General features: G+C 44.2%; 2 protein-coding genes across 10 annotated transcripts; both read left to right on the plus strand.

The window, feature by feature from the left end:
* Positions 1-1,194: 1,194 nt before the first annotated feature.
* Positions 1,195-39,880, plus strand: FXN (frataxin). Of its 2 annotated transcripts, none has more exons than XM_050761244.1 (5): positions 1,195-1,882; positions 12,859-12,956; positions 20,883-21,003; positions 31,521-31,618; positions 39,274-39,880. In XM_050761244.1, the coding sequence occupies exons 1-5, from the start codon at positions 1,718-1,720 to the stop codon at positions 39,422-39,424; spliced, it is 633 nt and encodes a 210-aa protein (XP_050617201.1). In that variant the 5' UTR covers positions 1,195-1,717; the 3' UTR covers positions 39,425-39,880. The 2 variants fall into 2 exon arrangements, with proteins under 2 accessions (XP_050617201.1, XP_050617203.1); XM_050761246.1 differs by having other exon boundaries at positions 1,667-1,882; positions 31,521-31,626.
* A 60,880-nt stretch (positions 39,881-100,760) lies between these two features.
* Positions 100,761-241,581, plus strand: TJP2 (tight junction protein 2). 8 transcript variants are annotated; one of them, XM_050761226.1, is made up of 24 exons: positions 100,761-100,863; positions 132,635-132,755; positions 196,442-196,495; positions 200,899-201,023; positions 202,803-202,905; positions 205,437-206,040; positions 211,657-211,760; positions 212,467-212,620; positions 214,223-214,331; positions 214,439-214,572; positions 215,658-215,724; positions 216,551-216,701; positions 220,855-220,963; positions 222,107-222,317; positions 223,022-223,209; positions 224,436-224,531; positions 225,270-225,349; positions 226,390-226,600; positions 232,749-232,849; positions 234,067-234,279; positions 235,420-235,530; positions 237,383-237,712; positions 239,197-239,282; positions 240,588-241,581. In XM_050761226.1, the coding sequence occupies exons 3-24, from the start codon at positions 196,451-196,453 to the stop codon at positions 240,751-240,753; spliced, it is 3,498 nt and encodes a 1,165-aa protein (XP_050617183.1). In that variant the 5' UTR covers positions 100,761-100,863; positions 132,635-132,755; positions 196,442-196,450; the 3' UTR covers positions 240,754-241,581. The 8 variants fall into 8 exon arrangements, with proteins under 8 accessions (XP_050617183.1, XP_050617189.1, XP_050617188.1 ...); XM_050761225.1 differs by lacking the exons at positions 100,761-100,863; positions 132,635-132,755 and adding an exon at positions 156,891-157,183; XM_050761224.1 differs by lacking the exons at positions 100,761-100,863; positions 132,635-132,755 and adding an exon at positions 188,107-188,777.
* The last annotated feature ends 46,777 nt before the right edge of the window (positions 241,582-288,358 follow it).

Genomic DNA, 288,358 nt, shown 5'->3' on the forward strand with positions numbered 1-288,358 from the left:
TCTTTGACAGGCAATCAGATCCTCACCTCCTCCACCCTATTTTTGAAGGCCCTGTGCCAACGCCTGTTCTTCCATGAATACTTCCTTGGTTCCCCCATCCCTAGCTCTATATACTCCCATTCAACACTCATACCTGTTACATTCCTCTTGACACTTGTTATTTAGCATCCTAAGTATGTAAACATGTCTCTCTTCACGATTCACAAAGCGGCTTTGGAAGAACTTTAGTACCTTCCCATCTTCTCTGCCATGAAAAGTGTACACGATTCACATTTTCTTTTTTCTTTTTTTTTTTTTCTTTAAGACAGTATCTTGTTATGATGGCCGGGCTGGGATGCAGTGACTATTCATTCACAGGCACAATCTTGGCTCACTGCAGCCTTGAGCTCCCAGGCTCAAGTGATCCTCCTGCCTCAGCCTCCTGAGTAGCTGAGATCACAGGCATGCACTACCACACTCGGCTCACATTTGACATCATCTAAAGCATATATAAAATGTGAAGAAAACTTTCACAATTTGCATCCTTTTGTAATATGTAACGGAAATAAAATTCTATTTTAAAATCTATCAACAATAGGCAAAGCACGGTGGGTGGTTCATGCCTACAGTCTCAGCACTTTGAGGCCCAGGCGGAAGGATTGCTTGAGCCTAGAAGTTCAAGACCACCATGGGCAACATAATGAAACCCTTTCCACAAAAAATACAAAAATTAGCTGGGTGTGGTGGCACACACCTGTAGTCCCAGCTACTTGGGAGGCTGAAATGGGAGGACTGCCTGGGCCCTAGAGGGGGAAGTTGCAGTAAGCCAGGACCGCACCATTGCACTCCAGCCTGGGCTACAGAGTGAGACTCTGTCTCAAACAAACAAATAAATGAGGCGGGTGGATCGCGAGGTCAGGAGATTGAGACCATCCTAACACGGTGAAACGCCGTCTCTACTTAAAAAAAAAAAAAAAAAAAAAAAAAATTAGCCGGGTGTGGTGGCGGGCGCCTGTAGTCCCAACTACTCGAGAGGCTGAGGCAGGAGAATGGCGTGAACCGGGGAGGCGGAGCTTGCAGTAAGCCGAGATCGCACCACTGCACTCCAGCCTGGGGGACAGAGTGAGACTCCGTCTCAAAAATAAATAAACAAACAAAATCTATTAACAATATTTATTGTGCACTTAACAGGAACCATGCCCTGTCCAAAAAAACTTTACAGGGCTTAACTCATTTTATCCTTACCACAATCCTATGAAGCAGGAACTTTTATAAACTGCATTTTATAAACAAGGCACAGAGAGGTTAATTAACTTGCCCGTTGGTCACACAGCTAGGAAGTGGGCAGAGTACAGATTTACACAAGGCATCCGTCTCCTGGCCCCACATACCCAACTGCTGTAAACCCATACCGGCGGCCAAGCAGCCTCAATTCGTGCATGCACCCACTTCCCAGCAAGACAGAGCTCCCAAGATCCTCCTGTTGAGAATTTTTGAAGCGGCGGGACACCAGGCTGTAGTCTCCCTGGGATCAGGGGTCCTGGTTGCACTCCGTGCTTTGCACAAAGCAGGCTCTCCATTTTTGTTAAATGCACGAATAGTGCTAAGCTGGGAAGTTCTTCCTGAGGTCTAACCTCAGGCTGTTTCCCCACAGAAGAGTGCCTGCGGCCAGTGGCCACCAGGGGTCGCCGCAGCACCCCGCCCTGGAGGGCGGAGCGGGCGGCAGACCCAGAGCAGCATGTGGACTTTCGGGCGCCGCGCAGTTGCCGGCCTCCTGGCGTCCCCCAGCCCGGCCCAGGCCCAGACCCTCACCCGGGCCCCGCGGCTGGCAGAGTTGGCCCAGCTCTGCAGCCGCCGGGGCCTGCGCACCGGCATCAATGCGACCTGCACAACCCACCACACCGTGAGTATCCGCGCCGGGAACCGCCGCGGGCCGCACGCCGCGCGCCGCACGCCGGCGTAGGGAGGTGCCGCGCACGCCGTGGACGCTCCGGGTACGCGCGCCGGTCTAGCTCACCCTGCTTGGTCTCAGGGCGGTCCGGCGGTAGCGGCCTTGCAACTCCGTTCTCTAGTTCTCCCGGTTGCATTTGCACTGGCTTCTGCTTTCCGATGGAAAAGGGGACATTTTGTCCTGCAGTGCGACTGCAGCGCACGGCACGGGCGAAGGCAGGGCAGGCCGGTGGAGGGGACCGGTTCCGAGGGGTCTGCGGCTGTCTCCATGCTTGTCACTTCGCACCGATAACTTGTTTCAGGAATATTAATAGGTGGTATCTTCTAGTATATACATACACATCATGTGTGTGTCTGTGTGTATCTATATATAACGTGTATATAACGTGTGTGTGTGTGTGTGTTGGCGCGCACGGGCGCGCACATACCTAGTATTTTTTTTTTTTTTGAGACGGAGTCTCGCTCTGTCGCCCAGGCTGGAGTGCAGTGGCCGGATCTCAGCTCACTGCAAACTCCGCCTCCCGGGTTCACGCCATTCTCCTGCCTCAGCCTCCGGAGTAGCTGGGACTACAGGCGCCCGCCACCTCACCCGGCTAGTTTTTTGTATTTTTTAGTAGAGACAGGGTTTCACCGTGTTAGCCAGGATGGTCTTGATCTTGTGACCTCGTGATCCGCCCGTCTCGGCCTCCCAAAGTGGTGGGATTACAGGCTTGAGCCACCGTGCCCGGCCATACCTAGTATTTTTAAGGCTAGATTTTTTGAACGAAATGCTTTCCTGGAGCGAGGTGAAACTTTCAGAGCTGCAGAGTAGCTAGAGCAGCAGGGGCCCTGGCTTCTGGAAAATGACCCGACCTTCATTCCAAATTCTGCCCCACTCCGCAGAGCTGTGTGACCTTGGGAGATCCCCTAACCTCTCTGAGACGTGGCTTTGTTTTCTGTAGGGAGAAGATAAAGGTGACGCCCATTTTGCGGACCTGGTGTGAGGATTAAGTGGTAATAACATAGATAAAGTCTTCAGAACTTCAAATTAGTTCCCCTTTCTTCCCTTGGGCGTACAAAGAAATATCTGGCCCAGTTATGCCACGACTTGAAAGGAGGAAACCCAAAGAATGGCTGAGGGGATGAGGAAGATTCCTCAAGGGGAGGACGGGGTATTTAATGAGGGTCTTGAAGATGCCAAGGAAGTGGTGGAGGGTGTTCCACAAGGAGGGAACCGTCTGGGCAAAGGCAGGGAAGGCGGAAGGGGATCCCTTCTGAGTGGCTGGGCATGTATTAGGGGAGATGAAAGAGGCAGGCCAAGTCCAAGCCATATTTGTGTTGCTCCCCAGAGTTTGTACTTTAGGCTTAAACTTCCCACTTACACGTGTTATTTGGCCCGCATTGTGTTTGAAGCAGCTTTGGGATTGGTTGCCAGTGCTTAAAAGTTGGGACTTAGAAAATGGATTTCCTGGCAGGGCGCGGTGGCTCATGCCCATAATCCCAGCACTTTGGGAGGCCTAGGCAGGTGGATCACCTGAGGTCAGGAGTTGAAGACTAGCCTGGCCAACGTGGTGAAACACTGTCTCTACTGAAAAATACAAAAAAAAGGCCGGGCGCGGTGGCTCACGCCTGTAATCCCAGCACTTTGGGAGGCCGAGACGGGCGGATCACAAGGTCAGGAGATCGAGACCATCCTGGCGAACCCGGTGAAACCCCGTCTCTACTAAAAAATACAAAAAAAAAACTAGCCGGGTGAGGTGGCAGGCGCCTGTAGTCCCAGCTACTCGGGAGGCTGAGGCAGGAGAATGGCGTAAACCCGGGAGGTGGAGCTTGCAGTGAGCTGAGATCCGGCCACTGCACTCCAGCCTGGGTGACAGAGCGAGACCCCGTCTCAAAAAAAAAAAAAAAAAAAAAGAAAAAGAAGAAAGAAAGAAATGTTAGCCGGGCGTGGTGTCGCGCGCCTGTAATCCCAGCTACTCGGGAGGTTGAGGCAGGAGAATCACTTGAACCCGGGAGGCGGAGGTTGCATTGAACCAATATCGCCCACTGCACTCCAGCCTGGGTGACAGAGCAAGAATCTATCTCAAAAAATAATTATAATAAATAAAAATAAAAAATAAAATGGATTTCCCAGCATCTCTGGAAAAATAGGCAAGTGTGGCCATGATGGTCCTTAGACCCCCTCTAGGAAAGCAGACATGTATTACTTGGCTTCTGTGCACTACCTGAGCTGCTGCGTGTTGGGCTTCTACCCCTGCCTGTGTGGACAGCATGGGGTGTCAGCAAAGTTGTTTTTTCTGTTTTTTTTTTTTGAGACGGAGTCTCACTCTGTCACCAGGCTGGAGTGCAGTGGCACAATTTCGGCTCACTGCAACCTCTGCCTCCCGGGTTCAATGATTCTCCTACCTCAGCCTCCTGAGTAGCTGGGATTATAGGCTAATTTTTTAGTAGAGATGGGTTTCTCCATGTTGGTCAGGCTGGTCTCGAACCCCCAACCTCAGGTGATCCGCCCGCCTTGCCCTCCCAAAGTGCTGGAATTACAGGCGTGAGCCACCGCATCCGGCAGTCAGCAGAGTTTTTAATTTGGGAGAATGACAAGAGGTGGTACAGTTTTTTGGATGGTACCTGGTGGCTGTTAAGGGCTGTTGACTGACAAACACACCCAACTTGACGCTGGCACCCAGGAGGTGGACACTGGGTTTATGGATAGATGGTTAGCAACCTCTGTCACCAGCTGGGCGTCTTTTTTCCATACTGAATTAATCACATTTGTTTAACCTGTCTGTTCCACAGTTCCCTTGCACATCTTGGGTATTTGAGGAGTTGGGTGGATGGCAGTGGCAACTGGGGCCACATCCTGTTTAATTATTTTAAAGCCCTGACTGTCCTGGATTGACCCTAAGGTCCCCTTGGTCTCCAAAATTCATCAGAAACTGAGTTCACTTGAAGGCCTCTTCCCGACCATTTTCTCTATCCCTTACATCTACTTCTAGAGCAGCTGTTCAACAGAAACAGAATGGGAGCCACACACATAATTCTACATTTTCTAGTTAAAAAGAAAAAAAATCATTTTCAACAACATATTTATTCAACCTAGTACATACAAAATTTTATCGTTCCAACATGTAATCAGTATTTTAAAAATCAGTAATGAGGCCAGGCACTGTGGCTTATGCCTGTAATCCCAGGAGTTTGGGAGGCTGAGGGGAGTGGATCATCTGAGATCAGGAGTTCAAGACCAGCCTGGCCAACATGGTGAAACCCCATCTCTACTAAAAATTAGCTCGGCATGGGGTGGGTGCCTGTAGTCCCAGCTACTCAGGAGGCTGAGGCATGAGAATACTTGAGCCCAGGAGGCAGACGTTGCAGTGAGCCGAGATTTTGGGAGACTCTGTCACACGCACACACACAAATCAGTAATTAGATATCTTACATACTTGTGTCACACACACAAAAAAATGTGTCACACACACACAAAAATCAGTAATTAGATATCTTACATACTCTTTCATACTCATATACTTCCAGCATATCTCAATTCACAATTTCCAAGTAAATGCTCGATCTCTATTTAGTTTTATAAAATTGACAATTGAAAATGATGGTTCACATAGTCAAGTTGTTCCAAACACACTTAAATGTCTCCTAGGCAGGGTGTGGTCACTCACGCTTGTAATCCCAGCACTTTGGGAGGCCGAGATGGGCGGATCACCTGAGGTCAGGAGTTTGAGACCAGCCTGGCCAACATGGTGAAACCCTGTCTCTACTAAAAATACAAAAATTAGTTGGGTGTGGTGGCGGGCGCCTGTAATCCCAGCTACTCAGGAGGCTGAGGCAGGATAATTGCTTGAACCTGGGAGGCGGAGGTTGCAGTGAGCTGAGATCACACCACTGCACTCCAGTCTGGGCGACAGAGCGAGACTCCATCTCCAAAAAAAAAGGAAAAAAGAGAAAAAGTATCTTAATAACGTTATTACTTTATTATCACCTCAAATAATTAAAATTAAATAAAGTCGAAAATCCAGGTCCTCAGTCCCATTAGCCACATTTCTAGTGCTCAGTAGCCACGGGGGCTGGTGACCACCACGTGGAACAGCGTATTTAGTGCCTGATCATTGGTTCTCAGATCTGGCTACTCAGCAGAACCAAGAATCCACAGAAATGGCTTTTAAGAGCACAACCCCAAAGTCCCCAGCCCCAACCTTACTTACCCGGAGGCTGGAAAGGACTCTGGTTCCAAAAGGCAGCCTGTGTTTTTTGATGGAGGGATGTGACAGGGGCTGCGTCTTTAACGTTTCCTCTTAAATACTGGAGACAGCTTTGAGGAGGAGATAACTGGATGTGTCTTAGTCCATTTTCTGTTGCTTGTAACAGAATACCTGAAACTGGGCAATTTGTATGGTAAAATAATGGTTTTTTTACTGCTCTGGAGGCTAAGTCCAAGGTGCAGTCCCTTCTTGCTGGTAGGGACTTTGCAGAGTATTGAGGCGGCACGGACGTCATATGGTAAGGGGCTGACTGTGTTACCTCTTTTCTTTTCTCATAAAGCCTAACTAGTTTCACTCCCATGATAACCCATTCATCTATGAATGGATTAATCCATTCTTGAGGGAAGAACCTTCATGACCCAGTCACCTCTTAAAGGCCCCACCTCTCAATACTGCCACGTTGAGAATTAAGTTTCAACATGAGTTTCGGAGGTGACAGACATTCAAACCATAGCATGCTGCCTCTTAAATAACTCAATAAGCTCCTGTGGCATCCACTTCTGCATGCCTTGGACAGCTTTTAGACATCTATTTTCCTAGAGGGACAAGACCATCACCTGTGATCCTATGACCTTTTGACTTTAGGCCTAACAAGCAGGTTATACCTTCACTCACTTTCAAATCATTTTGATTGTCTTGCAGATAATTTACACAAATTTCCACATAGAAAAGGATATATAAATATTTATACTGCTGCCAGGCACGGTGGCTCACACCTGTAATCCCAGCACTTTGGGAGACCGAGGTGGGTGGATCACAAGGTCAGAAGATTGAGACCATCCTGGCTAATACGGTGAAACCCCGTCTCTACTAAAAATGCAAAAGAAAAAATTAGCCGGGCATGGTGGCGGGCGCCTGTAGTCCCAGCTACTTGGGAGGCTGAGGCAGGAGAATGGTGTGAACCCGGGAGGCAGAGCTTGCAGTGAGCTTGCAGATGGCGCCACTGTACTCCAGCCTGGGCGACAGAGCAAGACTCTGTCTCAGAAAAATAAATAAGTAAATATTTATACTGCTTAAAAACTAATAATAAATGCTATGGTCTGCATGTTTGTGTCACCTCATCATTCATATGTTAAAACCTAATCACTGAAGTGATATTAGGAGGTGGGGCCCTTGGGAGGTGATGAGGTATGAGGGTGGAGCCCGTATGATTGGGATTAGTGCCCTTCTAAAATAGCCCAACAGAGCTTGTTCACCCTTACGCAGTGACAAGGCATCATCTATGAACCGGGAAACTGGCCCTCGCCAGACACCAGAGCTGTTGGTGCATTGATCTTGGATTTCCCACCCTCCAGGACTCTGAGAAGCACATTTCTATTGTTTATAAGCCACCCAGTGGCTGGTATTTTGTTATAGCATCCCAGACTAAGACAAATAACAAATACTTGTATCCCTGACACCAGGTTAAAAGATAGAATTTACTTGTTCCTCAGGAGGCCCTTGTCCTCACCCCATCACTGCCCCATCCTCCCTAGAGGAATCTGCCAGCCCGAATTCTGTTAATCATGCGCTCCTTTTCTTAGAGTTTGACCTCCTCTGTATCTCCCCCAATCCATGTATTGTTTATATACAAGGTGTTCTGCCGTATCTGTTCTGCTGTGGCTTGCCCCCTTTTGTTCAACACTGTTTTTGAGCGTCATCTGTATGGATGCATGCAGTTGTCATTTATTTGCTTTTACTGCTGGATAGTGTCCAGTTGGGTGAATATATCACACTCTATGTCACACTCTCCCCAGGCTCCTTTAGGTGACATTGGGTTGGTTGCAGTGTTCTGTTATGATGGTGCTGCTGTGACTGTTCTTGTGCATGGACAGAAGTTCCTTTCAGGTGAATTTCTCAGAATGGAATTGCTGGGCAAAGGGCCAGCCAATAGTCAACTCATTTGATGCCAAAAGTGGTTGTACCAGTTCATCCTCCCCCTGCGAGGCATAAGTCCTGATTCACTCTTCAAGTGCTGTGGTTTGACGGGGCTGGGGGCGTCAAGGGGACACCTGGGAAGGAAAGCTGGGCTCCTTGCTGGCCACCCAGGCCAGTCCTTACCAGGGGATGGGCAACGATTGGGTCAAGTGGTTCCTGACCCATGGGCCTGAGACTTTAGGCCCAGAAACTACTATTTCCTCAACTGCATCCCATGAGCTGGCACTGTGTGAGCGAGCACACACATCTGAAGACTCAAGCTAGGCAAGCCTAGCATGACTTGTGGTCCAAGGGTTCACGGGTGACCTGGAGTTAGAAGGAGAGGTGGCCACTGGGTGGCTTTAGAAAGAACACTCATCCTGGCCAGGTGCAGTCGCTCACGCCTATAATCCCAGCACTTTGGGAGGCCAAGGTGGGTGGATCATGAGGTCAGGAGTAAGAACAGCCTGGCCGACATGGTGAAAACTCGCCTCTACTAAAAATATAAAAATTAGCTGGGCATGGTAGCACATGCCTGTAATCCCAGCTACTCAGGAGGCTGAGGCAGGAGAATCGCTTGAACCCGGGAGGCAGAGGTTGCAATGAGCCGAGATCATGCCACTACACTCCAGCCTAGGTGACAGAGTGAGACTCCGTCTCAAAAAAAAAAAAGGAAAAAGAAAGAAAACACTCATCCTATGACCTTGACCTCCAAGCTTTGCCTCCCTCAAGCAGAACAGAATGGAGCCTCCCTCAGGCAGAGGCCGACATTTGCCTCTGACCTAGGTCTCCATGCTTTTGTTCAGAGCCTGAACACCCTCAGGCTCTGTACTTGGGGTATTTCTGTTCTCTTGTTTTATGCTCACGATTGTGAGGTTTGTTGTGAGTACCATGATCCCTTCCTTCAGAGGAGTAAACTGAGGTTCCAAAAGATTTAGCAGTTGCCCAAGGAATATTAAACTGACAAAAGCAGGTAGGATATAAAGCAAGGAGTATTTGGCAATGGTTCCTTTTTATGATTAAAAAGAGCCGAAGAAAGACTTCTACTTGTGCCTTTGAATGAGTAATCTACATTTGACCAAACCTCCCACCAATAACAACCATCAAATCTCTATTAAATTAAAAACACACACACACAAACAAAAACAGCTATTGTGAAGGTATCAGCGACTAAGACAACTAAGGTTTGAAGGGCCAGGATCCTGGAGATTTGGGGAACTTCCCCGAGGTGCGCCTGACATTCTCAGACGCTTTTCCTTGGATGTTTTGAGCACTGCTCTGATTGCTGGGAAAACAATTCATTCCACTGTGCACACACTCTGGGGCCAGACAGCTTGGGTTCAATCCCAGCTCTGCCACTTAATGTCTCTGTATCTGTGTAAGCAAGTTACCCTTTGGTGCGTCAGTTTCCTCATCTGTAAAACACAATTGTTGATCCTGATTTGTTAAGATTCTCTACTTGTGAATTTGCCCACTTGCTAAAATCTGTTCCCCCAAAATCAGTACCCCTGGCTCTTTTGTGGTCGTTTCAAAGATGTGTGCAGAGCGGCAAAAAAATGTGAGCTCCTCCAGGCTCATGTTCCCAGCCAAGGTTCGACAAAGTGCTGCCCTGCCTTCTTATTTCAGCTGTCATAGTGTAAAGAGTGTCCTTTTCACGGTCTGGTTAATGCCATGTTTTTCACATTTTTATGCTTTTTTCTGGTGATTTCTCTGTTAAAATTGTCTCCAAGTGTAGTGCAAAGTTCAGCACAAGGAGGCTGTGATGTTCATTACAGAGAATATGCATGTGTTAGAGAAGCTTTGTCAGGCATGAGTTAAGGTGCTGTTGTCCTGAGGTCAATTAATTTGTTGCTGTTGTTTGAGACAGGATCTCCCTCGTTGCCCAGGCTGTTGGAGTGCAGTGGTGTAATCATAGCTCACTGAAGCCTCTACCTCTCTGTTTCGGCCTCCTGAGTAGCTGGGACTACAGGGGCACCCCACCACACCCAGATGTTTTTGATTTCTTTTTTTTTTAGGTGGAATTTTGCTCATCGCCCAGGCTGGAGTGCAATGGTGCAATCTTGGCTCACTGCAACCTCCACCTCCCGGATTCAAGTAATTCTCCTGCCTCAGCCTCCTGAGTAGCAGAGATTACAGGCACATGCTATCACACCTCGCTAATTTTTGTGTTTTTAGTAGAGACGGGGTTTCACCATGTTGGCCAGGCTAGTCTTGAACTCCTGACCTCAGGTGATCCACCCGCCTCTGCCTCCCAAAGTGCAGGGATTATAGGCATGAGCCACAACGCCTAGCCTCATGTTTTTTATTTTTCAAGTTGAAATGAGATCTCTCTATGTTGCTCAGGCTGGTCTCAAATTCTTCAGCTCAGGTAATCCTCCCACCTTGGCCTCCCAAAGTGCAGGGATTACAGGTGTGAGCTACCATGCCCAGCCAAGATCAGTGTTAATGAATCAACTATATATTTCATAAGGTGTCTTTAAACAGAAATAAGGTTATATATTGATCGATTGGTAACAATGTTGTAACCAGCAGGTTAAGGAGGACGTGGCCTTGTATTTCTCCTATAAATAATGTGCTCCTTGAGTGTTTGTGGCAACTTTGTAGCACATAACTATTGAGAATAAGGATTGTAATAAGAGTACGTCCCTCACAGGATTGTAATGAGGACTGAGTCCATTTATGTAAAGGCTGAGAGCAGTGTCAAGCAGACGGTGAACACTCTAGAATGTGCAATAGCTCTAACAGTGGTTATCATGGCTGCCCTCTCACTTCTTCAGAGCCATGTGTTTCTAAGGTCTGCGCTCTGCCCTAACCTCCCACTCCACTGTCCACCAGCCCGTTTCCTTCTCCACTCACTTCCCAGCCCTGTGCCTTCTGCCTTCCCTTTTCTGAGTTTGCTAAGGGCACTGCTGGCTCAAGAGCAGTAACAGTCTCTCACCTGTTCTCTTCATGGCAACCAGTGACCTTTGGAGAATGTAAATCTTATCTCCAATCTCTTAAAGCCCTTCAGTGCCTTCCCAGGAGGAGGTCGAGCTGAGGTCCTTGGCAAGACCCAGGCCACCCCCGCCTCCCTCCATCAACTCCCCTGCATCTCTCCACTCCAGCTGCACCACTCTTCTGCCCCACTGGCTCTTGTCTGATTATTTCCCTCATCTCCCCAGCTGGTCAGCAGAGCTGGTGGTAATCAACTCAGACCCTGTCGCCTGGATGCTCAGCAGTTAGGGACTAAAAAAAAATCGACAGGTCACATTCTCTCCTGCAGATCTTGCTAATAAGATCTGTCAGACAGCAGTCAGCAGTCAGAGCCAATCTTCTGGACTTCAGCAGGCTTCTGCCTCTTACTATTTCCTGTTGCTTCTCTTAGTGACCTTTTAAGAGCATTGTGGATGCCTCCCAGCCTCCTGCTAACCACTCTGTAACCTGAACAGCCTGCAGTAGCCCTGCCCTGCAGACCTTCCTGATGTGATGGAAATGCTGTGTCTGCACCACTAGCCACATGTAGCCACAGGATTCTTGAAACTGGTGGTGCAGTTGAGGAGCTGACTTTATTTTACCTCATTAAATTTAAATGTAAATAGCTACATGTGGCTTGTTGGCTAGCCTATTGGACAACACGGGCTTAGAGAGACACAGGGAGACCTCACTGTAATGCACTAAAAGGTGAAAAAAAAAAAAATCCTAAGAAATATTCCTAAAAAACTTTAACATAGGGCCGTGTGTGGTGGCTCACGCCTGTAATCCCAGCACTTTGGGAAGCTGAGGAAGGCAGATCACTTGAGGCCAGGAGTTCAAGACCAGCCTGGCCAACATGGTGAAACCCCATCTCTACTAAAAATACAAAAAACTGGGTGTGGTGGCGGGCACCTGTAGTCCCAGCTACTCAGGAGGCTGAGGCAGGAGAATCACTCAAACCCGGGAGGCCGGGGTTGCAGTGAGCCAAGATCGCGCCACTGCACCCCAGCCTGGGTGACAGAGTGAGACTTCATCTCAAAAACAAAAACCAAAAAAAAAAAAAACCACTTTAGCATGATTGTGTAACCAAAATGCGGGTTAGTTGTTCACCGGATGCAGAGTCCAATTAACAACAGCAAGGCCTGGTACCAAAAAAAAGTGAATTTATTCCAAAACTAGCTTGGGTAAAGGGTACAAAGCGTCCTGCCTTTCTTTAAAAGTGCTGCTTCCCCTTTGAAGCAGAAAGTGGACACTTTTACAAGGTAAGGGGGGAAGTGTGCAAGGGCAAGTAGGGGGGTCCCTCTGCTAGTTCTGTGCCTACTCTACAGGAAAGTTGACTTGGAACCTTCCTGGTTAGAAATAAGCTGTAGCAGTGGCCAAGTGGGCATGCTTTCAATATGCCCTCCCAGTGAAAGAGAGTCCTGAGGCAACCCCCGAGGTTGGAAGTTCCAGGCCACCACCCACTGGAGGGGAAAGTTCTGTGGTGGGTTTGCTTTGGTCTGCAAATCTGCTGGCAAGCGGAGGAGAGATCTGTGCTCTGCAAGAGCACACAGATAGAAAAGCTGGCCCTGCAGGGAATGTGTGGTGAGGGGGAGGTGAAAGTTTATATTTGCATTTCTGAAGGGCTAAGTAGGAAACCGCGAACCAGGGGAGAGGAGAAGAGAAAAGAGGAGATTGTTTTTTAAAGAAAAGTAACGTATTCCCTTTTTCTTAGAAAAAGTGGAGCACCCGGTTATAGGCACTCTTGAATGTAGAAGTAGCAATATATAAATTATGCATTAATGGGTTATAATTCACTGAGAATAGTAATGTACTTCTTAACTTTGACTTTCAGAGTTCGAACCTCCGTGGCCTCAACCAGATTCGGAATGTCAAAAGGCAGAGTGTCTACTTGATGAATTTGAGGAAATCGGGAACTTTGGGCCACCCAGGGTAAGATAAAACACCTTCCACTTCATAGGTATCTTCCTCCCTCCTTCCCTTCCTCTCCCATTAGAACCTGGTTTTCTTCCTGAGCAGCAATGTGACTGAGTATCCACCACATTCTTTTTAATGAAATAGTATTAGATCGTATGGATGCGACATAATCCATTTAACCCATCCCCTATTGTTGGACATTCAGGTTGTTTCCAGAGTTTCAATATTATTTTATTCAGTATACTAATAGTTAGGGCAAGCCATGCTGCTATCACAAATAGACCCAAATATTTAATGGCTCACACGGATAATGTTTGTGTCCTCCTCTCTGGGCAGTACAAGGTTGGCATACCTTGTGAAGTAAATTAGGAACTACACTCACTCCAGCTTCCAGTTTGGTCCTTATCTGTCAGTGCCTTACTATCTTCTGCATTGTTGAGTCTCATTCACTTTATCCAAGTTCCATTTGCCAGAAAGGGCTAGAAGCACAGAAGGGCTGGAAGTGGCATTTGTTCCTCACTCACAATCTGGTGGGAAGAACTTAGTGGCGTGGACTTAGCTAACTGTAAGGGAGGCTGGGAAATATAGTCTAGCGAGTGCCCTGGAAGAAGCCAGCACTGCATTCCCCACGGAAAGCTGTCAGGCACGGCTACAGTCTACCCCCTGCCAACCAGTATCTGCATGGACCCTCCTTCCACACTCAGATGCATTTATCCCCAGCCCCAAGAGAGCCAACCGATGCTTGTGTGGTCACCACAGCCACCTCCAAGTCCGAGATTTCCAGGTGACATGCAGTCTCCTCTCTGTCAGCTTTAGTAATGGCTTCTTCAAAACCTACACACAGACACAAACGGACACACACACACATGCGCACACACACAGACACACACGATGGAGAGGGGCAGGATAACTGCAGCCGTAACTCCATTCGGAAAAGAGGCACAGTGCTGACCACCCGCAGCCCTGGAGACTTGCTGGGCAGCACTGGGTCAACCTCTACCCTGGCAGAGGAGCATTTGCCTCCAAAATCCCTGCTTCAGCTTCCCGGGGGGCTCCTCCTCCTCCTCCTTGTCTGTTATTTTCCTTGGCCACAGGGGAGGCAGGCAGTGGGAAGGGTGCCCTCCTCAGGGGTGAGCAGCCTTCACAGCCCACTTCCTGCTGATAACAGTTTGGGGTTCCACAGGCTGTTTTAAGACTCCAATCAGCTATTTCAGGCCAGACTCATTTTTTTTCTCTCTCTCTCTGTTGTTTTGTTTTGTTTTTTATGAAATCACACCCTGTGACCCAGGCTGGAGTGCAGTGGTGCAATCTTGGCTCACTGCAGCCTCCACCCCCCGGGTTCAAGCAATTCTCCTGCCTCAGCCTCCTGAGTAGCTGGGACTATAGGCATGAGCGCCACACCTTGCTAATTTTTGTATTTTTAGTAGAGACGGGGTTTCACCATGTTGGCCAAGCTAGTCTCAAATTCCTGACCTCGGGTGATCCACCCACCTCGGCCTCCCAGAGTGCTGGGATTACAGGCATGAGCCACCGCGCCCAACCCAGACTTGTTTTTCTTTGAGAGTAGGCTTCTCCCAAAAGTAGGCTTCTGATTTATTCACTTTCAGGCAGTCCTATGTGCCAGGAACCACATCCAAATTTCCTCCCTGGATGGGAGCCTCAGGCTGCCGTATCTCCTTGCATGCCCCCATGCCCAGCTCTCTCAGCCTAAGGGCAGGTACCATGAGGTCATGTTAAACAATAAGATTGGAGACCAGCAATGCCCTCAGCCTGTGTTTTGCAGCTGGACTCGGTCTCTTGTTTTGGCTCAATGGGAAACCTTTGCTGTTCAAAGCCTTAGCTTCTCTGGCTGAGTGCAGTGGCTCATGCCTGTAATCCCAGCACTTTGGGAGGCCAAGGCGAGCAGATCACCTGAGGCCAGGAGTTCACTCACGACCAGCCTGGCCAACATGGTGAAACCGTGTCTCTACTAAAAATACAAAAAATTAGCCGGACGTGGTAGCGGGCACCTGTAATCCCAGCTACTTGGGAGCCTGAGGCAGGAGAATCGCTTGAACCCGGGAGACAGAGACTGCAGTGAGCTGAGATCATGCCATTGCACTCCAGCCTGGGTAACAAGAGCAAAACTCCATCTCAAAAAAAGAAGAAGAAAGAAAAAGCCTTAGATTCTCCCTTTGACTTTCCACGTTTGTGCAGCCTTTTATTTCCAATGCTCCATTTCATTCCATCTGCTGGCTTACTCTTTTCTTGTCACATCTATTAAAAACAATAAGAAGCCACCCGTATTCAGGAACATTCTAACTGTCCCCAGAGCTATATGCTCCGTAGGCTTACAGTTGGCCCTCCAGGTTTTCTGAGACTCAGATTTCCAGAGAGCTTTGCATGGCTCACAAGGTCTGAAGAGCCTCTGAACCTCCCAGCCTGCGGTGTCTGTTCATTGACTTTGCCACAGTCTCAAAGGGGCACAGCATGCTGCATGTTTGAGTTTTTTGCTTTGGTGGCATCCATTTCCAGCCTCGGCTTCCAGCATTCCCCCCTCAACAGACTCTCTGTCGCTTTCTCCTTACTCCTTCTGGCAGTCTGGGAGGTTGCATAGGGCCCTTGCAGGATGCCCCAAGTCCAGCTCCCTCTGGCCTGTGGGAAGCACACCCTTGACCTGCCATGTGTAGGAAGACAGCCCACTTCTGCCAGGGCCCAGCTCTCTGCTGGCAGGTAGCACCTTCCAACCTCTTCACTTTGGACTTTATAACTGTCAGGTATAAAGTCGGTTGTGTCTTTATGTTTCTCAAATTCTTCAACACATGTCAACCAACCTCTCCTACCCATTCTCTCCAGCTCACTCACAAAACATACCCTATCTGTCCAGCTCACTCTCAAAACACACCCTTTCTCTCCAGCTCACTCTCAAAACACACCCTATCAGGCCAACCACTCCTTTTAAAGGACATCTCCTCACCAATCCAGTCAGGTAGCCTTCCCCACATTGTATCCTGGAAGTGGGTAATGGACTGGGCGGGGAAGAGGGTCATATGGCAGATCTGTATGTCTTACAGTAATTGTCTAGCAGCCCCTGGTGTCTTACTTTTAGGCCCCTTGGAAACTTTCAGATAGTGGAGTTGTCTGTTACATATCTTATAACCTACAGATATTAAGATATCCTCACAGGGGCACAAAAGCTCTTACAAGGATATTTATTATAATAATACTTTTATTGTTATAATTTACATGCCATAAACTCACCACTTTAAAATGTATAATGCAAGCGTTTTTAGTATATTCACAAGTTTGTGCAGCTATCACCACTATCTAATTCTGGAACATTTTCATTACTCCAGAAGGAAACCCTATTTGTATTAGCAGTCACTCCCCCATTCCGCCTTTCCCTAAAACCCAGCAATCACTAATCTACTTTCTGTCTCTGTGGATTTAAAGTAATTTTAAATTTGAAAAATAGTATCTGTAAAGAAATGTGTCCAGTCACGAGCATACAGCTTGATGAATTTGCAAAAAATTGAACAGTCCCGTGAACATACCCTGTAAGCTCAAGACATAGAATGTTACCAGCCGCTGCAAGCAAGCTGCCTGCTCACTTCTAGCCATTAACCCCTCCCTCTCTTCCTTCTAGTCATTAACCCCTCAGAGTTTAACTATTCTGATTGCCAATAGCATAGGTTAGTTCTGCCTGTTTTTTCACTTTATATAAACTGTCTCATTAAGTATAACCATGTTTGTGTATACTTGTGTATTTCTTTCTATCACAATGATGTTTGTGAGATTCATCCATACGGTTCCTATAGACAATTCTATTTTGCAGTGTGTAGTATTCCATTGTATGAATGTACCATAATTTATTTATCTATGGTATTACAAAGGAGTACTTGGACAGTTTCCAGTTTGGGGCTATAGGATAGTTATGATACAAATATTTTAGTGTAGCACATGTCTTTTGGTGAACCTGGGCACACATTTCTGTTGGGTGTAGCCCCTAGGAGTGGAACTGATGGGTCATAGCATGTAAATGCATTCAACTTTAGTAGATACTGTCCAACAGTTTTCCAAAGTGATTGTCCAACTTACTTGCCTATCAGCAGTATCTGAAAAGTCTAGTTGCTTCTTTTCTTGGCCAGCTCTTTTTTCTTTTCTTTTATTTTACTGTAAAGACAGGGTTTCACTTTGTCACCCAGGATGGAATGCAATGGCGCCATCACAGCTCACCGCAGCCTTGACCTCCCTGGCTTGGGTGATCCCTCCCACCTCAGGCTCCTGAGGAGCCAGAACTACAGGCATGTGCCACACCCAGCTAGTTTTTTTAATTTGTTTGTAGAGATGGGGTCTCTACGTTGTCTCAGACTCCTGGGTTCAAGTGATCCTTCTCCCTTGACCTCCCAAAGTGCTGGTATTACAGGCATGAGCCACTGCACCCAGCCCATGGCCAGCTCTTGATACGATCTGTCTCTTTCTTTTCTTTTTTTTTCTTTAATGTGAGAAGTGTTAAATAATCTTTTTTTGATATTACACATAAACCACACTAAAATGTCTTTCAGTAAGTAAAATGACCCATTTTAGATACAGAAAATTCTAATTGGATTGGCACAGTTAAGGCCAAAAATATAAAGTTGACATTGCTACCTTATCTTCAGCCCTTGCCTTTAAGAGGCAAACGAACACAAAATACAGGTGAATCTTGCTGGGTTCTGAGACAGTGAAGGAATTTCCTCCAGTATTTAAATATATTTACATAACCAGTTACATAAATCTAAATATAAAAAAATCTCCAATAGATTTTAAGATGGCATTCATCATCTTTGTGAAAAGTTGAACATTACTAATGAAATCTGATCATATCTTTAGAAGGAATAAACAATGATAGTATTTACTAAATCAGAGTAACTTGGGTTTTTTTGTGTTTTTGTTTTGTTTTGTTTTGTTTTTTGTTTTGAGATAGAGTTTTGCTCTTGTTGCCCAGGCTAGAATGCAGTGGCGCCACCTCGGCTCACTGCAACCTCCGCCCCCTGGATTCAAGCGATTCTCCTGCCTCAGCCTCCCGAGTAGCTGGGATTACAGACTCGCCCCACCATGCCCAGCTAATTTGTATATTTTTAGTAGAGGCAAGGGTTCACCATGTTGGCAAGACTGGTCTCGAACTCCTGACCTCAGGTGATCTACCTGCCTCAGCCTCCCAAAATGCTGGGATTACAGGCATGAACCACCACACCCAACCTTTTTTTTTTTTTTTTTTTTTTTTTTGAGACGGAGTCTCACTCTGTCACCCAGGCTGGAGTGCAGTGGCGCAATCTCAGCTCACTGCAACCTCCGCCTCCAGGATTTCAGCGATTCTCCTGTCTCAGCCTCCCAAGCAGCTGGAGACTATAGGCGTGCACTACAAGCCCAGCTAATTTTTGTATTTTTAGTAGAGACAGGGTTTCACCATATTGTTCAGGCTGGTCTTGAACTCCTCACCTCAGGTGATCCGCCTGCCTCAGCCTCCCAGAGTGCTGGGATTATAGGCGTGAGCCACCACACCAGGCCCAGAATTACCATTAAAATTCAAAACACCGAACATACTCATTTAACCACAAGCCAGTCTTAGGTAAATCAGGACTGCCCAACAAACATATTCTGTCAGTCATTCATGATCTGAATTCTGGTTTATGAGGTCTGTTAAACGATGGTACACATAAAAGGGTCATAAGACATTTCTGTTTTGTAATAAATAAGACAGTGGATAATTATTATTCATTAGTAGCTTTTTTGAGATAAGCTACCAAGTCTGTCTTTTCTGCCTTCTTCTTAATGCTGGCAAAGATCATTTTTGTTCCAGGGATGTACTTCTTGGGATTCTCCAAATACTCCATCAGTGTGTCCTCTCCCCAGGTGATGCCTTTGTTCTTATTGGCGTCTGTGTAAGGGAATCCAACGGCCTGACCTGTCTTCTGCCCAAAAAGACAGACCATGGAGATTTGGCTCAGTTTTGTGCTTGCCCCCTTTTCCATAGTGTGGCACTGGGCATACTTCTGAACAAAAATCTTTCCCAACATCACCCGCATTAAATTCTCTCTTTCATCACTGGTGCTACGAGGGTTCCCGCCCTTTTACATTTTAACCATTCTGGTGGCATCTCACTGTGATTTTTTAATTTCCATTTTCCTGAAGATTAACAAAGTTGAACACCTTTTTATGTGTTCATTGGGCATTTGGGTATCTTTTATTTATGAAATCTATTCAAGTATTTTGCCCATTTTTTTCTGTTGATTTTTCTTTTTCCTTTATTTGTAGGTCTTCTTTTTTTTTTTTTTTTCTTTGAGACAGAGTTTCACTCACTCTGTCACCCAGGGTAGAGTAGAGGGGGCAGTGGCGCGATCTCAGCTCACTGCAACCTCCGCCTCCCGGGTTCAAGTGATTCTCCTGCCTCAGGCCCCCGAGTAGCTGGGATTACAGGCACCTGCCACTACGCCCGGCTAATTTTTGTATTTTTAGTAGAGACGGAGTTTCACCATGTTGGCCAGGCTGATCTCGAACTCCTGACCTCAAGTGATCCACTCACCTCATCCATCCAAAGTGCTGGGATTACAGGCGTGAGCCACTGCGCCCAGCCGGTGTTCTTTATATATTCTGGATGAATCATTTTTCAGATGTATGTAATATGAATATTTTCTCCCACTTTGTGATTTGCCCAACAAAATTTTGGGCAAAAGCAAAATTTTAATAACAAAAGCAATGGAAGCATCCTTCATGTCCAGCTAAAGAGGACTGGATAAATAACATAAAATTAAATATTATAAAAATCCATAGGTGCTAATATAGAACAATTTCTAAGACATAATTAAGTGAAAAAATGCAAATTTCTAAGACACAATTAAGTGAAAAAATGCAAAATGCTTCATTTGTATATTAAAAAGAATATGCAGATAGAAGGATACAGAAAAGACTTTTTTTTTTTTTTTTTGAGACAGCCTCGCTCTGTCACCCAGGCTGGAGTACAGTGGCACGATGTCAGCTCACTGCAACTTCTGCCTCCTGGTTTCAAGCAATTCTTGTGCCTCACCATCACGAGTAGCTGGAACTACAAGGTCACGCCACCACACACAGCTAATTTATTATTATTATTATTATACTGTAAGTTCTGTGATACATGTGCAGAATGTGCAGGTTTATTACATAGATAAACGTGTGCCATGGTAGTTTGCTGCACCCATCAACCCGTCATCTAGGCTTTAAGCCTCTCATGCATTAGATATTTGTCCTAATGTTCTCCCTCCCCTTGCCCCCCACCCCCCCGACAGGCCCCAGTGTATGATGTTCCCCTCCCTGTGTCCATGTGTTCTCATTGTTCAACTCCCACTTATGAGTGAGAACATGTGGTGTTTGGTTTTCTGTTCATGTGTTAGTTTGCTGAGAATGATGATTTCCAGCTTCATCCATGCCCCTGCAAAGGACATGATAATTTTTGTATTTTTAATAGATACAGGGTTTCGCCATATTGACCTGGCTAGTTTCGAACTCTTGACCTCAGGTGAGCCACCCACCTCGGCCTTCCAAAGTGCTGGGATTACAGGCATGAGCCACCTTGCCACCTGGCCCAGAAAGGACTATTATTTGTAGCTGCTTCTGGGAATGGGGGCTGCCTGCTTCTTTCTGTAACCCCTTCCGTGCTGTTTAAATTTTTACTTTGGGCCAGGCATGGTGCCTCACACCTGTAATCCTAACATTTCGAGAGGCCGAGGCACGTGGCTCACTTGATATCAGGAGTTTAGACCAGATACTGCACTCCAGCCTGGGTGACAGAGTGAGACTCCGTCTCGAAAAAAAAAGGACAAACTTTTACTTTGTACATGTTATTTTCATCAGTTTAATGAACTTAAATAACAAGTGTGTAAATTTGGTATTAGTAAAATGGAAGTGTTTGGTAATCGTGTTTTGGGTTTTGTGTTTCCCCTGCAGCTCTCTAGATGACACCACCTATGAAAGACTAGCAGAGGAAACGCTGGACTCTTTAGCAGAGTTTTTTGAAGACCTTGCAGACAAGCCATACACCTTTGAGGACTATGATGTTTCCTTTGGGGTACCTCTTGACTTCTTTTATTTTTCTGTTTCCCCCTCTAAGAATTTTAGTTCACTAAAATGAAGAATTCCCCTGCAGCAGAGCTAAGCATCACGTAGCATGGAGTTGTGGGTGGGATTAAAAGACTAGGGCTCCGGGAGGCGGAGGTTGCAGTGAGCCGAAATCACACCACTGCACTCCAGCCTGGGCTGCAGAGCGAGACTCCATCTCAAATAAATAAATAGATAAGACTAGGCTTCAAGCTGCAGCCCAGCTCTGCCAGGCTTGTTGTGACCCTGGGCAAGTCACTCAGCCTCTCTGAGCCTCATTTTCCGGCTTCAGTGGATACCCATGAAGACAAATCAGAGAGGGGCCAGAATGTGTGTTTGTCCGGCAGGCAGATGGAGCAAACAACAAACTAGACCTACAGTTCTTCAGCAGGGGTAAGAGAACTGCCCAGAAGTTATTCAGATTACAGAGAGTTGAGCCCTGCTCCTGTGAGACAGTGATGGGGTAGGTCGGGTGCATTCCTGAGAAGCATATTTTTGAAAAGCTCACCTGGGATTCTAATGTGTCTCTCTAGGTCTTGTTCCTAGAGATTTTGATTACTTGGACTGGGGTGTGGCATGGCCTGGGCAGGGCACTGGAATTTTTAAGCTCCACAGATAATTCCAGTGTGCAGCTAGTATGAGAACTTGTTTTTTTTTTTTTTTTTTTTTTTTTTTTTTTTTTTTTTTTTTTTTTTTTTTTTGAGGGAGTCTCACTCTGTCGCCCAGACTGGAGTGCAGTAGCGCAATCTCGGGTCACTGTGACCTCCGCCTCCTGGGTTCAGGCAATTCTCCTGCCTCAGCCTCCCGAGTAGCTGGGATTACAGGCATCTGCCACCATGCCCGGCTACTTTTTGTATTTTAGTAAAGATGGGGTTTCACCATGTTGGTTAGGCTGGTCTTGATCTCCTGACCTCAAATGGTCCACCCCCCTCAGCCTTCCAAAGTGTTGGGATTACAGGCACCAGATCAGGCTTGGTGTGAGAACTTCTGAGTTGGATGAAACATTAGCCCCAGATCCTAGAAGCCAGGGAAGTGCTGGTCTTTATCGACTGGCCACCAGGTGGCAGATTTGGGCAAGGGTCTGCCTTTGGAATTAGAATTATTGCTTAGGCCTTAGAGTAGTTCTTTTTTGCCAGAGGCAGAAAATCCCTCGAAGATGGTTTTCTGGGTTGGTTTGTTTGTCTGTTTGTTTGTTTGTTTTTTGAGACGGAGTCTCCGTCTGTTATTCAGGCTGGAGAGCAGTGGCATGACCTCACTGCAACCTCTGCTTCTCGGGTTCAAGCAATTCTCCTGCCTCAACCTCCCGAGTAGCTGGAATTACAGGCACACGCCCCCACACCCAGCTAATTTTTGTATTTTTAGTAGAGACAGTGTTTCACCACATTGGCCAGGCTGGTTTTGAACTCCTGAACTCAAGTAATCCTCCTACCTCAGCCTCCCAAAGTGCTGGGATTACAGGTGTGAGCCACAGCGCCCAGCCCCTCAAAGATGTTAATCCTCTTGATGGCAATTAACTAATACCAGGAAATGTCACAAAGCGTGTATTTTGGATTCAATCATGGAATTGTTGAGGGCAATCAGCCATCAGACTAAAGGGATAGAAATGGTGTTGGAAATTGCAGCGGGAGCACTGGATGGAGAAGGCATTCCACATGATGGAGCAAGCAACCAAGTCTTCCAGAAGGTATCAAGCCTGACTATAAGGACAGTGAGGGAAGAGCAGAATTAGATGATTGGTTGATACCAGTGGTGAAGTCAGTCTTTTTTTTTTTTTTTCTTTTTCTTTTTGAGACAGAGTCTCGCTCTGTAGCCTAGGCTGGAGTGTAGTGGCGCGATCTTGGCTCACCGCAACCTCCACCTCCTGGGCTCAAGCGATTCTCTTGTCTCAGCCTCCCAAGCAGCTGGGACTACAGGTGCCTGCCACCACGCCCGGCTAATTTTTTTTATATATTTAGTATAGACGGGGTTTCGCCCTGTTGTTGTCAGGCTAGTCTTGAACTCCTCACCTCAGGTAATCCACCTGCTTCGGTCTCCCAAAGTGCCGGGATTACAGGCAGCTCCAAAGTGCTGGGATTACAGGCGTGAGCCACCACACATGGCCTCAAGTTAGTCTTTTGAAGGGCTAGTTTCTGTTTAGCCCTTAGGGGGGAAAAGAAACTAATGGCAGTTAGTGAGGGAGGGAGTAGAACAAGGCCTGTTGAAACTCCTTTCCCATCATGGCCAAAACTTAAACTTTTTTAAGGTATCTCTGGGCTCCCCTTGGCCAAGAGATGGTTTGTTGAGTCAGTTGGGAGCTTAGGATTTTATTATTTCTCACATCATTGACTCAATTTGAACCAGGTGACAAAACCTTCTGCTCTCAGTAGTGGGTCACAGAACCTTCCTAATTCCTGCCCTGAGTGTGTCTCTCTGAAGACAATATTAGGCTGGTAGGCTTTCCAGATTCTGTAACCTATTCTTTCAAAGGAAGAGATGCCTATATTTTTCTAGCCAATTCATATGCTTTGAGTATCACTCAAGGGTAAAATTGTTTCTAACAAATCATTTACTAATTAGCAAATGTTTTAAGTGTAGATTTAGAAAGCTAAAGATATATAGTGGCTGCCATCTGTAGTTTGGACTTGTGATTAACTACATTGAAATGCTAACTCTGTACCCTAGAGTGTGAATTACTGATTAGAGTCCTTCAGGTGCTAACTAATTTATGTATTTCATGTTTGGTATTAATATTACTTGAGCTTTGTGGGAGGGCAGTCTTTTCCTCCCCTGAGGTATAGCTGGAAGTTACCTCCTTTGTGAAGCTTTCCTAGATACTCTTAAGCAGACACGGTCCTTCCTTTCTCCCTTGCCCAGCACTCTGAGGATGACTCTGTGGAGCACTGATCCCTCTGTGTTATAATTGTCTATTTACATGTCAGCTACCACCTATAATAGACTGAGCTCCTTGACAGCAGGGATGCTGTCCATTCTTTTGTGTCCAGAATTGGTGGGTTCTTGTTCTCACTGACTTCAAGAATGAAGCCGCGGACCCTCGCGGTAAGTGTTACAGTTCTTAAAGATGGTGTGTCCAGAGTTTGTTCCTTCAGATGGTCAGATGTGTCTGGAGCTTCTTCCATTCTGGTGGGTTCGTGGTCTCGCTGTCAGGAGTGAAGCTGCAGACCTTGGTGGTGAGTGTTACAGCTCTTTAAGGCAGTGCGTCTGGAGTTGCTCGTTCTTCCCGGTGGGTTCGTGGTCTCATTGACTTTAGAAATGAAGTTGCAGACCTTCGCGGTGAGTGTTATAGCTCATAAAGGTAGTGTTGACCTAAAGAGTGAAAAGCAGCAAGATTTATTGCAAAGAGCGAAAGAACAAAGTTTCCACAGTGTGGAAAGGGACCCAAGCAAACAAAGCTTCCACTGGGTGGAAAGGGACCCAAGCGGGTTGCTACTGGCTGGGGCAGCCTGCTTTTATTTCCTTGTCTGACCCCACCCACATCCTGCCAATTGGTCCATTTTACAGAGAGCTGATTGGTCTGTTTTACAGAGAGCTGATTGGTCTGTTTTGACAGAGTGCTGATGGGTGTGTTTATAATCCTTGAGCTAGACACAGAGTACTGATTGGTGTATTTACAAAGCCTGAGCTAGACACAGAGTGCTGATTGGTGCGTTTACAATCCTTGAGCTAGACAGAGTGCTAGACAGAAAAGTTCTCTAAGTCCCCACTAGGTTAGCTAGACACAGAGTTAGCTAGATACAGAGTACCAATTGGTGTATTTACAAACCTTGAGCTAGACACAGAGTACCGATTGGTGTATTTACAAACTTTGAGCTAGACACAGAGTGCTAATTGGTACACATACAATCCTCCAGCTAGAAATAAAAGTTCTCCAAGTCCCCATCCGGCTCAGGAGCCCAGCTGGCTTCACCTAGTGGATCCTGCACTGGGGCTGCAGGCAGAGCTGCCTGCCAGTCCTGAGCTGCGCCTGCACTCCTCAGCCCTTGGGCTGTGGATGGGACCCAGCACCACAGAGCAGGGGGCGAGAGTGGGGGCAGCGCCCCTAGGGGAGGCTTGGGCGGTGCGGGAGTCCACCTTAGGCGGGGGAGTGCAGACATGGCGGGCTGGAGGTCCGGAGCCCTGCTCCGTGGGGAGGCAGCTAAGGCCCTGCGAGAATTTGAGTGCAGCGCTGGCGGGCCAGCACTGCTGGGGGACCCCGCGCAACCTCCGTAGCTGCTGGTCCAGGTGCTAAGCCCCTCACTGCTCTGGGCCAGCGGCTCCGCAGGCCAGGCCGCTCCTTGTGCGGCCCCCCGAGCCTGCGCCCACGCCCACCAGAACTCGCACTGGCCGGTGAGAGCCCAGCACAGCCCCGGTTCCCGCCTGCGCCTCTCCCTCCACACTCCCCACAAGCAGAGGGAAGCGACTCCGACCTCAACCAGCCCAAAGGGACTCCCACCATACCGTGGCCGGCTGAAGGGCTCCTCAAGCACTGCCAGAGTGGACGCGGAGGCCAAGGAGGCGCTGAGTGAGGGCTGCTAGCACATTGTCACCTCTCACTGTGATCCCAGTGTCTGGAACAGTGCCAAGTACATAGTAGGGACTTAATAAATATTGATTCACTATGTAAATGAGACTTTTCCAAAACATGCTTTCATTGATGCCTCTCAGCATTTATACACCTTTTACCAACTTACTACTGGCCAAGTAGACAAATGAAAGCAGTAATCCAGATACACCGAAGAAGACATCTGTTCTTCTCTTTTCTCCCTGTGGAGGGGGAGACTTAAGTGGCTTCTTAACTGGTGTGTCATCTGATCAAGTGGTCCATGTAATGGATGGATGCCAATGTCTGGCCCCAGGCTTCAGCCCGTACCGGCACTGGTCATTACAGAAGACACTGCACCAGAGCTGAAAGCACCTCTTGTCGCTAGGCAGCTGTGGAGTCTACTGCACTTGACCTAGCAAAATCTGCCTAGAGACTGTTAGAGTCATCACACTATCTGAAGTTACCTCCAAACTGCCCTCCTTTTTTTCCCAGGTGGAGTCCTGGCCTCTTAGATATTTTAATGAGGATTTGCTTGTTGACATGTTCTTTATTCACTAAGGTGTCAGCATATTACTGTCTTAGAGCTGAGGGTTCTTCATCTTTTTTGGATCAATACCTCCCTCTAAGAATCTGATGACTGCTCCGGTCCCTCTCCCAAGAAAAACTTCCATACTCGCCTGTTAAAAAAAAAAAAAAAAAAAAAAAAACTTTAAACACATTAAATTTAACAGAGTTTTATTGAGCAAAGACTGATTCACAAATTGGGAAGGCTGCAACAAGAACAGGTTCAGAGAGACTCCATAGTGCGCCACGTGGTTGGAGAGGATTTAGGATTTATGCACAGAAAAAGGAAAGTGACATACAGAAAATAAAAGTGAGGTACAGAAACAGCCGGCTTGGTTACAGCTTGGTGTTTGCCTTAAACATGGTTTGAACAGTTGGCCGCCTTTGATTAGCCAAAACTCGGTGATTGGTAGAAGAGTAGATTACAGTTCACTATGTAGAGAGAAGCCCTTAGATCCAAACTTAAAATATGTAAGGAGGCAGTTTTAGGCTACACTTCATTTAGCACACTCAGGAATACCATTTCAGCTTGAAGCTGTAAGTGTTTGCAGCCCCCTGAGACCACTTAATCCCAAGTTAAAAACCCCTGCTCAGAGGCAGCATCTTTGTTTTTTTTTTTTTTTTTTTGAGACAGAGTCTCACTCTGTTGCCCAGGCTGGAGTGCAGTGGCACGATCTCAGCTCACTGCAACCACCACCTCCTGGGCTCAAGGGATTCTCCTGCCTCAGCCTCCCAAGTAGCTGGAATTACAGGTGCACGCCACTATGTCCAGCTAATTTTTTTTTGTATTTTTAGTAGAAATGGGGTTTCAGCATTTCACCATGTTGGCCTGGCTGGTCTTGAACTCTTGACCTCAAGCGATCCAACTGCCTCGGCCCCCCAAAGTGCTGGCATTGCAGGCATAGATCACTGCTCCCAGCCCAGTGAGGCACCATCTTATTGGATATGGAGACAAAGAATCTGCCTTAGCATCCTGGATTTGTATTTTCTTTCCAAGAATCCTTAAATGAATTTCTAACTTTTGTGAGCCACAAGTTCCTCAGCTGTGAAATTAGTGACATTAACCTCCGCTCTTCAGATTTATATGAGGATCAACTAAAATGACATAGGGAAAAAACGCATCCTAGCAAGTTGATATCTACTTTAGAAATGAAGGAGGTCATGGGTATGTGAAGTCTCCAGACTCAACATGCCATCTTATATGTGTCTATTTCTACAAGTGAGCTGGTGACAACAGTAATCGCTATTTTGGCTCATACATGGGTAGGGCTGATCTTGACTAGGAGGAGTCGATAAGACTCACCAGCTGTGGCCACTGTCTGTGCTGATTGGCTAGTGCCCATGTCTCAGAAACTGCTACATATTTTGACTATTCCTCCTGCACTTAAGGGCATGCACACTCCCAAAATAGACTCAGATTGTCTAAGGAATAATAATGATAAAGAGAAAGCCCTCTTTATCTGGTCTATTTGGAGTCAGTTCCAAAAGCATTAAGAATTTCTGCTGAACTAATGCAGCTAGTTTCTTTCCTGCCACCACTTTCCTTCTAAAATAGTTTCAAGATCTGTGGGGGAAAACATCTAATTACAGTGAACGGACTGGTGGGAGGAAGTTAAGCATTGGGGTTTTCTGCCCTGTGGAACCTTGTCCTAACTTGGGCAGATGGTATCACACTACCTGGTCATCATCCGCTCATTCACTGTTTGACCAGTTGGTCATTCATCCACAAATGTCCTTTTTGCAGGAGGAATGAAGGTGCTAGATCTGCAGATGCTAGCATGAAAAGACAAATCTCCTGCTGCCAAGGTGCTTAAAGTAGTGGAGGTCAGGGGACAAGCAAGCAGACAGGCAGCTGTGAATGCAGACAGGAAGCACCACGAGGCAGTGGGACCCACAGAGTGGTATCAGGGTAGAGATGAGCAGGTCTCGTGTGGGGAGGGAGGAAGTGGACTGCAGAGAAGGTGACGGGGCGAAAATAGCTTGAGAGGTGTGGAGCTAGAAGGGCTCTCACATTTGTTTATTAATATGCCCTGTGCAAAAGAGTGGCCTGATGCCTGGAGTCACTCAAAAGATTTCCAATTCCACTAGGAAAGAGTCTATTTTGGCTTCAGTGGTTGTATGTGCACCCCCTGATTTGCTGTGTGCTGAGGCATTGTGGTGATGGACGCAAGTGCAGAGACCTTGAGCATGTATCAGACTCTGGTTCTTGCCCTGAGTCCTGGAAGGAGGCAGGACAGACATCGTGGGAGACAGGCACCACTGATCAGTGATGAGACCAGACCTGGAACTCGCATCTTTTACTCAGTCCTCTGCCCTTTCTGCTGGATGGTGCCCCCCCAGTATAGGGTGCAACGCACAATTGGAGCATTTAAGGGCCACAAAGAGGACAGATGACCAATGCTTGTGTGTTGATTCTTTGAGCCTGTTATCTCATGGAAAAATCATTTATAAAACTCTGTGTATGGGATGAGTAGGAAATAGAGAGTGAGTATTAATGGGTGCAGGCTTTTTTTGGGGGGCAATGGAAACAGCCTGGAATTAAATAGTGGTGATGTTTTCACACTTTGTGAAATACTAAAAACTCCTGAATTGTACAGTCTTAAGGAACTTTTATTTATTTGTTTTTGAGACAAAAGTCCCTGTGTCACCCAGGCTGAAGTGTGGTGGCATGATCACCGATTATTGCAGCCTCAATCTCTGAGGCTCATGTGATTCTCCCACCTCAGCCTACCAAGTAGCTGTGACTATAGGTGCGCACCACCACATGCAGCAAATTTGTAATTTTTTGTAAAAACAAGGTTTTACCATGTTGCCCAGTCTGGTCTTGAACTCCTGTGCCCAAGCAATCCTCCCACTTCGGCTTCCCAAAGTGCCAGGATTACAAGCATGAGTCACCACACACGGCCTCAGGTTTAAGAAACTTTTAAATAAATGAAATATAGTCATACCAAAACAATAAAAATGGGTTTCGGGGAAAAAAAAGTCTTTAAAACAAACTTATGTATGGTATAATCCTAGTCCTTTTTAAAAAATGCTTTCAAAAACTGGCAGTCAAGTCATAAAAGGACAAATACTTATGATTCCACTCATAAAGTAGTCAAAAGTAGTCAAAAACCATAGAAACACCACCATAAATGTATAATTTTTATTTTCAATTTTAAAAAAGGTAAGTCAAAATCATAGAAACAGAAAGTAGACAGGTGGTTACTAAGGGCTATGGGATGGGGAAGTTAGTGTCTCATGGGCATAGAGTTTCAGTGTTACAAGATTAAAAGTTCTAGAGTTATGCTGCCCAGCAGTGTGAATATGCCTTATTGTACTGTACACTTAAAATGGTTAATATGATAAATTTAGCATTATGTGCTTTTTACTATAGTAAAATAAAAGAAAAAAAAAATGGGGCCGAGTGCAGTAGCTCACACCTGTAACATAATCCCAGCACTTTGGGAGGCTGAGGTGGGAAGATCACTTGAGGCCAGAAGTTTGAAACTAGCCTGGTCAATATAGCGAGACCTCATCTCTACAAAAGAAAAATGTTAAAATTAGACAGGTGTGGTACTTGTAGTCCCAGCTCTCCGGAGGCAGGGGCTGAGGCAGAGGATCACTTGAGGGTAGGGGTTTGAGGCTGCAGCAAGCCATGCTCCTGCCACTGCTGCAGCCTAAGCAACAGAGCAAGATCCTGTTGTAAAAACAAACAAACAAAAACTGGCAGCTAATACCTGAGAGTGAATATCTTTTATCTCTGGTTAATGGGATCGAGAAAATACTTCATGTTATAGAAAGAACAGTGTCTTTGGACCCACACAGACCTAGATTTAAGATTAGCTCTGCCAATTACTAAGTACTCTTTACTATGAACCTCTGTTCTCATCTGTGAAACTGGAATAATGAATCCTACCTCCAAGAATTATAGTCAAGTTGGAAACAATTTACACAAAGTACCAAACACCAAGCCTGGCACAGTAGGAACTGAGTAAATAGTGGTTAATATTTTTATCAGTGTCTGCATTGCTGACATCTCCATCATTTCTATGCATTTATTTTTGAATCAGAAAAAGATGTTATTTAAAAAAATAACCTAGTAGTGCCCCTTGTCCCATTCCTATCAGTTATATTATTATTGTTACTACCCTCTGGAATTTCAATAGCTCTTTGTTTTTTGGGTTTTTTGTTTTGTTTTGCTTTGCTTTTTGAGACAGGGTCTCACTCTGTCGCCCAGTCTGGAGTATAGTGATGTAATCTCAGCTCACTGCAGCCTCAACCTCCTGGTCTCAGGCAGTCCTCCCACTTCAGCTTCCCAAGTAGCTGGGACCACAGGCGCATGCCACCACACTTGGCTAATTTTTGCATTTTTAGTAGAGACAGGGTTTTGCCATGTTGCCTGGGCCCGTCTGGAACTCCTGGGCTCGAGCGATCTGCCTGCCTCGGCCTTCCAAAGTGCTGGCCTAAATAGCTCTCTGTATTTGCAAAAGTGTGTTGTAAGAATCATTCAAAGCCTCTCGATTGGTTGGAGGCTCTAGAATACACAGAAAAAGGCTGCTGCTGTGTATCTCTGCAAGTCATGCACAAGATGGGGAACAGCAGGCTCCCTCTTGCTTACCAGTTCCAATGCAGGGAACTGAGCCCTGTAGCTGTTTCTTTCATATCTCACCCATTTTAAAGAGACCACAGGCTTTAGAAGTAAAGGACTCTTTTGTTGAAGGAGTGTTTTAAAATTTAAATGAGCATTTATTGTTCAAAGACGGACCAACCAGTCTTTTGAAGAATTCAAGGCTCTTTAGAGAAAAATAAAGCCTTGGAGGAGTATCTGAGAAGCTTGTTAGAGGCATGGGAAGGGTCTGGAAATAAAAAACTTCATCTGGAGTTTCTGCCTTCTACCAACAGAGCTGAAGCTAATGCTCTTCTAAGACAAGCAAAACAGATGGTTTGCGTACTTCCTTTCCTTCCTTTTACTTCTTCTGTAATAGACTTGTCGTGTCTGATGTTTGGGCTGACGTAGTACTCTAATAGAGTTAGAGTCTGCATTTTTTATGTCCTCTAGTATGTTCTGGTTGATGGTTGAGGGCAACAAACCAGGAATCCCAGATGCCAGCACCAAGACCTCAGACAGGTCACTTAACTCTCTGAGCTCCATCACCGTTCTCTCCTTGCAGACCTCACAGGGAACAGGCAAAGCTCTATAAGATACAACATCATTATGATTAATCCTATTCTGATTCTGAAAGCAAAGCTCTTCCTACACAAACTCCTATTTCTAAATACTAAATTAAAGACATTTATTTATGGTGTATTTTGTGTACTTGTAGAAATGGAAAGTGTTGAGATAAAACATGAAGCAATGATGACAAAGTGCTAACTTTTTCTTGTTTTAATTTCTTCATGCTTTTTTCCACCTAATCCCCTAGAGTGGTGTCTTAACTGTTAAACTGGGTGGAGATCTAGGAACCTACGTGATCAACAAGCAGACGCCAAACAAGCAAATCTGGTTATCTTCTCCATCCAGGTATGTAGGTATGTTCAGATGTCAACATCTGTAATTCTTAAAGACTTCCAAAATGCAACATTGTGGACCATTTAAGAAATGTCAGCTGAGCACAGTGACTCACACCTGTAATCCCAACACTTTGAGAGGCTGAAGTAGGAAGATCACTTAAGGACAGTTCAGAACCAACCTGGGCGACATAGTGAGTCCCTGGCTCTGTAAAGAAAAGAAAAATAAAGTCACGGCTGGGTGCAGTGGCTCACACCTGTAATCCTAGCACTATGGGAGGCCAAGAGTGTGGATCACTTGAGTTCAGGAGTTTGAGACAAGCCTGGGCAATGTCACAAAACCCCGCCTGTACTAAAAATACAAAAGTTAGCCAGGTGTGGTGGCACACACCTATAGTCGCAACTACTTGGAAGGCTGAAGTTGAGCCTCAGTGTGAGCCCAGGAGGTGGAGGTTGCAGTGAGCCAAGATCACGCCACTGCACTCCAGTCTGGGCAACAGGGCCAGACCCTATCCCCTCTCCCCCGCAAAAAAACAAGTCACTGTCTTATGTTAGTATCCTTATAATTGAGTCTTTCCTGATATTTTGCAGCCTGTCTCATTCTCAGTAGAAAAATTTACTCTAGTTATATAACTTCTCCCTGCTGACAATTTGGATACTGTAAGCAGGCATCAGGATATTAAGAAGATCTGAAGTGAATAGCTTATAACTTTTCCAAATTCAGCCTAGACAGTTTTCCTCTATTAAATCATTGCCCTGACTTTTTAAAAAAAAAAGCTGCTTTTGACCTTGTAGCATTTGAACAAGTTGCACTTTGTCTTCAAAGCAAGTTAAAGTTTGACCTCTACTTGTTTTGAGCCTCTCAGGTAAAGGGTTATTTGAATTCCCTTTGCAGGATGGGGTTGTGTACCCTGTGGAGGTGGCAGTGTTTTATATTGCTGTTCTAGGGCATTTAATCCCTCCTGCCTTTTCCATTGATGTGCTTTCAATGTAGAGGAATAAAAGATTGTGTTGGAGACACAATGCAGCCTGCATAGCATCTGAAAGCCTGAGAACATGCAGTGAGAGATGTCGCTCATCCCTCAGCAGCCTGGCTGCTGTTGAAGTGGTTGTAAGAAAGTAAAAGAGAAATGCCCACAAAAAGCTCTCAGATCCAGTCATTCATTAGCACTTCCAAAGAGAGCATGTTGACTATGAATTGGGAAAGGGCTAGATAAAGCCAGCATAGAATTCTTTGAAAGACTAATGGTATTTGCATTTTTAAAAAATTATAACCTTACTCTACCCCCTAACATTGACATCATTTTTAGGCAATTAATATTATACCATTTATCATTCTGTGATCTCTAATGCTTTGTTCAGAATAAATAGTGTTATGTTTCCTTTCCCCACACTCTCATCCAGGAAGTGTGCTAGAGTTTAACAAAAACAGCACTAGAACTCACTGTCATTCTAGGAAGGCCCTAATTCACAACTCGTATTGGTTTTTAGAGCCAGTTAGTGTGGAGGTTGGAGGATTTTAACCTCTGTGGGCCAGTTAGCCTCTGTGGCTTCAGTCACTCTTCCTGACCCTGGCCATGCTTGAGCCTGTGTGTTCTTATCCATCTCCGGGGGAACAAAGTGGATCAGCTCAGTCCAGCGATCACTTTTGGGGATCATTGGCTTTGTAAATATCGGGCAGGCACCTACCCCAAAAGAATTTTCCCCATATCTGGAGACTGAAAACTTCCATATCGTATTTGGACACACTGTCCAGCAATAGGCTCTTACCCTAGCTGTGTTCAGAAATATGGGAATTTGGAAAGATCTGCTGAGCAAGCTATTTACTGTCACAGATACTATCTTCCTCAAAAAAAATTATATATATATGTGTATATATATGGGGGGGGGCAGGGTGAGACTGAAGAAGTGCCTCGGCGGGAGAAGGCCACACCCAGAGACCACAGGCTCCTGGGTCCACCTCAGGCCCCTCCCCTTCCTGCGTCCAGTTTCCGGCGGATCCAGAGAGGCCACCGCCGGGTAGAAGTCAGGGGAAGGGAGGGAGAGAAGCGTTTCCTGAGGACAATCTCTCAGTGCTTCTGTGGGAAGTGGCGGCAAGATGGCAGCTCCCAGCGGGGGACGGAAGCCGAGTCACTCAGCTGGTCGCTGGAGGCCAGGACGCTGCCTAACACAGCCGTCCCGCTCCAGGCCCTCACTACCAGGACGGCTCTCCCCACTCCCGGCCTGCTGCCCACACAGACTGCGGGGTCTGGGGGAGCAGGACCCTGGACGTCCCGCTCCTGTCTTGGAAGGAGCAGGCCGGAGCACGGGAGCGCCGTGTGGCTGTGCCTGCAAAGGCACAGGATTCCGTGGGAGGATCCCGCAGCTTCGGGCCGTTGTCATTGTTTTCATACCTGTGGTGAATGGCATGACCAGACACACGGTAATGTCTGGAGAAACCTCTGAAGAGGAGTAAGAGGTTGTGGACATGCTGTGGCCCGGACAGTGGCTGCTGAGCCATTGGAGCCTGCACCCACCCAACTTGGCCAAAGAAGCCCCCATACTCTCTGTGGAAAAGATTTCCAGAAGCTGTTGTGTCAATAACAAAGCCTCAGAAAAAAAAAAAAAAAAAAACCATAAAATTATCAACAGTGAAGATCATCCTTGAGTCTGATTTGAAAAGTAGGATGAAATTCTGCAGAGGCATTCTACTGGCAAGATACCACCCTCAGCCAGATCTGCAGGTCCCGGCCATCATGCCAGAGAAAATGCTCCATTTACCACTCCTCAGCTTCTGTTTCTGGTTTCAGAGGTCTGTGTATTGGAGGGGCTTTAAAGCGAGAAGGATCTTTACCCACTTACTCTTATTGGCAGATGTGAATATGGAGGTCCAGTGGGGAAAGTGACATGTCCTGAGTCAGAGTAGAGTCAACAAGAAAACAGGACCAAAAATGACTGAGCCTCTAGTGTATAATGGGCATTGATGAGCTACTGGAAATACGGAGATGAAGAAAACACAGTCCCATCTTCAAGGAGCTCAATCTAGCAAGGGAGACAGACTCTTTGTAGGTGGGACCAGGCTTCCCTGCAGCAGAAGGAAGCTTGAAATTGGTAACGAGCCTCAGCAGGGACAGAGGTAGGCCACCATGCTACCCTGAGAGGATTGCATGTGGACACGGGGCTATGACCTGGCCCTGCTTTGACCCACTAGCTGTGCTATCGGGCCAGGTGGGGCCTGGAGTGGCCTGTGCTAAGGGGCTACTATGAGCTCTTTCCACTCCCCCAAGGCATTGCATAAATAATGTCACTTTCTGTTTGCACAGCAAAATCAAGGACACAATTTTCTAGAACTTGGGGTGCCTCCCCTCTCCCCAGCCCAACAGAAGGTCTACAATGACTGATGGGCCCTTGTTTTTGTTAGAGATGGAACACCCCGCAGGGTTCCGAGTGGTCATTTGTGGCCCACAGGCCACTGGCAAGTGGAGGCAGAGCTGTGGAGCCCTCGGGAGCCACAGAGGGCCTGCTGGCTGCCACGACATGCCAACTCAGCTGCTGCTGGCCCTCCTGTGGGTGGCAGTGCTAGTGATGTGCAGAATCCTGGGACTAGTGCCAGGGAACCTATGGATACCCTGGGTGACCCAGGTGTGCACTGCTGTGGTGGCCTTCACAGTCAGAAGATGACATGCTGAGAAGGGGAGAATCAGCCCAGGGTGAGATCCGCAGAAAGGCCAGGACCAAGATGCGGCCAGCACCTCAGGCTGGAGGGTTCCAAATGAAATGAGCAGGTCCTCCTGTCAGGACCTAGGTTAGTTTCTGAAAAAGCATGAAAAGCAGACCTCCTGAACTTCCCCGAGCGACTGATGCAAAGCGCGTCCTGCATGCTTCACAGCAACGTGGAGAGGATCTTCAGGGGCAAACTGCAGACTATCTGAATAATGGCACTGACCATCAGCAAACTGCAGAGCTGCCTGACCAAGAAATTACGAGACAGAAGCAATGTTTGCAGGCAAAGAAGAAGGGGCCAGACACGGTGGCTCACACCTGTAATCCCAGCACTTTGGGAGGCTGAGGCAGGCGGATCACTTGAGGTCAGGAGTTTGAGATGAGCCTGGGCAACATGGTGAAACCCTGTCTCTACTAAAAGTACAAAAAATTCGCCAGGTGTGGTGGCAGGCACCTGTAATCCCAGCTACTTGGGAGGCTGAGGCAGAAGAATCGCTTGAACCCAAGAGATGGAGGTTGAAATGAGCTGAAATCCTGCCACAGCACTCCGTCCTGGGCAACAGAGCGAGACTCTGTCTCAAAAAAAGGAGAAGGAGGAAAGGCCAAGGCAGGAATGAAACAGGCCAGGAATATTGTAGTGAAGCAAATAGCCTCCCTGTGCAAAGGTGCTATTGTGAGCTCTTTCCACTCCCCCAAGGCATCGCATAAATAATATCACTTTCTGTCACTCACCCCACTGAGTGTCCTGCCTCTGCTCAAGGGTGGTACAATGGGGACTTGGCAGTGGAGGGGAGCAAGGAAGCTGGACATGGTGCTTCCCCAGCGTCCTAGCCACAAGTCCCTCTGAAGAGTGTGGATGACAATGGTGACCTTAGTTGCATCTTTCTAATGTCCTGAGGGGGCAATTGTAGAAGCAAACATGCAAATGTGGGAAGAAATCCAAAGGGGTAAAGAACTCACGGCACAAGTGCATAGTGTGCTGGGGGAGTAGGCCTCTGCTGCCCGCTCTGCCTGAACTGCACCAAAGACATTTGATGAGGCCATAGAGGGAGTCCACGGAGGAGGACACCTACTGCCCGACCTTTAGCAGAGACTAAGCAAAGGGCACGAAAACTTGAACCGCATGTGTCACACCCATGACCACTACAAGAATATGGCCCAAAACCTGGCCCAGAAATTGAAGAAAGACACTTCCAGTTTTCAGAGAGAGATGGTCTGCTATAAGAAAACGGCCCAGGGGATAGGCACAGTAGCTCACGCCTGTAATCCTAGCACTTTGGGAGCCCGAGGCAGGCAGATGGCTTGAGCTCAGGAGTTCGAGACCAGCCTGGGCAACATGGTGAAATCCTGACTCTACCAAAAATACAAAAATTAGCCGGGTGTGGTGGTGCATGCCTGTGGCCCCACCTACTCGGGAGGCTGAGGTGGGAGGATTGCTTGAGCCTGGGAGGCAGAGGTTGCAGTGAGCCAAGATTGCACCACTGTACTCAGTCTCGGTGACAGAGTGAGACCCCATCTGAAAAAAAAAAAAAAAGAAGAAGAAGAAAATGGCCCAGGAAGCCTGGAGGGCTGCCGTGTCCATTGAGAGAGTGCTCCAGGCACTCCAAAAAGAAAATGACCACAATAGGCAGAAATTGGCTGACTATGAGGCCAAGTTCCAGCCTTTTCCAAGCGGCTTTTGGCTCCTGGGGCCCCACCCACAGCTGACAGGGTTCTGGAAGTGCCACAGGGACCATGGGCTGCCAGGGCCCCCAGGAGGGAGGCAGGTCACAATGTGAGGGCTTGGTTGGGGCCAGAGCACCAGCCTGTTTGATTCTGTTTTCCTTGTACCTGGGTCCTGAATGCCCAGAGACTCGGGAACACCAGCTAGTGCTGCTCCCTTTAAAGCGCTTTTGATTGATCTCTTGTTAATTTAGCAACTGTTATTAGTTGATGCTGCAGTTGCTTTTATTGAAGTTTGATTGATACTGTTAGGATCATAAGGTACTATTTTTCAAATAAAGATTGTTTAACATAAAAAAAAATTTTGTTTTTTTCCTCTCAGCCTTTCACATTGGTTCAAAATCTCTTTCATCCAGCTACATTTCTGATTTTTTCTTGTTGTTTTCCTTAATTTTATTTATTTTTAATTAAAAATAAATTTTTTTGTCAACATGGGGTCTCACTTTGTTGCCTAGGTTGGTCTCAAACTCGTGGCTTCAAGCAGTCTCCCACATCAGCCTCCCAAAGTGATGGAGTTATGGGTGTGAGCCACTGCACCCGGCCTGTTTTTTTTTAAAGTTGATAACTTTTCAGGTTCTGTGGGATCAGTAGTCTTTCCTCCCACCTTACCCACCCTGACGAGGTTGCAGTATGGAATAAAGGAGAGTTCTAGGGACACTTGCACATCAGTGCCTGTGCTCAGAGCATCTCAAGCAGTGTGAAGGGGTCTAGAGGTTTCTCAGGCTCTGCCTGGCAACCCAATAGCAGCATCAGAGTATAGGGCCAAGGTCCTGATCCTTGGGCTTGGTGTAGTTTATTAGTTATTTTTATGTGACCCTGATGGTTTGGTTCACTCATTTTTTATCTACATACTGGGAACAGGTTCAAGCCCCAGCATTTGGTTGATAATGCAGGAATCCTTGATCCTTTTATTGCCGAAGCTTCCCTTCCTGGTGACCTCCTCCTAGCCTCAGTCTTTGGAAAAGCCCTCCTTGAGTGCTCAGGCAGATTCAGGTGCCCTTTCTTCTGGGCTCCTGTGCACTCTGTTCTTACCTTCATCAGGGTGCCACATGCACCAGTGTTATCTGATTCCATGGCCATTCATCCATGAGGCCATGAGGAAGTGGAATGTACATCTGGTATACCAAGACATGGCAGAAGCCAGCCTCCAATCTGTCCACATGAATACGGCATTCCCAAAGCGACGTGCATGTGCCGTTGTTCACTGGATGAGCTTGAGGTGGATGAACTAGACCACCAGGCTCTCAATGTCATGAATTTAACATTGAATTAAGAAAAATATTTTTAAAAAATAATAGTTTAGGTGATTGCTGGGGTGCTAGGAGAGGAAAGAATGGGGAATAACTGTTTAATGGGTATAGTTGGCCTTCTGTATTTGTGGGTTGCACATCTGCTGATTCAACCAACCATGGATCAAAATATTTGAAACCAACCATGGATCAAAATATTTGAAAATAAAAAACAATAAAACAATGAAAATGATACAAATAAAAAACCAATATAACAACTATTAACATAGCATTTTCATTGTACTAGGCATTGTAAGTAACCTAGAGATGACTTAAAGTATATGGGAGGATGTGCCTAGGTTAGATGCATGTGTTGTACCATTTCATATCAGGGACTTGAGTACCCACAGATTTTGGTATCTGCAGATCCTGGAACCCCTTCCCCGTAGATACCAAGGAACAACAGCACTAGCTTTCCTTTTGGGGTGATGCAGATGTTTTGGAGCTAGAGGTAGTGGTTGCACAACATTGTAAATGTACTAAATGCCACCAAATTATTCATTTTTAAATGGTTAATTTTATGTTATGTGAATTTTACCTTAACAACTAATAATAGTATAGGTAAGGCACAAGTATAGGTAAGGTAATAATAGTATAGGTAAGGCACATCAGTGGCACAAAAATGGCCCTAATTTTTAAACACTACTGTAGCATAGCAGGTGTCACATGTGAGGTAGCAAAAGCTGGAGATCAAAGTGTGATACCTGGAGACTTATCAGTAAGGGTCAAATGTTTTTTCAGGTTTTGAGAATGATTCTGGGAATTGTTCCAGAAGATCTATTGTATAACTCTTCTTAGATGCTAAGATAAGAAGTCAGATATACACTGTAGCTCATTTTGTGTTATTTTCTAGAGCCTTACTCCAGTCAATTTCTTGGGGGCAGCATTTGTGGAATCAGTGGTTCATCTGAAGGGCTGTACTCTGGAATTACTATGTATTTTTTTTGTCTTCCAGTGGACCCAAGCGTTATGACTGGACTGGGAAAAACTGGGTGTATTCCCACGACGGCGTTTCCCTCCATGAGCTGCTGGGCGCAGAGCTCACTAAAGCCTTAAAAACCAAACTGGACTTGTCTTCCTTGGCCTATTCCGGAAAAGACGCTTGATGCCCAGCCCAGTTTTAAGGACTTTAAAAGCTATTAGGCCAATACCCCAGCTTCATTATGCAGCTGAGGTCTGTTTTTTTGTTGTTGTTATTTTTTTCATTCCTGCTTTTGAGGACAGTTGGGCTATGTGTCACAGCTCTGTAGAAAGAATGTGTTGCCTCCTATCTTGCCCCCAAGTTCTGATTTTTTATTTCTACAGAAGATTTTTTGGATTGTCTGATTTCCTCCCTCACATGCTATCCCTTATCTTTTACAATGTCTTATGCCTATCCCTGAATATAACAACCTTTAAAAAAGCAAAATAATAAGAAGGAAAAATTCCAGGAGGAAAAATGAATTGTCTTCACTCTTCATTCTTTGAAGGATTTACTGCAAAAAGTACATGAAGAGCAGCTGGTCAACCTGCTCACTGTTCTGTCTCCAAATGAGACACATTAAAGGGTAGCCTACAAATGTTTTCAGGCTTCTTTCAAAGTGTAAGCACTTCTGAGCTCTTTAGCATTGAAGTGTTGAAAGCAACTCACATGGAAAGACCGTTTCTTATTTGTGATTTGTGGCTGCCAGGGTGTGGCCTGTACTGGGTTGTCCAGGAAGACCCAGTGCTGTTTCTTCCGCATATTCACATATGTGTCTGTGTGTATATATGTATTTTCAATTTAAGGGTTAGTATGGAATCAGCTGCTACAAGAATGCAAAAAAATCTTCCAAAGACAAGAAAAGAGGAAAAAAAGCCATTTTCGTGAGCTGAGTGATATAGTGTAATAAACAAAATCATGGAGCTGAGGAGGTACCTTGTCAATGTAAAGGGGCATATAAATGAAAGAGATACTCATGTTGATAAAGAGAGCCGCGGTCCTAGACATAGTTCCGTCACAAAGTAGTTGTCCCTTTGTGGACAAGTTTCCCAAACTCCCTGGACCTCTGCTTCCCCATCTGTTAAATGAGAGGATAGAGCATGGTTGATTCCCAGCATTCAGTGGTCCTGTCAAGCAGCCTCACAGGCGAGCTGTAATTCCCGTTGGGTAGATGAGGGGATGACAAAGAACAGTTTTTAAGTTATATAGGAAACATGGTTATTAGTGTTGCCCTATTGAGATTTCAGTTGAATTCATGTGAGAATAAAAGCCATCCTTGGCCAGGCACGGTGGCTCACACCTGTAATCCCAGCACTTTTGGTGGCCGAGGTGGGTGGATCCCCTGAGGTCAGGAGTTCAAGACCAGCCTGGCCAACATGATGAAACCCCATCTCTACTAAAAATGCAAAAATTAGCTGGGCATGATGGCAGGTGCCTGTAATCCCAGCTACTCGGGAGGCTAAGGCGGGAGAATCGCTTGAACCCGGAGGCAGAGGTTGCAGTGAGCGGAAATCGTGCCATTGCACTCCAGCCTGGGCGACTGAGCAAAACTCCATCTCAAAATAATAATAATAATAATAATAATAATAATAATAAGCTATCCTTTATTGTACCCTTACTGGGTTAAGCCTATTATACCACACTACCTCATTTTAATTTTTACTGGCCTGCACTTTATACATAAAGCAACAAGCCTCCAGGACATTAAAATTCACACAAAGTTATGCTCATATTATTTTCTTATTTAAAGGAGGATTTATTAGTGGTCGGGCTCACACCTATAATCCCAGCACTTTGGGAGGCTGAGGTGGCTGGATCACCTAAGGTCAGGAGTTTGAGACCAGCCTGGCCAACATGATGAAATCCCATCTCTATTAAAGATAAAAAATTAGCTGGGCATGGTGGCATGCAGCTGTAATCCCAGGTACTTGGGAGGCTGAGACGGGAGAATTGCCTGACCCCGGGAGGCAGAGGTTGCAGTGAGTCGAGATCGTGCCTGAGCGACTGAGTGAGACTCCGTCTCAAAAAAAAAAAAAGAAGGGTTTGTTAGTGACAAGTCTGTATTAATATGTAGCAAAGCCTTTTCCAAAGGGTGAATAAAAACAGATTCCATTAAGTTAAGCTGGGAGCAGTGGCATATACCTATATTCCCAGCTACTTAGGAGGCTGAGACAGGAGGATTGCTTGAAGCCAGAAATTGGAGATCAGCCTGGGCAACATTGCAAGATCCTATCTCTTAAAAAAAGAAAAAAAAAACCTCTTAATAATAAAACAGTATAAACAGAAGCTAAATAAGTAAAATATTTTCTTTCTTCTGAAATAAAATTATTTTTTGAATCTGATGGAAATGTTTAAGTGCAGTAGGCCAGTGCCAGTGAGAAAACAAATAAAATCATACATGTTTGTGTGTGTGTGCATCTTGCTTCTACTGAAAGTTTCAGTGCACCCCACTTACTTAGAACTTGGTGACATAATGTACTCCTTTATCTGGGACACAGCACAAACTTAAGAGGTATGCAGTGGGGCTGCTGTGACATGAAAGTGGAAGATAAGGAATCTGGGCTCTTATGGGGTCCTTGCGGGCCAGCCCTTCAGGCCTATTTACTTTTATTTTACATATAGCTCTAATTGGTTTGATTATCTAGTTCCCAAGGCAGTGGGAGATCCCTATTTAAGGAAGGAAAAGGGACCCAGCACAGTGGCTCATGCCTGTAATCCCAGCACTTTGGGAGGCTGAGGCGGGTGGATCACCTGAGGTCAGGAGTTCGAGACCAGCCTGGCCAACATGGGGAAACCCTGTCTGTACTAAAAATATTTAAAAATTAGCTGGGCATGGTGGCTCGTGCCTATAATTCCAGCTACTCAGGAGGCTGAGGCAGGAGAATCGCTGTAACCTTGGGGGTGGAGGTTGCAGTGAGACGAGATCATGCCACTTCACTCCAGCCTGGCCAACAGAGCCAAACTCTATCTCAAATAAATAAATAAATAAGGAAGGAAAGGGACTTCAAACACATGAACAGCAGCCGGGGGAAGAATCAAAATCATATTCTGACAAGCAAACTGGAAAAGTACCACCGTGTGGACCAATCGCCCCCCCACCGCAGACCCTGGGAGCATCGCCTCATTTATAGTATGGTCCAGTCACCAACGTGAAGGATGAGTTTCCAGGAAAAGATTATTAAATGTTCACTATAACATATTGGAGGAGGTGAGGAATTGCATAATACAATCTTAGAAAACTTTTTTTTTCTTTTCTGTTTTTTGAAACAGGATCTCACTTTGTCACCCAGGCTGGAGGACAGTGGTGCAATCAAAGCTCATGGCAGCCTCGACCTCCCTGGGCTCGGGCAATCCTCCCACAGGTGTGCACCACCATACCTGGCTAATTTGTGCGTTTTTTGTAGAGATGGAGTTTCACCATGTTGCCCAGGCTGGTCTCAAACACCTGGGCTCAAGTGATCTGCCTGCCTTGTCCTCCCAAAATGTTGGGATTACAGGTGTGTGCCACAGGTGTGCATCAGAAAGTTTTTTCTATTATATTTACCTTCTTGAGTGGGTAGACCCTCAGCCACATAGAAAATAAAACGTGCCAGCATGACTTACCATGACTTATTTAGCTCTCTCGAGTTGCAAAGAAGCAATGAGGTATGTAAAAGAGAACCTGGGTTTTTGAATCACAAATTCTAGAATTTAATTGAAGCTCTGCCTCTTGTTTGTTGATACACTGGCCTCATTTTTTTTTTAATCTATAAAATGGAGATATCTAACATGTTGAGCCTGGACCTACAGGCAAAACACAGTCCTGATGTGAGAAGCACTCAATTCATGACAAGTGTTGTTCTCACGTGCACAGCGTAATTTCATATTCACATTGGAGGACTTCCCCCAAAATATGGATGACATTCTCTACTCAACCTTGAACTTAATCAAAATATTCATTTTACTTAACTTCGTAGTAATCAAAATATTCATTTTACTTAACTTCGTAGTAGATTCTGTTTCCCTGGAACCATTCATCTTGTGCCTTACCATGCTTATATTTTACTCCATCTTATGTACACCTTATAAAAATATTGTAGCCTGGGCAATTTCTCAAAAAAAAAAAAAAAAAAAAATATTTGACAGTTTAAAATTTGCATTAAATTATAGGTTTACAATATGCTTTGTCCGGCTATACTTGCCCCAAATTCTGACAAATGCTTCTGCCACCTCTAAAGGAAGACCCATGTTCATAATGATGGAGTTTGTGTGGATTAACCATGCAAGGTTGCCAAGGAAAAATCACTTTACACTTCCAAGGTACACACTAAGATTAAAGTAATTTTAGTCCGTGTCCAGTTGGATTCTTGGCACATAGTTATCTTCTGCAAACTAAAACAGCTACATGCCAGCAAGGGAGAAGGGAAGGAGGGGCGAAGTTTTGAAATTTCATGTAAATTTATGGTGCTGTTCAAAACGACAAGTTCATGACTTTCTGCGTATACAGTAAGAAATTCGCTTTTTGTTGTTGTTGTTGTTGTTTTGAGATGGAGTCTTGCTCTGTCGCCCAGGCTGGAGTGCAATGGCGCAATCTGGGTTCACTGCCACCTCTGCCTCCTGGGTTCAAGCAATTCTCTGCCTCAGCCTCCCGAGTAGCTGGGATTACAGGCACCCGCCACCACACCTAGCTAATTTTTGTTTTTGTTTTTTTTCATTTGTTTGTTTGTTTTTTGAGATGGAGTCTCACTCTGTCACCCAGGCTGGAGCGTAGTGGCACAATCTCGGCTCCCTGCAAGCTCTGCGTCCCGGGTTCACGCCGTTCTCCTGCCTCAGCCTGCCGAGTAGCTGGGACTACAGGTGCCCGCCACTACGCCTGGCTAATTTTTTGTATTTTTAGTAGAGACGGGGTTTCACCGTGTGAGCCAGGGTGGTCTCCATCTCCTGACCTCGTGATCCGCCTGCCTCGGCCTCCCAAAGTGCTGAGATTACAGGTGTGAGCCACTGCACCCGGCCTAATTTTTGTATTTTTAGTAGAGATGGGGTTTCACCATCTTGGCCAGGCTGGTCTTGAACTTCTGACCTCGTAATCCACCTGCCTCAGCCTCCCAAAGTGCTGGGATTACAGGAATGAGCCACTGCACCCAGCCAGAAATGCCTTTTAATCTTTGGTTTCACTTAATTAGCCAGGACACTTGGAGTGCATCCCGAAGTACCTGATCAGTGGCCCCTTTGGAGTGTGTAAAACTCAGCTCACTTATATCCCTGCATCCGCCACAGAGACAGAATCCAAGCTCATATGTTCCATCTTCTCTGGCTGTATCGCTTAAGGAATGGAAGGCACCAGAAAAGATTTATTGAAATGTTTATTAGCTGAAGATTTATTTAGACAGTTGAGGAAAACACCAACACCCAGTAGTAAAATTGGCTCTCAAAGATTTTCTTCTCCTGTGAAAAGCCAGACCTCTGAGGCCCCATCCAGGTAGAAATACTAGTGCAAGAAGGGCCTCTGCTGTCCACTTGTGTTTCTGTGATCTGTGGAAACATTGTTAATGCCACATCTTGACCTCAAATTTTTTAGCTCCTGGCCGGGCGTGGTGGCTCACACCTGTAATCCCAGCACTTTGAGAGGCTGAGGCTGGTGGATCACCTGAGGTTAGGAGTTCAAGGCCATCCTGGTCAACATGGTAAAACCCCGTCTCTACTAAAAATACAAAAACTAGCCGGGCATAGTGGTGCAAGCCTGTAATCCTAGCTACTCGGGAGGCTGAGGCAGGAGAATTACTTGAACCTGGGAGGTGGAGGTTGCAGTGAGCCAAGATCACGCCATTGCACTCCAGCCTGAGCGACAAAAGGGAAACTCCATCTCAAAAAAAAGAGAGAAAGAAAGAAAAAAATGTAGCTCCCGTGTCTGCCATCTTAAGTGTAAAGGTGGCTAAATTATATAAAAAAATAAGACAATATCATTTCCCAATTACATTCCTTTCCTACCCCACTCTACAATGCTAGTTGAGATTTTCCCAAAAGAAAATGGCTTAAATAAAACCCTAAGAGAAAGAAAAATTTTAAAACTCTCCAAAGCTCAAAAGTAATAGAAACAGATGAGTTTGGAGTCAGGATTTCTGTGTAAGGTTGTCTAGGCTGTGTACTGCACAACTCCAGGTGTCACTATTCACAGAGATTATAACTACAGTGTGAGGTGAATGGTGCCACTGACAGCTATGCAAACCGTCCACAGCATAGCCACCTGATCCTGCTGGAATTTCTCTTGCCAATCCATCAGCAATTCCCCTTGTATGTTTCACCAAACATCCCTTAAATCTGCCTGCTCCTGCCCATCCCCAGTGGAGGTCCTCATCATTTTTCACCTGCATTTTTGCAGGAGCTTTCTTATATCCACCTTCCTCCTTTTCTCTCGGCCCATCATCTATCTACATGGTCTCCAGAGTAAGCTTTCAGAAAGGCAATCTCTTATCTGTAAAATGTAAGCAGGACCAAGGCCAAGTTTCTTAGCCTGAAAAATGTGCTTTTCTGACTGAACTGTTCAGACACTGACTGTACATATAATTATGCTTTTCTACCCCCTCAGGCTCAACACTTTGACTCCAACAATCCCAAATCCCCAGATCCCTAAGTGTGCTGTACTATTTCACATGGCTCTGAGACTTGGCTGGTGCTGTTTCCATTTTGGTCTTTGCTCCCCACATCTCTGCCTGGGGGGTAGATTCTACCCTGAAAAATGCTCTTGGCACAGCCTTGCAAACTCCTCCTCCACTCAGCCTCTGCCTGGACGCCCTTGATTGTTCCATGTCCTCAGCATATCATGTTTGTCTTTCCCAGCACTGACTTACCATGTGTCACCCCTGCTGGGCTGTGCCATCCATGAGGCTAGGACTGTGTGTCTCCTTTGTTGACTGTTGTTGCCCCAGCATCTCACACAGTTCCTTGCACACAATTAGGGCTCTATAAATGTCAAATAAATGTGTTATAATTGTATGTTTAAGATTGTTGTTCAAATAAACTCTAAATAACCCCAACTCCAAGAGTGTTAGCAAGAAATACAAATTTTACAGAGGAATGGCTGGAGGTGGGGAGGGTGTCCATGGAGTGAGTTACCTCACACAGGCACAGAAAACTTGAACCTCCTAAGGACACTTTTATTCTCTCTCTCCCATTTTTCTCTCCTGGATTCCCGTTGTCTGGTTGCGTTTCTCTCTTCTCCACTACTCCACTTCCTCAAAAATTCCTTTAGGGTTTGTTCTTAAGCTTAGGTAGGTTTCCCATTCTGAAAAACAAAGTCCTGGTAATTATCCACCTTACCTTGTTGGGGATGTGGACGGCAAGACGCTCAGACTCCATGACTCAGGTACATTGCAACGATTAGGCTGAAAGTTCCCTGAAAGTAAGTGTCCACATCTTTTCATGTTTGGTTCCCAGGGCTCACTACAGTTGTTGGTATAACATAGGCATTCTAATATCTTCTTAAAGAATCAATATCGTTAAAATGGCCATAACTGCCCATAGCAATTTACAGATTCAATGCTATTTCTATCAAACTACCAAGGTTGTTTTTATTTTATTATTTTTTTCTTTGAGACAGAATCTCTCTATGGTCACCCAGGCTGAAGTGCAGTGGCGCGATCTCGACTCACTGCAACCTCCGCCTCCCGGGTTCAAGTGATTCTCCTGCCTCAGCCTCCCAAGTAGCTGGGATTACAGGTGCCCGCCACCACACCTGGCTAATTTTTGTATTTTTAGTAGAGACACAGTTTCACCATGTTGCCCAGGCTGGTCTTGAACTCCTGACCTGGCCCGAAAACTCATTTTGTTTAGATACATTAAGGGAAATCTCAGAATAATCAGCTAGAAAAATTGAAAATGGTTGCCCATGAGGAGGGGAGAACTGTTATTATTTATGTCAAATAAAATTTGTTAGAGGTCATTGATTTGCACTGTGTTCCTGCACCAGGCCCCAATAGACCAAAACAAATGGAGTCACTCTTGCTGAAGTTCCGTGTCACCAAACCAAAGCTAAGTGGTTTATCTTACCTTCTGGGAAATTAGGGGAGATAAATCATAGACAAATCCCCAAACGGGCCAGTTTTCACTGGCATAATAAGAAAGTCCTCTCTGTTTTAACTGTATTAGGAAAGTAACTCTGAAAAGACCAATCCACTTTTTGGTCCCTGTTTCTGTTTTCTTCTAACCTCCTCTGCCCACCTCACTGGAGTACCTTTTCTGAATTTTTAGAAGACATGTTGCCCTGATCCATGAATTGCAAATGAAAGCCAATTAGATCATTTAACTAAATTCATTGTAATTTTGTCTTTTGACATTTGTAAACAAGCCTTGTAGTACTTGCTAAACAATGGGCTGGGCGCAGTAGCTCACACCTGTAATCCCAGCAGTTTGGGAGGCTGAGATGGGTGGATCACCTGAGGTCCGGAGTTCGAGACCAGCCTGGCCAACATGGTCAAACCCCGTCCCTACTAAAAATACAAAAGTTAGACGGGCATGTAGCATGAGCCTATAGTCGCAGCTACTTAGGAAGCTGAGGCAGGAGAATTGCTTGAATCTGGGAGGCAGAGGTTGCAGTGAGCTGAGATTGTGCCACTGTACTCTAGCCTGGGCAACAGAGTGAGACTCTGTCTCAAAAAAAAAAAAAAAAAAAAAAAAAAAACCTTGCTAAACAACATATGTTTATTATTTGATAAATTATAAACAATAAATTCAAAACTTTAAAGAGAAAACATTTTATTGATAGCTCACTGAATACAAATTTATAAAATATTATTTAGGCATTAATTTTGAGTTACACATTTTCACCCATCATTACAGATATTATATGGAGTTGCTGGAGTATGAGAAGAGTGTCTTCATCCCAACAGCTTTCAAAGTGAAGCAGCAGCTCATGCCTGTAATCCCAGCACTTTGATAGGCCGAGGCGGGTGGTTCACTTGAGGTCAGGAGTTTGAGACCAGCCTGGCCAACATGGTGAAACCTCGTCTCTACTAGAAATACAAAAATTAGCTGGGCGTGGTGGCGCACACCTGTAATCCCAGCTACTCAGGAAGCTGAGGCAGGAGAATCACTGGAGCCCATAAGGTGGAGGTTGGAGTGAGCCAAGATCATGCCACTGCACTCCAGCCTGGGTAACAGAACAAGACTCTGTCTCAAAAAAAAAAAAAAAAAAAAAAAAAAAAGTGAACCTCTGGGTCCCCCAGATCTCTTCAGAGATATGTAATGTTCTCCTTCTTCCAACTACATAACTCTGTGAGCCTGGGTTTTCTTCATATACTCCAATGAAAACAACATATTGCAACAGATGGAATGAAGAGACAAGTAGAAGAATCCAGCTGTTTTCCATTAAGCCAAACATTACACTTGTCAACTGAAGAATTCTGAGATTAATAAATTTGCAAAGAAGAGCTTTATTTCTCCTAAAAGATTGCAGCCTGCAGGGTGGTCATTCTGACAGGCTGAGAAATGTAGTCTCTGGCCAGAAGCCAAAAACAGACACTGAGGGTCAGAAGAATAAGACAGGCATTTATGTTGAATAGGATGACCAAATATATGTATTCAATAAACTATAGGAGGAGTCATGAATAGTCATGAAAGGAGAAACATGCACATGCTCAGTTGAGTTTCATGCCTCTCCATGGGATGCATGTGCAAAAATTTGCAGCATTAGCATGATCAGAGGGTGGAGTTTTCTGTCCCCTGACATCAAAAGGTGAAACAGAGGACACAGAAACCCTCACTGTGCATCCTCTGTAAACTGGCCAGAACCACTCCATTGTGGGCAGTCTATTATGAGGAAGGAATGCTGGTTAGTTGTGCAGAAACTGCAAAAGGAAGGGGCAGCGTCAGACCATTGGTTGATATCAGCGGTGCAGCTCGTCCTTCCAAAGGGCTGATTTCTGTTTAACCTGTAGGAAGGAAATCCTAATGGTGTTTAGCAATGGAGAGGGTATAACAACACATCATGGCAGGAACTCAGTTTTCAAGGTTTCTCTGGGGTCCCCTTGGCCAAGAGGTGGTGTATCCGTTTAGTCAGCTGGGCAACTTAGGATTTCATTTTTATTTCTCAGAGTTTTATAAAACTCTAAAATAATTATTTGACAGCCAGATGGGAGGGGGTCCCTGGAGAAACTCCAACCAGCCTGCCCACTGGGGTGGAGCCTCAGGAGTTTGCAGCAGGGAAAAGCCTGGTGCCTCCTTTTCCTATGTGAACCTGGGATTCGAGCAGCCTGGTGGGAAGCACTCTAGCAGGGGACTCTGGCCTTGCAGAGGATCCCTGTTCCCCCCAACCCTTTATTTCCCATTTTCACTTAATAAAACCCTGCTTTACTCACCCTTTAAACCATCTGCAAGCCTAAACTTTTGTGGCTGTGGGATGGACAAGAGCCTTATCTTTAGCTGAACTAAGGAAAAGTCCTGCAGTGATTCCATTCTTCCCACCAAATATGTTTTGTTTTGAAAATATAGCTATTTATCGTAAATATGTCATTAATATTGTTAAATCGAATTTAGCCTAAAGCTGCCTCCTTACATAGTTTAAGCTTGACCTAAAGGTTATTCTGTACTTAGTGAATTGTAACCTACCTAGATGTGTAAACAAGACTGTGACCTACTCTTGTGACAATCATTGGATTTTGGCCAAAGGAGGTCAACTCTTGACACTGCTTTCAAATAAGGCAAATATGGAACTGTAACCAATCTGGCTGTTTCTATACCTCACTTCTGTTTTCTGTATGCCACTTTTCTTTCTCTGTCCATAAATCTTCTTCCACCACGTGGCTGTGCTGGAGTCTCTGAGCCTACTCTGGCTGAGGAGGCTGCCCGATTCTCAAACTGTTCAATTAAACTCTGTTAAATTTAATTTGTGTAAGGTTTTCTTTTAACCATATAAACAGATGAGTTTATGATTGTTATGTCTTTTTTCCTTTCTTTTCTTTTCCTTTTTTTTGAGACAAGGTCCCACTCTGTCGCCCAGGCTGGAATACAGTGGCATGATCACGGCTCACTGTAGTCTCGCACACCCAGGCTTAAGCGATACTCCATCTCAGCCTCCTGAGTAGTTGGGAGTACAAGCGCATGCAACCATGCCTGGCTAATTTTTTTTTTTTTTTTTTATAGAGATGGGGTTTTGCCATGTTGCCCAGGCTGATCTCGAACTCCCGAGCTCAAGCGATTCTCTTGCCTCAGCCTTCCAAAGTGCTGGGACCACAGGCATGAGTCACCACACCCAGCTATTATTTCTAAATTAATGAACAGATGACCATTTTCAACATTTCTCAGTTTTAATTTTAAATATGATTAAAAGGACATATATAACACACAAACAAAAGCTCTTTGGAGTCCTCTATAACTCAAGAATATAAAGGGTCCTGAGATTTTTCTTTAAAGAGAACCACTGCACTCTCCTAGCCTACTAGCCCTCCGCAATCCATCCTGGTTCTCCCCTTGGGCAGGAGAGTCCTGTTCTAGACCCTCAGGGACCCCTCACAGCATCCCCTAGCTATCATCTAAGGAATCTTTCTCCATCTGGACTTCCCGTTTTTTTCTTCCCCCTTTAAGGGCCCCTTATTCTTTTCATCTAATTTTGTGTGCCACCTGCAAAGTCCTTCTTCCTTCTTCTTCTCTTCCCTCCTCCTCCTCCTCCTTCTCCTCCCCCTCCTCCTTCTTCCCCCTCCTCCTCCTCTTCTCCTTCTCCTTCTTCTTCTTCTCCTTTTTTTGAGACAGAGTCTTGCTCTGTTGCCCAGGCTGGATTGCAGTGGCGCAATCTCGGCTCACTGCAGCCTCTGCCTTCTGGGTTCCAGTGATTCTCCTGCCTCAGCCTCCTGGGTAGCTGGGACTACAGGTGCCTGCCACCATGACCGGCTAATTTTTTGTATTTTTAGTAGAGATGGGGTTTCACCATGTTAGCCAGGATGGTCTCCATCTCCTGACCTCGGGATCCACCTGCCTCGGCCTCCCAAAGTGCTGGGATTACAGGCGTGAGCCACCGTGCCCAGCGACTAATTTTTGTATTTTTAGTAGAGACGGGATTTCGCCATGTTGGCTACACTGGTCTTGAACTCCTGACCTCAGGTTGAAAGGACACAAAGATAGATGTGTACCCGCCCCCCACCCGCTACACCCTTGTTCTGCTCTCTAATCTTTGCACATACCAGAGATTTCGTAAGTTCTGTGAGTACCTGGTTTTCTGCACTTACCAGAGATTTTGTTTTGCACATACCAGAGATTTTGTAAGTTCTGAGGCAAGGTCACAAGACGTGTTTAAGTAAGATAAACTCTTGCTGCCATAAACCTGCTCTCCCGCCTCAAAGTTTGAACCAAAATATCAGAAATGGCAGGAACCAATCATAGTTAGCCAAATCGCCTTGTTCAAACACTAGCCAATCATATATCTGATTTGTATAATAACTCTATGCCCACTTTTCTTAGACTATATAACATTGTTCGGAGCTGAGTGGGGGAGCTCTCCTGCCCGTCTCGTTTCACGAGCGAGGGAGAGTTCCAGGTTCGACCCTGTAATAAAGATCCTTGCTGCTTAGCTTTGACTGTGGACTCTGGTGGTCTTCTTCGGGGAATAAACGGTCTGGGCATAACAAATGGGGGCTCGTCCGGGATTTCCCCCAAGCCCACCAGACCCCCAAGTCAACGGATCTTAATCTGTAGGTAAGCCGGCTTTGTCACTGTCTCTGTCTTTGTCTCTGTCTGTCTCCCTGAAATTTCGCGAAATCCGTAATCTGTAATCTGTATTGGTCTGTTCTGTAAGTGGCACGGTCTTGGCGGACGCGCTAGAAGACAGCCACTCGGGACTGGTGGGAGACGTTCCCCAGTGCCTATCTGGGGGCCTCCATCCTTGGTTGCCCTGTCTGACTCAGGTCGGAAGTCCGACACGCGCTCGCGAATGCTCATCGTTATTACTGTCTGTCCGTTATTGTTAAGTGTTAAGTGTAAGCCCCCCGATCAGGGAATTGACTCTTAGCTCCAGCGATTCCCTGAAGCGTGGGCAGAAACTGGGGGCTTAGGGCTAGCTAAACATCGACCTGCCATATTTGTGGAAGTTAAGCCAGGGACGGACCCGGTTCGGGTTCGGCAATATCCTATGCCCCTGGAGGCAAGAGAAGGAATTACGCCCCATATCCGCCGACTCCTAGACCAGGGAGTCCTATGGGCTTGCCACTCATCCTGGAATACTCCACTGTTACCTGTTCGTAAACCCAACAGTACAGACTACAGGCCAGTACAGGATTTAAGAGAAGTTAATAAAAGGGTCATGGACATACATCCCACTGTGCCCAATCCATACACCCTTCTGAGTGCCTTACATCCCAAAAAACAGTGGTATACCGTTCTTGATCTAAAAGACGCTTTCTTCAGCCTTCCTCTGGCTCCCAAAAGTCAAGAACTCTTTGCGTTTCAATGGACGGATCCTGAGAGGGGCATCAACGGTCAGCTAACATGGACCAGACTGCCACAAGGGTTCAAGAACTCACCAACCCTGTTCGATGAAGCCCTTCATGAAGATCTGGGTGAGTACCGGCGGCAACACCCTGAAATAACTCTTTTGCAATATGTTGATGATCTCTTAATAGCGGCCAGGTCCCCGGAAACTTGTGTTCAAGGGACTGAGGACCTCCTGAAGACTCTGGGGGAGCTAGGCTACCGAGCCTCAGCAACGAAGGCTCAGATCTGCAAGTCGGAGGTAACTTATCTGGGGTACCTATTAAAAGGGGGGCAACGCTGGCTAACCAAAGCCCAAAAGGAAACAGTCCTACGCATCCCTAGACCCCAGTCAACACGGCAAGTGAGAGAATTCCTGGGGTCGGCAGGGTTCTGTAGGTTATGGATACCCGGATTTGCTGAGTTAGCCAAGCCCCTATACCAGGCAACAAAGGAACGGCAGCCCTTCAATTGGACGGAAGAGGCTGAGCTGGCCTTTCAGCAAATCAAAACTGCCTTGTTATCAGCCCCCGCTCTGGGGCTCCCTGATGTCTCCAAGCCCTTCCACTTATACGTGGATGAAAGTAAGGGTGTTGCAAAAGCCGTGTTAACACAGTACCTAGGCCCCTGGCAGAGGCCAGTTGCCTATTTGTCAAAAAAATTAGATTCAGTGGCTGCTGGCTGGCCACCCTGCCTCCGGATAATCGCGGCGACGGCCCTAATGGTCCGAGACGCTGATAAACTTATCATGGGGCAAGAGTTGCGCGTTATAACCCCGCATGCCATTGAAGGCGTCCTCCGGCAGCCGCCGGACCGATGGATGAGTAACGCCCGGCTCACCCACTATCAAGGACTGCTGTTAAACCCCCTCAGAATAACTTTTCTGCCCCCAACCTCTTTAAACCCTGCTTCACTGCTGCCAAATCCAGACTTGGACGCCCCATCCCATGAGTGCACTGAGATACTGGCTCAGGTGCATGGGGTGCGGGAGGACCTGCAAGATCGTCCGCTCCCCGACACAGAACTCACCTGGTTCACTGATGGCAGCAGCTACGTCCACCAAGGCCAGCGGTATGCAGGAGCGGCTGTAACGTCAGAGACTGAGGTAATCTGGGCGGAACCCTTGCCTCCAGGGACATCGGCCCAAAGAGCCGAACTGATAGCCCTTACACAGGCCCTCACCCTAGGGGCAGAGAAAAAACTAACAGTATACACGGATAGCCGCTATGCTTTCGCTACTGCGCACATACATGGGGCCATCTACAGAGAAAGGGGACTATTAACAGCCGAAGGCAAAAAATAAAAAACAAGCAAGAGATCCTAGCTCTATTAACTGTTTTGTGGAAACCAAAGAAATTGGCTATCGTACATTGCCCTGGGCATCAGAAACCAACTACGCCAATTGCTCGAGGCAACTTCTTAGCCGACCAAACCGCAAGGAGCATAGCAAAAGCTCCCAGTCAGCTCCTCGCGCTCCAGCTCCCCGATCCTGGCCCGCGAAATTTGCTATGTTTTCCCGACTATACCGAACAGGATCGCGAATAGATGAACACGCTTCCCCTTAAACAGGTTAAAAATGGGTGGTGGACTGATATAAATGACCAAACCATCCTACCAGAAAAATTAGGACGGCAGGTGTTGGAACATATCCACCGGACAACCCACCTGGGTGCCCGGCGAATGATGGACTTAATCAGGCACGCCAAGTTTAGAATCAGGCGCATAGCTGAACTGGCCAGCGATGTCACAACAAATTGCAAAGCCTGCCAACTAAATAACGCTTGCCCCCAAACCCAGACCACCGCAGGAATTAGGTGTAGAGGAACTAGGCCTGGTATCTATTGGGAAATAGACCTTACTGAGATAAAGCCTGGAAAATATGGGTATCAGTACTTACTTGTCTTTGTAGATACTTTTTCAGGATGGACAGAAGCGTTTCCAACTAAGAGAGAAACTGCTCAGGTTGTAGCAAAGAAAATTTTGGAAGAAATCCTCCCCAGGTATGGCTTTCCCATCCAAATAAGGTCAGACAATGGACCAGCCTTCGTTGCTAAGGTAAGTCAGGATTTGGCTTCCATTCTGGGGGCAAATTGGAAATTACATTGTGCTTATAGGCCCCAAAGCTCAGGACAGGTAGAAAGGATGAATCGGACTCTGAAGGAGACCTTAACTAAATTGACCATGGAGACTGGCGCTAATTGGGTAGTACTTCTCCCCTACGCTCTGTTCCGGGCCCGAAATACCCCTTACAGACTAGGCCTCAAACCATATGAAATCATGTATGGCAGACCCCCACCCCTGGTCCCCAGTCTAAAAGATGACTTACTCAAACCTGAAACTGAAAATGTCTCTGAGCTCCTGTTCTCCTTACAAGCCTTACAGAAAATTCACCAGGAAATTTGGCCCAGACTACGAGAACTGTACGAGGCAGGACCTCCGCCGACACCTCATCCGTTCCAGCCGGGAGACTGGGTCCTAGTCAAGCGCCACCGGCAAGAAACTCTTCAACCCAGGTGGAAAGGACCACTGCAAGTACTCCTGACTACTCCCACCGCTCTCAAAGTAGAAGGCATCGCTTCGTGGATCCACTACACACACGTCAAACCAGTGGACCCAACATCCGACCTTCTCGAGCCGTCTGGAGCACCGGTTACATGGACTGTAGACAAAGCTAAGAACAATCCCTTAAAGCTAACCCTGCGCCGTCATCCCCATAGCCGTAACCATGTCTAGCTTACCTATGGTTTTATGCCTTATGCATCTGACTCTCCTCACTGCTGCGCCGTCTAATCCCTATGTCTGGAGGTTCTGGCTCTATGAGAACAAAACTCACCCCGGGGAAACCCCCCAAGCGGGTAAACTGCTAGCTAGCGCAGACTGCCCCCCCTCAGGGTGTAATACTATAGTTTACCTCAATTTCACTAGGTTCCAGATTGCCCACCCAGCAATACCCATGATCTGTTTTGAATATGATCAAACTGAATATAATTGTAAAAATTATTGGTGGCACCAGAGTGCAGGTTGCCCATATAGCTACTGTAAGACGCACTCTGTCCGATACTGGAGAGAACGACAAGGGTGGTATTTTTACAAAACTGAGTCTCCCGTCACTTACACTTGGATAATTAGAGACCCATGGGACTCTCGGTGGACAACCCCACAACATGGGGGAGTATATTACTCATCAACTAGTACCTGGCCCAGTAGCCATTTATATCTGTGGAGAAGTCTAGTCCAGATTCAACCCTTAATCCACACACAAATCCACAGGCAAGAAACCAAGCTATCATAAGACTTGCAGCCCTTCTCCTGGCTAACTCTATTACGGGAAGGGCTAGCATTCGCCAACCTCACTGGTTTAGGCGACCTGTCCTCTTGCTTTATGTGTGCAACCCTAGGAAGACCACCATTAACGGCTGTTCCTCTATCCTCCCCTCCCACAAACTATACAGGTTTTAACTCATCGATAGTCACGATACCCGATGTGGCCCTGTACCGTGACCCATACCAAGAGAAATACCCCTATTGTTATTCGGCATTTAGCAACAGCCTCTGTAACCAATCGGCTACATACCCTAATAGTCCCATATATGCTCCCCCTGGTGTGTTCTTCTGGTGTAATATGACTCTGTTAAAAACTCTGTCCAAAAGCATCTCTGACGGACAGTTGTGTATCCCTGTTACCCTAGTTCCCCGACTGACACTGCTAACCCCGGCAGAGTTCATAGGCTGGGCAGGGACCGCCCCAGCTAAAACTGTGCGACATAGACGAGCAGTTTTTCTACCACTAATTGCCGGAATATCCTTAACCACCTCTGTCGTCACAGCGGGGTTAGCAGGAGGGGCCCTACAACACTCCATGATAGAAAACGACAAGCTGTTACAACAATTCTCTGTTGCTATGGAAGACTCCGCCTATTCCCTAGCCTCCCTTCAGCGGCAGCTCACCTCCCTAGCACAGGTCACCCTTCAAAACCGCAGAGCCTTAGACTTACTCACGGCTGAGAAAGGAGGTACCTGTATGTTCCTCAAAGAAGAATGCTGTTTCTATATAAATGAGTCAGGGTTAGTTGAGGAAAGAGTCCAACGCCTACACAAACTAAGCTTAGAAATGAAAAAGCAACAATTCACTACAGCCGCTAACAATTGGTGGAGCTCTTCAATGTTTTCCCTTCTGGCACCCCTTTTAGGCCCCCTAATGTCTTTACTACTTCTATTCACTATAGGCCCCTGTGTGGTAAATAAAATTTTACAATTTGTCAGAGAAAGGTTTGATACCATCCAACTAATGGTCCTCCGTAGCCATCACCAGCCTCTCCTGCACCCAGAAAGTGAGGCTATATTATAAGACTCTGGAAATCCAAGATTGGACATCCAGTTACTTATGAGAAGGGGGGAATGAAAGGACACAAAGATAGATGTGTACCCGCCCCCCACCCGCTGCACCCTTGTTCTGCTCTCTAATCTTTGCACATACCAGAGATTTCGTAAGTTCTGTGAGTACCTGGTTTTCTGCACGTACCAGAGATTTTGTTTTGCACATACCAGAGATTTTGTAAGTTCTGAGGCAAGGTCACAAGACGTGTTTAAGTAAGATAAACTCTTGCTGCCATAAACCTGCTCTCCCGCCTCAAAGTTTGAACCAAAATATCAGAAATGGCAGGAACCAATCATAGTTAGCCAAATCGCCTTGTTCAAACACTAGCCAATCATATATCTGATTTGTATAATAACTCTATGCCCACTTTTCTTAGACTATATAACATTGTTCGGAGCTGAGTGGGGGAGCTCTCCTGCCCGTCTCGTTTCACGAGCGAGGGAGAGTTCCAGGTTCGACCCTGTAATAAAGATCCTTGCTGCTTAGCTTTGACTGTGGACTCTGGTGGTCTTCTTCGGGGAATAAACGGTCTGGGCATAACAAGGTGATCCGCCTGCCTTGGCCTCCCAAAGTGTTGGGATTACAGGCGTGAGCCAACGCACCTGGCCTGAGTCCTGCTTCTTCCAGATCTGGTGCCCAGTCCTGACACCAGAGGTCTTGTTCCAGACCCCAAGAGTGTTCTTGGATCTTGCCCGGGAAAGAATTCAGGGTAAGTTGCAGAGTATAATGAAGTTAAGATAGTTAATTAGAGACTACTCAATTACAGAGTAGGGCATCCTCAGAAAAAAAGAGGAGGAAAGCACGACTTCAAACGTAGTGCTTGCTTATGTAGTTTGTATAAGAATTGTGTACTTAATTACAAAGGCTTGTGATCAGCTTGTGACAGGCTGCTGGTACTGTTATTTTCCTGTTACTATTGATTTCAGCCAGAATTTATGAGTACACTGTTATCTTTAAAGCAGAATCTATTATTAAACTAAGAATGCTTTTTGTTCTTAAAATATTGGGGCATTTCCATAAGTTCTGAGTCTTTAGTTAGCAACTTTAACTCATTCCCTCAATCATAAACATCTCATGACCAAGAGTGCCCAGTTCCTGGGGAATGTAACCCAGCAGGTTTGGCTTTATTTGGCCTTTATTCAAGATGGAGTCACTCTGGTTAGGACACCTGACAGTCCCTGGAAACCCAAAGGAACCCTTCCATGTGGCACAGGGAATGGAAGAAAGAAAGAGATGAGGCAGGAAAATAGCGTCTGAAGGCAGGAAACATAGGCTGATTCACACTTCAGCTATGACAGAAAATATCCTCTCCTTGGCCAGGCGCGGTGGCTCAAGCCTGTAATCCCAGCACTTTGGGAGGCCGAGACGGGTGGATCACGAGGTCAGGAGATCGAGACCATCCTGGCTAACACAGTGAAACCCCGTCTCTACTAAAAAATACAAAAAACTAGCCGGGCAAGGTGGCGGGCGCCTGTAGTCCCAGCTACTCCGGAGGCTGAGGCAGGAGAATGGCATGAACCCGGGAGGCGGAGCTTGCAGTGAGCTGAGATCCGGCCACTGCCCTCCAGCCCCGGCGGCAGAGACTCCGTCTCAAAAAAAAAAAAAAAAATCCTCTCCATAGGGTGTATGCCTGTAACTTTACTTCATCCTCTTCATTTACATAGGATGTACCCCAAGTAACCAATGGAATCATCTAGAGGGTATTTGAACTCCCAAAAATTCTGTAACAGGGCCCTTGAGCCCCTATGCTCGGGCCACTCCCACACTGTGGAGTGTACTTTGATTTTCAGTAAATCCCTTCATTCCTTCCTTGCTTTGTTTGTGCGTTTTATCCAATTCTTTGTTCAAGACGTCAAGAACCTGGATGCCCTCCCCTGGTAAGAGAGACATGGGCCTTTCAAATGACCTGACTCCTTTATCCCAGCCAGGTGTGTGCCCAATCCTGAGAGGAAGAATAGGGAGGGGGACATTCAACCCAGCCTTCCTCTCTGTGTTAGCAGCGTCTGGATGGGTTGGGGTGGAGTGGGGGTGTTCTAGTCTGCTATTTACTCCCAAAGAAACTTTCCTGCTTCACTAGGCTCACGGTTCTAAAGGCAAGAACAGCCCTAGTGGAATCTTTCAAGGGTTTTAGAAAAGAATGAATAAGGGAAAAATTAAAAGATTGCAGGGTGCCATAAAAACATCCCAGTAAAACAAACACCTTTCTAGATGCCCTTTGGAACGTACGTGGAGCTCGGCCTCCATCCCTTCACACCAGATCCAGTCTTCATCTTTGTGGTTCACTGCCCCCTCACCACTCAGGAGGAAAACCCCAGCTTCTGTTCAGGCTCCGCTTCTCTCGCTTAGAATTTTTCACCAGAGTTTCAGAAAGATTTGTCAGGACCACTCCATGCCCAAGATAAAAAGTATAAGTGGTATGGCCGGGCGCGGTGGCTCAAGCCTGTAATCCCAGCACTTTGGGAGGCCGAGACGGGCGGATCACGAGGTCAGGAGATCGAGACCATCCTGCCACGGTGAAACCCCGTCTCTACTAAAAAATACAAAAAACTAAGGTGGTAGTCCCAGCTACTCGGGAGGCTGAACAGGAGAATGGCGTAACCCAGGAGGCGGAGCTTGCAGTGAGCCGAGATCGCGCCACTGCACTCCAGCCTGGGTGACAGAGCCAGACTCCGTCTCAAAAAAAAAAAAAAAAAAAAAAAAAGTATAAGTGGTACGAAAAGGTAGACACTCATCAGACTGCTAAAGAGTGTCATTTAACCATACAAACACCTGATAGACTCCAGGGCAGAAGGAAAAGCTGCATCCTTGACTAACTCCACTGGGGCATTCTTATGTAAACTAAGATCCAAGAACTGCATCAGGAGAGAAATCAAGAGCCCTGGGGATGTTAGGATGAGCCCTAGAGGTGCTAAGAAGGGTTATTTGAAAAACCAAAAAGTGGACTGAGATTCCCTTCCTTTTCAGGGAAGAATTGAGACCTTTCCTTTCTTACTGTTCAGAGTGAGGGCTGATAAGGGCAATTATTTCCTGGAGCCACTGGCTACTGCCCTGGGAAGGAAATCCGCTGGGCTGGGGGGAGGGAGGAAGGCAGAACCGGGCCTTAACTCTCCCTCCACTACATCCTTTTCCCGTACCCCTCCCCTCCTCTCCTCCCCTGTCTCCCCCCCCTGCCATCCGAGAATGACACTTGGCCTGAGAAAGGAGGAAGGTAGGGTAGGTGGACACTTCCCTTGTCCTGTTCCAGGGGTGTCAGTGACAAGGAGATGTGAAAAAAGAAGGAATCATAAGGCTTCCTTTGGAAAGAAGGGAGATCTCCAGGGGCTTTGGGAAGTCAGGTTAATACTGGGAAGGCTGGAGACTCCCAGTAGATAGCGTTCAGGGCTGCATTTGGCAGCAATCCTATAAAATACATTCTTCTCTAAGGTTGGATACAAGCATTTAGAAGACTGGCCATTAAAAATAAAAAACAGTATTAATAACATTAATAATCATGAGTGTCAGTAGTGTTGAAATTTTTCTGGAATCCTTTCCCAAGTTACCTAATGCCCAGAGAAGGAAAATAACAGTGTTTAGTAGACATAAATTATAGGATTAGTGCAAGTAGCTATTGAGATGATGAGCCAAGGCTTGTAAATTGGTTTTGTTTTGGTTTTCCTAATTAGATGTTTGGGCCTATCTGTGTCTGTGTGTGTATGTGTGTGCGCGTGCGCGCTCGCATGTGGTTAATTTCTTGACTTTTGCCTCTGGCTCTTCCTGATTTAAAAAAATACTTAAAATGGTAGGAAGTGGCACACACCCTTGATGGATATGTGTTTACATTAAAGAATTGGCTTCATAAATTTAACTGGGACAAGGAAACTGTGAAGGACTGTATTTTTGCCTTTATTTAATAATTCATATATTCAACCAACCGTTATTGATTGCCTATTTTGAACCAGGCCACGTGCTAGGATACAAAGGTTAACAAACACATTCCCTCACCTTACAGAATTCATGGTCTAGTGAAATACAGAGATGGAAAATAAATAGAAAAGTACATGGATAAAATGCATTGTGGAAAGAGTTATGGTCATAGTGTATGCTATAAGCTTATAGAGGCTGCCTTTGTACAAACATACATAAGACTGCTTTTTAAATGATAAAAGGCAGTACATAGGCCAGGCGTGGTGTCTCACGCCTGTAATCCCAGCACTTCGGGAGGTCAAGGCGGGTGGATCATCTGAGGCCAGGAGTTCGAGACCAGCCTGGCCAACATGGTGAAACCCCGTTTCTACTAAAAATATATTTTAAAAATTAGCCAGATGTGGTGGTGGGCGCCTCATCCCAGCTACTCGGGAGGCTGAGGTAGGAGAATCACTTGAACCCAGGAGGCGGAGGTTGCAGTAAGCTGAGATGGCACCATTGCACTCCAGCCTAGGCGACAAGAGCAAAACTCCATCTCAAAAATAAAAAAGGCAGTACATAGTACAAACTGCTTGGGTTTTGTTGTTTTTGTTTTACTGTACCATATACCTTGGAGATCATTCCATCTAGTAGCTGGACATTTTAAACAGATCCTCTGGCTACAAGCAGTGAGTAGGATGAACTGGGAGAGTGATGAGAAAGTCAGAGAGTTAGGGAGGGAGGGTGCTGTCAGAGCGTTACAGGAAAGGGGTCCCGATCCACACCCCAAGAGAGGGTTCTTGGATCTCGCACAAGAAAGAATTCAGGGCGAGTCCACACAATAAAGTGAAAGCAAGTTTATTAAGAAAGTAGAGAAATAAAAGAATGGCTACTCCATAGACAGAGTAGCCCCGAGGGCTGCTGGTTGCCCATTTTTATGGTTATTTCTTGATGATATGCTAAACAACGGGTGGATTTTTCATGCCTCCCCTTTTTAGACCATATAGGGTAACTTCGTGACATTACCATGGCATTTGTAAACTGTCATGGCGCTGGTGGGGGTGTAGTAGTGAGGATCACCAGAGGTCAGTCTCGTGGCCATCTTACTATTGGTAGGTTTTGGCCAGCTCCAAAACCGACTTGTTGTTTTATCAGCAAGGTCTTTATGACCTGTATCTTGTGCCCACCTCCTCTCATCCTGTGACTTAGAATGCCTTAACTGTCTGGGAATGCAGCTCAGTAGGTTTCAGCCTTATTTTACCCAGCTCCTATTTAAGATAAAGTTGCTCTGGTTCACAGGCCTCTGACAAGAACATCTTCATGCCTGTGCCTCATTGAGAAAGGGAGACCTCTAGGCTGCTGCTGGATCTAGTGGAGATTCACTCATTCTCTCAAATTCCTCTACAGTTTCTCTAATGGAAGAGAAGGGTGGTGTTATTGCTGCTAGGGTGCAACCTAGAAGTTATTTTATTTATGCCATAGATGTGGTGGACTAAGCACTGTGCCAATGCTCAATAAGTCACTGCTGATTCTCCATAAATTATTGTGACAAGTATAATTGATTGTAAGGCTTAGATCTAGTTGTGTAAGTCCATAGGAGGGTGTGAAGCATCTGTATTTCTGTTACATAGTTATTAGGAAAAAGGATGTTGGGGCCTTAAAAATGGCCATTTTTAACATTTCCAAACTTGTGTTCAATTCTAAGATTTTACAATTATATGTTTCCAGTTGAGAAGAACTTTGATATTGGTAGCTCTAAATAAATAAATACCGTTGATCTGGAAGAGAAGGTCAAGTTTAGGGAGAGGCCATTTCTTAGCTTTATATTTAAAATTTTTTTATAAATGTGATTCATGGGCCGGGCCTGGTGGCTCACACCTATAATCCCAGCACTTTGGGAGGCCAATGCAAGTGGATCACTTGAGGCCAGGAGTTCGAAAGTAGCCCGGCCAACATGGTAAAACCCCATTTCTAGTGAAAATACAAAACTTAGCCAGGTGTGGCAGCACACATATGTAATCCCAGCTACTCGGGAGGCTGAGGCAGGGGAATCACTTGAACCTGAGAGGTGGAGGTTGCAGTGAGCTGAGATTGTGCCACTGCACTTCAGCCTGGGTGACAGAGTCAGACTCTGTCTCAAAGCAAAACAAAACAAAATATGATTCATAATGCTGCGGTTGTAACTATAGTACTTATCTAGCAAAAACGTAGCTTTTTTTTTTTTTTTTTTTTTTTTTTTGGCTTTGACTAACTGAAACTAGTCAAAGCAAGAGCTTACCGGCAGAGTGGTGTACTGGTCAATATTTAACAAGTTCTCCAAAGGGGAAAAGCCCTGATTTGTAGGATTTGTTGGTTTCCATGGTATAAATACTCTTCCCACGGCTAGTAGGGGGACCAACTTGTTCTGGTTTGCCAGGGACTTTCCCAGTTTTAGGCCTAAAAGTCCTGAATCCCAGAAAATTCCTCATTCCCTAGGAAATAGGTTGATTGGTGGCCCTAATGGCTGGTTGCAAGCTCCTGATATGACAGCACTAGATGAGGAGTTGGGCAGAGATGGGCACACGGTACCAGCTCATGCCAGGAGCAGCAGCCTCCAGCACCCCACTGTCTGGGAGTCCTTGGCCCAGTAGAGGAGGGTTAGCAGGGCCAGACTGTTGTTCATATTAGCTCTCAATTTACCACCAACCCTGTATTAGTTTCCTGGAGCCGCTGTAACAAAGTTCCACAAACTGGGGTCTTAAACACAGAAATCTGTTATCTCAGAGTCCTGGAGGGCAGAAATAGAAAATTAAGGTATGAGCAAAACTCTGCTCCTTTGATGACTCTAGATAATCTGTTGCATATCTTTTCCTTAGCTTCTGGTTTCACAGGTAATCTGTGGCGATCCTTGGCTTGCATCTGTGTAACTCCAATCTCTACCTCCATCATCCTGTGGCATTCTTTTTTTTCCCTTTCTTTTTTTCTTTTTGAGACAGAGTTTCGCTCTGTCACCCAGGCTGGAGTGCAGTGGCGTGATCTGGGCTCACTGCAACCTCTGCCTCCCAGGTTCAGGCGATTTTCTTGCCTCAGGCTCCTGCGTAGCTGGGATTACTGGTGTGCGCCCCTACGCCCAGCTAATTTTTGTATTTTTAGTAGAGATGGGGTTTTACCATGTTAGCTAGGCTGGTCTTGAAAACCTGACCTCAGGTCTTGAAAATCTGCCTGCCTCGGCCTTCTAAACTGCTGGGATTACAAGCGTGAGCTCATGGCATTCTTCTTTTGGTGTCTTTGTCTTCATTGACTTCTTGTAACAAATCAGTCATATTGGATTAGAGACCTACCTTATTCCAGTATGACCTCATCGTCTTAATTTAACTAAAACATCTGCAACAACCTTATTTCCAAATGAGGTCACATTCTGAGGTACTGGGGGTTAGTACTTCAACACATCTTTTTTTTGTTTGTTTTTTTGAGATAGGGTCTCTGTCACTCAGGCTAGAGTGCAGTGGTGCAATCACAGCTCACTGTAACTTTGAACTCCTGGGCTTGAGCAGTCCTCCCATCTCAGCCTCCCAAATAGGTAAGATTACAGGTACATATCACCATGCCTAGCTAATTTTTAAGATTTTTTTGTAGGGGCTGGGCCTGGTGGCTCACACCCGTAATCCCAACACTTTGGTAGGCTGAGGTGGGTGGATCACTTCAGGTGAGGAGTTTGAGACCAGCCTGGCCAACTTGGTGAAATCCTATCTCTACTAAAAAAAAATACAAAAATTAGCCGATGTGGTGGTGGGTACCTGTAATACCAGCTACTCACAAGACTGAGGCTGGAGAAACCCCGGAACCCAGGGGGCGGAGATTGCAGTGAGCTGAGATCATGCCACTGCACTCCAGCCTGGGTGACAGAGCAGGACATAGCCTAAAAAAAGAAAAAAAAAAAAATTCGTAGAGATGAAGTCTTGCTATGTTGCCCAGACTAGTCTCAAACTCCTGGGCTCAAGCAATCCTCCTGCCTCAGTATCCCAAAGTGCTAGGATTACAGGCACGAGACACTGCACCAGGCCTACATACCTCTTTTTTTCTTTTTCTTTCTTTTTTTTTTTTTGAGACGGAGTCTTGCTCTGTCGTCCAGGCTGGAGTGCAGTGGCGCGACCTCAGCTCGCTGCAACTTCCACCTCCTGGGTTCAAGTGATTCTTCTGCCTCAGCCTCCCGAGTAGCTGAGACTACAGGCGTAATACCTCCCTTAGATATAACGAATAATATCACAGGGTGTACACCCACTGTGGTGTTAGGAGTAATACGTCCCTGTGATATTACAAATAATATTATAGTATGTATACCCACTGTGATATTACAAGTAATATCTCCCTTAGATATTACAAATAATATCACAAGGTGTACACCTACTGCAATATTAGGAGTAATATCTTTCTTAAGCGATCCTCCCACCTCGGCCTCACAGAATTAAAAGAATTAAAGGAAGAGATGCTACACCTGGCTGGATCTGTTTTAAAAAGATAACCCAGATAACCCTAAGGTCAGTGTTTAAGATTAGACCAAGGGAGAAAAACTAAAGATGGGAATACTAGTTTGGGACTTCGCTTGCTTGCTTGCTCTCATTTAGAAAACATTTAGTAGTTCTACAAAGCTCAGGCACTGTTCTGGGAGTCACAAATACAGGATTGAATAAAATAAATAAAGCACTTGCTCTCCTGGAGCTCACTTTTCACTGGGGGAATGCAGATAGTAGACGCATGCATCTGCAGTATCGGTAAGTGCTAATAGAAAAATGGAGCAGGTGAGATGGATCATGCTGAGTAGAACCTATTTGCTTTTCCTTCCTTCCTTCCTTCCTTCCTTCCTTCCTTCCTTCCTTCCTTCCTTCCTTCCTTCCTTCCTTTTCTCTTTCCTTCCTTCCTTTCTTCTTTTCTCTCTTTCTTCCTTTCTCCCTTTTTTTTAATTGTCTTAAAATGTATACAACATAAAATTTACCTTCTTAACCATTTTTAAGAATACAATTCAAGGCCGGGCATGGTGGCTCATGCCTGTAATCCCAGCATTTTGGGAGGCTGAGGCGGGCGGATCACAAGGTCAGGAGATGGAGGCCAGTCTGGCCAATATGGTGAAACCCTGTCTTTACCAAAAAATACAAAAATTAGCCAGGCGTGATGGCACATGCCTGTAGTCCCAGCTACTCAGGAAGCTGAGGCAGAAGAATCACTGGAACCTGCGAGGCAGAGGTTGCAGTAAGCTGAGATTACGCCACTGTATTCCAGCCTGGGCGACAGAGCAAGACTCTGTCTCAAATAATAATAATAATAATAATAATAATAATAATAATAATAATAAAACTCAGTAGCATTAAGTACACTTGCATTGTTATGCAGCCATCACCACTATCCGTCTCCAGAATTTTTTTGAGTGGAGCTCTTTTTAATAGAGTAATTGAAGGCCTCTGTGACACAGTAGCATCTGAGCAGAAGCTTGAATGGAGAGAAGACTTGTGCATAGTTTAGGGAAGTATGTTCCTGGTCCTGGAAATAGTTAAGACTATCATAATAGCCCAGGAGAAAGATGATACAATAGCTGAAACCCCATCTTCAGAAAGTGAAGGAGAACAGATGGGAAGTCATGTTCCTCCCAGAAGTAATTCATGCAGCAGAAAAGCCAACCCAGATCCACGAGACAGACAATTCAGTGCTTTGCACAAGAACTGTGCTTTAAGCATGGAGAGGATTTTCATATCTGTCCTGGGATCCTACATCAAATAGTATGTGGTGATTGTGAACACAGATGTACGAGACTGCGAACCCTACCGAGTTTCCTTTCTGAGTTGTATGGCTTTCTTCCATTAGATATGAATTCGGAGTCCTCATTTTCCTTTGGAATGTCCTTTAGCCTGTTGGTACATGTTTTGCCTGTGATGAGTGCAATTACTCATAAATCATTGAGCACATTCCATTTTTCTGGGTACAGAGGACCAAAGGGAAATGCCTGTATTTCCTCTATTCGGTCAACAGAAATACCTCTAGGCCGTAATCCATTCATCCAGTCTAATAATTTTGCCATCTGTAAAACCTTCAGGTGTTCTGAATTCGACATCCTGCACCTAATTCCTGCTCAGTTAAAGACCCAAATCATGATCTCTGACTTACCTGGATATTTGAAAGATTAACTTGCTGTGGTGATACCATACTACAGTCACAAAATCAAGCCCTACCCTGCCACAGCCACCTAAAGAAAATTAGCTGATATACAAAAGAAATTGACTATATTGTCGTCCTTTTAGTGACTCTCCTAATTTTCTTTCCCTGAAAACTTGCAGAGAAACTTGAGTATGTTTGCCTTAGGTGGATGCTTGTTTTTTTATTGATATGAAAAGCGGTAAGAGGAAATGGAGTTATTTGGCCTGTTAAGGAGGGGCAGCCACTGTAAACACAGCTCAGTGCAAATTCACAGCATTAGAATGTTGAGGTGTGTATAATGATTTTGCAAAATTTTCTACAAGGCTGACACAGTATCCAATTGGGGCTAGGATTAGATATATTGTCATGTATGTTTGGGCAGGAAATGCAGAGACTCTAGGGTGCTACAACTGCAATTTGACATTCCGGATAGTTCACTGGTAACTGTTCATCTCCCTGAGGTTTAAGTTTACAGTTCACAGTTCCACAGCTCTTTATCTGAAACTCTTGGGCTATGTGTTATGGAATTTAGAATTTTTTCAGAAATACATTGCATATAATGTATATTATGACATAATACCTCCAAGAAAGACTTGGAATCACATCCTATAAACAAACACATGAATATATCCCAGTGAAATGTATGACTATTTATACTAACTAAAAGAAATAAGAACCATAAATAGACTTACTACTTCAGGTCAGATTTTGCTGCCAAATTAGTTTGGGCATCAAACTTTTGGTTTCAGAGACAAAACTGTGAAATTCTAGAATTGTATTATGGGGTTGTGGACCCACGTAACCCTCCTCTCCATAATTCCTAAAAGCAAGCAATTGCATGAATCCAGTCTCATGAATAGCTGCAATTCTAGGAATCAAGTATCTGGATCTGAAATTAGCCGGGCATGGTGGCAAGCGCCTGTAATCCCAGCTACTGGGGAGACTGAGGCAGGAGAATTGCTCAAATCTGGGAGTGGAGACTGCAATGAGCTGAGATCGTGCTGCTGCACTCCAGCCTGAGCTACAGAGTGAGACTCTGTCTCAAAAAAAAAAAGAATCCAGATCTGGGCAGGACCAAATTGCTGACATGCCCCCAGTATAGCAGAGATGTTTTGCCTACATGTTACACACCTGAGTAATAGTTGTCAGCAGTTGATGAAGAAGATGGATGTGCTCTTAATGTCCACCTTTGATTTCCAGTCATTTTGCTTTTGGGTCTTGGCTACCTGAGGAAAGAAGTCTCCAATAGGTGAATGCAGTGATACAGAGAATACTTTCTTCTGGCTGGGTGCAGTAACTCACACCTGTAATCCCAGCACGTTGGGAGGCTGAGGTGGGCAGTGCACTTGAGGTTGGGAGTTCAAGACCCAGCCTGGCTAACATGGTAAAACCCCGTCTCTACTGAAAATACAAAAATTAGCTGGGCGTGATGACAGACACCTGTCATCCCAGCTACTTGGCAGGCTGAGGCATGAGAATCGCTTAAACCTGGGAGGTGGAGGTTGCAGTGAGCCAAGATCGTGCCTCTGCCCTTCAGCTGGGCAACACAGTGAGACTCTGTCTCAAAAAAAAAAAAAAGAAGAAGAAAAAGAAAGAAAGAAAGAAAGAAAGAGCATACTTTCTTTCTGTTTCCTCATAGGCCAGTTCTCTCTGGCATGTGAGTTTAACATCACATCCTTCACACACAGTGAATGCGTTCGTAATAGGAGGTCCTTAGCTGGGAGTTTTTAGGGCATATCTCAGTGGGGCCAGAAAAACACCATGTAGGAGCTAATATATCTTTGCTGGTTGCCTTCTCTGGCCCCGCAGCAGACAGAAACCCTATGAATCATATCCAGGGGGCAGCTGCAGGCAACAACCAGTATCTCCCAAGTGAGTTGAAAAGGATCTCGTTACCCAGCATCCTAAGGAGGTTGTAGCCTTGGGAACCACAGGCAAGAATAGTTAACTCAGCTCCTCGGTTAGTGCCTCTTCAGTTCGAGATGGAATTTATTTGCAGGCATGGCTCCTTAACATGCCAAACCCATGCTCGAGACGTACTCCTTCTCCTGGAAGGTTAACATGGCTCCTGTGGCTGTTCCATCCCTGAGGAAAAGTGAGGACCATGCTCTCCAAACAGGCCATGCGCTGGACTACCTCTGTTTCTGTCTCCTGGGATTCCAGTCAGCAAGTTAGCAACAAAGCAACCCAAACAGTGCGGTTCATAGGATGGCTGGGTGAGTGGCTGTTTGTTTTTTCCTTACTGTGGATATGTATCAGTGAAGGAATCTGTAGAACATTCTTGAGGGGAACATTTAGTCATACCTAGTCAACAAATTAATGTTTAGGCTGGGCGCAGTGACTCATGCCTGCAATCCCAGCACTTTGGGATGCCAAGGCGGGCGGATCACCTGAGGTCAGGAGTTCAAGACCAGCCTGGCCAACATGGTAAAACCCCCATCTCTACCAAAAATACAAAAATTAGCTGGGTGTGGTGGCGCATACTTGTAGTCCCAGTTACTCGGGAGGCTGAGGCAGAATTGCTTGAACCTGGGAGATGGAGGTTGCAGTGAGCTGAGAGTGCAATATTGCACTCCAGCCTGGGCAACAGAGCAAGACATTGTCTCAAAAAAAAAAAAAAAAAAAAAAAAAAAAAAAAAAAAAAAGCTGGGCGCGGTGGCTCAGGCCTGTAATCCTAGCACTTTCGGAGGCCAAGGTGGGTGGATCATGAGATCAGGAGCTTGAGACCATCCTGGCTAACACAGTGAAACCCCGTCTCTACAAAAAACACAAAAAAATTAGCTGGGCGTAGTGGCGGGTGCCTGTAGTCCCAGCCACTTGGGAGGCTGAGGCAGGAGAATGGCGTGAACCCAGGAGGCGGAGCTTGAAGTGAGCCGAGATCGCGCCACTGCACTCCAGCCTGGGTGAGAGTGCGAGACTCCATCCCCCCCCAAAAAAAAAAAAAGAAAAAGAAAAGAAGAAAAATCAATATTTTATTTTTGATTTATTATTAATATAAATAATTATATATTGGCCGGGCGTAGTGTCTCATGCCTACAATCCTAGCACTTTGGGAGGCCAAGGCAGGCAGATCACTTGAGCCAAGAAGTTCAAGATCAGCCTGGGCAACATGGTGAAACCCTGTCTCTACAAAAAATACAAAAAATTAGCTGGGAGTAGTCAGCTCTCCTGTAGTCCTAGCTACCTGGGAGGCTGAGGTGGTGGCTGCAGTGAGCCATGATTGTACCACTGCACTCCAGCCTGGGTGATAGAGTAAGACCCTGTCTCCAAAAAAAAAAAAAAAAAAAGGGAAAAGAAAGGAAAAGAAATCATATATTGGTGAGGAGACAATTCAACACATATTTTTTGTTGAACACGCACTATGTGTCAGGGTACCAGATATAAGCTCTATCTACAGGGATTTTAGGAGCTGGATTATGTGTATGGGAGGAATGTGTGAATGTGTATAGCAAAGATGACTCCTGGGGAAGAAGAGGAAGACAAGTCCCAGAGGTATACTGCATAGGCATAATACGCAACAGGCTAGCAAAGAAGAAAACCATGGGTACCGTAGAGAGAATCAAAGGATGCACTGGGGACCATTTCTAGTAAGTGAGATCAGAAGAGACTTCAATAACCCGAGTGAATTTAGACATGGGCCTTGACAGGTGGACAAGATTTTGTTTGTTTGTTTTAAACAGAGTCTCGCTTTGTCACCCAGGCTGGAGTGCATTGGCACAATTGTGGCTCACTGCAGCCTTGACCTCCCGGGCTCAAGGGATCCTCCCGCCTCAGCCTTCTGAGTAGCTGGAAGTACAGATATGTGCCACAATGCCCTGCTAACTTTTTGTTTTAGAGATGGGGTCTTGCTATGTTGCCCAGGCTGGTCACAAACTTCTGGGTTCAAGTGATCCTCCTGCCTTGGCCTCTCAAAGTGCTGACATTATAGGAATAAGCCACTGCACCTGCCCCTGGTGGAGAAGATTTGAATGGCTAGATTAGAGGGAAGAGGGTGCCTTAGTAAAACCATGAGAAAGCTTGAGTTCTTCTGGGAGAAAGGTCCAGGTTGGCAGAGTGTAGTTTGTAGATTCACATGAGTAGGAAAATGTCTTGAGCTGTTATGTACCCTGAGTGCCAGGCTGAGGAGTTTCACCTTCTTCTAGGAGGGCAGAAAGAGGTATAACCTGAAGAAGTCTTTCAAATGAATTTAAATTAGAAAATGATGTGGCCAAAGCTAAAGACCTGTGTGCGGACAGGCTTGAAGTTGAGAAGCTGTTGAGAAGCTCTCAAAGTCAGCCGTCAAGATATAAAGGCAAGGAGAATAAGAGAAGTTGGTGGAGGTGAGGGCACTGCAGAAAAGTTATACTTAACAACTGATTAAACATGGGTCAAGAGTGTGTCAGATTGGACTCCTTTGCCTGCTAAGACCAGAAAATCTCAAACTGGTTTAAACAAAAAGGGCATTGATTGGCTTATGAAAATGCAAGCCCAGAAAGGAGACAGGCTTCAGCATCAGTCTAATCCAGGGATTCTGGCTCCGTTTCCCTGCACCATGGTGCCATCATCTGCTCCTCAGGCAGCTTCCAATATGGTAGCAAAATGGTTAAAATGCTGTAAAATTGTTGGCTTTACAACAACACAGCAGCTCACCCAGGAAAGGAAAAAGACTGACTTTTCTCATGGCTCATTCTCTTTTTAAAATGTATCCTTTTTTTTTTTTTTTTTTTTTTTGTTGCCCAGGCTGGAGTGCAGTGCCATGATGTCAGCTCACTGCAACCTCTGCCACCTGGGTTCAAGCAATTCTCCTGCCTCAGCCTCCCAAGCGGCTGGGATTACAGGCACCTGCTACCACCGCTCGCTAATTTTTTGTATTTTTAGTAGAGATGTGGTTTCACCATGTTGGTCAGGCTGCTCTTGAACTCCTGACCTCAGGTGATCCGCCCGCCTCAGCCTCCCAAAGTGCTGGGATTACAGGCGTGAGCCACCGCGCCCGGCCTCCCTTCTTATTTTTTTAAAAAACTTTCTAAGTTGTGAAATGTGACACACAAATGGAAAAGTACATAAAACAGATTTAAGACCAGGTGTGGTGGTTCATGCCTCTAATTCCAGCACTTCAGGAAGCTGAGGCAGGAGGATCATCACTTGATGCCAGAAGTTCAAGATCAGCCTGGGCAACATAGTGAGATCCCCGTCTCCACAAAAAATTTAAAAATGAAGTATGTAGTGAGGCTGAGGCAGGAGGATTAGGAGTTTGAGGTTGCAGAGAGCTGTGACTGCACCACTGTGCTACAGCCTGGCTGACAGAGCAAGACCTATAAGAAAAAAGGAAGAAAGAAGGAAGGAAGGAAGGAAGGAAGGAAGGAAGGAAGGAAGGAAGGAAGGAAGGAAGGAAGGAAGGAAGGAAGGAAGGAAGGGAGGGAGGGAGGGAGGGAGGGAGGGAGGGAGGAAGCAGGGCATAGCGGCTCACGCCTTTAATCCCAGCACTTTGGGAGGCCAAGATGGTGGATCACGAGGTCAGGAGATCGAGACCATCCTGGCTAATGCAGTGAAACCCCGTCTCTACTAAAAATACAAAAAATTAGCTGGGCGTGGCGGTGGGCGCCTGTAGTCCCAGTTACTCGGGAGGCGGAGGCAGGAGAATGGAGTGAACCCAGGAGGCGGAGCTTGCAGTGAGCCGATATCGCGCCACTGCACTCCAGCCTGGGAGACAGAGCGAGACTCTGTCTCAAAAAAAAATAAAAATAAAAATAAAAAATCCCCACAAATTTAATTACAATTCAGTTAACTTTTATAAAGGAAATACCCACGGAATCATCACCCAGATCAAGAAATAAAACTTTAACAGCATCCCAGAAGCTCCCTATGTATGCAACTCCTTCCTTCCTTCCTTCCTTCCTTCCTTCCTTCCTTCCTTCCTTCCTTCCTTCCTTCATCTCTCTCTTTCTCTCTCTCTCTTCTTTCCCTCCCTCCCTTCCTTTCTTCCTCCCTTCCCTCCTTCCTTTTTTGACAGGGTCTTACACTCTATGGCCCAGGCTAGAGTACAGTGGCACAATCACCACTCGCTACCAGTGATCCTGAGCTCAAGTGATCCTCCTGCCCGAGTAGCTGGGACTACACACTTGCTCCACCAAGCTCGGCTAATTTTTTAAATTTTTGTAGAGATGGAGTCTCCCTGTGTTGCCCAGGCTGGTCTCAAACTCTTGAGCTCAAGCAATCCTTCCTCCTCGACCTTCCAAAGGTCTGGGATTACAAGTGTGAGCCACTGCAACAGCCAACTCTTTCTTAAGAGGGAGGAAACACACCAACCAGAAATCCAAGGCAAACATACCCTAGAGTCTCATCCATAGAAATCAGGTCCCTGGCTCAACTGGGAAGCCATCACCAGAGGAAGGTCACTGATGAAGAATGGGTTCTTGAGCCAATTACTAGTCGGAGAAGTAGGACCCCACTTAGAATGATCATTAATTGTCCCAGGAGCTAGGAATAGGTCACATTTTTCTGAGACCCTGAGCTGCAGAAAGAGTAGACACACAAGAGAAAAACCAAAGCTCTGACCACGCGCAATGGCTCAGGCCTGTAATCCCAGCACTTTGGGAGGCTGAGGTGGGCGGATCTCCTGGGGTCAGGAGTTCAAGACCAGCCTGGCCAACATGGGAAAAGCCCATTTCTACTAAAAATACAAAAATTAGCCAGGCGTGGTGGCACAAGCCTGTAATCCCTGCTACTCTGGAGGCTGAGGTAGGAGTAGGAGAATTGTTTGAACCTGGGAGGCGAAGGTTGCAGAGAGCCAGCCTGGGCAACAGAGTGAGACTCCATCTCAAAAAGAAAGAAGGAAAGAAGAAAGAAAGAAAAAGAAAAGAAAGGAAGGAAGGAAGGAAGGAAGGAAGGAAGGAAGGAAGGAAGGAAGGAAGGAAGGAAGGAAGGAAGGAAGGAAGGAAGATCCAAGCTCTGTTAGGAAAGGACCCAGGAGGAGGCAAGGCTGGAGAGCAACCAACAATGTCCATTGTAGTGAGAAAGCCCGCAGGCATTACTCAAAGGCTATAAACCTGGGTTACTGTTGACAGACCTGAAAACAAAGTTGACAATGATATAATAAATATTAAATCAATTGTGAACCCAGTGGTTTTCAGAGAGGGAGAGGGTTGTCTCAGAAACTTTAGGCAACTTGTAAAACCTGTGCAGTGCTTCTTCCCCACTCAGCTGCCAGATTCAAGCATATCTGAAAAAACTAAAAACAGCTGGCTGGGCACAGTGGCTCATGCCTGTAAGCTCAGCACTTTGGGGGGCTGAAGCAAGAGGATCACTTAAGCCCAGGAGTTACAGACCAACTTGGGCAAAATTGTGAGACCTCATCTCTACAAACTGTAAAAAAAAAAAAAAAATTAGCCGGGTATGGTGGTGCTTGCATGTGCTTCCAGCTAGTCGGGAGGCTGAGGTTGGAGAAGGGCTTGAGTCCAGGTAGTCGAGGCTGCAGTGAGCCCCGATAGCACCACTGCACTCCAGCCTATGTGGCATAGTGAAACCCTGTCCCAAAAAAGAAAAAAAAAATCCACAATCACACCATCTGAGAGCATTATTGTTACCATTTTGGTATGTACCTGATAAGCACTGCCAGTTACTAACCCAATATCCATGTTCTCCTGTCTTTCTAACATGATCACAATTTTGTTTGGGAATCAATAAGCCCAGTTTAACAAAAAGGAAACAAAACAAAACAACAACAACAAAAAAACTGTCTCAGAATTCTTTGCAACTATGAATAGCCTTAGGACCCAACTTTGACTAATATAAGGTAAACAGGAAGCTTGCAGTAAAGCAGACAAGCAGGCTCAGCTGGCATGGGCTTTCGCCTATATGATGCACTAGATGCCTGAAGGTGGAGGAACCATCTTGGACCTATGAGGGTCAAAACCACAGGCAAAAATGGCACAGCAGAGAGACTGGAAAATCCTTCTCCCCTGTTGTCATCTTAGAGGTGCTATACCAAAACTGGACTGTCTGCCTCCAGATATTTTGTGATGTGAAAAGGAAACAAGGCCGGGCGCAATGACTCACCCCTATAATCCCAACACTTTGGGAGGCTGAGGTGGACAGATCACCTGAGGTCAGGAGTTCGAGACCAGCCTGACCAACATGATGAAAACATGTTTCTACTAAAAATACAAAAATTAGCTGGGCGTGGTGGCGGGCACCTGTAGGCCTCCCAAAGTGATAGGATTACAGGCATGAGCCACTGCGCCCAGCTGAGGCAGGTAATATTATTCTCATTTTATGTATTTATTTTTGTTTTTAAAATTGTTTGTTTCTCTTGTCAATAGTTGCCCATGTAATATAGTAGTCTTCCGTTTTTATTTTTACATGGTTATAGAGTCTGGATGACTAGCTTATAGTCCAAGGTAGTTTTACAAGTTTTGCTCTTTAAAATGGTGTTATTGTTGTAAGAGAAAAAGTCTTCACTAACAAAGAAATTACACTAGTGAAAACAAAATCAAGAATGATCTGCTGTTACCACAGTTACAAAGCAACTCTCAGCAAGCAGTTCCCCCACCTCTCATATCTAAGGGGATCAAGAGTTAGAAATACCTTAGAAAAATCAGTTGACAAGTCTGGGCGAGGTAGGTCATGCCTGTAATCCCAGCACTTTGGGAGGCCGAGGTGGGCAGATCACTTGAGGTCAGGTGTGCCTGTAATCTCAGCTACTTGGGAGGCTGAGGCAGGAGAATTCCTTGAACCCAGGAGGCGGAGGTTGCAGTGAGCCAAGATTGTGCCACTGCACTCCAGCCTTGGTGACAGTGTAAGACTGTCTCAATTAAAAAAAAAAAAAAAATCAGTTGACAAAAACATACAACAGGGAAATAACACCCTTACCAATTAAATGGTGCTGGGAAAATTAGATTGCCATTTGCAGATGAATGAAACTAGACCCCTGTCTCTCACCATATATAAAAATTAACTCAAGATGGATTAAGGATTTACATGTAAGACCTGATGCTATAAAAATACTAGAAGAAGGCCGAGCGCGGTGGCTCACGCCTGTAATCCCAGCACTTTGGGAGGCCGAGACGGGCAGATCATGAGGTCAGGAGATCGAGACCATCCTGGCTAACACGGTGAAACTCCATCTCTACTAAAAATACAAAAAATTAGCTGGGCGTGGTAGCAGGTGCCTGTAGTCCCAGCTACTCAGGAGGCTGAGGCAGGAGAATGGCATGAACCCGGGAGGCAGAGCTTGCAGTGAGCTGAGATGGTGCCACTGCACTCCAGCCTGAGTGACAGAGCGAGACTCCATCTAAAAAAAAAAAAACTAGAAGAAAACCTAGGCAAGGCTGGGAGCGGTGGCTCATGCCTGTAATTCCAGCACTTTGGGAGGCAGAGGTGGGCAGATCACTTGAGGTCAGCAGTTTGAGAGCAGCCTGGCCAATATGGTGAAACCCCATCTCTATTAAAAATACAAAAATTAGCTAGATGTGGCGGTGCATGCCTGTAATCCCAGCTACTCAGGAGACTGAGGCAAGAGGATTGCTTGAACCCAGAAGGTGGAGGTTGCAGTGAGCCAAGAAAAAAAAAAGAAAGAAAGAAAACCTAGGCAAAACTCTTCTGAACATTTGTCCAGGCAAAACATTTATGACTAAGACCACAAAAACACAAGTAACAACAATAAAAATAGAGAAACAGGACATAAACTAAAACATTCTTCACAGTAAAAAGAAACAATCAACAGAATGAACAGACAACCTGCAGAGTGGAAGAAAATATTTGCAAACTAAGCATGTGACAGGGGACTGATATCTAAAATGTACGAGGAACTCAAACAACTCAACAACAAAAACAGAATAACTCTATCAAAAAGTGGGCAAAGGACTTCAATAGATATTTTTCAAAAAAAAAAGACATATGAATAGCCAACAAGCATGTGGGAAAAAAAAAAAAGCTTAACATCACTAATAATCAGAGACAGGCAAATTAAAACCACAATGAGATAGCATCTTACACCAGTTAGAATGGCTATTAATAAAAATTCCAAAAAATAACAGATGTTGGCAAGGATGCAGAGAAAAGGAAACTCTTTTTTTTTTTTTTTTTTTGAGATGGAGTTTCGCTCTGTCGCCCAGACTGGAGTGCAATGGTGAGGTCTCAGCTCACCACAACCTCTTCCTCCCAGGTTCAAGCGATTCTCCTGCCTCAGCCTCCCAAGTACCTGGGACCACAGGCGCCTGCCACCACGCCCAGCTAATTTTTTGTATATTTAGTTGAGACGGGGTTTCACCATGTTAGCCAGGATGGTCTCGATCTCCTGACCTTGTGATCTGTCCACCGCCGCCTCCAAAGGTGCTGGGATTACAGGCGTGAGCCACCGTGCCTGGCCAAAAAGGGAACTCTTACACACTGTTGTTGTAAGTACAACCTCTGTGGAAAACAGTATGGAGATATCTCAGACAACTAAAAATAGAATGACCATTTGAGCCAGCAATCCCACTACTGGGTAGAAAGGAAAATAAATCATATAAAAAACATACCTACTGCTGGGCGCGGTGGCTCACGCCTGTAATCCCAGCGATTTGGGAGGCCGAGGTGGGCAGATCACAAGGTCAGGAGATGGAGACCATCCTGGCTAACACGGTGAAACTCTGTCTCTACTAAAAATACAAAAAAAAAATTAGCCGGGCATGGTGGCGGGTGCCTGTAGTCCCAGCTATTCAGGAGGCTGAGGCAGGAGAAAAGAAAGAAAGAAAAAAAAAAAAGATACCTGCACTTGTGGCCGGGCACAGTGGCTCACGCCTGTAATCCCAACACTTTGGAAGACCTGAGGTCAGGAGTTTGAGACCAGACTGCCCAACATGGTGAAACCCCATCTCTACTAAAACTTCAAAAATTAGCCAGGCCTGGTGGTGGGCACCTGTAGTCCCAGCTACTTGGGAGGCCGAGGCACAAGAATTACTTAAACCTGGGAGGCAGAGCTCGCAATGAGCTGAGATCGCGCCACCCAACTCCAGCCTGGGCGACAGAGCCATCTCAAAATAATAATAATAAGATACCTGCACTTGTATACTTATTGCAGCAGTATTTACAGTAGCAATATGGAATCAACCAAAGCATCCATCAATGGATAATTGAATAAAGAAAATGTCACACACACACACACACACACACACACACACACACTGAAATAATGTCTTTTGCAGCAACATGGATGGAACTAGAGGCCGTTATCCTAAGTGAATTAACGCAGGAACAGAAAACCAAATACTGCATGTTCTCATGTACAAGTGGGAGCGACATAATGTGTACACATGGACATAGAGTGTGGAATAACAGACACTGGAGACTTGGAAGGGTGGGAGGATGAAAGGGAGTGAGGGATGAGAAATTACTTAATGGGGACAACATACATTATGTTGAAGGATGGTTAAGATGGTTACACTAAAAGCCCAGACTTTACCACTATCCAATATATCTGGTAACAAAACTGCACTTGTACCGCTTTAAATTTATTTTATTTATTTATTATTTAATTATTTTGAGACGGAGTTTCGTTCTTGTCACCCAGGCTGGTGGAGTGCAGTGGAGTGATCTCAGTTCTTTGCAACCTCTGCCTCCCGTGTTCAAGAGATTCTCCTGCCTTAGGCTCCTGAGTAGCTGGGATTATAGGCACGCGCCACTATGCCTGGCTAATTTTTGTGTTTTTAGTAGAGATGGGGTTTCACCATGTTGGCCAGGCTGTCCTCAAACTCCTGACCTTAGGTGATCCACCTGCCTTGGCCTCCCAAAGTGCTGGAATTACAGGTGTGAGCCACTGCGCCTGGCCTAAATTTATATTCAAAAAAAAAAAAAAAAAAGTGGTAAAATTAAATGGCACCTGAAACACTCTTACCTAAAGACCAAGCTTAGGCCGGGCGCGGTGGCTCAAGCCTGTAATCCCAGCACTTTGGGAGGCCGAGACGGGCGGATCACGAGGTCAGGAGATCGAGACCATCCTGGCTGACACAGTGAAACCCCGTCTCTACTAAAAAATACAAAAAAACTAGCCGGGCGAGGTGGCGGGCGCCTGTAGTCCCAGCTACTCGGGAAGCTGAGGCAGGAGAATGGCGTGAACCCGGGAGGCGGAGCTTGCAGTGAGCCAAGATCACGCCACTGCACTCCAGCCTGGGCGGCAGAGCGAGACTCTGTCTCAAAAAAAAAAAAAAAAAAAAAAAAAAAAAAAAAGACCAAGCTTGTATACTATCCATCTGTGCTGCTCAAATGTGACAGAATTAAATATAAGGCTAGGATGGGTACAGTGGCTCATGCCTGTAATCCCAGCACTTTGGGAGGCCAAGGCAGATGGATCACCAGAGGTTGGGAGTTCAAGACCAGCCTGACCAATATGGAGAAAAATCGTCTCTACTAAAAATACAAAAGCTGCTGGGCATGGTGGTTCATGCCTGTAATCCCAGCTACTCTGGAGGGTGAGGCAGGAGAATTGGGAACCCAGGAGGCGGAGGTTGCAGTGAGCTGAGATCTTGCCATTGCATTCCGGCCTGGGCAACAAGAGCGAAAACTCCATCTCCAAACAAAAAGGCTAAAATCTGTTAAATCTTCTCACTCCTTCGTGAAATATAATTTTTAGTTGAGTACAACTGGGACAATCCCTTCTCATTTTTTACTTCCTGGATCAGAGGGCATTTTACAATATCCTGTCTCTAATCACATCAATATCTCAAGACAAGTGTTCCATTATGCTTATAACAGTTGTTGATGCATAAAAATCCACCACAAGGCCAGGCACGGTGGCTCACGCCTGTAATCCCAGCACTTTGGGAGGCCGAGGCGGGCGGATCACAAGCTCAGGAGTTCGAGACCAGCCTGGCCAACAAGGTGAAACCCCATGTCTACTAAAACTACAAAAATTAGCCGGGCACAATGGCAGGCACCTGAAATCCCAGCTGCTTGGGAGGTTAAGGCAGGAGAATCACTTGAACCTGGGAGGCAGAGGTTGCAGTAAACTGAGATCACACCACTGTACTCCAGCCTGGGCGACAGAGTGAGACTCCGTCTAAAAAAAAAAAAAAATCCACCAAGAAATACTTGGTGGGCAGCTTTTGTTTTGTTTTGCTTTGTTTTTGAGACGGGGTCTTGCCCTGTCGCCCAGGCTGGAGTGCAGGGTACAAATACAGCTCACTGCAGGCTTGACCTCCTGGGCTCAAGCAATCCTCCCATCTCAACATCCGGAGTTGCTGGGACCACAGGCACACACTGCTGCGCCTGGCTAATTTTTTTATTATTTGTAAAAATGAAATCTGGCTATTTGCCCAGGTTGGTCTTGAACTCCTGAGTTCAAGTGATCTTCCTGCTTCGGCCTCCCAAACTGCTGGGATTACAAGCATAAGCCACCGTGCCTGGCTATGGACAGCTTTGATGCCTGGAAGGACCCTTTCCCGTGACAGCACAGGTCCATAAAAGATTGCCCTTGGCTGTATGGTGCAATGTGGGAGGGTATCTTATAAGGAAGTGCTCATTCGCCCAATTTTTCCAAGTTCCTCACTCTTGCTTATCTGTCCAGCAGGGCTTCTATCACAGGGTGAACCTTCGAACTGGCTGGGACATTCCTTATCTTCCATCTCATCCTGGGTGGCAGGAGAGTCTATCCTCATTTTTGAAAGGGAAAGCAAGTTCAGGTAGACCCAGTGAGATTACCTCAGTCACATAATTAAATGTGAAAACATTGTGACTTATGCCCACTCCGACGTAGAGCGTAGGACTCCAACGCTCATGCATTCTCTTGTACCACATCTCTCTCTCTAGGGTTCCTGAATGGGCAGAAGAGGCTCCTCTAAATTTGTTTTAAAAAGGCCGGGCACGGTGGCTCAAGCCTGTAATCCCAGCACTTTGGGAGGCCGAGACGGGCGGATCACGAGGTCAGGAGATCGAGACCATCCTGGCTAATATGGTGAAACCCCGTCTCTACTAAAAATACAAAAAACTAGCCGGGCGAGGTGGTGGGCACCTGTAGTCCCAGCTACTCGGGAGGCTGAGGCAGGAGAATGGCGTAAACCCGTGAGGCGGAGCTTGCAGTGAGCTGAGATCCGGCCACTGCACTCCAGCCTGGGCGACAAAGCGAGACTCCGTCTCAAAAAAAAAAAAAAATAAATAAATTTGTTTTAAAAGTACACATAGGAAGGCCGGTGCTGTGGCTCATGCCTGTAATCCTAGCACTTCGGGAGGCTGAGACAGGCAGATCACGAAGTCAGGAGATCAAGACCATCCTGGCTAACATGGTGAAACCCCGTCTCTACTAAAAACACAAAAAATTAGCTGGGCCTGGTGGCACGCGCCTGTAGTCCAAGCTACTTGGGAGGCTGAGGCAGGAGAATTGCTTGAACCTGGGATGTGGAGGTTGCAGTAAGCCACTGCACTCCAACCTAGGTGACAGAGCAAGACTCTATCTCAAAAAAAAAAAAAAAAAAAAAAAAAAAAGTACATGTAGGGGACAGGTGCACTGTCTCAGCCTGTAATCAATCCCAGCACTTTGGGAGGCCAAGGTAGGTGGCTCACTTGAGGTCAGGAGTTCAAGACCAGCCTGGCCAACATGGAGAAACCCCATCTCTACTAAAAATACTAAAATTCGCTGGACGTCGTGGCGCACTTCTGTAGTCCCAGCTACTGGGGAGACTGAAGTGAGAGAATTGCTTGAGCCCAGAGGTCGAGGCTGCAGTGAGCAGTGATCACACCACTTCAGTCTAGCCTGAGTGACAGAGAGAGACCCTGTCTCAAATAAATAAATAAATAAAATTACACATTATTACAAGACCTTGAACTAACAACATTAACATGCATTTGTTAAAGGAAAATAAATTAGCTCAGATGCTACTACTTTTCATCATACTTGCACGATTGATTTCAATCCCTGTTCATCTGAACGGAGAGTTGCAGGTATACTATGCAGCTATTCTACTTATATTCTGTTTTTTTTTTTAATGTAACAATATTATTTCTTGATGTCTCTACACATTTTATATCATTTTAATATTTAATAAAAATATCTACCATAAGTTCTAAAATGGTAAAAGGAAGAATAGTCATTAGTACTGTTGCTACCTGGAATACATACAAATAGAATTTGCACTAGGGCTTATTTTGCTCCTGTCCTTTGCCTATGCATTTCATTTTTACATCATGGTAATCATAGTGGGTGAATTTTGTATTCTGTAATTTTAACTGAATATTATATTATAAGTGTTATCTATAAGTTCCATGAGGACCAAAACTTCTCCATCTTTTTCACCATTGTACTTAGCATGGTATAGTAAAGCTGGCTCAATAAATATTTGCTGATTGAATAAATGTTGTCACATGATCTTGCTGATTAACATATATATACGCATATAAGTTTTTTCAGTGACTGCATTAATTTACTTCACTTTTTCCGAACTGTTGGATATTTCAGTTGCCATTTTTTTGCTTTTATGAATAATGTGTTGATGAAAAGATTTGCACATATAGTTTTCTCTGCATTTGGACTATTGTCTTTTTGTTTTTTTTTTTTTTTGAGACAGAGTCTCGTGCCATCACCCAGGCTACAGTGCAGTGGTGCAATATCTCGGCTCACTGCAACCTCCACCTCCCGGGTTCAAGCCATTCTCCTGCCTCAGCCTCCCAAGTAGCTAGAATTACAGGTGCCCACCACCATGCCCAGCTATTTTTGTATTTTTAGTAGAGATGGGTTTTCACCATGTTGGCCAGGCTGGTCTCAAACTCCTGACCTCAGGTGGTCCTCCTGCCTCGGCTTCCCAAAGTGCTAGGATTATAGGCATGAGCCACCACGCCCAGCCTTGACTATTGTCTTAAGATAGGGTGAAATTACAGGATCAAATGATTTGGACAGTTTTACAAGTCTTAATGCATTTTAAATTAAAATGCTTTTTAAAAAGCTGGGACAGCCAGGCACGGTGGCTCATGCCTGTAATCTCAGCACTTTAGGAGACTGAGACGGGAGGATCACCTAAGGTCGGGAGTTTGAGACCAGCCTGACCAACATGGAGAAACCCCCGTCTCTACTAAAAATACAAAATTAGCCAGACATGGTGGCGCAAGCCTGTAATCCCAGCTACTCAGGAGGTAGAGGCAGGAGAATTGCTTAAACCCGGGAGGTGGAGGTTGTGGGGAGCTGAGAGTGCACTATTGCACTCCAGCCTGGGCAACAAGAGCAAAACTTTGTCTTAAAAACAAACAAACAAAAAAAGCTGGGACAGTTTACAATGGGCAATAGCCATGTACCAGTTTCACCACACCTGCACCTGCCCTGCTTTTTTTGTTGTGTTTTTCAATTGTTGCTATTGATTTAAGTGAAAGAATTTTTAAATCAATTATCCTACTTATATAACCACAGTTTACATCACAGGGATACTGTGCCAAATAAGTACTCATTAAAACGTGAGCCCATTATTTTGGTCATGTCCCTACTATCTCTACTATTACCCAATGGATAATAAGCAAAGGTGCATTTCAGCTGTATCTCTAGTTTCAATTATTAACCTATACGTATAAATATCAGTTGTATTATTACAGAACTATATTATTGTTCACAGCTCTTTGAACATCACAATGAATAAGTTGATTTTTACGTTAGGCACTATTAGTAATAATACCTTCATTTTCTACGAAGGCATCCAGTGAATCCATCTATATGTATGTCTATCTATATCTATATCTTATAGTTGTAGCTTTCTCACTGGAAATTCATAGGTAATCTCAACTCCAGAGAAACTATGCTTTTCTATGTGAATTTAAAATTAGTTGTATTCACCAGAGGTTTAAATAAAACTACAGCGATCTTTGGACAGTTAACAAATGGCCAACACAAAATATTTATTTATGAGTTGTTTGCTAAAGTCCAAATGCCATAAAGCAAACAGTATGCTACTTACTTGAACTGATATTTTCTTAGAAAAGCTTTTTAAAGATGGTTTTAAAAGAAAAAAAAAAAAGGCATGTTAAAAATGCCTTTAAAGCCATTCTAGCCATGAATCTAGAGGTAACCACTGACTCCAAACTCCATGGAGAGTTATATATTGAATGACTTACAACATCACATCAAAGTAGAGTGGACTGTAAAGTGTGTTAAAGAGGACCAAAGTAATCTCTCACTCAGTGATTGCTGAGCATGGAGGAGGGACTGTCGTTGGCTATTCCTCTTTCCTTTCTTCTCAACACCTGACTGGTAGCCACAGGTTGGGTGTTTACCTATTTGTGCCACTGCTCAGAGAGAAGGTGGAGCTTCCTGGAAGAAGGGACCCAGGTTTTCTCCAGGCTCAGGAGCAGCCCTGCCCTCAGGCCAGGCAGGTGTGGCTGGGGAGGGGTGAGGAGTGCCAAAAGAGCACTCAGCAGTCATGTGACCCTTGTGACCTTGGCCAGCCTGTTTCTGAGAGGTACAGCTGGCCCTATTTAGTCTTCAGGAAGTACCAGAATACCCTAACTGCAAACTCTCACTGGGTCCCCTTTGAGACTTTCTCCATCCCGTTAGGATCCCTGCAAGTGTCAGCCAGTGGCAACTGGCAGATCTTCTAGTCCACCACGTGTTTATTTTAATGTATTTGGCTTTTAATTAAATTCAAAAGAGTACATTAAAAAGTACAGGTGTAGGCTGGGTATGGTGGCTCAGGTCTGTAATCCCAGCACTTTGGGAGCCAGAGGTGGGTGGATCACTTGAGCCCAGGAGCTGGAGACCACCCTGGGCAACATAGCAAGACCCTGTCTCCATTAAAAATAAATAAATAGCCAGGCGCGGTGGCTCACACCTATAATTCCAGCACTTTGGGAGGCCGAGGCAGGCGGATCACCTGAGGTTGGGAGTTCAAGACCAGCCTAATCAACATGGAGAAACCCCGTCTCTACTAAAAATACAAAATTAGCTGGACATGGTGGTGCATGGCTGTAATCCCAGACATGGGAGGCTGAGACAGGAGAATTGCTTGAACCTGGAAGGCAGAAGTTGCGGTGAGCCAAGACTGCGCCATTGCACTCCAGCCTGGGCAACAACAGTGAAACTCCATCTCAAAAACTAACTAACTAACTAAATCAATAAAGTACAGGTTTGTCTTCACCACTGTCCCCTTACTCCCCTAAATAACCTCTCTCACCTTTCCAGTTAACCACTGTTACTAAGATGCTACGCCTCTTTCCAGCCCTTTTTCTACTTATTAGCACATATGTGTATTTACTAAACAGGTCAAACTATATGTATTGTTTTGCAAGTTGCCTTTTTCCTTAGCTTACCATTTTTAACTAATGGAGAACATTCCTTAGAGTTGGTTGGCAGAAATCACTAAAAAGTTGTGACCCCAAATCAGAAAAAGCCACTAAAGACATCTAAAATTCATTTCAATTCAATCCCCCTCCCCAAGTCTTTTTTTTTTTTTTTTTAACATCTGAACACATATAGACTTTAATTACATTTTCTTGAAAATTCATGGACCGGGCACGGTAGCTCATGCCTGTAATCCCAGCACTTTGGGAGGCCAAGGCAGGTGGATCACCTGAGGTGGGGAGTTCGAGACTGGCCTGACCAACGTGGAGAAACCCCATCTCCACTAAAAATACAAAATTAGCCGCTGTTGTGGCACATGCCTGTAACTCCAGCTACTCGGGAGGCTGAGGCAGGAGAATGGTTTGAACTCGGGAGGCGGAGATTGTGGTGAGCCAAGATTGTACCATTGCACTCCAACCTGGGCAACAAGAGCAAAACTCTGTCTCCAAAAAAAAAAAAAAAGGAAAAATTTCAAACATATAGTGGAAAGAGTAGTAAATGCCAATATACTTTCCACTAGGTTGTTACCATATTCATTGACTGCCATTAATATCTGCTAGGGTTACGTGGTTTTAACATGAGAAGTATATGAAAGCAAGCAGAACTCATCAAGTCTCAAAGTCTTAAGAATTAGAAAGAAAAGGCACAGTGGCTCACACCTGAAATTCCAGCGCTTTGGGATGCTGAGGCAGTCGGATCACCTGAGATCGGGAGTTCGAGACCAGCCTGACCAACATGGAGAAACCCCGTCTCTACTAAAAATACAAAATTAGCTGGGCATTGTGGTGCATGCCTGTAATCCCAGCTACTCGGGAGGCTGAGGCAGGAGAATCGTTTGAACCCAGGAGGCAGAGGTTGCGGTTAGCTGAGATTGCACCATTGCACTCAGGCCTGGGTAACAAGAGCAAAACTCCGTCAAAAAAGAAAGAAAGAAAGAAGAAAGAGAGAGAAAGAAAGAAAGAAAGAAAGAAAGAAAGAAAGAAAGAAAGAAAGAAAGAAAGGAAGAAAGAAAGAAAAAGAAAGAAAGAAAGAAAGAAAGAAAGAAAGAAGAAAGGAAGGAAGAAGAAAGAAAGATAAGAAAAGAATGTAAAATGCGCTCGATTGAAAAATTTCTTTTTTTTTTTTTTTTTTTTTTTTGAGAAAAAAAAGAAAGAAAGGAAGTGGCGTGATCTCGGCTCACAAGCTATCAAATCATAAGAGCCAAAGGAATGTAAAATGCGCTCGATTGACCTGGGTGGGGAAGGTACAAATTTCTATGGGTAGAAACCAAATTAGTAATCCTGGGATGTGGGCTATATGGTTAACCCTTCTTGAAATTATGAAGTGATTTAAGTACAAACAGGGTTTAGTGAGTTCCAGCCAGATGTATTTGCTAGTAGCTGTGCAACTTCAAACATACTTAGAATGCAAAATCCACAAATGACAAGAATGATACATATATTTCCTTAGTGAGTGAAAAGAAGACTCACTCCTATGGTATACAAAATCTAATCTTGCAATCATCTGAAATCTTTTCTTTAAAGTTCACTAAGAAAGTCATTGTCTGGCTGGGAGTGGTGGCTCACGCCTGTAATCCCAGCACTTTGGGAGACTTAGGTGGGTGGATAACTTGAGGTCAGGAGCTTGGGCCCGCTTGGTCAACATGGTGAAATCCTGTCTCTACTAAAAATACAAAAATTAGCTGGATGTGGTGGTGCATATCTGTAATCCCAGCTACTGGGGAGGCTGAGGCAGGAGAATGGCTTGAACCCAGGAGGCAGGGGTTGCAGTGAGCCGGGATGGCATCACTGCACTCTAGCCTGGGCGACAGAGTGAGTGAGACTCCATCTCAAAAATAAAATCAAAATAAAATAAAATTGAAGGTAATCATCCACCTAGAAGGTGGGCATCTTTTTATCCAAAGGAAATTTTATTTATTTATTTATTTATTTATTTATTTATTTATTTATTTATTTTTGAGACGAAGTCTCGCTCTTGTCCCCCAGGCTGGAGTGCAATGGCGTGATCTTGGCTCACCGCAACCTCCACCTCCATGGTTTAAGCGATTATCCTGCCTCAGCCTCCTGAGTAGCTGGGATTACAAGCGCCTGCCACCACGCCCGGCTAATTTTTGTATTTTTTTTTTTTTTAGTAGAGACGGCATTTCACCATGTTGGCCAGGCTGGTCTCGAACTCCTGACCTCAAGTGATCTGCCCACCTTGGCATCCCAAAGTGCTGGGATTACAGGCGTGAGCCACCATGCCCTGCCCGGAAAATTTATTTTTATTTATTTATTTATGTATTTATTTATTTTTATTTTATGTATTTTTGTAGAGACAGGATCCTGCTTTGTTGCCTAGGCCGGTTTCAAACTCCTGGCTTCAAGCAATCCTCCCTCCTCTGCTTCCTGTAGTGCTGGGATTACAGGCGTGAGCCATCATGCCTGACCCCAAAGGAAGATTTTAAATCAAATATAAAAACAGGACACCAGCCGGGTGTGGTGGCTCACGTCTGTAATCCCAGAACTCTGAGAGGCTGAGGCCAGCAGATCACTTGAGGCCAGGAGTTCAAGACCAGGCTGGCCAACATGGCGAAACCTCGTCTCTACTAAAAATACAAAAATTAGCCAGGTGTGATGGTACACACCTGTAATCCCAGCTACTCAGGAGGCTAAGGTATAAGAATTGCTTGAACCCGGGAGGCAGGGGTTGCAGTGAGCCGAGATCATAGTGCTGCACTCCAGCCTAGGCGACACAGTGAGACTCTGTCTCAAAAAAAAAACAAACAAAAACAATAAACCAGGATACCATACAGCAGTAAAATTGGACAAAATACAGCTATATCCGCTGGGTGCGGTGGCTCACGCCTATAATCCCAGCACTTTGGGAGGCTGAGGCAGGCAGATCATGAGGTCAGGAGTTCAAGACCAGCCTGGCCAACATAGTGAAACCTCATCTCTAATAAAAATACAAAAATTAGTTGGGCATGGTGGCCCATGCCTGTAGTCCCAGCTACTCGGGAGGCTGAGGCAGGAGAATCACTTGAACCCGGGAGTTGGAGGTTGCAGTGAGCCGAGATTGTGCCACTGCACTCCAGCTTGGGCAACAGAGTAACACTTTATCTCAATCAATCAATCAGTCAATCAATCAATAAAAAATACAGCTATATCCAACAACCAGAATAAATCTTGGAAATATAATTTGCACGAAAAGAGCTAGTTGCAGAAGACTACATAAAGTGTGATTCCATTTTTTTTTTTTTTTTTTTTTTTTTTTTGAGACGGAGTCTCGCTCTGTCGCCCAGGCTAGAGTGCAGTGGCCGGTCTCGGCTCACTGCAAGCTCCGCCTCTCGGGTTTACGCCATTCTCCTGCCTCAGCCTCCCGAGTAGCTGGGACTACAGGTGCCCGCCACCTCGCCCGGCTAGTTTTTTGTATTTTTTAGTGGAGACAGGGTTTCACTGTGTTAGCCAGGATGGTCTCGATCTCCTGACCTCGTGATCCGCCCGTCTTGGCCTCCCAAAGTGCTGGGATTAAAGGCTTGAGCCACCGCGCCCGGCCGTGATTCCATTTTTATAAAGAAGCTCAAAGCCAAACTAATCCAAACAACATGTTGTTTAGGAAGACTTACATGTTTGTTAAACTGTTTTTTTTTTTTTTTAAATGAATGCATACTTTAGGATTGTGATTACCTCGAAATGGATAGAGAAGATGGGTTTAGGATTTGGAAGGTACATGGTGGCTTTAAAAGCAACCGCAATGCTTTATGCATAAATTGTATGGTGGGTTCATGTATTCATTTTATTATTCACTCCCAAGCTTACAGAGATGTTACTTATTTTATATATATATATATATCAAATATTGTATAATAAAATTATGTAAGTGAAAAAATGCTACTTTTATAAAATAGAATAATCAAGCAAACGTGTTAAGTTAAAACCTAGAGAACTAGGGTTTTAGATTTGTAACTTTAACTAATTGGATATTTGTTTTGGAACCAAAGCAAACATCTGAATAGTCCATACAGAAAGACATTTAACACATCATATAGTGTACCATTGTTTATCCCGCCATTCTTTTGGTGGCTAAAAATGTAATTTTAATTTTTGCTATTTCAGATACATAAGAATAAGCATTTTTGAAATTATCTCTGTCCTTTTTTTTTTTTTTTTTTTTTTTTTTTTTTTTGAGACAGTGTTTCACTCTTGTTGCCCAGGCTAGAGTGCAATGGCGCAATCTCAGCTCACCGCAACCTCCGCCTCTGGAGTTCAAGTGATTCTCCTGCCTCAGCCTCCCGAGTAGGTGGGATTACAGGCGCCTGCCACCATGCCAGGCTAATTTTTTTATTATTATTATTAGTAGTAGTAGAGATGGGGTTTCACCATGTTGGTCAGGCTGGTAGCAAACTCCTGACCTCAGGTGATCCACCCGCCTAGGCCTCCCAAAGTGCTGGGATTACAGGCGTGAGCCACCGTGCCCGGCCTATCTCTTTCAATACTTGTGTGAGTATTGTTTGTTGAGATAGATGCTTCAGAATGGAGTTGCTGAGTCAAAGGGTGAGGAGACTGAAGTTGAGACTTGGAGAAGTTAAATGCATAACTCACATCACATAGGCAGCAGGTAGCAAAGCCAGCAGGGCTCCTTTTGGGGCTCCACATCACCCCCATTACAAAGAAAACACTGGTCCTGGCCAGGCACGGTGGCTCACGCCTGTAATCCCAGCACTTTGGGAGGCTGAGGCAGGCGGATCACGAGGTCAGGAGATCAAGACCACCCTGGCTAACAGGGTGAAACCCTGTCCCTAGTAAAAATACAAAAAAATTAGCTGGGTGTGGTGGCGGGCGCCTGTAGTCCCAGCTACCTGGGAGACTAAGGCAGGAGAATGGTGTGAAACTGAGAGGCGGAGTTTGTAGTGAGCCAAGATCACGCCACTACACTCCAGTCTGGGTGACAGCTTGAGACTCCATCTAAAAAAAAAAAAAGAGAGAGAGAGAAAACACTGGTCCTGCTCAGCTCAGCGCCTGTAGTCCCAGCCACTCAGGATGCTGAGGTGGGAGGATAATTTGATCCCTGGAGTTCAAGTCCAGCCTGGGCAACATAGCAAGACCCCATTTCTAAGGAAAAGAAAATGAAAACATTGGTCCCGTCAAAAAACTAGTGCCCCACTTTCCACTTTGATTTGACTCTTTCCCTTTCTTGTTTGTCCAGACTGCAGGTGAAGTTCAGTATTGATTTCAGGACCTCAGGACACAGAACATAAGAGCTCCCTGTCACAAGAGGCACAGAATAGAGCTTTGTCTCCTAAAAAGGTTTGATTGCTTTTACAGGACTGTCTTGGTGCCAGTGGCAGGGAGGGAGGCCCTGTTGAGCGCCAAGTCAGAACTTAGAGTTCCTGCTCCATTTTTCATAGTACTGCCCTTGTAACCCAAGGAGGCGTCCCATTTTATTTCCCTGGGCAGATTTTGCAATGCTCAGTTGTCAAAGTGGAAATGTTTATTAGCTACAGAAAATGCTGTTTTGCTGATTACAGAAAAATGCAGACAAAGAAATACAACATACACCCACAATGACAAGAAAAACAAAGATAATGTCAGTTACCACCTATGCTTACCAGAGTCCCTTTCTTCTTACCTGAACACATTCCAGAACAATCCAATTCTTCTTTGAAATGTTCATTTTATTTCAGATACAGAAAGAAATTAAACAAGGTCAGGTGTGGTGGCTCACGTCAGTAATCCCAGCTCTTTTGAGGGCTGAGGCAGAAGTTCCACTTGAGGTCAGAAGTTCCAGACCAGCCTGGCCAACATGGCGAAACCCTCCTCTCTACTAAAAATACAAAAATTAGCTGGGCATGGTGGCAGGCACCTGTAATCCCAGCTACTCGAGAGGCTGAGGCAGGAGAATCACTTGAACTTGGGAGACAGAGGTTGCAGTGAACTGAGATCTCACCACTGCACTCTAGCCTGGGCAACAGAGTGAGACTCCATCGAAAAAAAAAAAAAAGGCCAGGCACGGTGACTCACGCCTGTAATCCCAGCACTTTGGGAGGCTGAGGTGGGCGGATCACGAGGTCAGGAGATCGAGACCATCCTCACTAACACGGTGACACCATGTCTCTACTAAAAATACAAATAAAATTAGCCGGGTCAGGAGGCGGGGGCCTGTAGTTCTAGCTACTCGGGGAGGCTGAGGCAGGAGAATGGTGTGAACCTGGGAGGCGGAGCTTGCAGTGAGCTGAGATCACATCACTGCACTCCAGCCTGGGCGACAGAAGGAGACTCCATCTCTTTTTTTTTTTTTTTTTTTTTTTTTTGAGACGGAGTCTTGCTCTGTGCCCCAGGCTGGAGTGCAGTGGCGGGATCTCGGCTCACTGCAAGCTCCGCCTCCCGGGTTCACGCCATTCTCCTGCCTCAGCCTCCCGAGTAGCTGGGACTACAGGCGCCCGCCACCTCGCCCGGCTAATTTTCTTGTATTTTTAGTAGAGACGGGTTTCACCGTGTTAGCCAGGATGGTCTCGATCTCTTGACCTCGTGATCCGCCCGTCTCGGCCTCCCAAAGTGCTGGATTACAGGCTTGAGCCACCGCGCCCGGCCAGGAGACTCCATTTCAAAAAAAAAAAAAAAAAAAAAAAAGACCAGGTGCAGTGGCTCACACCTGTAATCCCAGCGCTTTGGGAGGGTGAGGCGAGTGAACCACCTGAGGTCAGGAGTTCCAGACCAGCCTGACCAATATGGCGAAAACTCATCTCTACTAAAAATACAAAAATCAGCTGGATGTGGTGACCAGCACCTGTAATTCCAGCTACTTGGGAGACTGAAGCAGGAGAATCTCTTGAATCTGGGAGGCGGAGGTTGCAGTGAGCCGAGTTCGCGCCATTGCACTCCAGCCTGGGTGGCAGAGTGAGATTCCGTCTCAAAAAAAGAAAAAAAAAGAAAAATTAAATTAATATGCCACTCAGACACATGTAGTAGCAACATCAACTCTATATACTAAATCAATGGTATGTGAATAAAACATGACATTAAATAATTTTCCTAAATTTTTTACCAACTTAGAGAATATAGAATTTCTTCAAATATCTCATTATTTTTTCTAGAGGTTTTTGTTTGTTTGTTTGTTTTTACCAAAATCCAAACAAGATTTACACATTTTATTTCACTGATCTCTCTTAAGTATTTTAATCTACAGGTTTCTCCTCCATCTTTTTTTTTTTTTTTTTTTTGAGACGGAGTTTTGCTCTTGTTGCCTAGGCTGGAGTGCAATGGTCTGGATCTCCTGACCTCGTGATCCGCCTGCCTCGACCTCCCAAAGTGCTGGGATTACAGGCGTAAGCCACTGCACCCGGCCTTTTTTTTTTTTTTTTTTTTTTTTTTGAGACAGGGTCTCACTATTTTGCCCTGGCTGATCTTGAATTCCTGAGCTCATGTGATCCTCCTGCCTCAGCCTCCCAAAGTGCTGGGATTATAGGCAGGGGCTATCACACTCAGCCTGAGTGATTTTTCTGTTAGGAGTTTTTTATATCCTGGACTTCATTTATTGCACCCAGCAGTAGTGTAGTGTTTTTAACACATTCCTCTATTTCAAGAGTTTTTCTCAACAGTTAGTTGGATCTAGATGCTGGGTCAGACACTAGTTTGCTCTTTTTGGCAAGAATATGTCATTTGTGGTTGTATATTTCCATCAGACGGCACATAATGCCTGGTGATCTCCTTTTCTGTGATGTGAGCGGCTATTCAATGACCACTGCCTGGATCCATTATTTTATTAGAGTTTTACAAAATGCTGGTAATTCAAATGTTGTCGTTCCTTATTTATTGGCTGACATAATTTCCTCATCGACTCTTCAGTTACCCTGAGATACAAGTGGTACATACACATCATAGCTTGGGTCTTCCAGGAAGCAGAGAATAGAGACAAAGGCTTGACTGGAGAATGTGGTGATCCTAGGCAAAGAAGTGAGGGATGGGGAAGCAGGACAGACAATCCAAGGGAGCCTCACCGAGTAGGCTGCTGCTTCAGGTTCCTGACTGGTTGGTTGTGTGTGACCAAATGAGTTGTATAGAATGAGTCTCAGGCTTCTTCATCTTGCGGGGAAAAGGGAGCAAGGTTTATCAGTTCCTATCCCTCACTGCTTAAAGGTTAGACCATGAAACATTAACTCATTCACACTTCAGGGTGGTGGGTGCATGGGCACCCTGATAGCTTCCATGGATCCCCCCACTGTCATTAAGAGAGAACCCCTGGAGTGGGAGGTAAGAGGCAAGGTTTTTTTTTTTGTTTTTTTTTTGAGCTGGAGTCTTGCTCTTGTCACCCAGGCTGGAGTGCAATGATATGATCTCAGCTCACTGCAACCTCTGCCTCCCGGGTTCAAGCGATTCTCCTGCCTCAGCCTCCTTAGTAGCTGGGATTACAGGCGCCCACCACCGTGCCTGGCTAACTTTTGTATTTTTAGTAGAGACAGGGTTTTGCCATGTTGGCCAGGCTGGTCTCAAACTCCTGACCTCGTGATCCGTTCGCCTAGGCCTCCCAAAGTGCTGGGATTATAGGCATGAACCACCTCGTCCGGCCAAATGGTAAGGTTTTTTTTTTTTTTGAGATGGAGTCTCACTCTGTTGCCCAGGTTGGAGTGCAATGGTACAACCTCAGCTCACTGCAACCTCCACCTCCTGGGTTCAAGAGATTCTCCTGCCTCAGTCTGCCAAATAGCTGGGACTACTGGTGCGCGCCACCACGCCCAGCTAATTTTTGTATTTTTAGTGGAGACGGGGTTTCATCATGTTGGCCAGGGTGGTCTCTATCTCCTGATCTCGTGATTTGCCCACCTCGGCCTCCCAAAGTGCTGGGATTACAGGTGTGAGCCACCATGCCCAGCCAACCAAGTGGCACGGTTTTTAAGGGTTGTCCCTGCATGAAGCTGGTCAGAGCCCACCTGGAACTTGTTGCTACAGTAGTGGCTGGAATAAGACAGGTAAGGCCAAGAAGATCTGAAATGGTACATAGGAAATGTTAGATCCAGAAAAGGCAAGCAAAATGTGCAATTCTTTCCCTTCATTTACCATTTGCCAGCTTTCAAAATAATGAATTAGTTCTATTGTATTTCCAAAGTTGAGCAATTAAGATTTTTTAAAAAGCATCATTATGACTCATGGATTTACAAATATTTGATATGTCTCAATTTATTGCTGTTATTTTTCTTATTGATGCTCAAATTTATTCCACTTTGGCCAGTAAGAGTTTCTACAAATTGGTTCCAGATGACATTTCAAATAAATTTGTTTCTGAGAGCTTCCTTGCTTTCTGAATTGGCAAGATATTCCAGGCTTATTTGGCATTCATCTTACTCTAGACCTATTATCAACCACGTCTCCAAGGATAAGTAGATTCTTTTGAAGGAAAATGGTATTTTCAGAGCATAGTGTGGGATCTGAGGATACTTGTTCCTATCAGTTTGGTTATTGTTTGTTTTCAGTGAGTAGATCGTGGACTTTATTAATTTTATTTATTCATTCATTTATTTATTTATTTTAAGAAAAGTACATCATGAGTTATAAGTAATGATTCCAACTCAAATTTTAATATTGCTCAACTTCTTTTATTTTATATTTATCTTTTACACTGAAAAATCTTGGCTGGACACGGTGGATTCTTTTGACGCCTGGTAATCCAGCATAGTTTGGGAGGCGGAGGCTTGTGGATCACGAGGTCAGGAGTAGATCGAGGACCACTCTGGCCATTACATGGCGAAACCCCGTCTCCACTAAAATTTATACAAAAAGTACATCGGAGTGCCTGTAATGTTCCAACTCAGGAGGCGGAGGCAGGAGAATGGGGTGAACCCGGGACGCAGAGCTTGCAGTGAGCGGATATCGCGCCACTGCACTCCACCTGGGCAACAAATGAGACTCTGTCTCGGCCGGGCGCGGTGGCTCACGCCTGTAATCCCAGCACTTTGGGAGGCCGAGGCGGGTGGATCACAAGGTCAGGAGATCGAGACCACGGTGGCGAAACCCCGTCTCTCTACTAAAAATACAAAAAAAATTATAGCCGGGCGCGGTTGTGGGCGCCTGTAGTCCCAGCTACTCGGGAGGCTGAGGCAGGAGAATGGCGTGAACCCGGGAGGCGGAGCTTGCAGTGAGCTGAGATCGGCCACTGCACTCCAGCCTGGGCACAGAGTGAGACTCCGTCTCAAAAAAAAAAAAAAAAAAAAAGAATGAACTCTGTCTCAAAAAAAAAAAAGAAAAATCTTGATTTCTAAGGATATTAACATAATTACTGCTAACATTATGATTACTGAAAAAGGTTATAGTTTTTTTTTTTTTCCTTAAAGTTCTCTTTGTCCTTAGGTATATCTCCAAAGGATATAGAGTCAAATAATTGTGGATTTTCTCGCTCAGTCATCCAGGCTGAAGTGGAGTGCAGTGGTGTGATCTCCGCTCACTGGGCTCAAGCAATTCTTGTGCCTCAGCCTCCATGCCTGGCTAATTTTTGTATTTTTATTTTATTTATTTGTTTGTTTGTTTATTTATTTATTTACTTACTTACTTACTTAGAGATGGAGTCTGGCTCTGTTGCCCGGGCTGGAGTGCAATGGCACGATCTCAACTCACTGCAACTTCTGCCTCCTGGTTCAAGCGATTCTCCTGCCTCAGTCTCCTGAGTAGCTGGGATTACAGGCACGCACCACCACGCCCAGCTAATTTTTTTGTACTTTTAGTAGAGACGGGGTTTCACCATGTTGGTCAGGCTGGTCTCAAATTCCTGACCTCATGATCCGCCCTCCTTGGCCTCCCAAAGTGCTGTGATTATAGGCTTGAGCCACTGTGCCTGGCCCGGCCTTATTTTTGTATTTTTAGTAGAGATATCCTGTTGACCAGGCTGGTCTCAAACTCCTGGCCTCAAGTGACCTGCCCGCCTCAGCGTCCCAAAGTGCTGGGATCAAGAGCATGAGCCACTTTGTCCAGCCCCAATAATTAATTGTGTCTGTGTGTGGTTTTTTGTTTTTTGTTTTCCTTTGAGACAGAATCTGGCGCTATTGCCCAGGCTGGAGTGCAGCAGGGTGATCTGGGTTCACTGCAACCTCTGCCTCCCTGGTTCAAGTGATTGTTCTGCCTCAGCCTTCTGAGTGGCTGGGATTACAGGCATGTGCCACCATGCCTGGCTAATTTTTGTATTTTTTTTTAGTAGAGATGGGTTTTCTCCATGTTGACCAGGCTGGTCTCCAACTCCTGATGTCAGGTGATCTGGCCAAATTTCCCTTTATATTGTTAAGCTACCAACTTGATACCAGTGTTCATGTGTTGCATTTTGCTTTTTTTAAATTTAGTTTTGTTTCATAAGAATGTAAAACATTTATGTCATTCCAAAGTCGAATGCACAAAACATGGTATATTCTCTCTTTTTTTTTTTTTTTAGAGTCTTGCTCTGTTGCTCAGGCTGGAGTGCAGTGGCACGATCTTGGCTCACTGCAACCTCTGCCTCCCGGGTTCAAGCAATTCTCTGCCTCAGCCTCCCAAGTAACTGGGATTACAGGCATGGGCCACCACGCCTGGGTAATTTTTTTTTACTGCTTTCATAGGTAAACAGGAGCATCCTACATACACCTTTATTACTTTGTTAATACCCTAGTTTCTGACAAATTATTGTTCATCTTTCTTAAAATTGCAGTGTTCTTCAGGCTTGATCTTCCCTCTTGTTGAAATAAGTTGTTGATGGGTATCATCAGAAGTCTAACCTAAATGAAACTGAGTTTCTGTTTCTGTTTTGAGACATTGTCTTGCTCTGTCACCCAGGCTGGAGTGCAGTGGCACAATCTCAGCTCACTGCAACCTCCACCTCCCGGGTTCCCTGACTCAGGCTCCTAAGTAGCTCGGATTACAGGTGTGCACCATCATGCTTGGCTAATTTTGTATTTTTAGTAGAGACGGGGTTTTACCACATTGGCCAAGCTGGTCTCTGAACTCCTGACCTCGTGATCTGCCCGCCTTGGCCTGCCAGAACGCTGGGATTATAGGCGTGAGCCACCATGTCCGGCCTAAACCTGAGTTTTATAAAAAGTACTGTTATCCATTCTTTTTTTTTTTTTTTTTTTTGAGACGGAGTCTCGCTCTGTCGCCTAGGCTGGAGTGCAGTGGCCGGACCTCAGCTCGCTGCAAGCTCCACCTCCCGGATTTACGCCAGTCTCCTGCCTCAGCCTCCCTAGTAGCTGGGACTACAGGCGCCCGCCACCTCGCCCAGCTAGTTTTTTGTATTTTTTAGTAGAGACGAGGTTTCACCGGGTTAGCCAGGATGGTTTGCTCTCCTGACCTTGTGATCCGCCCGTCTCGGCCTCCCAAAGTGCTGGGATTACAGGCTTGAGCCACCGCGCCCGGCTCTGTTATCCATTCTATTACTTCTGGCAAAAGTTTGCATGGGGAAGAAGAGTTTGGCAGTCCTAAGCAAAGTTGTCTGGAGTGAGTGATGGAATCCTACTCAGGATTTTGTGTGTGTGGTAAAATATACACAGCATAAAATGTATCGTTTTAACTTTTTTTTTTTGAGACGGAGCCTCACTCTGTTGCCCAGGCTGGAGTGCAGAGTGCAATGGTGAGGTCTCGGCTCACTGCAACCTCTGCTTCCCAGGTTCAAGCAATTCTCCTGCCTCAGCCTCCCGAGTGGAATGGTATTACAGGCGTGCGCCAGCATGCCTAGCTAATTTTTGTATTTTTAGTGGAGATGGGGTTTCACCACGTTGACCAAGCTGGTCTCGAACTCCTGACCTCAAGTGATCTGCCTGCCTCAGCCTCCCAAAGTGCTGGATTACAGCTTGAGCCACCCAGCGCAGCCGTTGTAACCTTTTTTTTTTTTTTTTTTTTTTTTTTTTTTTTTTTTTTTTGAGAGGAGTCTCGCTCTGTAGCCCAGGCTGGAGTGCAGTGGCGCCATCTTGGCTCACTGCAAGCTCCGCCTCCCGGGTTCACGCCATTCTCCTGCCTCAGCCTCCTGAGTAGCTGGGACTACAGGCTCCCGCCACCATGCCCGGCTAATTTTTTTTGTAATTTTAGTAGCGACGGGGTTTCACCCTGTGAGCCAGGATGGTCTGGATCTCCTGACCTCGTGATCCGCCCGTCTCGACCTCCCAAGTGCTCGGATTACAGGCGTGAGCCACCGTGCCCGGCCCATTTTAACCATTTTTAAGTGTACAGTGTAAGGCACTGAAACCGCCTTTGCAGAACTATAACTGAGGAAATTATGCCAGTGAAAGAAATCAGACCTAACTGACTCTATCTTGCTTCTAACCCTTAAGCTGTCCTTGTTCATTCCTGGGCATAGGCAGAACTAAGTTTGGGAAGGAATTCGGTTCATGGTTTGACTCTGAAACGAAATTGATAACAGCCCTATCCCGAAAATACACCCTTCTTGCCTGGGGTCCAGTCTGCCTTTGCATGACTAACAAATTAGCTACAAGATTAGAAATTAACAATTTAGGGGTCTTGCAGCTTCAGGATCCAAAAGTCTGAACCTCTCCAAATTTGCTCCTGTGGATAACATCACTATTGTAAAACCTAAGAGCAGTGCTTGAGATATTTTGCAGACCCTGCACTCGATGGATCAGCTGACACCACCCAGACCAAACCAGTTTTGCCATCGCAGATAAGGACAGAAGACATAGGAAAACCTAACTTCCACCCCGCTGTGATTTCATCTCCAACCTGACCAATCGGCACTCCCCACTTCTGAAGCCCCTACCCGCCAAATTATCTTTAAAAACTCAGGGCAGGTTGGGCGCGGTGGCTCAGGCCTGTAATCCCAGCACTTTGGGAGGCCGAGGAGGGTGGATCACCTGAGGTCAGGAGTTCGACAGCAGCCTGGCCAACCTGGGAAATCCGTCTCTATGAAAAAAAGTAAAAATCCCAGCACTTTGGGAGGCCGAGGAGGGTGGATCTGGGCAGTGGAAAAACGTGGCGGGCGGGCACCCGCAATCCCAGCTACTCAGGAAGCTGAGGGGAGAGACTCGCTGGAACTCAGGCGGAGGTTGCAGTGAGCCGAGATCGCACGTGCCACTGCCCTCCAGCCTGGGCGACAAGAGCGAAACTCGCTTTCAAACAAAACAAGCAAACAAAAACCCGAAACCAACCAACCAACCAAAATCTGATCCCCGAATGCGTGAAGAAACTGATTTGAGTAATAATAAAACTCCGGTCTACCGCACAGCCGGCTTTGCGTGAATTACTCTTTCGCCATTGCAATTCCCCTGTCTTGATAAATCGGCTCTGTCTACACAGCGGGCAAGGTGAACCCACTGGGCAGTTACAGCATTATTAGGTATATTAACACTGTTGTGCAAACATCCCCACTCTCGGTCTCCAGAACTTTTTGTCATCCCACACTGAAACTCTACCGATTAAACACTAAGTCCCCATTCTGTTGTTAAAACCCCAGGGTTTTTAACAAGCCGTGTTAAACCGAAGGGGCACCTGCTTGCCAGGTGGAGGGCTGGGCACTGGGAGGGTTCTGCCCTCCCGACTGAGCAGGGATTCCCGAGGTGACTAAGCAGGCTCTCTGGGTAGCGCTCCCGCCCTCACCTATTGTCCGGGTGGAGGAACCGGTATTTCCGGATTGGGGCCTCAGACCCAGTGATCCCGGCTAAGGGCGAGACTGGCGGGGGAGGGGAACGGAAGCGGGTCATAAAAGTTAACTTTACACTAAAATCGTTAACTTGTCTCACACCCCTCAATAAAACCTGTGACCTCCCCGCCCCTCCAAGAGCCCCCCGCGCACCCACAGTGGCCCACAACCATGCTTCCCGGGGGCTTTGAAGCGTAGAGGAGCTGACCGCCTCCTTGCCCACACCCTGGAGAGGATCAGGAAGCGGACCTGGGCACGCATAGAGAAAGAAGCCCAGCAAATTCCTCTTGCACCCGCTCTGGAAAGAAGTTCAGCTGCAGTTCTGTGTAAAAGAAAAGAGGCGGCAAAGTGGGCGCGCGGACTCCAGTGACAAAGGTCTCCTAGGCGGCCGCGGCCCCTGCCCCACCGCTGGGTGGCGTCCGTGCAGGCCCACCCTGTCCGCCCTTCCCGACACCCCAAAGTAGCGTTGCGAGCAGCTGCTTCTCCCTCCCGGGTCTCGCGCGCCCAGAACCCTCCGGTCTCAAGGAAGAAGGTGACAGCCGCCGCCCACCTCCTTCCCCTCCCGGCCGGCGCTCTCTGGCTCGCCACCGCCCAATTCCCCCTGCCCCCACCCTGGATTTTTTTTCTCCCTTCTCTCAAACCTCTAAACAGGAAATAGCCCAAGTCACAATAATATACAGGAGCAGCCGCGGAGGCCGCTGGCGCCCTCCCATTCCCGGGGAGCCTCCCGCACTCCGGCTCGGGTGAAGTGCTGCCAGCGACGCGCGCAGGGAGCGCAGGGGACACCAGCCCAGCAACTAGTGCCGCGCCGCCCAGCGCCCCGGAGAGCCGCCCTCGTCCTCGCCCAGCGCCCGACACCGCCGGCCGCGGCCGCCACCCGCTCTAGGCGAGTACCCTCCTCTGTCTCCCTCCCCGGCCCCGGTGCTGCCTGCAGCGCGCCCTGGGAGAGCCGCCGAGGCGCGGCAGCTTGTGCCCAGGCGTCGCCGAGATGCCTTCCCTCCTGTCCCTACTTTGGCCAGGGAATGATTTGGTGGGCGAGAATTCGCGCTGGTGCCCTGGGTCGTTTGTGCAGGCGGGGGTGAGGGGCAGCGCGAGTAAGTAGGAGTTGACGTCCTCTAGGTTTCTCTGCAGAGTGCGCGGTGTACTTCATCGGGCATTTACTTTTTCCCTGCTTCCCCATCGCCCCCGGGGCGGCAGCGCCTCACAGGGTCTCTTTGGGGGAATCATCAACAGGTGTGCCTGAACACGCACCTGCGGCAGCCACAGGTGTCTGGAAGCCACCTTCTTTCTCCTCCCTGGCCTGGCACCCTTTCACTCAAGGGATGGAAACTGTTTCACTTTCTGCTGAGCTACTCTATTACCCGATTGAAAGGGCCTTTGAGTTTCTGTTGGCGCAGCCAACCGTATCTGGAGGGGGCAGGAGCCGGTGCCTTGGAGTGACGCGGGCGGAGCGCGGCGCTGGTTATTGGAAGCTGGTGGGGCTGAGTGCCCGCTGAGCCTCCGCCGCGGGGCTTGAAAACTCCGCACTCCAGAGAGCTTGACTGTACAGCCCTGGAGGTGCTCGCCCTGCCCGCGCAGCCCGAAAAACGGGGATCTTCTCCGCCTAACGCGGCAGAGCCTTAGAAAACATTTAAACAACAACAACAACAGCAACAAATTTCGCTTTCTGACCCATTTGTAAGGGAGGGGCCGAGCTTGTCAGCATATACAGGGCGTTGTCAGTTTTCCAGGGATGCATTGCAAGGTTCTTCTGTAGGGAGCTCTCAGTCAAAACCGAGTCAGAGATCTTTATGTTGGAAAAAGGCCACTGAATTCCAGGCATTCTTCGAGCTTGAGAAGGGCATTTTCAAGAGTGTTTTGAAGTTTGCACGAGGGCTTTCTGCGCAACTAAGTGTCTCAACTATCCTTATTGTCTGTGGCTACTTCCCAGTCCCAGAGGTGGGCGGGTTCCGTAGGGAGGCCTCCGCAGGCAGGTCTTCTGTCCAGGTTTCTAAACGCATTTCCACAAACGTGGTCCATAGGTAAGTTAAGCCCTTAACTAATTCACTTGAGAGATACTATCTATCCTCTTCGTCTCCCGGTGAGGAGACTGTTATTCTAGTTGGTGATAGGGTGACATTCTGTGTACTTTGAAGTGTTCAGGTGTCTTGCCACTTTAAGTAAGGTCCTTGTTCACGGTTGCATTACCTGGAGGCCTTTTGAAATGCAGGATCTCAGGCCCCACCCAGATCTGCTGAATCAAGATCACCCAAGGGATCCGTTTGCACATTAAACTCTGAGAAGCGCTGGCCTAGGTATGTTGGAGGGAAGTTTTCTGTTCAGCTTTCAAGGAGTGCTTTACATTTCCATCAAGTTATGTATTTGAATCTTTGTTTTGCCCACCAGGACAAACACTCTACAGCCGCATGGGTTAGAGCACCTGCACCCCAGGGTGACAGGAAATGTGATTAACATACTGGCCTGTGATTTTTTTTTTTTATTCTATGATTTTTATGATTATGTTTGGTAAAATATACATAAAATAAAATGTACCATTTTAACCATTTAAAAATGTACCCTTAATTCACGGGCATTAAGTACATTCACAATGTTTTGTCACCATCACCACTACCTATTTCCAGAACTTTTTCATCATCCCAAACAGAAAGCCATTAGAATACCCTATTCCCTCCTTTCCCCAGCCCCTGGGCTTCTGGATACTTTTAATTATTATTATTATATTTTTTGGAGGAAGCAGAAGATGTTGACTAAGAATGTACAGTAAATGTCTCAAAAAATAAGAGAATGTATAGTAAATGTGTAGTAGAATCACGCTGGCAGAATATGAACAAACATTTGGGAATTCCTGGGTAGACAAAGCACTATAGATCAAGGTTCTTAGAGTACATGTACTTTCTTTAATAGAGACAACTGTAAACCCTCAAGGGTTTCCTATTTTGACTGAAATGGAATGGAGTTACCCAGTGCTCAACCTGCTCTAATTAGCTATGCATAGATGCCTGATGATCTCTAACTCTGCACTTCTCTGAACTGGCCTCATCTTAGGTGTCCTGTTGATATTGGGTTTAGTTTTTTTGTTTTTGTTTTTTCATTATTTTATTTTATTTTTTGAGACAGAGACTTGCTGTGTTTCCAGGCTAGAGTGTAGTGGTGCAATTTTGGTTCACTGCAGCTTCAACCTCTCAGGCTCAAGTGATACTCCCACCTCAGCCTCCCAAGTAGCTGGGACTACAGGTGCACGCTACCACGCCTGGCTAATTTTGTTTATTTTTGTAGAGGCTAGTTTAAATTATTATTATTTTTTTTTTCTGTAGATCGGGTTCTCGCTTTGCTGCCCAGTCTAGTCTCGAACTCCTGGCTTTAAGCCATCCTCCCGCCTTGGCCTCCCAAAGTGTTGGTATTACAGGTGTGAGCCTCCGCTATTTTTTCTTGACCCTTGACTCTTCTTGTGTTATGACTTTCATCAGAATGAGGTTATCAACTTGTAGTAAGAATTTACAGCTTCCTTTGATTGAAAAGTCCCTTTGAAATGGTGAATGAAGATAATTCAAATGGCAAGATTTGGCAGAACATTCTCTCTTCAGAAGATTCCTGCATTCACAGACTTTCAGAATGTTATTACGTCCTTTTAATTCTAGTAAGGCAGGAGAGAAAAGGTTTGCCCTCCTATAGTATGTTCTCTTCTGAAATAACAACATAGTTCAGAGTTTTATTTGGTAAATGGATGCGTTTTGCAATCTACATAAAAAAATTTCTTAGAAAATGTCCAGTGAATGGTTTTATCAGTGATTCAGTGATGTTTGGGGAATCACCTGGTAGCTTAGTAAAAGTGGAAACTCTCCAAATATTCCAGATTTACTAAGTCAAACTCATTTTTTTGTTTGTTTTTTTGAGATGGAGTTTCGCTCTTGTCACCCAGGCTGGAGTGCAATGACACAATCTTGGCTTACTGCAACTTCTGCTTCCGAGGTTCAAGCGATTTTCCTGCCTTAGCCTCCCAAGTAGCTGGGATTACAGGCATGTGCTGCCACGCACAGCTAATTTTTGTATTTTTAGTAGAGATGGGGTTTCTCCATGTTAGTTAGGCTGGTCTCAAACTCCTGACCTCAGGTGATCCACCTACCTCGGCTTCCCAAAGTGCTGGGATTACAGGTGTGAGCCACTGTGCCTGGCCAAGTCAAAGTCTTTATACTACAATCTGTGCATTTAATAGCACCCTGAGAGATTTTTTTTTTTTTTTTTTTTGAGACAGAGTCTAACTCTGTCATCCAGGTTGGAGTGCACTGGCGCCATCTCAGCTCACTGCAACCTCTGCCCCCTGGGTTCAAGCAATTCTTGTGCCTCAGTCTCCCAAGCAGCTGTGACTACAGGCATGCACCACAATGCCCAGCTAATTTTTAGTAGAGACAGGGTTTGTCCATGTTGGCCAGGCTGGTCTTGAACTCCTGGCCTCAGGTGATCTGCCCACCTCGGCTTCCACCTCCCAAAGTGCTGGATTACAGGCATGAGCCACTGCGCCTGGCCCACCTTGATTCTGATATGTAACTAGGTTTGGGGGTCACTAAAATAAACACACATGCACACGCACACACACTCGAATGTGAGTGCAAACCAAGATATAAAATTAATCTGAAGTTACAAGAGAACACAATTTTATATACAACATGAAATAAAATTAACAATAGTTTCTTCCTTTTTTTTTTTTTTTTTGAGACGGAGTCTCGCTCTGTCGCCCAGGCTGGAGTGCAGTGGCCCGATCTCAGCTCACTGCAAGCTCCGCCTCCCGGGTTCATGCCATTCTCCTGCCTCAGCCTCTGAGTAGCTGGGACTACAGACGCCCGCCACCTCGCCCGGCTAGTTTTTTGTATTTTTAGTAGAGACGGTGTTTCACCGTGTTAGCCAGGATGGTCTCGATCTCCTGACCTTGTGATCCGCCCGTCTCGGCCTCCCAAAGTGCTGGGATTACAGGCTTGAGCCACCGCGCCCAGCCAAGTTTCTTCCTTATAATTAGGTAGACAGTTCAAGTTTGGCAAATCTAATCAGCACCTTTTGATATTGATCGTCACTGAACTTTAGAATCCCCAGTGTCCAGAACTACTGGTCTCCATAGGAGATATCAAGGTACTGGGCTAGTATTTGATTTAGCATTAATGAACATTAGTTGTGCACCCATTGCGAAACAGGGTTTTTAGATATACTCCCATTAAATCTTTATGACAACCGTGAACATGGTATTTCTTTTTTTCTCATTTTACGGAAGAGAAAATTGAGGCCACTTTGGGTCTTCTTGCTTGAAATCATGATTCTTTTCATGGTCCTCCCACATAGAATAAGAAATTCCTTACTCACTCCCCTTCACCTCCAACAGTTATATTGAGATGTAATGCATGACAAGCTGTGTACAGTATTCATAAATTCTTCATTCAAATATTTTGGAACATCAGGTACTGTGCTAGGCCCTGAGGCAAATAAAAGGATGAGCCAAAATGGAAATACATTTCAAAACAGCAAAGGACTCAAAAGCAAAAGGTTCTTTCCATGGTACCATGAGACCTCCAATAAGTTAGATTATACTTGAATGGGGTCTTAGGTTGGCTAGGCCAGCTCCCCCAAAAATCAAGTCTTGGGCATTTTCTTATTGAGATCGGTCAGAAGTGTCATCTCTGCATGACAGTACCTACCTGGCACCCTGAAATGCTACACAGTGTAGAAGAAAGGACCCAGGATTTAGGTGCGGAAGAACTGACCTCTGCTATAACCAGCTGAATGAACCGCAGTAAATCTCATAAGCTCGAAGCTGCAACATGCTGTTATATAAAAAAAGGAAATAATTTTCTTGCTCCTGAATTATAGTGAAGACTCAAACAGACCTTATTTGTACAAGGGCTTGTAAAATGTAAAATGATAACAAAATCTGCTCACCTCCATTTGGGAGAAATTTATAATGCAAAGGAAATAGAAAAAGCCATACATTGACCTAGCACTTTTCAGTTTACTTTTTAGTTAACTGAGGCTATCTATAATTCTCTTTTAGCTTTGTCCATTTTTGTTTTAAATAGTTACATTGAGATATAATTCACATACTATATAATTCACCTATTTAGTCTACAATTCAATGTCTTTTAGTATATTCGTGGAGTTGTTAACCATCACCACAATCAATATTAAGAGATTTTCAAGGCTAGGTGTGGTAGTTCGTGCCTGTAATCCCAGCAGTTTGGAAGGCTGAGGTGGGAGGATTGCTTGAGCCCGGGAGTTCAAGTCCAGCCTGGGCAACATAGGGAGACCGCTGTCTCTACAAAAACCTTAAAAATTAGCTGGGCATGGTAGTCTATGCCTATAGTACCGGCTACTCAGGAGACCGAGTTGGGGGATCACTTGAGCCCAAGCGATTGGGGCTTCGGCAAGCTATGATCATGCCCCTGGACTCCAGCCTGGGCGACACAGTAAGACCCTGTCTCAAAAAAAAAAACATTAAAAAAAAGAAAGATGTTTTTAATGCCCCCCAAAGAACATTTTCCCCAGTAAACCCCCTCCACCCCTTAGCTGGCTCCTGTCAATATTCCCGCCCCCCCCAACTAGGCTACCAGGAATCTACTTTCTGTCCCTATAGATTAACCTATTCTGAACTTTTCATATAAATGGAATCATAGACTATGCGGCCCTTCATGTCTGGCTTCTTTCACTTAGCATGTTTGCGAGGTTTATCTATGGGAGCTGTGGTTCATGCCAGTAATCCCACTCCTTTGGGGGACCGAGGTGGGAGGATCACCTGAGTCCAGGAGTTTGAGACCAGCCTGGGCAACATGGTGAAACCTGTCTCTACAGAAACAAAAACTAAAGGCTTATGTATATTGTAGTATGTATATGTTCCTTTTTTTTTTTGAGTCAGGATCTTGCTCTGTTGCACAGTCATGGTTCACCTGCAGCCTTGAACTTCAGGCCTCAAGCAGTCCTCCTGCCTCAGCCTCCCAAAGTGCTAAGATTGGCCGGGCGCGGTGGCTCAAGCCTGTAATCCCAGCACTTTGGGAGGCCGAGACGGGCGGATCACGAGGTCAGGAGATCAAGACCATCCTGGCTAACACGGTGAAACCCCGTCTCTACTAAAAAATACAAAAAAAAAAAAACTAGCCGGGCGAGGTGGCGGGCGCCTGTAGTCCCAGCTACTCGGGAGGCTGAGGCAGGAGAATGGCGTAAACCCGGGAGGTGGAGCTTGCAGTGAGCCGAGATCGCGCCACTGCACTCCAGCCTGGGTGACAGAGCCAGACTCCGTCTCAAAAAAAAAAAAAAAAAACAAAGTGCTAAGATTATAGGTGTGAGCCATCATGCCAGGCCACTACTTTATTCTTTTTATTGCTGAATAATCATCCATTGCATGAACATGTCATGTTTTGCTTATCCATTCATATCATGGGCATCTGGATTGTTTCTGCTTTTTGGCTGTTATGAATAATGTTGCTATGAATACTCATGTACAGGTTTTTATGTGGACATATGTTTTCATTTGCTTGGGTACATACCTAGAAGTGGAAAACATATGGTAACTCCATATTTAATATTTTCAGGAATTGCCACACTGTTTTCCAGAGTGGCTACATTCTTCTACAGTCCCACCAGCCAGGTATTCGGGGTTCCAATTCCATATCTTCATACATATACATTATTACTGTTGTCTGTCTTTTTAAATTTTAACCATGCTAGTTGGTGTGTGATTTTGGATTTTACTTCTTTGATGGCTAATGATGTTGAATATTTAACTTTTCATGTGCTTATTAGACCATTCTTCCTGGACTTTTTTCTTGATTCTTTTCCAAGGGAAAATGACACAAGGTAAGAGAAAATGCTGTTTTGAATAGATTCTCCAGTTTCAATGGTTTAGATGAGAATACTGAAAATGTAAATTGAGCCCTTTGCTCTTTTGGAGTTTCTTTCAGCTTAGGCCTCAGGGCCTAGTGTAATACCTGATGTTCCTAAAGATTTGAATGAAGAATTAATGAATACATAGTTTCTTGGGGTTGATGGGGAGAGTAAGTAAGCAGGGACTTACTATTCTACCTGCTGATTTAATGTCCATGAAAAAAATCATACACTAAGATGTTAATAACGCACACACACAAATGCGCTAGTGCACATGGTGGACATTTTAAACTCTTTCACCAAAATATTTATTGATTAACATCTGTCAGGGCCAGATGAGGTGGTTCACGCCTATAATACCAAGGAAAGGTATTTGGGAGGCTGAGGTGGGCAGATCACTTGAATCCAAGAGTTCCAGACCAGCCTGGCCAACATAGTGAAACCCGGTCTCTACTAAAAATATGAAAAATTAGCCAGGTATGGTGGCGTGTGCCTGTCCTCCCAGCAACTCAGGAGGCTGACGTGGGAGAATCCTTTATGCCTGGGAGGTCAAGGCTTCAGTGAGCTGTGATTGCACCACTGCACTCCACCTGGGCAACAGAGCAAGACCTGTCCCCCACCCCCCAAAAAACTCCGTCAATTCTACTTACTAAAATATACAATAATATACTTTAAAATCATATTAATACATTGTCTATATATTTTATTAGGGTACTCTTTATTTTATTCTCAAGTACTGCCAAATGAAGAGTACACTAAGGCTGGGCACAGTGTCTCACGCCTGTAATCCTAGCACCTTGGGAGGCTGAGGCATGCAGATCACTTGAGGTCAGGAGTTCGAGACTAAAACCGGGCGCGGTGGCTCACGCCTGTAATCCCAGCACTTTGGGAAGCTGAGGCAGGAGGATCACCTGAGGTCAGGAGTTTGAGACCAGCCTGGCCAACATAGTGAAACCCCATCTCTACTAAAAATACAAAAATTAGCTGGGTGTGGTGGCATGCCTGTAACCCCAGCTACTTGAGAGGCTGAGGCAGGAAAATCGCTTGAACCCAGGAGGCGGAGGTTGTAGTGAGCTGAGATCATGCCATTGCACTATAACCTGGGGGACAAGAGCGAAACTCTGTCTCAAAAAAAAAGAGTAAAAAAAGAGTAGACTAATAAGACATTTTTCACGAGTCAGTGCATTTTTGTTCTTTCTTTCCCAAGCTGTATGGCAGTGTTTTTTCTTTGTAGCCATGGAGAATTATCTTCGTTCTCTACAGTCACAAGCCAGTATTGAGTTTCTTAAATATCTGTTGTGTTTTGGAGGCTCGCTATATTGACCTCAGGTTATACTGTTTGGATCTTGTATTATGGGGAAATGTCGGTAATAGCAGAGAACTAGGGAAGTCAGCTGGATTTAGAAAAAGAAAACTTCCATTTGAGGATTCTTTGAGACAGCAGTGGGATAGGTGAATGGAATTGTGTAGTGCAGTGATTCTCAAACATTAGTTTGCATCTGAACCATCTGGAAGGCTTGTCAAAATACAGATCACGGGCCCCCCTCCTGGAGTTTCTGATTGCGTAGATCGGGCGTGGGGGCTCAAGAATCTGTGTCTAAGAGTGCCCATCCAGGTCATGCTGCTGCTGCTGCTCTGGGAATCCCACTTTGAGAACCAGCGGTTTGGAGGCCTTTGGAAGCGCAGGATCGGAACTTGCTGAGGGAAGGGGCCAGGCTTGAGGCTGGTCTGGGCATCCTGTGTGTGCGGGGGCTTGGTGGAGTACCAGCCACCAAGTACCAGGTGGCTTGGTAGGTACCAGCCAAAGCAGGGCGCATAGACAAGTGCTGAGGGCGAATGCAGGAATACTGTGGGGAGGGGTGGCTGCGAGGCAGATCAGAACCAGCTAAGAGATGGGGAAGGAATGGACAGAGGGTTATGAGGAGACCTGGGTGAGTGAAGACCCACAAACTCCTCTGTAAAGGTTCAGGAGAGTGAGGACATGTATCGGTGTTGGTGTCAGGGGAGGGACTGAGCGGTCACCCGGATGGTAGGTGTAGTAGCTGTGCAGGCCTGGCCTTTCCACCATACCTTCAGGAAAGGCAGCATCCCTGGGCAGTGGGATGTGCTGCTTGAGGCCACAGGGTCACATGTGGACTTTCCTGTAAGATTAGGGAATTCCTTCAGTCTTTCCGGCCGTAGTCCCAGGGGTCATGACTAAGTTCTCTTCCTCTTTCTGCCTGTCACTGATAATCAACCAGGATGAGTTTTACAAACCAGAAGCAAAGGTTCTTTGTGCAAGGAGTTACTGTCATCTCTAAAACTGGAGTTTGTGTCCTTGTGTGCATTTGCCTGCTCAGCTTAATAGCTTTAGGCATCCAGTCTTCTTAGCATAACTTGATATAAGCCGATTCTGAGAGTGGGTGCTGACATATGGAAGTGTTTTTGACAATCCATGTTGTGAAGGTCAGGAGGTTTGCTATAGGAAAGAAATCCAAGAAGGGCAGTGGCCGACGGGTGCTGGGTCCTCTGAAAGTGAGCTGTGTTCTACCCTTCCCGCTCATGTCACAAAGCCGAGAGAAACATCCCCTAATTTGATTGTATATTTCATTTTAAAGGAATCTTCATTGTGTCTGAGGATGTAAAATATTTCTCTTGGGTTTCAGAAAGGGGCCAAAGCCTGCCCCAAGGTGTTCTCTGTTATCCTTCGGGACACCTGTTGTTAGCAGAGAGCAAGGTGATTTAATATCCATGCTTGTAAACCAACTGCCTGGTGACTTGCTGTGTGGTCAGGAACTGAGTAGCAGCTCCTTAGTTTAGACTTTCCAATTTGCCCTTGATCCCACTCAGCCCTTTGCACACATGAACATTCCTGCTGGCCCCTTTAGGCCCTGGGTATGCAATTCCTCTGGTTAATGGACAGGACTGGACAGGAAACATTTCACAACCCTGCATCTGTGGAGAGGGAGTGTCTTGGAATCCCCAAGACCCCCCCACAAGTTTCGATGATTCACTAGGAGGACTCACAGGACTCGGCATAGGATTGTACTCATGGCTGTGATTTATTACGGCTCAAAGATGCAAAGCAAAATAAACCAAGGGGAAAAGTACAGGAGCGAAGTCCAAGGCAACCAGGCACAAGCTTCCAAGGTTCCTCTCCCAGTGGAGTTACACGTGATGTGCTGAATTCCCTGGCAACTAGTTGTGACCACACGTGTGAAATGTTATCAACCAGGGAAGCTTGTAAGGGACTCACTGTCCCGGGTTTTTACTGGGGGATTGTTACACTGGTGTCCTCTGCCTACCAGCTACCCAAATTTCAGACTCACACAAGGAAAGCAGCTGTTCAGCATAAACCACATGGTTTGTACAGTTTAGGGACAGTGTGGCTCTTATCAGTCCTGGCAATGGTGGGAATCCAAATTCTCAGGCATCAGCTGAGAGCCACCTTGTAAGTGGATCTTTCAAAGGATAACAGTCCTTGCTATGTTACCTTTTGGATGGGGATGAGAGTGGCAGGTGAGGATGGTGGTGGGGACCCCTGAACTTGGAGAAGGGATCTGTTAATGCAGCCTCAGGGCCTGGTACTGCAGGAGAAGGTGGAAGAAAGTGAACTGGGGTTTTGCACTTAGATCCGGGGTTCAGAATAACTGGGATTCCCACACTACGGGGATAAAGAAGGATGGAAAAGAGTTCAAAGTCCTGTGCATTCATCCATCCATTTATTCATTCTTAACAGGGGCTTAGCAATGCCTATACCCTTTGAGGTGCTGTGCCAAGGTGCTAAGGATACCATGGTGAGCAGGGTAAAGTCTCTGCCCTCATGAGACCCACTTCTAGAAGGAATGAATGAGGAAAAGGGCAGTTAAATCATTGCTATGAGGATATACCAAGGGCCCTAGGGTATCCACCTGGTAGACTTAGTGGGAGTCAGAAGGCACAAATTTTATAATCAGACTAAACTGGGTAGGAATCACACCTCTAGTATTTATTACCTGTGTGCCTTGGGCAAGTTACTTAGTCACCTGGTGCCTAGATTTCTTCATTTCTTCATCTAAAAACAGGGACAATTTATAACCTTTTAAAAGATAGGGTCTCACTGGTTGCCCAGGCTGGAGTGCAGTGGCACAATTTCGACTTACTGAAACCTCTGCGTCCTGGATTCAAAGGATCCTCCTACCTCAGCTTCCCAAATAGCTGGGACTACAGGCATGTGCCAACACACCTGGCTAATTTCTGTATTTTTTGTAGAGACAGGGTTTCAACATATTGCCCAGGCTGGTCTCGAACGCTTGAGCTCAAGCAACCCTCCTGCCTCGGCCTCCCAAAGTGCTGGGATTACAGGCATGAGCCACCATGCCCACCTTTTCTTTTAAGGCTGTTGTGAGAACTAAACAAGGTCATGTATGTAGGGTGCTTACTTCAGGGGCTGGCACAGTAGAAATGCTCACTAAATAATGACTTAGCAACGCCTAGCCAAGGAGAGGTGTGTGTTCACCGGAAAGACTGGCATCTGCTGCATCCTCACTCTGCAAGTCACTTCAGAGGCGTTCCCTTCAGCCCTGGGCTCATAGGTGCACACAAGCCTGCATTCCTGCCACGTTGCTCTGCTTACTGGTCTAGGAATGCTTTCCTGTTTCATTTTTCTGTTTTTTTTGTTTTTGTTTTTGTTTTTGTTTTGAGACAGGGTCTCGCTCTGTCACCCAGGCTGGAGTACAGTGGCTGATCTTGGCTGACTGCAGTCTCCGCCTCCTGAGTTCAAGTGATTCTTCTGCCTCAGCCTCCTGAGTAGCTGGGACTACAGTGTGCGCCACCATGCCCAGCTAAGTTTTGTATTTTTAATAGAGATGACGTTTCATTCACCATGTTACCCAGGTTTGTCTCGAACTCCTGATCTCAAGTGACCTGCCTGCCTCAGCCTCCCAATGTTCTGGGATTACAGATGTGAGCCACCACGCCCAGCCTCATTTTTCTGGCTCTTGAAGGCACTTTTCTCTTTGCCTGGATGCCCCAGATTTATTTTGTCAGCCTAAGGAATGTGTACACCTATTATTAAGACCCAACTCAAGTATTTTCTCTTTTATCTCTTTCTCTTTCCCAAACCAAGCCCCTTGGACAGGATTATTCATGCTCACCTTTGTCCTACCCTGGTTCCATGGTCACTCCCATCCATATTACAGCATGCTGGGTCGCAGTTGCTTGTTGCTCCATTAGACTGGGTGATTCTTGAGGGCAAGGATGATGTGGTATTATTTGAATCTCCAATGTCAATCAGAGTGTTTGATAGGGACTGGCTCAGGGGATGTGGAGGGAATGAATGAATGAGTATGGAGTTGGACTAGAACACCCAACATGAAATGGATACAATGTCAGCAAAATAGGTCTCTGCCCTCATAGCAGAGCTTACAGTCTGGAGGAGGCAGATGGTGAACAGGTAAACATAAATATAACCATTAGAGACTGAGCAGTGACACAAGTCCTGCAGCAGGTGCAGGCAGTCTCTCCTGGGAAGAGGGAGAAATAGGAGGTTGCAATGTTGATACCCTGGGCAATGTGGGGTTGTTGTCTGGAGTGTGGATGGTGGTGGAGGCCTGAAGGGCTGGTCCTGTGGGGTGCACACCTGGAGAGCTAGGAGTCCTTCAGATGGAGGTGGAGAGTGGAGCAGTGGTCACCAGCACCTCAGCTGCCAGAGGGCAGGACTGCAGCAAGATCTAAGTGTCCACTTGGAAGGCTGAAGTGCTCCACTCAAGCAAGACAAACTGGGGTCAAGAAACCCAGGGTCGATAGAGGAAGTATGACCCAGCAACCTGAAAGACCTGTCTGAGCTGTGCCTTAGTCAGCTCGGGCTGCTATAATGAAGTACCAATGACTAGGTGGGTTGAGTAACAGACATTTGTTTCTCAGCGCTCTGGAGACATGAGGTTTGATACCAGGTGCCAGCATGGTTGGGTTCTTGGTGAGGGCCCTTTTCCTGGCTTGCAGACAGCTACCATCTTGCTATGTGCTCACATGGCCTTTCCTAGATGCATTGAGGAGAGAGAGAGAGAGAGAGAGAGAGAGAGAGAGAGAGAGAGAGAGAGAGAGAGCTGTTTCTCTCCTTCTCCCTCTTGTTGTAAGGACACTAATCCCATCATGAGGTTCCCACCCTCATGACCTCATCTAAACCTAATTACCTCCCAAAAGTCCTATCTCGAAATACCATCACACTGGAGGTTAGGGCTTCAACATATGAATTTTGGTGAGATACAAACATTCAGTTCTTAGCAACCCAGGCCAATAACTATTTGCTGAGTAAATAATCATGGCTGGCACTCTAATAGCACTTTGGATGGGACAGGACCTAAGTGTTTTGCATATAGTCATTACATTTCATTCTCAAACAAATCTCACTAGGTACGTGCCATTATTATCCCCAGTTTATAGATGAGGAAACCCAGGCCCTGAAGAGTTTAAGTGATTTGCTAATTAAGTGTAAACCTGGATTCTCACCAGGCAGTCTGCTTCTAGAGTCTAGGTTTTTGTTGTTGTTGTTGTTGTTGTTTGTTTTTTGAGGCAGAGTCTTGCTCTGTCACCCAGGCTGGAGTACAGTGACACGATCTCATCTCACTGAAACCTCTGCCTCCCGGATTCAAGTGATTCTCCTGCCTCAGCCCCCGAGTGGCTGGGATTACAGGCACGAGCCACTACACCTAGCTATTTTTTTTTTTTTTTTTTTTTTTGAGACGGAGTTTCACTCTTTTGCCAGGCTGGAGTGCAGGGGTGCGATCTCGGCTCACTGCAACCTCCACCTCCCGGGTTCAAGCAATTCTCCTGCCTCAGCCTCCCGAGGAGCTGGGACTATAGGCTTGCACCACCACACCCAGCTAATTTTTGTATTTTTGGTACAGATGGGGTTTTACCATGTTGGCCAGGATGGTCTCGATCTTTTGTCGTGATTCACCTGAATCGGCTTCCCAAAGTGCTGGGATTACAGGTGTAAGCCACCGTGCTTGGCCTAATTTTTGCATTTTTAGTAGAGATGGTATTTCACCATGTTGGCCAGGCTGGTCTCAAACTCCTGGCCTCACGTGATCCATTCGCCTCAGCCTCCCAAAGTGCTGAGATTACAGGCATGAGTCATCTCGCCCAGCCAAGTCTAGGGTCTTAATCATTATATGTGCCTGACTCTTAAGAAGTAAACTCTAATATTACTGGACATCTGTCAAGTGCTAGTTTCTGAGTGAGGAGAGGTATTAGAGATAGAAGGATAACTATGACATCATACCTACCTTTTAGGCTATCTTAGAATGCTCAAAGAGACATTATTTTTTGATGTCAATTCAAATTTGATACCACCAAGAAACTTTTGTCTTTATCTTGTAACTGTGGTCCATAGAACCAATAGCAGAGGAAAGTGTTTTGCAATTTCAAAATGTGTCTTGTGGCTGAACTGCAGACAAAAAATAGGTTTCTTTAAGAATAATGGGTGCAGTGGCTCATGTCTATAATCCCAGCACTTTGGGAGGCCAAAGCGGGAGGATCACTTGAGACCAGGAGTTTGAGACCAGTCTGGGTGACATCGTGAGACCTCATCTCTGCTGAAAAAAATAAATAATGAACTGAGTCATCGAGTTAAAATGTACAATTCATTTTAGTAGAGTGTATACTATGATGAGAATAACTTCAATGATGGTAAAAGGTATTCTAAAATTTATAATACTAATCAAATCATAATACAGTTTTAGAAAATGTAGAACCACTTATGTAAAAAAGTTTTTTTTAGCTAAAAATAAATGTAGATAATTTGGAAATATTTTATAGGAAAAATTTAGAACAAAATGTCTTAAAGACTTTGCAGTGTTTCTGGATCTTGACTACTAGGGTCATGTGCAAGCTCAGTGAATGCAGGAGGAAACTCACATCCATTTCCTGGATGGGGGTGTCTGGGGAAAAACTCAGCCCATGAGGGAGAGGGAGAGGATGAGGAGGACAGTGACCCCTTGGTGAGAAGCCTGGTGATGGTGGTAGGGGGTGTTCATTCAGGCTTCCTGGAGAAGGAGAAGGAAGAGGATATCCTCTTGTCATGAACTCCACATTTGGATTCACTGGAAAACAGATTTGGGAAAGAGCAGGAGAGGGAAGAGGTTGGGACCCTCCTGTCTCTAAGGAAGCAACACCCACTGCTCAGAGCAGTGCTCTGTGTGTGTCATCAGATGCTAGAGGATCCACTTCCAGAAGGCACTGAGCAGAGTGGAAAGAGTCAGCCCTGCCTTGTAGGAGCTGTGCGATCCAGGGCAGGTTCCTTAGCTCTGCCTGATCCCTGAATTATGTGGCTCGAGTTTCACTGTTCTTTTGGTTATTCTCTGTCTCAGGTCTGCAGCCTCCCGTCATGAGCAGAGGTTTTGTCCAGCTGCCCACACTCTTCAACCAATGATCATGAGCTTCTTTTTTTCCTTCCTTCCTTCCCTCCTTCCTTCCTTCCTCTTTCTTTTTCTTTTTCTTTTTTTCCTTCCTTCCTTCCTTCCTTCCTTCCTTCCTTCCTTCCTTCCTTCCTTCCTTCCCTCCCTCCCTCCCTCCCTCCCTCCCTCCCTCCCTCCTTCCTTCCTTCCTTCCTTCCCTCCTTCCCTCCTTCCCTCCTTCCCTCCTTCCCTCTCTCTCTCTCTCTCTTTCTTTCTTGACAGGGTTTCGCTCTGTTGCCCAGGCTGGATGGTCTGTGCAGTGGTGCGATCACAGCTCACTGCAACATCTGCCTCCCAGGCTCAAACGATCCTCTCATCTCAGCCTCCTGAGTAGCTGGAACCACAGATGTGCACCACCAGGCCCAGCTAATTTTTGTATTTTTTTGTTGAGATGGAGTTTTGTCATGTTGCCCAGGCTAGTCTCGAACTCCTGGGCTCAAGTGATACGCTTCGGCCTCCCAAAGTGCTGGGAATACGAGCATGAGCCACGGTACTCAGCTGAGCTTTTTTTTTTTCAAGGGACAGAATCTGGCCTTGAGAAGAAGAAAGAGACTTTCCAACTTTCTTCAAGGTCTTTGAATCGCTTTCTGTAGGTCCCCAGATGTCCTGGTCACAGCTCATCTTGTCATTTGCTTCAGATCTTTCCTCCTCTTCCTCTACTTTGATGGGTAATATCCCAGCAGGCTCCATTTCTTTCTCATGACAACGCGCGGTCATTTCATTTCCTCTCTCTGGAAGACTTTGGGCTGCTCAATCTGGACATCTTTAAGATGCCCCTTTGGGTCTGCCTTTCTGTTCTGTTCTTCCCCAGGGTTAGTATAGAATTGATTTTTCTGTCCCACGTGGTTGGTCAGAGGCATGCTTGACTTTGGAACATCAATCACTTTCCATCCTCATCGTTCTGCCTGTCATCAGCAGGGTCTCCATCCCCTGGTTCCAACTTATCAGCCCTATTCTCTTCTCCAAGAGGAACTGCCAGTTCTCTCATCTTGAACCAACATTCCACCCCTTCCATACCCAGACCCTCTGTACTGTCTGGAGGTCCCATGTCTTTCTTGTTTGCTCACAATAGTTGTAAGTGGGTTTTAGCTTCTCCTCTTGAGTCTGGATGGATTTGGCTTCTGCTGCCAGAGCCTAGATTGTTCCCACATATCAGACATTGGCTCATCTTGAGGGTGGAGGATTTTCTTTTCCCAGCTGGTTTGCTATAAAGTATATGATGGGCCCAATCACAGGGCTGGACAGATCCAGGCCATCAGGAACTTCTGGGCTTTCACCTTTTTCCATCACAGGACAAAACTGTATGAGAACTTTACTAAAAAACAACAAAAACAAACAAACAAACAAACAAACAAACAAACAAACAAAAAGGCCAGGGACCATGGTTTATGCCTGTAATCCCAGAACTTTGGGAGGCTGAGGTGGCAGATAACTTGAGGTCCGGAGTTCGAGACCAGCCTGACCAACACAGCAAACCCCCTTCTCTACTAAAAATACAAAAATTAGCCAGGCAGCCCTGCGGCTGGGCGTGGTGGCTCATGCCTCTAGTCCCAGCACTTTGGGAGGCCAAGGTGGGAAGATCACCTGAGGTCGGGAGTTTGAGATCAGCCTCACCAACATGGAGAAACCCCATCTCTACTCAAAATACAAAATTAGCTGGGCGTGGTGGCGCATGCCTGTAATCCCAGCTACCTGGGAGACTGAGGCAGGAGAATCGCTTGAACCTGGGAGGCGGAGGTTGTAGTAAGCCGAGATCACACCACTGCACTCCAGCCTGGGTGACACAGCGAGACTCCATCTCAAAAAAAAAAAAAAAAAGGGGGGGGCTGGGTGCAGTGGCTCAGGCCTATAATCCCAGCATTTTGGGAGGCCAAGGTGGGCAGATCACCTGAGGTCAGGAGTTCGAGACCAGTCTGGCCAACATGGTAAAACTCCGCTTCTACTAAAAATACAAAAAAATTAGCTGAGCGTGGTGGCTCGCACCTGTAATCCCAGCTGCTGGGGAGGCTGAGGTGGGAGAATTGCTTGAACCCTGGAGGCGGAGGTTGCAGTGAGCTGAGATTGAGCCACTGCACTCCAACCTGGGTGATAGAGTGAGACTTCATCTCAAAAGAACAACCAAACAAATAAATAAAATCTTTTACTTTAGTCAGTGTTATGGGTTGAATTGTATTTCCCACCTCCAAAATTTATATGTTCAAGTCCCAACCCCCAGTTCCTCAGAATGTGCCTTTATTTGGAGATGCGGTGTTTATAGAGGTAATCAAGCTACAATGAGATCATTAAGGTGGGCCCTAATCCAATCTGTTCTTATAAGAGGAGGAAATTTGGACACAGACACATACAGAGGGAGGGTGATGTGGAGACATAGAGAAAAGATGGGCCTTTGCAAGCTAGAGAGAGTGACCTGGAGCAGCTCCTTCCCTCACAGACCTCGCAGGACCCACCCTCCCAGCACCTTGGTCTTAGATTTGCAAGCATGAGATAATGAATTTCTGTTGTTGAAGCCACCCAGTCTGTGGTATTTTGGTGGCAGCCCCAGGAAACTAATTCAAGCAGAATAAGAAATTCTACCTAAAATCAAGAGAGCTATTAATGCAGCAGCTCATGGCACAGCTACTATCTCCCATTGATGAGCAGCGAGAGTGATACCAGGTCTCCCGTAGCCAGGTCCTTCTGTCTCGAACTTGGCAGTGTCTCCTGGGTTTACCAAGAGCAACAGCTCTGTAGCAGGACAAAGTTTCTCCACAGGGCCCTATACTGCCACAGAGTCCCCTGAGGCCTTTCTGGCCAGCTGGGGCACAACACTGTGGTCACTGGGCAGGCTTCTGCCTGGAGTCAAACCTTTGTCTAGAGCAAGTAGGCGACCGCTGCCAAGAGCGTTGGGGGCAGGCTTAGATCAGTAGGGAACTCAAACACTCTCAGAGCTGCCCCGGCCTCCTTCTTTCCTCTGCTTAATCTTCCATGGCCTCAGAGTGCCCACCCTTTCCTCCGCACATGCTTAAACACATTTTAAGTCATTGTGGTTCCAGTTTTAATAGATGAAGCCCAAAGTACGTGAGAAGGCAGAATAGGAACAGCCAACCCAGTCTGGGGATTCAACCAAAGAAAGCTTTCTGGAAGAAATGAAGCCACAACTAGTCAGCAAGGAAATTAAAATACACTTACACGGTGTATATTATGTGCTGGATGTTACATGTGCTAAATGCTTTCCATGTAATAACTGGTGTAATTTTAAAAACAACTCTATGAGGTAGGCATTGTTATTAGCCCCGCTTTACAGAAAACTGAGGCAGAGATATTGACTCTTCCAAAGTCACACAGCTAGTCAGTGATGGAGCCGGACTTCATTCCCAGGCAGTGTGGTCTCACAGTTCATGCTACAGAGTGGGATGGGTGTATCAGCAGGTGCAGCCTGGGATCACGTGAACTACTCTCTTCAGCTGCTGTCAGCTGACTGCTGTATCCCAACACATCATACCCAGTGTAGTCACTACCAAGTTCCCAATTCTGATGTGAGGGGTGTTCCTTCCCTAAAATTCCAGAGCAGAGATGACTGATATTACCCTCACCCAATGAATGGTCAAGCCACACTTGTCTTAAACCAGCTCCTGCCAAGATTCTGAATTCTGTGCAACACCTCCTTGCTCATGTGTTCCCAGGCAAGGGAACTGCTAGAATCCTACAACTCTAGGCTCATAGCAGAAACAGCATAAGATCAATTTCTACCAACAGTAATAGGGAGTGGTGTTCCCTCACATAAGGAGTTCAAAGTTTTTTTATTTCTTTTTGTTTTTTTGAGAGACAGAGTCTCGCTGTCGCCCAGGCTGGAATGCAGTGGTGCCATCTCGGCTCACTGCCACCTTCGCCTCCCAGGCTCAAGCGATTCTCCTGCCTTAGCTTCTCAAGTAGCTGGGACTACAGGTGTGCACCACCACACCCAGCTAATTTTTGTATTTTTTTTTTTTTTAGTAGAGATGGGGTTTCACTATGTGTTGGCCAGGCTAGTCTCGAACTCCTGACCTCAGGTGATCCGCCTGCCTCAGCCTCCCAAAGTGCTGGGATTACAGGTGTGAGCCACTGCACCCAGCCTTAAAGTTTTTATTTCTTAGGACTGAGAGTACTCAAAGATTCCATGAATTGTTATATATATGCAAGTTGTTTGGGAAGGGCATTCGATTAAGTGATTTTAATTTCGGCTTTAACTATTCAGTAGCAGGGGTTAAAAATCTAGGACGAATCACAAGCACAAGGGAGGGCCTCCCCAGCTGGCCCACCAGAGCCAGGCCCCTTTCCTCTGCTTCCCACAGCAGGACTCAGGAGCCTGCTTTCCTTTCTTTGTGGTGTTTTCCACCGCTCACTCCAGCCCTGGGGTCCCTGTACCTTCCAGACAGCCTGTCTTTCAGTCTCACTGTTTTTCCCACAAGGATCACTCTTCTTGAAGAGGCATTAGGAATGGAAAAAGAAGGACAGATGGGAGAGAGGAAGGGAGGGAGGGATGCTATCCACCGAATGTATATACATTATGGCATTATTTATTCATTTATTTTGAGATAGAGTCTCACTCTGTCACTTAGGCTGGAGTGCAGTGTCATGATCTTGGCTCACTGCAACCTCCACCTCCTGGGGTCAAGCGATTCTTATGCCTCAGCCTCCCGAGTAGCTGGGATTACAGGTGCCCACCACCATGCCCTGCTAATTTTTGTGTTTTGAGTACAGACAGCGTTCCACCATGTTGGCCAGGCAGGTCTTGAACTCCTGGCCTCATGTGATCCACCCACCTCGGCCTGCCACAGTGCTGGGATTACAGGCGTGAGCCACCATGCCCGGTTGCATTTATTATTTAAAACAAGCCCTTGTGGTCTTAGTCTAGCTGTATGAATGATGGAACAGAGGTTCAGAAAGGTCAGTAACTTGTTCACAGTCACGACGTCTTAAACAGTAGAGGTGGGATTCAAACCAAGTCTTTCCCCTGTGTCATGGGGTTGGTATGACTGGGGACACACAGGAATGGGTGAGGGTGTCTTCGAGGTCTCATGCTGGGTGAACCAGGAGGTGGATGCGCAGAAGCAGGAAAAGGCGAGGGGCACTGCAGCTGGGGTTGGGCACATGGGTTATTTCCAATAGATACTGCGTTGTGCCAGAGGACAGGATTGGAGTGATAGATTTGATGACTTCCAGTTGAAGGTAATAGTTTAAACCTAGTAGTGAATATGTTCTGAGGATGAATGACTCTGAGGAGAGATGGCTAGTTTGGGCTGAGCGGGGTGAGTCTAGAAGAGCCACACTAAGCTTTATTAACTCTTTGGTAATTCTTTTATATCATGTAATCTGCTCTTCTTACAGTGTATTGGTGGGGCATCTGAGTAGCAAATATGTAAAGATATTATTTACGAACATATTAAGGAGGAGAGAAATGAAATGCTTTTTTCAGTAGAGCTAAAAAAGCAAAAACAAAAAAATTGCTGTTTCCCTAACTCTTCTACTTTTAGTTAAAGCTCTTTCCAGCTCCTGAAAAGCAGACCACACCCTATAAAACAGACTGTACAGGGCATTAGTTCATTTCCATTTTTATACTTCCAAAGCACAGTAACTGTTAAAACACCCAGTGAAGAAGCATGGCCACTGTCTTTCTCCAGAAGAAATAAAGTAGAAATATTCGTTCAAAGGAAATGTCAGTCTGATCTGTGAAGTTTTATATTCAATTTTAATCATCCAGAAAGAAAACCTGAGCATCCTGACTTAAAAGCTTTTTTTGGATCATGTATATTTAAAAACATTTTTTAATTAGATAAATGATTTTTAGTTAATAGTTGCAGTTATAAACAATTTCTAGAATGCTAAGGGAATTAACCCAATATATGCATATTTCTAAATAATTTCTAGAATTATAAAGAAAGTGTCATATCTGGAAGGGGCATGTTGGTTAGATATATTATTTCCTGTGTTATTAACCTTATGTACAATTATGAGAGATTCCACACAAAGATGACAATTTTAAAAAATGAATAAATAAATTAGCAAGTTGAACAGTCTAATTTATGGAAGAAAATCAAATTCTAATATTTACTAAGGCAGAATTATTTTCCTGATGAAAGACACAATTTTAATTTTATATGAAATCATCATAGATAAGAATCACTGTAAGAGCTGCATGTTAAGCGCACCAAAAATTGCAATAAAATGAAACTTTAAAACATCCCATTTGCAAAATATCATGTCACTTTTCACTGCAGGAGAACGGCTTCCAATGGGTAACAAGTTTAAGTTGATTTTTTCTTGTTGTTAGCTCAGGCTTTGTTTCTTATTTGAGAGTACTGTATAGTAATTTTTATCATGCGTCATCAGAAATACAGTTTGTTAGAACAATGACTCTTGTGTAAGTGTAATTACATCTTCCTGTATGATTAAATGAGGGCTATATGGGACCTTTACTCAGAGGTGGCAGCTGTAGCCAACCAAGTTCAGCCTATAAAAGAATTCCTGGGACTAACTGGTACTAATTGTTTGCAGAACAACCAGTGGGAGTAATATTCATGAATACTATGGAAATGAAATATTCCAAGACCAAATGGTTTAGCCCTTGTTTTTTTATTTTATTGTGGTCAGATTATATTAATTGCATAATCAGGCCAAGTGAAGTGGGAGCTCTTGGTCTTTTGTTGTTTTTGGAAGAAAACTTCGCCTTCATCTCTTCAGTCCTCTCATAAACAGGGAAATTGAGGCTTAGGGAGTAGTTGAAGGGTTATTTAAAGTCACCAAACTTTAATATACCCTGTCAGATTTTTCAGTACACTCTACCATATACATGACTATATCAGTTTGTAAATAATATACCTTATTACAATTTAAAATATATTAGTTCTCAAGGTAAATATTATGAATATTTAAAACACAAACATTCTTTTTTTTTTTTTTTTTTGAGACAGATTCTCTCTCTGTCACCCAGGCTGAAATAAAATGACACGATTATAGCTTACTGCAGCCTCGAACTTGTGGGCTCAAGTGATCCTCCTTCCTCAGTCTCCGAAAGTGCTAGGATTACAGATGTGAGCCACCATGCCCAGCAACACTCAAATTTTTAAAACATGAGAGAAGAAAAGAGGAAACAGATGGCTTAATACTTTCTTCCCACATCCCAAAGATTGTTGGTACGTGCACCTCACTTTGGAGATTTAGGTCATTTAGATGAAAAGAAACTTGCTAATGAGGAAAGAGAACCTATAGAAGTAGGGTTTAAGATTTAGGGGGATGGGGAAGGGTTTGGAACACTCACTTTGGACATGTAGGTTAATCACAGTTAACATAACATAATGGCTCCCCTTCTATTTTGCTTCCCTTTATGTATGGGTTTGTTTAGACAAAGAGCAGCATGACTCTTGTATGTTACCATAGCACATCAAATAGAAAAAAAAAAAAAAGCTTGAAGAAGTTGGTGAGGAAGGAGCTATGTAAGTCAGAACTCTCAGAGTGACAGAAACTCAACTAAAATTAAATTTCACAAAAGTCAATTTATTAGCTTTCATAAAATGATAACTGGAATCTCCTAGGGTGACAGTGGCCTCCGGCATAGCTAGATCCAGAAGCTCGCGTGATGTCATGACATTTCTCTTGGTATAATATAATATAATATAATATAATATAATATAATATAAAGAGCCCTCTCCATGTGGCGGGGCACATGACTACTATCAAGAGCTCTAACTTCCTATCAGCCTTGGTTAGCAAATCCAATGGAAACAGGACATTGCCCTCCTATAGTCATATGTTCATCCCAGGGAAGACTGGTTGACCCGGTATGTGGATCATGTGTACTATGGTCCATTGAGTGGGCCACCATGATGGGTGGTCTACCTTTACCCATGGACAAAGGGTAAGGAAGCTCTTCAAAAGCAAGAGGAGACTTTAAAAAAATGGAGATGAAGTAGATTCTGAACCTCTCCAATCAATATATTTTCATGCTGGCAGGGATTGCACATGTTGGGTTCTAGAGGTATTTAAAAAGATGTTTTTAATAATAATTTTAAAAACCCACCAAATTGCCAGGCGCGGTGGCTCACGCCTGTAATCCCAGCACTTTGGGAGGCCGAGGTGGGCGGATCACAAGGTCAGGAGATGGAGACCATCCTGGCGAACATGGTGAAACCCCGTTTCTACTAAAAATACAAAAAATTAGCCGGGCGTGGTGGCGGGCGCCTGTAGTCCCAGCTACTCGAGAGGCTGAGGCAGGAGAATGATGTGAACCCGGGAGGCGGAGGTTGCAGTGAGCCGAGATTGCACCACAGAACTCCAGCCTGGGCGACAGAGCCAGACTTTGTCTCAAAAAAACAAACGAACAAACAAACAAAAAACCCCACCAAATTATTTCTTAGTTAATCTTTGCTATTGACCCAAGCAAGGAGTTTATAGTATTTAGAAATGCATTGCTATAAAATGACAACTGGAATTCCTCCCTCATTTGTCAAAGCACAGTCTTTTAGAGAGAGATATATTTGTAGAAACAGCAAATCTGCTTCTGATTTTAGTTCATCCAGCAGCAGGCAGGCTTTTTGGACCAATTATTACCAGACCTTGAGATAAATCACCTCATGAGCCATTAGTTCTTGAAGGATTAGCGGCCTCAAAGATTTATGTGCGGATTAATTGGAGTGTACATTAGATCGCCGTGTTTAAAACCGCAGTCATTCCTGCAAATCATTTTCATTAGTGCTTTATTCAGAATTATGTAGCCTTGTATAATGCTGCCATTGCAGGGAAATCTGAAAGACATTCTCTTTATTTGTGGTCTGCCCCCCATCACCACCGTTGTGTTTAATAGATCTAGCTAGGGCTACATAGAGAACATCCAAAGGAACAGCAGCTTCCAGTAAAGATTAGTTCAGTTGCTTCAGGTGAACAGTGACTGAAATTTACAGGACCTTGTATCGAGAGAGACAAGATGAGGTATAAGAAATATATCGGTATTCTGGAAGCAGCAGTTGGTATTACCCCACTTAACAAAAGAGAACTTCTACCTGAGAGCAGAAGACACGTGAACCTTTGGCAACAACCTGGGTAAGCAGTGGAAGCTGGAAGCTTCTCGCTATAGATGTAAATACTTTTTGGCTGTTGGGAGGGGGGGGGGGGGGGGGGCAAGGGGGGGGAGGAAGGGGGAGGGAAGGGGGAGGGCAACAAGGGGAGGAGGGGAGAGGAGGGAGGGAGGGGAAGGGGGGGAAGGGGGGAGGGGAAAGGGGGGGGGGGGGGGTTGGGGACCCAGATAGAAAAAAGGGTCCTCTGTCTTGTGGAGATAATAAATGAGTTCTTCATTAAGAACTTGTTTTTCTTGGTGGAGATGGAACTCCTAGACTGATTTAAAAATAGGAATGAAATTGTGGGATAGTATTCTAATACCCAATTAGATGAATAATGGGTGTGTCTAGAGCCCATTTTTACAATCTAGATATTTAATTTTCTGATTTTGAAAGTTTTTTTTTACATGGCTTACAAAGGTAGCAATTCTTAAGAACGAAGAAAATACGCCTTATTACTATAATGTTTTTCAACAATACAAGTGTTTTTCTGATTAAAGTGTATGTGCAGACTATGTTTCGGGGAAGTACTTTGCTTGAAACAGCAGTTTTTCATTCCACATCTCTTTCTGCAGTCCCGCTGATTGACCACGATGCAGAAAGGTTTAGAAGTTCTTTATGCAGAGCTACAAGCCTTAGTTCTAACTTCCTTCTCTGAAGTCTTTCTTTGGTGCTTTTGACACATTAAAGACAAGTTGAATTTACGGTGCCTGTATGGTAGACAGTATTTTTAGGATCTGAATTTAATTTTTAAACTGAATGAGTCACACAGTAGCATGTACTGATCAACTTGCATCTGTGTAGCAAATATTTCTTTTCAATAATTAGACTGTCACTAGCTTATTTTTTATCATATGAACAATGTACATTCATTATAGAAGATTTAGAAAATACAGAAAAATAAGGGGGAAAATTACTCATTGTTCTATCTTCTCACGAGAACTACTAGAATAATTTAGGTCAGTGGCTGTCTATGGGGAGGTGGAAATAGGGAATTTGGCTCCCCAGGGGACAGTTGTCAATGTCTGGGGGCATTTTTTTGTCGTTATAGTCCAGGGGTTGCTATTGGCATCTACTTGGTAGAGTCTGGGGATACTGCCCGACATCCACAATGCACAGGACAGCCCCCTGCAACAAAGAATTATCCAGCCCACAGTGTCAACAGTGCCACTGGTGAGACATTTGATTTAGATAGATTTTCTTCCCATCTGTAAAAGGATGCATTTTATTAGAAGAAAAATAAATATTTCTTTGGGAAATCTTAAGGATGCTTTAGAATGGAATTCTGAGGCAACATTTTAAATTATCTTATTATTATTCTACTGTTATTGTCTTGAAAGTAAATGGAAGTATGTATATGCATGGAGCGGGCAGGGGGTATATAGAGACTCGATCAGCGTCCACATAGGTTAATGCTGTTCAGCCGGGGCTGTGGAAAACATTGTAATGACTACATTGTGATTCTCCAAGTAGTCTCTCGAGATTGGGCATGCTGTAGCCTAGACCTTAGTCTCAGAATGACAGAAGTTTAGAACTGGGAGGACCTTTGCCAGCGATGGCAAACAGGTTTCATGTGGAAGGCAGGTGCCAGCTGATGGTTGGTGCTTGGAGTATCTAGCTAGGAGGACCCTGAGGCCAAACCCGGGCTTAGAGGGAAAGGAATATCGCAACTGATTAGGGATGTTTGTTCTGAACCTATGATTAGGGAATAGGGGAGATGCAACCTGTGACCTATATATTTGCCATTCCTAAATTCTAGTTTAGTGTTCGAATTTTACAAGTGGGAAACTCAGCCTCATTGGAGTCATCCTGATCAAGGGTCTGGCTCTCAGACAGAAACGGGATGTTCTTAGTTTCTGCCTCAGGGTCTTTCATAAAGAGATTCGCCCTAAACAAGCTCACATGATTCAGATGTACAAGTTGATTGCTAGATTATTAATTTTTGTTCGGAGATAACCTCTTCTAGCAATTGGAATAAGTACCCTAAATAGACCTAAATAGATCTCTGCCTCTCCTCATTTCCCCAAATCAAACCAAACAGAAGTCAAGTTATTACAAAGTGGCCCTTAATAAGGGAAGTTGAACGTGCCTTTTTTTTTTGAGAGAGAGAACGTTTCCTTAAGCTGGATGAAATAGCATTGGATCAGAGGACAAACAAGATCTTCCTTATACCTATAATACTCCGAGTTCTGTGAATACACAGGGATGAAATATTATTTCACTGATCTCTCTCTCTCTTTTTTTTTTTTTTTGAGACAGAGTTTCGCTCTTGCTGCCCAGACTGGAGTGCAATGGTGCGATCTCGGCTTATGGCAACCTCCGCCTCCCGGGTTCCAGAGAGTCTCCTGCCTCAGCCTCCCGAGTAGCTGGGATTACAGACATGCGCCACCATGCCTAGCTAATTTTGTAGTTTTAGTGGAGATGGAGTTTCTCCATGTTGGTCAGGGTGGTTTCGAACTCCTGACCTCAGGTGATCTGCCCACCTTGGCCTCCCAAAGTGCTGGGATTACAGGCATGAGCCACCACACCTGGCCCTTTCTTTCTATGTATTTATTTATTTTTATTTTTTTGAGACGGAGTCTTGGTCTGTCACCCAGGCTGGAGTGCGGCAGGGCAATCTCAGCTCACTGCAACTTCTGCCTCCCAGGTTCAAGTGATTCTCCTGCCTCAGCCTCCTGAATAGCTGAGATTACAGGTGCGTGTCACCACACCCGGCTAATTTTTTGTATTTTTGGTAGAGACAGGGTTTCACAGTGTGATCTGCCTGCCTCGGCCTCCCAGAGTGCTGGGATTACAGGTGTGAACCACTGCACCCGGCCTCTTTCTTTAAAGAAAAAAAAAAAAATAGGGAGAGACTCTCGCTGTATTGCTCAGGCAGGAGTGCAGTGGCTATTCACAGGTGTGACCTCACCATTGATAAGCCCAGGAGTTTTGACCTGCTCTGCTTCTGACCTGGGGCCAGTTCACCCCTCCTGATTAATCTTGCACTTTCTGATCTTCCTGATGGCTTTTAGTCCCAATACCTCCCCTCTCAGCAGCTGTTAAAGATATCCAGCAGTACGAGAGTAGGTTATTGGCTGAGCTTCTATGGAAAGAAGTTGTCCTAGGAGCAATTTTAACCAGAAATTTCTGTTGGCCTGGTTGACTAGATAGTGAGGCTGATTTTTTTTTTCCCAAGAACTCTGTCTCATTCATTCTTTTCAAGAAGTATTCTGATTACTACAACATACATGTAATACTGCATAGTTTTTAGGAACAGCTGCTTTTGCATTTTAAAACACAACTGAGGCTGGGAACAGTTGCTTACGTCTGTAATCCCAGTACTTTGGGAGACTGAGGTGGGCAGATCACCTGAGGTCCGGAGTTCGAGGCCAGCCTCACCAACATGGTGAAACCCCATCTCTAAAAGTACAAAAATTGACCGGGAGTGGTGGCGGGCTCTTGTAATCCCAGCTACTTTGGAGGCTAAGACAGGGATAATTGCTTGAACCTGGGAGTCAGACGTTGCAGTGAGCCAAGATCACGTCACTGCACTCCAGCCTGGGCAACAGAGCAAGACTCCCTCTCCAAAAAAAAAAAAAAAAAAAAAAAAAAAAGCCACAATTGGAAGTCAGGTTATAATCCAGTATTTAAAACCTCAAGAAATTCATTCATTCTTCTCGTGCTTCCCCCTCTGTAATACTTTTTTTTTTTTTTTTTTTTTTTTTTTGAGATGGAGTCACACTGTGTCACCCAGGACGCTGGAGTGCAGTGGCAGGATCTTGGTTCACTGTAATCTCTGCCTTCCGGATTCAAGCAATTCTCCTGTCTCCACCTCCCAAGTAGCTGGGACTACAGATTCCACCATGCCTGGCTAATTTTTATATTTTCAGTAGAGACGCAGTTTTACCATGTTGGCCAGGCTAGTCTCGAACTCTTGACCCCAAGTGATCCACCCGCCTCGGCCTCCCAAAGTGCTGGGATTACAGGCATGAGCCACCATGCCCAGCCCCCCTCTGTAATACTTTTTCTTGCTGTCTGCAAGCAAGGATGTGCTTGGGCTTCTATTCTGCAAACTGTACAGTTGCATGATTGGCCAAAACGAACAGCTACCAACCGACAATTGACTGAGTGTTGCAAGTTCATTGAAACAGAGAGTGGATGACTTATACATGTGCATATTTGCCCATTGCCCAGCACATGGTAGGTGCTCAGGAAATATTTTCCAGTGCTAACTCTGTTTCAGTATAGCCACAAATGAAGAAAGATAGAATAAAAAGAATTGATACCCAAATACTAAAATAAAATACTCAGCCACCTATGAATCTTCCTTTTGAAATCTGTAAAGTTTTTCAGCTTTAACTCATGTTACCTGACAATTTTACATTATCTGTCAATACTATTGAAATCCAAGAATATATTTGATTTCTTTCTGCCAAGTGTTCTCTTAGTTTAGAGGCCCTATTCAATAATAGTGTATTTTAGAAACAACTGATTGTTATTGGGGGTTTGTATACATGACAAAACTCCCTGGATTATTATAGAGAAAGTTAAAGTCAAGATGCCTTAGAAATGCAGAAAACTGCTTGAATTAAAAAGCAAGCCATTTTTATAAAAGAAATAAGCTCTCTTTGGAGCTGATATCTGTAGAAAAGTTTGCATATGAAGCCAAAAGCATAACCAAGCACCTCTCGATTTGTAAGCCATTTATTTATCTTTGGAAGTAATAATAGAAACCATGTATGGGCTGGACTCTAATCCCGTTGCTTGCTTTGTAGGATGTCCAGATGGCCTAGCTTTAGCCTTTGCCTGCATTTCCTGCTGATCTTCGGACAAGGGAAATGTGCCTCCCGCCTGTACAAATAAAATCGACACCATCTTTTCTTTCTACTTCATCGTGTAGGGAGTAGAGTGTTTTGCACAGATGTCACAATATCACTTTGTCTAGCAAACAGAAGAGTATGTCCAGAACTGGTGAGAGGCTGCATTCTTCCTCCCACTGGAAGTTTTTCCTGTGACTGCCCGAGTGAAGCTGCCTTCACAAGCTCAACCCAGAAAGGAGCTTGCCTCCTTGTGGTATTTGAAAGGCACATGCAGGCTTCATAAGAATGTGCAGAAGGGGTATTTCTTGGGTTTCTTGGTCTTAGGGGTAAAATGAGAAAGTATTTGCCATCTTTCCTGCTGGTGAGCAACCCATAAATATAAACACAAGCCTAGGCCAGGCGCGGTGGCTCACGCCTGTCATCCTAGCACTTTGGGAGGCCAAGGTGGGTGGATCACTTGAGGTCAGGAATTCGAGACCAGCCTGGCCAACATGGTGAAACCCTGTTTCTACTAAAAATACAAAAATTAGCCGTCCGTGGTGGCACGTGCCTGTAATCCCAGCTACCTGAGAGGCTGAGGCAGGAAAATTGCTTGAACCCAGGAGGCTGTGGTTGCAGTGAGCCGAGATCGTGCCACTGTACTCCAGACTGGGCGACAAGTGAGACTCTGTCTCAAAAAACAAAACAATAAACACAAGCCAGTATTATAAATGCCATGAAAAACAAATTCCCCCTTACTTTAAAATGTTTTCTCTGTAGTATACTTTGGAATGGTAAATTTTATGTTATGTGTATTTTACCATAATAAAAAAATTTTTTCCTTTTTGTTTTTTGAGACAGAGTTTCACTCTTGTCTCCAGGCTGGAATGCAGTGGCAAGATCTCGCCTCACTGTAACCTCTGCCTCCTGAATTCCAGCGATTCTCCTGCCTCAGCCTCCTGAGTAGCTGGGATTACAGTGCCCCCCACACCACACCTGGCTAATTTTTTTTTTTTGAGATGGAGTCTTGCTCTGTCGCCCATTTTGGAGTGCAGTGGCGTGATCTCGGCTCACTGCAAGCTCTGCCTCCTGGGTTCACGCCATTCTCCTGCCTCAGCCTCCCGAGTAGCTGGGACTACAGGCGCCCGCCACCACGCCCGGCTAATTTTTTTGTATTTTTAGTAGAGACAGGGTTTCACCATGCTAGCCAGGATGGTCTCGATCTCCTGACCTCGTGATCCGCCTGCCTTGGCCTCCCAAAATGCTAGGATTACAGGCGTGAGCCACTGTGCCTGGCCTAGCTAATTTTTATATTTTTAGTAGAGGGGGTTTCACCATGTTGGCCAGGCTGGTCTTGATCGAATTCCTGGCCTCAGATGATCCACCTGCCTCACCCTCCCTAAGTGCTGGAATTACAGGCATGAGCCACCGTGCCCAGCCTAAAATATTTTGTTCTAGCTATTTCCTCACCAGCTGAATATTTGTTTAACCTGAAAGGCGAATTCTTATAAGATCTTGTTTCTCAGAGTGATCCTTAGGTGAACTGGTGATACCAAAGTTTAGGTGGCAGTTCACTTTCTCCATTTTTTGAAGACTGAAAACATTAGGGGCAGCAATTCCATTATTTCTGAGAGAAATGAAAACATATATCCACATAAACACTTATACAACAAGTGTTCATAATGGCCAAAGAGCAGAAACAACCCAAACCTCCACCAACTGATGAATAGATAATAAAATGTGGTATATCCATACAATGGAATATTATTTGGCCATAAAAATAAATGAAGTGCTGATGTATGCCACATCATCAATGAACCCTGAATACATTAAGCTAAGTAAAAGAAGGCAGTCACGAAAGGTCTCATATCATATGAGTCCATTTATATGAAATATTCAGAATAGATAAATCTATAGAGTAAAAAATTAGATTGGTGGTTGCCTAGAGCCAAGAGGCAGGGAGAGAATTGGGGGATCAGGGAATGATGGCTAAGGGTTATGGGGCTTCTTTTGTGGGGGTAATGAAGATATTCTAAAATGAATTGTGGGCCGGGCGCGGTGGCTGACGCCTGTAATCCCAGTACTTTGGGAAGCCAAGGTGGGCGGATCACCTAAGGTCGGGAGTTCAAGACCAGCCTGACCAACACGGAGAAACCCCGTTTCTACTAAAAATACAAAATTAGCCGGTGTGGTAGGGCATGCTTGTAATCCCAGCTACTCAGGAGGTAGAGGCAGGAGAATTGCTTGAACCCGGCAGGCGGAGTTTGTGCTGAGCCGATATCACACCATTGCACCCCAGCCTGTGCAACAAGAGCAAAACTCCGTCTCAAAAGAAAAAGGATTGTGGTGACAGTTGCATAACTCTGTGAAGGTACTAAATGGATCGTGGTGACAATTGCATAAGTCTGTGAAGGTACTAAAAGTCATCCTAAAAACAAACAAATTGTATGGTATGTGGACTTCCGTGCATTTCCCAAAATCTTACCATGCAGGGAATGAGCATGTTGGATTTTTAACAACACCGTCTTTTCCAGGGTGCGAAGTACCACATTACCGTCATCTCCCTGTGAGTGGGACTGGTACCCCGGCTGCAGCTCCAGACGAAAGTACTCCAGGAAGCACAGAGCTGTGCCAGTACACGGCCCACGTTGCCAGGTATTTGCTTATTTTATCTCTCATCAACCTAGTTACTGGTCTCCCCCAAAATTTGTTCTAAGAGTTACCGTTTTCACATCCTAGAGGTAGTCTGAGTTACCATTTTCGATGTTGCTGATACATACATTTTCATAGAAAATTTAATGGTAATGTCCTATTTACCAAAGAGCAGAAACATCTTACCTGAATTAATGGACCGAATTGATAGGTATAACTTTGCCATGGATGGTGAATGCTTATTGAGGATGACCTTCCTGGCATATAAGTACAACTTCTGTGGTTCAAAATAAATGCCTCAGGCCGGGCGCGGTGGCTCAAGCCTGTAATCCCAGCACTTTGGGAGGCCGAGACGGGCGGATCACGAGGTCAGGAGATCGAGACCATCCTGGCTAACACGGTGAAACCCCATCTCTACTAAAAAATACAAAAAACTAGCCGGGCAAGGTGGCAGGCTACTGCACTCCAGCCTGGGGGACAGAGCGAGACTCCGTCTCAAAAAAAAAAAAAAAAAAAAAAAAAACCAAAATAAATGCCTCAATTGGCATTTGGTGCTGATGATGTCTGGGATTGGAGGTCATTTTAATAGGTTATGTTTTTTCATTATTATTGAGGTAGTAAAATTATATAACAGTGGTAAGCACTTTGATGAAAAGATAAAGGACATCAGTCACGCTGGCTTCTAAAGATTAATTATGTCCAAGCTTTTAGTGAAAGAGCTAGGAGCGAGTATTATCTATTTACTGATTCACTTTTAAGAATGAATTAAATGAGATTTACAAGGTCTTAAATCTTGACAGATGTGGGATGCATTTGTTTTTTGTTACACTTTGACCTCAGTTTATAGGCCAGTCCATGGCTAGCTGGAATGGGGTTGGAATTTTTTTCATGTGCTTGTTTTATAATGACTGTCTGTTGAAACTGGCAGCCCCTACCCGAGTGGATTCCAGATAAACGTGTGAACTGGAGTTTAGTGGAGTGTGAATGGCACACTCCGGAAGAGCAGATAGTCGTTCAGATCCTAGTCCTGCTACCTTCTAATTGTGTGATCTTGGGCACATGTCTTAATGCTTCTGAGCCTCAGATCCTTCATCTGCAAAGGGAATGTCGACATGAAACTAAATGAGTTAATGGGCCCAGCAAGTACCAGGCCCATGCTAAGGCCTTTCTCAGTGTCTAGTTGTCCAAATGAGGACATTTAAGTGGGGGAAGGCCTCATTTTCCACTGAATTAACAGGGCTGGATGTGGGTTTTGTTTACTGAAATGTTCTCTCTGGAGCTCTTAAAGGTCCCAGCCAGGCAAGGCAGCTCACACCTGTAATCCCACTGTTTTGGGAAGTAGAGGTGGGAGGATCGCTTGAGGCTAGGAGTTTGAAACCAGCCTGGGCAACATAGTGAGACCCTGTCTCTATTTTTTTTTTTTTCCCTAAGACGGAGTTTTGCTCTGTCGCCCAGGCTGGAGTGCAGTGGCCCAATCTTGGCTCACTGCAAACTGCACTTCCCAGGTTCACGCCATTCTCCTGCCTCAGCCTCCCGAGTGGCTGGGACTACAAGCGCCTGCTACCACGCTTGGCTAATTGTTTGTATTTTTAGTAGAGATGGGGTTTCACCATGTTAGCCAGGATGGTCTCGATCTCCTGACCTCGTGATCCGCCCACCTCGGCCTCCCAAAGTGCTGGGATTACAGGCATGAGCCACCGCCCCCGGCCGACCCTGTCTCTATTTTTAAAAAAATAATAATAACTTGCTGGGCATGGTGGTGTGCTCCTGTAGTCCTAGCTATATGAGAAGCTGAGGTGGGAGGATCGCTTGAGTGCAGGAATTCGAGACTGCAGTGAGCTATAATTGCACCACTGCATTCCAGCCTGGGCAACAGAGAGACTCTGTCACAGCGACAAAAAAAAAGTCCCAAACATGAGAAGACAGATACCTGCTCAGACTCCAGACATTGTTTTCCTTGGCTGGGCATGGTGGCTCACGCCTGTAATCCCAGCAATTTGGGAGGCCAGTGTGGAAGGATGGCTTGAGCCCAGGAGTTTGAGACCAGCCTGGGCAACATGGCGAAACCCCATCTCTGCAAAAAATACAAAATATTAGCCAGGTGTGGTGGTGCATACCGATAATCCCAGCTACTCAGGAGGCTGAGGCACGAGAATCACTTGAACCCAGGAGGTGGAGGTTGCTGTGAGCTGAGATCGTGCCACTGCATTTTAGCCTTGCGATAGAGAGAAACTGTCTCAAAAAAGAAAAAATTGTTCTCCTAAAATCTTTAAATTAGATTTCTAGATAGGATCTGTTGATTATTCAAATAAATTGGCAGGGTACTGTAGAGTATGGCAAAGAGAGATTGGAGCTAGCATTGTCTGTTGGAGGAAAGGCTCTTTCTCACTCTAGCCAGCCCCTCCTGATAAGTACCTCCCTTGTTCTGGTTCCCTGTACCTGCACTTCGAACCACATGCCTTTCCAACATCAATTAGATTGCCTAAGTCAGTGCCTTACTCCAGAGTTCTTTCATGTGTAAACACTGAAGCTTGGCTTCTGGGACGAATTAGCCTTGGGCGGGCATGAGTGATGAGGATTTTTTTCCCAGGCATCTCACATCGCCCTAGTTTCAGATCCAGCGAACACTCATTAAGGGCCTTTTATGTACCAGGCAAGGGGCAAGGTGCTTTCACACATATTGTTCCTCCTCACAACAACCCTAAGAGGAAGGTATTACTAGCTCCCTTTTGTAAATAAATAACCTGAGATTCAAAGATTTTAAATGATTCCCTTGTGGTTGCACAGCCCCTGACTTCCAAGTTCAGTGAGATTTCTGTAACAGCTGATTTCTACACTAATTCTACAGAGCTTGAAGACTTAACTCCTTAACTCAGACAAGTAAAAAGGTTTCTCTCTAAGGCCAGTTTCGATCAATTGCTAGGTGGCTGTCTAGAGTTAAGGATTTGCAAGTGCTGCTCAAGTTTGTTGAGCAAGAATGTTGTGATCCATTGGCAATGTCCGGTGTGGGTGGAGCAGGTGTCTGCAAAGCTGCTCTGGACCTGAGGTTTCTAATCATCAGCCTCTACTCATTCTGCCCTCCTCTGCCATTCTAGAGTCTCCTCTGATGAGCACTATTTGCCTGAGGCTGGATTTTTGCTACTTTAAGGGGCTTTGATTATCACCTTTCTGATTTGGCAGAATCATCTTTGCCTTCAGAAATAATGCTAAGGCTTTGGGAGGCTGAGGCAGGAGGATCGCTTAAGCCTAGGAGTTCAAGATCAGCCTGGGTGACATAGCCAGACCCTGTCTCTAAAAGAAAAAGGAGAAGGCCAGGCACGGTGGTTCACACCTATAATCCCAGCACTTTGGGAGGCCGAGGCAAAAGGAGTCCTTGAGCCCAGGAGTTCAAGACCAACCTGGGCAACATAAGGAGACCCTCTTTCAATTTTATAATTATATTAAAAATTAATAATAAATAAAAAGAAAAAAGAAAAAGAAAAGATGCTAATAGTCTGGTGAAGAGCTTCATTTTCTAGATATGAAGTCTCATTGTTAGGCAATTTAGATATCTTAAAGTTATCACTGACTCACCCCATCATATAAGCTTAGAAAAGTGAGTTGAGGCCGGGCTCAGTGGCTCACGCCTGTAATCCTAGCACTTTGGGAGGCCAATGAGGGTGGATCACCTGAGGTCAGGAGTTCCAGACCAGCCTGGCCAACATGGTAAAACCTTGTCTCTACTAAAAATACAAAAATTAGCCTGGTGTGGTGGTGGGCGCCTACAATCCCAGCTACTTAGGAGGCTGAGGCACGAGAATTGCTTGAACCTGGTGGGCCAGAGACTGCAGTGAGCCGAGATGGTGCCACTTCACTCACTCCAGCCTGGGTGAAAGGGCGAAAGAGTGAAACTCCATTTCCAAAAAAAAAAAAAAAAAGAAAAGAAAAGTGAGTTGAAGATGAAAGCTTGAAACTTTTACTTCTGTGCACCTGGGAGCCCCTCTATACCTTCTTTCCCTCTAGGGGCTCCTCGGTTTACAGGAATTCTCAGGGAAATCACTCCAGCAGCCAAACTTCCGTACTGGGATGGACAGACCCAGAGCAGTGACACATCGTTATCACCTGGAGGGCGTGTTAAAACAGGGATTCCTGGGCCCCGCCCCCGGGGTTTCTGCTTCAGGCAGTCTGGGGTAAGTCCCAGGAATTTGCATGTCTGGTTTCCACTACTTCGACGACCACTAACCTGGAGAGTACTTGTAATGGCTGGTTTAGAGCATGGACTTGTTTACAGATGGTGTGTGTGGCCGGTTTCTCTACCTGTGGTGAAGGGATTCTTTCCTCAAATATTTAATGAGCATCTCACACTGTGCTGCTGACGGAAATGTAGAGGAATATGAAGCTTGTCCCTGGTAGACTTTGGAGCCTAATTTGGAATCAGTAAATTGCATTGCTGTGTGTAAAGTACTGCCCTCACCCCCTTAAGTGGATGTGGCATAAGGCCTGAAGCAGTGACTAAGTCAGGGGAGTCTTCCTGGGGCAGGTGATATTTGAAAGGAAACCTGAGGATAAAAGGTTATTGGCAATGTGCGCTTATGGGGGAAGAGAAACTCAGGGAGCACAGCCTGTACATTAAAGGGTCTGGAGATACTGCACTAGGTGAGAAGAAAAGGTCTGTGTTTGTTCTGAGAATTCCATTGTGACTCCTATATGTAAACCAAAAAGTATCAGAGACAAGTCTCAATCAGCTTAGAGAGTTTGGCCAGGCAGGGTGGCTCACGCCTGTAATCCTAACACTTTGGGAGGCCTGAGGCCAGCAGATCGCTTGAGGCCAGGAGTTTGAGACCAGCCTGGCCAACATGGTGAAACACCATCTCTACTAAAAATACAAAAATTAGCTGGGTATGTGGTGTGCGCCTGTAATCCCAGCTTCTTGGGAGGCTGAGGCACCAGAACTGCTTGAACCTGGGAGGCAGAAGTTGTGGTGAGCCGAGATTGCCACTGCACTCCGGCCTGGGCAACAGAGCAAGACTCTGTCCACTCCCCGCCAAAAAAAAATTTTTAGAAAGTTTATTTTGCCAAGGTTACAGGACATGCCCATAACACAGGCTCAGGAGGTCCTGACGATATGTACCTAAGGTGGTAAGAGTACAGCTTGCTTTTATACATTTTAGGGAGACATAATACATCAATCAATACATGTAAGATTTATAACCAACTACATTGGTTCTATCTGGCAGAGCAGGACAACTCAAAAGAGGTGGAGGGGCTGCCAGGTCGTAGGTACTCTACTCTAGAGGTACCTAGGGGCTGCCAGGTCATAAGTACTGCTATTCTAAAGCCTCCAAGTAACAGGCTTTAGAGAATAAACTGTAAACATTTCTTATCAGACTTAAGGTCAGTGTTGATGTTAATATTGGAGGGGTATGATGGGGCATGTCCAACCCCCACTTCCCTTCATGGCCTGAACCAGTCTTTCAGGTTAAATTTCAGGGTGCCCTGGCCGAGAAGGAATTCCATTCAGATGGTTGCAGGGGCCCTTCAAATTTTATTTTTGGTTTATAGATATGAAAGGAAGATGCAACTATATGATGATAATGATGAAATGTGGGTGCTCACTGTGTAGTTGGTGCTGTGCTAAATATGTTACTTGCATTGTCTTATTTCTCATACCCATCCCATGAGGTCCAACTCTAATCCCCATTTGTAGTAGTTTGCTGAAGCCACAGTAACAAAGCACCATAAACTGGGTGGCCTAAACAGAAATTAACATAAATTATTGTCTCATGGTTCTAGAGGCTAGAAGTCTGAACTCAAGGTGTCTGCAGAGTTGGTTTCTTTTTTTTTTTTTTTTTTTTTTTTTGAGACAGTCTCTGTCGTTCAGGCTGGATTACAGTGGCATGATCTTGGCTCATTGCAACCTCTACCTCCTGGGTTCAAGCGATTCTCCTGCCTGAGACTTTTGAGTAGCTGGGATTACAGGCACACACCACCATGCCTAACTAATTTTTGTATTTTTAGTGGAGACGGGTTTCCCATTTTGGCCAGGCTGGTCTTGAACTCTTGACCTCAAGTGATCCATCTGCCTTGGCCTCCCAAAGTGCTGGGATGACAGGCATCAGCCACCATGCCTGGTCCTTATTCTTTCTTACTTTCTAACGACTTAAAGTCAAACATGTTTTCCAAACAGAAATCAGAGTGTGTGCTTCTTTACTCATGAACCAACAAGACAGAGTGCTGGTCATTTGGCCTATCCTTGGAAATCTGTGATGTCTGGACATCTTAAGCATAGGATATAGATGAGTAATACTCAAGCTAGGTTCTGAAACATAATTTAATTATACTTCTGCATGTTTAAAAGAATTCAGAACCTAAAAATTAAAAGCTGACCCAGAGGCAGGCACCGTGGCCGGCCGGGTGCGGTGATTCACTCCTGTAATCCCAGCACTTTGGGAGGCTGAGGTGGTGGATCACCTGAGGTCAGGAGTTCCAGACCAGCCTGACCAGCATGGTGAAAACCCATCTCTACTAAAAAACAAAAACAAAAACTTAGCTGGGCGTGATGGTGCACGCCTGTAATCCCAGCTATCCCAGCTACTCAGGAGCTGAGGCAGGAGAATCGCTTGAGCCCAGGAGACAGAGGTTGCAATGAGCCTAGATCCTGCCACTGCACTCCAGCCTGGGGGACAGAGCAAGACTTTGCCTCAAAAAAAAAAAAAAGAAAAAAAAAAAAAGAAAAGAAAAGAAAAAAGAAAAAAAGAAAAAGGAAAAAAAAAAAAAGCTGACCCAGAGCCCTAGATCTCTTAACTTTTTACAGCCAAATCTTAAAAGGCTTCTCTGTGTTTTTTGTTCCTTTTCCTCACTATCACCTGCCCTTCTGACACTTTCTCCTCTACCTATGCCAGAAACTTACAGACCCAGTAAGTGGTTTCAGGTGTCCTATGGGCTGGGCACAGCACTAAATAAAAGCTCTTGCCTTAGAAGGAACTGCAGTCTAATTGGCAATCGGTAGTCACGTTGCTGTTTAAAGGAAGCGTATTCTTCTTCTTATTATTATTTTTAAGACAAGGTCTTGCTCTGTTCCCCAGGCTGGAGTGCAGTGGCATGATCATAGCTCACTGCAGCCTCCATCCCCTGGCCTCAAGCAATCCTCCTGCTTCAGCCTCCCAAAGTGCTGGGATTATAGGTGTGAGCCACTGCATCAGGCCAGAAGCTTATCTTATGATTTCCATTTCATCTGATAAAATTGAGATGAAGAATTTGCTTCTAGTTCCAGCTGGAATGGGGAGTTCTCCACTCACATCGGTTTTGATTCTTCACTCATATCAGTTGAATGGTTGATGATAGAACTTTTCAGTTCAGTCAAAATTTTTATTCATTTAGAGGTAATCTGATTGTGTAGTGAGATTAGGCAATCCCCTTGGGCAGAATTCACCACCCCCCTCCATCAAAATTATTTGATATTTGAAAAAAACAGGCCGGGCACAGTGGTCTATGCCTGTAATCCCAGCACTTTGAGAGGCCGAGGTGGGCAGATTGCTTGAGCTCTGAGTTCAAGACCAACCTGGGCAACATGCTGAAACCCTGTCTCTACAGAAAATACAAAAAAAAAAAAAAGAAAAAAAAAAAAGCTGGGTGTGGTGGCAGGCACCTGTAGTCCCAGCTACTTGGGGGTGCTGAGGCAGGAAGATCACTGGCGACCAGGAGGTCCAGGCTGCAGTGAGCCAAGATTACGCCACTGTACTCCAGTCTGGGTGACAAAGTGAGACCCTGTCTCAAAAAAAAAAAAAATAGTGATGTTTGAAAAAATATACACAATTTTTATTATAATTATTTCTGTTTGATATTGATATTTGAAATATAATTATTGATATTCAAGTAATCAAAATATGCATATATAAAATTATTTTTACTTCACATCTTAAGACTGGTTACTTAAAATAATTAACTCTGTCAATATACTTTGAAAGAGGCTTCGTAAATTGTTAAAGTTAAATTTGTCTCTTCTGATAGCTGTAGCTCAGCAGAATAAATATGGCAATAGTCAGCTGGGTGCAGGAGCTCTTGCCTGTAATCCCAGCACTTTGGGAGGCCAAGGTGGGCAGATCAAGAGGTCAGGAGATCGAGACCATCCTGGCTAACACAGTGAAACCCCGTCTCTACTAAAAATACAAAAAATTAGCCGAGTGTGGTGCAGCGTGCCTGTAGTCCCAGCTACTCGGGAGGCTGAGGCAAGAGAATCGCTTGAACCCAGGTGGCAGAGGTTGCAGTGAGCTTAGATCATGCCACTGCACTCCAGCTTGGGCAACAGAGGGAGACTCTGTCTCAAAAAAATAGAAATATATATATATGGCAATAAAGAGGGATGCTTTCCCAAGACTTAGAACAAGAAATCAAAATACTTTTTAGCAACTGAAGGATGATTCAAGCAAAGGCAGAACTCTATCAAGAAGGGAGAAGATATGTAAAAAATAAAATGTCATTGGGAAGAATAGCTAGGATTGGCTCTGGAAAAAATAACAGAAAAACACTCTGCTTATGTGATTCAGTGTTTACAATGTGAATCCGAAGGATGTCTGAATCTTTTGGAAATAAACTTGGATTGACTTGTTTAAAAACTTAGATCATGTCTCAGTGACAGAGCTCAGCAAAAAACCAAAACAACAACAACAAAAAAAAACAAACAAAAAAACAGAAACAAACAAAAACTTAGCTTATGACTTTGGAGGTAGGAAAAGCTGAAAGCTCCCTACATCCCTGAAATTAAATGAAAGATTTCACTCTTGTGTTTAACCTGGCCGTCAGATCCTAGGTTAGCAAACAATCTGATGTACCTTCTACAAACCTGATTTTATTCATTATGACTCCCCACCTTGCTTGCTTTCCTTCACTACTGTAGGAATGTGGAAAAGTTTAGCTGGATGTAGTCCTGGCCTACCAGCAAGCACTCCCAGAGATCATGGGACAGAAAGGCTCAGAGACCAAAACCAGGTGTTACATCACACTATTCACTCAACTTGAAAACACAGTGAAAAGCAAGGGGAAAAAGATGGTGTATTAGTCTATTTTCATGCTGCTGATAAAGACATACCCAAGACTGGGCAATTTACAAAAGAAAGAGGTTTAACTGGACTTACAGTTCCACATGGCTGGGGAGGCCTCACAACATGGCAGAAAGTAAAATGCACGTCTTACATGGCAGCAGACAAGAGAAGAGAGCTTGTGCAGGGAAACTCTCTTTTTTAAAAGCAAAATGCACGTCTTACATGGCAGCAGGCAAGAGAAGAGAGCTTGTGCAGGGAAACTCTCTTTTTTAAAAGCATCAGATCTCATGAGACTTATTCACTATCCTGAGAACAGGATGGGAGAGACTTGCCCCCTTGATTCAATTACCTCCCACTGGGTCCCTCCCATAACTCATGGAAATTCAAGATGAGATTTGGGTGGGGACACAGCCAAACCATATCAGATGGAGACTAACATAGGTAGGTGAGGATACAAATGGGGTGAGAGATCCACACTTCTGGAACCCTGTGCTTGCAGTGTCAGCTTTCCCTGCTAATGGTGTGGTCACAAAAACCAAAGTTAAGATTGAACAAGGGGCTTCAACAGATGGGAAGTATCTGAAAGTCAGCACATGTATACTCAGTTGGAGGGATGCAAGGCAATATGCCTGCCAATAGTTGTAGGTCATCAGTGATCTGTGTTTTTTCTTTCTTTCTTTCTTTTTTTTTTTTAAGATGGAGTTTCACTCGTATTGCCCAGGCTGGAGTGCAATGGCATGATCTCGGCCCACTGCAACCTCAGCCTCCTGGATTCAAGTGATTCTCCTGCCTCAGCCTTCCAGGTAGCTGGGACTACAGGCGTGTGCCACTATGCCCAGCTAATTTTTCTATTTTTAGTAGAGACAGGGTTTCAACATCTTGGCCAGGCTGGTCTAGAACCCCTGACCTCGTGATCCACCTGCCTCGGCCTCCCAAAGTGCTGGGATTGCAGGCGTGAGCCACTGTGTCCAGCCTGATCTGTGTTTTATCCACATTTTGGGGTAGAGTATATGTGGGGCCAGAACTGAACATGACGGATGTCACCGATGGGTGATCAATTAGGAATGACATAGCTGTCAATCTGGGGGTAACATGAGCTGAGCACTATTATATATTATTAATATTTATGAAGTGTTTATTATTAACAATGTAAATCATAATCTAGAAAAATATTTTATATATAATTATATATTATATAAACAGTATATAATTGACTGGGTATGGTGGCTCACGCCTGTAATCCCAGCACTTTGGAAGGCTGAGGTGGGTGGATAAGCTGAGGTCAGGAATTTGAGACCAGCCTGGACAACATGGTGGAACCCCGTCTGTACTGAAAAATACAAAATTAGCTGGGTGTGGTGGTGCATGCCTGTAATTCCAGCTACTTGGGAGACTGAGGCAGGAGAATTGCTTGAACCCTGGAGACAGAGGTTGCAGTGAACCAAGATCATGCCATGCCACTCCAGTCTGGGTGACAAGAGCAAAAACTCCATCTCAAAAAAATAAATAACAGCATATAATTATACAAATTATATTTTATAAAATTGTATTATATATAATAAACATAATTTTATATTATATATGAATATATATGCCTTTATATATTATATATAAATATACATAAAATATATAATTTTGTATTATATATTATATATAAAATACAATAAGTTAAATATTTATTAAGTTTACTATTAAGTAAATATTATAAGATTTAAAATCTCATTCTTCCATTTCTTTGTGTATATATAAGTAAAACTCTCATTTGTTTCATTCTTTTAATCTATATTTAACACACGAATATTCTATTCTGTTTATCTTTAACATATCTTACAGGTTATTATCTTACATGTCTTACAACTTCCTGTCTACACTTAACACATCTTATGAATTCTGCGTGAGTCTTACAAGCTACTTATTTCCTCGTTATCTATGCTAAATAAATCAGGAGTTTCATTCATTTGGTTTATAAGTGTCCTCTATACTAGTTTGAAAGATAACTTTAAGCCGGGCGCGGTGGCTCACGCCTGTAATCCCAGCACTTTGGGAGGCCGAGGCGGGCGGATCACAAGGTCAGGAGATCGAGACCACGGTGAAACCCCGTCTCTACTAAAAATACAAAAAATTAGCTGGGCGCGGTTGTGGGCGCCTGTAGTCCCAGCTACTCGGGAGGCTGAGGCAGGAGAATGGCGTGAACCCGGGAGGTGGAGCTTGCAGTGAGCCGAGATCGCGCCACTGCACTCCAGCCTGGGCGGCAGAGCGAGACTCCGTCTCAAAAAAAAAAAAAAAAAAAAGAAAGATAACTTTAAATGAAAGTATTCAGCCAATTCTGGTATATTCATACAAATGGAATATTATGCAGTTAGAAAAAAATGATGATATAGATCTAGTTCATGAAACAAATAGTCAAACTCTATTCTTATGTAGAAGTAAGTTGCAAAAGAGCAAATCTGGTATATCCCAACTATATACCCAGGTATCTAAGTTGTGTACAATATGTGCCTACTTATCTGTGCAGAGATACCTGGAAAGGGGCTCGGTAGTTGACTCTGGATGGTGACATTTTAGTTGCACTTTACCACTTTTTGGTGATCTATTTACAGTATAGTTTGAGTGAATAAACAATTATCACTTACATTAAAAACTGAAATCCAAATGTGTGTGTGTTTGTACAAACATCTATGTAAATAACATAAAGAGAACTGTAAGACCAGACGCTTTTCTTTTGAAAACTGTACACAACATTTTGCAAATAATTACTTTTTAAAAAAGTATCTTTATTTAAAAATATTTTTAGCCAGGTGCAGTGGCTCAGGCCTGTAATCCCAGCACTTTGGGAGGCCAAGGCAGGGGATTGCCTCAGTTCAGGAATTCAAGACCAGCCTGGGCAACATGGCGAAACCCCATCTCTACCCAAAATACAAAAATTAGCTGGGCATGGTGGTGCATGCCTATGTTCCCAGCTATCTGAGAGGCTGAGGTGGGAGGATCACTTGAGCCTGGGAGGCAGAGGTTGTGGTGACCTGAGATTGTATCATTGCACTCCAGCCTGGGTGAGAGAGTGAGACCTTGTCTCAAAAAAAAAAAAAAAGAGATGGGGTTTCACCATGTTGCCCAGACTGATCTCAAACTCCTGAGCTCAAGCAATCCATCCACCTCAGCCCTCCCAGAGTGCTGGGATTACAGGCGTGCGTGAGCTGCCGCGCCCCGCTGCAAATACTTTTTTTTTAAACTTCAGAATGTTTGACCGGGCGCGGTGGCTCAAGCCTGTAATCCCAGCACTTTGGGAGGCCGAGACGGGCGGATCACGAGGTCAGGAGATCGAGACCATCCTGGCGAACACGGTGAAACCCCGTCTCTACTAAAAAATACAAAAAACTAGACGGGCGCGGTGGCGGGCGCCTATTGTCCCAGCTACTCGGGAGGCTGAGGCAGGAGAATGGCATGAACCCGGGAGGCGGAGCTTGCAGTGAGCTGAGATCCGGCCACTGCACTCCAGCCTGGGCGACAGAGCGAGACTCCGTCTCAAAAAAAAAAAAAAAAAAAAAAAACTTCAGAATGTTTTACCTGACTTCAAAATTGTAATCTTTCTGTCTTGTGTCAGAGAAATGTAACAATGTCCCTTTAGCAGAATTTCCTAAACCTCTCCCATGATGAGAATCACCTGGGTTGCATGTGAAAGCTTTCAGATCCCAATGCCCTTCTCAGACTGTCACTGAATTGGAATCTCTAGTAAGGGACCTAGGACACTTTTTAAAAATTTTTTTTGATGGAGTCTTGCTCTGTCGCCCAGGCTGGAGTGCAGTGGCCGGATCTCAGCTCACTGCAAGCTCCGCCTCCCGGGTTCATGCCATTCTCCTGCCTCAGCCTCCTGGGTAGCTGGGACTACAGGTGCCCGCCACCATGCCCGGCTAATTTTTTGTATTTTGAGTAGAGACAGGGTTTCATTGTGTTAGCCAGGATGGTCTCGATCTCCTGACCTCGTGATCTACCCGCCTTGGCCTCTCAAAGTGCTGAAATTACAGGTGTGAGCCACCGCGCCCGGCCAGGCCACTGGTTTTAACAACTGCCTCTGGTGATTTTTATCATCAGTGAAATTTAGGACACTGTCCTATAGAACCATAAATTTTATGAGCCACATTTTCAATTTTTATTGAACATCTCCTGGAGGTGCCTTTTCCAGGCCAGTTTCCTTTGTTTAAAGAGGCCCATGCAAATTTTCATGGCTACCCTGGAAAGCTATTTGCAGGCTTTTCCTAAGGCCACTTTCAGATCCGAAAATACTTTGTGAATCTAAGAGACTCTTCAACAACTTTAATCTGTGTTGCTCGAGGATCCTGAATTCTTAGAGCTAGCGGATTCTGGTGATAAGTTTTTTAAAGCAATTCAGGAGTAGTGCACAGGGCCCTCTGGTTTCCCCAGAGTATTGGGCAGTCCCATGGGCCTTGCTCACCTTAGATTCCCTCTTAGAGCCGCTGAGAGGAGTGCCTTTTTTTTTTTTTTTTTTTTTTTTTTTTGAGACGGAGTCTCGCTCTGTTGCCCAGGCTGGAGTGCAGTGGCCGGATCTCAGCTCACTGCAAGCTCCGCCTCCCGGGTTTACGCCATTCTCCTGCCTCAGCCTCCCGAGTAGCTGGGACTACAGGGGCCCGCCACCTCGCCCGGCTAAGTTTTTGTATTTTTTAGTAGAGACGGGGTTTCACCGTGTCAGCCAGGATGGTCTCAATCTCCTGACCTCGTGATCCGCCCGTCTCAGCCTCCCAAAGTGCTGGCATTACAGGCTTGAGCCACCGCGCCCGGCCTGGAGTGCCTTTTTATTTAGTGAAAATTTTTGTTTACTGAAGTGTTTTTCTTACAGTATTTTGGGGGTGAAGGGAGCTCTGAAATTCAGTTAGGCAACAGAACAACATTTGAATCAAAGATTCTCTCGTTGCAGGGAGTCAAATCGCATTTGTGGCATCGACCTTTTAAATATTTCATTGGAAGAGTTTCACAAACTTGATTCCCCAGCATTGCTTGGATAAAACTGACTTTAGTTGCTGTGAGAGCAAAAATCGTCTTGCATTCTGTTAAAAGGAGCTAAAAGGAAAGCAACAATAACAGCCACACCTTTCCTCCCACCCCATGCAATTGTTTTATTGGGTAGAGGCGAAGAATAGAGGAGCTAGAAAGCCATGAAGTGAATGGGTTTTGAATCTGACGGACCTGGGCTTGGATTTTTTCTTTTTTTGAGACGGAGTCTTGCTCTGTCGCCCAGGCTGGAGCGTAGTGGCACGATCTCAGCTCACTGCAAGCTCTGCCTCCGAGGTTCAAGCGATTCTCCTGCCTCAGCCTCGCGAGTAGCTGGAATTACGGGTGCCCATCACTATGCCCGGATAATTTTTATATTTTTACTAGAGACAGGGTTTCACCATGTTGGCCAGGCTGGTCTTGAATGCCTGGCCTCAAGTGATCTGCCTGCCTTGGCCTCCCAAAGTGCTGGGATTACAGGCATGAGCCACTGCGCCTGGCTGGATTCTTTCTTTTTTTGAGACAGGGTCTCACTGTGTCGCTGAGGCTGGAGTGCAGTGGCACAATCACGGCTCACTGCAGCCCCAACCTCCTGGACTCAAGTGATTCTTCTGCCTCAGCCTCCTGAGTGGCTGGGACTTCAGGTGTATGCCATCATGCTGGCTCATTTACTTTTATTATTTTTATTTTTTTGTAGAGACAGGGTCTTCCTATGTTGCCTAGGCTGGTCTTGAACTCCTGGGCTCATGCAATCCTCCCACCTTGGTCTCCCAAAGTGCTGGGATTACAGGTGTGGCCACCATGCCCAGTGGGTTTGGATTACATCTGCTTAGGGATGACCTTGGGCAAACTGCTTTCTCTGAAGCATAATTTCTTCAGGTATGAAGCAGGGGCAATAATACTGACTATATAGTCACTACATTGAATGACTTAGTGTAGTATATGAAAAGCTCCTGGCACATAATATGCATTTAGTCAATCATTATTTATCAGAGTTTCTGTTTCTGTTTGTTTGTTTCTCAGTGGAGGGCTATAAGGGGGTCTCTATCCCCGAAAAGAGAGTGTGGCTTTCATATATTCTGCAGTGTAAACAGCAGTAAAATAATAAAAGCTGTCATACCTCGGAGCACCTTGGAGTGCCTCTGAGGACCCAGGGTGTCCTGCTAGGAAGAAGTGTTCCTCCATGTTGCAGAGCATGCTCCCTGGCAGATATGTCTAAACTAGACCATATACCATAGGATGCTTCTTGGCTTTCCAGGACTGGATCTGGGTTACAGTCTGCCTCAGCCCCAGGCGGAGCACCACCGTGGCCTCTGCCCACCAGCCTGAGCACACCCAGATGAGCCCTATAAGTCACCTAGGAGTCTGCATGTGGTCAGCCTAGACTACAGCCATCTCCTTCCAACCCAGGACTCCCCCCAAACACCAGTCTAGGGCACCTCAGCTTCTTAATCCATTCAGGCCACAGCTGACTCTGAATTGCACAGCTAATTCTTTTCTTTTTTTTTTTTTTTTTTTTTTTTTGAGACAGGGTCTTGCTCTGTTACCCAGGCTGGAGTGCAGTGGTGTGATCTCGGCTAGGCAGCCTCTGCTTCCCAGGCTCAAGCCATCCTCTTGCTTCAGCCTCCCAAGCAGCTGGGACTACAGGCATGCACCACCACACCCAGCTAATTTTTTTTGTAGAGATCAGGTCTTGCTATGTTGCCCAAGGCTGGTCTTGAACTCCCGGGCTCAAACAATCCTCCCATCTTAGCCTCCCAAATTGCTGGGATTACAGGTGTGAGCCATCTGCCTGACCTTATTTACTGTTTTTAATTAAAATAACATAGGGCCAGGCACTGTGGCTCATGCCTGTAATCACAGCACTTTGGGAGACCAAGGTGGGAGGATAGCTAGAAGCCAGGAGTTTGAGGCCAGCCTGTGCAACATAGCAAGACCTCATCTCTACTCAAAATAATTTCTTTTTCCGAGTAGCTGGGATTACAGGCATGTGCCACCATGCCTGGCTAAGTTTTGTATTTTTAGTAGAGACGGGGTTTCACCATGTTGGCCAGGCTGGTCTTGAATTCCTGACCTCAAGTGATCTGCCTGCCTCCCAAAGTGCTGGGATTACAGGCGTGAGCCACCGTGCCCAGCCTTAAATATACGTTTTTTAAAAATTAGCCAGGCCTGGTGGCGTGGGCCTGTAGTCCCAGCTACTTGGGAGGCTGGGGTGGAAGGATTGCTTGAGTCCAGGAGTTGGGGGTTGCTGTGAGCTGTGATTGTGCCACTGCACTCCAGCCTGGGCAAGAGTGAGAACTTTTCTCAAAAATAAATAAAATAGGCTGGGTGCAGTTGCTCACGCCTGTAATCCTAGCACTTTGGGAGGCCAAGACAGGTGGAGCAGTTGAGGTCAGGAGTTTGAAACCAGCCTGGCCAACATGGTGAAACCCCATCTCTATGAAAAAAAAACAGAAAAATTAGCTGGGCGTGGTGGCACATGCCTATAATCCCAGCTACTTGGGAGGCTGAGGCAGGATAATTGCTTGAACTCAGGAGGGAGAGGTTGCAGTGAGCCAAGATCACACCACTGCACCCCAATCTGGGCAACAGCAAGACTCTGTCTCAAAAAGAAAAGAAAAGAGAAGGGAAGGGAGGGGAGGAGAGGGGAGGGGAGGGGAGAGGAGGGGAGGGGAGAGGAAAGAAAAACTGTAGTAGGATCTCGTTTTTGTGTCTCTTGATAGTCATCCATGTAGTCTTCTCAGTGTATACGTGTCTGGAATGTTCACTAATGTCGAAGATAGGTATTAGGACTTTAGGTTTTAAATTTATTTGTGTTCTTCTGAACTCCTCAAATGCTTTATAATGAGCACCTTGTTCTTGCAAAACTCAGTGGTCTAAAACATTAACAAAAATGAAAATAGTTTTCAGTAACTATGGAACAATGTAAATAGCCTTACACCTAAAGTTACTTGCTTTACTAAATAGAAGAATGTCTGTCTGGCCTGGTGTGGTGGCTCACGTCTGTAATCCCAGCACTCTGGGAGGCCGGGAGGCTGAAGCAGGCAGATCAATTGAGGCCAGGAGTTCAAGACCAGCTTGGCCAATGTGCTGAAACTCCACCTCTACTAAAAATACAATAAGTAGCCGGGCATGGTGGCACATGCCTGTAATCCCAGCTACTCGGGAGGCTAAGGCACGAGAATCACTTGGACCTGGGAGGCAGAGGTTGTGGTGAGCCAAGATTGCACCACTGCACTCCAGCCTGGGCAACAGAGCAAAAGTCTGTCAAAAAAAAAAAAAAAAAAAAAAAAAAAAAAAAAAAAAAGGAAGAAGAGGAAGAAGACTGTCTGCATGAAAATTTGTTCTGTTCTTTGTTCTTTGAGATACTAGAAATGTAGATACTAACATATTGGGTTTAATGGCAAAAACTGCAATTACTTTTGCACCAACCTGAAATAATTGAAAAGTGGCAACTTAGAGCAGCTTTCTGTTCTTTCTACATAATATCAAGATATGGGAACAATCCTGAAGACAGGCAGTCTGAAAATTACTTATGAGTCATCCACAGACTGTTTCTAAAGGAAAAGCAAGAATCTTCAGATGCCCAAAAGACGGAGGAGGCCTGAGAGTTCCTACAGTGGTTTAGAATGTGTTCCTCTGTGCTGAAAGATAGCTTGAAAAGACTTTGCTGTCTTTGTAATCTTCACACATCTATGATTGCTATAAAGTCAGCTTTGTTCCCTATTTCTAGACCCATCATGTACTGGAATGAGGAGCATCTCAATTCAGAGGTCTATTATTTTCGGGGGTGGGTGTCAGAGGGCATATGGCATTAGAAGCAGCTCTGTATACAACTGAAAGCAGTCTTGTAGCTATTTGGGATCTGGGAAGTGTACATGTTAACTACCCCCACCCCAAAAAAGAAAAAAGAAGAGGACTTTAACAAACTTTGAAAGTGATCATGAGGGCTGGATGCGGTGGCTCGTGCCTGTAATCCCAGAGCTTTGGGAGGCCGAAGCAGGTGGATCACCTGAGGTCAGGAGTTCGAGACCAGCCTGGCCAACATGGTGAAACCCCATCTCTACTAAAAATACAAAAATTAGCCAGGTGTGGTGGTAGGCACCTGCAGTCCCAGCTACTCGGGAGGCTGAGGCAGGAGAATCGCTTGAACCGGGGAGGCAGACGTTGCAGTGAGCCAAGACCGCGCCATTGTACGTTGCACTCCAGCCTGAGCAACAAGAGTGAAACTCCGTCTCAAAAAAAAAAAAAAAAAGAAAGTGAGTAATAAATAATAATTAAAAGTGAAAGCATAAGGGGGCAAGCAGAATGTTAGATGCCGCTCTCCCGGAGGTAATCAGAGGGGCCATTGACTGGGGTGGTTATTGTGGGAGGAAGCCTGCAGGTGAACCGGGGTTGTTATTGTTAACTGGTGTTTGGACTGAGGAAGATGGGCGGAGCCAGGAGAGGAGATGAGGCTACCTGGAAGCGGGGGCGAGGCGTGGGGAGGACAGAAGGCCTTTACTGAAAAAAACGTCAGGTCCCTCTGGCGGAGTTTTAGCTGCTGCCTCAGCACTTTAGTCATCCCTGTAGTTGAGCAATTCTCCTGACGTGTCACCATGTGTTTACATATCTTTGTCTTCATCACACTGTGAGCAGCCTCCCTTTTATAAATTGTCATTATCTTCTCTATAGCTACCCCAGGGTATATGGTAGGCATTCAAGAAAGGTTTGTTAAAGGAGAGTTATGATTCCAGTCTACTTTACAGTGTACACGTTAACTAAATTGTTTGGTGAACCTGTAAACTTTTTGTTTTTGTTTTGAGACGGAGTTTCACTCTTGTCACCCAGGCTGGAGTACAGTGGCGTGATCTCAGCTTACTGAAACCTCCACCTCCCGAGTTCAAGTGATCCTCCTGCCTCAGTCTCCCAAGTAGCTGGGACTACAGGCGCCTGCCACCACGCCCAGCTAATTTTATTGTATTTTTAGTAGAGATGGGGTTTCACCATGTTGGTCAGGCTGGTCTCGAACTCCTGACCTCAGTTGATCCACCCGCCTTGGCCTCCCAAAGTGCTGGGATTACAGGCGTGAACCAGTGCGCCCGGCTGAACTGTAAACTTTTCAATGTTAGTTTTCTTTGCTCCCAGTCATTGATACATTATAACCATATTGCAGATATATACGTAGATATACATATATAGGTATATGTGTGTGTTTTTCTCAAGAATCTCCACATTCTTGAGAAAATATGACTAAGAGGCATTTAGTTTATCACATTAATTTGAGGTCTTCTGACTAACTTATTTATTTTATTTTTTGAGACAGTGTCTTGTTCTGTCACCCAGGCTGGAGTGTAGTGGTGCAGTCATAGCTTACTGCAGCCTCAAACTCCTGGGCTCAAGCAATCCTCTCCCCTCAGTCCTCGAGTAGCTGGGACTACAGGCACATGCTACCATGCCCAGCTAATTTTATTTTATTATTATTTTTTGTAGAGACAGGGTCTCATTATGTTGTCCAGGCTAAACTCAAATCCTTAGGCTCAAGCAATCCTCCCATCTAGCCTCCAAAAGTGCTGGAATTACAAGCATGAATCCCTGCACCCAGCTGACCAACCTGTTTCAGAGACCTTATATATTGTAATATACACTGAAAAGTGTTGAAAAAATTGTCCATTGCACAAACAATAACTAACTTTAAAAAGAAAAATATTGGCCGGGCGCGGTGGCTCAAGCCTGTAATCCCAGCACTTTGGGAGGCTGAGACGGGCGGATCACGAGGTCGGGAGATCGAGACCATCCTGGCTAACACGGTGAAACCCCGTCTCTACTAAAAAAATACAAAAAACTAGCCGGGCGACGTGGCGGGCGCCTGTAGTCCCAGCTACTCGGGAGGCTGAGGCAGGAGAATGGCGTAAACCCGGGAGGCGGAGCTTGCAGTGAGCTGAGATCCGGCCACTGCACTCTAGCCTGGGCAGCAGAGTGAGACTCCGTCTCAAAAAAAAAGAAAAATATATGCACAAGCCTGTTTTTTCATGAAATCATTTTTTTGCATACTTTCCAGTTCTTATATTTTTAAAATAATTTTGTCATTGTTATCATCATATTAGATATAATTTGTGTTTTTGTTGATAATTATAGCATTATCATTCTCCTTGTCATACAATTTTTTTTTTTTTTTTTTTGAGACAGTCTCGCTCTGTTGCCTAGGCTGGAGTGCAGTGGCGCCATCTCAGCTCACTCCACCCCCCGGGTTCACGCCACTCTCCAGCCTCAGCCTCCTGAGTAACTGGGACTACAGGCACCCACCACCACGCCCAGCTAATTTTTTTAATTTTTAGTAGAGGTAGTGTTTCACTGTGTTAGCCAGGATGGTCTCGATCTCCTGACCTCGTGATCTGCCCACCTCGCCCTCCCAAAGTGCTGGGATTACAGGCCTGAGCCACCGCGCGCAGCCCCTTATTACAATTTTAAATGATGGTCTGCTATGCCAATTAAGTTGATTCACTGTAATTTAATAGCCCAGCCCACCATCATTGGACATCGGTGATTTCCACCGTTCATTATTAGATATAGGCATACAATGAAGTGCTGCCTCACACCTAGTTACCCACTGTAATCTAACCTCTAGTCGTATCTTTCCATTAAAACAACTCTGACCAAGATAAGCAGTGGTCCTCTACTTAACATCATCAGTTCTTACCTTAATTGACCTCCTCGAAATTCCATGTTGTTGGCCTCCCCCTCTTTCCTAAAGTTTGTTCTTTCCTTGGCTTTTTGGACACTCCTCCAGAGGCGTTTTCTTTCCTTTCTGGCAGCTCCTCTTTGGTCTCTGTTCCGGCGACTCAAGTCTGCCCTCTAAATATTGGCATTCCCAGAGATGAGTCCTGTCCTCAGTCCTCTCTTGGCTTAATCTATATCACGTCTCTGAATGTGGGATTGTCCCCTCCCAAGACTTCAACTTTATGATATATTGATGATACCCAAATCAGTTCCTCCATCCCAAATACTCATCAGTGCCTAGCACATACTAGACACTTGATACATTTGTTAAATTACTTAACATCTTCACTTGGATGACCCATAGCACTTGAAAATCAGTCTATAACTAAACTCATCATCCTTCTTCAAGCTCCTCCCAAGATCTGCTCCCACTCCTGTGTTCTCTGTTTTGATAAAAGCCACCGTCATCTCCTTTAAGTAAGCCAGAAACCTGAGAGTCAGCATAGGCTCACTTCCCTCTCGCGTCTCCCCATATCTAGTCAGGCAGTCATCCAGCCTCCCGATATACTTCCTTAGTTTCTCTAGAATCTGGCTCCCTTTTGTCGAACACTGCCTCACTTCATAGCCACGTCATCTCTTACCTGCATTCACACAAAAATGCGTTCTTTGCCTGTCTTGTCATTCTTACTAACACTCTCCTCCTCGCCAACCCCCACCAACTGTCACATCCATCTTTATACTTGCCTGGGCAACTTCACCTCCTGGCACCTCAGGAGTAAGCCTGCTGTCTCTTCATTCCTTACTTCTCTCTGTGTTATTTATTACCCTTACCTGGAAGGCTTTTTTCCTACTTTGTGTCTCAAAAACTCATTCTGGCCTCTCCTTTAGAATGCATAGGCAACCCCATCTCTGGAAAGCCTTCCCTAACTCCTTCCCCCCAGACCACTCTGAACCTGCCAGGAATCTCAGTACTTACACAGTTTAGCATTACTTGTTGATTGTCTACTGCAATAGACAGAATTCCCTGAGGCAGGATCCTGAGTATTTTATCAAGGAGTTAACAGAGATGTTCAGTAAGTACCGGTTGAGTAGAAGATTTTTTTTTTTTTTTTTTTTTTTGACGGAGTATCACTCTGTCACCAGGTTGGAGTGCAATGGTGCAATCTCGTCTCACTGTAACCTCTGCCTCCTGGGTTCAAGCGATTCTCCTGCCTCAGACTCCCGAATAGCTGGGACTACAGGTGCATGCCACCACGCCCAGCTAATTTTTTGTATTTTTAGTAGAGATGGGGTCTCATCATCTTGGCCAGCATGGTCTTGATCTCTTGACCTCGTGATCCGCCCACCTCGGCCTCCCAAACTGCTGTGATTATAGGCATGAGCCACCGCGCCCCGCCAAGTAGAAGTTCTTTGGATAAACACATTCTAGGAGTGGGGTTAAAATGTGCAGAATGTGTGAAGAATATGACTAATACATTTCTTCTCCAAAGAGTTCTATTGATTTACACTGCCACCAACAAAAAAGCCAGTATATCAACTGAACCATGTTTCTAACAACCATTTACTGAATGTTTATCATCTGTCAGGTGTTGTGCCAGAAGAATGGAGTTCCTGTCTATAAATATTTCATCATTTCGAGTAGTGCAGTCCAACAGAACTTTCTGCAGTAATGGAAATATTCTATATCAGCACTGTCCAATAGGGTAGCTATTAGCCACATGTGGCTTCTGAGCCCTTGAAATGAGACAAGTGTGACTGAGGAACTGAATTTGTCGTTTCCTCTAATTTTAGTTAATTTACATGTAAATGTAAACACTGGTGGCAAGTGGTCATCTTATTGAACAGTACAGCTCTGGAGAGAAAAAAGGAAATCAGTCAGTAGACATAACTGCCACATTCTGGATTATTTTTTAAATGCTAGTGGCTCTAAGCCCACGTCACTAAGGTGTGGCCATCTCTCAAGAGCTATCATTTTTATTAGCACCACCTAATTTGGGAAATATTTTATTTTTTTCCTTTTTTTTTTTTTGATTAAAACAATTTTTAAAAAAATAGAGATGGGGTCTCGCTATGTTGCCCAGACTGGTCTCAAACTCGTGGGCTCAAGTGATTCTCCCGCCTTGCTGTCCCAAAGTGCTGGGATTACAGGCATGAGTCACCGTGCCTGGCCAGATTTGGGAAACATTTTATAAATAGGTGCTTAGATCAGGAGAGCAACGTCTTACATCAGGAATACGACCAAAATGTATAAGTCTGAAGACTTGAGGCAAAGTGGGAAACGTTAGTCACAGTGCTTTTTATCCAGAGGTGTGGACTTAGTTACTCCAAAGGAGGCCAGAAGCATAACACTTATGGAGAGGCATCTACTGGACTTGTTTTTCCACGAAACTGCTAGACTTGTTTTGATCAGGCAGGAAGTGAAGCAACTTTTCAGGGAGAAAGCCCAGCATCTGCATCTCCTCTGGGGCAGATCACACCTTTTACCTTCTACTTGTGAGCCTAGGTCGAGTTTTATTTTACAATTAAGGGAAGAGCACGGCAGGCAAAACTATTCTCTTACAAGATGGCTTTTTAAGATTTCAAACCCAAGGTTATATTTTTAATCGGTACCTGTTTGGATTCTCCAAATTACCTAACTGCACAATTCTTTGCACATAGAGGACTTTGAAACGAATAAGCACACTGAGTTGCATTACATGAATCCTGTCAGATAAGCACTTGTGACCTACTGGCAACCTTTTATAAGCTGATGATGGGAGAGGAGTTTCAATCTCTGTAATTGAATAACAATTCAATTATTGGAATTGTTGGAAATGTGCCAAAGAGATAACCTGGAGTATATTGTCCTGAAAAGTCCTGTTTTAATATTTAATACGAACATCTTATACCCTTGGAATTCGGGTAGGCAGTTGTTGGGCTAAGAAATCTGGGGTACAAGGCCGTGTATGTGTTGGTTGGCCGGGCAGGCCTCTAGACAGGACTCAAAACTTTGAGGTTTTTCCCAGTTCGACTCTTCGTAAGAGAACAGAAGCACCGCCTGTGTGAGGCCCTGCGAACCTCGCCCAAAAGTCTTCCTACAGGATGCCCCCGCGACCTCATCGGGGAACCCTACGGACACTCGGGCCAGCAGCGCCCAGAGCTCACTCGAGGTCTCCAAACCAGGGCGCGCGCGCTCGGAGCTGGACCTGCTTGCTCCAGTGCACGCCGCGGAACGAACCATCGGGCTGGCGGGGGTGGAGGGGTACAGGCGCGAGCGGCGCGGGCCGCTCGGGCCTTGGGCTTCTCCTGCCGCCGCCGCCGCCTCCCGCCCCCGGCCAGGATTCGCGCATGACGCGGTTTGCCGCGGGGGCCTCGGAGGCGCGGCGCCGGCGAGCCCTTCCCCGGCAGGCGTGTGGGTGGTAGCGGCCGATTTGAGAGTTTCCCGGGCCGGGCGGCCCGCGCGGAGGCGCAACGCTGGGGCGGGGGGCGGGCCGACGCCGCAGCCGCCGGCGCCGCGGGAGGAGGGACAAAGGGGTGGGTCCCCGCGGGTCGGCACCCCGGCGGCTGGGGCTGCGGGTCAGAGTACTGTCCCGTGGTGCCCAGGAGGAGTAGGAGCAGGAGCAGAAGCGGGACCCGGAGCTGCGCGCCTACGCGGGACCTGCGTCCGAGATGCCGGTGCGAGGAGACCGCGGGTTTCCTCCCCGGCGGGAGCTGTCAGGTTGGCTCCGCGTAAGTGCCTCCTTGCGCCGCGCGGTTGGGAGGAGGGTAGCGAGCGTGAGCGTGGGAGCGCGGGGGCTCTGCTCGCGTGCTGCTCTGAAGTTGTTCCCCGATGCGCCGTAGGAAGCTGGGATTCTCCCACCCGGGCGTGGGACGCAGGGGAGGGGTAGGTTTCACCGTCCGGGTTGATGGCTCGTGGCCTCCGGGGCTCCTAGAACCTTTACTCTGAAGTCACTTGGGCTGGAGATTAAGGCGCGAGTAGGGACACGGTCTTGAACCCAGTGTCCTGGATTTCTGCTGGCTTGGAGGCGTCTCGTTGTGTCTGTTGTGTCGCTTGCATGTCTTTGTGTTTCTTTCTCTATTTCAAACCACACTCTGTATTGATGCAGTTACAGACTTGTGTACATGAGAGAAACTGAAAACTCCTCACAGAGCAGAATCCCTTTTCCTTTTCAATCAGTTGCCTCTGTAGTATAAGTAAAAAAAAATTTTTTTTTTCCAGTGGAGAATGGGGATGGAGGTTTGGAAGGACCCACAAAAGAGGAGTGTGATGAATGCTTTGTGTTCTGACACTATCCTACCTGTCACCAGTTCCTTTTATTTTGTGTCTTCATTTGTCAAGTTTCCGCTTTTACACGGTAGTTTAAGTTATAAATACAGGGTTTTAACATTCTTGAAATGTGGACAAACTTGGGAGTGAGTGCTCCCGCGCTTAATAGTGGAATACAGCCTCCCACCTCTATTTCAGCTTCAGTTCTTAGGCTAGGCTGCTTTTCTGGCAGCTGTCTGGCCTGAGTAATGATGGTTGTGGTTTCCCTTAAGTTCCCAGCGGAGAGTCATCCCATGATAGAAACTGCCTTGCGCTGCTCACTCCCGCTCTCAGTCCGGGGAACCCCAGCGGGGAGGAGGGAGGCCGTTTTCTTCAGCTTCCCAGGTGGTCTGTGCTGGGTGTGCTGACGGTCCTCTTGGGAAAACAGGTCCACCTTTGTCAGCATGATTCAGAGAGAGAGGTAATTTTCTAAGAGAGCACACCTGGGCAGATCACGCGAAGTGAGAAATTCGTAGCGGTAAATATATTTGTAGCAAAGTACTAGCGCATATCCTGCTTGAGAGAATGAAATTTGATTATTCAGTAAGTTTTCATGAACCACTCCACTTCAATGTAGGGATTACGGAGATGGGCAGGAGCGTGCCTCTGTCACCCAGTCCTGTTGGGAAAGCCTGCAAGTCATTAAGAATCTGATGAGTGCCATTTAGTAATATGGACAGGGTGCTGGAGCTTCCTCACTGTGGCGAGACGGCAGAAGCAGAGGTGCTTTACTAAAGCACCGGTGGCTTTTGAGGTGTTTCTTGTGGCTTTTCAGAGCTACTTCTGCAGATTGATGAAGGGGAACTTCTCCCCCATGAAATGCTGCTGTAACTTTTTCAGTACTATCCAGCCCCTACTCCTGCCAGTCACTGTGGGAGATACAAAGATGAACAAGATTCAATTTCTGCATTTCGGAAGCTAGTGGACCTGAAACTGTTAGACTTTACTCTGCAATCTGTGTTGGGATTCCTGAGACTGAGAGGGAGGATGTGTGATGCCGATGCACACTCTGTAATACAGAAATTCAGCAAAGGGTGGGATTGGTCCTGGATGCACTCCTTTCAGGGATTCTTGCTGGCAATAAAAGATTCGAACAGATACCTCACCGTGCAAGCCGCTGTAGAAAATGGGGCTAGTAATGCGCCCACCTCACGGGGCTGAGTGAGGTCTGAGTGAAATGACGTAGGGTACAAGGCATGTGGTGGATGCTAAGTAAATGGTAGCTATAACATGAACCAAAACGGGTGCTGAAAACTCTTTAAGTGCTGGGTCCTGGGTTGAAAAGGGAAGTGAGATCTGGAGATACAAGTAGGAGGTGCCAGGTAGGTGTCCAGGAAAAAACTGAAAGAGTTGTTGTTCACACTCTGTTGAAAGGCCTTAACGAAGCTTTGGGTAGGAGAAAGTCATAGAAATCCCTAATGTATTAAATGACTTGTCTTTCCCTACAAAAGAAGTGAACCAGTTTCCCAGTAAACATTCCACCCCATAACTATTTTTGAGGCATTCATAGGCTTAAGACCAATGAATTTTTACATCACCCCCTGGGGAACTGCATTTGCAATGACTTTTGCCTACATTTAACTTTTGATCTAGTTCTTTGTACATCGACAAAAGTTCACAGCCAACCATTTCTCTTCAGGACAAGCGTGAGAACTTTCTGCATACTACTGAAGGCAAGGGAGATTTTGAGGTTAGCAAGGTTTTCTCTCCTTAAGAAGGTTATCTTTTTACGAGACACAAGTTCTTGAAACTAGGTGGGGCCACTTTAGTCCTGTGTACAATAATATGTGTAGTAATATAAACAGTAATTTAAAAAGTCATGCAGATTTGGTTGGGGAGTGGCTGAAGTGTGGGTGTGGTGTGGGGTCAGGTTGAAGCGGTAGAAGGGTTTGCAATCACTGCTGAAACTTTCAACATATTCTACCAACAATATGAGCCACCAGGGAATTCCTTTCCTAATCTCTAGAACGAATCTCATTAAGCAGTTGTGGCTACAGATGAATTTATCTAGGTTGAGAGCTGATTCCCAATAACATGCCTCATTGATTTGACTCTAAGCAGTAATCAGGGGCCTAATAGTTGTTGGACCAGCCAGCTTTGATTTTCCAGAGGTGATTTGGTATATGGTAGTGTCTGAGGGTGAGATTGCCCCAGATGGGAGTGGAGGGAAGCAGAACAGTTTTATCTGGTGTTTAACTGAGTTTGTGTCTTGATCCTAAATCCAAGGGTCAGGGTCAGAACCATAGACTCAGAGGTTAGATTTAACACCCATTTAGTGCGTTAAACACATCAATGGTTATGGGAACTTTGTTAAGGTTTAAAAAACTATTTAGGGCCTATTTCACCCTCATAGGAATTTTTGCAATCAGCCTTTTTAGTAGATGCCCATATAGAAAGTGAATTTGGGACCGTCTAAGGTGGTATTACGATTAAACTTTTTGAAAAGGCTATGTGATAGCAATGGGAAAAAAAATTCAGGCTTGGAAATCCAATATGCAGTATTGCAATAGCTAGTTTTAATTTAATTTTTTGTTTGTTTGTTTGTTTTTGGAGATGGAGTCTTGCTCTGTTGCCCAGGCTGGAGTGTGGTGGCGCGATCTTGGCTCACTGCAACCTCTGCCGCCCGGGTTCAAGCGGTTCTCCTACTTCAGCATTCCAAGTAGCTGGGATTACAGAAGTGAGCCACCGTGCCTGGCCACTAGTTTTAATTGTGGTTGGTACCTAGGAAAGCAGTTGGTTGAGCTAGTATGCTGCATACACTGTAGTGTGAGAGACAGAGTTCTAAGTTGGAGAGTGTCTGCTCCCACTTTTTCCATTTGATTAGGAAAAGCACTTCTTAGAACTGGGTGACTGACAGCTAGAGCCCCGGAAGACCTGCACAGGCTGGGGCAATGGCTACCCATAACAGTGACAGTTCCATTCTGTTTTCTAAAGGAATTCGTGTCTCTATCATCCAGCTGGCCATTAAACAACCAAAGCTTCGTCATCCTAGATAACCTGTGAGCTCTCAGAGGAGACAGAGTAAGGACTCTCATACCCCCCAAATACCTAATCATTTAATAAAGTATTTTCTCTACCTTTTATGCTATGCCCACAACAGTGCTTTCCAAAGTCTGGTATACAGACAGACTTACAGGTGGTACAGGGAGATACATATTCTATTTTTCAGTTATGATGCTTGAATATTATATGTTAGGAATAAAAAGCAGAAAACCAGCTACCACATCCATTTATTTCATGGCTAGATTGCTTAGAATGAGGCAAAAATAAATATTAAGTAAAGCAGTGAGTTTGCGTTAAGAAAAATTATCAGTTGGGAATGAGTAATTTGAGGCTAAGGCAAAAATGGTGAAGATAGCCCTTGACATCTAAGGTGTGCACAGTACTGCTTAACATTTGAGTGTGGCGCTTACTAATAGAGAGCCTAGTATACCTCAACCATGCCTTCAAGAAAGTCAAACACAGAATGGCCCAGAATAGCCAGGAAAGTTGAATTTGATGGACTTTCTGTCTTAAGCGCGTGCATCCTGCTCTTATCCACCAGATGTCTTAGGTGCGGTTGCAGACAGTGGATTTGTAGAGCTGTTTGTTTTAATGTCTGGCCCAATTCTCATTCCTTTCTCTGCTTCCATAAGCCATTCTGCAGTTTTTAAAGGTCTGTTGGTACGACATTTTTGATATGATAGAGTGATAGTGGAGGAAGTATTTTGGCACTGATGAAGGACATCACTCTATTATCAAGTGACTCTTGCTCATGATTCATTGCCGAAGAATGTGGACAGCCAAACAGCTTCACCTATAAATGCATTTAATTTCTCAAAGTCAGAAGAATGTCAACTGGATAAGTTGTTCTTCTCTTTTTTTCTTCTTTTTTTTTTTTTTAAAATGAAGTTTGTATTGGTCTGTAAAATAGGCTTTAACAAGGATTTTTGTAGGAACTGGAAGCCTTGAGGTAGAAAACAAGTAGCCCTGCTTTGACCTAGAGAGATGCATGCTCATAGTAGGCGAATAAATCAAGGAGAAGAGAAAATACTGTTTCAGTAGACTTTCTAGTGATGTGTGTGTTCACACCATTTATGAGAAATCCGTAGTTTTCAATTAGTAACTTGTACTTTAGTCATTTAAAATCAGCACAGATATTTGTTTAGTGCCTCTGCCAGATGGTTAAAGTTAAATCAGGTTTTTTTAACCTGAAAAACATAATGTAGCTTTCCTTAACCATTTACACACCACTGTATATTTCAGACCATAGTCAGATACATTTTGTTATAATGAATGCTTATTTTAACTTTTAGCCCAATTAGAATATCAGTGGTTATGGTTTCTATTTTGTTTTTCTTCCTACAGTTATTGTATGGGGGTGCAATAACAGCAGCAGTGGTGAAAGTGAATTTCTTTCTTTCTTTTTTTTTTTTTTTTTTTGAGATGATGTCTGGCTCTGTTGCCCAGGCTGGAGTGCAGTGGCGTGATCTTGGCTCACTTCAAGCTCCACCTCCCGGGTTCACACCATTCTCTTGCCTCAGCCTCCCGAATAGCTGGGACTACAGGCGCCCACCACCACACCTGGCTAATTTTTTGTATTTTTACTAGAGACGGGGTTTCACTGTGTTAACCAGGATGTTCTTGATCTCCTGACCTTGTGATCCGCCCACCTCGGCCTCCCAAAGTGCTGGGATTACAGCGCCCGGCTGAAAGTGAATTTTTTAATGGATCTTCCATGAATCAAATATTTGTGTTTTAGGAAGTTAGACTGACCAAAAGATTTTAAATCATACCTTTAATCATGGCAAAGATCTTATGTCACATTCTTGAATACACATGCTTACTAAATTTTACTTATATGTATATGTGAACATGGACCTCAGAATTAATTAGTGTGGTAATTATTAAATCTATTATAGACTTCAATCAGCCATATTAAATATATGCATTATGCTCACAGGGAAAACATGGTATCATCTTTGGAAACTTTATAGTATGCCCTATATTATAGGCTAATTTTTTGTATTTTTACTAGAGATGGGGTTTCACTGTGTTAACCAGGATGGTCTTGATCTCCTGACCTTGCGATCCGCCCACCTCGGCCTCCCAAAGTGCTGGGATTACAGCACCCGGCTGAAAGTGAATTTTTTAATGGATCTTCCATGAATCAAATATTTGTGTTTTAGGAAGTTAGACTGACCAAAAGATTTTAAATCATACCTTTAATCATGGCAAAGATCTTATGTCACATTCTTGAATACACATGTTTACTAAATTTTACTTATATGTATATGTGAACATGGACCTCAGAATTAATTAGTGTGGTAATTATTAAATCTATTATAGACTTCAATCAGCCATATTAAATATATGCATTATGCTCACAGGGAAAACATGGTATCATCTTTGGAAACTTTATAGTATGCCCTATATTATAGATACCCTATATAACTGTGGGACTAAATACATGAGTTAGTGACAAGTCAGGCATTTGGAGGGAATGTTTGTAACCCATTGTGGGAGAGAGTTATTAGAATAGTTATTCTTACTGGTAGGTAACAGTTGTGACTGTAATGAATAGATCGTGACAAAATCCAGTTATGCCTTTGCCATCGTATTAAAAGCTTTGATGGAGACATGAGCATATTGCAGATACTTTGGATTTTGTCCCTTGAGTTGAAGGTAAACAGAGAAAACAGTACTTTCTAGTCATCAGTAGGAACTAATGAACTCTTCCAGGACATGTAGCTTCAGGGACTTTCTAAGTTCTTCTGAGGGGGAAATAATGCTCCATTTGGAGCTGTTTATTTCCATTTGTTGAGAGTCATTTGTTATCAGAGTATTAAAGGAAGTGTTCCGAGTTCTAGGTTGTGGTTCTTTGATGCCTTATAAGGCGGAGCACACCTGAGACTCTGGGTGGAGCTCTACAATGGGAACAGGAGTAAGTAATGTAGGCTTCCAGAGACAACCATTCCGCTCTCAGTCCTTGGAAGACGGTTCCTAGGTGTATATGGCAAAGCAGATGAAATTATTTGAGGGAATTAATTAGCAAAACTTAACATTTCTGGTTTTGAAAAGAATGAATCATTTGGAAGGAACTTCCTGGTGAGCCCAGTTTTAGCAGCCTGGTTTCTCCCTTACCCTTCTGCAGTCTGGCTAAATCAATTGTGTTCTTGCCTGTGATTGGTGAGGATGCACATGCTAGTATTTATTCTAGCCCTTATCACTTCCCATCAGCCCTAAGTCCCTCCCTGGTCTGAGTCATCTTGGTAACCCCAGAAGCTAACAGAGCACCAAATATATCCACTAAAATTGGACTGACTTGATTTGGGGCAGGCTTGTTGTATAAGCTAGTAGGAATAAGATACTAATTGAGAAATTAGGACAGTGGATTCCTGACATTTATATAGTGAGTGGATGATCATTTGTTAGAATTGCGAATTTCATCCAGAAAATTTTATCCAAAAAAAATTATAGAATTTCATCCAGACCATTTTTGTAATGGCATGGAAGCAGCATCAGCTACACTACTGATTAGCTGGGTGACTTTTGCTGTCTTGTGACTCTAGTTCTCGATTTCTCTCTTTTTTTGTGTGTGTTGGAGTCTAGCCCTGTCGCCGAGGCTGGAGTGCAATGGCCCGATCTCGGCTCACTGCAATGCCCGCCTCCTAGGTTCAAGCGATTCTCCTGCCTCAGCCTCCCAAGTAGCTAGGGTTACAAGCATGTGCCACTACGCCCTGCTAATTTTTTGTATCTGTAGTAGAGACGGGGTTTCATCATGTTGGCCAGGCTGGTCTCGAACTCCTGACCTCATGATCTGCCTGACTCGGACTCCTGAAGTGCTGGGATTACAGGCATGAGGCACCGCGCCCGGCCTAGTTCTCAATTTCTTTATCAGAAAATGAGTAGTTACAGTTGATCGTCTCAGTCTTTGGCGCTTAAGATTCTGAGGGTTTTGAAGTTTGAGTAGAAAACCTAGAGAACATTCTAAATGATTTCTATTTGTTCTTACCATCTTAAAATGTTTTTGTGCTCCTTAAATTATGTTTGCTTTCTTTCTTTTTCTTTTCTCTCCTTTTCTTTTTTCTTTTTAGTGGATTCTCTCTGAAAAGCATTTTTAAAAAAGACAAACAGAGCCCAAGAGTGACTGGTGGTTGTTTTGCTCATGAAGTGATGGAAAGATCTATTATTCAGTTGCAGCTTAAATTATGTACCAGCACAGCATGTGTTGGATTCTCTTCCTTACTCTGCAGCCTAAACCAGCAACTGCAACCATCTTGCAGAGCTTCTTGAGAATCCTTCTTCCTCTTCCTCTTCCTCTCCACCCCCATGGACTTCTCCCCAGGGCCACATAGCCTATGACATACGCTTGGAAGGAGGAGCAGGCTTGCAGCTGGGAGCTCTGTCTGATTTGTTCTTCACAAATGTGTTGAAGATGAGCCTACTCGTCACTACTGCAGAACCACATTGTTCACTAGTGTAAAATCACTCCTGTCATCTGAGTTTCAGCTTAACTTCAGGCATGTTGGAGTTTTTCAACATCACCTTAGGCAAAGAGAGTACTTTGCCTTCCTGGGATTGGTCTGTTTAGTGTCTGGGTGAGTTTTAAGAGGGGAGAGAGATTGTGGCATCTTAGACACTCACTGAAATTTTCCAGAAATGGAACTGGAAACATTTATGCGTTTCCTTCTGGTGTTATTGTTAAAGCCTAAAAACAAAGGCAAGTGGCAACACATTGAAATGAAGAGGCCCCAAGTTTGCAACACATTGAAAGGAAGAGGCCCCAAGTTTGTTTTGAGCCTAAATTGAATTTTAATCAAAGGTCTGGGAGAAATATTTAGTCTACTTATACTATTTAAGTGTGCAGTTTGGCAGATGACTTTGGGAAGTGAAGGATCAGGAAGAGGCAGAAAAAGGTAGACTCAATTTGCCAGACGTAGAGCTAAAAAAGTTTGCCCGATGTTTCCACGAAGAAAATTTTCCTGTGGAAGCAGTGGCATGTCCTCTGTTACAAGTCTGCTTATTGATAATGAAGGTTTTTCTGTGTTACCAATTTCATTGAAGTTATATATGTTATATGCGTGTGTATACACACACACACACACACACACACACACACACAAATCTCAAGTAGAGTGCTTGATAAATTTTTTTTTTTTGAGGTGGGGTTTCACTCTTTTTGCCCAGGCTGAAGTGCAATGGCGCCATCTCGGCTCACCGCAATCTGCGCCCTCTGGGTTCAAGCGATTCTCCTGCCTCAGCCTCCCGAGTAGCTGGGACTACAGGCGCGTGCCACCATGCCTGGCTAATTTTGTATCTCTTTTTTTTTAGTAGAGACAGAGTTTCTCCGTGTTGGTCAGGCTGGTGTCGAACTCCTGATCTTGGGTGATCTACCTGCCTCAGCCTCCAAAGTGCTGGAATTACAGGTGTGAGCCACCGCGCCTGGTCAATGAATTTTATTTATTGTGGTGAAGTACACATAACACTAAGTGTAGCATTTTAACCATTTGAAAGTATAACATTCAATGGCATTTAATACACTCACAGTATTTTGTAAACACCATCATCACTCTCTAGTTCCAGAGGTGGATGAATTTTTACATGAATGTGTTCACCTGCGTGATTACCACCTAGATTAAAAACTAGAATTTTCCATCACTCTAGAAAGTTCTCTCTTGCCACTTTTCCAATGATTACCACACCTACCTACAAGGGAACTTCTCTTCTGAGTTCTCTCACCATGGAATACTTTTGCTTGAACTTGAGAGAGGACCAATATATAAAGAAAATGAACATTTTGTGTCTGTCATCTTTCACTCAGCCGAACCTCTGTGAAATTCATCCATATTTGTTGCGTGAGATTCAGTAGTTCTTTTTTGCCACTGAGTAGTATTCCATTTATATGCATCTGCTACATTTGGCTTATCTCTTCTATTGATAGGTATTTGGGTTATTTTCAGTGTTTTTGCTCTTATGAATAAAGCTGCCTTAAAAAGCACCTACACATTGCCTTGTGGACATGTGCACTCATTTCTCTTGCGTGAATTCCTAGGACCATAGGTTAGGGATTTTTTAAAAAACTTTTTTAAATTAAAAATATATTTTTTTGAGACAGTCTCGCTCTGTCACCCAGACTGGAGTGCAGTGGCGTGATCTCAGCTCACTGCGACCTGTGCCTCCCAGATTCAAGTGATTCTTCTGCCTCAGCTTCCCCAGTAGCTGGGATTACAGGTATCTGCCACTACACCTAGCTAATTTTTGTATTTTTAGTGGAGACAGGTTTCTCTTCAACTCCTGAGTTCAAGCAGTCTGCACACCTTGGCCTCCCAAAATGCTGGGATTACAAGTGTGAGCCACCATGCCCAGCCAGGTTACGGATGCTTAACTTTGATTCTTTAACCTCTGAAGTTAGATAGACCTGGGTGTGAATTCTTTTGTCCTGCCACTTGCTTGCTTGACCTTGAGCAATTTACCTTTTACTCATGTTCAGTTTTCTCAGCTGTAAAATGGGCCCACCCTATCAGTCATGGTTCAGTCAAGAAAACATGTCATTCTAGCTATTTCAAGGAGAAGGGGATTCCATACAAAGTATTAGTTGCCTTCAGAACAAAGAAAAGAGGAGATGCGCAAAAAATGGAAGCCCACTGCTGGCTTTCTGATGTGCCGCAAAGAAAGTTACAAAGCTGCTGCCACCCGGCCGGGCGTGGTGGCTCAAGCCTGTAATCCCAGCACTTTGGGAGGCCGAGACGGGCGGATCAGGTGGTCAGGAGATCGAGACCATCCTGGCTGACACGGTGAAACCCCGTCTCTACTAAAAAATACAAAAAAAAACCAACAAAAAACTAGCCGGGCGAGCTGGCGGGCGCCTATAGTCCCAGCTACTCGGGAGGCTGAGGCAGGAGAATGGCGTGAACCCAGGAGGCGGAGCTTGCAGTGAGCTGAGATCCGGCCACTGCACTCCAGCCTGGGCGGCAGAGCGAGACTCCGTCTCAAAAAAAAAAAAAAAAAAAAAAAAGAAAGCTGCCGCCACCCAGAGCAGACCCAGAAGGTCTTGACCTTCCACCTTCTCAGCCTCTCCAGCCTTGAGGGTGGTGAAAGGGCGGGGAACCTGGACATGCTGGAAAGCTCATGTCTGAGGATTCCAACTTTTGCCTGCTACTGCTGCTGTCTGTAGGAAGAAGAAAAACAAACGGCTTCTGCTTTCCTTCATCCGTCCGGATCTTAAACATGTGTACCTCGCTGGTAGAACTCTGTTGGCAAGAGAGTTGAGGGGTCTCTGGTAGAAACAGAAACTCAGTGCCAGCAAAGAAGAAGTGGCATAGATGCCATCTGGGGTTGCTTTGAGGTGCTCAGTAAATGGCAGTGGTTATAATTTATTATTTTCATCATTATTCCTCAAGAACTGCTGCTGCAGTTCAGACTGATTTCTTTCTTTCTCTCTTTTTAGTGGTTTTTTTTTTTTTTTTTTTTTTTTTTGAGACGAGCTTGCTCTGTCACCCAGACTGGAGTGCAGTGGTGCCATCACGGCTCACTGCAGCCTAGACTTCCCCGGCTCAAGTGATCCTCTTACCTCAGCCTCCTGATTAGCTGGAACCACAGCCATGCACCACCACACCTGGCTAATTTTTAAATCTTTTGTAGAGATGAGGTCTGTCCATTTTGTCCAGGTGGGTCTTGAACTCCTGGGCTCAAACGATCCTCCTACTTTGGCCTCCTGAAATGCTGGGGTTATAGGCGTGAGTCACCATGCTTGTGGCCACCAGACTGATTTCTTTCTTTCTTTCTTTTTTTTTTTTTTTGAGACAGAGTCTTGCTCTGTCGCCCAGGCTGGAGTGCAGTGGCACAATCTCAGCTCACTACAACCTCTGCCTCCCGGGTTCAGGCAATTCTCCTGCCTCAGCCTCCTGAGTAGCTGGGATTACAGGCGTGTGCCACCATGCCTGGCTAATTTTTGTATTTTTAGTAGAGGCAGGGTTTCACCATGTTGGCCAGGCTGGTCTCAAACTCCTGACCTCAGGTGATCTGCCCACCTTGGCCTCCCAAAGTGCTGGGATTATAGGCGTGAGCCACCGTGCCCGGCCCAGACTGATTTTTTTTTTTTTTTTTTTGAGACGGAGTCTCGCTCTGCCGCCCAGGCTGGAGTGCAGTGGCCGGATCTCAGCTCACTGCAAGCTCCGCCTCCCGGGTTCACGCCATTCTCCTGCCTCAGCCTCCCGAGTAGCTGGGACTACAGGCGCCGCCACCTCGCCCGGCTAGTTTTTTGTATTTTTAAAGTAGAGACGGGGTTTCACCGTGTCAGCCAGGATGGTCTCGATCTCCTGACCTCGTGATCCGCCCGTCTCGGCCTCCCAAAGTGTTGAGATTACAGGCTTGAGCCACCGCGCCCGGCCCCAGACTGATTTTTATAACTCATGTTCATTCTTTTCACTTTATAGTCATATGGATGCCACTGTAAGAGCTCCCTGCCACATAAGGTGTTGTTTTTCTGGAAGGGCCTCTCAGATTCTGCATCTGTTGCTCTGTGATTCTAGGTACTTTCCTAAAGGAATAAGGTTGAGAAATTAGTTTTCAAGCCTGTAAGTTAATGTAGAGCTGAAAGGTGACTTAATTCTAAGAGCTGCTGTTTTGATGTATAATTTTATGGAACCTAATGAGTGTTTTCTTTTCAAAGTCATTCCAATTTATTACTAATAAAAGGTAATATATAAATCTGGCTGATAGATGGGGTTACTTTTTTCCCTGTCTTTAACTTCCTTTGTCTTTTGATAAATGAGATGGAAGATTTTTATCATATTTTGTACCTCAAATCTCTTGCGGAGGGAACACTGTAGTCTACCAAAACAGTTGGCAGAAGTGTCTGTCCTGTTATGAGCTTATTTTAGGAAACATGAGCTATAATGTAGTGCTTTTAAGACATTTAAAAATCTTGAATCAATATTGGCAACAACCTCTCTGTCATGATGTCACACATGGAAAAAACTGAGTTTTTCTGAACTTTAGAATGTGAATTCTTCCCTCCTTCACATAATTTTTCCTATAACCCAGACCTGTTTTACTTTCCAGGGACCCTACTATTACTGCCCTAAGGTAATTTGCTAGAAACGGAGTGGTCAAGATGTATTGATTAACATTTTCGGCTTCTGTAGTACTACTTCTGAAGGCTCCTTGCAGAGAAATTTGAAATGATAAGGAAAGCAAATATTCTAAGTGGAAAGATAAGTATAACCAGTGACTATTTCAGCCACTGGTTTAGCAGTTCAAGTGAGCTGGCTGTTTGTAAAGCTTGCTTAGTAAATGAATGTGCTAGAAATACATTGACAGAATTTGGTTTTATCTCTTTTTCTCCAGACTTTTAGTCGGCCAGGGCTAACAATGGATGTCCAAACAGTTTACAGTGGCTGATATACAATGCACAAAGGGCTTCACTGTTTGGAGACTGGAAAATAGAGCCAGAGGGGAGCTTCTTATGGGCATTGACCTAATTCACTTCTTTTGGCAAAAATGCTTGGTTTTAAATCGACATACATATTTTTGACCTAAATATCTATCAGTATTTCAGCTAGTAGTGTTACAGCTGGAGGAAGGGACCCGTGGTGTTGCTTTGTATATTTTTATAAAGTACAGCCTTTATTTTTATTTGACAGTATTCTTTAGAAGTGAATTGTCAAATGAACTAATATTCCACAAAAGTTAGGGAAAGTTAAGAGAGGCAACTGAAATTCCATCAGTTTCCTCCTTAGTCCCTGGAGCCTCCCCACAATCAGGAATTTGTTAGTCACCTGCTTTTTAAAGATAAGTTTCTCTGTGGGCGTTTCTGCTGAGAAATGTGGGGAAACAGGACTGGGCTAAAAATAAAATTAGTTCAGGCATTGCCGAACTTCTAAGTATCATGTTTGTGATGCACTTTTCCAGGAAACATAAATTGGCAATGTTTTTGCTCCTTTTTATTACCACAGAAAGAATATTTGCAGTCAGCATGCATGGCCTGCTCTCGCCTATTAATAGAACAGAAGGAACATACACATGTCTATGTGGGGGAAAAACATCTCATTTGGCTTAGTAGTAAGCTCCAAGTAACAATTGCATTGTTGTTCTGAATTGTCTTTGAGTGTGATTGGATGATTAAATATAAATGTTGACCTGATTGGATTATATCACAGCAATGAACTGTCCTAAAACAACAGCTGTAACATACCACTCCAGACGGTTACCAGACTTACTTGGCTGGCTTTATATTTAAGTGTTGTAGAAACTGGGGATGCTGTCATTTCTGTTTCTCTATCTTTTTCGTCTGTTCCAATTTGAGATATACTGGCTATGTTAGTGTAGTCTGCTACATGGATAGTCCTTTATCTTTCAGCAACATAAGCAACGTAAGCTTTTTGATTGAGATGAGCGTAATCAAAAGGAATGCTTGGAAACAGTGAACTGTAAAAAATGTCCTCAGTTAGATATAGGCTTCAGTGCATGTATTTATCCTTTCAGAAGATCAGTGTGTTTTCAGTGAGGGTCTAAACCCACTGGCCTGGATTCCACCTCTTGTTGGATGGGTGGTCAGTTTTAACGTTAGGGAGTATTGATTGTGAGCTTGAGGGCAGGGCTGGTTCTTTGCATTCCTAAGTAGGGATGGTGTAGAGTAGTTGCTCAGTAAATAGGGGAAGGTGAAAGGAAGAGAAGGGAGAAGGTGAGTCTCAAAAGCCTGGAGTGCGGTAAGCACACATTTATCACACTGGGTTTGTATTCTCTTCCCTTTCTTAGAGTATTCCTTGCCTCCTTTAAAAAGCACTTTGCAGGAAATATGGAGATCTTTTGAACCTGTGACTGTATTGTTGGACCAACAAGTCCAAAATATGCATTAATGGAGCTTATAAAACTGCTCTGAGAATGTGTTCTTGAGTTCTACAAATATTATGGGGTGTGTTGGGGGCTGGCTCACTCCAGCTCAGTTCCCGTGTGTTAAGTGGAACTTCTGATCTGTGAAATGCCTAACCATGGCGGAGCCCAGGAGACAAAGGAAGGTGTGGTTTGTTTTGCTGTAAGACCACGTTTGGTTAGCTTTTCTCTAGCAAAGCTGGGGAAGGAGATCACAGGGCTGATGTAGTGTTAGGCCCTTGGTGTAGATCTCACTGACTTTTCCCAATCAACGAGGGGTAAATGTTAACCCTATTTTGTAGGTGGAAAACAGAGGCTCAGAAACATTAAGTAAATTGCCCAGTGTCACATGGCTTGTGTGACAGGGAGGGGATTTGAGCCAAGGTCCATTTGACTAATTTGAAACCTGTAGATTCTGTCAACTCCACCTGTCTCTGCTTTTTAGAATCACAGTGGCAAGAAAATAGGAGAAGCTTAAGGCCCTGTGTTGATTATTAGGAGTTTAAACATCATTGCTGAAAGTGCATAGAAATATTTGTATCCCCAGAGAATCTTGAGTAACAGTAACATATCAATGTTGTCAAGAGATGTCTTCATTCATCAGAGACCTCTCTGTGCTCATTACTGTATGAGATCTCAAAGACTCCAATTCCCTCTAAGACACAGCCTTATAGGGAAGTATTAAGCGATTATGTATATAGCTAGCTAAAATCACTACTTTATTATAGACATGTTAAGAATATGTCTTATCATGTGAGAGTATTCTTTCAGGTCTATAGCCTCTAATTAGAAATGACTGTGTTGTTCCATCAACCACTTCCCTCAAAAACTATTATTAATATCAGGAAAAACATATGGTTACAAACTCCAGGGTTATAGAATTGGAAAGGACAGCATAGATATGCTGTGTTTGCCTTGAGGATTGGAATTCCATTGCAAGTTTCCTTGGGGTCAAAGTACATCTCCTAAAACATCTAATACCTCCAAGAGGTTTTAGGTTATCAGACAGCCACACTTTAGTGTGGAGTAGACCAGTCAGCTTTCTTCTACTATCTAACTGACACCATACACATTGTTAAAGAGAGAATTTTGATTGGGGATGGAGATAGGGAATTTTGAAGCCAGAACTTTCTGGTGGTGGAGCAGATATTGCCTAGACGTTGGCCTTGGGACAGGGTGGAGGAGGAGGACACTGATAACCAGAGCAACCAGCCCAAGGTGTAGAAAGACCTAGGAAGTCTCCACATACAAACTTTGCTTCTTTCCTGTTTCTCCACTGAACCCTAGGAAGGGTGCTTATTTCTCTTCCTCACTGTCTGTCTTTCCCCAGGACCCAGAATTGATAGGTTAGTTGAGTTTCTGTGGGCAGTCTAAGGTTGTATTACTATTTAAAATGTTAGTAGCATTTTCAGATTCACTGAGATTCTTGCTGAGTGTGGTGGCATATGCCTGTGGTCCCAACTACTTGGAGACTGAGGCAGGCAGGAGGATCGCTTGAGCCCAGGAGTTGGAAGCTACAGTGAGTTCTGATACCAGCCTGGGCACCACAGTGGAGACTCGACCTTTTTTTTTTTTTTTTTAAAAAAAGAAAGAAAAAGGAAAGTTGATTCTTGGTTCTAACTCAGTTGTGACAAATGGTGAATATAGGGTTCTGACCAGATTCTAAATTGGACTTCATGGTGGGCAAGGGAAACTTCCACTGCCTATCCCCTCTCTTTAAAAAATTTCTCCTATAGCAGTTTGCCTTGACTTGTGGGTGCCACCTCCCTCAGTGTCTTTTTCTGAGGGTACATAAACTGCATCCTAGCTTGAGATCAGGAGCCAAGGTTTTTACTTCTCTGTGTCCAACATAATTTTTCTGCATAGTGTCTTGCCCAATACATGTGTTGATAATACTGATAAACATAGTTAATCTTCTTTGAAGATTATCTGAAGCAAGATTTTGACCCTTAGGTCAGCTTCCCCTGCAGTATGTGATTGGAAACTGTGAACAAGTTCAGATTTTAGTTTAGGTAAAAATGTAACCAGAGAAGTTGCTACCAAGCGTAGTTCACTTTGAGCTGACCTAACTTTTGGATTATGTACTCACTAAGAACTTATCTCTTGTTAATTAAATAAGTACAAGGAAATCAATAACCCGATAAAAACACTTAAAACAAGTTTATCCCCAAATGGTGTGCTTGATGCTAAGGACAGACCTAAAGTTTATTGAGGATAGAAGTGAAAAATGAGGCAAAAGAAACCAGGAGTTGAGATGTGTGTGTGCCTGTACCAGCACCCGTGTGGGCGCCTCGCAGGTAAGGTCCATGGCCCCTGCACGTCAGTCTTCTGTTACTAACTTTTGCATAAATTGAGTCTGGTGGTTAGCAAGCTACATACAGGCAGCTGCCTGTTGGTTGTTTTTTCTCTGCCTGTTAGCTAAGAACTGTTCTTGCATTTTAAATGGTTATGTAAACATCTATATGATCTCCTTGATTTTTGCCTCTTGTAATGGAAAGCCTAAACTATTTATTGTCAGGCCCTTTGAGAAAATGTTTCCTGGCTCCTGCCTCAGACCTCCCGGAAGCAGGGTGTTAGCTTGATTGTCTCCAGTTCTGCAATCTGGGAATAGTAGATCAGGATGCTGACTTGTGGGAAGATGCTGGCTGCATGAGACGCCCCCGGCTGCAGTCACTCATAGCTTGGAAAAGCGAAAAGGAAAAGGGGTTGGATCTGAGCACTGACAGGCAGGTTTGCTTCTGGTTGGACTGATGTAGGACTGATAACAAGGGCCACTTGAGAAGTTGCAAATGCAGATTTCCCCATGTTAGGTGGTGACCAATAAAAGCACATTTTGTTTTTAGGATGTAGAAAGGCCATAAAACTGAAATGTCTTTCTATCATCAAACATTTCTGTCTGTGTTTTTGATGTTTCAGATGTTCCTATTTCTCTGGATTGCAGGATTTCAACTCTGCAATATGGACTGTTGCGTTTCTGAGTTGTTGAGTATTTCAGTTCCAAACAGTTCGTTATTTCCTGTCAGAGGAAACTTCAGAGTAACAATGAAGTGCTGGTGTGTGTTCAAAGGCTTGGAGAAGTGAAAAGCAGTGGAGAAATTTTGTGAGGTTCCTTTGGCTTAGAAGATTGAGAAAGGCTTTGAGCGAATGAATGTATGTATCAGTCACTGTTACTCCAGGTCCATTAGCTGTTTCCAGGCCTTTGTGTGTCCTAAAAACAAACATCATTTTGTGGGTGGGGACTGTGTCCTATGTTGACAGGTCTTTGTTTTCAAAGTGTGATGTACAATGGAGACTAAATGTTCAATGACTGAATGCAGTTCATTTTTTAATTGTTTTTTTTTTTTTTTTTTTTTTAAGACAGAGTCTCACTCTGTTGCCTAGGCTGGAGTGCAGTAGTGGTATGATCTCAGCTCACTGCAACCTCCACCTCCCAGGTTGAAGTGATTTTCCTGCCTCAGTCTCCCGACTACCTGGGATTATAGGCACATGCCACCGTGCCCGGCTAATTTTTGTATTTTTAGTAGAGACAGGGATTTGCCATGTTGGCCAGGCTGGTGTTGAACTGCTAACCTCAGGTGATCCGCCCCCCTCTGTCTCCCAAAGTGCTGGGATTAGAGGCGTGAGCCACCACGCCCAGCCGTATGTTTTAAATCTTATATTAAGCTTATACCACTGTTGATTGCCCTTGCTAGAGTGGGGCTTATTGTTAATATTAGAAACACCCCTCATTTGAGTGGTACTTTACAGTTTATAGCAACCTCTACATAAAGCTGGGCATGGTGGCATATGCCTATAATTCCAGCTGCTTGGGAGACTGAGGCTGGAGGATTGCTCAAGCCCAGAAGTTCGAGACCAGCCTGGGCAACATAGCAAGAACTTATATCAAAAAATAAAAAAAAAATAAACTTTCTTATAAAATTCTCACTTTGATCCTCACCAAGAACCCTGTGAGATGAGTGTTATTCACCGGATGCTCAGAGAACCTAGAGATCATACAGCTGGCTAGTGCATACCAGGAACTTGAACTACTTATAAACTGGAGCAGTCGGAGAAAGTTTGGTGTGTGTGACGTTGTCTGTCTCTTGGTCTCCAGGCCCCAACAGGAAGCAAAAGCCTAATTCATCTTGGCAAATGCAGTAGAAGTTCTTGCTTGGATTTTCTTTCCATAGACAGTTTTTGGTGGTGGTTTGTTGCTCTCCTTGGGATAAACATTTCTTGATAGTGCAGTTCTTCCCTCAGTATGTTCTTATTCTGGTGTGTACATCCATTTCTCAGAATGTTTAGTAAACATTTCTTTTGCATACCCTAATGCCAGTTTCTTACCTACTCCTCAGGAATGTGCTGCGGTAGTGGCTTTGGAACCTGGTGTAGACATTATAGGTTGCTTTATTCATTCCTCACAGTGACAAGGGGATCTTGATTGGTGCTAAGTCCTTGGATGGTTCCCTTGGCCTCATTGGCTCCGAGGAAGCCATCACTGCAGGTGTGATCAGTGCCAGGGTCTCCCTTTCTTTCTTCTCTCTCACTTTTTTTTTTTTTTTTTTTGAGATGTGGTTTCACTCTGTCACCCAGGCTAGTGTGCAGTGGCACAGTCTCAGCTCACTTGAGTCTCCTGGTCTCAAGCTGTCCTTCCATCTCAATGTCCTGAGTAGCTGGCACTATAGGCGTGCGCCAGTATGCCTGGCTAATTTTTGTATTTTTAGTAGAGACAGGATTTCACCATGTTGCCCAAGCTGGTCTTGAACTCTTGAACTCAGACGATTCACCCACTTCAGCCTCCCAAAGTGCTGAGATTACAGGCATGAGCCACCACACTTGGCTTTTATTGTAATTTTTAAAGTCTATTTCTAATTTCCTCTGAATTATGTTTTGAAATTTTCAATTTGTGGGGAACCGGCATTCTCTCCCTTTTTCTTTCTGCATCACTGCACCACCTAGTGGATAATACATCTGTTACCAGGCAGTGGCCTTTCATGATTTCCTATAACTACAAATTCTACAAAAAGGAAAACTGGGTGCCTTTTTATGCTTTTAAATCACATATAATTTCTGCCTGCAATTTTTGTTACCAGGCAAGTAGGGACTTTTTGAGAGGAGCTTAATAGTGTTTAATTCAGAATTTTAAAAAATGTCAGCCTGGGCCGGGCGCGGTGGCTCACGCCTGTAATCCCAGCACTTTGGGAGGCCGAGGCGGGCGGATCACAAGGTCAGGAGATCGAGACCATCCTGGCTAACACGGTGAAACCCCGTCTCTACTAAAAATGCAAAAAATTAGCCGGGCGAGGCGGCGGGCGCCTGTAGTCCCAGCTACTCGGGAGGCTGAGGCAGGAGAATGGCGTGAACCCGGGAGGCGGAGCTTGCAGTGAGCCGAGATGGCGCCACTGCACTCCAGCCTGGGAGACTAAGCGAGACTCCGTCTCAAAAAAAAAAAAAAAAAAAAAAAAAAATGTCAGCCTGTATTTGAAGTTTCCCATGTCACCAATGGGATAATGATGCAAACTGTGAGCTTCATTCAGTTTATATGATAATGGCATACAGGATAGAAGAATGAGGTCTTCTTCTAAGTTTAGAAACAAGGCTATTTCAAACACCCGAACTTTTTTTTTATTTTTATTTTTTTATAACTTGCTTCAATTTCATCTGCTCTGTTTTATTATTAAGTCAAAAGAATTAGGAAGGCTTGTTGATTTGCATTTTCATTATTTTTAGTAGCTTGGCTTTGGCTCCACGTTTGATACAGGAAACCTCACCTTTCCCCTCCCTGTCTCTTGTCTTTGCTGCCCCCTGCCTGGATGGAGTATGTTCCTGTATGACGGAGCAATTGTTTGTTTTTCTCTGTTGATTTCCATCAGGTGCTGTGGGCACCGGTCATTGTGCTAAGTATACCATGCAAGAACGCATTCAGTTATCACGTTTATGATATTTTAAATATGTAACATACTTATGCAGTTGAAACCATAAATTGTAAGATTTTTAGTCTTGTCCATAGATTAACAGTTTAAAATAAAATTATTGTGTCTCTTACTGACAGCTGGTGAAATCAGTATTTTCGGAGTATCAGTTTGCTAAGTTTTGTCATGTGCCTCTGTAAGGAATTCAGTCTTCCTCTGCGCTCCCTCAGCCTTCTTATTTTTCCCTCCCAGGAAAAATTTTAGAGATTACCAAAAGGATTCTTAAAGTGTAAAAATGAATATCACTGTTTTTGAGAATAAGTGCTATTTTTTCCTTAAAATCTGGCATTCTGCTAATGGTTGCAGCACTGTAAATTGCTAAAAGTTATAGGTCATTACACATGAAGAGGCTTAAAAGTGCCCTTTGATCCATAATTAACTACAAAATATGGAGCGGGAGCTGTACGCACACAGTGTCTGCCATAGCATTAGTTACACTAACAAAACATCGGAAATGGCTTAAATGACTGCTAGGGATATGGTTAATTATATGGTAAATGTGGCTATTTCCAAATTTAAATTAACTAAAATTAAACATTGCATTCTTCAGTTGCAGTAGCCACATTTCACATGTTCAGTAGCCACATGTGGCTAGTGGTTACTGTGTTGGACTGCACAGCTATAGAACATTGTCACCATGGGCAGAAACTTCTGTTGGAGAGTATTGCTAGACAGGTGCTTCTCAAACAATTTTTTTCCCCGTCACCTCCCTGATGAGAGGTGCTTCTCAAGCTTTAATGTGCATATGAATCACATAGGGGCTCTAGTTAGAATGCATGTTTTTATCAGTAGGTCCAAGTTAGGGCTTGAGATTCTGTATTTTCTGTATTAGTTGGCTACCTAATACCCAAAGGGTGGGCTTCTTGCATTTATTCTCCAATTCTAATAGGAAAGGCATGTGTTTGAAGCTCAGGACTCCGTATGTAGGCTCACTGGCTTTATGGGATTAACCAGGCTCATTGCTATGTGGCACTAATGTGTCCCTCTTTTCTTTGGGAACCATCCTCTGATGGTGCCCAAGGTCAGGGAGGGAACAGTTGACCTTATGTGTTTCCTATGGGGCCAACCTTGATTGCATTTAGCTGAGCAGCTCTAATAATTGGTTTTTCAACCTACCTTTTGACAAAGCCATTTATAATTATCTTTATCTTGGTGCCTATTATGGGGGTGGTGGTTTGTATATATGTTTGTTTTTTTAAAGTGAAGCTATGTTTCAGTGTTATATGAGCTTAGTCAGGTTTAAAATCATAGGGTAGACAGGGCTGTGCCTGTGTTGCCAAATTAGCACCTTCCTTTTGGCTTATTAATGGCTTCTTTGTAATTACAAATAAGAATGGTCTGTTTATAGCTTAGTGTGTCAGAACTAGGAACATAGAGGTCTTAAATGTAATTATCTGCTGATTTTTTTTTTTTTTTTTTGCCTCATATCTTATGAAAATTGGACTCACGCAAATTTGCATTCAAATTGTGACCAGACACCTCTTAGTGGTGGGGCATTGCCATGGGCAAGTTCCTTGAGATCTCACGCCTTCTATTTTTGTATGTGAAAAAAGCAGGAGTAGGGTTTTTGGAGGATTAACAGGCAATAGCCATAAAGTACTTAGCACGGTGTCTGGCATATTGTTAATGTCCAGTCAGTGATGATGTGTTTCAGGCCCCACTTTTCCATGGTGTTCACAAAGGCACAAGCATTAGGGAACTTGTACATATATACCAAAGCTGACCAAAGAGCCAGAAATAGAATCTGACCTGACTCGCTTCCTGCACCCTCTTGTTACCAACTCACTACAGAAGAGTCACTTAGCTGTGTGGACTGGACCCAGGCCAGTGGCATGGAAATAGCTATCATGCTTGCAAAGATGTTCTGAGTTGTCAGAGTGATTGAATCCATGATTGGTCTGGTGCCCAAGCACCAACAATCATGTTTTTGTTTGTGTGTTTGTTTGTTTTTTAAGAGACAGGGCCTCACTCTGTCACCCAGGCTAGAGTGCAGTGGTGCCATTGTAGCTTACTGCAGTCTCAAACTCCTGGGCTCAGGCAGTGCTCTCTTCATGGCCTCCCAATGTGCTGGGATTACAGACATGAGCCACTGAGCCCAGCTGGGATTTCTTTTGATTTGAAGACCAGTGATAGTCACTAGTAGGTTTTGGAAGGCACAATAGGTGTATAGCAGACAGGCAAGGTTCTTCAGTGGAAAGGATATAAGCTTTCTAGCCACACCAGCCTGAGTTAAGAGTCTGGCCTCTGCCACTTTTTACTTGTTTGAGCTCAACCAACTTACTTTACTTCTGACTTCAGTGTGCTTTCTGTTAAATGAGTCTATTAATAATGATATTGATAGTAGCTAAAATTGAGCATGTACTATGTGCCAGGCATTATCTTGATTTCTGTACATGCATTGTCTGATTAAATTCTCACAACAACCTTAGAGAGGTGGGTCTTGTTACTGCTACTGCCTCTGCTTTACAGATGGAGGAAACTGAGGCAAGGAGAAATTAAGTAACTTGCCCTGGGTAAAGGGTGGAGCATGAATTTGAATCCACACTTTATGACTGCAGACTCTACGATGCGCTTTTTTTAAAAACAGCTTTATTGAGATATAATTCATATACCATACAATAAAAGTATGCAACCAGTGGTTTTTAGTACTGTATATTCACAGAGTTGTGCAACCATCACCACAATTCATTTTAGAACACTTTCTTCACCCCAAAAGGAAACCGCATACCCATTAGCAGTCACTCCTCATTTCCCCCATAGTCTTAGGGAGCCAGTAATCTTTCAGCCTCTGTGGATTTGCCCCTCCTTGACATTTTACATAAATGGCATCATACAATATTTGTCATTTTATGTCTGACTTCTTTTGCTTATTATACACACACACACACACACACACAATGTTTTCTGAAGACAGAGTCTCACTCTCTCCCCCAGGCTAGAGTGCAGTGGTGCAATCTGGGTTCACTGCAACCTCCGCCCCCCCAGTTCAAGTGATTTTCCTGCTTCAGCCTCCCCAGTAGCTGGGATTACAGGCGCCACCACACCTGGCTAATCTTTTATATTTTTAGTAGAGATGGGGTTTTACCATGTTGGCCAGGCTGGTCTTGAATTCCTGATCTCAAGTGATCCACCTGCCTTGACCTCTCACAGTACTGGGATTACAGTCATGAGCCACCATGCCTGGCCTTGCTTATATTATTTTTAAGGATCATCCATTTTGTAGCATGTGTAGATACTTTGGTCCACCTTATTGTTGAGTAACAGTTCATTGTATGGATGTACCACATTTCATTTATCCAGTCATCAGTTGATGGACATTTGGGCTGTTTCCACTTGTTTGCTATTTTAAATAATACCATTATGAACATTTGTCTACAAGTTGTTGTGTACACATGTACTTTCAATTTTCTTGGGTTCTGTGATGTACTTGTTGGTTTTGTTTTTCTTTTTTTCTACCATGTGTTCATAATGCTCTTCTGAGAGGAAGAAAACAGACTTTTCTTACTTGGGAGCGGTCAGCTTATTTGCTGCTACAGTATTAATGATGGAAAACCCTCATCAAGAGTGCTTATCCTGTGATGAGTACTGAGCAATGCTCTTCAGAAGCATTACTTTATTCAATCCTCATAATTCGAATAGGGTAGGGATCTTGACCTCATTTTGCGGATGAGGCAACTGAGCCTTACCAAGTGAACTGTTCCAGATCACAGAGCTTGGAGAGTGTGTAGGGGACTGAGCTTAGACTCAGGTGTGTGTGACGGCCTCCAGAGCTCCTGCCACTGTGTTATGTGGACACCATTGTCTACCTCCCACTGGAAGGTTTACCAGCCTGGATGTTACAGAGTGCTTTCATGGGGTTTGCCTGGTTTCACCCTGTGAAATGGGTGATGATGCGATTATTTGATGAAGTGGCAGTGAATTTCAGTGAGCGCCCAAACTCATGGGTGAATTGAGGCGCAGTCTTGGATGGAGGTCTGTTTTTGGAGTTTAAGTTTATTGCTGTTTGCATTTCAACACAACTGCTTTGAAAGCTACAGGTTGCCTCAGGCACCCTGTCATCCTTTCCCAATTCTTTTTTTTTTTGAGACTGAGTTTCGCTCTGTCACCCAGGCTGGAGTGCAGTGGCACGGTCTCAGCTCACTGGAGCCTCTGCATTCCAGGTTCAAGCCATTCTCTTGCCTCAGCCTCCCGAGTAGCTGGGACTACAGGCACGTGCCACTACACCCAGCGAATTTTTGTATTTTCAGTAGAGATGGGGTTTCACCATGTTGGCCAGGCTGGTCTTGATCTCCTGACCTCAGATGATACGCCCGCTTCGGCCTCCCAAAGTGCTGGGATTACAGGCGTGAGCCACCATGCCTGGCCACCTGTCCCAATTCTTTATTATTTATTTAAATGCACGCTAAAAAATTTACCTTAGGTAAATCAAGGACAATGTGGTTAAAAAACACAACTCAGTAAATCTGGTACTCTTCAGTAGTAGGTCTGGGATCTAGTTGTGTTAATTCTGGTGACCTATCACAAACCCCTCTCTAAGCTTATTTATGTAGCTTTTTGCCTTTAAACTTGGTCATCACCAAGCTGTGTCCATTGTGAAGTGTGTGCTGTGAGCGCATTGCATACGCTATATTTAATCATCCACTGTCGGCACTCATTGCGTTGTGAAGGGTGGGTAAGGACCTGGTGAAATCACATCTGAAACTGAAATACTTGTGGAATAAATGATGAAAGGGTTTTATTTGTAAAACAAACACTATATAAGGGATCGTTGGATTAGGTGGCAACTAGTTTATTGCTACCAGGAGGGGTTTAAGTTTGAATAGACCACAGGTAAGTGCCCTTCTGAAGCCAAAAGGACTTGGTTTATAATGTTAAAAATTATTTGTTTTTGGAAGAACAAGAGTTGAACTCATTTTCTGCCTTCTCTGGGAAAAAAGCATTTCCTGTTTTGTTATTAGACAGCTGTTTCAGAGTTTTGTCCAGTGAGTAGAATTTTGACTAAATTCTTCACAATAGTTAAAAATAAGACCAATTTCCTGGGGGCAGGTGGGGAACTATAAAAGTCCTATTTTCGTCTGGAGGTAGGTTTACCTACCAGCCTAGGCCAGCTAGCTGTTTCTTTACACTGCCCCTTTCTAAGGATTTGAGTTGGTTTGTAAAATGACATCGCAGACACAACATAATACCAGAGGGGGCTGAACGTGGTGGCTCACATCTGTAATCCCAACATTTTGCAAAGGCAAGGCAGGAGGAGTCTCAGGAGTTCGAGATCAGCCTGGGCAACGTAGTGAGACCTTGTCTCTACTAAAATTAAAAAAAAAAAAAAATTAGCCAGGCGTGGTGGCATGTGCCTTTAAGTCCCAGCTACTCCGGGGCTGAGGTGGGAGGACCGCTTGAGCCCAAGAGGTTGAAGCTGCTGTAAGCCCTGATTGTGCACTGCACTCCAGCCTGGGCGACAGAACAAGATCCTGTCTCAAACATACACACAGGCACGCACGCACCACAGGGAAACATCATACATAAAACCATTGGCCCATTTATTGGGTGGTGTCCTCCCGAAGTTTCAGATCCACTGTTTGGAGCCTACTTGGAACCTGACTGATTTCAGTGAGTGCTCCCTCTGTCTTACTTTGTCTTTCCTTCCTTTCTTTCCTTTCTCCCTCCTTTCCTTCTTTCCACCTATCCAGTAACATGTATTAAGGCTCAGCATGTGGAAAGCACACATCACATTCTTCATGGAGATGAGGATCTGGAGTCAGGCAGCAGCACGGATCCCATCTCTGACAGTGCTGGGCTGTGTACACTCTCTGGCCTCAGCTTCCCTGTTTGTAAAATGGGGATGGTGGTGCTAACTCACAGGGTTGTGGGCGTTCAGGGAAGTATTGTATATTTAGTACTTGGTGTGGTGCCCTGCCAAATGTTAATGACTTCCTTCCTCTCCAGTTTTCACACTCACCTTGTCTCCCATTTCTGGGGTGAATATGCATTTTAAGGCTCCCAAGCCATAGATTAAACTGTTTTGACATGTCTGTCCCTGCTGAGAACGTGAAATTCTGTGTGTGTTATTAAACAAACAGTTTACTGCCCGACTGCACTGAGTACTTGCAATGTCTTGAACACACCTTGCAGGTCACCCCTCCTGACTCTGAACGTGCTATTTCCTCTATGCAGAACGCCCACCCACCTGACCAGTAAGTCATCCTTCAGTGTGGAGCTGTGGGAGAGGGAGCCTCCCAGTGCTTGGGACATACTTCCCTCCACCCAGGCCTTTCATCTCCAGTTGACAACCTGCCTGTGCCATCGATTTCACTGTTTTGTGGTTTTTCACACTCTTTTTTTAGAGACAGGATCTCACTGTATTGCCAAGGCTGGAGTGCAGTGGCATGATTATAGCTCACTGTAGCCTCCAACTCCTGGGCTCAAGTGATCCTCCTGCCTCAGTCTCCTAAGCAGCTGGGACTGTAGGCACATGCTACTGCACCTGGCTACATTTTAACATTTTTCTTTTCGTAGAGATAGGATCTTGCTTTGTTGCCCAGCCCAGTCCTGAACTCCTGGGCTCAACTGACGCTCCCACTTCAGCCTCTTAAAGTGCTGGGATTACAGGCTTAAGCCACCATGGGGGCTGGCCTCGCTTCACATTTTATGTAGTTGCTATAACCCCATCACTCACCCTGCTCCAGCCCACGTGGCCTTTTCTCTTTCTTAAATATACTAAGCTTGTTTCCCACCCCAGTGCCTTTGCATTTGCTGTTCCCACAGCAATCTGGAGAGCTGTTCAGATTTTCCTAGGATTAATTCTTCCCAGTCTCCCATCCCATGGCACTTATTAAACTGTTTTAACATGTCTGTCCTGAGGTGATGATATATATTGACTCTTGTCTGCTTCCTCTGTTAAAACCCTCCCTGTGAGGAAAGGACTTTGGCACATATCCTCTGGCAGCATCTGACATGGTGTAAGTACTCAGGGAGTATATGTCGAATGAATGAGCCTCTTGGTCCGCTCTTGTACTTGCACTGAGTTGTAATTGCTTGTTTACACACCCCGCCTCCCCACTGGGCTGTGTGACTTCCTTAGCGTCAGGACTTGGGGTGATTTGTCTTTCCGTCCACAGGGCCAGGTGCATGGTTACTCTTGGATCTATGAGTATGGAAGCTAGGAATCTTTGAGAAGGCACATCCTTCAACCCATAAGCTCTGCTCGTGGAGGCAGCTGTCCACCACAAAATGTCCTTCTGATGCCAGTGGTAGAACAAGTGCTGGTTGGAGCAGGCTGCAATTGTTCTTATGTTCTGATGGCCATCCTCTACTGTCCCCTCCCCCTTTTCTTTGTCAGGTCTTTGCCCTGCGCTGTTCTTTGGACCCTGAACAAACCCTTCTCCCCACCCCTCCAATCCTGTCCTTTCCTTCAGACCTCATGTCGGTGTCCCTGGCTCATGGAAACCCTCCCTGGCCAACCTGCTTTGATCAGATGCTGGCTCCTGCAAAGCTTCCTGAGGGCAGTGCTTTGTTTTGCTCTTCATTTGTCCCTCAGAGCACATTGCACTTGGTCGGCATTTGTTGAATGAATGAGTAAAGAATTAGTGATGGCATATTTGCATACCCATATTCATGGTAGCATTTTTCACTATAGCCAAGAGGTGAAAGTAACCCAAGTGTCTGTTGACAGATGAATGGATAAACAAAATAAGTCATATACATACAATGGAATATTATTCAGCCTTAAAAAGGGAGGAACTTCTGACATACACCAGCGCCTAGACGAACCTTGAGGACATTATGCCATGTGAAGTAAGCCAGTCACAGGAAGACAAATCCTGTATGAGTCCACTTATATGATGTGTCTGTTGTAGTCAAATTTGTAGAATCACAAAACAGAATGGTGGTTGTCAGGAGCTGTGGGGAGAGGGAAATGGGGAGTTGTTTGATAGGCAAGAGTTTTGGTTTTGCAAGATGAAGAGTTCTTAAGTTCAGTATATTCTGAAGTGTGAATATACTACTGTCCTAGTCAATTCCTACTCCTGTAACTGGGAAATTTAAAAAAACCCAGAAATTTATTTGCCCACAGTTTTGGCTGGGAAGTTTAATAAGATCAAGGCAACAGCAGATTTGGCATCTGGTGAGGGCAGCTCTCTGCTTCCAAGATGGCAGTTGCTGTATCCTCACATGACAGAAGAGGTAGAAGAGCAAGGGGGTCTAGCTAGGTCCCTCTAGCCCTTTTGTAAGAGCATGAATCCCATTCATGAGGTTGGAGCCCTCTTAATCACTTCCTAAAAGCCCCACCCCTTAACACTATCGCATTGGGTCTTAGGTTCCAGCATGTGAGTTTTGGTGAGACACATAAATTGAAACCTTAGCAACTGCTACACTGTATACCCTTGAAAAGTGAGAGGTTAGGAGTGCCGACCCTCACACAGTCAAAAATCCATGTATAACTTTTGACTCCCTAAAAACTAAACCAATAACCTGCTGTTTACCAGAAACCTTACCATAACATAAACAATTAACACATTTTATATGCTATATGTATTATATACTGTTTTCTCACAATAAAGTAAGCTAGGGAAGGAAAATACATTTATTACACTAAGTGGAAGTGGATCATCCTAAAGGACTTCATCCTGATTGTCTCCATGTTGAGTAGGCTGAGGAAGAGGAGGGTTTGGTCCTGCTGTGCCCTGGCGGCAGAGGCGGAAGAGGTGGAGGAGGTGAAGGGGAGGCAGGGGAGGCAGGCACACTCTGTATAGCTTTTACTGAAAAAACCCATGGATAAGTGAACCAGGGCAGTTCAAACCTTGCTGTTCAAACCTAACTGTACTTAGAAATGGTTAAGATAATAAATTTTAGGTTATATATTTTTCAGCACAATTAAAAATAAAAAAGATTTAGTGTTGCTAGAAACTATGACCTCTGGAGATCACTGTAGAAGAATCTGGAATTCTTAAATTCTAGGACATCTCTGACTTCTGGGTAATATGCGTGAACTTAAGGGAAAGAAGTATTTATTTCTGCGTCAGGGTAAGCTCAGGTGTTTTCCTTAGGACTGTCAGAGTGAAGGAGTGAGCTGGCCTGAACCCTCCCCGAATTGCCTGGGTTCTCAGGCTCCTCTGCACGTGGGGCCTAGTGAGCCAGTCCATAGGCTGAACCTGGCTGGTATGTACAGAGCCTGCACATGTCTGCACAGCCTAGGTTAAGGTTTGGACACTTGCTTAGATTCCAAGGTCCTCCTTTGTACCCACTGCCCTCTTCGCTTGTAGGATTTATTATTATTATTATTATTTTTGAGGCAGAGTTTCGCTCTTGTCACCTAGGCTGGAGTGCAGTGGTGGGATCTTGGCTCACTGCAGGGTTCAAGCGATTCTCCTGCCTCAGTCTCCAGAGTAGCTGGGATTACAGGCACCTGCCAATATGCCTGGATTTTTTTTTTTTTTTGCATTTTTAGTAGAGACGAGGTTTCAACATGTTGGCCAGACTGGTCTTGAACTCCTGACCTCAGGTGATCCTCCCACCTCAGCCTCCCAGAATGCTGGGATTATAGGCATGAGCCACTGTACCAGCCTGGATATATATATATTTTTGAGACAGGGTCTCGTTCTGTGGCCCAGGCTGGAATGCAGCAGCCCGATCTCAGGTCACTGCAACCTCCGCCTCCTGGGCTCAGGTGATCCTCCTACCTCAGCCTCCCAAGTAGCTGGGACTGCAGGTGTGCACCACCATGCCCAGCTAATTTTTCTGTTTTTAGTAGAGATGGGGTTTCACCATGTTGGCCAGGCTGCTCTCGAACTTCTGGGCTCAGGCGATCTGCGCATCTCGACCTCCCAGAGTGCTAGGATTACAGGCATGAGCAACTGTACCTGGCAAAGTGTAGGATTTGAAACAAACTTTTATTCACTTTTGATCTCATTTAACTGTCATAACACTTACTAAGAACTCAACTGAGAACTTACTGTCATAGACCCTTAGGAAAGGACACACACATTTCCCAGTGCCTGTCCAGCACCAGCACGAGTGCTTTGTGGAGATTGCCTTGTTTCTTGCTGACATTGCCCTTCTGAGGTGTAGATGGTTTTATCGCCACTGTATAAAGAAGGGTATAGTATATCCAGTGCCCCACAGCTAAGTGACAGGACAAGGATCTCACTCCAGATCTTGTGACTTTAAAAATCACTTCCTTGGCTCTGCTTCGCCTTGTTTCCTAGATGGTGGCCATCTCATGGTCCAGATTTATATACATCTCAGCCTCAAATCAGATGGCACATTTTCCATTTGCAAGCTATTTGACTCAACCCATTGGCATATGACATACACCATGGTAGCAAGAATTGGCCAGAGGCTCCCCAAGACCAGGCTTCTGAAATCCCAACCCCAGCTCCCAAGCCCCAAGCATCCCATAAAATCTTTGCTAGATGTTCAGAAACCTAAAATTTGCTTCTCCACCCCTCCCTTCTCCCCAGGTGGTAAAGACAAAGAAACAGACGGCAGGGTTCTTTGTTATTCTTTTATCTGCTAAGTTTCCAAAAAGGTTAGATAGTGGAACTTTGCTGAGCAAGCCTTCTGTCCCTGAGTTGTCTCTGAGCAGCACCAAATGATCGAGTCTTATCTCCCCCTTGTTATCTCCAAGGATATAAAATGTTTTCATGCCTTTTAATTTCTATGTAACATTAGCCATTCAGTTGACCTGAAACATTGCCAGTTTATTTCTGGCTGGCTTGTGTGTGTGTGTGTACCAGAGGGTCTATACTGTATACATAAATACTTCTCTAACTATTCTTTTCCATAGTGTTGCTCTAAAATGTCTCATTTACTTAATACTGTCAACTTAGATGGTGAATCATTTTATGTGCCTAAAAGAAATATCTACTCGGATGCTCTAGTTCCCTGGCAAGGGAGAGAGAGGGAGAAGAAAAAAGCTGTGAAAGTGGTGCAAATCCGAACTGCTTTCTTTTTTGCTCATAAGTAGTGCTTTTCAAAGCGTTTGGCATCCCTGCCGTATGGATGTGTCACTGTGTGAGATGACAACAGGATTTGCTGGAAATGTGGGCCACTATTGTATCCGCCTTACGTAACCACGTGGAGTGATGGAAATGGGTGAGCAGCCCGGGATGTAGGCGGTGGCCTGGCCCATGCATCTCCAGAGACCATGAAGACTGCTCAAGCCCTGCGTAGGATGTGGATCCAGGCTGTTAAAAAGTTGGGGAGATGGAAAGGCCGTGTGAGTCCCTCTGCAAGCTCTCCCCTTGTTTTCCCCAACCTTTCTTCATGGGAAGGGGAGGGAAGCAAAACCATTCTCTCAGTAACTCCTTTATCCTCAGATGTGTTTGTGCTTCTGGCATCTTTCAGCAACAAATTGTGAGATTGTAGGTTGTAGTTAGTCACTGGTGGTTTTTTAAAAAAATACTTGTATTGATTTTAGCACATCTGTGTGAAACTTATAGCCTCTTACTGGATCTGTGGATCAAAGGCTGCTGTTGTCCATGTGCTCGGAATCTGTAATGGTTTTGCTTCCTGGGTAGAGCTTAACATACTGGCTTTTGTGTTTGTTCATGTATGAGAATTTCTTGTTTTGGCATAAAACTTTTTGCTTTCTTATGTTGCAGAAATCTATATTCTTACTATGTCTAGGCTTCTAACTTAGAAGAAGAAAAAGTGTTTTTCACATGTTCTTTTTTTCCTTGTGGTTTGAACATGTGTGAGTGTTTACTTTTATGACTTGAGACTTACGAAGCGTGTCTCTTATGTGGACAGCTTTCAATTAATCTTTGGTTTTAGCTTTGACCTCCATCACTGGGCAGCAGCAGTCCGTGGATATAGAATCTAAAAGCCGCCTGCTCAGGGGGACTTTGGGCAGTGAACACTTCGGTATCTGTTTTAGGGTTGGCTTTTAACACGTTTCTACATTTTTTATGTAAAATATATAGGATTTTAACCTGTCTGGCCAAGATTTTTCAAAGGAAAAAAGCTTTATAAAAAGTAGATTAAAAAAAGCACAACAAATAACTATTTGCCTTAGTTCCTTTCTCTTTATTTTGTCACACAAAAACCTTACTGTTAATGCATTAAGTTTTTTGTTTATGGTAGAAGAGTTAGCTTACTTTTAACTTTCCATGAGGTCTAAGAAGCCTGTTATGATATAAAGGGGGTTGTCATGAACACTACTTACATGAAAAGTAAAAGTGATAAGGAAAGATGATGAAAGCACATTGAAGATCCTCCTGATGGATAGAATGTTGACACTTGGATTAAGAAGGCGATTTAGCGTTTTCTGCGTGCACCTCCCCCCACAGCTCCCCAGACCTAACACCTGTGTCCCCACCCTGCCCACCGCACCTGCCTTGCTTCACCCCCCTTGCCCCTTTCAAATTACTGGTACCATCCCTCAACTCGCTCTCCTTCCAGTTGAAATTATTGTACCCTCTTCACTTTGCAAAATTCTAACTGCATTGAAAAATTTGCTGTTAAGTATACCTGTACCTCTTGGATACCTAGATCCTTCACCAGGAGTGAGTATTCACTTTGATGTTCACCCACTCATCTCCCTATTATTTATTTATTTATTTATTTTATTTATTTATTTTTTGAGACGGAGTCTCGCTCTGTTGCCCAGGCTGGAGTGCAGTGGTGCGATCTCGGCTCACTGCAAGCTCCGCCTCCCAGGTTCACGCCATTCTCCTGCCTCAGCCTCCCGAGTAGCTGGGACTACAGGTGCCCACCACTACGCCCAGCTAATTTTTTGTATTTTTAGTAGAGATGGGGTTTCACTGTGTTAGCCAGGACGGTCCCGGTCTCCTGACCTTGTGATCCACCTATCTCGGCCTCCCAAAGTGCTGGGATTACAGGCATGAGCCACTGCGCCTGGCCCGGCCTCATCTCCCTATTCTTTTAAACTTATGAAATGTTTGGTACTCTAAAAGAATTAAATATCTAAATCATGAAGCATAATAAACAAATGCCATGAGCCCATTACACATATCTGCAGACCGTTACCAAAACAAAACACAAGGGAAATTTGTGTACCTCCCACCACACTCTGCCTCCTGCCCAGGTCACCTCATCCTGAATGTTATGTTTTTTTTTTTTTTTTTTTTTTTTTTTTTTTTTTGGCGGAGTCTCGCTCTGTCGCCCAGGCTGGAGTGCAGTGGCGCGATCTCGGCTCACTGCAAGCTCCGCCTCCTGGGTTCACGCCATTCTCCTGCCTCAGCCTCCCGAGTAGCTGGGACTACAGGCGCCCGCCACCTCGCCCGGCTAGTTTTTTGTATTTTTTAGTAGAGACGGGGTTTCACCGTGTTAGCCAGGATGGTCTCGATCTCTTGACCTCGTGATCCGCCCGTCTCGGCCTCCCAAAGTGCTGGGATTACAGGCTTGAGCCACCGCGCCCGGCCTGAATGTTATGTTTTTCATTTCCTTGCTTTTTCTTTATATTTTCACCGCATGGGTGCGTACGCGCGCACACACATACACATACACACAAGCACACACCCCTAAATAATAGATTAATTTTGTTGGCAATTTTTTTCTGTAGCGAAAATGCATAACAAAATTTACTGTCTTTACCATTTGTAAATGTACAGTTCAGTAGTGTAAAGTTATTCAAGTTGTTGTAAAACATTGTTTTTTGAGCTGTATAAAAATGGTATCATACTCTACAAATCCTTCTGGGGTGTTTTTCACTCAACTTTATGTTTGAGATGCATCCCTTTTGTGGTGGTCTGTGTGACTGGTTTGTCTGTCTTCATTGCAATATAACATTGTATTTTAATAATGTATCAATTTGTCCATCCTGCCCTTGAGAGATACTGGGATATTTTCCAGGTTTTGGCCGTTGGGAACATTGCTGCTGTGAATATACATGTGTCCTTGTGCATATAGTCACACAGTTTTCTGGGGGCCTCTGCCTGGGTAGAGGAATGACTGGGTCGTGGAATGTGCATGCCTTTAATTCTGATGTATGTGTGCTGTCTCTATGGGCCTGCCTGTAAAGCTCCCCCTCGTGCTAAGCAGCTACCTGCTGTCATTCAGAGAAACGTCAGTTATTGCTAGCAAGTCTGATCTGCGCATAGCCAAGCACAAGTTGGGCGGGACCAGAGCCCGGTGGCCTAGTTTGAATGTCATGACCACAGCTCCCAGCTAAGCTGCTGCACCCTGGCAGCCTGTGCCCAGGGATGTTCCCAGAGCTGATGTTCTGAGGAATAAGGATGATTATGTGGGGTGCTCTATGTTTCTGAAAAATTATATAAATGAGGCAGGAAAGACACTCAGTAGTTTGCTCTTTGGTAAACTGCCCAAGGGCTTTGGCGGTTTTATTCGCTGATGTGTCTGAAGTGCCACAAACCATGTGCTCGGCAGAAAGTGGATGCTTAATCAGTGTTTTTGCATAAATGAACAAATGAATGAATAATGAAGAGTTTTCTGTGAGACTTTCCCAAAAAGTCACAGTTCTGTAGGCTAAATATACATAGTTATGGTGTATTTTTAATGCTCAACAGAGCTGCAAAAATTTACTTTTACTCTAGTTCCCTACCTTTACAATTAAGATTTTCTGTTTATCACTTGGCTTAGCAGAGCATATGTTCTTTGAATATTACATTAAGTAGCTAATGGTTAATTTTACTACCTGTTGACCGTAGGTAAGAAGAAGCCTCGCGATCTGATTGGTTTCAGGCACCAGGCAAGTTAATAGCAAGGTCTGATTGGTGGTGGTGGTGGTAGGAGATTAATCCTCTCTGACAAATTTAATTTAAATTACCCTTGCAGGCAGCGCAGGAACACTTAAAGATAGTGTCATCCTGTTGTTGAAGGGCTGTGAATTTCAAAAGCCAGATTCATTCTACTTGAGCCACATTTAAAAAATAAAATTTTGCAGGAACTCATTTATTTGGCTAAATGATAAATTTAAATCCAAAACTTTGAAGAGTTTGTAGTTTTAAATTCTAAAATAGAAAAGTATTTTTAAAAGTAATGTACTCATAAAAATATTCTCTGTAATAGCACAGCTCCTTGGGATATTGAGCTTTTTTTTTTGGTATGTAGCATTGCCCAATCCTGGGGATGATTGTCATAGTCCCAGTTAGGTTTTTTCCTGATAATTTTAAAGTAAGTTTTGTGGGGAGGGTGCTATGTGATTTTTTTTCCCTTTAATTCATGTGGCTATGACTATATCCAAAGAAGAGTTGGCAAATATATTTATTTTACCACAACTTCTAGATTAGTTCACTTTGTTGAAAGTTGACAGCTTTAAGGTATAAGAAGGCATTGAGAAGATGAGCTTGGAGAAGTGGGCATGCTCATGAGGTCATTTCTGGGTGGTAGTGGCTTGGTTTTACTAAGGCCACATCTAAAACCGAAGTTGGTAAGGAGTTAGTAAGGTGTTCTATGGAAATGGAAAAGGGCAACCAATTCTGATTTACTGCAGGAGTTCAGCTGAGTGTCTGCTTTCTTTTTCCCTCCCTCCCTCCCTCCCTCCTTCCCTCCCTCCCTCCCTCCTTCCCTCCTTCCCTCCTTCCCTCCTTCCCTCCTTTCCTCCTTCCTTCCTTCCTTCCTTCCTTTCGAGACAGAGTCTCACTCTGGAGTGCAGTGGTGTAATCTCAGCTCATTGCAACCTCCGCCTCCTAGGTTCAAGTGATTTTCTTGCTTCAGCCTCCCACGCAGCTGGGACTACAGATGTGCACCACCACACCCAGCTAATTTTTTTTTGTCTTTAGTAGAGACAGGTTTTCACCATGTTGGCCAGGCTGGTCTTGAACTTCTGGCCCCAAGTGAACCACCTGCCTTGGCCTCCCAAAGTGTTGGGATTACAGGCATGAACCACCATGCCCGACTGGGTTTCTGCTTTCTGTTTCCGTTTAAGAAAACTTTTTGGCCAGGCACGGTGGCTCACACCTGTAATCCCAGCACTTTGGGAGGCCGAGGCAGGCAGATCATCTAAGGTTGGGAGTTCGAGACCAGCCTGACCAACATGGTGAAACCCTGTCTCTACTAAAAATGCAAAAATTAGCTGGGTGTGGTGGTACATGCCTGTAATCCCAGCTACTCGGGAGACAGGCAGAAGAATCGCTAGAACCCAGGAAGTGGAGGTTGGGGTGAGCCCAGTTCGTGCCATTGCACTCCAGCCTGGGCAACAAGAGTGAAATGCCATCTCAAAAAAAAAAAAAAAAAAAAAAAATTTAACAAATATGTACAACTTCATTAAAATCTTGGAAAAATTTTTTTTTATACATATTGGAAAATGCTGTTTTAGACACAGGCAAAATTCCAGAGAGGAATGGCTGTAGAGCACGTCTAGAAAGTCAGATCATGGGCACCTGAGTTTTTAGTCCACCCACCTCACGTATGCTATCAAAGCAGCAGAGAGCCACGAATTTGATAGAAACTTTAAGAAAATTTATAGGCTGGGCACGATGTCTCACACCTGTAATCCCGGCACTTTGGGAGGCTAAGGCGGGTAGATCATTTGAGGTCAGGAGTTTGAGATGAGCCTGGCCAACATGGTGAAACCATGTCTCTACCAAAAATGCAAAAAATGAGCTGGATGTGGTGGCGCACAACTGTAATCCCAGCTACTTGGGAGGCTGAGGTATGTGAATCACTTGAACCCAGGAGGCAGAGGTTGCAGTGAACCTAGATCACACACCTTCATTCCAGCCTGGGTGACAGAGTGAGACCCCGTCTCAAAAAAAAAAAAAAAAAAAATGTAAGTAGCAATGAGTGCTTCAATCATATTAATTGAATGATAAATGAATAGTGTATCCATCTCTTGATGTATTAAAAAGAAAAAAACTTCTTTGAGTGCCTACTCTGTGTGCCAGACACTGTTGTAGCAGATAATGGGACAAAGATGAGTAAGATATAAAAATTTCACCTGAAAATTCACTTTTATCTTTTCAAATTGAAGAACAGTTGTCATAGTGAACAGACTTTAAGTAATTGGGGAGTTTTACATATTTTAGATAATCTTTTACATATTTTAGACTTTAAGTAATTGGGGAGTTTTACATATTTTAGATAATCTTTTGGAATGTTTACATATTTCCTTGTGTTGATGGGCCTTCATTTAACCTAAATCTTGTACTTTTGGGCTGCTTGGGTCCCTGGCACCCCGGGCCCCATTCACCATCCAGACCCAGGATTGCTGGTAGCACAGATCTCTCGTTCTGACCTTTTTCAGGTATTTTGAGGGTTTTTAAAAAAAATATATATGTGAGGTCTCACTATGTTGCTCTGGTTGGACTACGACATGTGCCACCAAGCCTGGCTAACTTTAAAAATTTTTTGTAGAGATGGGAGTCTATGTTGCACAGGCTGGTCTTGAACTCCTAGGCTCAAGCGATCTCTCACTTCAGCCTAAGTGCTGGGAATACAGACATGAGCCACTGCACCCAGCCCTCCTCTAATTTCTTAAAACATATACACATAGTCCAGGCTTGGTGACTCATGCCTTTAATCCCAGCACTTTGGGAGGCCGAGGCGGGTGGATCACGAGATCAGGAGTTTGAGACCAGCCTGATCAGCATGGTGAAACCCCATCTCTACTAAAATACAAAAATTAGCCGGGAATGGTGGTGTGCGCCTGTAATCCTAGCTACCCCAGGAGACTGAGTCAGGAGAATCGCTTGAACCTGGGAGGTGGAGGTTGCGGTGAGTCAAGGTCACGCCACCGCACTCCAGCCTGGGTGACAGAGCGAGACTCCGTCTCAAGCAAAACAAAACAAAACAAAAAACCAATGTATACACATACTATAGATACTCCGTTTTTGTCTGTGGCTGCTATTTCAAATATTTAAAGTCTTTGATTCTTCAGTTTATGTTTCTTTTACCTCTCACTCATGGTGATGTGGATGTTTAAATTGTGGGCTCATTTCTTTGGATACATACTATCTGGGGAGTCCTTGAAGGCTGTGTTTGAGTGTGATCTCTGGAGAGGATTCGCATCTGCCTCTGTGTACCTGGTGGTATGGCCAGTGCAGAACCACAGTAGGCGTTAGTGTTTGGCAGGGTGTGGTCACGTCTGTAATATGAATGCCCAAACCTATGTGAATACAGGTCTGTTGATAGAAATTCTCTGGGGTTTTATTTTTAGTTATTTCCACTCTACCCATAGCCAAGGTCTCCATCTGTGTGCTGGTATTTTTTTCCCCTAATAGATCCACCCAGACCTGATTTCCCACCCTGTTGAGATCCCCAGCCTCCTCTAAATGCCTGCTTCAGTGCTGGCTTGTCTCTGTGGTTCTGAGTGTTCTTGGCATTTCTAGCTTTCTCAAGGCAGCCTGCATTTAATAGATTATTATTTGTAAAATGACACCACCAGTTTTAGTTTTTTCTAGATACTTACTTTGGAATATTGTCAGAGATGGAAGTCCCAGTGGTCCATTTATGAAGACTTTCATCTTTCATACCCAGTGATACAGATGGAGAAAAAGCCAAAAGATCCCGGAGGTCGCCCAATTGGGCATACCCTATGATAAGGCTAAGGCTATTTTTAGACATAAACATGCAGAAAACTTGCCTACGAGGTCACCTTTGACAGGAAGAGGGGGAGGATGATTAGAAAAAAATAATCTATTTGAAACTAGATATTTTTAAAGGGTTTTATGATGACAGTGTTTTGGAATAGTGATAATAAAAGGACTCAGCACTTAACATTCCATTCTTTTTAGGGTCTGTCTCTCACTGTGTATTTCACTTACCTTTCAAGTATTGTTTCCAGTTTCATTTCACTGAAGGAGTGTGTTTGAAAATAGGTAGCATAATGAACAAATACTAACTCTTTTTGGTATAGAGTGTGAGCTGGACTTGATGTCGAGGCATTTTGAATGATAATTTTATTTCTAGTATTGAAAAGGTTGTGGTTTTCATCAGACCGGTTTTGTTCTGTTAAAACAGGCCCCAGGCATGGAAGAGCTGATATGGGAACAGTACACTGTGACCCTACAAAAGGTGAGTTCTGCACATTTCATATATTCTACAGTCATGTTCTTGATTTTACGGATCATGGATCTTATTTATTTTTGCCTACACACAGTTTTGACTTTTTTTCCCCCCTTGAGGTGCATAATGCATTATAAATACTGTTAATAATTGCTATGTTAACAAAGATTTGCATGCTATTGTATTTTTTGATTAAGGACTGTTTAATATAGAACATTTTAGAGGTTATTTAGTGTATACACTTAACTCCAGATAGAACAGGTTATGAAAGAGAGAAAAGAAAGGGAAGAATGAAAGTGACCTGTAATGTTTAAGGATGTTGAGGGAGCTATTTACAACTTCTATAATTTTAATTATAACATATACATACCTTATAACTCTTAAAAAGTGTAGGATCCAAGAGACTGTAAGTCATTTGGGTGAGGCTGAGCTAGAGAACTGCCCTCATGGTTCCGCTTTTTTTTTTTTTTTTTTTTTGAGACGGAATTGCACTCTTGTCGCCCAGGTTGGAGTGCAATGGTGCAATCTAGTCTCACTGCAACCTCCGCCTCCTGGGTTCAAGCAATTCTCCTGCCTCAGCCTCCCAAGTAGCTGGAATTACATACAGGTGCCCATCACCACGCCTGGCTCATTTTGTATTTTTAATAGAGACGGGGTTTCTTCATGTTGGTCAGGCTGGTCTCAAACTCCCAACCTCAGGTGATCCACCTGCCTCGGCCTCCCAAAGTGCTGGGGTTACAGGCGTGAGGCACCACGCCCAGCCGGTTCCGCATTTTTATTCCATCAAGCTGCCTTCCAGTCTTCATGACTGTGATTTTCCTGGGTTCTGCAGGGTTTCTTCTGGCTCCTGCAGGTTTTCTTCTGGCTCTGAATTCCTCCGGGATCTGTCGTCTCCTAGAGGGACCGTAAGCTCCTCATAGGGAGAGTTTTCCTTTGACCCTCAGAACTGTGAGCTTCAAGCTTTGTCTTCTATGAAAATTAAAGACATTCCCGAATTTAATGTTTATTGAATTAACCCAGGTAGAAAAAAATGTCTCTGGGCCAGTGCCCAGGTGCCCAGACTTCCAGATCAGTAATCACAGTTTCTTCAGTTGAGGAGTTTTGTCTGCTTAGGTCTTATTTTTCAACTCTCCTCGTCTTTCTGACTCTCCTCTGCCCTTTCCCTGAGCATTTCATGCATTCCTTGAGTTGTGGACCCAAAATTGGCAGAGGTCAGAGATTGTTTTAGGCTTGGCATAGAGGATGGAGCTGCCTCTGTCTAAAACCAGGTGCCAGCTGGTGGAAGTTGCCAAATTCAAAGCCATGTGATTAATAGACAACACCCCCAACCTGTTTTGAGTTTGTAATTGTTGATCATCAGTCAGCATAGTGGGCCCCACATGGGAAACTTTCCTTGGGAGGAAAGATTTTCTTTTAGTCTCGGAGTAAATTTTTATATAATCTAACCCAGATTTAAGAATATACAGTCACATATACTCATTATCTGGATGAAACTGGGCTTAGATTTTTTTTTTTTTTTTGAAACAGAGTTTCATTCCATTGCCCAGGCTGGAGTGTAGTGGCATGATCTCAGCTCACTGCAACCTTCACCTCCCAGGTTCAAGTGATTTTCCTGCCCCAGCCTCCTGAGTAGCTGGGATTACAGGCATGTGCCACCATGCCTGGCTAATTTTTATATTTTTAGTAGAGATGGGGTTTTGCCATGTTGGCCAGGCTGGTCTCGAACTCCTGGACTCAAGCAATTCTCTTGCCTTGGCCTCCGAAAGTGCTGGGATTACAGGCGCGAGCCACCACACCTGGCCCAGATTTAGCTTTTTAAAACACAAATGAATTAGGATTATGTATTATCTGTGCTCACCATTGTGCATTGCTAGACTGATCATGGATGTAATCTTATTTCCTATCTTCCATGCATGTAGAAAAGGGTTTAATGCTTTGCTTTCTCATGAGATCTCAACACACATTTTATGTTCAAATTTTATCTTTAAAATCCATTTGTGGGCTGGGCACGGTGGCTCATGCCTCCACACTTTGGGAGGTGGAGGCAGGCAGATCATGAGGTCAGGAGATCGAGACGATCCTGGTCAACATGGTGAAACCCTGTCTCTACTAAAAATACAAAAATTAGCTGGGTGTGGTGGCGCACGCCTGTAGTCCCAGCTACTCGGGAGGCTGAGGCAAGAGAATTGCTTGAACCCGGGAGGTGGAGGTTGCAGTGAGCTGAGCACCACTGTACTTCAGCCTGGCAACAGAGCAAAACTCCGTCTCAAAAAAAAAAAAAAAAAAAAAAAAAAAAAATCCATCTACGTCTTTTTCACTTTATGTTGAAATGAAACTACCAGCTCATCTACTTTGAGGTTAAAGGTATACTTTTAAAATACAATTTTAGGCAGCCATAAAAAAGAAAGAAATCATGTCCTTTGCAGCAACACGAATGCACCTGGAGGCCATTATCCTAAGGAAATTAATGCAGAAACAGAAAACTAAATACTGCATGTTCTCACTTAGAAGTGGGAGCTAAACATTGGGTACATATGGACACAAAGATAGGAACAGTTAACACTGGGAATTCCAAAAGTAGGGAGGGAGGGAGAGGAGCAAAGCTTGAAAAACTACTACTTGGGTACTGTGTTCAGTACTTCGGCGACAGGATCATTAGAAGCCCAAACCTCGGCCGGGCGCGGTGGCTCACGCCTGTAATCCCAGCACTTTGGGAGGCCGAGGCGGGCGGATCACAAGGTCAGGAGATCGAGACCACGGTTGAAAAACTAAAAATACAAAAAAATTAGCCGGGCGTGGTTGTGGGCGCCTGTAGTCCCAGCTACTCGGGAGGCTGAGGCAGGAGAATGGCGTGAACCCGGGAGGCGGAGCTTGCAGTGAGCCGAGATCGCGCCACTGCACTCCAGCCTGGGCGACAGAGCGAGACTCCGTCTCAAAAAAAAAAAAAAAAAAAAAAAAAAAAAGCCCAAACCTCAGCATCAGACAATACCCATATATAGCAAACCTGCACATGTGCCCCTGAATCTAAAATAAAAATAAAGCAAAATAAAATTAAAAAGGATTGACGTAGCACAGGGAAGAGCGGTATCTTCCCACGTAGCTAGAAAGTTGTGGGGGTTTTTTGTTTTTTGTTTTTTGTTTTTTTTTTTTTGAGACGGAGTCTCGCTCTGTAGCCCAGGCTGGAGTGCAGTGGCCGGATCTCAGCTCACTGCAAGCTCCGCCTCCCGGGTTTACGCCATTCTCCTGCCTCAGCCTCCCGAGTAGCTGGGACTACAGGCGCCCGCCACCTCGACCGGCTATTTTTTGTATTTCTTAGTAGAGACGGGGTTTCACCGTGTTAGCCAGGATGGTCTCGATCTCCTGACCTCGTGATCCGCCCATCTCGGCCTCCCAAAGTGCTGGGATTACAGGCTTGAGCCACCGCGCCCGGCCTGTTTTTTGTTTTTTAGAGACATCTCCAGTTGCCCATTTAGAGTGCAGAAGCTGCCTTGGCTTGTTGCAGCCTTGACCTCACAGGCTCAGGTGATTCTCCCGCCTCAGCCTCCCTAGTAGCTGGGACTACAGACGTGCACCACCATGACCAGCTAATTTTTTGTATTTCTTGTAAAGACAGGGTTTTGCCATGTTGTCCAGGCTGGTCTCCAGCTCCTGGACTCAAGCAATTTGCCCGCCTTGGCGTCCCAAAGTGCTGGGATTATAGACATGAGCCATGAGTCTAGGCAGAAGGTTTTTTTTGTTTTGTTTTGTTTTTAAGATGTCAAAACATCATAATATACGGAAAAATTAAAAATATTTACAGTATGGGCCAGGCACGGTGGCTCCCTGCTGTAATCCCAGTGCTTTGGGAGTTCGAGACAGGAGGCTTATTTGAGCCCAGAAATTTGAGGCTGCGGTGAGTAGTGATCACACCACTGCACTCTAGCCTAGCAACAGATCAAAACTCTGTCTCTTAAAAAAAAAACAAAAACAAACAAACAAAAAAAACTACAATAAGAAAATCTGAAAATGAAAAAAATACAGTTTTAGTACAGATTCAGTTTTTACTGAAGTTTTTTCCAGCTCAGGCCAGCATGATGCAAAGAGGTACAACTGGTGCTTCAAACAGTACATTCCTATTTGGACTGAAGACATTGTTTCCTATTGCTGCCAGCTTCTAGTGATAACTGCAGTCTGCACTATCAATCTTTTCCAGCCTCCACAGGCTGTTTCTTTCAGATAAGGAATTTCCCTTTATAAACCTGTCAGCTGACTATGACTATACTTTATTTTGTTTCTCATTTGTTTCTGTAAGCCCATCTGTTCCTGAACAGTCTCTGGTTATTGATTTGACCTTTATTTTATTGAGTGCGTGTAATAAATCCTGAAAGCCACTTATTGAAGGATTTTTAATATTTCTCCTCTCTGATGTACAGGATTCCAAAAGAGGATTTGGAATTGCAGTGTCTGGAGGCCGAGACAACCCCCACTTTGAAAATGGAGAAACGTCGATTGTCATTTCTGACGTGCTCCCGGGTGGGCCTGCTGACGGGCTGCTCCAGTGAGTGTCTCCCTCACCCCGCGGCCCCTGCCAGCCCTACTGGTTGGCCCTAGACAGGGTATTTTGGTTGGTATCCACTTTATATTAAAAAAAGAAAAAACAACAAACTTTTATATAATATTTGGAAAGTCTTCAAGCTGGAGTGGAAGCCGTAACACACCATGTTTGAACAATGCCCAAATCTTGGGAACACCCCATCTTTGGAGCGAGGAGGGCAGTTGTTTCTGTAAGGAGATAGTCCCAAACGTCCCTCCTAGGTTTAGGAATCATTTCTGAACATGCAGTTTTAAATTGGCATGCTTCTCAACCCCAATGCTTACCCAACACTGTTTATATTTGTTTTAATTTATATTCTTTTAAGAATTGAATAAGGAGACTTTGGTTTATTTGTTATCTTATTTGTAAGAGGGATGTGGAAGTTGGGAAAATTTACTATAGGAAAACCACAAGTTTTCCAACTGCCAGCTTTCTGGCCTGAAGAGGTAACACCATTTTATTTTACTTTTTAATTATTATTATTATTATTATTTGAGACAGAATCTTGCTCTGTCACCCAGTCTGGATTGCAGTGGTGTGATCTCAGTTCACCACAACCGTCACCTTCCGAGTTCAAGCAATTCTCTCCTGCCTCAGCCACCTGAGTAGCTGGGATTACAGGTGCCTGCCACCACACCCAGCTAATTTTTGTATTTTTAGTAGAGACGGGGTTTCGCCATGTTGACCAGGCTGGTGTTGAACTCCTGACCTGAAGTGATCTGCCCACCTTGGCCCCCCAAAGTGCTGGGATTACAGGCATGAGCCACCGTACCCAGCTGGTAATGCCATTTTAAATGATGCATGCCTGATTCCCACAGGATAACCTCTCAGGACGAAATCAAAAGTTAACTGTATGGCTGCATTGGCTAAATAGCTCAAAAGTTTAGGTTCTGTTGGTGTTTAAAGCCTCTGTGGGCTAAGCACAGTGGCTCATGCCTATAATCCTGTACTTTGGGAAGCTGAGGTGGCAGGAACACTTGAGGCCAGGTATTCAAGATCAGCCTGGGCAACATAGTGAGACCCTGTTGGGATGGCATGCACCTTCTCGGGTCCCAGCTACTTGGGAGGCTAAGGTGAGAATCCTTTGAGCTCGGGAAGTTGAGGTTGTCGTGAGCTACTGCAGTCCATCCTGGGTGAGAGACGGAAACCATGCCTCTAAAAAAATAAAATTATAGTTAAGAAAGCCTCTGTAGTTTTATCAAAGTTAGTATTTCATATGGAGAAATGCAAAGTTTTAAAGTAATATTTGGGATGAACTGGAGCAATAGGATTCTGTGATTTCAAAATTTCTTTAAGAATCCAAGGCAAGCTTTTGGCCCTTTTCCTGCACAAAAGCACAAATGGATGGATATACACCTACTTGGAGGGAGTGTTTTTAGACTTTTCTGAAGCTCACCGTGCACCTCAGGCAATAGGGGATTTATGGAGAAGTTTCTTTTGGTGTCCAGACATCACCGTCATCAAGTACCAGTACCTCCTGGTGTGACCCTGTAGTCTGGGGAGATCAGGCCTCTCTCTTCCCAGATGATTTCCATTTAGACACTCAGAATTGAGCTGTATGGCCCCCAGTTCCTTTCTTTGGAAGATCTCATGCCAAGTTGACTGGGCCTTGGGCGCCACCAGACCCTGAGCCCTTTAGAAAGCCTTTCAGGTCGATTTGCTGCTTCTATTTGTTCCTAAATAAATAATTTACAATGAATAGATGGGAGTTTTTCATGACCCATTTTTGTTTCTTGTTTACAGAGAAAATGACAGAGTGGTCATGGTCAATGGCACCCCCATGGAGGATGTGCTTCATTCGTTTGCAGTTCAGCAGCTCAGAAAAAGTGGGAAGATCGCTGCTATTGTAAGTACTGGGTTTGCTTTCAGCTCGCCTCAATAGCATTTTGTTTTTTTGCCCAGAAGAAAATTACCCCTTGCTTTTAAGCATTTGACAGAATTACATAACCTAGGGACCGCTGTTCTTGGATTCTCAGTACTTTTGGAGGGGTGTGAAGATGTGTGTAAGTTATCCTTCCTGCCTTTCCTTGTGTCTTCTCCTCAGGCCAGTGATTCTCTGATCTGAGTTAGTTTGCCTTAGGAACAAAGTTAGGCAATTATTCCCTAAGAGAATTAGCTAGATTCAGAAAAAAATTAGGAAAAAATTTTCAGCTCAAAAACTCATTATAAAGGCCCAAGCAAGGTGTATTATATCTTCATAGACTAAGAGTTTCATTAGAAGACTGTCTATAATCTTCATTCATCTATTCATTCATTCATTCACTGGCTGAGGATCAACTATGAGCTGGATGCCATTAGGCCCTGGGGCCAATCTGTGCTGCAAGGTGTGTTCACTCTAGTGGGGCAGGTAGACACACAAAGTGAGAATGCTACTAAAATAGGGATACACCCACATATATGGTGTGTATATATATATACACACACACATACACACATATATATAGAGAGAGATACAGGTATAGGTTTTTTGTGTTTTTTTGTGTTTTTTTTTTGAGATGGGAGTTTTGCTCTTGTTGCTCAGGCTGGAGTGCTATGGCGTGATCTTGGCTCACCGCAACCTCTGCCTCCCGGGTTCAAGCGATTCTCCTGCCTCAGCCTCCCAAGTAGCTGGGATTACAGACATGCTCCACCATGCCCGGCTAATTTTGTATTTTTAGTAGAGACGGGATTTCTCCATGTTGATCAGGCTGGTCCCGAACTTCAGGTGATCTGCTGACCTTGGCCTCCCAAAGTGCTGAGATTACAGGCGTGAGCCACCACACCCAGCCACATATATGGTATTTAATGTTTTTCAACTTTATATTATGAAGATTTTCAAACAGGAAAGTTGAAAGATCAGTGTAATAAACATTTATCTTCTAAAATATTACTATTCTGCCATCTTTACTTGGTCTCTGTATGTATATAAACACTCATGTCTTGCCAGCCATTCGAAGGAAAGTTACAGACGTGACAGTTCGTTTCTACGTACTTCACATGTATTTCCTGTGAATGAGGACATTCATCTATATAATACTATTATCCAGTCTAAGAAAAGTAATAATTTTACAGTATTATCTAATATCCAGTCCATATCTCAAGATGTCTTTTTCATTTTTAGAGATGGGATCTTGTATTTCCCAGGCTGATCTTGATCTCCTGGGTTCAAGCGATCCTTCCACCTCAGCCTCCCAAAGTGCTGGGATTACAGGTGTGAGCCACCATACCCAGCTCTCAGAATGTCTTTGATAGATGTTTTCTTCCCTATCCAGGATCCAGAGTTCACTCATTGCATTTAATCATTATCTCTTTAGTTCCTTTTACTCTAGAAGGGTTCCTCTTTCCCCTTGCCCCTCTTCCCCACCCCTCACTTTAAAAATGGCATTGGGCCAGGCTCAGTGGTTCACGCCAGCACTTTGGGAGATGGAGGCAGGCAGATCACCTGAGGTCTGGAGTTCGAGACCAGCCTGGCCAACATAGTGAAACCCCGTCTTTACTAAAAATACAAAAATTAGCCAGGCATGGTGGTGTGCGCCTGTAATCCCAGCAGTCGGGAGGGTGAGGCACGAGAATCTCTTGAACCTGGGAGGCGGAGGTTGCAGTGAGCTGAGTACAGTCCAGCCTGGGCAACAGAGCGAGACTGTGTCTTAATAATTAATAAATAAGTAAATAAATAAATAAGGCATTGACTTTTCTTCCTTAAAATTTTAAAAATTTATGCATAATGCATAGTTACAGGGTATGTGTGATTAATTTAATACATTCATATGATTTGTAAAATTCAGACGAGATCGGGTGCGTTCACGATGGTATGGCCATAGACATGATTTGTAAAATTCAAATCGGTGTTTTTGGAATATCCATCACCTTAAATAATTGTCTTTTCTTTATGGTAGAAACATTCAGATTGTTCTCTTCCAGCTATTTTGGAATGTACAGTGGATTCCTGTAAGCTATAGTCACCCTACCAATCTCACATTAGGTCTTATTTCTTCTGTCAGACCATATATTTGTACCTATCAATCAACTTCTCTCCATCCCCTTTTGCCCCTTACGCAGCTAGGTATAGAATGTCACACTTTCTGAATTTTTGTTTGAGTTTTATAACTTAGTGATTTGGGCCTCTGAGGCTTTTCAAACTTGAGTAGAGCAGATTTTGGAGGTACTATTTTTATTATTACCTTAATTCAAGGCACTGTACTCAGAGCTTCAACATCATTGTCTTATTCTAACCCTGTGAGATTTTTATTGTCCGTTTCCCAATGAGGAACCCGAACTTGAGTGAGTCGGCAGGGATACAGTTTTACTGAAACCAGAACTAGGGCTGTTAAAACCACTGCCTTCTCCACGTTCAGTTGTGATTGTCCTGCGTCCACACTGAGTTTGTTTTGACAACAGGTGGTCAAGAGGCCCCGGAAGGTCCAGGTGGCCCCGCTTCAGGCCAGCCCTCCCCTGGATCAGGATGACCGGGCTTTTGAGGTGATGGACGAGTTTGACGGCAGAAGTTTCCGGAGTGGGTACAGCGAGAGGAGCCGGCTGAGCAGCCATGGGGGGCGCAGCCGCAGCTGGGAGGACAGCCCGGAAAGGGGGCGTCCCCACGAGCGGGCTCGGAGCCGGGAGCGGGACCTCAGCCGGGACCGGAGCCGCGGCCGGAGCCTGGAGCGGGGCCTGGACCAAGACCATGGGCGCGCCCGAGACCGCAGCCGTGGCCGGAGCCTGGAGCGGGGCCTGGACTACGACTTTGGGCCATCCCGGGACCGCGACCGCAGCCGCGGCCGAAGCATTGACCAGGACTATGAGCGGGCTTATCACCAGGCCTACGACCCAGACTACGAGCGGGCCTACAGCCCGGAGTACAGGCGTGGGGCCCGCCACGACGCCTGCTCTCGGGGGCCCCGAAGCCGCAGCCGCGAGCACCCGCGCTCACGCAGCCCCAGCCCTGAGCCGAGGGGACGGCTGGGGCCCATCGGGGTCCTCCTGACGAAAAGCAGAGCGAACGAAGGTAGGCATGCTTGATGTAGGAAGAAACTAACTTTAGTTAGTAGGAATAACTAACTTTTTTCTTTTCTTTCTTCTTTTTTTCCCGAGAGAGTTGCTCTGTTGTCCAGGCTGGAGGGCAGTGGCATGATCTCGGCTCACTGCAACCTCCACCTACCGGGTTCAAGAGATTCTCCTGCCTCAGCCTCCTGAGTAGCTGGGACTACAGGCGCTCGCCACCACACCCAGCTAATTTTGTATTTTTAGTGGAGACAGGTTTCAACATGTTGGCCAGGCTGGTCTTGAACTCCTGACTTCAGGTGATCCATCCACCTCAGTCCCTCACAGTGCTGGGATTACAGGTGTGAGCCACCGCGCCTGGCCAGGAATAGCTAACCTTTTTTTTTTTTTTTTCTGTCGCCCAGGCTGGAATGCAGTGAGACGGAGGTCATGCAGTTCTCCTGCCTCAGCCTCTCTAGTAGCTGGGATTACAGGCGTTGAGTCTGGCTCTGTCGCCCAGGCTGGAATGCAGTGGCGTAATCTGGGCTCACTGCAACTTCCACCTCCCATGTTCATGCAGTTCTCCTGCCTCAGCCTCTCTAGTAGCTGGGATTACAGGCGTGCACCACCAAACCTGGCTGAGTTTTTTATTTTTAGTAGAGACGGGGTTACACCATGTTGGCCAGGCTGGTCTTGAACTCCTGACCTCAGGTAATTTGCCCACCGCAGCCTCCCAAAGTGCTGGGATTGTAGGCATGAGCCACTGCACCTGGCCAGCTAACTTTTTTTTTTTTTTTGAGACAGAGTCTCGCTGTGTCACCCTGGCTGGAGAGTGCAGTGGCATGATCTCGGCTTATACAACCTCTGCCTCCCAAGTTCAAGTGATTCTCCTGCCTCAGCCTCCCAAGTAGCTGGGATTATAGGTGCCTGCCACCCTGTCTGGCTAATTTTTGTATTTTCAGTAGAGAGAGGGTTTTGCCAGGTTGGCCAGGCTAGTCTCAAACTCCTGACCTCAGGTGATCTGCCCACCTCGGCCTCCCAAAGTGCTGGGATTACAGGTGTGAACCACTGCGTCTGGCCGAGCTATCTCTTGATTGCACTTAACCAGCATTGTACCCAGCATTGACCTAAATGCCTAACACCACTTAGTTCGTTTAATCCTCAGAACTACCTAATGGGGGAGGACTCTTGTATCTCCATTTTATAGACAAGGAAACTGAGGCACAAAGGTTCATTGACATATACAAAGTTGTGTCATCAGTGGAGGAGCCAGGCTCCAGAATTTTGGCTTTAAACTAGGAGAACAGTGATTCTCAAGGTAGTGCATCATCTGGGCACCTGTGAGAAATGCAGACTCTCAGGCCCAGGCCAGCCCCACTGGATCAGAAACCATGGGATGGGGCCGGTGCAGTGGCTTACACCTGTCATCTCAGCACTGTGGGAGGCCGACGTGGGCAGATCACTTGAGGTCAGGAGTTGGAGACCAGCCTGGCCAACACGATGAAACCCCATCTCTACTAAAAATGCAAAAATTAGCTGGACGTGGTGGCGGGTGCCTGTAATTCCCCTCTTCTCGGGAGGCTGAGGTGGGAGAATAGCTTGAACCCTGAGGGGCAGAGTTTGCAGTAAGCAGAGATGGTACCACTGTACTCCACCCTGGGTGACAGAGCAAGACTCTGTCTTGGAAAAAAAAAAAAAAAGAAACCATGGGGTGGGCCCCCAGAGTCTCTGTGTTAATAAGCTCTCCTAGTGAACTTGCTGCATCTCAGTTGGAAAACCACAGTGGAGGACAGTTCTCCGCCTAATCATTGTTGAGTTTCTGCTCTATGCAAGGGGCCATGTTGAATATTCTTTTACGTAGTCCTCACAGGAACCCTGTGTGTTAGGAGACTTTGTTCCTGTTTTACAAGTGAGGAATACCATGATAGAGAGGGGTTTTATTTATTTATTTTTGAGATGGGGTCTCACTCTGTCACCTAGGCTGGAGTGCAGTGTCATGATCTTGGCTCACTGCAACCTCTGCCTCCTGGGCTCAAGCAATCCTCCCACCTCAACTTCCCCCACCAACAGTAGCTAACTGGGATTACGCCTGGCTAATTTTTTGGGGTTTTTTTTTTTTTTTTTTTTTTTTGGTATACACGGGGTTTCACCATGTTTCCCAATCTGGGATCCACGTGCCTTGGTTGGGATTACAAAATGCTGGAATTACAGATGTGAGCCACTGTGCCAAGCCATACAGTGGAGTTTACAGGGGACATTTATAGGTGAGGATTCTGAAACTCAGACTGGGGAAGTGACTTGCCCATGGAAGCCAGTAAGTAAAGGTGGAGCTGGAACTCAAACTCCATCCTCTGGAAATAGGTGATTGGAAACAAGTAGGTGAGTGAGCAGGGCTTTTGAGCCTAGTGTTGAGATATGCCTAGCACTATTTCTTGTCTTCTGACTTAAGATTCCTTGTAGCATGTAAAAACTTTAATTTCCTTTTGTTCTCTTAATTGTTCTCATTCTAAGAGGAAAAAAGATAAAGGGCACTTGAGAATGCAAAGGAAAAGACTTTAAGGTTTGGGATTTGCATTTTGATAGCCTATCAGATGAGAGGGTTTGTTTTCTTTAGTTTTTTTGTGAAGAGTTGAGTTACGTAACTAGGTGTCTATTGAAACAACTGAAGAATAATGCAAAGATGTGAATAGTGACATACCCGGAGTCCAGTCCATGAAAATAAATGAGTACATTGAGATTGCAATATCTCCCTGAGGAGTGTGCATCTTAGGAAGTGTAAGGATCTCACAGTGGTTTTTTTGTTTGTTTTTGTTTTGTTTTGTTTTGTTTTGTTTTTTTGAGACAGAATCTCACTTGTAAGGATTTTTTTTTTTTTTTTTTTTTTTTTTTGAGACGGAATGGAGTGCTCACTTGTAAAGGATCTCCTGCCTCAGCCTCCTGAGTAGCTGGGACTACAGGCGCCCGCCACCGCGCGCCGGCTAATTTTTTTTTTTGTATTTTTAGTAGAGACGGGGTTTCACTGTGGTCTCGATCTTGACCTTGTGATCCGCCCGCCTCGGCCTCCCAAAGTGCTGGGATTTCAGGCTTGAGCCACCGCGCCCGGCCTGTAAGGATCTCACAGTGGTTTTTTTGTTTGTTTTTGTTTTGTTTTGTTTTTTTGAGACAGAATCTCACTTTGTTGCCCAGGCTAGAGTTTAGTGGTACGACCTCCGCTCACTGCAGCCTCTATCTCCTGGGTTCAAGCAATTCTCCTGCCTCAGCCTCCCGAGTAGCTGGGGACTATAGGCACCCACCACCATGTCCGGCTAATTTTTGCACTTTTAGTAGAGATGGGGTTTCACCATGTTGGCCAGACTGGTCTCAAACCCCTGACCTCAGGTGATCTGCCCACCTCGGCCTCCCAAAATGTTAGGATTACAGGTGTGAGCCACTGCACCGGGCCAATTCCACTTTGTAAAAGAAAAATGTTGCTACCTTTTATTAAGTTTTCACAATAATTTGGCTATCATTGGCTAGGGTTGTATAAGAATTAATCTTTAAAGAAATTCGACAGGCCGGGCGCGGTGGCTCAAGCCTGTAATCCCAGCACTTTGGGAGGCCGAGGCGGGTGGATCACGAGGTCAGGAGATCGAGACTATCCTGGCTAACATGGTGAAACCCCCGTCTCTACTAAAAATACAAAAAACTAGCCGAGCGTGGTGGCGGGCGCCTGTAGTCTCAGCTACTTGGGAGGCTGAGGCGGGAGAATGGCGTGAACCCGGGAGGCGGAGCTTGCAGTGAGCCGAGATCACGCCACTGCACTCCAGCCTGGGAGACACAGCGAGACTCTGTCTCAAAAAAAAAAAAAAAAAAAAAAAAAAGAAATTCGACAGTAGGTGAGACCTACATTTGATTAAGAAAAAATATGATCCGGCTATTACATTTCATGGCACCAGTTGTCTTTCTTAGAAGCTGGTCAACTGATTTTTAAATCTTCATTTGTGAAATGCCCACATACACACCGGTATATCTATTTGCAAAATTATAATGAGTGCATTTTTTAAGAGGATTGAGGAATTGAGGAAAAATGCCAGAGAGACGTCACTCAAGCTTGTCTCACTCAGCCTTCTGTTCTGGGCTGTGAGGCTGTTTGACCACTAGAGGATCGCCATCCATGAAAGTAGTTTTGCCTTTCTCTTATTCCATTCTTGACTATCAGCTTCCTAAAGGACTAGGGCTGGACCACAATACTTCTAATCTTTATGATAAGATCTGGCTGGCAAGTTTACCATAAATCATTTAAAACTTATTTTAAAATCGACTTCATACCTTTCCTGAATTGTGGAAAGTTACTTTGTTTTGTAATTATAAGATTTTTAGTTTGAACAATAATAAAAAAATTTGTGCCTGTTTTAAAACCTGCTCTGTTGTGGTGGTTTCCTAGAATGTGAAAATTTATTCTTAAAATAATGTATTTTTACAAGTTTATTAAGTAAAACCAGAATAGTCTAAGTAGCCTTGAAAGTATTTAAAAATATACATCCTTAGTAATTACAATGTTTTTGCTTTTGATAGCAATTCAGAGTCCTTAAACCCCCAAAGCTATTTTGGTTTTAGTTAAATGCTTTATTAATTGCTTTGCCTAACTTCTTTACCCCTTTTCTTCACCCACTGAATTCCTTTCAATGCCAAACTTCATATAATCTAAAGTGCTGGATTTTTTGCAGTGCCTGCCTGTAGACAGCCTCATTGTCAGCAGAAAATGCCTATTAAGGTGTGCTGAATTGTTTTTTTCTCCCCAACATTTTATTTGAAAAGTGTTAATTTGGAGTTCGAGGCCAGTCTGGCCTACATGGTGAGACCCTGTCTCTACTAAAATACAAAAATTAGCTGGACGTGGTGGTGGGCACCTGTAATCCCAGCTACTTGGGAGACTGAGGCAGTAGAATCGCTTGAACCTGGGAGGCGGAGGTTGCAGTGAGCTGAGATCATGGCCCCGCACTCCAGCCTGGGTGACAAAGCAAGATGCTGACTCAAAAAAAAAAAAAAGAAAAATGTTAATTTTATAGCAAATACACTTACAACCTTCACCTAATTTTACCAATTGTTACCATTTTGCCACACTTACTTTCTTTTTTCTCCTCCTGTTTTTTCTTTCCTTCTGCTCCGTCACCCTCCCTGTATCTCTCTCAGTGGGTTTTTCGGTACTATTTAAGTAAGTTGCAGGCAACTCACCATTACCCATAAATATTTCAGAGGTATCTTCCAAGGATAAGAACATTCTCCTACATCAGTCACCGTAATACCATCATCACACTTAAGAAAATTAGCATTAATATTTATTTCATATATTATAGTTCATTTCAAATTGCTCCAAATGATGTAACTCATTCTCCTCCCACCCTCCACTGGATCGGGGGACCTATGATAGTTCATGCATTGCATTTGGTTTTTATGTGTCTTTTAATCTAGAACAGTTTCTCTACCTTTTTTGTTTTTTATGGCATTGACTTTTTTGAAGAGTTCAGGCCAGTCATCTTACAGAATTTCCCATATACAAAATTAACTTTTTAATATATATTTTAAAATAGTCCTATAAACCAGACTAAGTTTTCTGCACAAGTTGATGACACATGTGTATGTTTATGTGTTTGTCTCCTAGAGTATGGTCTCCGGCTTGGGAGTCAGATCTTCATAAAGGAAATGACCAGAACAGGTCTGGCAACTAAAGATGGCAACCTTCACGAAGGAGACATAATTCTCAAGGTGGGTAGATGAGGGCAGAGAACAGTAGTGTGCATACTGCCATTCATAGCCTGCATGTTCGCTTTCAGCACCAACACAGTGAGACTTAGATGCAGTGAGGTCAGTGTTGACAGAGGTGGCAAGAGCAGCATAATGAGATGATTTTTTTTTTTTTTTTTTTGAGACAGAGTCTCGCTCTGCCGCCCAGGCTGGAGTGCAGTGGCGTGATCTTGGCTCACTGCAAGCATAATGAGATGATTTTTATCAGAAAAACCAGACATCAAGGGTTGTAACAGTTTAATGTCAGTTTAGAAAACAAAAACAAAAAACTCCATGAATATTTTCTTCTTTCCTGTTTAAAGTTTAGGTCCCTATTCCTTAAACTAAGGAAAGATGAGAAGGAAAGTTGGTGGTATATGAATGCTGAATATTTAATAGGTCTTGTAAACCTCTCCAGTCAGGAAACACGTTCCGGTAGTAAACCAAACCATTGTCTTGAGCTTGGAAGTTAAATAAATTAGCAGAGTAACTTACACCTGTATTTGGGATCCAGGCATGCAGGATTATATTTAATTTAAAGGACAATTCATTTTTATTGAGTCATCCTAAAGCCAATATCTGTTTGAATATCTGAGCAAAGCCTTTACATTTTTAAAAGGGGAAAATATGAATTTTCTACTGTGAATAATTTTATTGCATTTAACGTTACCATTCTTTATAAACACAGATCAATGGGACTGTAACTGAGAACATGTCTTTAACGGATGCTCGAAAATTGATAGAAAAGTCAAGAGGAAAGCTACAGCTAGTGGTGTTGAGAGACAGCCAGCAGACCCTCATCAACATCCCATCATTAAATGACAGTGACTCAGAAATAGAAGGTAAATGAAGAGGAGGCTGTGAGCTTAGCTGGAAGTGAGGAAGGCCGTTGCTTCCCTATTCTATTTAGTGTAGCTATCCAGCTGGAAGTTAAATTTCCAAGGAAAACCCCCTTGAAACCTTAATCCCCAAAGGTCACTGTTTGGTTGTAATTTGCTTATTAAAGTGCCTATTGAAATTAGGTTTCCAATATAAAATTCTGGTGCACTTGCAAACTCTCAGAGAACTATTAATTAGGCAATTGAAAGCAAAACGTGTCAGTAAAAAAATGTGTGTTTGAGTGGTTCAAAGAGCTAACCATATCATGTATATATTTGCTAGTTGCTCATTGTTTTTTTTTTTTTTTTTTTTTTTTTTTTGAGACAGAGTCTTCCCTCTGTTGCACATGCGAGTGCAGTGGTACAATCTTGGCTCACTGCAACCTCTGCCTCCCGTGTTCAAGTGATTCTTCAGTCTCAGCCTCCTGAGTAGCTGGGATTACAGGCGCCTGCCACCACGCCTGGCTCATTTTTGTGTTTTTAGTAGAGATGGAGTTTCGCCTTGTTGGCGAGGCTGGTCTCGAACTCCTGACCTCGTGACCCGTCTTGTCCTCCCAAAGTGCTGGGATTACAGGAGTGAGCCACCAGGCCCAGCCTTAATTGCTCATTCTTTAAAAGTGGCGATTAGTATTTCTAATAGAGAAGATAATTTGGAGGATAGCTAAGACAAGTAGATGCTAAAAAAGAATCAAAGTGGCTAATATTGTGGCATTCATTAGTTAGCAGTCTCCACCACCTCTTCCCTTTTAAAGAGCTATATTCATTACGTGAATGTGAATTATACATAGGATAACATTTTAACCTTGTAAAAATTGCCAATAGAAATAGTTAATCACAATATATCCCACTGAACCATCTACTGTTGCTTTTATGCAGAGAAGTTTAGAAAATATTAAGTTACCAAGTTGTAAAGCAGGCTTTTGTTGATCTTTTTTTTTTTTTTAAGGAATTTCTTTTTAAAACCTTAAAACTTAATTCAGTTTCCAATGTATCAGAAGTTGTTATCACTGTTATGGATGCAGTGCAGGAAAACAAAAGGAGCATGAGAAATAATGCCAGCATGTTAGGGGGTTTGCATTTCTTTCCTTGCTACTCAGTATGTGGTCCTCATCCCCCAACCCCTGACCCCAGTAGCATCTGCATAATCAGGGAACCTGATAGAATTGCAGAATCTCAGTCTCCCCTCAACGGCCCCACAACAACTATATTCTAACAAGATTTGCCTGCACCTTAAAGTTGGAGAAGCACTGGGCTTCTTGGGAAGAATTAGTGTATACATCTATGATCCAATAATAGAATTTTGACTCTTCTGTAGCAGCTTTGATGGAAAATGAGACAAAAGAGAAATACACAATTCTAAATTTGCCTTCCCCTTTATTAATTAATGCCTTTCCCTTAAAACGAGCAAGTTTTTCTCCAGGGGAGGACTATTAGACTAATAGCACATTTCCTGCCTACCTCACTTCCATTTCCTGTGTTTCCTACCCAGAGAATAGTGCAATTTCTCTGGGTAGGAGAATATTTTAAATATTTTATTTAAAAGTCTTTTCTTATTTTTGAAACTAGATATCTCAGAAATAGAGTCAAACCGATCATTTTCTCCAGAGGAGAGACGTCAGCAGTATTCTGATTATGATTATCATTCCTCAAGTGAGAAGCTGAAGGAAAGGCCAAGGTAAGATGACATGCATTTTCCCTTGTACATGTCATTGTGAATATACACACATATGTATTTATGGAACTGTTATCTCTTGAGACATTAACATATGACATGTGCTTCAGTTCCAGAGAGGACACGCCGAGCAGATTGTCCAGGATGGGTGCGACACCCACTCCCTTTAAGTCTACAGGGGATATTGCAGGCACAATTGTCCCAGAGACCAACAAGGAACCCAGATACCAAGAGGACCCACCAGGTAAGCCTTTAAGACCACTCAGTTTCAACAGTTGTGTTCAGAAGTATGTGCTCACACAGCCATAACAAAGAGTGAAATCTTGTCCTTTGCAGCCACGTGGATGTAGCTGGAGGCCATTATCCTAAGCTAATTAACATGGGAACAGAAAACCACATAGCACATGTTCTCACTTTTAAGTGGGAGCTAAACACTGGGTACAAATGGACATAAAGGTGGCAATAACAGAAACTGGGGACTACTGGTGGTAAACTACTAAAGGAGGAGATGGAAAGGATTGAAAAACTATTAGGTACCATGCTCACACCTTGGTGGCAGGATCAGTTGTACCCCAAACCTCAGCATCATGCGGTATACCCATGTAACAGACCTGCACGTGCACCCCCTGAACCTAAAATAAAAGTTGAAATTATACATATATGTGTACATACATGTATGTGTGCATATATGTGTACACACATGTATGTGTGTATATATGTGTATGTATACAGATATGTATGTACATGTATATGTGTATATATAAATAAGAGTGTACTTAATTCCAGAAGGTGGCTGAAAGGGAGGAGAGAAATAAAAAATTATATATGGAAGAGGCCCTCCTTTCTCTCTCTTTTGACATTGACAAAGTATAAAATAATAGCCTTGTCTGTATGCCATTAGAATTGGTCACACTTTGTCATGTTTGATAAGTTGAGGTCATTGTTTTCTCCCATCCTCAATCCTGACCTCTTCCCCCCCAACCCTTCCCCACCACCCTACAATTATCATCATAATTTTATATTCATAAATATTTAAGGGGAAACTATCATTATTATATGTTTTATAAGTTATTAAAAATCCTATGTTCTTGTACATGTGATCGTATACCCTGCATATTAGAGGTTCATTTTTTTATCTCTTGTATTTTGAGAAACCATTGGTACCTGCTAATGCTTCAGAGTTAAACTGCACCTTAGCAATTTCTTTTTGTTTATGATGACATATGTGTGGCATAGACTTACATTTTTTGGGGATTTTGTGACTTTTCTATTTAGAAACGCACTCTTGTTAGTCCAGATTGATAACAATAGATATTTCTTAACCCACAGCTCCTCAACCAAAAGCAGCCCCAAGAACTTTTCTTCGTCCTAGTCCTGAAGATGAAGCAATATATGGGTATGTATTTCAGTCTCTCTTTGTTTTCCCTTCTTCCTTACAGCTCTTTCTCTGTAACTGAAATCCAGAAGAGTGGTGGTTTTTGCCTAGATGGTGATTTTGTACATTATCAGCCACCTTTAACAAACCCCCATTAGTAGTGCTTATGAGAAAGAGGAATCATTTGTATGAACAGCAAAATGTAGAAGTGGGTGAACTTTGTGATGTTACTGTTGTCTGTTTATCTACCCATCTAGCTGCCTTTCCAGAGTGTTACTCTGAATATTTGTGTTTGTCAGATAAATTCACTCCCAAATAGGTGAAGTATTGCTAAACTACGGTGCCCCGTGGTGACTACACTAATGTGATGGACCCAGTGTCTGTCCATGTCGAGGAGGGAGGAGGAGTGCTGCTGCGCTCTGCCCTTGATAATCAGAACCCCTAGTTCAGCAGGGTTCAAGGGCAGCAGCCTCCTGCATTAGGATACTGCTTCTTTGTACCCAGACTGTGTCTTTATTTGACAAGAATGCAGTGCAAGCAGGCCTTCCTTTGGAAGAATTTTAGCCCTAATTCTGCCCTTTATTTGCTTTCTCATCTTGACTGTGTTGCCATAAAGATTCCATAATTCTACATCTTCACCAGTAACAGGGACCTACTGATACTCATCACATGGTCCCAAGAAAGATAAAATTGTAGGATATATGAGATACATGAGAAAAATGAGAGGGCTTTGTAAACTATAAATTACTGTATAGCTAGAAGAAATTAAATCTCTCGTTTGCTAATGTTGTTCTCCCTTTTAAAAAATATCTCCCATCTTTCCTTTCTGAAACGGAACCTATTGCAGCCCTAATACCAAAATGGTAAGGTTCAAAAAGGGAGACAGCGTGGGCCTCCGGTTGGCTGGTGGCAATGATGTTGGGATATTTGTTGCTGGCATTCAAGAGGGGACCTCGGCAGAGCAGGAGGGCCTTCAAGAAGGAGACCAGATTCTGAAGGTAAGAACTGTCCAGCTCTGTTTCTAGAAGTTACTTGTAAGGGGTGTGCTTTTCTGGGTGTTCTTTCTGTAAGGGAAGAGAAAGTGGTTCAGCTGGTGAAATAGAGCAGCTGCGAGTTTGTTGATGCCCAGCGTTGAAGTCTCTGTATTCCTCAAATGGGTCCTGTCGGTCTTGGAACCCAGAACTCATCCATGTATCCGTGAGAAGTGATAGTGTTTCAGTTCTTGCCAAGATTTTATTAGTCTGATTAATGTGAAAACATTGAGACTCTAAGTAAGCACTTACAGGAAAGATTCTTCAAAAAGATCTTTCTGATTTTTGCTTTTTTCACTGTGTTCCCCCTGACTGCCATCTTTCTTAAGGCAGTGTCCTGTAATTGAACAAAGGTGAGTGTTGGCATCAGACTGGGTGATTTGAATTTCGTTCCAGCCTCTTATTAGTTCTGTGACCCTGGTTCACCCTGAGACTCGGGTTTCTGTATCTGTTTAATGGGGATGAGAATACCTGCCTCGCAGGGACCCTGGGAAGATTAGACCAGGTAACACTTACAAGGCAGAGTTCCCTGGCACCGAATAGGAAGGTCAGTGTCCATTCTGTTTTCTTATTGGAAGATAACAAATAGCTGCTAATCAATGTTATTTACATCTAAAATTGTCCAGGAAAGGAAATTCCTGGTTAATCAAATATTGATACATTTAAAGTTACTATGTGTTGGTATAATCTGTTAAAGAATTAAAAAATAACTTGGGTTATTTTTGTGTGTGTGTGTGTGTGTGTGTGTAGCATTCTTTGTTGACTTCAGAATAAATTTCAAGAACATCAAGTACCTACTTACAATAAAAATATAGAAAACTAGGGAACTGTCTTTTTTTGACAGTCTCGCTCTGTCACCCCGGCTGGCGTGCAGTGGTGCTATCTCAGATCACTGCAACCTCCGCCTCCTGGGTTCAATCAATTCCTAGTCCTTAGCCTCCCCAGTAGCTGGGATTACAGGTGCCCTCTTAATTTTTGTCTTTTTAGTAGAGACAGGGTTTCGCCATGTTGCCCAAGCTGGTCTCGAGCTCCTGAGCTCAAGCAATCCACCCGCCTTGGCCTCCCAAAGTGCTGGGGTTACAGGCATGAGCCACCGCACCCGGTTGTTAACTGTATTCATTGGAAATTTCTTTCTGCTTCTGCAAACTTGCAGTTCATATATATGAGTTTTTTTTTTTTTTCTTGTTAATGTTAGTAAAAAGTCCATGTGTAATAAATTAAGGGGTTTGGTAGGGGCTTCTAGGCTCCAAGGAGAGAGGAGAAAAAAGTTGTAGAATTCTCAAGGAAGCAGGCAGCAAAGTACAAAAGCAGGCAGCCCCCTTCCTTCTTGGCCCCATTGCAGTAAGTTCGGATTTCATTTGTGGAGCAGATGAAGGGCAAACCTTGATCGTGAGCTTTGCCAAAGCTTTCCGGTGAAATTCTAGACCCTCCTTGGCCCTGGTCAGGATCCTAGAAGACTGTACCTGCATGAACCTCATGGTACCGCATGATCCTAAGAAATACCACTCGCCAAATGTTACTGATGAAAACCCGTCTGAGTGCCAGCTCATACCAGTTTACTCTTTGCATATATGCTAATGAAGAAAAAAGGCATTTTTTCTAACTAGTGTGAGGCCATAGGATGATAGCTAGAAATTTGGAGCCTTTGCTCATTAAGGTTCAAGGATAAAATATTTTTGTACGTTGAGGGGTTGGGAGATTTTCTAAATTTCCGTGAAGAAACGTAGTGAATTCACCTAGAGGCTTGGCAGTCAGACCTCTCTGTAAGTTGTTAGTTGGGGAGAGTCGCTTCCAAGGATAAAAATTCATGGTATCAGCATTTTTACTTAAGGTGTTTTGTTTCTTGTTATCACCCTGGCAACATGGAAGGAACTCTGGGCACTGGCTTCTTTTGCAGTCATCCCATGTGGAGGTCAGGCAATAGGTGGTCCTCATTTCTTGGGTGCGAATAAATTTTCTGTTGACTACAAAAGAAACTTTCAGTTCTAGAAAGGGGTGAAAAAGATTGAGTTTGCCTACAAGGACGGAGAAGCTGCTGCACAATACTAAGCTGTGGCTGATACAGGATCCTCTTCAGGCTCACAGCAGACATGGCTAGACCCTGTAGACTACTAAACAGCTAATCAAAGAGGATATTTATTGGAAAGGACTGTTCAATGTAACCTTCAAGTAGAAAAGTGCTGCCCTAGCCTTTTTCTACTTTAATTTGTTTCAATGCTCCTTTTCATGGCCAAATTGAATATATAAAGTGAGCCTTATACACATGCTAATCACTTTCTTCTGTTGTGGGATTTTTAAGTGTGGCTCTTTGTTTTGCAAAGGTGACAGCTTGACATGTGGAATGGAGGCATGAGCAGGATATGTATGTTCCTTATCAATAATGGAGATATATGTGCTTTTGCTTATTCCTGTTTGACTTAACTGCTCTTTGCCTGTTATTTATCTGATAGCGTTGTCATTTCTCTTTCAGAAACTTTTATGGGATGGAAAAGAGAAAAAAGACTTCTAAGTTTGGTTATTAACCATGTAGATTTTTCAAATGTAGCTACCATGTGTGCTTTAATTTTGACCATTACAGTTTTTGGCTATCGAAGACTGTGATCGACCCTGACCTAAGGTCAATCTCTTGTGGCCAGAGAGATGGACTGAAGGACTCCCAAGGTCCTCCTCCAGCCTTGTGGCCCTGTCTTATTTAAATAAATAAATATAAGCATATATAGTACATGTAAAAATATAATATGGCTGTATGTAGATACAGATGTAGATAAACAAATGGCACAAGAAAGGATACCAAAATGGGATGATCCCTAATTGGGGGACAGAGACGAACCTTAAATACTAAATACTGTTTCAAAGGAAAAATTAACTCGATTGCTTTAGCACATCACTTTATTTTAAAAGCACCAAATTAGTTTTAGTCTAATGCCAACTTTCACTTACTCAGATTTTGGCCTTAATTAAAGCCCACCCAACTAAGGATAAGTTTCTTCTTTAATAAAGCATTACTCTTGTGATTAAAAGGATTCTGTAATTGTCAATGACTGAAGAAAATATTTCATAGGAATTTTATATCTTTATTTCTACAAAATATTATTAACATCAGGTACTTTAATATGATTTTCGTATTTTACTTATTTACAATTCTGTTTTAAAATAGGCTTAAACATAATAGAACTATGGGCCGGGCGTGGTGGCTCACGCATGTAATGCCAGCACTTTGGAGGCCAAGGTGGGCAGATCACCTGAGGTCAAGAGTTCGAGACCAGCCTGGCCAACATGGTGAAACCTCGTCTCTACTAAAAATACAAAAGAAAATTAGCTGGGTGTGGTGGCACATGCCTGTAGTCCCAGCTACTTGGGGAGGCTGAGGCAGAAGAATTGCTTGAACCCAGAAAGCAGAAGTTGCAGTGAGCCAAAGATCACGCCATTGCACTCCAGCCTGGGCGACAGAGGGAGACTCCATCTCAAAAAAAAAAAAAAAAAAGATGTAGCACTATGATTTTAAAATGTCTTGTTCTTTGTGCTGCATTTCAATTTTACTTGCTTTCTAACTATAAGGCTGAGGCTCTTTAATTTGATAAATACCTTTCAATTTTATAAACACATGTTAAACACTTTTAGGTGATAGAAGCTATAGGAAAAGGGTGGAATTGGTCAGAGTCTTTATTTGCACGCTTTTATTTGAACCGTTTAAAATTAGCGTGAATGCTGGGCCAGCATACTCATTTGCCACAGACCCCAACACTCCCTATTGCATTATAGTTATCTGTTTCATACTTGTGTATTACCTTCTTGGCCACCTCTGTGAGAGACTCACAGAAGGGACATGGATGGAAACAACCACAAGAAATTCTAATCTGATCTGGTGACAGATCCTTGCTTCAATGGCTTATCTCTAAGGTGCAGTTGGCAGTGTGGGGAGGCCAGAAGGTATAGTGCTCAGGCCCATAGCAAGGTGCTGGGTGGGAGGGCTTGAATAGTGACATTAAGGACTCATTTACGTGTTGGCTTTGCTCTGGTCAGGCCCTGATGAAAACAAACAAAAGGCTCAGTGGCACCTTACTATAAACTTCTCTGTTTTTTCTTTTTTTTCTCTCTTTCTGTTTTTCCTTCCTAATAGGTGAACACACAGGATTTCAGAGGACTAGTGCGGGAAGATGCCGTTCTCTACCTGTTAGAAATCCCTAAAGGTGAAATGGTGACCATTTTAGCTCAGAGCCGAGCCGATGGTGAGCAAGTTTGGTCATTTAGTTTTGTTGGGGTTGGGGGTGGGGAGTGGGAAGGATGAGAGAGGTGTCTTGGTACCAGAATAGGCAAATCTGGGTAATAAAAAATTGAGATGGATCTCAACACCCAATCCTTGGGTCCTCGGTGTGTGAAGAAAATCTGGGTGCCATTTAACTTTTCCATAAAAATGTTTTCTATGCATACACTGAAATAATTTTACTAGTTGTGTCATTTTGGAATAAAAGTGCCTTCCTGAACAGTGATGCAGCCTATGTTCTGCCTGGAGTTATTAGTGAGTTTACATATGACAGGTGCAAAGGCCATGGCTGCTGGCTGGTGCCCCTGTTGCCCCCAGCCAGTCTGACAAGTTGTTTCGCCTTTCCAGGCCTTGTTCTCATCTGTGAAGTGAGGGTTGAGAGTATCTTCCTTGTCTGCTTCAGAGTTTGATTGGCGACTGTATTAATCAAGTTCTTCAGAGAAACAGAACCGATAGGAGATATTGGAATCAATAGGAGAGAAAGAGATTTATTGTAAAGAATTGGCTCACATAATTATGGGGACTGGCAAGTGCCAAGATCTGCAGTGAAAATGGTCAAGGTAGAGACTCAGGAGAGCCAGTGATTTAGTTCTAGTCTCAGTCTGAAGGGCTGAGAACCCGGAGAGCCAATGGTGTAGTTCCAGTACAAAGGCAGGGAAAAGAGCTGATGTCGCCTTTCGAAGGCCATCAGGCAGGAAGAGTAGTTTCCTCTTAATTGAGAATGGGTCTGGTTTTCATTCTCTTCAGACCCTCAACTGATTGGATGAGGCCCACCCGCATCGGGGAGGGCGATCTTCTTTGCTCAGTCTACCCATTTATACGTGACTCTCATTCAAAAACACCCTCAGAGAAAGACCTAGAATAAAGTCTGACCAAATACCTGGTCATTTCATGGCCCGGTCAAGTTGAAATAAAAATAACCATTGCAGCAAGCCGTGAAGCTGGTAATTTGTCCTTGTTCCTGTTGGAGCTGTGATTCCCATAGGACTTGTGCACTGAATGGAAGGAAGGTAAAGGGGAGATCAGAGATGGGAGAAGCTGTGTTGAGTGTCTAATACTTTTAACTTGTACGAAGCTGAATGCAACAAACAATGCTTTTGTCTTTCAGTGTATAGAGACATCCTGGCTTGTGGCAGAGGGGATTCATTTTTTATAAGAAGCCACTTTGAATGTGAGAAGGAAACTCCACAGAGCCTGGCCTTCACCAGGGGGGAGGTCTTCCGAGTGGTAGACACACTGTATGACGGCAAACTGGGCCACTGGCTGGCTGTGAGGATTGGGAACGAGTTGGAGAAAGGCTTAATCCCCAACAAGAGCAGGTAACAGAGATCGCATTCTCACACACCCCTTTTAATCCTTCCCCTTGCAGAAAACTACAGGCCCCCTCCCTGCAAAAGGAAACCCCACATGAGTTCATTATGTGTCATCATCTGTTTCTTGTTTATGGAGAGTGGCGTGAATTGTAAATAGCCACCAGCTGGTTTGTTGTGAGTAAATTTAGCATCATGTGGTTGGTTATTGCATGTGGCTGTTTGAACAACTTCCTAAAGAGCGTCTACTGCCTTGTACCGTGTACAAGAGAGATACTGAATGGCCATAGCATGCCAGGACACCTCTTAGAGACAAGGTACCCTTGTCTGGTGTCCCGTCTCCATCCTTGGAGAGGCTTATGCACCCCAGTGAACACTTGGTATTTGGCTGACAGTGCAGGAACCTACAAAAGAGGCCTGTATTTGAGCAGGAGTTCCAGGTGTGGTGTGTACTGTGTACCGGCGTATCAGAATGAGCCAGATTTCACATGTTTATTGCTGAGCCATTTCTGGTAGATTTCATAGAGACCCAGCCTTTTTCTGCTCCCATTTGGAAGTGACGGTCCCCACATTTCCCACCCTCTGAAACTTCTTCATTGTTAAGCGGAATCTTCTCTGAGCTCAGAAGTAAAATCGATTGGATTTGATTAATGAAATGTATGTTTGCTGCGTTTTCTGGCTTTAGAGATTTACTTCCCATGGTTTCTTCTCAGAGCTGAACAAATGGCCAGTGTTCAGAATGCCCAGAGAGACAATGCTGGGGACAGGGCAGATTTCTGGAGAATGCGTGGCCAGAGGTCTGGGGTGAAGAAGAACCTGAGGAAAAGTCGGGAAGACCTTACAGCCGTTGTGTCTGTCAGCACCAAATTCCCGGCTTATGAGAGGGTTTTGCTGCGAGAAGGTGAGGAAGCAACATGGGGCCTGGAAATGATCTGACTGGGCTCTGAGCCTGTTCATCTTCATTTTCAGACCGTATGGTCAAGTTCTAACTGTTCACCTTCATTTTCAGACTGTATGGTCAAGTTCTAACTGTTCACCTTCATTTTCAGACCGTATGGTCAAGTTCTAACTGTTCACCTTCATTTTCAGACTGTATGGTCAGGTTCTAACTGTTCACCTTCATTTTCAGACTGTATGGTCAAATTCTAACTTACGTATGTCCGTTATGCCAAAGGCAGTTTATAGAGTTGAAATCAAACTCTAACAAGGAGCATGATTTATAAAAAGCTGTTCCAATTCCTAAATTCAGGCTTATTTCTGCAACCTAAAAAATGTTTTAATACCACTGTTCAAAAATTTCCTTATATTGGCTGGACACTGTATCTTACGACTGTAATCCTAGCACTTTGGGAGGCCAAGGTGGCAGGATCACTGGAGCTCAGAAGTTCAAGACTAACCTGGGCAATATAGTGAGACCTCATCTCTGCAAAAAATAAAAAAAGTTTCCATATATTATCGGTGGCAAAGTTTGTGTTTAAAAATGGTGAGGAGCTAGGCAGTGTAGTCCCAGCTACTCAGGAAGCTTGAGGTAGGAGGATCGCTTGAGCCTAGGAGTTTGAGTTTAGTCTGGGCAGCATAGTGAGATCTTGTCTCTTAAAGAAAATATATCTAGGTTAGTATGTGGTTGAATGAAAAGAAAAAAATTGTTTTAAATGGTGAGGATAGTGAAGGCATATTCTTCAGAACAGAGCCAAGCTGAGTTGGGGGTGGTAGAAACCACAGTTTCTCTCATTTAGTTATGTTATCAAAAGGCCATATGATACTTGTACTGCTTATTTATTTTTTTTTTTTTTTGAGACGGAGTCTCACGCTGTTGCCCAGGCTGGAGTGCAGTGGCGCGATCTCGGCTCACTGCAAGCTCCGCCTCCCGGGTTCCCGCCATTCTCCTGCCTCAGCCTCCTGAGTAGCTAGGACTACAGGCGCCCGCCACCGCGCCCGGCTAATTTTTTGTATTTTTAGTAGAGACGGGGTTTCACTGTGGTCTCGATCTCCTGACCTTGTGATCCGCCCGCCTCGGCCTCCCAAAGTGCTGGGATTACAGGCTTGAGCCACCGCGCCCGGCCTGTACTGCTTATTTTAACAGCTAGGCAAGTGTGTATGCTTTAACGGCCTTTCTTGTCATTTCAGCTGGTTTCAAGAGACCTGTGGTCTTATTCGGCCCCATAGCTGATATAGCAATGGAAAAATTGGCAAATGAGTTACCTGACTGGTTTCAAACTGCTAGTAAGTCTGTCAGTGTTTTTTTTTTTTTCTCTCCCATATTTTTATTTTGAAAAATTTCTAACAGAGGAGTTGGAAGAATCGTGAACACCCACGTACCCTTCACCTGGAATCACCAGTTGCTAACATTTTTCATGCACTTTCTCTCACCCACTCCTTGCACCATAGACACACACACACAAACTCTTTCAAATATTTCTGCAGAATCATTTATAACACTTTATCCCGGAATACTTGTGGGAATCTCCTAAGAACAAGGACTTTCTCCCACATAACTGCAATACCATTATCACAGCCAAGAAAGATAACACATTGATACAGTGTAATTTCGTATATAGTCCATTTTCCACATTTTCATCCTAGTTACGTGCTTCATAGCTTTTTTTTTTTTTTTTTTTTTTAATTCAGAATACAACCAAGGATCATTCATGACATTTGACTTTTATGTCTTTTTGTGATTTTTATGTCTTTCCAGTCCCCTCTTTTTTCCTAAATAATTTTGTTACACTGATATTTTGAAGAATCCAAGCTAGTTGTCTCCTAGAATGCTTCCTGTTGGACTGGCCTAACCGTTTCTTCACGATTAGATTTCCGCTAAGCAGGCTGTGTGGGTCCTTCCCACTGAATCTCTTTAGGAGGCACCTAATGTCAGGTGTGCCGTCATTGCTGATGCTAGGTGGGAGTATTTGATTGTCACCGTTTTCTAAACAATTACTTAGCTCCCTGCTTTTGCTTTTGCAGAAACGGAACCAAAAGATGCAGGATCTGAGAAATCCACCGGAGTGGTCCGGTTAAATACCGTGAGGCAAATTATTGAACAGGTGAGAAAATTCATCCACAGACCATGTTCTCAGAAATAATTAGATCATGGTTTGCTGCAGTCACTTTTAGAATAGTATCTGTACCTTAATCATTAAATGTTAATAATAAAAAATTGGCCAGGTGCAGTGGCTCACACCTGTAATCCCAGCCCTTTGAGAGGCTGAAGCGGGTAGATCACCTAAGGTCAGGAGTTAGAGACCAGCCTGGCCAACATGGTGAAACCCTGTCTCTACTAAAATTATAATTAGCCGGGCGTGGTGGCAGGTGCCTGTAGTCCCAGCTACTCAGGAGGCTGAGGCAGGAGAATCGCTTGAACCCAGGAGGCAGAGGTTGCAGTGAGCCGAGATGGCACCATTGCACTCCAGCCTGGGCGATGAGAGCGAAACTCCATCTCAAAAAAAAAAAAAAAAAAAAAAAAAAAAAAGATAATGTGAATGCAAACCATTTCACTGTGTGGAAACCAGTCACTGTTTTCTGGCAGCAACATACTGGTTTTTTTTTTTCAGAGTTCTCAGCATTATACCAAATAATGTGTTAATTCATTTTATCAGAAGTTCTAACACATTGATAATATTGAAGTGGGCATTATGTGGAAGGAAATGTGTTCTGCTTCTTGATTTAAATTTACAAGATAGGCCGGGTATGGTGGTTCACGCCTGTAATCCCAGCACTTTGGGAGACAGAGGCAGGCGATCACCTAAAGTCAGGAGTTTGAGACCAGCCTGGCCAACATGGTGAAACCCTGTCTCTACTAAATATACAAAATTAGCTGGCCATGGTGGTGGTGGGCACCTGTAATCCCAGCTACTCAGGAGGCTGAGACAGGAGAATTGCTTGAACCCGGGAGTCGGAGGTCACAGTGAGCCGAGATTGCACCATTGCACTCCAGGCTGGGCAACAGAGCGGGACTTCATCTCAAATAAGTGAATAAATAAACAAACAAGATACGTCTCATACAGCCTTTACTTATTAAAACGAAGTCTTTGATGCTATATTACTTTATATACCCATTTATATAACTGTTCCCCATTTGTAACAGGATAAGCATGCACTACTGGATGTGACTCCGAAAGCTGTGGACCTGTTGAATTACACCCAGTGGTTCCCAATTGTGATTTTTTTCAACCCAGACTCCAGACAAGGTGTCAAAACCATGAGACAAAGGTTAAATCCAGCGTCCAACAAAAGTTCTCGAAAGTTATTTGATCAAGCCAACAAGCTTAAAAAAACGTGTGCACACCTTTTTACAGGTAAGTGAAATGTAAATGTTGTGCCTTTTTTCAAAAATGAGAAATAGAGAATTGAAGAATAGAAGAAATGACTAATTAATCTGAATGGAGAATTTGAAATCGTGTTCATGACTCTTTGAAAAATAGTTAATCCTATAAAACGAGATGTTAGACCAATGGCATTTGTATATTGAACTTTGTAATTTTGTCTATTTGAAAATGATCCTAAAGATCCATGATATGGTAATAATTAGCTATTTTGATGAAGTTCAGATTTTCCTGTGAGACTATAAGGCTAGTGATTGAGCCAGGCCGAACACCTACATCTCTGTAGAGATTGTGTCATTGTTCAGTACTCGCCATCAATACATGTATTAACTCACAAAGCAAAAGGAACTTGGTTTCATTATTTAAAAATATCCCTGTCTGGCATGGTGGATAACACTTGTAATCCTCCCACTTTGGGAGGCCAAGGCAGGAGGATCACTTGAACCCAGGAGATGGAGACCAGCCTGAGCAGCATGGTGAGATCCTGTCTCTACTATAAAGGGCCAAGCATGGTGGTACATGCCTATGGCTGAGGTGGGAGGATCGCTTGAGCCAGGAGTTCAAGGCTGCAGTGAACTATGATGGCACCGCTGCACTCCTGCCTGGGTGACTGAGCAAGACCCTGTCTCTTAAAAAAAAAAAAAAAAAATCTCCAAACTAGAAACTTGGACACTCTGAGTATTGGATGATTTAAAGATTTATTACTCCTCTTTGTTAGGTGTAATAATAATATTGTGATCTTTTTTAAACAAAGTTCTTTTAGGAATGCATACTAAATAAAATATTTATGGTTGACCTAATATAATGTTGGGAATTTGCCTAAATAGTCTGGAGTGAAGAGAGTAGATGGGATTATAGACAGGACAAGACTGGCCGAGACTTGGTAGTTGTTAGTTGTTGAATTGGTTGATATGTACATGGGAGTTCATTAAACTGCTATCTGTACTTTTGTACATGTTTAAAGATTTACCTAATAGAATATATTTTTAAGTCCATGAAACAAAGACCCATTGCTATTACTCATGAAAGTAAAATGGTCTAAGAACATGACATATTTTAATAACAAAATATTCACTATCTATATAAATGATGAATTCTGTGCATATGGGATTATTAAGAGTTTTAAAGGGTTACATAAGTTTTGTGGTCATGCGGGGCATTATTTTGTGGGGGCAACATGAGGAGACTGCAAGGATATGATACCCTCAGGATGAGGCTAGCTTATTGAGTTCATTGCGCATCATCATCCACCCATGTCATTTTTAGCATATCTCTGATACTGGAGAGGATGGGGGTGAATGATTGTGTTCACATTAGATGCTTGTTTTAGTGTAACTTGGTTTTTCTTGTTAAAGAGAGGTGCACTACTTACCACTGTGGCCAAATGAGACATAGTTTAACCAAATGCAGAGGAGGAAGTGGTCCATCATAAACTAGATTTCTGTGAATGTAGTCTTAAGTACTCATACTCTTGGTATGTTTATCAATATCTTTTCTGTCCTTTTTACTAGTATTATTATTACTATACAATAATATAGTAACATATTAGTAATATAGTGAAGAGTGGTACGGCCTTCCATGTGTGCTGTCTTATTAGGCCATAAGAAAGGCCAGCACTTTTGCATAGTCACAATTCTGGTGAATGGCTGAGCCCAGACTAAACTATGGTGTCCATAACTGTCCAATATTGTACATGTGTTACAGCACAGACATATTCTAATCCCAAAAGGGGTCACGTAATGTAGCCCTTCCTTTTAACAGATTAAAAAACTGAGGCTGAAGTGATTACAAATGAAGTTAAAACTACCCACACTTTATTTTCCCCCCTGCTTTTGTCTGAGTACACTGAATGGCTAGGGTCTTCCCTCAGAGAGTTAAATTTGGGGTTCATGTGAGGATGTAGGAAATCGGGAAGGGAAACAGTGCATTGTAGAGGAAGAACTAGGCTGAAGGCCTACAGTACTTACAGTACTTCTCAGTTAAACAGGAGAAGCTTTTTTCTGAGATTTGCCCATAAGCAAGTTGACTTGTCATAATAAGTTAAGCGTTAGGCTTGCCTCCCCAACTACCAATTTTTAAAAATTTGCTATAAAATACATTTGCATATCACAAATTTTTTTTTTTTAAAAAAACAATCTTTGAATTACATGTTTTCTTGGAGTCTTCAAAGCATTCAGTTCATGGTTTGAAGATCATTTAAGTTGAATTATGGATTTAGAGACCCAAATGGGGCTACCCTTTTATACTAAATTGTAGAATTTTAATTCCTGATTTCTCAAAGGATTATAGACTACCTGGTTGACCACAGAAAACAGAAGGAAGATGCTGGGCCCCCTAGCCGGATACCTTTGCTGTTGGTTGCCCATTTAGAGGGGTGTCTAGTGTGCCACTGTTAACCCAGGCACATGAAAAGCTTTATTGAGATTTGACTTACATACCATATAATTTACCCATTGAAAGTATACAATTCGGCTGGTCATGGTGGCTCACACCTGTAATCCCAGCACATTGGGAGGCCAAGGTGGGCAGGTCACTTGAGCTCAGGAGTTTGAGACCAGCCTGGGCAACATGATGAAACCCTGTCTCTACTAAAAATACAAAAATTAGCTGGGCGTGGTGGTGGGTACCTGTAGTCCCAGCTACTCGGGAGGCTGAGCTGGGAGGATCACTTGAGCCCAGGAGCTGGAGGTTGCAGTGAGCCGAGATTGCACTATAGCACTCCAACCTGGGCGACAATGAGATCCTGTCTCAAAAAAAAAAAAAAAAAAAAAAAAAAAAAAAGTATGCAATTCAGTGGGTTTTAGTATGTTCGGAGTTGTACAGCTGTCATCACAATCAATCAATCAATCTTAGAACATTTTTATCATCCCCAAAGACACCCCATACCCATTAGCAGGCATTCCCCATTTCTCCCTTTTCCTGAACCCTCTAGTCTTAGATATTACCTTTTGCTGTTGTTCTTGGTACTTCCAAACCTCATTGGCTGGGGAGGGGGAAGTAGCACTGACCATACATGTCAGGGCTGGACACACATGCGCTCAGAACCTCAGTACTCCCAACTAAGGCAGTGGCTGAGTGAGCATCCTTTCAGTATTTCACTTTCTTGAGCTCAAAAGATAGATTAAGTCTATCCAAGGGGTTATAGGCATAGCCCAGAGGTTGGGAGCAACAGATAATTAACTAGTATTGCTCTAAGGCAAAGAATCTGAGAAGCAGAATGAGATAATCCAATAATAAGCCAAAGGTACTTAATTCAGCAGAGTCAAGGGAAGGAAGCCTCATGTCTGTGCACTTGCCTGTTAAAAAGGGGTCAAAGCATGAGTTGGATGTTACCTTTACATGCAGCTTAGGAAGTTAGCTACTGTGAAGCTCTCAATTTTTATTCATAAACTTGACTGTTAATGTGAATTCAATAAGAGGTTTTGTGATATTCTTTATTTTATCAAGGGGCAAGAACATATTTCCTGCATCTCACAAATGGCCCTTTTTTCTTTATGATGAATACAGACCATACTTAGACAGCTACAACATAAAGCTTTAAAAGACTGTTTAACATTTTGTATATATTTAGTGTAAATCCCTCATTTTGTCTCTGGCGTACAAAATCTCACTTCTATTTTTAAGTATAATATTTTAGCTGTGAGAAAAACAGAGTAATCTTTGCAGAGTACCATAATAGGAATATAGAAGTCCATGGAACCAAAGTTCATTTTCTTTGGGTTGTCCAATGGATCAGTGTATTTCGATGTTGTAAATAATTAATAACCAAGGAAATTGTAAGCTCATTCAGGATTTTCCAAGGTCACTGTTGGAACTTCTTAAACAGAAGAAAGCTATGTTACTTGGAGGAAAACCTGAAGCATCCTTGCTCACAAAATTTGCTTAATGGTTATTTTTGGCTTTAGAAGTGATAATACATTACAGAGGCCATGGCAATGTAGTTTAAAAGAAATCCTGATTTACCTGCAGTCTGATAATTTTAGGGGTACAATTTACCCGACTTGCTTGTCTCGTTTATCTCCATTAGGTCCATAATACATATTGCTGAAGAAATGGCATATGTTGTACTTTGTTGGTATTTTATATCTGTGCTGTAAATTTCTGTTTTAGATGGGCCATGTAGTGTAGTGACTGAGGCCATAGGCTCTGAAAGCAATCTTCTGAGCTTGCATCCAGGCTTCACACTTGCTTGGTGTGTGGCCTTGGGCTAGTTAATTTCACTACTCTGTCTTGGTTTCTCATCCATAAGACGGGCATCATAGCAATACCTACCTTGCAAAGTTTGTGTAATCATGAAATGACCTAATTCAGGTAAGGTACTTGGAAAGTAACTGATTAATGCATAGTAAGTGCTATTATGTAAGATATACTTTGTTCTGAGTAGAAAAAACTGGTTGAGTTTGTTTAATCCATATGTATATTCTAAAATGTGTAAGTCTATCAAAATGATATACAGTCAGCTCTCCATATCTGTAGTTTCCACATCCATGAGTTCAACTAACCACGTATAGGAAATATTTGAGGGATAAAATGGATGGTTACATCTAAACATGTGCAGGTTTTTTTTCTTGTCATTATTCCCTAAACAATATAGTATAACAATGATTTGTGTAGCATTTACGTTGTATTAGGAATTACCAGTAATCCAGAGATGATTTAAAATATATAAGAGGATGTACATAAGGCATATGCAAATACTATGTCATTTTGTATCAGGGACTTGAGCATCTGTGGATTTTGGTATCCAAGTGGAGGGTGTCCTGGAACCAATCCTCTACAGATACCAAGGGACAACTTTATGTTTAAGTGTTACTTTTAGTATTTTATTGGAGGTAGCCAACAGTATATTAGTGTATATTTTTCTTATTTGTGATATACCTGTCTATGTGAATCTTGCCCTGTCACCCAGGCTGGAGTGCAATGGTGCGATCTCGGCTCAATGTAGCCTGCACCTCCTGGGTTTAAGCAGTTCTTGTGCCTCAGTCTCCTGAGTAGCTGGAACCACAGGTGTGCGTCACCACACTCAGCTAATTTTGGTATTTTTAGTAGAGACCGGGTTGGTCAGGCTGATCTCAAACTCTTGGCCTCAAGTTATCCACTCACCTATGCCTCCCAAAGTGCTGGGATTACAGGCATGAGCCATGGCAGCTTGCGTATATTTGTTTTAGATGTATCTTTGTTCCTGAAAACACACATTTTTTGTTCTTGGCTTTTTTTTTTTTTTTTTGAGACAGATTCTTGCCCTGTCGCCCAGGCTGGAGTGCAGTGGCATGATATTGGCTCACTGCAACCTCCGCCTCCTGAGTTCAAGGGATTCTCCTGCCTCAGCCTCCCTAGTTGCTGGGATTACAGGCACCTGCCATCATGCCCGGCTAATTTTTGTATTTTTGTAGAGATGAGGTTTCACCATGTGGCAGGGATGGTCTTGAACTCCCAACCTCAGGCGATTTGCCTGCCTCAGTTTCCCAAAGTGCTGAGATTACAGGCGTGAGCCAGTACACCCAGCCGAAAACACTTTTTAAAAACATTTCTTAAAGTTAGCTTTTCTGAAAATAAACATTCTTTTTTTTTTTTTTTTTTTTTTTTGAGACGGAGTCTCGCTGTGTCACCCAGGCTGGAGTGCAGGGCCGCGATCTCGGCTCACTGCAAGCTCTGCCTCCCGGGTTTACGCCATTCTCCTGCCTCAGCCTCCGAGTAGCTGGGACTACAGCCGCCCGCCACCACGCCCGGCTAGTTTTTTGTATTTTTAGTAGAGACGGGGTTTCACCATGTTAGCCAGGATGGTCTCGATCTCCTGACCTCGTGATCCACCCGCCTCGGCCTCCCAAAGTGCTGGGATTACAGGCTTGAGCCACTGCGCCCGGCCGAAAATAAACATTCTAAAAATCTATTTTTAGCTTTATCACATCCTATAATGTGAACTCAGACAGCTACATGGTTAATAGTTTTAATTGCATTTATTAAAAGGAGTTTAGTATTCAAAGATATGCCAACATTTTCTTGCGTCTACCAAAGTCTTAATTCAAATATCACAGAAATGAGTATAAGTTATGTCAAATAGCATCCTTAATAAACATGGCTCTGGAAATTAATGCAGACCTTTTTGTTTATATTTCTATAGCTACAATCAACCTAAATTCAGCCAATGATAGCTGGTTCGGCAGCTTAAAGGACACTATTCAGCATCAGCAAGGAGAAGCGGTTTGGGTCTCTGAAGGAAAGGTATGTGGCATGGATATGCTGCTATGAGGTGAGAGTCCCTGTTCTGAAACTTTCCTGAAGAGGGCAGTGAATGTAGTCAAGCCATGCCCATTTGAAGTGATGCTCACATGTGTGCTGATCAAGTTTGAAATTTCATAAATTCTCTGATCAACTAATAAAAATGAAGGAACTTTTAAAAGAAGAGCAGAATGTGACGTGTGCAGCCCTACATTCACTTCCCTTTTACTTTTAACGTAGTAACTAGTGTTATATTCCAAGTACACTAATCAGAGCTTACAAGATCTCATGCTGAGCTCCACAGCTTACTAAGGACGTGGGAAACTTAGAGTGCCGATGAGAGGTGAGGTCAAGCAACTTGGAGAATACGGCTAAACATTAATAAAAAGAAGAAAAGCTAATGGAGTCGGAATTACTTAGACAAAAAGATTGGTTGAGAATGTGCCATCGTTCTGAGAGTTTGAATGGGTGATATGAGAGTGTTAGGGAATTTGTCTAGGCCTCCAGAATTGGATCGCTTCTCCCTGGTGGAGATAGCTCACACACGGCTGTGCTTCAGGGAGGAAAGAGGGAGATTCTGTGGCCCCTTTTACTCTAGAAGCTTTTGGTGCTAGTATCCTGTACACCAGCTGAACTGAGTAGTTTTGTGAGACTTTACAGTGACTGATTTTGTTGCAGAATTGACTAAGTCTTGCTCTTTGAGAACTAGATGTTTGGTCAAAGTATCTGGCATCTATGGCGTGCTTCCAGCTTGGAAGGCTCTATGCAAGCTTCCCTGGGGAGGACAAGTTGAACAGGACGTACCTTCTGCCTTTGAGGGTCCGAGAATCTTGTAGAGGCATGGATGTGAGTGTAGCACAAGGCAGTGTGCATGTGTTGATATTACTAGGAGAATGGTACCAGGAGAACAGGCTGTGGAGGAGCTGGATTCAGAAGAAAAGCAAGACAGTCTGAGGCAGTGTGGCTTAGCTGCGGTATGTAGGATGGATGGTAGCACAGATAGGCTGTAGGGCCCCTAATTTGAGTTCCTGCACAAAAATGTCCATAATATCAACATTGTACCAAAGCCAAGTGATTTCAGGGAGAAAAATAAAAGATGCCTTCCCTGGCGAGCACATCAATGTTTCAGTCGCTTGGCTGTGTCCTTGGGAATTTTCTTGAGTCCCCACTCCCAGGAGCCACGTCAGACCCCACTGACCCTCCGACACAAATTCCTCTAGATGGAAGGGATGGATGATGACCCTGAAGACCGCATGTCCTACTTAACCGCCATGGGCGCGGACTATCTGAGTTGCGACAGCCGCCTCATCAGTGACTTTGAAGACACGGACGGCGAAGGAGGCGCCTACACTGACAATGAGCTGGATGAGCCAGCCGAGGAGCCGCTGGTGTCGTCCATCACCCGCTCCTCGGAGCCGGTGCAGCACGAGGAGGTGAGGCGAGGCAGGCCACGGGCAGGAGCAGGAGAGCCTGGTGTTTTCCTTGCACTCTCGTGGACAGCTGTGTGTTCAGGGTGCTGTGGAAGGCATTCCTAGGGGTTGGAGCAGATGACTTCCAGGGAGTCTCTCGCTCTGAGTCCACACTGGCATGGTTGAGTCTGTGGGAAAGTGGGACAGGCAGGTGGACTTCAGAAGAGCTTGAGGGGCCAGCACGCCTCACACCCATGCCCTCAGGTGCGACGGATAAACAGAATGGCTTTATGTGCCGGCTGTCCAAATTACTAGCGGAACATTCCTTCCCATGCAGTATTGTTGTATGTACTTGTAACCTTTGATTAGGTTTCTCTCTGTACTCTTAGATGTCCTTGCTTTTCTTCCCCATCCTGCTTTTAACCTTTCTAATCTTGCCAAAGCTCTTGAGTGTTTCCCCATCAGTTTCCTTCTCTCTTGTATTTCAGTTTTTTATTTGAGTTCATGATCAAACCTTCATCTGATCACATGTACTGGGCATCCACTGTGATTAGGTAGCTTATGGGATCCTTGAAATCACATTGACAGACACTGTAAAGTCACAGCCAAGTTAGCAATTATTAGTTGCACCTCAGAGAATGCTGGAATAATGATCTTTGTAGATGGGATTGTTCATATATTTGGATAATTATTGCTGTGGATTTCTCTCTAGCATCTTAGCTCATTCCAGTAAATGATTTTTTTCTTTATGAAATAGAACTACCCTAAAAAAACCACAAAAAACCCAAAACAACAAACTGAAGGGGGAGAAAAATACACCATTACCACAGCAACAAATTAGTTTATGCTAGACAAGTTGTAAAGAATAATTAACTCCCAAATGCCTATAGACATAGGTATTAGTGACACAAGAGATTTTAGACTTTTGGAGAGTTCTTAAAAAACTGTGCTTTAATGGAAGAGACTCTACATTGGATGCAGCCAGTTTTAAAAAATGTGTCTGAAGCATTTGGTGATGGTGTCTGCCTGTTCAGTAAAGAAGCACCGGCTCAGGACCTCAACTTCTGAACTTACTCAAGTTTGCAGAACTCCTCCAAAGCAGTCGAGTGCTCTATTCTCTCTGCTTGGATGTTCTTGTTGTGAATGAACCTTTATGTCTTGTAGAGCATAAGGAAACCCAGCCCAGAGCCACGAGCTCAGATGAGGAGGGCTGCTAGCAGCGATCAACTTAGGGACAATAGCCCGCCCCCAGCATTCAAGCCAGAGCCGCCCAAGGTACGTGGCTGGGAAGCCCAGGATGGGAAGGAAGAGGAAGCAGATGCCTCTGGAACCTCCTGGACAGCCAGGGAGGAGCATGCAGACTGAGATGGTGTTTAATTATGGTTCTGACTCACTGTGTTCTCTATTAGAGCCTGTCTTTTGGCCTGTTGGGTGAATCCCCCACATTAGGGAAGGGCAAAAAGGAAGGAAAGGCAATATTAGGAGAACATATAATTTTAGGGCTGTTAGTGTTATTTTTTTTGTTGTTAAAAGATTGTAAAGAAAAAATACTGCATACCTAGAATCACCAATCGCAGAATCTGTTTTTCTTTTACTGTCCAGCTAAAGTTTTTTGTCCACAGTCTGATTTAGATGCTCCAGATAATAATCTTTTTTTTTTTTTTTTTCTTGAGACGGAGTCTCGCTTTGTTGCCCAGGCTGGAGTGCAGTGGCCCGATCTCGGCTCACTGCAAGCTCCGCCTCCCAGGTTCATGCCATTCTTCTACCTTAGCCTCCTGAGTAGTTGGGACTACAGGCACCCGCCACCACGCCCGGTTAATTTTTTGTATTTTTTTTTTTTTTTTGGTAGAGACGGGGTTTCACCGTGTTAGCCAGGATGGTCTCTATCTCCTGACCTCGTGATCCGCCCACCTCGGCCTCCCAAAGTGCTGGAATTACAGGCGTGAGCCACCGCTCCCGGCCTAGATGCACCAGATAATTCTTACTGGTGATTTGCTAAAGAGAATAATCATTACCACTGCTTACAATGCCTCTCTTTAAGAGAGCTGCTTATTTGTTTAATAATCATTATCCAGAACAGAAAGACACAAGAGCTTATATCAAAATATTATTTACCTCCAGTCAGAATCAGAGCTATGACTCTATGTTTTTCCTTATACCCAAATAAAATCTATTTAACTCAATAATTTATTATTTATTGTTACTATTTTTTGAGATGGAGTCTCGCTCTGTTGCCCAGGCTGGAGTGTAGTGGTGCAGTCTTGGCTCACTGCAACCTCTACCTCCTGGGCTCAAGTGATTCTCTTGCCTCAGCCTCCCGAGTAGCTAGGACTTAGATGCGTGCACCACTACATTCAGCTAATTTTTGTATTTTTAGTAGAGACGCGGTTTCAACATGTTGGCCAGGCTCGTCTTGAACTCCTGGCCTCAGGTAATCCACCCACTTTGGCCTCCCACAGTGCTGGGATTACAGGTGTGAGCCACTGCGCCTGGCCTAACTCAATAATTTAGATGAGAAGAAAGCCATAATTGATTGTGTGAGCCATCAGAAGTAGTAAATGTGATAGGTACTAAGTAATAATAATAAGTGACCTCATAAAATACATCAGCGAAAATTTGCAAGCTGGGCAAGACGAAGTGTGAAGGAGAAGTGGCTGCTAGCGTGAAGCAGTGCTCCCCTCGCTCCCCACCCCAGTCTCATTCCTCAGCTGGACATGGGTCTCACCTGGGCTGGCTCATGTACCCTCGGTGCAGCAGTGACCTCAGAAGCCCACTCTTGCAGTCCCAAAGCCTGAATTGTTCTGAGATCTTCTCCAAGATGCTAACCTCTTCTAGAACAAAATTATTCCAGGTCTGATCTTACCTCCGGCAATCACAGCCCTCCCAGCACTTTCCCTGCTCCTTTTTGGCTTCCTGGCATTCCTAATAATCTAGTGTAGGAAGGGAGGTAGGGCTCAGGAAGCCTGGCCAGTGGCCGTTTACCCTGCTGTATTACATTCCTTGTCAGAATGGCATTTGTGGACCACCTTTGGAAACTGATCAGGAAATGGAGTGTATTAAATCACTAATACAGATTTGAAAATAAACTTAAAAGCCCAAGGTAAAAACGTGTCATTGCTCTCTGCAGGCCAAAACCCAGAACAAAGAAGAATCCTATGACTTCTCCAAATCCTATGAATATAAGTCAAACCCCTCTGCCGTTGCTGGTAATGAAACTCCTGTGGCATCTACCAAAGGTTATCCTCCTCCTGTTGCAGCAAAACCTGCCTTTGGGCGGTCTATACTGAAGCCCTCCACTCCCATCCCTCCTCAAGAGGGTGAGGAGGTGGGAGAGAGCAGTGAGGAGCAAGATAATGCTCCCAAATCAGTCCTGGGCAAAGTCAAAATATTTGAGAAGATGGATCACAAGGCCAGATTACAGAGAATGCAGGAACTCCAAGAAGCACAGAATGCAAGGGTAATTGTTTTTAAACTACGCATCATCAATAAGAGTTTTAAATAAGTCTGATTTCAGTATAACAGCGGACAGCCCCTTTTCCACTGCTGCAGATGTGACAGGGTTGTTCACACACACTGCACCCAAAGCAGGGGCTGTGTGTATCACTTCAGATTGCTAGCTCCCAGCACGTCCCTTGTTCTTCCAATGAAGAAAACTTGACAATATAGGGGAAGAAGATTCTGCTGTTTATACACAGGACTTTGTATAGGGTTCTGGAATGAGGAAGTGTGAGGAGAGAATCGGTGCCTCTCAGAAGTCGTTTTAATTAGAATGTGATTTTTTTTTTCTTTTCTTTTAAACATGTCTTCATTAGCTCCCAGATTTGCCATGGAAACCAAGCAAACTTTGGGTGCTAAAACAGAAAGGCCCATAGGTTGTACTTTCTGAGCTGTTTGAATTTGTTTACCATGTGCACATAGAACTTTTCAGACATCAAAGAAGAATTTAACTAAAGATCTCTGGAGTATATTTGCCCAGTAGATGTGGGAGTTTTCTTTCAGGTCTAGCACAACAGCAGCAGTACATCTGAGCATTTTTCTTTCCTTGTGGTAAAATATACATAACATAAAATTTACCATTTCAACCACTTTTTTCTTTTGTTTTATTTGTTTTGTTTTTGTTTTTGTTTTGTTTTGTTTTGTTTGAGACAGGGTCTCCCTCTGTCACCCAGGCTGGAGTGTAGCGGTGCGATCACAGTTCACGGCAGCCTCAACCTCTTAGGCTCAGGAGATACTCCCTCCTCAGCCTCCTGAGTAGCCGTGACCACAGACACATGCCACTGCACCCCGCTAATTTTTCATATTTTTTGAAGAGACAAGGTTTTGTCATGTTGCTAGGCTGGTCTCTAACTCCTGGGCTCAAGCAAAACCCTCCTCAGCCTCCCAAAGTGCTGGGATTACAGGCATGAGTCACTGCACCCAGCCTCAACCATTTTAAAATGTTCAGTTCAGCGGCATTAAGTACCTTCACATCGCTGTTCAGCCATCACCACCGTCCATCCCCCAAATTTTTTATCCTCCCCACGTGAAACTCCATACCCATTAAATACTAACTCACCATTCTCCTCTCCCCACAGTCCCTGGCACCCACCCCTCTACTTTCTGTTTTCTGTGACTTGGACAGTGTAGGAACCTCCTATAAGTAGAATCATACACTATTTGTCTTTTTGTGATTGGCTTATTTCCCTTAGCATGATGTCCTCAAGGTTCATCCAGGTTGTAGCATGTGTCGAAGTTCCATTCCTTTTAAACAGTTTTCCTGTCTGATGTGCACTGCACATAACCGTGGAAATGAGGACGCCGCCTCTGTGTTTCCTCTTCTTGAAATGGGATGGGAAAATAAGTAGGATATGGGGAAAGGGTGGGACCAGCAGGAAACCAGCAAGCAGAGTGCCCAGTGGTTCATTCTTTTGCTCTTGTTCTTTTCTTTTTTAATTACCACAGATCGAAATTGCCCAGAAGCATCCTGATATCTACGCGGTTCCAATCAAATCGCACAAGCCAGACCCCAGCCTGCCCCAGCACACGAGGTAAGGGCTGCCCAGCAGGCGCAAGTCTAAGGCGGGGACTTCTCAAGGACTGGGACTCGAAGAAAGAATTTCCTTTACCCAAATTTCAGGGTAACAGGAGGATTTTTTCCCTACAGGATGACTGTTTGTCTTACTCATTCCATCAAATTTAATTGTAAAGATTACAGAGTCAAAACTTCTGCATAGTTTGCTTGTGTGCTAAAACTCTGACAAAGTGTAATCATTGATGTTTCAAGCCAGTACTTTGGACACATTGGAGCCTGGTTATGTTACATTGCCCATGGTTAGCACATGAGCAGAATTCCTAGGGCTTAGACCTGTTTTGTCGCTGTTTGTTGCCTCTCAGCCAAGATTCTTAATTCCTTTGCATCATCCAGCAAAGTCAGACCACTTGTGCTGCCCTGAGGTCTAAAGGGACCCTGACAAGCAAATGAGCAGTCTCGGTAAATGCCACACAAACAGAAGGAATATTCACAGTGTCTTCCTGTTGAAGTTTTATACTGGATTGCTTCCTGCTTCCGAGAAGAGAAAAAAAGTCACATTTTCTTGTGGCCATTCTTTTTTTTTTTTGGAGACAGAGTGACTGTCGCCCAGGCTGAAGTGCACTGGTGCAATCTCAGCTCACTGCAACCTCCGTCTCCCAGGTTCAAGCAATGCTTGTGCCTCGGCCTCCAAGGTAGCTGAGATTACAGGTGTGTGCCACCACACCCAGCTAATTTTGGTATTTTTAATAGAGATGGGGTTTCACCATGTTGGCCAGGCTGGTCTCGAACTCCTGACCTCCGTCCGCCTCGGCTTCCCAAGATGCTGGGATTACAGGTGTGAGCCACTGTACCTGGCCTCTTGTGGCCATTCTATCTGGAAGCTGAAGTCTAGTTTTCCAGCAGTAGGAAACTGGAAGCAAATTTCTTCTTTACCAGTTGAATGGTAACACAGTCAACCAGGTTGCCTCTGACAACAAAGAGTTCTTGGGTATGACAGACTGAAACTGACAGCGAACTCTCGCTGCTGGGTGAGACTAGCCAGGGAGCTTAGGGGTGAGGAGGGCTCCCCCTGTCCAACAGGGAGATTCTTAGGTCAGGGGCACCTGGCTGGCTTCCTCACTCACCGCCCAAGTGGGCATTGGATTTGACTTATTACGAACCTGGAGCAGGACCCGGGATATCTCTGGTTGCTCTGCAGAATGTGGCTCAGAGGTAAGTGATCTGCTCAGTATGCTCAGCCGCTGTGCTCCGAGCCATGCCTCCCTGGGCAGCCGGAGGAATGGATGTGCTCGAAATGTCTTTAACACCCTTTCTTTGTTAGTTCCAGACCCCCTGAGCCACAGAAAGCTCCTTCCAGACTTTATCAGGATACCAGAGGAAGTTATAGCAGTGACGCTGAGGAAGAGGAGTACCGCCAGCAGCTGTCGGAACACTCCAAGCGCGGTTACTATGGCCAGTCTGCCCGATACCGGGACACAGAATTATAGATGTCTGAGCGTGGATTCTCCCGGGCCCGCCTGCCACGGCATCGGACTAGCCGGTCCTGCCAGGCCGCCGGGATGGTTCTTCTCCAGATAGAATGCACCATGGAGACGTGGTGGTACTCTAGCTTGTGTGTCCTCATAGAGAACCCAGGGGACAGCCGGTGCAAATTCAGAACTGAAGGCTCTGTTTGTGGGACTGGGTTAGAGGAGTCTGTGGCTTTTTGCTCAGAATTAAGCAGAACACCATAGTCAGATCCTGTTACTTGCTTTCAGTGGACCAAAATCTGCATTCTGTTTGCATACTTTTAATATGTATATTAAGAAGCAATAACTATTTTTCCTCATTAATAGCTGCCTTCAAGGACTGTTTCAGTGTGAGTCAGAATGTGAAAAAGGAATAAAAAATACTGTTGGACTCAAATTAAATTCAAAGAAGTACTTTATTGCAACTCTCTAAAGTGCCTTGGATGAGAAGTGTCTTAAATTTTCTTCCTTTGAAGCTTTAGGCAGAGCCATAATGGACTAAAACATTTTGACTAAGTTTTTATACCATCTTAATAGCTGTAGCTTTCCCTGCACTGTGTCATCTTTTCAAGGCATTTGTCTTTGTAATATTTTCCCTAAATTCAGACTGTATATATCATAGCTATACTTGATAGTTTAGCTATAAGTGCTCAATAGCTTGGAGACCAAGAAGTTGGTGTCGAAATTTTTTGTTTGTTTAAAACCAAGTGCTGCACAAAAGCAGATACTTGAGGAAAACACTATTTCCAAAAGCACGTGTATTGACAACAGTTTTATAATTTAATAAAAAGGAATACATTGCAATCCATAATTTTCTTTGTGGTGGATTTGTATGCTACTTTCTATTTTAAATACAACTTTTATTTCAGTTCCTAATCATAGAAGTGAGTACTTACTCCTTGTCGAACATTGGAAAATGGAAACGTGAAAAAGAAAATTATACCCATAATCCCATCCCTCAGATAATTTTGGTGTATTTTCTCCAATTACGTATTTGTGGATGTCTGTGTGTATGATGCTTGAGGGTGTACTGTGTTTGTAGTTCTATTTCGTATTTTTTCTGTTCATCTTTCTATCACTAACGTTTCTCAGGTGGTTACGACTGTGCAGCAAGGTAGTTAAAGCGTGGTGCACACATCGTCATTAACAACCACAGAGCAATATATCCCATGACTGCTTCGTAAGTGAACAATTTTCCTATTGTTAGCTGTTGGGATTATTTCCAGTTTTTTGCCCTTTTTTTTTTTTAATACATGAAATGCACCTCTTTGTATGTAATCCAGTTTTGTATATCATCGATCAACATTTCAGTATTTTTCTGCAGGCAAGTTCTCAGAAGTAGAATTACTGAGTAAAAGTATAGAAACATTTTTAAGGCCCTTGATGTTTACTGCCAAATGGCTTCCTAGGAAAGTTGCATCAATTTACACCCCCACATCCACTCTTCCTCTTCTTCCTCTTCTTCTTTTCTTTTCCTTTCTTTTCTCCTTCCTCCCTCCCTCCCTTCTCTCTCTCTCCTTTTCTTTCTTTCCCTTTTTTTTTTTTTTGACAGGGTCTTGCTTTGCTGACCCCAGGCTGGTCCTGGTCTTGAACTCCTTTAGCGATCCTCCCACCTCTGCCTCCCAAAGTGCTGGGATTACAGGTGTGAGCCACCATGCCCAAACACCACTTAAATTCTTGAAGTACTGAAATAAATTTAGAACTTAAGCAAGACAGGTTAGGAATTTAGGCTTGTATTAATAAAAAGAACAATGAATTTGGAAAAGGAGAAAAGAGTCTTGGTTCCATTAAGGATCTTTTATGATATGAATTGACACAAAGGAGTTAGGCTTGTGTTTTAGTGGAGTTAGAAATTTGGCTTACTGGTAACTGAGTTATATTATAAAGGTATCCTTGTTTATGTCTCTTCCAGTATGGGTGCTGTCACTTATAAATCATTTAATGTATCTGGAATTTCTGAACACTCCTCAGGGCACTGACTAACATTTGCACATTCCATAAATAAAAGCTACCTTTTGTGAATAGGAGAAAAATGTACTAGTTAACTATACGATAATACTGTTGGCTTGTGTTCTTTAAATCCGGGAATGAGCGCTTTGCAAACGTAGGTGGGGAGGGGAGGAGGCTTTTGGCAGGAGCTAGGTTGTCATCTGGTTCCAGCAATTTTGTGATGCAGGCAGTGCCTCTGTTCCTGAGGATGTCCAGCAGCGTGCCTGATGGACCCCCGGCACCTTCACCCCCCTTTTTTATTCATACCCTCCTTGGTTCTGGGAAAGATTTAAAGCTGCCTACAGTATACATGGAACATAATGGAAAAAAATGATGGTAAGCAAATGAAGAAACAGGGAGAAGAGTATCAGTAGAGGGAAGATGGGGCCATGAGTGAGAGCTGTGTTCAGTTTCTGCACTGTCAGGATTCTGCAGCTCTCCAGAAGCCAGTGTGGCCCCGGCGGCACCTGCATCTGTGATAGAATTATGCCTATGCTTCTAGCCCAGTGAGATAGATGAGCGATGGGTCTTCCAGAATGACATCAGGTGCTACTGATGTCACATCAGTAGTAATTTGACACTAACAAATTCTTCATAGGAAGAAAAGTTGGTTAGGAACAGTCCATTTAAGCAATTACAGTTGTCTTTTGAGAGGTTCCCAGTCAATCCTCCCTGTCCCCTTCGAACCTCTTTTCAGTTGGGGTTATTTTGCCAGTTCTAGCTTTCATATACATATAAAGAGAGATTTATTTTAATGAATTGTCATACAGGATTGTAGGAGATTGGTAAGTCTAAAATCTGAAGGGTAGACCAGCAGGCTGGAGAACCAGGGGAGAGAGACAGTCCAATCCTCCTAGCTAGTGTGAGGTCCGTCTTTGTTCTGTTAAGGCCTTCAACTGATTGGATGAGGCCTACTTACATTTCAGAGGACAATCTGGTTTACTCAAAGTCAACCAATTTAAGTGTTAATCTCCTAAAACAACAACGACAGCAACAAAACTTTTACCAAAACAACCAGAATAATGTTTGACCAAATATTTGGGCACCATGGCCCAGCCAAGCCGATGCATAAAAATTAACCATTACAGTCCCTCATCCCGTTTACCATGTAGGCCACCCTGCAGCCATCCTTTTTGTTTAGTGTTAAAGCATAAGTGAATGAATCAACCAGAAAAAGGAAGAATTAATTACATATATTTACACATATGTATAGGTTTTATACAATATATATACTCTGGATATACATATATTATAAATTTTTTATTTTATTATATTTTGAGACACAGTCTCACCCAGGCTTAAGTGCAGTGGTGCAGTCACAGCTCACTGCAGCCTCGATCTCCTGGATTCAAGCAATCCTCTCACACCTCAGCCTCCCAAGTAGCTGGGACTACAGGTTTGTGCCAGCATGCCTGACTAGTTTTTGTATTTTTTGTAGAGAAGAGGTTTCACCATGTTGTCCAGACTGGTCTTGAACTCCTGGGCTCAAGCGATCCATACACTTCGGCCTCCCAAAGTGCTGGAACTACAGACTACAGAACTACAGAGCCACCGCGCCCAGCCTATATTTTGTTTTAAATAAAGATGAGCAAATTTAATTTTAATGAATAGAAAAGCATTAAAAATGGGCTGGGTGTGGTGGCTTACACCTGTAATCCCAGCATTCTGGGATGCTGAGGCAGGTGGATCATCTGAAGTTAGGAGTTCAAGACCAGCCTGGCCAATATGGTGAACCACCGTCTCTACTAAAAATACAAAAAAATAGCTGGGCATGGTAGCGGGTGCCTGTAATCCAAGAGGCTGAGGCAGGAGAATCGCTTGAACTCGAGGGGCAGAGGTTGCGGTGAGCCGAGATCTCACCATTGTACTCCAGCCTGGGCAACAAGAGCAAAACTCTGTCTCAAAAAAAAAAAAAAAAAAAAAAAAAAGCCTTAAAAATGAAGAAACAAAAACGAATGAAATTTGAATAATAGAACTGAAACCCCAATAAAAATAAAATACTTCACATTTAAAAATAATATTTAGTGAAATAAATGAGACAAAAGGCTGAATGGCAAAAATATGTATATATGTTTGTGTATATATACAGAGACACAGATAAAACGTCTTATTTCCATCCTGCCTTTTATTTTAAATCTCATTTATATATACATAGATATAAAATTGGTACATTTTATATTCCCCACACTAGTGACTGCAAAGGCAGTTATAGCATTTTGGCATTTATTTTGTGCAATAAGAAGTGAAATGTGGTTTGATTGCTTCTGTACTGTCCTCAGATGCCATTCCGCCTTCGAGAGTCCAGGTGGCTCTGTTCTAAGTTTGAGTCTTTCTAAGAGGGATAACTGGGGAAGAAGGTCGTGACTGAAAGAAAGTATCCTGGGGCCAGGTGCAGTGGCTCATGCCTATAATACCACCACTTTGAGAGGCCGAGGCAGGTGGATCACTTGAGGTCAAGAGTTCGAGACCAGCCTGGCCAACAAGGTCAAACCCTGTCTCTACTAAGTAAAATACAAAAATTAGCTAGGCATGGTGGCAAGCACCTGTAAGCCCAGCTACTCAGGAGGCTGAGGCAGGAGAATCACTTGAACCCAGGAGGCAAAGGCTGCAGTGAGCTGAGATCACACCACTGCACTCCACCCTGGGCAGCAGAGCGAGACTGCGTCTCAAAAAAAAAAAAAAAAAAAAAAAAACCGGGTGTGGTGACTCACGCCTGTAGTTCTAGCACTTTGGGAGGCTGAAGGGTGGGGGGGGGCGTTGAATCACCTGAGGTCAGGAGTTCAAGACCAGCCTGGCCAACGTGGCGAAACCCCATCTCTACTAAAAATACAAAAATTAGGCGTGATGGTGCTTGCCTGTAATCCCAGCTACTCCGGAAGCTGAGGCTGGAGAATCGCTTGAACCTGGGAGGTGGAAGTTGCAGTAAGCCAAGATTGCACCATTGCACTCCAGTCTGGGCGAGAAAAGCGAAACTCCATCTCAATAAACAAAAATAAAAACAGAAAGTATCCCAAGAGACATGGGTTGAGCTTTGAAAATGCAGCTGTCCCTTGGTATCTGTGGAGGATGTTTCCTATGACCTCCCATGGATACCAAAATCCAGCGATGCCCAGGTCTTTGGTATAATGGAGTGGTAGGCCGAGTGCAATGGCTCATGCATGTAATCCCAGCATTTTGGGAGGCTGAGGGGGACGGATTGCTTGAGGCCAGGAGTTCACCTGGGCAACATAGTGAGACACCACTTCTAAAAGAAAGAAAGAAAGAAATTAGCTCAGCATGGTGGCGCTTGCCTGTGGCCCCAGCTACTCTGGAGACTGAGGTGGAAAGATGGCTTGAGCCCAAGAGTGTGAGGCTGCAGTGAGCTATGATCGTACCACTGCACCCCAGCCTGGGTGGCAGAGCAAGACACTGTCTCAAAAAAATAAAATATTGTGGTATTTGCATATAACCTACATACATCCTCCTGTATACTTTAATCTCCAGATTACTTATAGTAGCCAATACAGTATAAATGCTGTGTAAATTGCTGTTATCCTGTATTGTTTTTCTGTTTGTTTGTTTTTTTCTCAGGGAATATTTTTGGTCTGAGGTTGGTTGAATCCGAGGATGCAGAACCTGCAGGTAAAGAAGGCCCAGTGTCCAGGAGACCCGCCTCTGAGGCTCAGGGGAGAGAGGAATGGAGAGAACCTGGACCTGGAAGAAAGGAGGGGAGGGCTGGAGCAGGGCAGGAGCTTCCCCCTCCCTCCTCCTCCCCCTCTTTCCCTAATCTCCCACCACATGCTCTTTCTTTTCTGCTTTAATTCCCTGCCCTCTGGCCCCTGCCATTCTCACACATTTCCATTAGGAAGCACAGAAGGGCCCACCATAGGATCTGTGGGAAATGGAAAGGGTGACTCCCCATAGGAAACATGGCTCCACCTCACGAGAAGCCTGGGAAACGGGGATGACGGCAAGATGGTTTGGAAGGGTATTAAACGGGACGGACAGATCCTGAATGCTGTCCAAATGAATGCACCTTTGAGTCACAATGAAACATATGATTCTCTGGGCAAATCTAATATGTAAATTATTCACACGAGATATTTTAAAATATTAAAATGATGTTATACATCTATAAATACATTGGCATTTTATTACTCAAAATAATATGGTGAGTCAGAATATAAAAATCACGAATGAAGTCCCTACCCCAAATCAGATGTTAGTTCCTCCCCAAAACTGGTTTCCTTATTATCCCCATCCTTCTGAGGCAGCCCACAGAAGTTATGAACTCAGATTCTGAAATCAAAGTGACTTTCATTCAAACTCCAGCTCCTTCAGGTACAAGCTGTAAAACCTTGGGCAAGTTATTTGAATGTTTTAAGCCTCAGTTTTCTCATTTATAGAATAGGAATGGAAAGCTATAACTAACATGACGTCCTAAGTTTTTTGTGGCACGTTAAGAAGAGCGCATATATAAAATGTTTGCAGGAGTGGCTGGCACAAAGTAAGTGCTCAGTAAAAGCAGCTAGTATTATTATCACTGTCAATGGTTTTGCCATATGAATTTAGAAACCTGAGTGGTGTCTTTGATTTTCTTACTCTTCCTCCAAATGATGACCTACTTTATTATACTTAATAACTATTTTTAACTTGTCCCTCTGTCCCTTTTCCCACAGCCACTACCCTAGTTCAGATGGTTGTAAAGTTTCTAATCCTCTACTCAGCTAGCAGGCAGAATCATCTTTCTAACTTAGATCTGAGAATGTCTCCCTCCTGCTTGAAAAACAGTGATGACTTCCCCTTGCCTAGAACCAATTTCTTTCTTTCTTTTTTTTTTTTTTTTTTGACAGTCTCACCCTGTTGCCCAGGCTGGAGTGCAATGGCGCCATCTCAGCTCACTGCAGCCTCCGCCTCCTGGGTTCAAGCAATTCTCCTGCCTCAGCCTCCCGAGTAGCTGGGGCTACAGGCGTGTGCCACCATACCCAGCTAATTTTTTGTATTTTTAGTAGAGCCGGGGTTTCACCGTGTTAGCTAGGATGGTCTCAATCTCCTGAACTCATGATCCACCCGCCTGGGCCTCCCAAAGTGCTGGGATTACAGGCGTGAGCCACTGCGCCTGACCCCAATTTAATTTTATTACAGCATTCAAAATGATTTTCCACACCATCTGTCCCTATAGTAGATTACATCACTGGCTTCGGTTCTTCATCCCTCTATGTCCTCTATGTATCTGTGTCCTCTGTCATGTGACTTTACAGCTCCTCCCACTAAAGATCAGAAGATATTTCCTTGACCCTTGGCTTTGGATTGACCACATGACTTGTTCTCTTGCACCTCTGCCACCCATGAGAGGTGCCGTGTGCCCAGGTCAGCACGAGAGAGATGTAAACAGAAGCACTCTAGCTAAGTCTAGCTTAGATCAGCCAACCCATAGATGTATGAGAAATAATAAACAAGGGTTGTTTTAAGCCACTGAGTTTGGGGGTGAGTTGTTATGTAACAATAAACCTCCAAATCCTTTCCATGTAACTTTGTCCTGCAAAACTCATGTATGCTCCAATTACATGGAAGCACTTGTCCTCAATGCACTTTCTGAATTCTCTGTGGCCCCCTCCGCTGGGGGATATCCTTCCTTATTCTTTACCATCTTTTAAAACCCTATTATCTTTCTAGGTCCAGTTACTGTGTCACATTTTCTGTCAAACCTTCTCTGATGCCTCCAATCAAATTTGTCTTTGACTTCTTCAAAAAGCTCCCATAGCCCTTTCTCTATATCCTCTGGCATTCTAGTTATTGATGCACAAATCTGCTTCCCACTAGCTGCTGCTCTCCTTCTCCTCCTCCTCCTCTTCCTCTTCCTCTTCTTCCTTTTCCTCCTTCTTCTCCTCCTCCTCCTCCTCCTCCTGCTTCTCCTTCTTCTTTGAGATGGAATTTTGGTCTTGTTGCCCAGGCTGGAGTGCAATGGCACGATCTCGGCTCACTGCAACCTCCACCTCCCGGGTTCAAGTAATTCTCTGGCCTCAGCCTCCTGAGTAGCTGGGACTACAGGCACATGCCAGCATACCCAGCTAATTTTTGTATATTTAGTAGAGATGTCGTTTCACCATGTGGGCCAGGCTGGTCTCAAACTCCTGACCTCAGGTGATCTACCTGCCTCGACTTCCCAAAGTGTTGGGATTACAGGCGTGAGCCACCGCGCCTGGCCCCCACTTGCTTCTAAGTTTCATAAAGGGAGGTGTATCTGTATTCACCTATGTATTCTTATTAGTGCCCTATATGAAAAATGGAGTGAATTGGCCGGGTGCGGTGGCTCACACCTGTAATCCTAGCACTTTGGGAGGCCAAGGCGGGTGGATCAGGTCAGGAGATCGAGACCATCCTGGCTAACACGGTGAAATCCCATCTCTACTAAAAATACACACACACACAAAAATTAGCCGGGTGTGGTGGCAGGCGCCTGTAGTCCCAGCTACTGGGGAGGCTGAGGCAGGAGAATGGCGTGAACCCGGGAGGTGGAGCTTGCAGTGAGCTGAGACCACGCCACTGTACTCCAGCCTGGGTGACAGAGCGCGACTCCATCTCAAAAAAAAACAGAAAAGAAAAGAAAAGAAAAATGAAGTGAATTAATAAGGAGAGAAATAAATTGAAATGTACTATTTGCTTTTACGACAAAAGAGGGTTGATGACATAATGATTTTCTCATATCATGCCTGGTTTAAACTTGACACCATTGACACAAACTGGAAAACATTAGTAGAAGTGGAGAAAATCTGCTAAGATCTTAATTTGACCAGGCTAATGTTAAAGTGTAATTTTCAAAGGGGTGAAGTTATTCTCATCCAAATATAAAATGAACTCAGTACTAAAAGAGGGAACCAATAAGATGTTAAGACTCATTTAAAGAGCATTTGAGGAACTAGGTAATATTAATATAAGCAATTTAAGAAATATTCGGATAAGAACTTTGAGTTGATACAAAATTGATTAATTACCTACAGAACAGTAAATGGTAACCTTTGTAAATATCTTTTCCACTAGACAGAAATTATTTGCATCTCTACCAGACAAAAATTTACACTAACATGTAATTTCACTAAATCTGGGAATTTTGATCAATAGTTTTAGCACTAATCAGTCATTATGGAATTACTATGCTTAGTAATCACCCAAACTATTTTGTAGGTCATTTAATTCTCTAGATTTGGATTATAGCAGGAAGGCATGTTAAGTCAATTAAATATTTATTGACTGCCTCTGTGTGCAGATAAACACAGGCATTATGGACTAAATATGGCTTATTCTCTACCTTCACATTTAACATTGTAAATTTTTTAGTTTGCTTTATTGTTTAGAGTTTATGATAAAATTTCCTGAATAGTTTGATTTGTTCTTTGTAACAACCCTGCATAGTAAGAATGGCAGGTGTGACTATGTCCATTTTATTAGTAATCCATACCTTAGTTCTGTAACTTGGTCGGAGTCCTTCAGCTTATAAGTCACACATACAGTCTAGATTCAAAATGGTTTCCTGCCTTTGAGTCCAGTGTTCTCTCTTTCCATCTAGAGCTCCCTTCTGAAGCATCTCTTGAAGCAGTTTGTTGATCATGTCTTTTGGTTTTCTATTTACATTTTTAAAAACACTTTAGAGCTGAGTCTGCAAACTAACAGAACCCATGGAACTAACCTAGCTCAAAATATGATTTATTTGGCCTGCGTGGGGTGATGACATTTTTAAATTTAAAAATTAAGTCAAGATTTGGGACTTTTCTTTTTGTTTTTCTCTTTCTTTCTTTCTTTCTTTTTTTTTTTTTTGAGATGGAGTCTAACTGTGTTGTTCAGGCTGGAGTGCAGTGGCGCTCTCTCAGCTCACTGCAAGCTCCGCCTCCTGGGTTCAAGTGATTCTCTCCCGCCTCAGCCTCCCAAGTAGCTGGGATTACATGCAGACGCCACCACACCCAGCTAATTTTTTGTGTTTTTAGTAGAGACGGGGTTTCGCCGTGTTGGTCAGGCTGGTCTCAAACTCCTGACCTCATGATCCGCCTGCCTTGGCCTCCCAAAGTGCTGGGATTACAAACATGAGCCACCGCACCCGGCTGGGACTTTTCTTTTTAAAAATGTTAAGGTTTGGGCAGGCGCAGTGGCTCATGCCAGTAATCCCAGCACTTTGGGAGGCCGAGGCAGGCGGATCGTGAGGTCAGGAGTTTGAGACCAGCCTGACCAACACGGTGAAACCCCGTCTCTACTAAAAATTAAAAAAGCCGGGCATGGTGGTGCACGCCTATAATCCCAGCTACTCAGGAGGCTGAGGCACAAGAATTGCTTGAACCCAGGAGGCAGAGGTTGCAGTGAGCCGAAATCACACCACTGCACTCCAGCCTGGGCAACAGAGCAAGACTCCATATCAAAAAAAGAAAAAAAAAAAGAAAAAGGTAAGTTTGGTGGTGCTGGACATCCATCTTTGCATGACAACTGTAGGCTGGAGCTGGGTGGCTGCTGCTCCGTACAGACAGCACCCACCCAGACTGACTCACTCATATGGCCCTGCTAATGTCTCTGGGCATTGAGTTTGCAACCCTTGCTCACCTCTTTACTACTTTCTCTTTCCCGTTCGAGTCCCATGCAACGTGCAGCACCCACACAGCCCTAAGGAGAGCCAGCGTTTTGAACGTGCATGCAGAAGGAACTCTGAAGCTCCCTGGGTGGGTCTGCAGCTTCCTCGGGAAGACAGGCTGTGTCACCAGGCTCTGGTGGGAACTAATGAGCATATGTTTTCAGGTCCTGTTCTCTGTGGCTATTACAGTTTAAATGGGTTGGAATAAGACATAGAGATTCAGGGAAACGTGGGAAATATATTTCTGTGGTTTAGAATTTTATTTCCCAAAGCTGTGCTTTCTGAAAGATTGCTGTTCACCTGTGTTAGCAAAGGTTCGGTTAGGTTAGGCTAGGTTAGATTAGGTTAGGTTTAGTAAAGGTTAGGTTAGGTTAGGTTTGTGGACATGGTCTTGGAAAAAGCATTCTGATAATTACCTAAAGAAACAGAATGTTCTCTAGCACATAAACAGGAGATTAGATAATTTAGGTGCAGCTTCAGGGCTCCCTGTGCCTAACCCTAACCCTTTAGGACTAAGTTAATTAACATCTCCTAAATTGAACACTAGTTATTCATCAATAGATACTCATGTGACAGAGGCAAATGGAAATTAATTGGCTAGTCTTCCCCATTTGGACTAACTTGCCTGAGAGGAGTCGGTAGAGGTTTATTTAGCCAAAGTTTGAGGATGCACCCAGAGAAAAAATCTGCAACCTGTGCTTTCCTAAGAGAGTTTTGAGAACTCAGTATTTAAAGGGAAAAGGACAAGCAGGAGGGAAATAAAGGAGGAAGGGTGGGCAGTGAGGCAAATGGTTATGTTCTCATGAGGCTCTGCTTAGTGCTCAGTAAATCTACATTTTATGTATGATAAAGTGAACATGAAGAGAGGGAGTAGCTGAAAAGTCAATTACGCATTTGTCTCAGGGTAGGTTGGGGGATGATTTCTGGTCTTGTCCTTGTCGGTAAGCTGGGCAATTGACATTGTCAGGGTGCGATTGAACAGAACTTGGTTTTAGGGCTAGTTTATAGGGGGTGATATTTATCCAGAAAGATTTAGGGGCTCACAAGAAATTTCCTTGTGAGCAAATTGTGAGAGAGGAGATATGTGGCCTCCTATCCTTGTGGGAGCCTGGCTTATGGATGAGGCTATGACACAGGGCTGTGAAATGACACCCGAGAACAAAAGGAAAGGCAGTATTGGGTGATTCAGTTCCCAACCTTTGGCCTAGTAGGTTTGGGGTTCCCAAGATTTGATTTACTTTCACATCCCAAAGGATAGCAATGCTCAGTGGGACGGGAAGGGGAGGCGGGTGCCTCGTCCCTATTCAGCACTTTGTTACTTGCTGCACAAATGGTTGCTCTGTGCGAGGAAAAGGGCCTTGTGAGAGGGAACCTGCGAGGCTGTGAGGCTGGTAGACAGCTAGTCACCTCATCCCGGGTTCAGAGCAAGGGCTGACATCTCAGCAGATCTGGCTTCAGCTCCTCACGGGTCCTGTGCCCTGTCAGTTGCCTACCCTTTCTGGGTGTCAGGCTTTTCATCTGCAAAATGGGGACAGCAGAATTTCTTTCCACAAAGTGTGGTTGTGAGAATTCAATGAGGAAGCTGTGTGAATGACTGGCCAGAGTAGACACTACAAAAATAGTAGCCCCGCCCCTCCCGCCAATATATGTTAGCTCCTTGCTTTCTTCTCAATGCTTAGGGTGTGGAATTGCTCCAAGGGCAAGGAATGGACAAAGTATAGCGGTGGAGAATGTTGGCCCTGGAGCAGACTGCCTGTGCTTGAGCCCCTCCCTGAAAATTGGTGATGATGAGAACTTGAGCTAACTGTACAACCTCTTTGTGCCTCAGTTTACACTTACATACTAGGTATAAAAATTGCACCTATCTCAAAGGGTTGATTGTGAGGATTATATACTATAGTGCAGGTAAGCACTGAGCACAGTGTCAGGCATACAGTAGAGGCTCAACAAACATAAGTCTTTAAAAAAAAGAAAAAAAAACAGATGCAACCGGGCACTGTGGCTCACGCCTGTAATCCCAGCACTTTGGGAGGCTGAGGCAGGCAGATCACCTGAGATCAGGAGTTTGGGACCAGCCGGACCAACATGGAGAAACCCTATCTCTACTAAAAGTACAAAATTAGCCAGGCATGTTGGTACAGGCCTGTAATCCCAGCTACTTAGGAGGCTGAGGCAGGAGAATCACTTGCATCTGGGAGGCGGAGGTTGTGGGGAGCCAAGATTGCACTCCAGCCTGGGTGGAGCAACAAGAGCAGAGCTCCGTCAAAAAAAAAAAAAAACACTAGATGCAAAAGTTCATCTCTGTTTTTGAAAACTTGAAGTAAACATTACATAATAGAAGATGATTAACTATTATCCATTTTATTTATTTATTTTATTATTATTATTATTATTTTTGAGACAGAGTCTTACTCTGTCGTCTAGGCTGGAGTTCAGTGGCATGATCTCGGCTCACTGCAACCTCCGCCTCCCAAGTTCAAGCGATTCTCCTGCCTCAGCCTCCCGAGTAGCTGGGACTAAAGGCATGGGCCACCAAGCCTGGCTGATTTTTGTATTTTTAATAGAGATGTGGTTTCATCACATTGGCCAGGCTGGTCTCAAACTCCTGACCTCAAGGGACCCACCTGCCTCAGCCTCCTAAAATGCTGGGATTATAGGCATGAGCCACCGTGCCTGGCCTATTATCCATTTTAAAGTGTGCAGCTCAGTGAAATTTAGTGGATTAACAATATTGGGCAAACATCACCTCTATTTAGTTTGAAGACATTTTAATTATCCCAAGAGGAAACCCTGTACCCATTAAGCAGTCACTTCCCATGCACCCCTCCCCCAACCTTGGCAACTGCTGATCTACTTCCCGTCTCTATAGATTTGCCTGTTCTGTAGATTTTATATAAAAGGATGCATACAATATGTAACCTTTTAAGAAGGGCTTCTATGGCTTACCATAATATTTTTGAGGTTCAAAAGCCATTTCGATTATTGCTATCCTCTGAACTCCTTGGCTAATATCCCAGAATGATCAGCTTACTTTTGGGGAGTGAAGATACTTTTAAAAAAACAAACAAGTTAATGGTTAAAATGCTCTTTCTGGACAAATGGAGCCTCTTTCTGTGCATGTTTAAGTGTCAGACATCTTGGGGTAAGTGGGAAAGAAAGCTATCCCTGGGTCACTGAAGCCCCATAGTGGCACAAGTGACTGGGCGGGATGTGCCTGCCTTCCTAGTGGGAAGACCCAAAGGAACAGGTTAGGGCTGAATTGTCCCTTACCCACAGCTACAGTTTATGAGGCTGGAGAGCAAATACTAGGGAGTATTTAGGGAGCAGAATGCTGAAGACCAGCATAAAGAACTGTGTCCACATTTCTCCATGTCACTGGGCCTTAGGCAGGTGTTGAGCATTGAGGTAACAGACAAAGGGGTCAACAAACAATGCCTCACCCTAGGAGCAGGAGAGAGAAACTCCAGGGATGGCAGCCCAAAGCCCTTCCCAGGGAGAAGTTCCTTTTAAAAGAAAGTCATCAACCTAACCAACCAGTCGTAAGTCCTTTCCTGTAACATGCACTTATTGAGTGCCTGGCTACTAGGATCACGGAAATTAACAAAACGAGGTCCTAGGAATGTCAGTGTCATGAAGAACAAATAAGTGAATCCACATAAAGGGCTTAAACCAGGGTCTGGCATATAGTACTCAATGGGTGTTAGCTGTTATTATTACTGTTATCATGGTGCCTTGATTGTTGGATTATTTTCTGATTATTAATTATAGTAGTAGTACCAGTAGCAGTAAGATAGAGAAACAGATGGCTAGATAGGTAGACAGATACATAGATAAATAAATATCAGTTCAGTCCTTTGGGGATGGGGGATTCTGCCAGTTGCTGTGTAGATCTTGTGTTGGCCATTCTTGCATTGCTACAGAGAAATATCTGAGACTGGGTAATTTACAAAGAAAAGAAGTTTAATTAGCTCCCAGTTCTGCAGGCTGTACAAGCATGGCACCAGCATCTGCTTAGCTTCTGATGACGCTTCAGGGAGCTTTTACTCATGAATCGAGGTGAATCGAGAGCAGGAGCATCCCATGGCTAGAGCAAGAGCAAGGAATAGAGAGTAGGGAAAAGTGCCACACACCTTCAAAGAGCCAGATCGTCGGGCACAGTGGCTTATGCATATAATCCCAGCACTTTGGAGGTCGAGGTGGGTGGATCACCTGAGGTCAAGAATTCAAGACCAACCTGGCCAACATGGTGAAACCCTGTCTCTACTGAAAATACAAAAATTAGCTGGACGTGGTGGTACGCACCTGTAGTCCCAGCTACTCGGGAGGCTGAGCCATGAGAATCACTTGAACCCGGGAGGCCGGGGTTTCAGTGAGCTGAGATTGCACCACTGCACTCCAGTTTGGGTGACAGAGCTAGACTCCATCTCAAAAATAAATAGCCAGATTCTGCAAGAACTCACTATCGCAAGGAAGGTACCAAGTCATTCACAAGAGATCCATCTCTATGACCCAAACACTTCCCACCAGGCCCCACCTCCAGCACTGGAGATAACATCTCGACATGAGATTTGGAGGTGACACATATCTAAACTATATCAGATCTATTCCAATTATGCGTTTCTGAAAAGGGGAGATAACCACAGATGACTTCAGGGACCCACCACCGCTACTGTCATACAAACCTGAGCTCCATAGATCACAGACCTCCATAGGTCCTCTCTAACTGGTGAGCAACAGTGGCATTTGGGTCTCCAGAAAGTAGTGTCCATTCAAAGCCAGTGACTAGTAATCCCTCCCAAAGTCTGGTTACTCCCCCTTTTCCAATCCAAAGTCACTTAGTAAGTGACCTCAGGTGCTTTGGGGGAAGGCTGGGAGGTATAAATTTCTGGTGGGGTAGCAAGTTTTTTCCTCAAGGGGCCCTGGGTCTAAGAACTGGTGCAAGTGTGGAAATTGACTAGGGGACCATGTGTCTCCATTTTGATGATTCTAATCCGACTTCTCTTGACCAAACTTAGAGCTTTCTAGCTTGTACGAACAAGTAAGACTTTAGAAAGCTAGCCATGTATATCAATTCTAGGGACAGCCTAATCTACTAGCTCATTACTAAATCACTGCCTCTGGCTGCAGATTACTGATCCACTCTATGGCCTATCCTTGTAACCATACCCGTCCCTGTAACCATGCTCACCATGTCTTTGGCAATCAGGTGTAGCCACGTGGCCTCTACCCTCCAGAGTTCCCATCACTTCCAAGTGGCCTCTACCATCCAGAGTTCCCATCACTTCCCTATCGGAGAAGCCCACCAACAGGGAAAGGATCAGAAATTGCAGCTGGACTTTTTAACTCCAAATGAATGTTTGAAGGCTCAGGTCTAAATTTCTGGATATTGATATAATATAAATGTGTGGTTAATACCTTGATCTATTCTTTAAAAAAAAAAAAAAACAACTTCCTTCTAATTGACAAGGAAAGCAGAAAGCCCGATAATAATATGGGTAAGGAATAAAATTTTTGAGAAAGCAATACAAATAGCAAATGAGTGTATGAAAAACTATTCAGCTCCACTAATAACAATATGAAAATAAGAAAACAATGAAATAATATTTTTCATCTGTGGGGAAGGATGCAGAGAAAGAACTCTAGAGTCTAATGTTTTGTAGTTGGAAGTGTAAATTGGCACAAATTTTCTGCAGGACAACATAGCAATATACATCAAAACCCCTAAAATAGATTCACCTTTGATCCACACTTCTGTTTTGTGATATAATAGATTAAATATATAAGTGTATTAAGATGGCTGGGGACGGAGGCTCACTCCTATAATTCCAGCACTTTGGGAGGCTAAGGCAGGTGGATCACCTGAGGTCAGGAGTTTGAGACCAGCCTGGCCAAAATGGCGAAACCCCATCTCTACTAAAAATACAAAAATTAGCTGGGCATGGTGGTGCATACCTGTAATCCCAGATACTGGGGAGGCTGAGGCATGAGAATCACTTGAACCCATGAGACAGAGGTTGCAGTAAGCCAAAATCATGCCACTGTGCTCCAACCTGGGTGACAGAGAGAGACTCTGTCGCAAAAAATAAAAGTAAAAATAAAAATAAATGTGTAAGTGTATAAAGATGTCACAGAGATGTTTTTATGAGAAAAAACTTGTAAACAACCTAAATGTTCAACAATGGGGATTTGTTTTAAATAAATTGTGGTAAATCTATGGAATATTCAGATATTCATTCGTTCATTCAACAAGCATTTAATGAGCACCTGCCTTGTACCAAATGCTGTTGTAAAATTATCTGTTTTTATGGCAAGGTTGGAGACACAGAATAAACAGATAAAGTTTTAAAGTTTAGGTCATATGAGTTCTGTGATGAGAATTAAAAGGGTGATGTGATAAAGAGTGACTGGGGGTGGGGTTACTTTAGGTAGGTAAGGAAAAGTCTGAAGCAGTATCACTTAAGGGGAGGTGAAGATGGCAAGAGGGATATTAGAAATCATTATGTATATAAGCTTGTTTTTGTTGTTGTTGTTTTGTTTTTTTTGAGACAGAGTCTCACTCTGTCGCCCAGGCTGGAGTGTGGAGTGCAGTGGTACTATCTCGGCTCACTGCAACCTCTGTCTCCTGGGTTCAGGAGATTCTCCTGCCTCAGCCTCCTGAGTAGCTGGGACTACAGGTGCACACCACCATACCTGACTAATTTTTGTATTTTTAGTAGAGGCAGAGTTTCACCATGTTGGCCAGGCTGGTCTCGAACTCCTGACCTATGGTGATTAGCCCACCTCAGCCTCCCAAAGTGCTGGGATTACAGGTGTGAGCCGTCATGCCTGGCCAAGCCTGTATTTCTTGACATGAAAATATATTAGAAAACCAATTTTTCAGCACTTTGGAGGCCAAGGCAGGTGCATCACTTTAGGTCAGGAGTTGGAGACCAGCCTGGCCAACATGGCAAAACCCCATCTCTACTAAAAATACCAAAATTAGCCAGGAGTGGTATTGGGCGCTTGTAATCTCAGCTACTTGGGAGGCTGGGGCCTGAGAATCGCTTGAACCCAGGAGGCAGAGGTTGCAGTGAGCTGAGATTGCACCACTGCACTCCAGCCTGGGCGACAGAGCAAGAGTCTGTTTCAAAAAAAAAAGAAAACCTATTTTTTTGTGCAACCATATGTATGAGGGTAAGGTGGGGTGGGAGGTGGGGAATGTGCTGGAAAGATGTCTGAAGGAACTGACCTTGGTTAGAATGCTTTCCCAGCTGCTAGTACCTGAAAACCCATCTCACAGCTCATTTAATAAAGCAGTAAGTTATTGACCATGAAACTGAAAAGTTGAGGCTTCCAGGGGCTCAATAATGTCTCACAGGGGCTGGTTTCTTTCTGTCTCTTCTGCATGTTGGGGAGTTGCTTCACCTCTCATGATCCCATGGTGGTGGCCAACAGTTCCTAGGGCTACATATTTCCTCATTCAGGGGGGATAGAGAATATCTTTGCTTCAACATCCTAGAAACAGACATGAATGTCACTTTGATTGAACTGGCTTGGGCGGCATGACGGATCCCAAACCAAATTCCTTGGCCAGGGCAATGGGCTATGATGATTGACTTATACCACTGAGGACACAACCATGGAGCTGAGAGTGAGGCAATCTCTGCACCACCAGCCTGAGCATTGGTAGGGAGAGGGCATTTCCCAAAGGAAGAGTGGAGAAACTTTTCCTAGATGAAAGAAGGAAGGAACTGCATAGCAAATACTAGTAGTCGAGTACAAAAAAATCACCAAAAAAAACAAATAATGGTTGTATCTCTGAGCTTTGGATCATAGGATAACTAGAGATTTTTACTTTCTTTTCTATACTTTACTATATGTCTGAATTCTCTTTTTTTTTGAGACGGAGTTTCACTCTTGTTGCCCAGGCTGGAGTGCAATGGTGCAATATTGGCTCACTGCAACCTCTGCCTCCTGGATTCAAGTGATTCTTCTGCCTCAGCCTCCTGAGTAGTAGGATTATAGATATCTGCCACCATGCCCAGCTAATTTTTTGTATTTTTAGTAGAGATGGGGTTTCACCATGTTGTCCAGGCTGGTCTCAATCTCTTGACCTCACCCACCTCGGCCTCCCAAAGTGTTGGGATTACAGGCGTGAGCCACCGTGCCCAGCCATCTGAATTCTTAACAATGAAAATATATTAATTTTATAACTACAAGACAACATAGTTACTTCCTCTTTTTAAATCTAGCAAAATGAATGATATGCAATAAATGGATGACGATATGATTTTTTGGCTTGAACTTGCCTCTCCTCCCCTAAAGCATTGTCCTTGCAGCAAAACCAGCTATTCTGGCCTTTTTCGTAAATTGAAAAAAAAAAAAAAAAGGATCTGGTCACCGCTGGGCTTAAGGATCCTCACTATTCACAGAATCTCCCTCCTATCCGCCCTGTCTCACTTAACAATTTAGCAGTGCCTGCACTTGTTCTTCCCCGCTTCACTGTGCTATTCTGGGCCACGGTAATTATTCAGCCAGTGGAGAGTTCTCTTCTGTGACAACTGAGATACCTCAAGCTAAGAATAGGACTCTGACTGATGAAGGAAGGTGACAGCTGTGGGCTGGGAGGAACTTTGCTCTTTGCCAGGGCTTCATTAAAAGGCATAAAACTCAGCTTAATTCTTTGCTCCTCGGTTTGCCATCAGCCTGTGGTTTTGCTGTTCCATGTATTTCTGTGAAATCTTGTCAGCTGCGTAATCACACAAATGATATGGGCTGGAGATACTTACGGAGAGTTCCAGGGAATGTTTCTTCTCAGTAGGCTTCCAGCTTGGGACCCTGGGTCTAAGTTTGCCAGGCAATTCTCTATTTCACCTTTGCGAGTCTTTCCTCAGAGGCATTTTGGTTTGAGGCCAAAAGGATATTTTTGCATTTTCTAAAAGTTTCTAAGAAAAACCAATGAAGTTTTCTGCCCCGTTTGCACAGTAGGTGCTGTTGTAAAGCAGCAAATTACTTTGAAGTTAGAGGATGGGGCTCCCTCACTGCCTCACTCTGTAGCTTTGGGCACTGTAAGCTTTTCGAACCTCAGCTTTCTCATTTGTGAAATGGGGGTTATTTAACCCCCCCTCTTGGTGTTGTTATGATGATTAAATGAGTGTTTGGAGCATATCTAACGCAATAAGTGCCCACCAATATTCTCCTACAGAGGAGAATATCCATGTGTTTCTCAAGAAGTCCCTTGGGCTCAAGCTCCAAGGCCCAGAGTAGCAATCTCAAAAATGCACCCTTAGACAGTACTGGTTTCCCCTTCTTCGGGATCTCATGCTCCTTCCTCCCTCTGACTCCCTCAGATCACCTCTCACATAGGCTAACCTGTATGAAGATCTTTGTCTTGGCCTCTGCTTCAATGAACTCAAGGCAAGATGGCCACAAATTAACAAAAACAGCAGAATATTCTGAATTACACTTCACAGGAGTAAGCATCATTTGGTCACATGAAAGATGATGATAACAACAATGCTGACAAGAATTAGGATGATTTGATATTCAGCTCATTAGAGTCTACAAATCTTGATTTTAGCAAACCAAGGAAGAAGTACTGGATGTGTATGAGTTGCAGGAGGCCTTAAGGGAAGCCAAAAGCTGGAGGTGATAAAGCACAGAGATATGGACTGATTCAAACTCCCTATACCCCAAATACCTTCTGTTCTTTCTTAAAAAACAAAAACAAACAAACAAAAAAAAAATGTGTGTGTGTGTGTGTGTGTGTGTGTGTGTGTGTGTTAGGGGGATTATAAAATACCAATGCCCAAAACAGAGTTCTAGTAAACATAACATCAGGATAAGAGATGGTCTGTGTCTCAGTCTGTTTTCTGCTGCTATAACAATACCACTGACTGGGTAATTTATGTAAAAAGGAATTTTATTTGGCTCAAGGTTCTAGAGATTGGGAAGTGAGGATCATCCCATGGCAAAAGGAATCATGTGCTGAGGAAGTGCAAGTGAGAGACAGCGAGAGGAAGTTGGGTAGAATTCAACCTTTTTATCAGGAGTCCATTCCCAAACCAGCTAACCCAGAACGTAGATAAACAGCATTAGTCCATTCAAATAGCCTTCACGACCTAATCACTTTTTATTTTATTTTATTTATTTATTTACTTCGAGACAGAGTCTCACTCTGTTGCCCAGGCTGGAGTGGAATGGCACAATCTTGGCTCACTGCAACCTCCGCCTCCTGGGTTCAATTGATTCTCCTGCCCTAGCCTCCCAAGTAGCTGGGATCATAGGCATGTGCCACCACGGCCAGCTAATTTTGTGCCTTTAGTAGAGACGGGGTTTCACCATGTTGGCCAGCCTGGTCTCAAACTCCTGACCTCAAGTGATCCACTGCCTCAGCCTCCCAAAGTGCTGGGATTACAGGTGTGAGCCACCATGCCCGGCCCCTAATTACTTCTTAAAGGTACCAGCTCCTAATTCTGCACAATGGCAATTTCAACATGAGTTTTAGAGGGGACATTCAAACCATAGCAGTCAGTGTTGAGCAAATTACATTTTATTCACTGTAGAGTCAGTTCCCAATTACTCTTATGATCTTGCAAGTCTCTGCCCATTTTCCATGTCTTTGCTTCCCGCATGGCTGAGCTGGCTGTGGCAGCAGCAGTATACCCTTGGTTATCTAGACAGTATCCCTGCATTGTTACAGTGCCACAGTGAGTATGACAAGGAGTCTACAGATGTTGAGATAATGAAGGCACCTGGGAAGGCTCAATAACATTGTATGCTTGTTTTGCTGTTCTAGTTACTATGGCTGTCTAACAAATTACCTCAAAGTTGAGTGGTAGAAATGACCATTTATTATGCTCATGCATTCCCTGGGTCAAGAATTTGGACCCAGTGCAGAACAGCTTGTCTCTGCTCCCCCTTGATGTCTGTGGCCTTGGCTAGAAGACTCGAAGACTTGGAGCTGGAATCATCTGAAGACTACTTTGCTTATCTGCCTAGCAGTTGATGCTACTGTTGGCTGAAATCCCAGTTCCTCTCTCCATGAACTTTCTTTCTTTTCTTTTTTCTTTTTTTTTTTCTTTTTTTTTTTTGAGATGGAGTCTTGCTCTGTCGCCCAGGCTGGAGTGCAGTGGCGCCATCTTGGCTCACTGCAACCTCTGTCTCTAGGGTTCAAGTGATTCTCGTGCCTCAGCCTCCTGAGTAGCTGGAATTACAGGTGTGCAGCACCATGCCTGGCTAATTTTCGTACTCTTTGTAGAGACAGGGTTTTGCCATGTGGCCAAGGCTGGTTTTGAACTCCTGGATTCAAGTGATCCTCCCACCTCAGCCTTCCAAATTGTTGGGATTACAGGTGTGAGCCACCACACCCCGCCCCATGAACTTTCTCCTGTGGTTTATCTGTGAGGGCTTCCTCACAGCCCTGTCACTGGGTTCTGAAGGTCAGCCATCCACAAGAGGGAGCCAGCAGGAAACCATGTCTCCTTCTATGACGCAGCCTCACAAATCATGCATCATTATTTCCACTACCTTACATTCATTGAAGCAGTCGCAAAGTCCCATCCAGGTTCAAGAGGAGAGGAAATAGAATCTGCCTCTTGATGGAAAGAGGTAAGGTTCTGGAAGGATGTGGGACTGGAAATATGGCTGTAATCAGTTTTGGAAAATACTATATTCCACATTTCCACATTCCTAAGGGAATGCCCCAAGGTGCTTCCAAGACTCTGGATAATGATTATTTGAAATAGAGCAAGGGTGATGGTGTTGGGAAGGAACAATGGCTGGCTCTACTGTGAGAAACAAGGGTAGATGTTTGGTCTAGCTTCCTTCCACCATCCCTGAGAGAAACTCTAATAAAAAAGGTCAAAGAAGGATCCCAAGTAAAAAGTGGACACCCAGTAGGTTAAAACACTCCCTCACAACAGAGTTGTTAAGTTTAAATAGTGAATCTTCTGACAAACTTGAAGAACAGAGCTCCATAAAGGCAGGGACCAAGTCTGCCTCTAACAGGAACAGAAAACGGAGTCACTCTGTTGCCCAGGCTGGACTGCAGTGGCCGGATCTCAGCTCACTGCAAGTCCGCCTCCCGGGTTGAACATTGAGAAGCCTCCCAAGCAGCTGGGACACAGGCGCCGGCCACCTCGCCCGGCTAGATTTTTGTATTTCTTAGTAGAGACGGGGTTTCACCGTGTTAGCCAGGATGGTCTCGATCTCGATCTCCTGACCTCGTGATCCGCCCGTCTCGGCCTCCCAAAGTCAGGGAGCTTCTGTTGCCTCTTTCTAAGATGTGTTCAAAGAGCCTCCCACCTACAGCTCCAGCAACGTGTGAACAAGAGGGCCATAGAGGCGGCTGGGTACTGGCAAAGATCCGAGAATAAAGATTGTGTCCCTAACTTGTCCAGTAGGGTTACATTCCGAGTGTCCTAAGTGAGGGCTTATGCTCTCAACATGTTGACATTCTGCAGGCAGCACAAGGATTGCAAACCTCTGGGGAGCTCTATGAAGAGGGCCCTTGAGATTTGTATGTGCCTTTTGGCTCAGTTCTTCCCTCATCCTTTTTCTTCAGGAAGGGGCCTGAAAGTTGCAGATGATTCCATTAGAAATTCTGTCCCTGCTGAGAGGGAACATTATTATTATTACTACTATAAGTTCTGGGATACATGTGCAGAACGTGCAGGTTTGTTACATAGGTATACATGTGCCATGGTGTTTTGCTGCACCGATGAACCCATCATCTACATTAGGTATTTCTCCTAATGCTGTCGCTCCCCTTGCCCCCAAGCCCCTGACAGACCCCAGTGTGTGATGTTCCCCGCCCTGTGCCCATATGTTCTCATTGTTCAACTCCCACTTGTGAGTGAGAACGCGTGGTGTGTGGTTTTCTGTTCCTGTATTAGTTTGCTTGAGAATGATGGTTTCTAGCTTCATCCATGTTCCTGCAAATGAACTCATTCTTTTTTATGGCTGCATAGTATTCCATGGTGTATATGTGCCACATTTTCTTTATCCAGTCTACCGTTGATGGGTGTTTGGGTTGGTTCCAGGTCTTTGCTAGGGAACATTATTAATCACGTGGATTTGCATGCATGTATTGAGTGATTATTTGGCACCAGACATTGAATAGGGTAGGAGCATGTCTTGCTGACTCCATAGCCCCAACAGTTGTTCAGAGTTGATAGGGAAATGCTAACACAAAGAAGGAAGAACCAGAGACAAGCAAGGTCGGGAGAGGCAACCTAAAGAAAAGGAAGAGAAGAGTGAGGCTGAAGCCTCAGCTTCCTTCCTCTCACTGCAACTTCTGGGCTACCCTTTAACAATGAAGTCAAATGGAAGTTACCATCCAGTGGAAGAGTGGTAGGCTGGGGAGGGGGTGCTTCTCTTCTGGAAACCCAGGCTTTACAGACTGTTTCTTGTCTTTTTTTTTTTCCTTTTTTTTTTTTTTTTTGAGACAGAGTCTTGCTCTGTTGCCCAGGCTGGAGTGCAATGGCGCCATCTCGGCTCACTGCAACCCCTGCCTCCCAGGTTCAAGCAATTCTCCTGCCTCAGCCTCCCGAGTAGCTGGGATTACAGGCATCTGCCACCATGCCCAGCTAATTTTTGTATTTTTTAGTCAAGATGGGGTTTTGCCATGTTGGCCAGGCTAGTCTCAAACTCCTGACTTCAGGTGATCTGCCTGCCTTGGCCTTCCAAAGTCTTGAGATTACAGGTGTGAGCCACCGCACCCGGCCCCACTTCCTCTTTCAATACAACCAGTTTTGTTTTTCGGGAGTGCTTCCAACTGGATTCATTAGTGCTGTTCTCTCTTGCTTTAAGTATTATCTTAAATGTCACCTCCTCCAGGAGGCCTTCCAAGGCTAACTTAAAAGGCCCCACCATGGGCTCCCACAGTAGCTTGTGCTTCTCCCTAACAAATAATCGATCAAATTGTTGAAAATGCCAATTACTGCCCCTATTTTGGACTGTAAACTCTGTGAGAGAAGAAAATCGTTTTCTTGTATTTTAACTTCAGCTGGGCATGTGGCAGGTGTTCAATAAGTATGTGTTGGGTTCAAAACAGGAAAATATATACTTATTTATTTTCTTCCCTTTAGACTTTCCTGGAGCAAAAGAGAATGGGGAGAAATGCTGGAGAACTTCCATAAGGAAAATACACATCCTACTATATTTTGTTTCTATTAAATAACATTTGCACCAGGATTGGGGCTATTATGTTGTAGTGAAATATAGTTGTATTAGTCTGTTTTCACACTGCTAATAAAGACATACCCAAGACTAGGTAATTTATAAATTAAAAGAGGTTTAATGAACTCACAGTTCCACATGACTGGGGAAGCCTCACAATCATGGTGGAAAGTGAAAGGCACATCTTACATGGCAGCAGGCAAGAGAGAATGAGGGCCAAGTGAAAGGTGAAACGGGAAACCCCTTATAAAATCATCGGATCTCATGACACTTATTCATTACCATAAGAACAGCATGGGGGAAACCACCCCCATGATTCAATTATCTCCCACTGAGTCCCTCCCACAACATGTGGGAATTATGGGAGCTACAATTCAAGATGAAATTTGGGTGGGGACACAGCGAAACCATATCAGTAGTTAAATGGAGGCAGTCCTCAAGATTTGAGACATCAGGGTTTGAGAACAGGGAGTGGGTCATTCTAAACTGGTAAGCAGTCGTGCTGTGTGTCCCTCCACAGCAAAGAGAGAAACTGACAGGACTGGTCCTTAGTTGAGGGAGACTTTCTTGCCTAGATGTTGAGTGCTGAGTTTTCTAGATATGATTCCTAGAGAAAATGTTTTGGTTTTGGTTTGACCTTTTTTTTTTTATAAGAACTTAATTTTGATTGTTGTTAAAGTAATGCATGTCTATATATTTTTTTAAATCAAATGTTTTGTAAAAACATCTGTAACAAAATAAAGCAGCCCCTGTCCCACCTGTCCCCATCCCCAGTTCTGCTCCCTGAGCCAATGACTTTCAAACTCAGTTAGCTGTTTTATTTTTTTCTGTTATTTACCCCCCTATTTCTAAAGAGTATGCTGATGCTGCTATTTTTTATTTATGTATTTTGACACCATCTATCTGGTGACTTCTTATTTTTATGTAGCGTATGCCTCACTTAATCTCATTCCTACATAAATTCCCTTATCCCATCTTCTCAGTAGGGTTATTTTTATCAGAGATAATAAGATTCCGTTGCATATAACAGAAAATGCAAAATGACAGTGGTTTTAGCAGAATGTTCTTCTCTCTTGAGTAAAAGCAGTTGGGAAGTAGGCCTTTCAGGGCTGGGATGGTGCATCCACAGGTACCTGGAAGGAGGCTTCCCTAACCTTCCCCTCTCTGGCTTCCATCTTCCAGGAGAAGGAAGGAGGAAGGGGCTGCATTAACGAGGATGAGGTAGGTTATGCTGCAGTAATGAACAGGCCCAAATCTCTGGCTTGTGAGAAGCAGTAATTCTTTCACATGACACGCCTGTCACTGGCTGGCAGCTGCTCTGCTTCTCTGGCCTTCCCTCTGGGACCTGGGATGTTGAAGCAGTTTCTCTTTGGGACCTTATAGATCATCATGGCAGATCAAAAAGGCACCATATACTGTGCACTACCTCTTAACACTTTCTAATTGGAAGTGACTTGTGTCATCTCTGCTCATATATCACTATACAAAATGAGACACATGGCCAAGCCTGAGATGATGGGGTAGGGAATGATAATTTTCTCCTAGGGAGGGCCAGTGAGTATCTGTGAGCACCATCTCAGACATGAGGTAAGGGGAAGGGCAGCTTATCTCTCAGCAAAATTGGCGCCTATAAGGAGCCTTCTCAGCGGTTCTACACAGTATCCCCACTTACATCTCAGTGGCAAAACGTGGCCTACTTAACTGCTGGAGAAGCTGGAACATGTAGTATTTTTCTCTTGGGACATTTTACCTAAATAAATAAAGTTTGGGTTCACATACTACAGAAGATGGGGACAGTGTATATTGCGTAGGCAGCTAATAATCTCTGCTAAATCTCTATCACAGTTTCGAGTTAAATGGTGTTTACATCATGATGCTCATGCCATTTTTATGGCATATTGACTTAGATAGCATTCATATTACTTATCCTTTATCCTTAATTATTCATTTATTCCTGGAGTTAGTAATTACTTCATTTTTTCCACTTGTTTAGTTTTCTATGTGTTTCCTAATTCTCTGATAAATCTCTTAATGGGCCTATCAGCCATTTTCCCAAACGCTCAAACACTCTGCCAGCTCATTTGCTCACCAGAGTCCGCCCTCCTGTAGCTCTTTGTGATGGTGCCCCAGCAGACGGCTTGCTCCCGAGGCCTGATGCACAGCTGTCATCTGGATTTTCCCCTTCCGGGCACCCATGTTAATTCTCCCATGTCTTTCATTCTTGGTTTACTTATTCATTTTTTGTTTATTTTGTGAGAATATTACCTTCCAGTAGCTTCTTGAGACAGTGCAAGGCAGATACATGTTTAAAGACTTTGAACGTCTCAAAATAATTTTGCTCTGTCTTTACACTTCATTTTTTTTTTTTTTTTTTGAGACAGCATCTCACTCTGTCTCCCAGGCTAGAGTGCAGTGGTGCCATCTTGGCTCACTGCAACCTCCACCTCCTAGGTTGAAGCAATTCTCCTGCCTCAGCCACCCAAGTAACTGGGATTATACAGGCGCCCCAACACGCCTGGCTAATTTTTTTTTTTTTTCATATTTTTAGTAGAGACAGGGTTTTGTCATGTTGGCCAGGCTGGTCATGAACTCCTGACCTCAAGTGATCCACCCACCTTGGCTTCCCAAAGTGCTGGGATTACACGTATGAACCACTGTACCTGGCCATTACACTTCATTTTGTTTGTTTGTTTTGTTTTTTTGTTTTTGAGATGGAGCATTACTCTGTTGCCCAGGCTGGAGTACAATGTCATGTTCTTGGCTCACTGCAGCCTCTGCCTTCCGAGTTGAAGTGATTCTCCTGCCTCAGCCTCCCCAGTAGCTGGGATTATAGGCACACGCCACCACACCAAGTTGATTTTTTTGTATTTTTAGTAGAGATAGGATTTCACTATGTTGGCCAGGCTGGTCTTGAACTCCTGACCTCAAGTGATCTGCCCACCTTGGCCTCCTAAAGTGCTGGGATTACAGGCATGAGTCACCCTGCCCTCCTCATTGTACTTCATTTTTAATGTGGGAGTAGAATTAAAGTTGAAAACATAGTACCCAGTGATGCTAGACGACCAGGGTCGTTCTGATTCCTGATTCTTTGTGTATGAACAGTTTATTTATTTTGGATCTTGGGATGCTCTTAGGCACTTTATGTCTGATGTTTTAGTATTTCCCAAGAATATATATGTGGGTGAGCACTTTTTTATTCATTGCACTGGGCATGTTGTGGGTCTTTCAGTCTGAAGACTTAGGTTTGTCAGTTCTGACTTTAAAAAATTCTTCATTAATTTTTTTCCTTCTTTTTTCTCTTTCTAGACCTCCTATTCATAAGATATTGGATCTCCTAAGTTCATTTTCTGGTTTTTCTCATATTTTTTCTTTTATTATCCAGCTCTTTTGTCTTTGTGTTTTTTTGTGTGAGACTTTCTCAAATTTTGTTTTGTTTACCAAAAGAGTAGCAATTTCTCAAAAAATTATTTTAATTTTTTGCTATTGAGATTTATTTTATTTCTTGCTATTGAGATATTCTCCATTTTATCTTCTAAATATTCTAGTGAAAATGTATTGCTGCTATTTCACTTTCTTGTTCTTTGTTCCTTTAAAGAAATCCTCTTCCAGTTTACCATTGTCTATCATCGCACTAAAAATAACAGTGTTTTGTTTTGCTTTAATCTTTTCCTGCTTTCTTCATTGTGTGTTTCCTCTGAGCTCCTTATTCCTTTTGTTTCCTTAATCTCCTTCTTGTGAGAGAGGCTTTCCTCAAGTGTTTGGTGATCCTTGGCTGACCACTCATGTTTGAGAATGAGTCCTAGTGAAGGAAAGTATGGAAGCCACATCCAAATGCGAAGACATGCTGAGGGCAGAAAAAATGGAACAGAAATGCAGAATAATAGCCAGATTGGCACCACAAACCTGTTGGGCTTCAGTTTTGGGAGCAGGCATAGTCAGCCAGGAGTTTGACTCCATTAAGTAGGGGTAAGAAAAAATGTTTTTCATGAAATCCATAGTTTTTATATTCATCTCAACCATCAAAAAGAGTGAAAGCAAAATGTAGATTATTCAGACATACAAAAACTAAGATGGTTTAATACTGCCAGACTTTCTCCAAAAGAATTATTAAATGATGTGTCCAGTTGAAAGTAAAGTTAATCTAAAAAGATAAACAAGATAAAATGGTAAACACAGAAATTGAAACAATATGTCAGTGAATATAATTAATTATCAACTATAAATATTGTAAAGCATTTTATTTCTTCTTTAAAACAGTTTTTTTTTTTTTTTTTTTTTTTTTTTTTTTTTTTTTTTTTTTGAGACAGAGTCTCGCTCTGTTGCCCAGGCTGGAGTTCAGTGGAGCGATCTCGGCTCACTGCAAGCTCTACGTCCTGGGTTCACCCCATTCTCCTGCCTCAGCCTCTTGAGTAGCTGGGACTACAGGCACCCACCACCATGCTCGGCTAACTTTTTGTATTTTTAGTAGAGATGGGGTTTCACCATGTTAGCCAGGATGGTCTCGATCTCCTGACCTCGTGATCCGTCCGCCTCAGCCTCCCAAAGTGCTGGGATTACAGGTGTGAGCTGCCACGCCCAGCCTGAAACAGCTTTATTGAGGTATAATTTATACACCATAATATTCATGCCCAGTCCAGTGAGTTTTAGTGAATCCATGCAGTTGTACAACCAGCCCACAGCCCAGTGTTAGTGCTCTTCCAGCACCCACAAACTTCCTACATGGCTGCGTGCCCTCAATCCTGGCTTTCATTCTGAACCACAGACTAACACTGATTTGCTTTCTGTTCGTATCATTTTGCCTTTTCTAGAAATTTTATATAAGCAGAATTGGACAATACGTATTATTTGTCATCTGGCTTCTCTCAGAAACCATAATGTTTTTAAGGTTTGTAAATGTTATTGCATGCACTTACATTAAACAGATATTTTTTAGTGTACAATTTCTACTCCTCTGAATTTTTAACCACTTTATTGAGATTTAATTAACATACCATATAATTCACCCATTTGAAGTTTATAATTCAATGTTTTTTAAGTATAGTCATAGAGTTGTATATCAATCACTGTAATGAATTTTAGAACATTTTCATTACTCCAAAAAGAAACCCCTCAATCCTTAGCCATCACTCCACAATCTCCCCATCTCCCTAGACCCTGGGAACCACTGATCCAATTTCTGTCTCTATGAATTTGTCTATTCTGAACATTTCAAACATATGCCGTTTTACAATATGATGGTCTTCTGTGACTTGCTTCTTTCACTTAGCTTAATGTTCTCAAGATTTGTTCATGTTGTAGCATGTATCGGTACTTCATTCCTTTTTATGGTTGAATGATATTTCATTATAAGCATATACTGTTTTCAAAAAAATTCATTCATCAGTTGATACATATTCAGGTTGTTTCCATATTTTGGTTATTATGAATAATGCTGCTATGAACATATGTGTATGTCTTTGCATAAACATTCGTTTTCGTTTCTCTTGGATATGTACCTCAGAGCTTAACTACTGGGTCAATTCTCTATATAAGCATTTGAGGAACTGCCAGACTGGTTACCAAATTGGTTTCGCCATTTTACATTGTTACCAGCAATAGATGAAAGCTCCAATTCTGCCACATTCTTACCAACCCTTGTTATTATCTGTCTTTTTAAAAATGATATCCATCCTAGTGGGTATGAAGTGGTATCTCACTGTGGCTTTGATTTACATTTTTCCAACAACAATGAAGTTGAGTATCTTTTCATGTGCTTTTTGGCCATTTGTATATTTTTGCAGAAATATCTGTTCAGATCCTTTACCCATTTTAAAACTGTCTTTTTTATTACTGAGTTGTAAGGGTTCTTATATATTCTAGATGCAAGCTCCTGAACAGACACATGATTTACGGAAAGCTTGGTCATTCTGCAGGTTGTCTTTTCACTTTCTTGATGATGCCCTTTGAAGCACAGAAGTTTTTAATTTTGAAAAATGTTAAATGATCTATTTATTTCTGTTGTTACTCATGCTTTTGGTGTTCTCTGTTGATTTTTAAAGGTAATTTTTAAGTTATTTATTTATTTTTATTTTTACATTTTATAAGCTCTGGGATACATATGCAGATCATGCAGGTTTGTTACATAGGTATATGTGTGCCATGGTGATTTGCTGCACCCATCAACCTGTCATCTAGGTTTTAAGCCCTGCATGCATTAGGTATTTGTCCTAATGCTCTCCTTCCCTTTGCCCCTCACCCGCCGACAGGCCCCGGTGTGTGTTGTTTCTCTCCCTGTGTCCATGTGATTTTATTGTTCAACTCTCATTTATGAGTGAGAACATGTAGTGTTTGGTTTTCTGTTCCTGTGTTAGGTGGCTGAAAATTATAGCTTCCAGCATCATCCATGTCCCTACAAAGGACGTGATTTCATTCTTTTTATGGCTGCGTCATATTCCAATGGTGTATATGTGCCACATTTTCTTTATGCAGTCCATCATTGATGATGTTGAGCTTTTTTTCATATGTTTGTTGGCCACATAAATGTCTTCTTTTGAGAAGTGTCTGTTCATATCCTTTGCCCACTTTTTGATGGGGTTGTTTGTTTGTTTTCTTGTAAATTTGTTTAAGTTCTCTGTATATTCTGGATATAAGACCTTTGTCAGATAAGTAGATTGCAAAATTTTTCTCCCATTCTAGGGTGCCTGTTCACTCTGATGATAGTTTCTTTCGCTGTGCAGAAGCTGTTTAATTTAATTAGATCCCATTTGTCAATTTTGGCTTTTGTTGCAATTGCTTTTGGCATTTTCTTCATGAAATCTTTGCCCATGCCTATGTCCTAAATGGTATTGTCTAGGTTTTCTTCAAGGGTTTTTATGGTTTTGTGTTTTACATTTAAGTCTTTAATCCATCCTGAGTTAATTTTTGTATAAGGTCTAAGGAAGGGGTCCAAGTTTCCGTTTTCTGCATATGGCTAACCAGTTTTCCCAGCACCATTTATTAAGTAGAGAATGATTTCCCCATTGCTTGTTTTTGTTAGGTTTGTCAAGGATCAGATGGTTATAGACGTGTGGTGTTATTTCTGAGGTCTCTGTTCTGTTCCATTGGTCTATGTCTGTTTTGATACCAGTACCAAGCCTACAGGCTTGCAGTATAGTTTGAAGTCAGGTAGTGTGATGGCTCAGATTTGTTCTTTTTGCTTAGGATTGTCTTGGCTATATGGGCTCTTTTTTTGGTTCCATGTGAAATTTAAAGTAGCTTTTGCTAATTCTGTGAAGAATGTCAATGATAGTTTGATGGGAATGGCATTGAATCTATAAATTACTTTGGGCAGTATGGCCATTTTCACAATATTGATTCTTCCTATCATGAAGATGGAATGTTTTTCTATCGGTTTGTGTCCTCCCTTATTTCCTTGAGGAGTGGTTTGTAGTTCTCCTTGAACAGTCCTCCACATCCCTTGTTGGCTGTATTTCTAGGTATTTTATTCTAGCAATTGTAGTTTCATTATGATCTCTTGCTTATCTATTGCAGCACATTGTTTTGTAGAGACTTTGGAAGTTGCTTATCACTTCATGGGGTTTTCTACATATAGATTTGTCATCTTTTGACTTCCTCTCTTCCTAACATCTATTGCCTGATTGTCCTGACCAGTATTCCAATACTATGTTGACTAGGAGTGGTGAGAGAGGGCATACTTGTCTTGAATCAGTTTTCAAAGGGAATGCTTCCAGCTTTTGCCTATTCATTTTCTTTTTTTGCTGTGTCTCTGCCAGGTTTTGGTATCAGAATGATGCTGGCCTCATAAAATTAGTTAGGGAGGAGTCCCTCCTTTTCAGTTGTTTAGAATAGTTTCAGAAGGAATGGTACCAGCTCCTCTTTGTACCTCTGGTAGATTTCAGCTGTGAATCCATCTGGTCCTGGGCTTTTTTTGGTTGGTAGGCTATTAATTACTGCCTCAGTTTCAGAACTTGTTATTGGTCCATTCAGGGATTCGACTTCTTCCTGGTTTAGCCTTGGGAGGAGGTATATGTCCAGGAATTTATCCCTTTCTTCTAGATTTTCTAGTTTATTTGTTTAAAGGTGTTTATGGTATTCTCTGATGGTAGTTTGTATTTCTGTGGGGTCAGTGGTGGCATTCCCTTTATCTTTTTTTTTTTGTGCCCTATTTGATTCTTCTATCTTTTCCTCTTTATTAGTCTAGCTAGCAGTCTATTTTGTTAACTTTTTCAAAAAACCAGCTCCTGGATTCATTGATTTTTTTGGAGGTTTTTTGTGTCTCTGTCTCCTTCAGCTCTGCTCTAGGTTTTTAATTTTAAAGCAGTTGCTCTAAGGATTATAATTGATATTTAATTTTTTTTTTTTTTTTTTGAGACGGAGTCTTGCTCTGTCACCCAGGCTGGAGTGCATGGCCAATCTCGGCTCACTGCAGCTCCGCCTCCCGGGTTTAACGCCACTAAGTAGCTGGGACTACAGGCGCCCGCCACCTCGCTATTTTTTTGTAAGTAGAGACGGGGTTTCATGTTAGCATCGTCTCTCGATCTCCTGACCTCGTGTTCTCGGCCTCCCAAAGTGATGGGATTACAGGCTTCATACCCCCTGATATTTAATTTCTAATAATCTACTCCAGATGAACACTAATTCTGCTAAAATATAGCAACGTTGTTCCATGATAGGTTCATACCCCACCCTGTGCTATTATTGACATATATGTTAAATCCATATGTGTTATAAACCCCAAAATATAACTATGTTTTGTCAGAAGAAAAGATAAACTAAAATTCAGGTCAACAGCAACATGAAAGAATGGAGGTGGGCAAAAGGATTTCTGTGTATAAATCATAGTGAGGCCTTTTTCAAGTCTTGCAGTAGCATTGAAATATTGAATAGCTTTCAACATTTACAGAAAAAAAGGCTGGCCTTAGGGTAATACTAAAAGCACAAGCCATGCAAGTATAGAATACAAATCACCCTAGGGAGAAAGGAAGGGAAAATGCAGAAAACTTTATCAATCCATCAGTCTAGAAAAGAAAAAAAAATAAAAATATTTTGAGATAAAATAGACAGTATGTGGTAGAAAAAGGTCAAAATGAATCAGTAAATACAACAAAGTTAAATATACTACATTTGTTTATTAAAGACAGACATAATCTCTTCCTAACAGACCTAACCAGTAAGCAGCTCTTCTCATTTTTCTGATGAGAAGTCCCACAGGAGAAAGTGGAGCATGTACCCCGACCAAGAGAAGGAGGCAGAAGGAAGGGGCTGACACTTCCCACACAGACCTCTGGCTCTTCCAGTCCATCCTGCTGACTTTCACTGCAGCCCAGGTTTGTGGGCGCTCCCCATAGCGACCTAGAAGTCAGCTTTTTCTTGGGAAACACTCCTGTAGTGCTCTTGTAGAACTCAGTAGAAGCTCTTCGTGGCACATCGCTTGGAAGAAGACCAACAGTCGCCTTCATCGGAAGTTAAAAATACCAATGGTCATTTAAAAACACGTTCTTCACTCAACATAATAGATGCTAGTTTGCAAACACAGCCATTTAAAGACAGACAAGGCAAGATTACTCCTCTACCACTCCAAACAGGGGTAAAAGTATTTTAAAACAAGTTATTTCTGCCAATTACCTGTCTGATTTGTTTGTTCACGTGTTTATATGTTATCTATCCCCCAAGGAGTATTTTTGTGGCTTGCAGAAATGTGAAGAGTATTTTTTTTTTTAAAGAGAGAGAACATCATCACAATGAAGAAAGCCTGGTGCAGTAAATGAAGATGGCGCCAGGGATGACTTGAGTATATACAACGTTTGCCGTGGGGTCCTGTGCTCTTTGCAGAGGTGAGATTCAGGTTTGACTCTGAACTTCCCAGCAGCTGAAACCAAAGCACACAATGGCATCAATAACAAGAGCTACACAATCATTAAAATAAAAACAGCCCAGCTATCCAGGAGAAACAGATCCTTTCCTGGAACTTCTGTTCTTATCACTACCAGGAGGCCCTTGTGTGATATAAAAGGGACAATACCTTCAAGATCACTCCTGCAATAAAAACAATAGGTGGTTTCAAGGGGCTCATTCTGAGTGTGTCTCTCAAAGGAGTAATCAGGATGTAAAGGTAATTAAGGAATCTCCAGGAATGGCCAGGAGAGTGTAGTCCGGGTACATAACTCCCAGACAACCAGACATTGTTCAAAGACAATATTTTAGGTCATCAAATGGATTGCGAACAGTTCAATGCTCCCTGGCTATTGTTTTCCACAGCAATAACTTTGACAAGAAGTACCTCACTTTGCCTCAGAGACTTGTCTATGAAACGCTGTGCCTACTCCTCACCTAGATCCCGTCCCTGGGTCTTGCAAGCCTTAAATTCAGCTTTTGTGAGCTAGTTCACTTTCTTGCACACTGTATTGGCCCAGGCTCATGCACAGTCTATGAGGCAAACCCCTTGAACCGCATAGTTGTCTTGGAACCGACAGTCTTGCAATGCTTTGATCATACTGTCAACTAAGATATTCGAAGAAATTCAGATACTAAGATATTCAGAGAAGGCTCAGCCTCTGTCTCTTGACAAAGAGATTTGTGCCAGGGTCAAGTCTACTTTCTCTAGTAGGCCCTAAATTGCTTTGTTATCTTCCCAGCAGCGGAAGTGATAAGAGAAAAGCATTCTGATTTGGAACCAGAGCAGATATGTTTGCGGGAGTGGAAAACCACAGCAGTTTTTTCTTCTGCCACCTTCATTAATGTGAACAAAAATGTTTTCACACCAAATTCAGAACAGAAACCATTTTTTTTTTTTGTTTTCTAATTTTGTTGAATCAGCGTTTTGTAGATCAGTAGTCATTAAGGAAAGTTCAATGTGAGGCCAGACTTGGGCATTTCGTTCCGCCCTGCACACTTGCTATTTTGAAGGGTCTGATCCTGCATCACCTATGGGGCTCTGAGCGGTGGGGTGAGGATGACCAGACACCACCCATTACTAGGGGGATCTGAAGCAAAAGGTTCTCTAGTGGCCAGGCACAATTGAAGCGGAACGTCTTCTTGAAAGGACCCTGATCTTAAAAATCTTGGCTGGAGAAGACTGATCAACAGGTATTAACTTGTCTTTGGGCCTTCCAAGGGTTGAAAGGAGGGTCTTAAAGGGGCCATTGCCTCTTCTACAACAGACAACGGGTTGAATCAAAGAGCATATAATTGGCTACCAGGAAATGCGATGGCTCCCATCCCACCCCTCACAAGGGGCATGGGAATCACATTGTTGGTTCCACTTGGCCCCCCTTAAGGCAGCACTTTCACATGGGGCCCACCCTTCGTGCTCTGGGTGGTCAGGAGCAGGTTGTGCAAAGGGTGTACATGACTTTCCTCAGCTCTCTGCATGGACCCATCACATAGACATTTTTATTGTGGTGGCTTCACAAAACCACCAAATTTGAAGAAAAAACACTTATCGTTTGAGCAAATGAAAAGTCTGACACATTAAAAAAATTCATCTGTAGGTACAAGTCTCACTATGTCGCCCAGGCTGGTCTTGAACTCCTGGGCTCAAGTGATTCCCCAACCTCAGCGTCTCAAACTGCTGGGATTACAGGTGATAGCCACTAATTGGCCTAATTTCAGTGTTGTTTTGTCTCAGGTAATAGGGAGGCCTGGTGAGGGGGAGAAGGATGGGAAATGGCAAGTTGATAAAGCAGTTAAAAAATAAACAACATTTATCGATTAAGTTTGCCATCTTGTATGGGTGTGGTTCATGGTGCCCCCCAAAAAATCACAAGAGACAGATTGTAAGAATTAGCAAAATGTGACACAAAGATACAAAGTGTCTACATGCTGTTGAAAAAATGGCACCAACAGACTTGCTCAATCTAGCTTGCTGCAAACCTGCAATTTGTAAAAAACACATTATCTCCAAAGTGCAATAAAAAAGGTATGCCTGTATGTAAACTGTTACAACTCTGGCGAATTTGCTTGTTAAAAACTGTACTTTTTAAGCATTCTACACCACTGTAGTTAACAATAATATATAGTTGCAAATAGCTAGAAGGAGAATGTTGACTGATTGAATGATCCCAATGCAAAGAAATAAGTATTTGAGATGATGGGTGAGATAATTAGCCTAATCTGATCACTATGCGTTGTATGTATCAAAATATCACTATGTACCCCATAAATATGTATAATTATTATATGTTGATTTTAAAAAGTTTACTTTTGATATGTGACTTTAATTTTCTCAGAAATTCTGACACTTGCTGTTCAACCCACAAGCTGCACTGTTACAAAAAACCTTCTAGTGATTTCTGTTGTGGTTGTTTTGTCTATCCTTCTTCCTACTGCTCTGCATCCCATTCCTTGAGCCTGGCACTTCTCAAGGCTTTTAGAGAGAAGCCTCACCACCTGGCAGCCCATATGGGTTGGATTACATTGCCTGAGTTGAATTAAAAAAATGATAGAACATTCTTAGAGGTTCTGTGTATGTGTGCTTGCCTAGCTGAGGGATGGCTCACCTTTTCCTTCTCAGAATGTAGTAGATACCTAGATCCCTCTAGGATGGAAGATGGGGAGGTAAGGAGAACTACATGAGGCCGCCTGCCCAGGTTGTAGATGGGCCTGCCTTCCAGTGCAGGGTAATGTGTGTGAATGGGCTGTGCAGCTTCCCAGAGCTGGAGTTGCTGAATGAGGAGATGGAGGCTGCAAAACCTACATAAGACAGAACAGAACTACCCACCCCAGGAAGGAGTGGGCAGCCTTAGCCCCTGCTTTGAGGGAGGCAGCAACTCCTGTCATTTCAGAGCATTTTTCTTCATTCACCCCTTCCCGTGGGTAGGAAAAAGAGTTACCTAGTAGACTTGATCTCAAGTCAGTAATATGTCATGCTAAACCTAGGGACTTCCAGATTGGGTGGACACTTGTTCCATGCTACTTCCAGCTAATGAGGCCAGTCTGACTTCGGAAATCCATACCCTTTGCTTTTTGTTAACACAAGTGTTTCCTTAACCTGAATCCTCTGCTTATTGGCTGTGATTAGGCTTGCCTTTTAAAAAAACCTTTATGTTTTGAGCTCATTGAGATTTACATGCAATTATGAGATTCCACCTGCCTTTCACCCAGTTTAACCCAATGGTAAAATCTTGCATAATTATAGAACAATATCACAACCAGAAAATTGATATTGGTACACTTGATCATCATCTTACTCAGATTTTACCAGTTTTTCATGCACTCATCTGTGTGTGTGTGTATGTGTGTGCATGTGTGTGTGTATGTGTGTGCATGTGTGTGTTTTATTCCATGCAGTGTTGTCACACGTGTAGGTTCAGGTGATCACCATCACAGTCAAGATATGAAACAGTTCCATCACAACAAGTGTCCCTCTTGTGTTGCTTTTTTTTTTTTTTTTGAGACAGTCTCACTCTGTTGCCCAGGCTGGTCCCGAACTCCTGACCTCAAGTGATCCACCAGCCTTAGCCTCCCAAAGTGCTGGGATTATAGACCTGAGCCACTGTGCCTGGCCTCTTGTTGCTTTTTTGTAACTGTATGTACATCCTCCCTCCACTCAGCCGCTGGCAACGACTCATCTTTATCCCATTTCTATAATTTTGTCATTTTAAGAATGTTACATGAATGGAATCACACAGTATATAATCTTTTGTGACTGGCTTTTTTCCACTCAGCATAATTCCCTGGAGAAGTTGTGTGTATCAACAATAGTTCCTTTCTTTTCATTGTTGAGTAGTATACCACATGGAATCGATGTACCAGTTTAACCATTCATCCACTGAAGGAAATTGGATTGTTTCCAGTTTGGAGGTACAAATTATGCTGCTACAAGCATTCCTGTAAAGGATTTTGTGTGAATATATGTATTCATTTCTGTAAGATAAGTGCTCAAGAGTGCAGTTGCTGGATTGTGCAGTAGTTGCATGTTTAGTTTTTCCAGAAACTACCAAACTATTTTCCAGAGTGGCTGTACCATTTTACATTTTCACCAGCAATGTATATGTGATCTAGTTAACTGCATCCTCATCAGCATTTGGTGTTGACTCTGTTTTTTATGTTAGCTGTTCTGTAGTTGTGTAGCAATATTGCACTGTGAGTTTCATTTGCATTTCCCCGATGACTAATAATGTTGAATATCTTCTCATGTGTTTATTGACCATCTGTATATCTTCTTCAGTGAAATATCTCTTCATATCTTTTGCTAATTTTTCTAATTAGATGGACATTTTCTTGACTTTTGAAAGTTCTTTATATATTTGGATACTAGTCCTCTGTCAGATACATGATTTGCAAATCTTGTCACAGTCTATAGCTTGTCTTTTATCTTATTTTTTCCCAGCATTTTTTTAATTTTAATTTTTATTTTTTGAGATGGAGTCTTGCTTTGTTGCCCAGGCTGGAGTGCAGTGGTGCAATCTTGGCTCACTGCAAACTCAGCCTCCTGGGTTCAAGTGATTCTCCCACCTCAGCCTCCTGAGTATCTGGATTTTCGGGCACCTGCCACTATGCCTAGATAAGTTTTGTATTTTTAGTAGAGACGGGGTTTTGCCATGTTGGCCAGGCTGGTCTCAAACTCCTGACCTCAGGTGATCCTTCTGCCTTAGTCTCCTAAAGTGCTGGGATTACAGGTGTAAGCCACTGTGCCCAGCTCACACTTTTTCTTTTTTTTTTAAATTTTAGATTCAGGGGTACATGTGCAGGGTTGTTACCTGGCCAGATTGTGTTATGCTGAAGTTTAGGGTATGAATGATCCTATCACCCTGGTACTGAGCATAATACCCACTAGTTAGTTTTTCATCCCTTGTCCTGCTTCCTCCCTTCCCTGTCTAGTAATCCCGTTTCTATTATTGTCATCTTTATGACTATGAGTACCCCATGTTTAGCTCCCACTTACAAGTGAGAATATGTGGTATTTGGTTTTCTGTTTCTGCACTAATTTGCTTAGGATAATGGTCCCCAGCTGAATCCATGTTGTTGTAAACGACATGATTGAGTAAGCTCATCCTGCATTCCTATGCAAAGAGTTCAATGGCAATATATTCTACAACAGTAAAGAAAAATGAGCAAAATTATCCCAAGTAAACTAAATAAGGAGGCTTATCATAAACTGGGAAACTGTTGAAACCAAGCTGATATGGAGTTGCTAGCTGATTCCAGTACAGGCTCAGAATTAGAATAATAATCCAGATTATTTACATTACTCATCCCTCTTGTTTCTTCTGAGCAGCAGCCAGAGATCACTGGTTGGTTCACAGGAATAAGCAGAGTTAGTCTAAATTGCAGAAATAAACTTAAAAACAACTAATGAGACTAGAATCTAATAGGTTCTTGAAACAATTTTTTTCTCTCTCTACTTTCCCATTTTTACTAACGACAAATCATAATAGAACTGATTTGTTTGCAAAAGTAAGCTTTAGTCTTATACTTTGCCTGATTATTTGCATAATGTGCAGCAAGAATAATTATTTTTCACATAGGCTTTTTAAGTGGCTTTGATGAAACTCTACTCCGTAAGGAATTTCAGATAAGACTTTTTTTTTAAAGCCAAGACTAGTCATGGGTTCATATCCTCCAATACTTATGAGTTGAGTAAAGTCCTCTCCTCTTGAGGTCCCAAGATAACTTAAGGTTCCTGGGCCTGTTAGAAAGTGAGATTCTTTACTTACCACAGGTAAGAAACCCTGTACAGAGACTATGTAGACAAGGTATGAAGCCAGTTTTCCCAAGGGACTTTTATTGGCTCTATAAGTCAAGTTTGATTCCTTAAAGGAAAGCACACCCCTTCAGTCAAAGCCTTGGTAAAATAATCAGTGTCTCCAATTGTGTCCTGTTACAAAAGAAAACAGATTCTTATTGCACTTATGCAAAACTATATTGCTGTAAGTTAACAATACTCACAAATAGTTTCCACATTCTGGAGAAATAAGGTAGAGAGGAAAAAGTATGCTTCAAATTTTGTTCACAGGAGTGTACTTTACTCAATTGTTAAAAGCTGTAAATAGCTCAAACATTTTCTTGACTCTGAAAAACAAAACAAAGGATCAGCAACATTTTAAGCAAAAGTCAAAAATATTACTTCAGTCTTCTATTAGTTCAGTCCATGCAGTTAACTCCTGTCCTGGTTGATATTAATGAACATTCCACTCTCCATGATAGTCCTGAAGGTTTTTCTTCTATTCTAATGCCATAGTCTCCAAAGTTATCAGAAACCATTTTGCAGGAGCACCTGTCAAAGTCCTATAGCTGACTATAAACTCACCTAAAGAGAACCAAAACAAGATAATTGTCTGTGTATGATGAAAAGTTTTAGGGCAGCCACAGTCAAAGACACAGTTGACAAGGAAATTTGTTACCTCTATGGCACACAATAATTTAATGTAACAATTATAATTATTACTGATAATGTACATTAAGTCATATCAGAATTATAGGAGTTTCCCATAATTTTGGAACACATACCAATAACATATTTACACAAATACAGCCCAAAGAAAGCCAAATGCCATTTCATATTTGACAAGGCTTTCTATATAATTTTAATACCAAATAAGCCAAATATGTGATTTTTGGCCTTTAGGAGACCTAATATCTAAAAGGTTAATTAGGTCAGAAAAAAGACATAATTTATAATTCAATTTTGGAAATTTTGTCAAATATCAAAGGTTTAAAACTCTTGATATTACAAAATAGAATTCCAGGTCACCATAAGTTATTCATTTAACCAAAATGATAACTCAAATATTTTAAAAAGGCAAAAACTCATGCTCACTGAGAGAGGAGAGAATGAGCTTTCTAAACAGGACCAAGTAAAGACAGCGTGAGCCAACTGAATTTGTCTCTTTTCTTTCTCTTATTGTTCCTACAGTTAATTTAAAAGGCAAGCACAAATATTTGATTTTTAAAAATATTACATGAAAATCTTTTTCAAGAGAAAAAGCAAAATTTCACCTTTACATTAATGTACTATTAATGTTAAACCCAGTTCTTCATAAAGTCTTATAGACCAATCTATCCAATTTTAATCAGTTTGACCATCAGATAAGATTCTCACAAACATTTTAAAACCCTTTACAATGTTTGTGAAAGAGCAGATTAGTGCTTTAAAAAAAACCTGTTGTGCTTTTATCCCAACGTCCAATGTACAGAAAAACTGAATAATACTTCTTTAACTTTAGCCAATGTTCACACACAGAACATTGTGTTCTTTTACAAGATTAACTTTTCACAAACCTTCCACAACTTACTGAAGCCTTTAGCTATATCCTATGTAACTTAAAACAATTCTTTAACCCTTTAACCTAGGCTAAAAAAATCCATATTCCCATAAGTTCTTATAATCTTTCACCAGGAACACATTTTGCTTTCCTTACACACCTTGCATGTAAAAACTGTTTCTTCAGTAGTCTCAATTACCTGTCACAATGTTAACTCTTAGCAACTTTTACTTTTGGTGACAACCTTGGTAAGTAAGGGATTTTAATTATGTACTAGATGTGGAGCCTAGGACACCAGACAGAAGTGCAGGTAAGGCCTGACTCTTTCCAGCATAGCTAGGGGGCATGGCTAACTCCACACGTCCCCAGGCCTTACCTAGAATCTAATGGCTCCAAAGTAGATAAGATGAATAATTTTCAAAAGTCAAAGAAGCAATTTATGACCTTAAATTACCAATAATTCTTAAAACTGTCTTTATTTCCCAAAGCTTACTAAAGTCATGTGAAGACATTACAGTTTTTATTTTTCTGACAAAATATTTGATTTCAGTGCTTATTACTTTTAAGCTAATTAATCAGAGTTCTTTCCTATATAAACATCACACACACATGTGAATATAGACAGAAGAAGATCCAGTACTTGTAAGATTTTTCATTTGCCAGTTTTTATGTTTCTCTTTAAAGCATGCAGTTTCTAGGGCCTACTATGCAGGCACAGCTGGAAGGCAAAACAGATCCCCCAAAATTCAGGGTCCCATTTTTATACCTGATCCTAGATCCCAAAAAGGGTGAATCAGCTCATCTCCTATGGGAGTGTTATCTCTCAGTGCAGGGTGGGGACATTCCTTACTTTCCAGGTGGCCAGGAGCATGTGTCTTTAATCCAAACATGCAAAGAACCACGTATTCCCCCACTGCCATTAGCTATCCCCAAAAGTGTATTTCCTACCTAGTTATTACACACCAAAGTTCTCTCATAATGTGAAGCAATTTCTGAAATCCTCAAAAGTCAAAACCATCAGATAACGCAATGCAAAACAGAACACAGCCTTAGATTTTGAGAGGGATCTATCTGCTTTCCATTCCTAGGGTTCCATGAGAAAAACAGAGTTTTCCCCCAAAATGAGGTCTAGGGAGCTTCCTCTGTTTTTCCTAAGGAGAGCCAGGCTGTTACAGCTTGAATATCAACTTTTAATTAAGTTGACTTTTAACGATAGCATTCTAAAAAAAAAATTATTTTAAATCTCTTGTTACCTGGCTTTATCCAAGCCAAATGGCCAATATTTCTGGGTTTTGAACTTCACCAAAGGTAACCTCCTAGGTCCTCAGAAAAGGAAAATTCCAGACAGTTTGTGGACAGGAAGAGAATTAACAAATGGTAAAGGTCACACAGACATCAAACCAGAAAGAACTCATCCCCTAAGCCAGGAATTGAACCCTGGATTCAGGCTGCCATTGTGAAAAAACAAGGCCTTAGTCACTAAGCTACAGCCCTGGGCAGTTTCCATTGCTCTTCCTAGAAGGAGTCTAGAGCTTGAAAAGGCTTTTAACTGCTCAAGATAATTTTTAGGGCTACCTATTGACATGAACTCCATGTTTGTTGTCTGCCGGATGATGGAGACCAAGAGAAAATATCACTATGTGGTTACAAGGTCAAGCTCCCAAGGACATGAAACAAGACGAGAGGGAAACTTCATCCAGCTTTTTTTGTTTTGGGGACCTGCAGCAAAGTTTGTTACTGAGGTCTTAACCCCATGTTCTATCCTAAGGTACTCCTCTTTATGACAGAGCGATACAGAAAGACAAATTTATAGCACACAGTACACCAGGTTCACTACAGTCACCACTCCACTCAGCACCCAAAATGGAACTGGCAAGGCTCAAACTTGCTTCTGGATGGACCCTGTCAGCTTTCATCCAACCCCTGACCAAGAGTTTCAACATGAGGTCTCTGGGCAAGATGATCGCCCTGAATAGCAGAAAAGATAGGAAAGGGGAAGAAGAGAAAGGAAGAAAAGCATTGCCTGTAGCAGGGTGGGGAGGCAAAGAGCTCAGGGAGGCCAGAGAAAGACCCATTGCAGTGACACTGAATCAAAAGTTTAGGTGGCCACTTGTCAGTTGTGAAGGGCTCTTTCCCGGCAGCTCCGTCAGCTCTCAAGTTTCCCCTTTTGGGGAGGAAAAGGCTCTTACGTCTCATGATCCTGTACAGGTCTAATCCTGTTATGCACAGCAAAGAGTGCAAGGCAAATGAATCCAAAGAGAATTGTGGTTAACATCCTGTAATGGCAAATCCATTTTCAGCCAAGGGAGATTTTACTGACAGGGGCCTCTAACCCCCTAAATCTTAGGAAGAACTCTAACCTTCCTAAGTTGGGCCTCAAACCCAAGTCCGGTCAAGCATTTTTACCTTTTATTAAGAGGGTCCTTTAACCCACACTGTCTTAGGACCGAGACGCTAACTCCTCTAAGTTGGGCCTCTAACCCAATCCCATCCTTTACCCGGATAAAATGTACCCGAATACTTACCCAAAGTTGGCCCATTGGTGCTGCAGTCTATTTCCTTAGGGTCAGGGGTCTCTTCAGTATTGTCTCTTCACGGTCACCAGGAAGATGTTACCAGAAAGGGGTCCCAATCCAGACCCTAAGAGAGGGTTCTTGAATCTCACACAAGAAAGAGTTTGAGGTGAATCTGTGAAGTGAAAGTGAGTTTATTAAGAAAATTAAGGAATAAAGAATGGCAGAATGGCTACACCATAGGCAGAGCGGCAGCATGGGCTGTTCCACTGTTAATACTTATGGTTATTTCTTGACTATATGTTAAACAGGGGTGGATTATTCACGAGTTTTCCAGGAAAGGGGTGGGCAATTCCTGGAACTGAGGGTTCCTCCCCCTTTTAGATCATATAGGGTAACTTCCTGACATTGCCATGGCACTTGTAAACTGTCATGGTGCTGGTGGGAGTGTCTTTTAGCATGCTAATGCATTATAATTAGCATATAATGAGCAGTGAGGACGGCCAGAGGTCACTTTCATCACCATCTTGGTTTTGGTGGGTTTAGGCCGGCTTCTTTACCTCATGCTATTTTATCAGCAAGGCCTTTGTGACCTATATATTGTGCCGACCTTCTATCTCATCCTGTGACGTAGAATACCTAACCTCCTGGAAATCAGCCCAGTAGGTCTCAGCCTTATTTTACCTAGTTCCTATTCAAGATGGAGTTGCTCTGGTTCAAACATCCCTGACAGAAAGACTACAGTAGGAAAGGGAATGGAAAAAATTGATCTGCATACTTGTCACTAGGTGAAGTAACAATGTTGGGCTGTCGTGTGATTCTGCAGAGTGAGGGTAGTGAGGAGTAAAACAGTGTTCAGATGGGTGTTTGGGGAAGTTGTAGGCAGCTGGTGGTTAGATTTTTGGGAAGACGTGGTCTCCCTTCACAGACTACACCAGTACCAGCCCCTCTTGTAGGGCACCCTAACTTCTCCAGGACATGACCAAACTTGGCATTTCATAGAAGAGAAATACCAGGCCTGCCTCAAGTGCTCTCCTTAGTGCATTTGCCCCTCTTCAACTTCCCTGTAAAGCTGGAATGTAACTACTTAAGTAGTCAAGAGGCCTTGCACAAGAAACACAAAAGCTTTGCATTCCAGCTCTTGGTTCTCTGCCACATGACTGTCTCTAAGAATTTCGATGTTATTTTTGGAATGGAAAAACCAGACACAGTATGGCTTCTTTGAAAAGACAAGGTGATTGCTCTCCAGCTTGTTTTCAGAAAACAAGTACTCTAATGCTTCTGTTCAACAGGCATTTAAAATTCAAGAAGAATGAGGGCATGAGGAAAGAACTGTTTGGACACAGTTAATTCTCTGTATGTGCCTTATTAGTGGTTGTAGTGGAATTTGGAGCAGAATATAATCAAACACATTAGCACTTATGCAGAAGGAGCAAACAGTGAGATGGGCAATATGGCCCACTTTGAGATCATTTGTTTAAAACAGCAACAACACTAAAAGAGCCACCTGGCTACTTCCTTAGTTCTGGAATTTTCCCCAGGTGGGCTATTCACGTGACAGAGTGGAGGAAGGGAGTATCTAGCTGGTGTTGGTTTATTTTCTGGCTTCTTTATAGATCATATTAGTGCTGCCTGTAACATATATTAAGCCATGTGCTTCTTTTACAGCTTTTTAACATGATCTTCACATGTACTTTTTGGACTGAATGGTGCCCCATCCTCACCAAAATATAGGTTCACATCCGAATCCCTAAAACCTGTGAATGTAACCTTATTTGGAAGAGGATCTTTGCAGAGGTAATTAAGTTAAGAATCTTGAGATAAGATCATCCTGGATTATCTGGGTGGACCATAAATCCAACAGGTATCCTTACAAGAGACAGAAGAGAAGACAGGCACATGGAGGAGAAGGTCACGTGGAGGTAAAGGCAGAGATTGGAGTGGTACAGCTGCAAGCCAAGGAACACCTAACGCCACCAGAAGCTGGAAGAGGTGAGAATGGGTTCTCCCTATAGCCTTGGGAGGGAGCATGGCCTCGCCAACACCTTGATTTCATACTTCTGGCCTATAGAACTGTGAGAGAATATGTTTCTGTTCTCGTAAGCCACAAAGTTTGTAGTAATTTATTATAGAGACCTGACCCAGGCCTCACATTTTACAGATGTGGACTCTGAGATCCTGAGAGGAAAACTGCTCTACTTCAGGCCACATAGGCAGTTAGCAGCAGGGACAAGAAGAGATGTCAGCTCTTCTGATTCTGCCTCCACCAGACTCCTTTTGCACACTGTGAGCCACTCCACAGACCTGTGTTCACTTTTCCACACCAGATCATTTCTGCAGGAGCTAACTGCCTCTGTTACACTGTATTCTTTCAGTTTTAAGTGACAGACATCCATCAACATAGGTCAAACAATAAAGGAGTCACTGGCTCACGTAACTGGAAAGGCTGAAGGTGGGTTTGACATCAGGTGCTGAATCGAGGCCCCAAGCAATGCCACCAGGGCTTCCCTGCCGTCCCTCAGCTCTTCCTCTGTCAGCCTCAAATCTCTGTGTTTTCCCTCATCCTCTCTGATAGTGGATGTGCTTTCTCCATCGCTGAGGGAAAAGGCTGCTGACAGCTCCAAGTTCACGTCTTTCCTGCACCTTGACTCCAAGGCCAAGAGAGAGCTTCCTGTCACATCCACAGAAAAGCCCCAGGGAAGAGCTTCAAGTGGCCTAGTTTGGGGCACATGTCTAGTCCTTTGGTGGAATGCCAAGGGGCAGGGTCTGTGGGGTGGAAGCTGCCGACTGCTCCCCCAAATCCATGTTCTCCTCTTATTCCAGGGCACTCAGCCACAGTTCTTTCCCAGCCTCCTGTAGCGAGGTGTGATGACAACTCCACTGTCATCAATGGAGTGTGAGCAGATGTGATGTGCCCCACTTCTAGGTCTGGCCCCTCAAAATCTATGTGCTCCTCCATGTTCCTTTTCCCTTCTGGTTGGCTGGAAGGGAGAGGACCCCAGGGCAACCTTGGAAACTTCATATTGAATATGCCAATGATCCCACCAGTTGGCAGTGACCAATCTGAATGACTGCATGGAAGAAGGCCACCCTGCTCACCTATTCATCAGCCTTCTACTGTTACGTGAAGAAAAAATAAACTTCTA

This window comes from Macaca thibetana, chromosome 15, assembly GCF_024542745.1.
Source record: "Macaca thibetana thibetana isolate TM-01 chromosome 15, ASM2454274v1, whole genome shotgun sequence".
Taxonomy (NCBI): domain Eukaryota; kingdom Metazoa; phylum Chordata; class Mammalia; order Primates; family Cercopithecidae; genus Macaca; species Macaca thibetana.

Coding starts and splice junctions, on each gene's coding strand:
- FXN (XM_050761244.1), top strand. CDS start 1,718: ATGTGGACTTTCGGGCGCCGCGCAGTTGCCGGCCTCCTGGCGTCCCCC. Junction 1,883..12,858: donor CCTGCACAACCCACCACACC/GTGAGTATCCGC, acceptor TTTGACTTTCAG/AGTTCGAACCTCCGTGGCCT. Junction 31,619..39,273: donor TGGTTATCTTCTCCATCCAG/GTATGTAGGTAT, acceptor TTTGTCTTCCAG/TGGACCCAAGCGTTATGACT.
- TJP2 (XM_050761224.1), top strand. CDS start 188,706: ATGAAGACTGCTCAAGCCCTGCGTAGGATGTGGATCCAGGCTGTTAAA. Junction 201,024..202,802: donor CCTGCTGACGGGCTGCTCCA/GTGAGTGTCTCC, acceptor TCTTGTTTACAG/AGAAAATGACAGAGTGGTCA. Junction 215,725..216,550: donor GAAGATGAAGCAATATATGG/GTATGTATTTCA, acceptor AACCTATTGCAG/CCCTAATACCAAAATGGTAA.